The sequence below is a fragment of the Oncorhynchus mykiss genome, chromosome 13 (genome assembly GCF_013265735.2).
Source record: "Oncorhynchus mykiss isolate Arlee chromosome 13, USDA_OmykA_1.1, whole genome shotgun sequence".
Classification (NCBI taxonomy): domain Eukaryota; kingdom Metazoa; phylum Chordata; class Actinopteri; order Salmoniformes; family Salmonidae; genus Oncorhynchus; species Oncorhynchus mykiss.
This window is the reverse complement of record NC_048577.1, coordinates 42,809,844-43,093,449: the sequence shown is the minus strand read 5'-3', so window position 1 is coordinate 43,093,449 and position 283,606 is coordinate 42,809,844. Positions and strand designations below refer to the sequence as shown.

At 43.5% G+C, this 283,606-nt stretch overlaps 20 protein-coding genes, 2 long non-coding RNA genes and 1 other non-coding gene across 40 annotated transcripts in view; 9 read left to right on the top strand and 14 right to left on the bottom strand.

The window, feature by feature from the left end:
- Positions 1-13,659, bottom strand: part of LOC110485181 (glutamate receptor ionotropic, NMDA 2B) — a 139,610-nt gene extending 125,951 nt beyond the window's left edge. For 2 of the 3 annotated variants that reach the window (XM_036941137.1, XM_036941139.1), the window contains exon 1: positions 11,309-13,659. The gene's annotated coding sequence lies outside the window, so the exon portion shown is untranslated. The remainder of the gene's footprint in view (positions 1-11,308) is intronic. The other variant, XM_036941138.1, reaches the window with a different exon arrangement.
- Positions 13,660-13,861: 202 nt separating this feature from the next.
- On the bottom strand, positions 13,862-25,965 carry LOC110486456 (activating transcription factor 7-interacting protein 1). The gene is made up of 12 exons (XM_036941140.1): positions 25,732-25,965; positions 24,646-25,514; positions 24,243-24,439; positions 23,871-23,999; positions 23,682-23,756; positions 23,486-23,556; positions 23,057-23,202; positions 22,118-22,930; positions 21,880-21,996; positions 21,644-21,757; positions 21,493-21,560; positions 13,862-15,575 (listed from the first exon to the last, which is right to left on the bottom strand). Exons 2-12 carry the CDS (start codon positions 25,505-25,507, stop codon positions 15,090-15,092), a joined length of 3,078 nt encoding a protein of 1,025 aa, XP_036797035.1. The 5' UTR covers positions 25,508-25,514; positions 25,732-25,965; the 3' UTR covers positions 13,862-15,089.
- Positions 25,966-27,562: 1,597 nt separating this feature from the next.
- LOC118938293 lies at positions 27,563-39,781 on the top strand. Of its 3 annotated transcripts, none has more exons than XR_005035548.1 (3): positions 27,563-27,636; positions 34,878-34,958; positions 35,142-39,781. It is a non-coding gene; the product is annotated as an uncharacterized LOC118938293 (long non-coding RNA). The 3 variants fall into 3 exon arrangements; XR_005035549.1 differs by lacking the exon at positions 27,563-27,636 and adding an exon at positions 27,804-28,173; XR_005035547.1 differs by lacking the exon at positions 27,563-27,636 and adding an exon at positions 28,800-28,981.
- Positions 39,782-43,700: 3,919 nt separating this feature from the next.
- On the top strand, positions 43,701-53,956 carry fmc1 (formation of mitochondrial complex V assembly factor 1 homolog). The gene is made up of 2 exons (XM_021558074.2): positions 43,701-44,054; positions 52,746-53,956. Exons 1-2 carry the CDS (start codon positions 43,926-43,928, stop codon positions 52,947-52,949), a joined length of 333 nt encoding a protein of 110 aa, XP_021413749.1. The 5' UTR covers positions 43,701-43,925; the 3' UTR covers positions 52,950-53,956.
- Positions 53,957-54,240: 284 nt separating this feature from the next.
- On the top strand, positions 54,241-60,940 carry LOC110486454 (heme-binding protein 1). Its single transcript, XM_021558073.2, has 4 exons — positions 54,241-55,072; positions 58,371-58,509; positions 59,071-59,251; positions 59,395-60,940. Exons 1-4 carry the CDS (start codon positions 54,995-54,997, stop codon positions 59,570-59,572), a joined length of 576 nt encoding a protein of 191 aa, XP_021413748.1. The 5' UTR covers positions 54,241-54,994; the 3' UTR covers positions 59,573-60,940.
- On the bottom strand, positions 60,599-66,436 carry wbp2nl (WBP2 N-terminal like). The gene is made up of 8 exons (XM_021558072.2): positions 66,268-66,436; positions 65,405-65,513; positions 63,848-63,986; positions 63,361-63,453; positions 62,934-63,119; positions 62,582-62,665; positions 62,054-62,130; positions 60,599-61,941 (listed from the first exon to the last, which is right to left on the bottom strand). The coding sequence occupies exons 1-8, from the start codon at positions 66,324-66,326 to the stop codon at positions 61,867-61,869; spliced, it is 822 nt and encodes a 273-aa protein (XP_021413747.1). The 5' UTR covers positions 66,327-66,436; the 3' UTR covers positions 60,599-61,866.
- A 1,304-nt stretch (positions 66,437-67,740) lies between these two features.
- On the top strand, positions 67,741-72,503 carry LOC110486451 (zona pellucida sperm-binding protein 4). The gene is made up of 12 exons (XM_021558069.2): positions 67,741-68,166; positions 68,260-68,381; positions 68,481-68,601; positions 68,718-68,852; positions 69,016-69,188; positions 69,344-69,423; positions 69,556-69,683; positions 69,830-70,013; positions 70,129-70,273; positions 71,360-71,429; positions 71,525-71,643; positions 72,319-72,503. Exons 1-11 carry the CDS (start codon positions 67,983-67,985, stop codon positions 71,635-71,637), a joined length of 1,455 nt encoding a protein of 484 aa, XP_021413744.1. The 5' UTR covers positions 67,741-67,982; the 3' UTR covers positions 71,638-71,643; positions 72,319-72,503.
- Positions 72,504-72,824: 321 nt separating this feature from the next.
- rrp7a (ribosomal RNA processing 7 homolog A) lies at positions 72,825-74,924 on the bottom strand. The gene is made up of 7 exons (XM_021558070.2): positions 74,768-74,924; positions 74,209-74,351; positions 73,931-74,056; positions 73,697-73,820; positions 73,450-73,547; positions 73,168-73,375; positions 72,825-73,006 (listed from the first exon to the last, which is right to left on the bottom strand). The coding sequence occupies exons 1-7, from the start codon at positions 74,826-74,828 to the stop codon at positions 72,921-72,923; spliced, it is 846 nt and encodes a 281-aa protein (XP_021413745.1). The 5' UTR covers positions 74,829-74,924; the 3' UTR covers positions 72,825-72,920.
- A 736-nt stretch (positions 74,925-75,660) lies between these two features.
- LOC110486450 (polymerase delta-interacting protein 3) lies at positions 75,661-81,481 on the bottom strand. The gene is made up of 11 exons (XM_021558065.2): positions 81,463-81,481; positions 81,015-81,114; positions 80,122-80,228; positions 79,244-79,656; positions 78,849-78,911; positions 78,603-78,677; positions 78,192-78,419; positions 77,319-77,396; positions 77,042-77,171; positions 76,829-76,895; positions 75,661-76,656 (listed from the first exon to the last, which is right to left on the bottom strand). The coding sequence occupies exons 2-11, from the start codon at positions 81,080-81,082 to the stop codon at positions 76,449-76,451; spliced, it is 1,437 nt and encodes a 478-aa protein (XP_021413740.2). The 5' UTR covers positions 81,083-81,114; positions 81,463-81,481; the 3' UTR covers positions 75,661-76,448.
- Positions 81,482-81,795: 314 nt separating this feature from the next.
- On the top strand, positions 81,796-81,950 carry LOC118938563. Its single transcript, XR_005035772.1, has one exon. It is a non-coding gene; the product is annotated as a U12 minor spliceosomal RNA (small nuclear RNA).
- An 8,346-nt stretch (positions 81,951-90,296) lies between these two features.
- On the top strand, positions 90,297-99,808 carry fam234b (family with sequence similarity 234 member B). Of its 4 annotated transcripts, none has more exons than XM_021558058.2 (15): positions 90,297-90,624; positions 91,702-92,250; positions 92,648-92,770; positions 93,026-93,277; positions 93,434-93,549; positions 93,741-93,900; positions 94,001-94,139; positions 94,218-94,418; positions 94,794-94,875; positions 94,976-95,140; positions 96,319-96,439; positions 96,546-96,775; positions 96,890-98,680; positions 99,038-99,207; positions 99,330-99,808. In XM_021558058.2, the coding sequence occupies exons 1-12, from the start codon at positions 90,588-90,590 to the stop codon at positions 96,773-96,775; spliced, it is 2,175 nt and encodes a 724-aa protein (XP_021413733.2). In that variant the 5' UTR covers positions 90,297-90,587; the 3' UTR covers positions 96,890-98,680; positions 99,038-99,207; positions 99,330-99,808. The 4 variants fall into 4 exon arrangements, with proteins under 4 accessions (XP_021413733.2, XP_036798345.1, XP_021413732.2 ...); XM_036942450.1 differs by having other exon boundaries at positions 90,300-90,624; positions 96,546-96,794; positions 96,890-97,024; XM_021558057.2 differs by having other exon boundaries at positions 90,300-90,624; positions 96,546-96,794; positions 99,038-99,178.
- Positions 92,166-92,740, bottom strand: LOC118938458. Its single transcript, XR_005035739.1, has 2 exons — positions 92,614-92,740; positions 92,166-92,201 (listed from the first exon to the last, which is right to left on the bottom strand). It is a non-coding gene; the product is annotated as an uncharacterized LOC118938458 (long non-coding RNA).
- A 333-nt stretch (positions 99,809-100,141) lies between the features above and the next one.
- ndufa6 (NADH:ubiquinone oxidoreductase subunit A6) lies at positions 100,142-102,749 on the bottom strand. The gene is made up of 3 exons (XM_021558064.2): positions 102,535-102,749; positions 100,610-100,725; positions 100,142-100,359 (listed from the first exon to the last, which is right to left on the bottom strand). The coding sequence occupies exons 1-3, from the start codon at positions 102,671-102,673 to the stop codon at positions 100,228-100,230; spliced, it is 387 nt and encodes a 128-aa protein (XP_021413739.1). The 5' UTR covers positions 102,674-102,749; the 3' UTR covers positions 100,142-100,227.
- A 224-nt stretch (positions 102,750-102,973) lies between these two features.
- Positions 102,974-130,348, bottom strand: LOC110486447 (TRIO and F-actin-binding protein). Of its 5 annotated transcripts, none has more exons than XM_036942440.1 (15): positions 130,040-130,346; positions 129,749-129,884; positions 129,264-129,341; positions 125,805-125,861; positions 125,148-125,216; positions 124,938-125,027; positions 123,136-123,245; positions 121,182-121,614; positions 120,276-120,510; positions 120,005-120,116; positions 115,407-115,566; positions 115,142-115,255; positions 114,082-114,168; positions 105,535-105,730; positions 102,974-103,294 (listed from the first exon to the last, which is right to left on the bottom strand). In XM_036942440.1, the coding sequence occupies exons 1-14, from the start codon at positions 130,246-130,248 to the stop codon at positions 105,569-105,571; spliced, it is 2,052 nt and encodes a 683-aa protein (XP_036798335.1). In that variant the 5' UTR covers positions 130,249-130,346; the 3' UTR covers positions 102,974-103,294; positions 105,535-105,568. The 5 variants fall into 5 exon arrangements, with proteins under 5 accessions (XP_036798335.1, XP_036798334.1, XP_021413734.2 ...); XM_036942439.1 differs by having other exon boundaries at positions 102,976-105,415; positions 130,040-130,348; XM_021558059.2 differs by having other exon boundaries at positions 102,976-105,730; positions 121,185-121,614; positions 130,040-130,347.
- Positions 130,349-140,143: 9,795 nt separating this feature from the next.
- nol12 (nucleolar protein 12) lies at positions 140,144-142,371 on the bottom strand. The gene is made up of 6 exons (XM_021558055.2): positions 142,180-142,371; positions 141,736-141,841; positions 141,528-141,576; positions 141,210-141,367; positions 141,033-141,118; positions 140,144-140,723 (listed from the first exon to the last, which is right to left on the bottom strand). Exons 1-6 carry the CDS (start codon positions 142,278-142,280, stop codon positions 140,510-140,512), a joined length of 714 nt encoding a protein of 237 aa, XP_021413730.2. The 5' UTR covers positions 142,281-142,371; the 3' UTR covers positions 140,144-140,509.
- A 2,492-nt stretch (positions 142,372-144,863) lies between these two features.
- On the bottom strand, positions 144,864-160,506 carry srebf2 (sterol regulatory element binding transcription factor 2). Of its 3 annotated transcripts, none has more exons than XM_021558052.2 (19): positions 160,160-160,506; positions 153,436-154,035; positions 153,098-153,252; positions 152,772-152,921; positions 152,291-152,566; positions 151,901-152,012; positions 151,663-151,814; positions 151,328-151,532; positions 150,978-151,153; positions 150,541-150,790; positions 150,240-150,409; positions 149,940-150,111; positions 149,707-149,824; positions 149,500-149,603; positions 149,089-149,221; positions 148,350-148,524; positions 147,624-147,800; positions 147,415-147,529; positions 144,864-147,260 (listed from the first exon to the last, which is right to left on the bottom strand). In XM_021558052.2, exons 1-19 carry the CDS (start codon positions 160,257-160,259, stop codon positions 147,043-147,045), a joined length of 3,558 nt encoding a protein of 1,185 aa, XP_021413727.2. In that variant the 5' UTR covers positions 160,260-160,506; the 3' UTR covers positions 144,864-147,042. The 3 variants fall into 3 exon arrangements, with proteins under 3 accessions (XP_021413727.2, XP_021413726.2, XP_021413728.2); XM_021558051.2 differs by having other exon boundaries at positions 144,864-147,263; positions 160,160-160,505; XM_021558053.2 differs by having other exon boundaries at positions 144,864-147,263; positions 152,778-152,921; positions 160,160-160,505.
- A 964-nt stretch (positions 160,507-161,470) lies between these two features.
- LOC110486442 lies at positions 161,471-171,430 on the bottom strand. The gene is made up of 2 exons (XM_021558048.2): positions 171,286-171,430; positions 161,471-164,026 (listed from the first exon to the last, which is right to left on the bottom strand). The coding sequence occupies exons 1-2, from the start codon at positions 171,305-171,307 to the stop codon at positions 162,078-162,080; spliced, it is 1,971 nt and encodes a 656-aa protein (XP_021413723.2). The 5' UTR covers positions 171,308-171,430; the 3' UTR covers positions 161,471-162,077.
- Positions 171,431-171,570: 140 nt separating this feature from the next.
- On the bottom strand, positions 171,571-181,534 carry LOC110486443 (coiled-coil domain-containing protein 134). Of its 2 annotated transcripts, none has more exons than XM_021558049.2 (7): positions 181,229-181,534; positions 174,854-174,978; positions 174,601-174,722; positions 174,158-174,242; positions 173,718-173,899; positions 173,439-173,510; positions 171,571-173,168 (listed from the first exon to the last, which is right to left on the bottom strand). In XM_021558049.2, the coding sequence occupies exons 2-7, from the start codon at positions 174,948-174,950 to the stop codon at positions 173,043-173,045; spliced, it is 684 nt and encodes a 227-aa protein (XP_021413724.2). In that variant the 5' UTR covers positions 174,951-174,978; positions 181,229-181,534; the 3' UTR covers positions 171,571-173,042. The 2 variants fall into 2 exon arrangements, with proteins under 2 accessions (XP_021413724.2, XP_021413725.2); XM_021558050.2 differs by having other exon boundaries at positions 181,385-181,520.
- A 688-nt stretch (positions 181,535-182,222) lies between these two features.
- Positions 182,223-211,494, bottom strand: LOC110485180 (meiosis inhibitor protein 1). 2 transcript variants are annotated; one of them, XM_036942436.1, is made up of 32 exons: positions 211,234-211,494; positions 210,990-211,145; positions 210,669-210,792; positions 210,531-210,581; positions 210,207-210,280; positions 209,317-209,422; positions 205,541-205,744; positions 205,238-205,407; positions 204,984-205,098; positions 204,783-204,899; positions 204,589-204,688; positions 204,028-204,162; positions 203,819-203,927; positions 203,612-203,703; positions 203,363-203,510; positions 203,085-203,196; positions 202,922-202,982; positions 200,779-200,876; positions 200,376-200,553; positions 199,506-199,656; positions 196,601-196,888; positions 196,329-196,497; positions 193,627-193,731; positions 193,188-193,298; positions 192,759-192,913; positions 192,346-192,430; positions 191,571-191,752; positions 190,648-190,729; positions 186,351-186,457; positions 185,481-185,612; positions 182,863-182,984; positions 182,223-182,485 (listed from the first exon to the last, which is right to left on the bottom strand). In XM_036942436.1, the coding sequence occupies exons 2-32, from the start codon at positions 211,137-211,139 to the stop codon at positions 182,410-182,412; spliced, it is 3,909 nt and encodes a 1,302-aa protein (XP_036798331.1). In that variant the 5' UTR covers positions 211,140-211,145; positions 211,234-211,494; the 3' UTR covers positions 182,223-182,409. The 2 variants fall into 2 exon arrangements, with proteins under 2 accessions (XP_036798331.1, XP_036798330.1); XM_036942435.1 differs by having other exon boundaries at positions 182,231-182,485; positions 185,313-185,612.
- A 1,117-nt stretch (positions 211,495-212,611) lies between these two features.
- On the top strand, positions 212,612-222,548 carry LOC110486441 (ankyrin repeat and fibronectin type-III domain-containing protein 1-like). Of its 2 annotated transcripts, XM_021558047.2 has the most exons (18): positions 212,612-212,804; positions 214,719-215,092; positions 215,295-215,550; positions 215,858-216,058; positions 216,201-216,314; positions 216,427-216,524; positions 216,702-216,792; positions 217,007-217,114; positions 217,374-217,473; positions 217,723-217,852; positions 217,965-218,084; positions 218,285-218,506; positions 218,610-218,776; positions 219,022-219,187; positions 219,395-219,557; positions 220,579-220,745; positions 220,851-221,049; positions 221,252-222,548. In XM_021558047.2, exons 2-18 carry the CDS (start codon positions 214,931-214,933, stop codon positions 222,046-222,048), a joined length of 3,261 nt encoding a protein of 1,086 aa, XP_021413722.2. In that variant the 5' UTR covers positions 212,612-212,804; positions 214,719-214,930; the 3' UTR covers positions 222,049-222,548. The 2 variants fall into 2 exon arrangements, with proteins under 2 accessions (XP_021413722.2, XP_036798341.1); XM_036942446.1 differs by lacking the exon at positions 212,612-212,804 and having other exon boundaries at positions 212,828-215,092.
- A 1,826-nt stretch (positions 222,549-224,374) lies between these two features.
- Positions 224,375-226,603, top strand: LOC110486439 (GTPase IMAP family member 7). The gene is made up of 2 exons (XM_036942463.1): positions 224,375-224,669; positions 224,990-226,603. The coding sequence occupies exons 1-2, from the start codon at positions 224,609-224,611 to the stop codon at positions 226,027-226,029; spliced, it is 1,101 nt and encodes a 366-aa protein (XP_036798358.1). The 5' UTR covers positions 224,375-224,608; the 3' UTR covers positions 226,030-226,603.
- A 530-nt stretch (positions 226,604-227,133) lies between these two features.
- On the bottom strand, positions 227,134-231,340 carry LOC110486440 (ER lumen protein-retaining receptor 3). 2 transcript variants are annotated; one of them, XR_005035737.1, is made up of 5 exons: positions 230,931-231,340; positions 229,595-229,695; positions 229,313-229,508; positions 228,446-228,698; positions 227,134-228,347 (listed from the first exon to the last, which is right to left on the bottom strand). XR_005035737.1 is itself a non-coding variant. In XM_021558046.2 (5 exons), exons 1-5 carry the CDS (start codon positions 231,019-231,021, stop codon positions 228,304-228,306), a joined length of 648 nt encoding a protein of 215 aa, XP_021413721.1. In that variant the 5' UTR covers positions 231,022-231,340; the 3' UTR covers positions 227,134-228,303. The 2 variants fall into 2 exon arrangements, 1 of the variants encoding a protein (XP_021413721.1); XM_021558046.2 differs by having other exon boundaries at positions 229,350-229,508.
- A 6,901-nt stretch (positions 231,341-238,241) lies between these two features.
- Positions 238,242-259,896, top strand: LOC110486437 (inward rectifier potassium channel 4-like). Its single transcript, XM_021558041.2, has 2 exons — positions 238,242-238,546; positions 255,238-259,896. The coding sequence occupies exon 2, from the start codon at positions 255,383-255,385 to the stop codon at positions 256,811-256,813; it is 1,431 nt and encodes a 476-aa protein (XP_021413716.1). The 5' UTR covers positions 238,242-238,546; positions 255,238-255,382; the 3' UTR covers positions 256,814-259,896.
- Positions 259,897-283,606: the final 23,710 nt, after the last annotated feature.

Below are 283,606 nucleotides of genomic sequence, written 5' to 3'. Positions count from 1 at the left end.
ACACACATGGAAAAAGACAAGAAAGAGATGATTCACAATAGCCTAATCAAAAACTTCAAAACGGCTCTGTCATTGAACGATAACACAGGAACCTGTTACATCTACAAACCAAGTAGCATTGAAGTATGTATTACATTATGACAGTTCATTTACATTTTGATGGCTATGATGATACTGTGCATGCAGGCCTGAATATCCAAAGAGCGTGTGTAAATGGAAGGAAAAAGACTCAACACATCAATAAGGTATGAGACACATCAGATAATATGAGCCATATTTTTGGTCTTGGATTTTATTTCATACTACATTGATCTCTTGATAGAATTGTGTACATAGGCCTCTGAGATAGGCTAGCTCTTGAGAACCCAAGGATGGCCTAAGGGGGCTTATAGCTTCCCACTCTTGGGTTCTCAACTGAAGGTACAGACCACAGCAGGGTCCATGTTAATAACTACAATCCCGATGCTCTGTTTTAACGTTCGTAAACGTTAATAATCCTCACTTGCGATACATTTTTGGAAACATAAAGCCCTCTATTCTCAAATCAAAAATACCTTCACAAATGCAAAATGTACACTTACTGTACACTGTTTAAAGTGGTTTTAACACAGCTGCAGTCAACAGTCATTTTCAGTTACAACACTATTCTGACGCCCTTTTTCCGTTACACACAGGTGTTCGGAGACCCTTCGATAGCTAATTAAAACAGGTGGTCTGTCTAATTAAAACAGGTGGCCTCTGTCTTCCGTAAACAAGGGCTGTAACATGGAAATATGGCTGCTCTAACCCTATATATTTAAAAATTTTATTCATTTAGCAGACGCTCCTATATGCCGAGATTTGCAGAAGCCATCAAGGTTAAGTGCCTTGCTCAAAGGGCACATTGACAGATTTCTCACCTAGTGGGCTCAGGGATTTGAACCAGCAACCTTTGGGTTACTGGCCCAACGCTTTAAACCACAAGGCTATCTGCCGCCCCTGTAAAGGTGTGTAGTAACTATTTTTTTATGTATTATTATTCTTTCTCACGGATGTGAAAGTTAAGTTCTACATTTTTCCAAAACCGTATGGCAAGCGAGGCATAGTGACGTTCAGACAAAGCTTCAGAACAGTGTCGGAGCCTTTGTCTTGGACGGCAGACAGGTTTATGGACAGACGGTATACAGTGCCTTCAGAAAGTATTAACAACACCTGACTTTTTTCACATTTTATTGTGTTACAAAGTGGGATTAAAATGGATTTAATTGTAATTGTTTATCAATGATCTACACAAAATACTGTAGTTATAGTGGAGAAAAAGTTCCAACATTTATAAAAAAAAAACATGTATGAAACATAAAATATGTAATATATTTTGATTAGATAAGTATTCAATCCATGATAGAATCCCCTTTGTCAGCAATTATAGATGTGAGTCTGAGTAAATCTGCCTGTCCCTATTCGTTGTGCTTAGGGTCATTGTCCTTCGCCCCAGTCTGAGGTCCTGAGTGCTCTGGAGCAGGTTTTCATCAAGGACCTCTCTGTACTTTGCTCCGGTAATCTATCCCTTGATCCTGACTAGTGTCCCAGTCCCTGCCGCTGTAAAACATCCCCACAGCATGATGCTGCCACCATACTTCATCGCAGGGTTGGTGCCAGGTTTCCTCCAGACGTGACGCTAGGCATTCAGGCCAAAGAGTTCAATCTTGGTTTCATTAGACCAGAGAATCTCATTTCTCATGGTCTGAGATTCCTTTAAGTGCCTTTTGGCAAACACCAAGCGGGCTGCCATGTGCCTTTAACTGAGGAGTGGCTTCTGTCTGGCCACTCTACCATAAAGGCCTGATTGGTGGAGTGCTGCAGAGATGATTGTCATTTTCAATGGCTGTTAGAAGTTGCTGGATATTGGAGGGAATTGGAACATGCTGTCGTACACATTGATCCAGAGCATCCCACACATGCTCAATGGATGGCATGTCTGGTATGCAGGCCATTTTCAGCTTCCGGGAATTGTGTACAGATTCTTGCCACCCTGTTCACAACGCTGATATCAGCAAACCGCTCACCCACACAACGCCATTTGCCCGGTTCAGGTGAAACCGGGATTCAGCCATCCATCCAGTGTGCCAGTGACCATTGACGGAGAGCATTTGCCCCTGAACTCGGTTACGACCGCGAACTGCAGTCAGGTCAAGACCCTGGTGAGGATGACAAGCACGCAGATGAGCTTCCCTGAGATGGTTTCTGACAGTTTGTGCAGAAATTTTTCGGTTGTGCAAACCCACAGTTTCATCAGCTGTCTGGATGACTGGTCTCAGACAATCCCACAGGTGAAGAGGCCGGATGTGGAGGTCCTTGGCTGGTGTGGTTAAACGTGGTCTGCGAATGTGAGGCCGTTTGCACGTACTGCCAAATTCTCCAAAACGACGTTGGAGGCGGCTTTATGGTAGAGAAATTAACATTCAATTCCCTAGCAACAGCTCTGGTGGACATTTCTGAAGTCAGCATAGCAATTGCAAGCTCCCTCAAAACGTGAGACATCTTTGGCATTGTGTTGTGTGTCAAAACTGCACACTTTAATGTGGCCTTTAATTGTCCGCAGCACAAGGCACACACAGAATCTCTAGTGACACAGCTAGCACTGCGATGCAGTGCTTTAGACCACTGCGTCACTCGGGAGGCCCGACTGAGGGACCTTAGAGATAATTGTATGTGTAGGGTACAGAGATAAGATACTCATTCAAAAAGAATACTATTATTGAACGCAGAGTGAGTCCATGAAACCTATTATGTAACTTGTCAAGCACATTTTCACTCCTGAACTTATTTAGGCTTGCCATAACAAAAGGTACTTATTGACGCAAGACATGTCAGCTTTTCATTTGAAATTCATTTGTAAACAATACGAAAAACATAATTCCACTTTGACATTATGAGGTATTGTATGCAGGCCAGTGCCAAAATAATCTAAATTTAATCAATTTTAAATGCAGGCTGTAACACAACAAAATGTGTGAAAAGTCAAGGGGTGTGTACTTTCTGAAGGCACTGTACATTTAACATGACCGTTTATGAACGGGCTAGAGATAGGCCTACAGTATTTTTACCATTATGAAAAAGGAATCTATTAAATGGATGGGGTGGAGTCAATGGCTTACTAGGCTACTGCTACAAATGTTCATGTCATGTGTCAAAACAAGGTTATTTTAAGCATCTAGGCCTTAGTGGTAACATTACAAAATAATACTGAGTAGGCTACCCCCCCCCCCCCTCCCCAAACAATATATAAAATATTATACATAACAGCCTTATTCTAAAATCCATGAAATAAAAAAAAAATGTCCTCATCATTCTACACACAATACCCCATAATGACAAAGCGAAAACAGTTTTTTTTTTTTTTTTTCGATTTTTAAATTTTTTATAAATACCTTATTTGGTAAGTATTCAGAACCTTTGCTCAAATTGAGCTCAGGTGCATCCTGTTTCCATTGATCATCCTTGAGATGTTTCTACAACTTGATTGGTGTCACACCCTGACCTTAGTATTATTTTTTTCCTTGTTATTATGGTTAGGTCAGGGTGTGACATGGGTCATGTATGTGTTTTTTGTCTTGTCTATGGGGTTTTGTATGTTTATGGGGCTGTTTCCTTTCTAGGTAGATTGTATGTCTATGGTTGTCTAGATTGGTTCTCAATTAGAGGCGCTGTCTATTGTTGTCTCTGATTGGGAACCATATTTAGGCAGCCATATTATGTGGGTACTTTGTGGGTGATTGTCTATGTCTATGTTAGTTGCTTGTGTCAGCACAGTTCTTATTATAGCTTCACAGTCGTTATTCGTTATTTGTTTTGTATTCAGTGTTCAGTGCTTTCTTTTAATTAAACATCATAATGAACACATACCACGCTGCATTTTGGTCCGCTTCTTACGACGATCGTGACAGAATCACCCACCACAACAGGACCAAGCAGCGTGGTGACAGGCAGCGGCAGCAGGATCCGCGTAATCAGGACTTATGGACTTGGGAGCGAGATCTGGACGAGGTCACTACTTGGGAGGAGATAGACAGGTGGGCGGCCGACGCAGGGAGAGTGCCGGAGCCCGCCTTGGATTCTCTGGAGCAGTGTGAGGAGGGATACCGGCGAATGGAGCCAGCACAGCACAGCGGTAGGAAGCCCGAGAGGCAGCTCCAAAAATGTATTTGAGGGGGGCACACGGGGAGTGTGGCTAAGGCAGGTAGGAGTCCTGCGCCAGCTTCCCGTGCTTACCGGAATGAGAGAGGGCGTTGTACTGGTCAGGCACCGTGTTATGCGGTGGAGCGCACAGTGTCCCCAGTACGCATGCTTAGCCCGGTGCGGTACATTCCAGCTCCTCGTATCGGCCGGGCTAGGTTGAGCATCGAGCCAGGTGCCATGAAGCCGGCGCTACGCATCTGGTCTCCAGTGCGTCTCCTTGGGCCGGCATACATGGCACCAGCCTTACGCATGGTGTCCCCGGTTCGCCTGCACAGCCCAGTGCGTGCTATTCCACCTTGCCGCACTGGGCGGGCTACGGGGAGCATTCAACCAGGTAAGGTTGGGCAGGCTCGGTGCTCGAGACCTCCAGTACGCCTTCTCGGGCCGGTCTATCCGGTGCCATCTCCACGCACCAGCCCTCCGGTGGCAGCCCCTCGCACCAGGCTTCCTGTGCGCGTCCAGAGCCCAGTACTCCCTGTTCCTCCTCCTTGCACCAGTACTACCAGTGCCGGCACCACACACCAGGCCTACAGTGCGCCTCATCTGTTCAGCGCCGCCAGAGCCTTCCTCCTGTCCTGAGCCGCCAGAGTCTCCAATCTGTTCTGAGCCGCCAGAGCCGCCAGTCTGTTCTGAGCCGCCAAAGTCTCCCGTCTGTTCTGAGCCGCCAGAGCCGCCAGTCTGTTCTGAGCCGCCAGAGACGCCAGTCTGCAAGGAGCCGCCAGAGCCGGCAGTCTGCAAGGAGCCGCCAGTCTGCAAGGAGCCGGCAGAGCCGCCAGTCTGCCAGGATCCGCCAGAGCCTCCAGTCAGCCAGGATCCGCCAGAGCCGCCAGTCAGCCAGGATCCGCCAGAGCCGCCAGTCAGCCAGGATCCGCCAGAGCCACCAGTCAGCCAGGATCCGCCAGAGCCGCCAGTCAGCCAGGATCTGCCAGAGCCCCCAGTCAGCCAGGATCCGCCAGAGTCGTCAGCCAGTCCGGAGCTGCCCCTCAGTCCGGAGCTGCCCCTTAGTCCAGAGCTGCCCCTCAGTCCAGTGGGGCCCTTTAGTAGGGTTGCCAGTCCTAGGTTGGTGGCGAGGGTCGTCGTTCCCAGGAGGCCACAAAAGCGGATTAAGACTATGATGGAGTGGGGTCCACGTCCAGCGCCGCCACCATAGACAGACGCCCACCCAGACGCTCCCCTATAGGTTTAGGTGTGCGGCCGGGAGTCCGCACCTTTGAAGGTGGGTACTGTCACACCCTGACCTTAGTATTCTTTGTTTTCCTTGTTATTGTGGTTAGGTCAGGGTGTGACATGGGTGATGTATGTGTTTTTTGTCTTGTCTAGGGGTTTTGTATGTTTATGGGGATGTTTCCTTTCTAGGTAAATTGTATGTCTATGGTTGCCTAGATTGGTTCTCAATTAGAGGCAGCTGTCTATCGTTGTCTCTGGTTGGGAACCATATTTAGGCAGCCATATTCTGTGGGTACTTTGTGGGTGATTGTCTATGTCATTGTTAGTTGCTTGTGTCAGCACAGTTCTTATTATAGCTTCACGGTCGTTATTCGTTTATTGTTTTGTATTCAGTGTTCAGTGCTTTCTTTAATTAAAACATCATAATGAACACATACCATGGTGCATTTTGGTCCGCTTCTTACGACGATCATGACAATTGGAGACCACCTGTGGTAAATTAAATTGATTGGACATGATTTGGAAAGGCACACACCTCCCACTGTTGACAAAGCATGTCAGAGCAAAAACCAAGCCTTGAGGTCGAAGGAATTGTCTGTAGAGTTCTGAGACAGGATTGTGTTGAGGCACAGATCTGAGGAAGGGTACCAAAACATGTCTGCAGAATTGAAGGTACCCAAGAACACAGTGGCCTCCATCATTCTTAAATGGAAGACGTTTTGAACCACCAAGACTCTTCCAAAAACTGAGCCATCGGGGGAGAAGGGCCTTGGTCAAGGAGGTGACCAAGAACCTGATGGTCACTCTAACAGAGCTCTAGAGTTCCTCTGTGGAGATGGGAGAAACTTCCAGAAGGACAACCATCTTTTCAGACGGAAGCCGGAAGCCACTCCTCAGTAAAAGGCACATGGCAGCCCGCTTGGTGTTTGCCAAAAGGCACTTAAAGACTCTCAGACCATGAGAAACCAGATTCTCTGATCTGATGAAACCAAGATTGAACTATTTGGACTGAATGCCAAGCGTCACGTCTGGAGGAAACCTGGCACCATCCCTATGGTGAAGCATGGTGGTGGCAGCATCATACTGCGGGAATGTTTTTATGCGGCAGGGACTGGGAGACTAGTCAGGATCGAGGGAAAGATTAACGGAGCAAAGTACAGTGAGATCCTTGATGAAAACCTGCTCAAGAGCTCTGACAACCTCAGACTGGAGCAAAGGTTCACCTTCCAACAGGACAACGACCCTAAGCACACAGCCAAGACAACGCAGGAGTGTCTTCGGGACAAGTCTCTGAATGTTCTTGAGTGGCCCAGCCAGAGCCCAGACTTGAACCCGATCAATAATCTCTGTAGAGACCTAAAAATAGCTGTGCAGCGAGGATCTGCAGAGAAGAATGGGAGAAACTCCCCAAATACATGTGTGCCAAGCTTGTAGCGTCATACCCAAGAAGTCTTGAGGGTGTAATCACTGGTTTTTCAACAAAGTACTGAGTAAATACATTTTTGAATAAGGCTGTAACGTAACAAAATGTGGAAAAGGTCAAGGGGTCTGAATACTTTCCGAAGGCACAATATGTGGTATAAAATATTACAGAGTATTACCCTGGTTGCAATGGTTAGACAAGAACCTTTCCAAATGTACCATGCCCTTCTGAAGTTTTGAATGTACTGCTCTCCTGTTCTTTTTATGTGTAATTGGCTCGGATTTCAAGTTTAGTTTACCTCCCTCCTGTCCGGCCTACACTATAGCTTTTTCAGTGTTAAATTGAGAATATTAATCGACACATATTGGCCTCGACGCCTCATGAGATGGGGCGTTTATTAACGAATTTGGCAGGGCATGAATGGTGTGGAGAGATTCAAAATGAACCTTCCCTTGATTTATCTCCTCGCTAAATCCTAATCCTTTCTATCAGTTGATTGAGAATGTGGTTGGATTTTCGCGCCTCAAAACAGTTTCAGGGAAAACGGCACGAGCGCTAAATCCTCGTTGGGTCACAGTGTAAAGCGATGTTCAATGTAATTGCTCTCCAAAGCTCGACTTTTCTTTTTTGACCCCTTTTCTGCAATGCCGTATTTGTTGCTATAGAGTTTCCATCTGACTGCAGCGGATCTGTTATTGATGAACAAGGAATAGGGAGGATGGGATAGGTTAGGAACACATTGTAAATGGATGTGCAACCACACACATGGTGAATTTGGCAATAGACTTCAGAGGTCCTAAATGTGATTCATGGGAACTTCGAGATAGGCATGTGCTTTCTTGCTGGGTCAGACAGACAGTGAATGAGAGCTTCCATTAGAACACTAGGCTCTTTATACCTAGTGTAGGTCCAAAATCCAGCAAGCACTCTGATTGGTGCTTGCACACAACCACACCTGAAGCTTCTCTAAACTGACGAGGCCAACAAGTGATGCTGTTTCCCTTCAGTACAAGCAATTATGTATTTTACCCAAACATACTGTATGTACTAAATTGTCTCCCTTTCCCCTTAGTACAGTAGGAGTGTAATGAATAACTTCTATTAATCCTAATTATACCCATGCATATCTCAAAATACCCTACAAGCAATTTCTCAATGAATGAAAGTGGATTTGTCTGTTCAAGGGCATGTTGCATAGGCCATACTTTAGATAAATAAATGATTAATTAAATATGCTGATAAATAATGAACTATGTCTCTAGGGCAACAGATTGTAAGTTCTATATTTAATAAATTGATAGGCCTCACACCGACACATGCTGTACACCACATAATCACAGACATACACTTAACACATAAACCAAGAGGGTGACCCTAAATGGAAACGTCAGAGAAAAATAGAGAAAGCTACCATCTAGCCACTATTTCTACCCATTAATACACACAAAATGGCATAAATGCTGAACACATTTTCCTGTAGTTATATCCTCCCTTACGTCGTTGTGTCAATACGACTCTTCTTAATCAGCTATGATTAATTATTAAACATACTTTTTTATAGCAGATCATGACCCATATTCTCCAGTCTTGGAGTGAATAAACTACCAATAAATAGTCTCCTCGCCCCATATACTGTAGCTCCCTCCAATCACCAGGTGAGTAAGCCCAGTGTCTGATCCACAGATGCATTCAGTGGGTTGAATGAGAGGGAAACTGACAGATTACTCTAAATTTGAGATGGTTTCATAATCTTAGGGAAGAAGTAGGCCTAAAACATGGGTTAGGCCCTGTCTGTTAGACAGCATAGCGAGTGACAAAGATTAGGGGTGGTTGAATGGAGATTCTGAATGTTCACAGCCCCTGCTGTCTCCTGGTCTTGCTATTGAGTCAGCAATGGCTGCAGCACGCAAAGCATGAAACGTAGAAGATGCAGGACAACGTTGTATTTTTGATGGTGGAGATCATATGCAAACTTCTATGTTTTAGGATGAAACTCCAGCATATTTAAATGGTTACTTAGGTTAAACAATTTCAGAACGCATCCTGAATAATTCACGTCCAGTGGTCCTGCAGTGCCAAATGGCATTTTAGAATATGTCCATTTATGGAAATAATGATATGCCATTTAGTAGACACTTATCTAATGCGACTTGAAACATTTTACATACGAGTGGTCTCAGGGATCCTACTCACAGTCCTGGCGTTGCAAGCCCGATGCTCTACCAACTGAGCTACAGAGGACCTGAATAGATTCAGGATATGCACAGACCACAGAAAGTCAACGCATGATGTGAAACTGAAGCCCAAGAGGATCAGTCCAACCATTTAAGGTACAACCACAATCTAAGGGATGGGTGGGCCCATACAAACACATAAAACGTTAACATACAGTGGGGAGAACAAGTATTTGATACACTGCCGATTTTGCAGGTTTTCCTACTTACAAAGCATGTAGAGGTCGTAATTTTTATCATAGGTACACTTCAAAAATTCAGAAAATCACATTGTATGATTTTTAAGTAATTCATTTGCATTTTATTGCATGACATAAGTATTTGATACATCAGAAAAGCAGAACCTAATATTTGGTACAGAAACCTACAGAGATCATATGTTTCCTGTAGTTCTTGACCAGGTTTGCACACACTGCAGCAGGGATTTTGGCCCACTCCTCCATACAGACCTTCTCCAGATCCTTCAGGTTTCGGGGCTGTCACTGGGCAATACAGACTTTCAGCTCCCTCCAAAGATCTTCTATTGGGTTCAGGTCTGGAGACTGGCTAGGCCACTCCAGGACCTTGAGATGCTTCTTACGGAGGGCTTCTTAAAGAAAAACTAACAGGTCTGTGAGAGCCGGAATTCTTATTGGTTGGTAGGTGATCAAATACTTGTCATGCAATAAAATGCTAATTAATTACTTTAAAATCATACCAATGTGATTTTCTGGATTTTTGTTTTAGATTCCGTCTCTCACAGTTGAAGTGTACCTATGATAAAAATTACACACCTCTACATGCTTTGTAAGTAGGAAAACCTGCAAAATTGGCAGTGTAACAAAATATTTGTTCTCCCCACTGTATACTGTAACACTAGTAAAAACCATTGTATTAAATTCTCAGTTTAATGATAATTCAACTTTCTACCCATTGTTGTTGTTGTTTTTTCCTTTTAGGAGACCCACTCGAACCTTGTGGTTGAGCCCATAGTTACACATTGGCCAACCATCTAGCCTCATTGCAATGTTACTGACAGGTATGACAGACTACATGGGCTTAAGGGCCAATCTGCAGGTAGACTCTTAGTCACATGTAGGGTCAAAATAGAGCGCACCATGGATAATGACAAGCATTGCAAGACCAAGTCCCGGGTGGATTTGACGCGTATGGAGCTGTAACCTTGACCAATTCTCAGCACACAGTATAAATCCAAACCCTGTCAGCCAAATGATAGGAAAGTGAATTAGAGAAAAGGGGTCAAACACACAGGACATATGATGGATAGACAGGCGGGTGTGTTGCAGCAGACACACGGAGCTGAGGCTCTCAACTCAAAGCGGAAACAGACAACAAAGTGCATAATACTGTACGTTGCGACACGTTTTCCTTTGAAAAAATGATGTATTCACCAGATAAGCTGCAGGGAGAGGTAGGCGGAAAGGGCAATGGACTCACTCACTCTCCTTCTACTCTCTTACAGTGACACACACACACTGTACATTAACCGAACTGTCTAGAACTGCATTGGAGAGTGGGTGGAAAGGTTTAAAGAGTACAGATACAGGCAAAGCAATAGGAGCTTGTTTATGAGGTATGGAGATGGGTCATTACACCAATAAAGCGCCTTTTGGGTTCACGTAACAGGTTGACTTTAAAATTAGGGAAATTGGAAACATTAATCATGAGAAATAATCATCTTCAGAAATGACTGTCAAAGCAACAAATTAACTACGGTTTTACAATGACGGTGAAAAATGTGGGGGAAAGTATTGAATTGAACAGATATAGAATTGTCCATCTGGTCTATATTAAAGGGAACTTCATTTAATACAACAGGCTTTTAAAATGCAATATAGGTGCACAATTGAAGGTATCAAAGGGACTCAAAGGGCACTATTGGTGGAACGACCCAGAAACAGATTACGTAGCCTAAATGTATAGAAAGACTGTGATGAGATCAGAGTTTTTGATTTTATGGACAGACTAACATCTATAAGACCTCAAACAAGGTATTAAAGGCCCAAGGAAAACATCTATAGATATGGTAGAATTTAGGGGAAATGACTGATCTTCGATAATCCACCATTCAACTCGATCAATATCCACCTCTCTCTATCACACACACCGACACACTGTGGTGCAATGCTATGTATGAAAGACTAGGAATATGTATGTTAACAGCCACATTGAACGACAAAATGTGTGCACACATACCATTGAATCAATGACAAGAAAATGAAGAGCCATAGAGAGAGTTTGTGTGTAAGAGAGACACTGTACTCACCTAATTAACCCTTAATACGGAGTGATTCTAAATGTAATTGTGTTTGTAGATAGGAGAAATTGTAACAATCACAAATATATCACTAGAAGATAAAAGATGCTGAGTCCTTAATCCTTGATAGTAAAATCCCATTAAAATTCATGAGTAGAAAAAAAAGTATTAAAATCAGCTTAAGTCCATTTGGAAAAACCACCAAAAAGTCCTGAATTTCAATTAAGAGTTAATTAGAGGCTTTCATTTGGAGTCCAATCCGAGACAGAGTAATTCCTCAGGAAAACAGCTACATCCAGAATGCATTTATCATTGTGAAGAATATTTTAAACATTTCTCATTCCCCAATATCTTCATATAACGTAGAGGAGAATCATAACATTCTCCATCAAGAACAAAAGGAAATATAAAGAGGTGGAGAGAGAATGAATTGTGGTTTTCTCTACTTATCTATGTATATGTCTATTGCTGTGTTTATTACACTCTCTCTTTCCCTCTCTCACTCTCTTTCCCTCTCTCACTCCCTCTTTCCCGCTCGCATTCCCTCTCTCACACCAAAAAGTCAGATTTTTGTTAGGTCGCAATAAACCCAATTCCCTACAACCTTTTCACCACCCTGCCTTCAACAGTTTTCTCCTCCTATTGCTAAACATTGTTCCAAAAATAACTACACTAAATTACCTGCCCCTTAAAATATATCACAGTAGTCCCAGTAATAACTTACAAAAATGATTCCCCATTTAAGTAAACATAACTTTCAAATTATATCAGAAATACTAAATGACCCTCTGGGATGTGAATCATTTTCTGATGGCAAATGAAAAAGATGGAGCAACAAATAAAGAAATGACTGGATCATTAAGTGTGGGGGTGTAGGTGGAAAACAACGATGGGATAGAGATGAACGCCGCTTAAAATGAGAGCGACAGATGAGAAAAGCATGAAAAAAAAGATCCTCTGAAAGGTAAAGAATTGCAGCAAAGGTTTTAGTCCATTATCTTGGAGTGCTTGTGTGTCAGAGGGAGTGAGAGGCGAGGGGGTGGGGGGGTAGAGAGAGATGCATACACAGGTGACAGACCAGTAGAATGAGAAATGAGTGAGTATTAAGTGCCGAGCTACAGATTATGTTTGACAGTCATCAGACAGCAGTCTTATGGTTTCATAAGAGGTACAGGATGAGATGGGAAGAGTATAATATATTGGTTTATTCCTTTTTTTGCTAGATATGGAGTTCGCCTTGGGACCTTGCATTAGTCTCCTCTTGTGTGTGAGTAAAATGATTCAATATAAGGAAACGGAGGCAGTTACACATTTAATGGGAGAAGAGACTGTTGTGCAATACAGTGAGAGAAAATGTGCTCCTCTGAGAAGAGAGGAAGGCGTTGTAGGATGTATCACTGTGGTTTTGATGGGGGTCAAAAGCAAAAAGGTGATGATCGGGATGGAGAAAAAGAGCATAGGATGGCATGTCATGAAAACAAGTACCAGCTGAATGATTTGATGAAAGAACCATTCCTCTACCAAGCCATACTGTGGATTAACGTGCGTGTGTGTGTGTGTGTTATGTGGATGCGTAACACACACAAAAATGCACACACAAACAGATTGAGACGGACACTAAACACTAAGAGACCTACCTACCTATAAATATAAATAAGAATCCCCAAAATAGAGATGCAAAGGATTGTGGGAGAAGAAAATAGGTACAAAATAGGAAAGGTAAAAACATGAAAAAGGTAAAATAGTGTCATCAACCAGTCTTTTCTGGTGGAAAAATCTGGATAATTGAAACACTGATGGATTCAAAAACTAGTCAAAGTTATGGGGTGGACAGTGAGTGGAGAAATGGGGGGAGGAGGAGCGTGGGTAACGGGGGAAAGATTGGGAGTCATAGGAATGGTAAGGGAAGGGAGAATGAATAAGGAATTTAAAAAAGAAAAAATCTTTCCTTCCTTTTCTCGTTCATAAATAAAATAAATTGTAGACCAGGTAAATGGAGAAATAGATGAGGAGGCAGAGGACGGAGAGAGCAAGCAAATGAAAAGATAAAGCACCTCCAAGCAAGGCGATGAGGAAGAAGAAGAACAAAGAACGAAAGAAAAAAACAAATACTCCAGTAGCCTCCGTTTTTTCTTGTCTCTATGTGGAAGGGGGGAATGGCAGTTGCCAGTTATTCCCCCTCCCAGCTCATCTTCTTTCTTCTTTCAACAAAACAAGCCTCCCCATCCAGATGAAAACATGTTATTTTCCTCTAGCTCTGGTCTAGTACATACCACTCACACAGGTTAGACATGTTGCAGTGGCTCATCAATATTGCTTACTGAAAAAGACATGGGGCTATAAGACAAGCATTGCCTGCCTTACTGAACTGAAAATGCTCTGTCCCCTCCCGCCTATCCCTGAGAAATCTGGGAGGGGAGGTAGGAGGGTCCTCTCGCAGAATTAGTATGCATTGAGAGAGGAGGGGGTGCCTTTCCAATAAATGTCTAGGAACCAGTGTTAGTGTGAATAAAACTGATAAGGGACTAGCTCCCCCTAGAGTCAAGTATCAATATACCAGTATAGTTTCTAAACATTTTAATGAACAATTACAAGTCTGAATATTTCTTGGTACTTAACCTTTCGGTCAATCTGTTGTCAAGTCCAATGCATTTATTTACATGTTTGTAACCAGCCATTAAGGCGATCAGCAGACAGTGTGTGAATTACATTGGGTCCAGGGGGACCCCTGAATTGAGACAGGAGTCCCCCTAAATGCGGGGTCTCTAAATAATACTAATTGAACAATTATAATATTTCTTTAAAATGCTATTTGTAGTACGACAGAGGTAAATATTAAAATAAAACGAACACCCCCGCCGGTCATGGTTTAATATATATATATATATCCACGTGGTTGCACTTGTCATCCCGGGACAGTCCCATCTCTCAGCCCCTTTTCAGGCGTCCCAACTTTTCGTTCTACAAAACAGGTCCTTTTGTCAAAGACGCATCAATTAATTCAGGCTACAAGAGTGTAGACCTAATGAAAATCACAGAATGTCATTACAATTTTTGGTGTTTCGTAACGGATGTCTCTTCCCATTCATCTACTCATCAAATGTTAGGATGCTGGAATAATTTTGGACTAGACGAACACACGCAGGTAGCCTACTTTTTGAAGTTATTTGTTTGCAATATGAAAACATGACTAGTTCTGTTCAAGCCAAATTACAAAAAGGTTCAAAAAAACATTAAATTCCATCCATAGAAAAAAAATGGCACAGGATGTGCACACATACACAGGAGGCCCTAGATCATGTATCATTTAACTGTAGAACATGTCCCCCAGTGGCAGGAACTGAGCAGGAGGAAAAGAGAGGTCACATAGGCTTTGGCAGGTTCATGTCTCATTTCAGGTTTGATTTTCAAATCCTCTCGTCCTGTGTCAAAGACACCATTTTGGTACAATGCTGCACCCATGTGGTCAAACACACGGCAGGCAGACAGTGATCACATGGGGCCAACCCATTTCACCAGGATGGGCAACAACATTTTCCAGTAACATTCCAATGATAAGTCACTCTTGTAAACACCTGGGCTCAAATATGATTTGAGTGCAAAATTCTGATAAAAAAATACCAACACACATTCATTTGAAAATAGAGCAATTAGATTTGCCAGAAGCTTTACTGAACTTTTCACTTTGGCTACCTTGGTTACCAGAAGAAAAAAAGAAAAAATCTACAGAATCAATATTCCTCCTCGTTTTGACTTGACACAACAAATTAACTTAAATCTTAACATTTGGTTAAATTGGAGTTTTCGGGGACGTTAAGACGTCAGTGCACTGAGGCTCACAGAAAGGTCCAAAGCGGCCAAACACGTCCCTGGCACGGACTGCAAAGTAGTACTTGGAACCAGAGACAAACTGTGTGAGTGTACAGGCCATGGGCAAAGCCAAGGCCTTCACCTCCCCGATCTTCTTCCAGAGTAGGGGGTGTGTGCTGGGGCCAGAGTGGTCCTGGTGGTAGGCGTATAGGTGGTAGCTGTCCACGGCAGCACAGCTCCTGTCTACCTCAGTCACAGACCAGGAGAGCACGATGCCGTCATTCTGGCTCGGAACGCGGGTTATTTTGAGCAGAGGCTGCTGTGGAGGGCTGGTGCTGGCCGCTTCGAGGGGCAGGCTGATAGTTTGAGGTGGGACAGGCAAGGGGGGAAGGGGAGAGGGCTGGGGGCATGGTATGGAAGATGAAGAAGTGGTTGTTGCGGAGGCAACACTTTCAGATGGGGAGCCCTGAAAGATGAATTTGATCAACTTTCACATCCATATTCTATGTTGACTCTCTTTGGTTGATTATAGGCCAATATGTACATTTTCTTCCAATTGGAAAACATTCTGGAACATGCAGTATTCCATGGCTGCATTCCAAACACTTAAAAGACACACCCTCTCCCCTCAGCCCTCAAATTAAATGGACACTTCTGATGACATCTGACGAGTTGACACTTGCAGGGCAAGGGGCGACGGAAGAAGAAATGTATTTTAAATGGACCGCTCTTGCCCGGAAATGTGTCACTTGTTCATTTCATGGTTGTTTTCAGTCATCATGGAACCACTGATAGCTGTTGTGTGTGCCTTATATGCGCTACAGTCAATTATGATTGCATTTCATAATCTTGGCTAGAAGACAACATCCCCGCAGACATCGAATGTTAGCCATCCTACTATATCAGATACTAATACATTGTAATTTTCGATGTGTGATGTCAGGGAAAGTTGTGCGCAAACTATTGTTTCCAAAAGCTAACCAAACAAAAACATTATTACTTTTATGATAAGTGTTTGAGCCGTCATGTGCATTAGTAGCAACATTTCTAACTTATTTACATTCGTTGACTACTCCATATTAATGTAGTTTAAGGTTAGGCTGACTTTTCTTAGTGGATGTACAATCAACGTGAATTTAATTATGGGGCGTTTCAGGCCCCGGAGTGAACATAATTGTACGAGAGGTTGACCGACTATGATTTTTCAACGGCAATACCGATTATTGGAGGATAAAAAAAAAGAAGCAGATACCGATTTATACACTGCTTAAAAAAATAAAGGGAACACTAAAATAACACATCCTAGATCTGAATGAATGAAATATTCTTATTAAATACTTTTTCTTAACATAGTTGAATGTGCTGACAACAAAATCACACAAAAATGATCAATGGAAATCAAATGTATCAACCCATGGAGGTCTGGATTTGGAGTCACACTCAAAATTAAAGTGGAAAACCACACTACAGGCTGATCCAACTTTGATGTAATGTCCTTAAAACAAGTCAAAGTGAGGCTCAGTAGGGTGTGTGGCCTCCACGTGCCTGTATGACCTCCCTACAACGCCTGGGCATGCTCCTGATGAGGTGGCGGATGGTCTCCTGAGGGATCTCCTCCCAGACCTGGACTAAAGCATCCGCCAACTCCTGGACAGTCTGTGGTGCAACGTGGCGTTGGTGGATGGAGCAAGACATGATGTCCCAGATGTGCTCAATTGGATTCAGGTCTGGGGAACGGGCGGGACAGTCCATAGCATCAATGCCTTCTTCTTGCAGGAACTGCTGACACACTCCAGCCACATGAGGTCTAGCATTGTCTTGTATTAGGAGGAACCCAGGACCAACCGCACCAGCATATGGTCTCACAAGGGGTCTGAGGATCTCATCTCGGTACCTAATGGCAGTCAGGCTACCTCTGGCGAGCACATGGAGGGCTGTGCGGCCCCCCAAAGAAATTCCACCCCACACCATGACTGACCCACCGCCAAACCGGTCATGCTGGAGGATGTTGCAGGCAGCAGAACGTTCTCCACGGCGTCTCCAGACTGTCACGTCTGTCACATGTGCTCAGTGTGAACCTGCTTTCATCTGTGTAGAGCACAGGGCACCAGTGGCCAATTTGCCAATCTTGCTGTTCTCTGGCAAATGCCAAACGTCCTGCACGGTGTTGGGCTGTAAGCACAACCCCCACCTGTGGACGTCGGGCCCTCATACCACCCTCATGGAGTCTGTTTCTGACCGTTTGAGCAGACACATGCACATTTGTGGCCTGCTGGAGGTCATTTTGCAGGGCTCTGGCTGTGCTCCTCCTTGCACAAAGGCGGAGGTAGCGGTCCTGCTGCTGGGTTGTTGCCCTCCTACGGCCTCCTCCACGTCTCCTGATTTACTTTCCTGTCTCCTGGTAGCGCCTCCATGCTCTGGACACTACGCTGACAGACACAGCAAACCTTCTTGCCACAGCTCGCATTGATGTTCCATCCTGGATGAGCTGCACTACCTGAGCCACTTGTGTGGGTTGTAGACTCTGTCTTATGCTACCACTAGAGTGAAAGCACCGCCAGCATTCAAAAGTGACCAAAACATCAGCCAGGAAGCATAGGAACTGAGAAGTGGTCTGTGGTCCCCACCTGCAGAACCACTCCTTTATTGGGGGTGTCTTGCTAATTGCCTATAATTTCCACCTGTTGTATATTCCATTTGCACAACAGCATGTGAAATTTATTGTCAATCAGTGTTGCTTCCTAAGTGGACGGTTTGATTCCACATAAGTGTGATTGACTTGGAGTTACATTGTGTTGTTTAAGTGTTCCCTTTATTTTTTTGTGCAGTATATAAAAAAAAAATGTATGTGATGTGATATATATATATATATATATACACACACACACACACACACACAGTGGGGCAAAAAAGTATTTAGTCAGCCTCCAATTGTGCAAGTTCTCCCACTTAAAAAGATGAGAGGCCTGTAATTTTCATCATAGGTACACTTCAACTATGACAGACATGAGGGGGAAAAAAATCCAGAAAATCACATTGTAGGATTTTCTATTAATTTATTTGCAAATTATGGTGGAAAATAAGTATTTGGTCAATAACAAAAGTTTCTCAATACTTGTTATATACCCTTTGTTGGCAATGACAGATGTCAAATGTTTTCTGTAAGTCTTCACACACTGTTGCTGGTATTTTGGCCCATTCCTCAATGCAGATCTTCTCTAGAGCAGTGATGTTTTGGGGCTGTTGCTGGGCAACACGGACTTTCAATTCCCTCCAAAGATTTTCTATGGGGTTGAGATCTGGAGACTGGCTAGGCCACTCCAGGACCTTGAAATGCTTCTTACGAAGCCACCACTTCGTTGCCCGGGCAGTGTGTTTGGGATCATTTTCATGCTGAAAGACCCAGCCACGTTTCATCTTCAATGCCCTTGCTGATGGAAGGTTTTCCCTCAAAATCTCACGATACATGGCCCCATTCATTCTTTCCTTTACACGGATCAGTAGTCCTGGTCCCTTTGCAGAAAAACAGCCCCAAAGCATGATGTTTCCACCCCCATGCTTCACAGTAGGTATGGTGCTCTTTGGATGCAACTCAACGTTCTTTGTCCTCCAAACACGACGAGTTGAGTTTTTACCAAAAAGTTCTATTTTGGTTTCATCTGACCATATGACATCCTCCCAATCTTCTTCTGGATCATCCAAATGCTCTCTAGCAAACTTCAGACGGGCCTGGACATGTACTGGCTTAAGCAGGGGGACACGTCTGGCACTGCAGGATTTGAGTCCCTGGCGGCGTAGTGTGTTACTGATGGTAGGCTTTGTTACTTTGGTCCCAGCTCTCTGCAGGTCATTCACTAGGTCCCCCCCGTGTGGTTCTGGGATTTTTGCTCACCGTTCTTGTGATCATTTTGATCCCACGGGGTGAGATCTTGCGTGGAGCCCCAGATCGAGGGAGATTATCAGTGGTCTTGTATGTCTTCCATTTCCTAATAATTGCTCCCACAGTTGATTTCTTCAAACCAAGCTGCTTACCTATTGCAGATTCAGTCTTCCCAGCCTGGTGCAGGTCTACAATTTTGTTTTTTGTGTCCTTTGACAGCTCTTTGGTCTTGGCCATAGTGGAGTTTGGAGTGTGACTGTTTGAGGTTGTGAACAGGTGTCTTTTATACTGAACAAGTTCAAACAGGTGCCATTAATACAGGTAACAAGTGGAGGACAGAGGAGCCTCTTAAAGAAGAAGTTACAGGTCTGTGAGAGCCAGAAATCTTGCTTGTTTGTAGGTGACCAAATACTTATTTTCCACCATAATTTGCAAAAAAATCTTTCAAAATCTAACAATGTGATTTTCTGGATTTTTTTTTCTCATTTTGTCTGTCATAGTTGAAGTGTACCTATGATGAAAATTACCGGCCTCATCTTTTTAAGTAGGATAACTTGCACAATTGGTGGCTGACTAAATACTTTTTTGCCCCACACACATATATATATATACATATATATACATATATATATATATATATATATACATATATATACATATATATACATATATATACATATATATATACATACATACATACATACATACATACATACATACATACATACATACATACATACATACATACATACATACATACATACATACATACATACATACATACATACATACATACATACATACATACATACATACATACATACATACATACATACATACATACATACATACATACATACATATATATATATATATATATATATATATATATATATATATATATATATATATAATAAATGACAATTACAACAGTACTGAATGAACACTTATTTTAACTTAACACATCAATAAAATCAATTTAGTCTCAAATAAATAATGAAACATATTCAATTTGGTTTAAATAATGCAAAAACAAAGTGTTGGAGAAGAAAGTAAAAGTGCAATATGTGCCATGTAAAAAAGCTAACATTTAAGTTCCTTGCTCAGAACATGAGAACATATGAAAGCTGGTGGTTCCCTTTAACATGAGTCTTCAATATTCCTGGGTAAGAAGTTTTAGGCTGTAGTTATTATAGGACTATTTCTCTCTATACCGTTTGTATTTCATATACCTTTGACTATTGGATGTTCTAATAGGTACTTTAGTATTGCCAGCCTAATTTCGGGAGTTGATAGGCTTGAAGTCATACACAGCGTAATGCTTGAAGCACAGCGAAGAGCTGCTGGCAAATGCAGGAAAGTGCCGTTTGAATGAATGCTTACGAGCCTGCTGCTGCCTACCACCACTCAGTCAGACTGCTCTATCAAATCATAGACTTAATTATAATACACAGAAATACGAGCCTTAGGTCATTAATATGGTCAAATCCGGAAATTATCATTTCGAAAACAAAACGTTTATTATTTTAGATAAACACGGAACCGTTCCATATTTGATCTAACAGGTGGCATCCCTAAGTCCAAATATTTCTGTTACATTGCACAACCTTCAATGTTATGTCATAATTATGTACAATTCTGGCAAATGAATTACGGTCTTTGTTAGGAAGAAATGGTCTTCACACAGTTCGCAATGAGCCAGGCGGCCCAAACTGCTGCATATACCCGGACTCTGTTGCACAGAACGCAAGAGAAGTTACACAATTTCCCTAGATAAAAGAAATTCATGTTAGGAGGCAATATTAACTAAATATGCAGGTTTAAAGATATATACTTGTGTATTGATTTTAAGAAAGGTGTTGATGTTTATGGTTAGGTACACATTGGTGCAATGACAGTGCTTTTTTCACGAATGCGCTTGTTAAATCACCCGTTTGGCGAAGTAGGCTGTGATTCAATGATAAATTAACAGGCACCGCATCGATTATATGCAACGCAGGACAAGCTAGTTAACCTAATAATATCCTCAACCATGTGTAGTTAACTAGTGATTATGTTAAGATTGATTTTTATAAGAGAAGTTTAATGCTAGCTAGCACCTTACCTTGGCTCTTTGCTGCACTCGCATAACAGGTAGTCAGCCTGCCACGCAGTCTCCTCGTGGAGTGCAATGTTATCAGCCATAATTGGTCTAAAAATGCTGATTATCGATTGTTACGAAAACTTGAAATTGTCCCTAATTAAAATCAGCCATTCCAATTAATCGGTCGACCTCTTAAATTGTACACTTGCAAACGCGATCAAAAACGAGGGCTGAGGGGCTTCCGTTGCCAACTTCTCTTGCTTGGCTAATCATTTGGACCGACAACAAATATGGCCGCGGGGATTCCCCCAATTGCATAAAGCAAGGGTAAGTGGAGGAGGGTGTGTCTTTTCTAAGTTTAAAACGCAGCCCATGCATTGAAAGACGGTTGCTCGGCTTTCAAATATTTGGTAGTCTCACCTGCAGGGGGCGATGATAAACAGCATGCGGAGACCCAACACCTGACATCTGACCAAGAGATGACCTCACTGAAACAATAAATAAAGAGAAAAACAATCTGGGTATTCTGTCAACATAACCACAGACAGTGTTGGCATAAGACACCACCTACCGGCCTGTGTGCCGACTGAAGTGGAGGTTTGCTGTGTGGCTGTTGTTCGCTGACCCGCTGTTGAAGGCGAGGGTGAGGCCTTCAAAGCCATCGGAGCCTTCAGTACTCCAGTAACTGCACACAACACATGGGGACAACTTCAGGAGATGTACAACTCACTGCACTTCTGGCCTCTATAATATCATAAAATACTGCTCACCAAAAGGAAGAGGGAGGGAAAGGAATATCAATCTTACCTAGAACATCATCATCATCCTCCTCCTCCTCCTCCTCTGTCAGGTCTATGAATGTTTCTGATTTGGCAGGGTGAGATGCCTGTGTGGAGTCTGAAGGAGTATTTGTAGATTCACTACCTACATAGGAGAGTGTAGGAAAACACAGCTTCTCAGAATGACACTGAGAATCTGGGCAAAACAAACTATTTACATTTACTCTTCCAAGATAAGAAACCAAACTTCTGAGGTGTAAGCTAACCTGTTTTCGCAGGCACCTGTGGTACAGGGGCAGCTAGTTGTGCTGGGGCATCTGGATGCACAGAGGCAGCTGGTCGCACAGAGGGTTGAGTGCCTGTGGTGGCTGGCATTGAGAATCTTGGTAAGGATGAAGTGGAGTTCGCCACAGACACAAGCCGAATGGACTCACAGACGGAGACAGACACACTGGAGCTGGGCCTGCCGACTGTCCCAGTGGCTCCAGGGTGGGAGATATTGGGTGTGGCACAGAGTGTGGTTATGGTTGTGGCCCTGGGTGTGGTTATGGTTGTGGCCCTGGGTGTGGTTATGGTTGTGGCCCTGGGTGTGGTTATGGTTGTGGCCCTGGGTGTGGTTGCATGTGTGGCCATAGGTATGGCCCAGGGTGTTGTTGTGGTTATGGTTGTGGCCCTGGGCATGGTTATGGGTGTGGTTATGTGGGACGTTGTGGCAGCTGGTGAGTCAGTGGGTGTAGTCGTGGTTGTGGGTGTGGCAGCGAAATGAGATAAGAGGGCAGAAGCAGAGGGCGGCTTGGGAGCAGCAGGAGTGTAGGGAGTAGTCCTCTGTAGGAGGAAGGCAGTGGTCGGTGTCACGGTGGAACTCGTCATGGCGGGAAGTGCGCACACTGGGATTAGCTGAGAGTTGGTTGGGTTGGTAAGGATGGCTGTCCCTCCACCAGGCAGCTGTATGAGGAATGACTGGAGAGGGAAGGCGGACGGGCCGGGTGCTGGGGTAACACAGGTGCTCAGCATCAAGGTTTGGGATGTGGGTTGAGATCCGGCTGAGGCTGTGGAAGAGGGGGAAGGTAGCAAGGGGGCTTGTGGAGGAGAAAGAAATTGAGAAGAAAAAAAATGTTAAAGGAAGAGACTGTATACAATGATATTATTAGTTGGTTAAAGAAAACACACAGATTAAGATGAAGAGAAAACTCCCTCCTGCTCACCGGTGGGTACAGGACTAGGGGTTTGACAGCCCTGATCAGTACGTACAGGAGTAGGGGTTTGACAGCCCTGATCAGTACGTACAGGAGTAGGGGTTTGACTGCTCTGATCATTACGCTTTGGATCCGGTATGTTGTTCCCCATTGTTCTGTTTACAAGGAGGAGAGGAAATGAGTACAGGCAGAGGATTCAGGAAGCTGATCAAAAGGCTGCTCAGTGGAGAATGATGGTGAACACAAACATAAGTGGATGCTGAGAGATACAGTATGACGTCACTGTGCATCCAATCAATTGCTTTTATCCCAAATAACTCAATGACAAATTTAATCTTCGTTGTCAATGCACCTATTTCTTTGGGTTACCCTCTGGTGAAATGTTTTTTTCCTCTGATTAATTGGGACACGCTGCTACACTTCAAATCATTGACTTACCTCAGGCCGAGAATTCCTGATCCTGCTTGGGTGGTTGCTGTGGCAGAAGTAGAGGTAGGTGGCAATGGTACCTGATGAATATAGGGAAAAGCACTTTGTATATAGTTCCAATGGTACCATCAATCTTTCAAAAAAGCAAGTTTCCTCTGAAATCACAGTCATCGTTGAAAGATCAATTGCCTCCGTTTTCACTCACCTCTGGAGGTGTCTTGGCATTCTCCCTGGCTTGGATGGCAGTTCCAACTTTCTTAGAAAGTCGGCCAATCTTTGCCTGAAAGGACACACGTGGAACATGGATTTGCTTGTCTAATGGGCAATACATTCCAATGTCTTTATCCCTAGATTACCCTGTTTGTGTTTTATTTCTCATCTTCTGACAACTGACCTGCAGGCTCTTGAGTGCACTCGGGTGTTTTTCTATTTTGTCCAGTCTGTCTCTGAGCCCCTGAAGACTCTTGTCAAATAGTGTGAGCTGCAGAAAACACAACTGCTCCTCAACAAGCTGCTGCACCACCTACAGAGGACAGGGATTTTAATGGGCAAGTGAGGTAAAAAGATGGAAGGTTATTTTATTTGTTTAACCTTAAAACCAGTCCAACTGAGATTTTTTAAATAAATAACACGAGAAGGTAGCGCCAATCAAATAAAATAGTCATAAATATGCCATGCAACTCAGGATACATGACTACAACTTGGGAACTGAGACATGGTTTCTTTAAATAAAAAATTAAATAAAACATCTCAATTGAGGACCAACCTTCTTTAGCTTGTGTTGCCTTTCTGCGCTCCCACTGATCTTCAGCTCCACATGAGCCTCCAGCTCTTCACAGTCTACTCTGGGCCTCTTGTTATGCCTCTCCACCACTTCCAAGTCTCTTTCTCCCTGCTTTTGACCTCCATCCTCCGAGTCTCCAGACAAGGATCGTTTCTTCTGTAGAGCAGCACCCTCCTCTTCTTGTTTAGAGAGAACACAAAACTTTATTATATCAAAACACCGCTATTATCGAAACTAACATCTTGAAAAAAATTATCTCCGCTAGACAACAGGCCAGTTGAAGTCAGAAATATGACCAATTCCTGCAACCTAGCTAACATATGAACTAAACTTGACATAATCACTTTGGTGCTTCAGTTGGGATTGGAAAAGACTATAGAATTACCTTCATCAATCTGAAGGGGCGTTGGTGATGAAGGGGACGGACAGTCAACTGGAGCACCACTTTCAAATTGTTCTGGCTTCTCCAGGTTAACCTCAACTTTTTCTACCTTTCCTTCACTTTCCCTCTGTTCCTCCTCTTTCTCCTCTTCATCACTCTCATCCTGGACATCATCATCTTCACTAAGCACCAGGAACCCTGGCCTGACCTCCTGGTCTGACTCTGCCGTGTATGACGGGGAGAGCGAAGGGGAAGAGACAGACTCTACAGCCGTGTCGGAGGACAGGAGGAGGGAGGCGGCAGGGTTCAATATGGGCACTGTGTACGGAGTGGTACCTGGTACCAGGTCTACTTCCATACCATCAACCTCACGCTCTCTTACTGCTACTGCTTTCTCTGAACTCACAGGAGAGGAAACAATAACATCCTCCTTGGAATTTATATCCACATTTCCCAGTCCATTCATTTTGTCTTCTACCTCAAGGCTGGGAAATGTAGACTCCTTGTCCCCCTCTCCTTCTTCCTGAAATTTTTTTACATCAGAGTGTATGTTCTGTGACGAAGAAACCAGTAATTCAGAGGCTGTTGGTTCCTCAGAGGTCTCAGTGGTTAGGGATGTGGCCGTCAGGGAGGAAGGGGCATGAGTGGTGGTATGTGTAGTTCCATGTATTTCTTTATCTACTTCCATAGACACAGCTTCACAGTGCTTCCCATTTACCATTGATGGCTGAGGTGGGGATGGGAAAGAACATGGAGAGGAGAGAGTGGTGTGAAGGGATTCCAGTTGCTGTCGATCGCTGACTTTCATAGTCTTTTTTGCTCTGAAAATTTTCCTCGGGGGTTCCTCTGCGACAGCAACATCCATGCTTGACCTGAATGGTGGTGGAGAAGAAGGAGCAAAAGAATGTCAATCATGGACAATTCTGTTTTTGTTTTACTCTACTTATTTGCATTTGCCTTTGATTCATGCAAATTAAAAACAAACATTTTCAATAATCTCTTCATTAATGAAGTGTATTAAATTCAAATAGAAGCGGGAGCACTGACTTTCCCGTACACACTATTGTTGAAGTCCAAGATAGGACACACCCACAATCATGCAGCTGCTCCTCCTCCTCTTTACACCCTGTCAACTCTGATTGGTAGAGTGCAAAGCCTGCCAGGCAACTCAAGCAGGTGATTGATTCAGTGACGGGTTTCAGGGCCTGGTGGGAGGTGTTTGCACCGGGTGAAAAGCGATTGCATTTGTTTTGGAACGGGGCTGCCTCCTGGGCGTGAGCCAGGTGCCCTGCTCTGCCCAACGGTGGCTCAAAAAAATAATAATTGGGTTAAGCAAGTGAAGTAATGAGTAGGATTCTGTATTCACATGCATACATACATATATATATACATATATATAAACACTATCTGCCTTCCCAATGAAAGCTAGTTTGAAAATGATGACGTTTCATGCAAAATATGTTTCTGAACGATGCACCATGCTGCTATGTTGACAGCATGAGCATGCAGCCCAGACTACTGTTCCATTTGAGAAGGGTTCTCCTCCCACACCGCTTTTGACCTTTCATGTCAACTAGCAGCATTCAGCACGAGTGCTGTTGTCAGCATGAAGCCCAGATTACTGTTCTATTTGAGAAGGGTGCTCCTCCCTTGCCACTTTTGACCTTTCATGTCACCTTGCAGCATTCACAGAGGCTGCTAGTTTCTCCAAGCCTGCAGGCGAGAGGAGGAAGGATACAAGAACCCTACCCTTACAATAGCCAACAGCCTGGAAACCTGACGTTGAATTTCATTGAAGCACGCACACAAAATGAAAATACATGTATGCATGCATACTTGCCAGGCTCATGCTTCCATGGCTCTGTGCATGCTTCAGGTGACAAATCTGAACATTCTGCCAGCACTTTGAAAAGTAGATTAAACTATACTTTCCTGTAGATATTGTCTCTCATTCCTACCTGCAAACAGACCAACCACATGGACAACCAGTAAAGTTAAACTACAATTTTATTCAACATTCTGGCTTGTAGAGGTCGTGAGAGGAAACTTTCCTGATCCAAACACTAATTGATGCCCAACATAGATTTCCATTAAATAAAACATCAAGTTTCCAGGCTATAGTCAACTAAGTGGTAAGTTCTGCATTTACCACTGCCTCATCAAAATAGGAATGAAAATAGGAATGAAAACAAAATCAATCAAATAACCTTGCATAGTGCCATGCCATCTTAGCCATGTCATCTTGACAAATTTAGGACAGCTCTTAGAGCCAGTAAGATTGTTTTTTAAAGCAATAAAAGAAACCCCATTGAGTTGGAAGAACCTGTTAGTACACTTAGTACACTTTTTCAAAGATGATTTGAAAACGTAATGTTGCCCTCATGGAATGTCATTCCTTAAACTGCCCCATCATAAATCCAGTACTACCTGCAGCTGAAAATGTAATGCGATGCATTTGCTCCATGTAAAGAGTTTCTGTTTAGGAGGGTGGAGACTTTACTGTCTCTAATATTTTTTTCAGAAATTTCCCCCCCAGAACCTAACTGAGCATTTGACACAATTATTATTATGATTAGTTCTGGGATTCAGAGATTCGCTCCATGTGAACCCCCCTCTGAAAGTATGGGCAAACCCAAGGGTATGGGGTAATCCCCCTATGATCACATTCATGGAGGATTCCCTTTGCAGTTGGATGAAATTATATTTAGCCCAGTTAAATTACCTTGTGAAAGGAGGCAATTCAATACACCTGTGAAAGGAAGCAATTCAATGCACCTGTGAAAGGAAGCAATTCAATGCACCTGTGGACACTCAGACTAAGTATCAAGGGCTAGACTAAGTACGAGATTGAGACTATCAAACTGCACACCTGAATTTAATTTCATACTAATTGATTACTGTTGATTTGTCGCACCAGGTGTTGGCTAAGTGAAGGAAGGTGTGGCCAAACTAGTCTTACAGTGTTTGTCACAAAGCGGAATCAATATTAGCCAGGTAACTAACAAACTTTCAGATATAGTGGTTTGTTTTCTGGTTTATTAAAAAAGCTAAAGTAAATGATGGATTATTGAGAAGGTACCATTTACATTTCAAGTCAATCTTTCTCAGTTAGCTGGCTAAGTCATCCATCCTGACATTACTTAAGAGGGCCATGGAGTACACAGGCTTTTGTTCCAGCCCAGAAATCATGACACACTCCTGTGCCTCAAACAATTAAGTTGAATATTGTGATATTTCAATTATGAAGTGGTATATTTCACACAATTTGTTTTGCGCTGACAAAATATGATCTCTAATGGAACATGTATAAGAAGACTGGCCGTAGGAACATTGCCCTTGAAGTCAAGATGTGCAGGATCTGATGGCTTGGACACATTTTGACGGACAGTGGTAGCTGTGCTGGAGTAGATTGGTCTCATGGGACAGGGCACGGACTGTGGCAAGGCACTCAAGCAGTAGAAGGACTAAGTAAATTATGTCAATTTAATTCCGTCAAAATGCTGCGTTAACGGACCTACAATTGCTACATCAGTAAGTTATGTAGATGCCTTCAATGGCCTCGCCATTTACATAAAATGATTCAGTGAAGTTTGGACTAAGATTTAAAGTATATCTTAATGCAGTAACTTAATGTTAAACATGTGAGGTCACTCACCCTTTACATCCAGTTTCAAAACAGGATCCTGTAGTGACCAGAACTTGCTAAGTGCTAAATTGAATCAGCAAATGCTAACTTGACCTGTCTCCTTATCCTGTCTGTTGTCACTGATTGGGAGTGAATCACAACCACTCAAAACCAGCACATTCTTAGTATGTGCTAAACTTCCCTGCCCACATTCGTATGTTCTAAACTCCACAGCTAGCCTATTCAGTCCGTCAATTCGCTCCCTCTCAAACAAAGCAGGAAGTGTGATGGGGGAGGGAAATCCAGACAGATGAAGGCGGGGCTACCATTTTTGGGGAAACTGCAGAAATGGAAACAAAGGTGTTTCAAGGCACTTTCTATTGCACCATTCTTCATGAAAAGGAGTCGTCTACATTTTTTAGCAACTCTCATACTCTATGTGTAACGGATGTGAAACGCTAGCTTAGTTAGCGGTGGTGCGCGCTAAATAGTGTTTCAATCGGTGACGTCACTTGCTCTGAGACCTTGAAGTAGTGGTTCCCCTTGCTCTGCAAGGGCCGCGGCTTTTGGGTAACGATGCTTCGTGGGTGACTGTTGATGTGTGTGGTTCGTGCCCGGGTATGGGCGAGGGGACGGTCTAAAGTTATACTGTTACATTGATGCTGTTGACCCGAATCACTGGTTGCTGCGGAAAAGGAGAAGGTCAAAAGGGGGGTGAGTGTAACGGATGTGAAACGGCTAGCTTAGTTAGCTGTGGTGCGCTAAGTAGCGTTTCAATCAGTGACGTCACTTGCTCTGAGACCTTGAAGTAGTAGTTCCCCTTGCTCTGCAAGGGCTGTGGCTTTTGTGGAGCGATGCTTTGAGGGTGACTGTTGTTGATGTGCAGAGGGTTCCTGGTTCGCGCGAGGGGACGGTCTAAAGTTATACTGTTACATTGGTGCCGTGACCCGGATCACTGGTTGCTGCGGAAAAGGAGGAGGTCAAAAGGGGGGTGAATGTAACGGATGTGAAACGCTAGCTCAGTTAGCGGTGGTGTGCGCTAAATAGTGGTTCAATCGGTGACGTCACTTGCTCTGAGACCTTGAAGTAGTAGTTCCCCTTGCTCTGCAAGGGCCGTGGCTTTTGTGGAGTGATGGGTAACGATGCTTCGAGGGTGACTGTTGTTGATGTGTGCAGAGGGTCCCTGGTTCGCGCCCGGGTATGGGCGAGGGGACGGTCTAAAGTTATACTGTTACATATGCTCATGATACAAAACAGTCCCATCTCAATCCATCCCGCATTGTGCTTCAGGCAATATTATTATATTTTATTATTATCCTGAATATTTTCCCCACTCATTACTAACTTGTGATGAACTATACCCAGAGGGAGATGAACTATACCCAGAGGGAGATGAACTATACCCAGGGGGAAATGAACTAACATGATTCAAAACCATCTCATATTGCCTCTGCATGTTTACGACTACTTTTTCTTACTGTTTGATTAGTGCTAGAATATTTGTATGCATCCTATAATGTATACTTTTCAGTCGATAGTTTAACACAAATAAGCCTACAGTACATCATCAGCCTAGGTTCCGCAACCTCATTATGCATGTCAAGCTTTTCAGTCAGCCATTTTGGCAGCTGTCAGAAGTTTTAATTTATTAAATGAAATGTTCTAGCTAGGTATCATGTCATTATGAATGTACGAGTAATCAAGCTATGAATGAGGGATAGAGCAATTGAGATCCCAATAAAGTAGGCTATTGGCCAGACAGCTGGGTAGGGCCGGACGGACATGTTTTTAGAAATGTTTGCTCATTTTTTTAATAATAAAAAAGAAATGCCTTATGTAAATATGTTTTCAGACCTTTTGCTATGAGACTCAAAATTGAGCTCAGGTGCTTCCTGTTACAATTGATCATCCTTGAGATGTTTCTACAACTTGATTGGAGTCCACCTGTGGTAAATTCAATTGATTGGACATGATTTGAAAAGGCCCACACCAGTCTATATAAGGTTCCACAGTTGACAGTGCGTGTCAGAGCAAAAATCAAGACGAGGTCGAAGGAATTGTCCGTAGAGCTCTAAGACGGGATTGTGTCGAGGCACAGATCTGGGGAAGGGTACCAAAAAATGTCTTCAAAGAACACAGTGGCCTCCATCATTCTTAAATGGAAGAAATTTGGAACCACCAAGACTCTTCCTAGAGCTGGCTGCCTGGCCAAACTGAGCAATTGGGGGAGAAGGGCCTTGGTCAGGGAGGTGATCAAGAACCCGATGGTCACTCTGACAGAGCTCCAGAGTTCCTCTGTGGAGATGGTTGTCCTTCTGGAAGGTTCTCCCATCTCTGCAGCATTCCACCAATCAGGCCTTCATGGTGGAGTAGCCAGATGGAAGCCACTCTTTTAGCAAAAGGCCCATGACAGCCCGCTTGGAGTTTGCCAAAAAGGTGCCTAAAGGACTTTTAGACCATGAGAAAAGAGTCTCTGGTCTGATTGAACACTTGGCATTCAGGCCAAGTGTAAGGTTTGGAGGAAACCTGGCACCATCCCTACAGTGAAGCATTGTGGCGGCATCATGCTGTGGGTAGGTTTTTTAGCAGCAGGGCCTAGAAAACTAGTCCGGATTGAGGGGAAAGATTAACGGAGCAAAGTACAGAGAGAGCCTTGATGAAAACCTGCTCCAGAGCACTCAGGACCTCCGACTGGGGTGACGGTTCACCTTCCAACAGGACAACGACCCTAAGCACACAGCCAAGATGACACAGGAGTGGCTTCGGGACAAGTCTCTGAACATCTCTGGAGAGACCTGAAAATAGCTGTGCAGCGACGCTCCCCATCCAATCTGACAGACTTGGAGATGATCTGCAGAAAAGAATGGGAGAAATTCCCCAAATACAGGTGTGACAAGCTTGTAGCGTCATACCTAAGACTCAAGGCTGTAATCGCTGCCAAGTGCTTCAGCAAAGTACAGAGTAAAGGGTCTGAATACTTCTGTAAATGTGATATTTCAGTTTTTATTTGTCATTATGGGGTATTGTGTGTAGATTTGGGGGGTGTAAGCGATTTAATCCATTTAAGAGTAAGGAGAGAGAATACAGTAGACGGCACATGTCAACGTGTGATTTATGACCCTACATTATGGGTCAGGTTTGTATGCCCATATATGGGCATCCTGCAGGACATCCTGACAGGAAAGTCTTCACGGTAGGAGGAGGGTATTAATTGAACCAGATAGTGCATCTGTTCCTTTGAAGCTGTCGTGATTGATGTGTAAGGACCTCGTTGAACTGGGGGGATGTGTTTGACCATTTCAAAGAGGATGTTGTAGAGACCTTAGGGCTGTTGTCTATGAAACAGGAATGTCCGGGGTTATTGGGGGAAGCCGCATTATAAATAAGAGCTGAACACCACAAGCGACCTCGATAAACCACTAAAGAAATTAAAATAACCCCAGAACATTAAATAACAAATAAATATGTCTCCTAGGCCAATTATAGGTGTACTTTGTGCCTTGTGTCAAGAACACAATGACGAAAACATTGAGGACATTCTGTGTGATGCACCTGAATGTTTTAATGGAGTGCTGGATATGAGTGATGGACTTATGGGTTACATTTTCCAACAGGAGGATTCAACTGTGAAGTTTTCACAGATGGCGGCCACAGACCCCTTTATCAAACAAAACCCGGGAGTTTTTCTCCTGCGCTGCGTATGAGAGAATGGCTTAAGATACGGCTCAGGCTATGCCAGATCGAACACTCCCTGAGTGGGACAACGCTTCCCAGGTATGCGCTGGAAGAGGAAGTGTGCGTGCGAGATGATTTGAAAGCCATAAGAATCTCTTCAGTGGCGTATAGTCCAGACTTCAAAGTGACATTTTTAGCATGTGCCCAATTCAATAGTTCAAATGCTACAAAATTGGTTAGTTCGTATGTGTTTTCCAAAGCCTGCATGGATGTGAACAATTTTGTGCCCGTCTTTAGCTTTAAGTGGAGCGATTATCATATATTCCTGGCCATGATGAAACAGCTGGACAATCTTTTCCAACACCGTGAACAATTACGTCGCTGGACGCTTCTATCCTTAAGACAGACCCGGGCTCTAAATGCAAGAGTTTTGACATATCCTGGTAAAGAAAACTTACGGAACGTGGAGTGTGTGGGATATCTTGCGAGGAAGAGACCCTGTCTGGAAGATGGGGAATTAGAAACGGACAGGTGCCTGGGTTAACCATATAGCCGCCCCATTATCTGTAAGAAAGGAATAGTCAAATTGTTTAAATAATTATAGCATGTTCAAAAGGTCTGTACTAAATATTTGCAACTTTAAAACCCTTTATTTAGTTCTATCTCGTCTTTAACAAACGGAATATCAGTCTCTCGGAGAAAATGCTTTAGAAAAGACGTGTGTGCGTTTCAAAACAATGTGCTTGAGGTGGTGTCTCTGCAGTTGTTTTAAAACAATGTTTCTTATTTTTGTATGAATACAGTCTTTCCTATAACAGACAGTTAGAAATATAAGCATTTAAAGGGTATTAAAGTTTAGTACTGTGCTGTAATTATGTATATACACTGCTCAAAAAAATAAAGAGAACAATAAAATAACACATCCTAGATCTGAATGAATGAAATATTCTTAATAAATACTTTTTTCTTTACATAGTTGAATGTGCTGACAACAAAATCACACAAATTATCAATGGAAATCAAATTTAACAACCCATGGAGGTCTGGATTTGGAGTCACACTCAAAATTAAAGTGGAAAACCACACTACAGGCTGATCCAACTTTGATGTAATGTCCTTAAAACAAATCAAAATGAGGCTCAGTAGTGTGTGTGTGGCCTACATGTGCCTGTATGACCTCCCTACAACACCTGGGCATGCTCCTGATGAGGTAGCGGATGGTCTCCTGAGGGATCTCCTCCCAGACCTGGACTAAAGCATCCGCCAACTCCTGGACAGTCTGTGGTGCAACGTGGCGTTGGTGGATGGAGCAAGACATGATGTCCCAGATGTGCTCAATTGGATTCAGGTCTGGGGAACGGGCGGGCCAGTCCCATAGCATCAATGCCTTCCTCTTGCAGGAACTGCTGACACACTCCAGCCACATGAGGTCTAGCATTGTCTTGCATTAGGAGGAACCCAGGGCCAACCGCACCAGCATATGGTCTCACAAGGTGTCTGAGGATCTCATCTCAGTACCTAATGGCAGTAGGCTACCTCTGGCGAGCACATGGAGGGCTGTGCGGCCCCCCCAAAGAAATGCCACCCCACACCATGACTGACCCACCGCCAAACCGGTCATGCTGGAGGATGTTGCAGGCAGCAGAACGTTCTCCACGGCGTCTCCAGACTCTGTCACGTCTGTCACATGCTCTGTGTGAACCTGCTTTCATCTGTGAAGAGCACAGGGCGCCAGTGGCGAATTTGCCGATCTTGCTGTTCTCTGGCAAATGCCAAACGTCCTGCACGGTGTTGGGCTGTAAGCACAACTCCCACCTGTGGACGTCGGGACCTCATACCACCCTCATGGAGTCTGTTTCTGACCGTTTGAGGAGACACATGCAAATTTGTGGCCTGCTGGAGGTCATTTTGCAGTGCTCCTCCTGCTCCTCCTTGCACAAAGGCGGAGGTAGCGGTCCTGCTGCTGGGTTGTTGCCCTCCTACCGCCTCCTCCACGTCTCCTGATGTACTGGCCTGTCTCCTGGTAGCGCCTCCATGCTCTGGACACTACGCTGACAGACACAGCAAACCTTCTTGCCACAGCTCGCATTGATGTCCCATCCTATATATATATATATATATATATATATATATATATATATATATATATATATATATATTATTATTGTGTATAAAAACATTCTGGCATGGTTAAATATTGCGCTGTAAAATTGTTTTAACTAATTAGAACATGTTTTAAAGGTCTGTACTAAATATTTAGAATGAAATAAAGGGTTTTAAAAATGTATCTCACCTTTAATGAAGGAATCTGTCTTTTCTCTGTGTGTCTCTGAGAAAGGCTTTCATGAAAGACGGATGTGTGTTTCAAAACAAAGGGTTTTTTGGGGGGGTGGTGTCTGTGCATGTGTCTTGACAATTGTGCTTGAAACAATTCAAAATTAGGGGTCATTTGCACACAGGTTGTCTCCAAAAACAGCAGGTGTTATTTCCCGGGCTGTAGGGAGCAACAGTCAATCCCATCAACCAGCATAGAATATAGCTAGACACCCTCTGAGGTTTAAAAACAATGGGTTTTTTTCGAAACAATATCAACACTATAGGGTAATTTGCACACAGGTTGTCTCCACACACAAAAAATGTCAAACAACAAAACAATCCCCCAGGTCTGTAAATTCATTCCATACATTGTCTCCGTTAGGACACAGCTGCTCATCTGAAAAGTATTTTCCTGCCTTTCTGCAAGCCTATACACATGGAGGATTTGGAATTAATATATTAGATTTTTTGTGTGCGTTAGGTAGCTTGTGGGAAATGTATGATATTACTGTACTGTTTGGAACTCTCTCTAATATTAAACCGGTGTTGTGTTTTTATAGATCTTCTTAAAGGGGTGTACATGGAATTTTCAGGTATGTTTTTATGTCAAACCCTGCAGAATCTGCAAAGCCAGAGGAAAAAGGGTTAGGACCCGCGGTAACCAGGATTCCTCAGAACAGCACACGTCAACAAACCAGAGGTAATTTAACTAATATATATATATATATATATATATATATATATATATATATATATATATATATATATATATATATATATATATATATATATATATATATATATATATATATATTTTTTTTTTTTTTTTTATTATTATTATTTTTAATACCCTATTTTGTATATATTCTTTGACTCCTCCCAGGCGTATACCGACACAGAAGGCCCAATATGGCGAGAGGACGTGTTCGAGGAGGAATTTGGCGCCCAAGACATACCTAGTAAATAATTGAAACCAGATCATTTCAACGCCTTATATGACAATTCTACGGTAGACGATTTGTTGATGTATGAGGCGGCCAAACACCTTGATACAGCCAATTCTGAGGTAGAAACAACAGATCCTGAAATAGATCAGGATCGGTTTCTCTCGGCCTTTTACAGGGCTCTAAAATCCAGAAATGTTCAGCTACACAAAAGTATGGTTGCTTTACTAAAGCGTCAATACAGTCAACATTTATCCTTCTGGCATAGAACAATGCCCCGTTTGTTAAACAACAATCTGATTTTTTTTTTAAACGCAAAAACAAGCACTAAAACCTGTATGTAACATGGATCCGTCTAGAATACCAGAGGACCTCATATCCTTAATTAACCAAATGAATGAGAGCACAACATCTTCCACACCATCCCCCACACACCTCCTTTAACTCCCATGTCCGAGGAGCCTGAGCAACCACACAATGTTTTTGAGGAATTGGAAAATTGTGTAATAAATCAGTGGCGATGGTATTGATAGAAGTGTTCGTGTTGTGTACCGAAATAAATTCAGCAATACAGAGATTTGACAATTAAAAAAAAAAAAAATCACATGGATGAATCAACCTTGATTATGCAGTTTGTTTTATGTGATGATCTTTGATACGCTGAGCAAACTTTTAGAAAGGGCAACAGATTTTTCCAAACCTCGTGATGTCTTACAGCTTGAAATTTGTGGAGATAGTATGCAAAACACTATCTCTTGTTTTACCCAATGGCGAAGCAAATCTTGAACAATTTATAGCCCGGCTGGAAAGACTTGTTCAATCTATTTTATTCATCATAGCTGATCGGACACTAGAGCTCGTTGTACACATTGTACGTCAACCCCTAGGCGGAGGTGGTCAGATAAGGAAACTTGGTAGTCTCATGCAATCAGAAATCATAAACAATAAAAGGGCATATCTCAAACTTTCACAATCCTGGTAATCAGTTATGCTTTGCAATAGGCCTAGCACATTTACTCAGCCCTGGATGTACTGATCTAGAGGCTTTACAAAAGGCTAGGGAGCTCCAAAATGCCGTGGGTCTAGGTATACAGGATGCTGTGGCTTTCTCTGACATAGTCAAATTTGACATTTTTCTGAACATCAAGATTGTGGTTTTGTACCATATAAGCTCTAATTCAGCTCTCTTGAAATTCCAGAACAACCCACAACCTCATCCTCAGATTCTGTACTTTTTATATGCAAAACACGCATTATTATGCTATTACCAACATCACTGTTTTTAGGATGCCATATGTGTGCCCATGTCATACAGGCTACACCCGAAAGTGGGGGCACTTGTCGTTATAACTGTTCAGTATGTCTGTGCGGATTGTCAACGCACATGTCATTTGGCCTACTCCTACGAAAAACACAAAATTGAAACATGGCACCCCAAGGCATGTAAATCTGTAAGGAGCTGTGACATTAACAAGAAATGTCCAAAATGCCATTGCAATTACAACCTTAAAATAGACAGCCCTAAACCTCATGTGTGTGGAATCATACATTGCCCAATCTGTAAAGGGCCTTTGAAATGCAGAGGCGCTGAAGTGGTTCAAGAAGTGCCACACGAGTGTTATATTCAGCCTTCGGCTGAAGATGAACATTCAGAGAAATATGTGTTTTATGATAGAGACTAATCAGAAATCGGGTTCCTTTGCCTATTTTTGTATCTACCGTGACTTTCAAGGGTGAAAAGTGGTCGGCAGAGGGGCCCAATTGTGCACTACTCTTTCTAAAACACTTCAGAAAACCCTAGTACAGAAACTTCACATTTATAGCTTTCAATTCTAGAGCCTATCTTCTTTTGAACCCCCTGATACAACAAGGCGTTGCACCCAGTGTCAGAGCGCAAGGTAGTAAAATCCTGTGTTTTGTAGACCCCGCCTTCAACCAGAGATACATTGACAGTTTAAGTTTCTTACCCATGAGATTGGCTCAAATGCCAGAGGCCTTGGGTTTTGAAAACTCTGTGGAAGGTTGGTTTCCTCATTTCTTCACATCTGAGGAGAATCTACATTATATTGGATCTTATCCCAGCCCCGAAATGTACGGGTGTGATCAAATGTCTCCCAAAGAGCGAGAGAGATTCATGATAGTATGGTATGAGACAATATGTCATAACACATTTTGATTTCCATAAAGAGATTGAGTCATACTGTGACAATGTGGTTATACTTCGTGAAGGATGCCTCAAATTCAGAGAAGTGGTAATCAAAGATGCAGGCATTGACCCCTGGAGTTGTCCCACTATTTCATCGGCATGTATGAAAACCAATCGTATACACTTTTTACCTCCAGCATCTATAGCTATTCCATTGCCCGACAACTACTGACGCCAATTCAAGTCATACTCTAGCTGGTCCATTCAATAGTTGGAGTACTTGGCCCAGGATAAAAAAAAACATTTTTATTCAACATGCTTTGAATAGAGGGGAGAAGACTGTTGGGCCATATCACGTAGATGGATACACAGATTGACGGTGTTGAGACAGTGTTTGAGTACAACGGGTATTTCTTCCACGGTTGTAAATCTTGCTTTGTGCCCCAGGCCATGTGTTTCTTAACCCAAAATACTTTTGGGGATATGTACCAGGAGTTCCAAGACAAATTGGAATCTTTACAGGCTACTTATGGGTTGAAAGTGAATGTGATGTGGGAGCATGAGTGGACCGAACTCAAAAAGTCTAATCCTCATTTTCGAGCTTTCCTTTCCAGCTTTGACACGTCAGAACACTAGGAACCCCGACAGGCCTTGTATGGAAGTCGTACCAATGCTTTGACATTATGGTATGTAGCGCAACCCGACGAGACAATAGGACATGTAGATTTTACATCCCTTTATCCTCATGTGATGAGTTCCTCTTGCTATCCTATGGGTCATCCTGAAATGATTCACTGTGACTTTGACTTACCCCAAAACTATTTTGGTCTGATTAAAGCAACGGTTTACCCTCCCCAGGGTTTGTTTCTGCCAGTGTTGCCTTAAGGGACCTCAAGAAACACTTTTCTTTCCCCTTTGTCGCACCTACAGTAAAAACAACAACCAGGAAAAGTCTTGTGATCAAGAAAGAGCCCTGACGGGTGTCCGTTGAATTCTCTAAGGCTCTAGAGAAGGGGTATCGTGTGGCCAAAATCTTTGAAGTGTGGAACTTTTCCAGGAAATCAGACACTCACTTTTTTTTTTTTTTTTAAAGAGTACATCAAGACCTTCTTGAGATGCAGGATACCCTGATGCCATTTGCTTGCATCAGTCACAGATCACGAGCGCAAAGACAAATACATTCAGGACTATCACGACCGAGAAGGTATACCTGACAGAATAGAGGTCAACAAAACCAAAATAAATCTGTCAATTGTATTTAAACTCGCTTTGGGGCAAACTATCCCAGAGAAGCAATATGCTAACAATGTCGATCATTAAAGACCCCAAAGAATTTTTGGAATTTGTTTTTTTTTCGGACCAATACGAAATTTCACATTTTTCATTCTTGAGTCAAGACATTGCCCTGGTGCAATGGAGACAAGAAGTGGGTTCTACCCCCGGGTAATGTAAATGTGTTTCTTGCAGCATTTACCACGGCCTATGGTCGACATGAACTGTACACGCTCATGGAACAGTTGCAGAGGCGTGTTCTTTATCATGACTCAGGCTCTGTGGTCTATGTAAGCAAACCAGGTGATTGGAACCCCCCTCTTAGCAACTATCTGAGTGGTTTAACGAGTGAACTCGAAGATGGGGACCATATCACAGAGTGGTCCTCCTGTGGTCCCAAAATATATGCTTTTAGGACTAAAGACAATCATGTAGTGTTGAAAGCCGAAGGCTTTTAAAAAAAACTATGAAAATGCCCCGTGTGTAAACTTGGAGTAAATCACATGCATGGTCGAGGGGTTCATAAACGACCGGAATAGTGAATTGGAAATTTTGAACTCCTACAAAAAGATTGTTAGGGATAAAAAGGTTTTCCATCTAACAAAATTGGTGACTGGTTTAATGCTACATTTGGAAATGCGATGGGAAAAGTTATGTTGACTTTGTTTTTATTGTTTACTCCTATACTTGTAGGAGGTTTGGTAATTTTGGTTACTGTTTATATTTTTAAGAAAATGACTAACTGCTCTTGAACATGCTGGAATGATGATGTTGGTTGAAGCTGATACAAATTGTGCTGAAGATGATACTGGTGCATTTCTGGTTTCTCTTAATCCCATTTGTTTATTCAACTCGTGTGGTTCTTCCCAGGACTCATGAGGAATGGGAGTATAGACAGACTCACCCCACCAGCAATCCAGGAACCTCAGGAGTTGTTTCTCCCTTTAGCAGGCCATCCCTGGGATCAAATGGATCCAGGGGATTTGCCTAATCTATTTGAATTCAGAGGAGAATATTAGGATTGAAGCTGTGAGACTAATTTGTCTCAAAGGGGGAAATGTCAGGGGTTCACCTAGGGGTCATGATAGGGGCTGTTTGATGTATTATAATAAATGATTATGCTTACAGTGCCTTGCAAAAGTATTCGGCCCCCTTGAACTTTGCGACCTTTTGCCACATTTCAGGCTTCAAACATAAAGATATAAAACTGTATTTTTTGTGAAGAATCAACAACAAGTGGGACACAATCATGAAGTGGAACGACATTATTGGATATTTCAAACTTTTTTAACAAATCAAAAATAATTTTGCACGCCCAATTTTTCAGTTTTTGATTTGTTAAAAAAGTTTGAAATATCCAATAAATGTCGTTCCACTTCATGATTGTGTCCCACTTGTTGTTGATTCTTCACAAAAAAATACAGTTTTATATCTTTATGTTTGAAGCCTGAAATGTGGCAAAAGGTCGCAAAGTTCAAGGGGGCCGAATACTTTCGCAAGGCACTGTATTGAAGCAACATCTCAAGACATCTGTCAGGAAGTTAAAGCTTGGTCGCAAATGGGTCTTCCAAATGGAAAATGAACCCTAGCATGCTTCCAAAGTTGTGGCAAAATGGCTTAAGGACAACAAAGTCAAGGTATTGGAGTGGCCATCACAAAGCACTGACCTCAATCCAATATAACATTTGTGGGCAGAACTGAAAAAGCTTGCGATAGCAAGTTTCCTACAAACCTGACTCCATTACACCAGCTCTGTCAGGAGGAATGGGCCAAAATTCACCCAACTTATTGTGGGAAGCTTGTGGAAGGCTACCCGAAACATTTGACCCAAGTTAAACAATTTAAAGGCAATGCTACCAAATACTAATTGAGTGTATGTAAACCTCTGACCCACTGGGAATGTGATGAAAGAAATTAAAGCTGAAATAAATCATTCTCTCTACTATTATTCTGACATTTCACATTCTTAATATAAGGTGGTGATCCTAACTGACCTAAAACAGGGAATTTTTACTTGGATTAAATGTCAGGAATTGTCAACTGAGTTTATATGTATTTGGCTAAGGTGTATGTAAACTTCCGACTTCAACTGTATATACTTAGTAACTGTCTATTTACCATCACAAACCGATGCTGGCACTAAGAGCGCACTCAATGAGCTGTATAAGGCCATAAGCAAACAAGAAAATGCTCATCCAGAGGACTCCTAGTGGCTGGTGATTTAATGCAGGAAAACGGAAATCTGTTTCAATCCATTTTTACCAGCATGTGACGTGCATCTAGAGGAAAAAATAAACTCTAGATCACCTTTACTCTACAAAGCTCTCCCTCGCCCTCCATTTGGCAAATCTGACCATAACTCTGCTTACAAGCAAAAACTCAAAGTGATGCGCTCAAACCTGAAGTGGTCTGATGAAGCGGATGCTAAGCTACAGGACTGTTTCACTAGCACAGGCTGGAATATGTTCCAGAATTCATCCGATGGCATTGAGGAGTAAACCACATCGGTCACCGGCTTCATTAATAAGTGCATTGATATGGATTACAGTCAACATCTGCACAGAGCTAAAGGCTAGAGCTGCCGCTTTCAAGGAGCGGGACACTAATCTGGGCACTTATAAGAAATCCCCCTACACCCTCTGATGAACCATCAAACAGGCAAAGCTTCAGTACAGGACTAAGATCGAATCCTACTACACCGGCTCTGACGCTCATTGGATGTGGCAGGGCTTGCAAACTATCACAGATTACAAAGGGAAACCCAGCCGAGAGCTGCCCAGTGAAGTGAGCTAAATGCTTCTATGCTCGTTTTGATGAAAGCAACACTGAATCATCCATGACAGCACCAGCTGTTCTGGATGACTGTGTGATCACGCTCTCCATAGCCAATGTGAGTAAGACCTTTTAAAACAGGTTAACATTCACAAGGTCGGGCCTCCCGGGTGGCGCTGTGGTTAAGGGCGCTGTACTGCAGCGCCAGCTGTGCCATCAGAGTCCCTGGGTTCGTGCCCAGGCTCTGTCGTAACCGGCCGCGACCGGGAGGTCCGTGGGGCGACGCACAATTGGCCTAGCGTCGTCCGGGTTAGGGAGGGCTTGGTCGGTAGGGATGTCCTTGTCTCATCGCGCACCAGCGACTCCTGTGGCGGGCCGGGCGCAGTGCGCGCTAACCAAGGTTGCCAGGTGCACAGTATTTCCTCCGACACATTGGTGCGGCTGGCTTCCGGGTTGGATGCGCGCTGTGTTAAGAAGCAGTGCGGCTGGTTGGGTTGTGTATCGGAGGACGCATGACTTTCAACCTTCGTCTCTCCCGAGCCCGTACGGAAGTTGTAGCGATGAGACAAGATAGTAGCTACTACAACAATTGGATACCACGAAATTGGGGAGAAAAAGGGGTAAAAATTCCAAAAAATTAAAAAAAACATTCACAAGGTCACATGGCCAGATGGATTACCAGGACGTGTACTCAGAACATGCACTGACCAGCTGGCAAGTGTCTTCACTTGCATTTTCAACCTCTCCCTGACCCAGTCTGTCATACCTATATGTTTTAAGCAGACCACCCTGTGCCAAAGAAAGCCGAGGTAACCTGCCTAAGTGACTACCGCCCCGTGGCACTCACATCTGTAGCCATGAAATACTTTGAAAAGGTGGGCATGGCTCACATTAACACCATCATCCCAGAAACCCTAAACCCACTCCAATTCCTCATACAAGCCCAACAGATCCACAAATGACGCAATCTCTATTGCACTCCACACTGCCCTTTCTCACCTGGACAAAAGGAACACCTACGTGAGAATGCTGTTCAACACCATTGCCCTTAAAGCTCATCACTAAGCTAAGGACCCTGGGACTGAACACCTCCCTCTGCAACTGGATCCTGGACTTCCTGATGGGCCGACCCCAGGAGGTGAGGGTAGGCAACTACACATCCGCCATGCTTACCCTCAACACGGGGGCCCCTGTTTGCCCACGACTGCGTGGCCAGGCACAACTGTGGTAGGACTGATCACCAAAAATGATGAGACAGCTAATAGGAGGGGGTCAGAGACCTGGCAGTGTGGTGCCATAGACTACAGGAAAAGTTGGGCCGAGCATGCCCCCTTTCACATCGACGGGGCTGTAGTGGAGCGGGTCGAGACTTTCAAGTTCCTTGGTGTCCATATCACTAAGGACCTATCATGGTCCAAACACACCAAAACAGTTGTGAAGAGGGCACAACAATATGGCTGAAAAGATTTGGCATGGGGTCCTCAGATCCTCAAAAAGTTCTACAGCTGCTCCATCGAGAGCATCCTGACTGGTTGCATCACCACTTGATATGGCAACTGCTTCTATACTAGGCGGTGTCAGAGGAAGGCCCTAAAAACTGTCAAAGACTTCAGCCACCCAAGTCATAGACTGTTCTCTCTGCTAACACACTGCAAGTGGTACCAGAGCGCCAAGTCTGGGACCAAAAGGCTTCTTAACATCTTCTATCCCCAATCCATAAGACTGCAGAACAGTTAATCAAATGGCTACCTGGACTATTTGCAATGACCCCATTATTTTATTATTTATTCATATTTTTTTGCACTGACTCTCTTGCACAGGCTTGATGTACACTCACAGGACTCTAATCACACACTCACACATACTACACTGACAATCCAACACACACACAAACACACACACTCATGTATATTGACGCCACATGCACACACATTCACATTCCTTCACATACTGTACGCTGCTGCTACTCTCTGTCTATTATCTATGCATAGTAACTTTAACTCTACCTACATGTACATATGATCTAAAATACCTCGACTAACCCGTACGTACCCCTGCACATTGACTTGGTACCTCTCATATAAAGCATCGTTATTTTAATTTTATTCTGTTACTATTTTTCCTTTAGTTTATTTAACACATTTTCCTATTTACTTTTTTGAAACTCTGCATTGTTGGTAAAGGGCTTGCAAGTAAGCATTTCACGGTAAGGTCAACATCTGTTGTATTGGGCGCATTTGACAAATACATTGGATTTGACACCTTGAATCCATGCCCACAAAGAATTCCGGATGTTCTCAAGGCAAAGGAGGGTCCGACCCGGTACTAGATGAGTGTACCTAATAAACTGTCCACTGAGTGTAACATCTTTTGAATGAGTTATCGACATTGCAATGGTTTGAAACGTGGGCTTTTATTTTGAAGGTTTTAATTATTACTATACGAAAGTGATGTCATTATTTGTGCTCCTGGTAGTAGGTGAGCACGAATGATTTATGTATAATTGGTGCGCACCCAAACAAGCCAGTCCAACATGGCGTCGTTGTCTTCACCTCTACGCCTTTGCCGGGGGATCCTGAGGGAGATACGAGCGATTAAAGGACCGGAATACAAACAATCTTTGGCATACAATTATGTTTTAGACCAATTCCGTAAAAACCAGGTAAGTTATGTTGATGAGTAAATGAGGTTAGCTAGCTACAACTTTAATGAAACCACGACATCTATCCACCATGGTAACGTAAGCTAATGTAGCTAACTTAGCTAGATTTCCGTGGTTAAAAATGTGTTCGCGACCCCAACCACAATTTAGCCATCCTGGAACGGGTTATCTTCAAGAATAAGCTGCATTGGTGACTTTGTTATGGGACTAATTTGCTGAATTACAGCGATAAACTAACGTTATCCAATGGCAGCACCGGGTTAGTATCATTGGCCCTAACGTTACTAGTAACTTGGCTGGCTAACCAAGCCAAGGTGACCGTCACGAGCCTGTGTCTTAACGTTAACATTAGTGATACTTTTCCTCCTATGCACTATTATTAGGCCTAGATATTGCAGAACTACCGGCATGAAATTCATAAATAACCATTGTCAATGTTCAGTTGCTGCAGCAGTGCAGAAATGTACAGTGATTCTCAACAGCAGACGCTTTAGAGAGCTTTGGGGTACCTGAAAAGGCAGGATAACAACTAGGTAACAAATTGAAAATAACAGCAGGCCAAAATATTTCACATTTAATTTAGCGATGCACCGATATGAAATTTTTGGCCCATTATCCGATATTTTCCTTGCCAAAAGAAAACGATACAGAGAACTGATATTTAAAATGTTTGCGCCATTTTAAGCATTCCAGTACAGTTAAATAGTTAAAACACACACATGGACGCGGTGGTCTAAGGCACTGCATCTCAGTGCAAGAGGTGTCATTACAGTCCCTGGTTTGAATCCAGGCTGTATCACATCCGGACGTGATTGGGAGTCCCATAGGGCGGCACACAATTGGCCCAGCGTCGTCCAGGATAGGCCATCATTGTAAATAAGAATTTGTTCTTAACTGGCTTGCCTAATTAAATAAAGGTTACACACACACTGACCAAAAAGTTATTTTGTTGGCATTTACGTGTGTCCCCATTACCAGTCAAACATAATCAAAACCTATTTCTTTCACTTACTTGCTGTGCTGTTTCATGGTTCATTTGTTCAGTCGTTTCATTCTCAACCAGGATTTCTATGGAACGCGTGTCAAAAAATTATACACGTCAAATAGCACTATTTGACCAATCAGGACCTGAATTTGTCTGCACGTCACATAATAATTGAACATATTCATACATTTTTTAACGTAGTTATTACACGTTATTACACATTGATTACACTATCACTCGTATTTCATATGTCACAACGACTCATCGATGCTATGATGCTGGTAAAGTTGTCTCGCACACCTACAGTGCTGGTCATAAAAAAAAAAGCTAGCTAGCTCATGAATGCAAACAATGTTCTTCCCCAAAAACATAGCAAAACGAGATCTGTTTCATCATCTAAAATAACCATAATTTATAAGACAGTTCTTATTTGATTAATGGTGGTTGAACCCATCTATGTGAAGCTAGCCACGATAAGGATTGAGCCACAATAGTGGACTTTGCGGTTAGCCTTCAAAATAAAAGTATGTCATTGACAATGATGTAAATTAATACAAATAGTATAATTATGCCATACTTTAATTTTGAAGGCAAACCGCTAATTCCACTATTGTGCCTAATCCTTATTGTGGCTAGCTACACAACACATAACCCAGCAGTTGAGACTCACTAGCCAGATGAAGCTAGCTGGCTGCTTATAACGTTAGCCTTGGGCAACAGGGTTAACTTCTTGACGCTACCCATCCCTTAAGCGGGATAATTGTCATCAGCAACCGCTGAATAGCATAACGCCACAGTCAAATAATATTGCAAAAAAATATTCATATTCATGAAATCACAAGTGCAATATTGCAAAACACAGTTTAGCCTTTTGTTAATCCACCTGTCATCTCAGATTTTGAAATTATGCTTTCCAGCGAAAGCAATCCAAGCGTTTGTAAGTTTTATCAATCGCATGACAAAACATTAAGTACACTTAGCATCCGGTAACTTGGTCACAAATCAGAAAAGCAATCAAATTAATCGTTTACCTTTGATCTTCGGATGTTTTCACTCACGAGACTCCCAGTTACACAACAAATGTTCCTTTTGTTCCATAAAGATTATTTTTATATCCAAAATACCTCTGTTTGTTTGTCGCGTTATGTTCAGAAATCCACAGGAAAGAGCGGTCACGACAACGCAGACGAAAATTCCAAATAATATCCATAATGTCCACAAACATGGCAATACTAAAGTGCCTATAAGAACATCCAATAGTCAAAGGTTAATGAAATACAAATGGTATAGAGGGAAATAGTCCTATAATAACTACAACCTAAAACTTCTTACCTGGGAATATTGTTAAAAGGAACCACCAGCTTTCAAATGTTCTCATGTTCTATGCAAGGAACTGAAATGTTAGCTTTCTTACATAGCACATATTGCACTTTTACGTTCTTCTCCAACACTTTGTTTTTGCATTATTTAAACCAAATTTAACATGTTTCATTATCTACTTGAGGCTAAATTTATTTTATTGATGTATTATATTAAGTTAAAATAAGTGTTAATTCACTATTGTTGTAATTGTCATTATTACAAATACATTTTCACATTTTTTTTAAAATCGGTATCGGCATTGAAAAATCATAATCGGTCGACCTCTACTTCTTACGGCTGAAATCACGTTAAAACTTCTTGTGACTAGCAATCCCGGATCCGGGAGCGTAATCATAGCCTCAAACGAATTAGCATAACGCAGCAGACATAAATACCCCTAGAAAATTGTCCTATTCATGAAAATCACAAATTAAATATATTGAGACACAGCTTAGCCTTTTGTTAATCACACTGTCATTTCAGATTTTCAAAAGATGCGTTACAGCCAACGCTAGACAAGCATTTGTGTAAGTTTATCATGGCATAATGCTATGCTAGGCTCTGCTGGCAGCAGGCAACATTTTCACGAAAATAAGAAAAGCAATCAAATTAAATCATTTACCTTTGAAGAACTTCAGATGTTTTCACTCAGGAGACTCCCAGTTAGATAGCAAATGTTCCTTTTTTCAAAAAATATTATTTTTGTAGGCGAAATAGCTCCCGTTTGTTCATCATGCTTGGCTGAGAAATCGACCGGAAAATGCTATCACTACAACGCTGAACTTTTTTCCAAATTAGCTCCATAATATCGACAGAAACATGGCAAACGTTGTTTAGAATCAATCCTCAAGGTGTTTTTAACATATATATCCGTCGAGGCAATTGGTTTCTCATAAGCAGCGATTGGAAAAATGGCTACCTCAGTATTTTACGCAAGATTTTCTGCGGGAGACATCAGGTGACCACTTGCTAAATGTGGTCCCTTACGGCTATTCTTCAACAGAAATGCGTAAAAAGACGTCACAATGCTGTAGACACCTTGGGGAATACATAGAAAACGTAAGCTCATTCGTAGCTCATTCGCAGCCATATAAGGAGTCATTGGAATGAGGCGGTTTGAAAAAATGCGGCACTTCCTGTTTGGATTTTTATCTGGGTTTCGCCTGTAACATCAGTTCTGTTGCACTCACAGACAATATCTTTGCACTTTTGGAAACGTCAGTGTTTTCTATCCAAAGCTGTCAATTATATGCATAATCGAGCATCTTTTCGTGGCAAAATATCTTGTTTAAAACGGGAACGTTTTTCATCCAAAAATTAAAATATCACCCCCTAGTCGTAAAAGGTGCAGGGTGCCAAATTCAAACAACTGAAATCTCATAATTAAAATTCCTCAAACATACAAGTATTATACACAATTTTAAAGATAAACTTGTTGTTAATCCCACCACAGTCTCCGATTTCAAAAAGGCTTTACGACGAAAGCATACCATGCGATTATGTTAGGTCAGCGCCTAGTCACAAAAAACAGCCATTTTCCAGCCAAAGAAAGGAGTCACAAAAAGCAGAAATAGAGAGAGAATTAGTCACTAACCTTTGATGATCTTCATCAGATGGCACTCATAGGACTTCATGTTACACAATACATGTATGTTTTGATCGATAAAGTTTTTATATCCAAAAATCTCAGTTTACATTGGCGCGTAATGTTTTGCCTGCAAAACATCCTGTGATTTTGCAGAGAGCCACATCAATTTACAGGAATACTCATCATAAATGTTGATAAAAGATACAAGTGTTATGCATAGAATTAAAGATATATTTCTCCTTAATGCAACCGCTGTGTCAGATTTCAAAAAAGATTTACGGCAAAAGCACACCATGTGGTAAAGTCCATTTATGTCCAAATACCTCCTTTGTGTTTGCGATTTTTTTGCAACCGTGGGCCTGGGAAAAAATATTAGATTGGCTTGTTATATCAATCATAGCATTCCTTTCTTCTTGGCAACTGTGTTACCAACCATTCAAACTCATAAACTTAACAAATGTAGGCTTCATTCAAACAATGGCCAAGAATACTCAGCAAAGTGGTAAGGCCATAGCCCAACCATGAGATGGGACACGATCCTCTCTTCATGTAGTAGACTATATATTTACCCTGACCCCAACGACTACATCTTCTTTAGTTAGTAGATGTGATGTAGTATACAACGTAAAGTTAGCCATTTTTTCCCAATAAATGTAATTTCTCATGCTTTGTGAACAACAGGTCAGTTTCCAACAATGTAGAGAGAAAGATGATTTTTTTTTGAAAATGCAAATTACATTTTGACACGAGAAATAAATACACTGTGAATAAAAATAATAACATGGCTATATACAGGAAGTAGTACCAGCGAGTTGATGTGCAGGAGTAAGAGGTAATTGAGGTAGCTTGCATATAGGTAGGGGTAAAGTGACTAAGCAATACGATGGGTAATAGGCAGTAGCATCAGCTATGTGGAGAGTATGAAAGTCTGGTTCTAGTGTCAGTGTGTGTTGGGATGTAAGTGTGTGTGGGTAGAGTCCAGTGTGTGCATCGTCGGTGTAAGAGAGTTGGTGCAAAGGAGGGTCAATGCAGGTAATCCGGCTTGCCATTTGATTAGCTATTTAGCAGTGATAGGTTTGGATTTCTGAACTTTAAATGTTATTAATCATTAGTTGTAGTAAAGACCGGAGGGGTGCCATAGCAGAAGGGCTACACCAGATGTTAATGGTTATCTGTAGGAAGAAAGTATATAGTGGGTGCAATTAAGCTTGGAATGTACTGAGTGTAGGGAAAGCGATCACATGGTAGGCATTGATAAGGGGAGAGAGCCATGGATTAGTGATGAAGAGGGTCGGGGTCGAGGTCAGGTCACGTTACGGGAGAAAGAAAAGTTTCTGGCCCGTATCACTTAGTTTCCTGCCTAGCAATAAAGATGCAATGTTTGTTCAGATGTGTAGGAGGAGACTCAGCGTAAGAGGGCGTCAGGGTAGCGGTAGGGTAGTGGTTATAGCGTTGGACTAGTAACTGAAAATTTCGAATCCCCGAGCTGACGAGGTACAAATCTGTCGTTCTGCCCCTGAACAGGCAGTTAACCCACTGTTCCTAGGCCGTCATTGAAAATAAGAATTTGTTCTTAACTGACTTGCCTAGTTAAATAAAGGTAAAATAAAAAGAGGAAGGGTTAAATATCAGTGCTTGTGTATGCAATGCCTTTGTCTAATGCAGCTGTATTGATCCTCTGGGAAGAATAAACTTGGTTTGAGCTTTCATGGTGTCCGTTTACTCTGTGAATTAGAACCTAACAGCAATCTTATGGCTTGGCAGTAGAAGCTGTTCAGGATCCTGTTGATTCCAGACTCTGTTATCATATAGTTATCATATGTATATTTGAAGTACTCAAAAATATACAGTGTCCAACATCTGCTCCCCGGGCGCCGATGACATCGATTAAGGCAGCCTCCCGCACCTCTGATTCAGTGGTTGGGTTAAATGCGGGAGACGCACAAATGAACGCATTCAACTGAAATGTAACTGACTAGGTATCCCCTTCTTTAGAAAGTCTACACCTCCTTCAACTTTGTTCACATTTTACTGCTTAAAATTCATTCTAACAATGGATAAAATATTTTTTTTCTACAGATCTAACAACCTATTCCTCATTTTAAAATTGAAAGAATTAAAAAAAACAGGGGGTTGGACAAGTCTCCAACCTCCTGTGTTAATACTTGGTGGAATCACCTTGGGCAGCTGTGAATCATTTGGAATAAGATTCTACCGACTGTTTTCAACTCTTTGGGTTACATGCACTCAGTTGCTAGTTTTTTAGGTACACCACCCTGTTCAAGAAAATGGTTATCCCCCTAGAGACAGTGAGTCACGTGGCCATGGGTTGCTATATAAAGCAGGCAGACAGGCATCACAGCATTCATTTTAATGTTTGATTGAACGTTAGAATTGGCAAAACGAGTGACCTAAGCTACTTTGAGCATGCTATAATCGTCGGTGCCAAGCACACCTGTTCCAGTAATTCAGAAGCGACTGGCCTCCTGGGCTTTTCACGCATGACAGTGTCTAGGGTTTACAGAGAATGGAGCGACAAACATCCAGTCTGCGGCAGTCCTGTGGGCAAAAACAGCTTGATGATGAGAGGCTGAAGGAAAATGGCAAGAATCGTGCAAGCTAACATGTGGGCCACAAACGGGAAAATAACGGCACAGTACAACAGTGGTGTGCAGAACGGCATTTCGGAACTCGCAACAGATCTACACAACAGATCTACACAACATACTCCTCATTTTCACAGATGGGCTATTGCAGCAGACATCCACACCGGGTTCTACTCCTATCAGCTTAAAACAAGAAGAAGCGGCTCCAGTGGGCACGTGATCACCAACACTGGACAATTGAGGAGTGGTAAAACATTACCTGGTTCAACTAATCCCGGTTCCTGTTGCGTCACAAGTGTAACCATCTCTATTTTCAAGTATTGTGGTGGCAACATCATGTTATGGGTATGCTTGTCACCGGCAGGGACTGAGAAGTTTTAGGATCAAAAGACATATGAAAGGAGCACAGCCCAGGCAAAAAGCTACAGAAAAACCCACCTCAGTCTTCTGAAAACCTAACCCTGGAGTAGAGTTTTATTTTTCAGTGGGACAAATAAACATTTTAATGCAAAAGACACCAGAATGGCTTTCAAAAGTGGTTGATGTTCCTGAATGGTCCAGTCTCAGTCCTGACTTGTCTCTGATTTTAGATATTTTTTTTTTATTAAAAAAATAAGCATATTTAAGATTTTAAATATTGCTGTCCAGCAATGATTCACAACAAAATTTACTGAGCTTGATAAATGTTGTTTTAAAAACTATGGCTATGCAGTATTTTTACCTTAAGAGTTGTGCAAAGTTGGTAGAGTCTTAATGAAAGTTATTCACAGCTGTAATGGTTGCCAAAGATGCTTCCACCAATATTAAACCTCTTAGTGCGGAGATCCCGCTAGCGGGATCAAATTCGACAACATCCGGTGAAATCAGAGTGCGCCAAATACAAAATCGTAATATTAAACATTCATGAAAATACAAGTGTCATACATGATTCTTTAGCTTAGAATCTTGGTAATTGAACTGCGTTGTCAGATTTCAAAAAGGCTTTATGGCGAAAGTATTGCATTCGATTGTCTGAGAACCCCGCCTCACGTTAGCATATTTTCCAAACCAGCACAGGCATCACGAAATAGCAAATAGCGATAAAATAAATCACTTTTGAAGATCTTCCTCTGTTTGCAATCCCAAGGGTCCCAGCTACACAATGAATGGTCATTTTGTTCGATAAAGTTCTTCTTTATATCCCAAAAACGCAGTTTAGTTGGCGCCATTGAATTCAATAATCCAGTCCTTCAACATACATACAAAGGATTCCAAAACGTTACCAGCAAAGTTTGTCCAAATGATGTTTTTATTAATCCTCAGGTTGTCTAATATCTAAATAAACAATATTTCAGACGGAGATTGCCATGTTCAATGGCAAAGGAAAAGAACGAAGAGCACACCCGCGTTCATGGCACAAAAATACTACTTTTGCCCTGGCGCTCAACTTCGAAAGACTACAAATACTTCATTTTTCAAAAAAAAACAAGCCTAAAACCTTTTTATAAAGAATGTTGACATCTACTGGAAGCCATAGGAACTGCAATCTGGGAGGTGGAAATTAGATCTTTCAATAGCATTGCATTGGAAGTCATTCGGAGCTCCAAAAACACATTTTCCGGATTGATTTTCCCCGGGTTTTCGCCTGCTATATCAGTTCTGTTATACTCACAGACATTTAGTTTTCTATCCAATTCTACCAATTATTTGCATATCCTAGCTTCTGAGCCTGAGTAACATGCGGTTTACTTTGGGTAAGTCAGACAGGTGGAAATTCAGGAAACTAGCCTTACTCGCAGAGGTTAACTCTGGGGTGTGAAGACACACAATCAAAATATCTTGTATTTGTTTATTAATTTGGAAAGTGTCCTATACATTTCTTTCACTTTGAAATTGTACAGTATTGTAAAAGGGATTAAATAAATTTTTTTTTAAAAAACATCCCTTTTTAGATGTTATTTTAAGGCAGCAAAATGTGAAGACAAGGGGGGTGTTTACATTCACTCGGCACTTTATATTTCTTTAGTAAATGTATTTATTTGCAAGTGTAATTGCTGCATAAATTCACCTTCAAGATGGCGACGTTAGTCCTATGTTAGTGTCATTGTTATGCATGGTTTATACATGCTTTTTATCTTAATTCTGCCCATTTTTTTATTTTATTTTTTTAGATCACTGGGGAGAGATATTGTCGTGCTCAGGAGGAGGCCCTCCATGCTTCGCACAGCTACCTCTGTCTGCTCACCTCCACCCGGCAACACATTGCTCTCTACGACATGTACCATGGGAAAGGGCAGCGTGACACAGAGGAGATGGCAGGAATTGTGGGGCTCAGGCTGCCCACCCAGCCTGGAGGGAAGGGCTGGGAGAAGTGAGAGAAGGGATGGGAGAAGACTCTCGTACAACATCAGAGGGTTGTAAATCATCACGCTGGACCTAATGCTATTTTGATCTTTCACAAAACAGAGGAAGAGATGAAGGCTGCAACGAACAAGGACTGTGAATTGTGATTATACAAGGGAGGATCAAAGCTATTAGAAATATGTGATTCCCAGCTTTCCCCACCACTCCTCACTTTGTCTGTCTTGAGACGATGGCTGTAATTTAAAATCTTTGTAAATACAATGGGACAAATTCTGCCAATTAAAGTATTAATCACTTTTATCGGGTCACCATGACATCGCACTTTTCTTGCAATGTGTATGCTGCTAATTATCTGCTAATAAAACATAACCAATTAAATAATGATATCCCTTTTAACCTCAATTCAGTAAGGTTTACTTGGAGCAACGTATGATGTTCAGGTAAAGCACTAATACTCGGCAGATAAAACCGATGATAACGAACTCAGTCCTATGTATATTTTAAAGGACATCAGGCAATTTAAAATTCCTGGTTAATTAAAATATTAAGCATTACAAAGAGGGTATGATAAATCAGATGGATGGATCATTGCGTGGCCTTTGATATTTTACATGTTTTGTTCTTCACTACCCTTTGGCCAGTGGTTTAAACAGTGTGAAGACCAGCCAACAGTGAAATGAAGGAAAGGTCTTAGATAATGCTAGGGCATGCAACATAAGAGAAGTATAACAATATGCTTTATTTTGTCTCATGTGGGCGTTTTATAAGGGTATTACCAGCACAATGGAAAACAGCAGATAGGAGTTGTATTGCTTTGTACTGGCAGATTAATTTGTTTCATTGTGTCCATGGCAACTGGCATTTCTACCAACCACTACATTTTTCTCTGCAGTCTTTTGCCATTTTTTTTTATAGAGTAACATGTATTAGCTTCTGGGAACTGTTTTTTTCGTTCTTTGCCCTTTGCTATGTTTTCATCCTGGATTATTGTTAAAAAAAGAAAGCCTCGTCGTTAACTGTGCCCCTATTGGACTTCATTCTCTTCTATTCATCCCCTTTTCTTAGTTAAATCTATGTATCTGCGTAACTCTCCCCATTCCATTTGTTACACGGTGACTAAGATTGTCTTCTGTGTGGGTTGAAATAGATTGACCCTAGAGCTAAGCAGCACACTGTGACACATCGGGACAAGAAATATGCTTGCACATGCGCGGCAGCACCCACCGTCCACATGCATGCAGTGGGAATGTAATGCATAGTGGCACACCAACAGATAGCGTCAAATTATATTGTTATAAAGTCGCAAAATAACACGCGTCTCTACACCCCATTCCTGCATTCATACCAAGACATGGAATTACTTTGACACACAGCTGGCGAGAGAGAACATAATGTTGCACAAGCGTGTCACTGCTATGTGTATGTTTTGAGGTGGTATGTGAAAAGCGAATGACAGGTTCTCATTTCAATCACTATTCTGTATTACAAAATACAGTAGGCTACACCGCTGCATTAAGTATTCAGTGTATGAATGTTTAATGCGAGTATAATCTTACGCAGTGGAGATCTAAACACAAATTATATAAACTAGACACTAGACCATGTTACCGCCTGCAATAATGTGCATGGTAATCGGTGGGAATCATTAATGTTAAGTGAATGAAAAGTAGGCTAGATATTAAGTGGAAATGGTTAAGGAAAAAAAAGTGGAGGCGGGGTAGGGAGGGCGGAGACAGTTGTTTATATTCGTGTGTCTGTAACTCGTCAACTCTTCTAGTGAGCTAGAAGCAAGATTCACTATTTCAACCGAGTTGCACTACTAGGTAACAATATTATATAAATACGCGAATAGATATAGGTTCTGATTTGACTTATCCAATAAGGCCGAGGATCAAGGAAAGGAGTGTACAACATTTTAAGTGAATCTCCTTATGTGAATTTTAAAAGTTGGACAAAAATAAGAAGGTAGGCTGTTTCACATAGGAAACAGGCGGAAAGCATAACATAGTATAAAGGCACAACGCGCGCAGCAGAGTGGTGACCTGGCCAGAGCGCGATGTTTGGAATGATAAAGAATTCCATTTTCGGGAACACGGAAGAAACGGACTACAAATTGCTCAGCAGCGAGACCAAGGTAGGATACACCTTGACCTGTCCGTTTCAACTTTAGAGTGTGTGTGTCTGTCAGTCAAGCATTGCATGACTTGGTCGCGCGCGCCACTGTACACCTCCGTCTTGTTTGGTGCATAAAACAACTGGTCATTACAGACAGATCTCTTCAGTATCTCGCAATTAAAAAAAAATTCTAAGACAGTTTTAGTTTGTTACTCACTTTGGTTGCAGTGAAACTAGCCTATTGGCCCGAGCCTACCATGATCTCAAGAAAAATGTATTTTGATTATCAGTAGGCCTGTGTATTATGCATTTTATGAGTTATGTAATGCCAATACCTTTAAAGTGTTTGACCTTTTGAAACCAACCATTATTAATTACACCTTACCTCCTGACACCTGTGAGCTCACAGTAGAGGGTGGGGGCAGATCTCTGTGATCCCTATGACCTCAGTAGTGGCACCACTGTGTATACTGCTACACTGACCCTACAGCTGACAGACACATCTACAGACATTGGCCTGACAAAAAGATTGATCATGAATCTGGAACTACTTCAATCTATAACATGCAACCAGATGACCAAAAAGACTGTGAGGAATAGGAAAAATACACTATCAATAGGCACATGAGTGGCCATTAAATAGGCGATAGGCTATTAGCAGTTTTGAAGTCAGTCAGTGCTAAATCTGTTAACTTCACTCGAGACTAAATGATCACACTGAAATCTCACACAGACACACGATCAGAGGAAATCTGAGAGGAGTCTGACATCATACACTCGTAATTAAAACTGAATACAGATGAACTGTCTACACACACACACACACACACACACACACACACACAGAGCTTGGTGGGCCCTCATATTACAAATGGCTTAGAAATGGAAGGAGATGGCTTTAAAGCTAGAATCCTTAGTAGTTACATCCATTTTTTGGACTTATAAATGAATGATATCTACACATTGATTCTTGAAGAATATAAAATAAATGCCTCATGAGCTTGGTTCAACTCTCATACCCCATCACCCCAATGTTGGTAAACAACATAAATGTAAACAAACACTGTATAGCCTCAAAACATGGTTAAAACTATAATTTTGGTATCATGGATGGTCAGTCCTTGTGTCCTTTCTCTGTCTGTGCATTTAAGAGCGGTTACAAAACAAAGGCGGGTGCTATTCTTTTTATTTTCATGTTTTTTTCTTCTTCACAGTATTGATATTACGCAATGTTTTAATTCCTCTGAAATTATCTTACTTGGCACCATGAATTGTTTAGTAATGACAAGACATTTGATTAGATGGACAAGTTGACAGCACAATATGCTTATTATATAATGACAGCACATTGTCTATTTCTTGATACACAAGACAGGCTCATACTCCAAGACAACTGAATGGTTATAGAGGCCATAGTTGTCATGTAAGATTGAAATGTCAACTTCTCTGTGTGAGAGGTTCACAAACTTCCCATGAGATTGTGTGGTGACATTCAAACCAATTAAAACCTTTTGTTTAAAAGTTAGAAAAAGAAAGAGAGTGGGTTGAATATGAAATGAATTTCTAATATTAGCACATCCACAGTAATTATGGCCCATGTATACCCAGCTGAGAGACAGAGTAATTATTAAATACGAAGGTTGCAGGATTCCAGCTAAGCACACACACTAATTGCACCTTTAGACTGAACTCAGGAACAAAGTGTTCAATTATTGCTGTTGGAACATGTCACCTACATGTATTGTTAATGTTGGTCACAGTGACATATACCGTGGGCTCCAAAGTATTGGGACAGTGAATTTTGTTGTTGTTTTGGCTCTGTACTCCAGCACTTTTGGATAATTTTACTCTAAATAAGAATAGAATGTTTCCAAATACTTAACTTTGTAATACTTTAATACACATATAAGTGAATTTGTCCCAATTATTTTGGTCCCCCAAAAGAAGTGCTGTATCTAAATGGTTCACCCAACATGGATGAAAATACCCTCAAGAGGACTATCTGCACTTTAACCTCATAGTCAGTGTATCATTTCAAATCCAAAGTGCTGGAGTACAGAGCCAAAATAACAAAAATTGTGGAACAACACAATGGGAATGACTATGCAGTGGGCCAGTTGACACCAGTGACACATCATAGTAAGAAAACGTGTTAAAGATATGGCATTAACTGTCATCCCATCTTGACTGTAGTTATGTCTTATGAGCTTTACATTTACATTTATTCCACAGTCTCAAGGATGGGTTGCAGCCACAACGCCTTCATCAATATGAACACCAAACACTAGTCAAAGCACTATGAACGAGTTCTCGACATCCCAATTAGACCAGCTGTAGTTGCAAGGAAACAAAACACGAAGAAGATTTAACTTCTTTAGGAAAACAACCCTAATATTGGAAACAAACATTACTATGTTGTCATCCCGTCCTACTTTTAAATAGTGTTTTCAGTGCATAATGTAGTATTTACATTGCCTCATATGTCAAGTCATGTAGCAGGCATTCGCATTCAGCGTGAGTGATTTAAAACAAGGGATAACTTAGTGGAATGGATCTGAACAAAAAAAATTGGTGCTTTCAAAAATGCGGCCTTCGCAAAACTGATTTACTCAAGACTGGTTATGGAATGAGTGATTATTGTGAAACGTAACTTTCCTCTGTTATTTAATGGTTGATATTTCTCAGCATAAGCCTTCCTCTTAGGACAAGTACATCATAACATGTATAAGAACAGGCAGCAAGTCAGTGAGTGTGTGTACACATCGCATTAACCCCACTCTGCCGTGTGTGTGTGTGTGTGTGTGTGTGTGTGTGTGTGTGTGTGTGTGTGTGTGTGTGTGTGTGTGTGTGTGTGTGTGTGTGTGTGTGTGTGTGTGTGTGTGTGTGTGTGTGTGTGTGTGTGTGTGTGTGTGTGTGTGTGTGTGTGTGTGTGTGTGTGTGTGTGTGTGTGTGTGTACAGCGCCTATGGTTTGGTCTTACGTAAGAACAGGCATCTTTGTCCCATTATTCTCTTTAGGCTTCATTAAACACTGCGGGGCCCTGAGAGCAGAGCAGGACTGAACTGGAATCAAATCAGCGTAATATTTTTGATCTACATCCTTTTCTAGGGGCATTTGGCTGTCCTCTGTTAATTTCCACTCCAAGTGTTTCACCGGCATCAGTGAGCACAGATTCTGCCCATTGCATATCGCCAATCACTGCACCCCCAGCCCCACCCCCCTCTAACCCCCAAGTAGTGTGTGGCGTCCTTCCCTCTGAACAGTTTGTCAACGTGTGTCATTGGTGAATCACGTTTTGCCTCCTGCTCTCTTCCCCAGGACGGGGTCAGCTACGAGGTGCGGAGGTACGATGGTGCAAAGTATGCCTCAGTGAGCTCAGAGGGGCGGACCTTTGACCAGGTGATGGGGGAGCTAGTGAGGAAGCTTCTCGTGTACATTGGGGGAAGCAACGACCAAGGTGAGCCAATCAGAGAGCAGGGCCTGTCCTGTCAGTCAGTGGACTTCATATGTGGACACATCTTTAATGAGCCCTAAGCTCATAAAGATCTAGGGTCTCGACTCAATCCATATCGCTGATATATTCATCGCTATAGCGCAATTTAAATTTGAAGGACATTTCCTGATTGAGCCGACATATGCAGGGCTTACCATGAATGCGGAAACATTGCCTTTAAATTTCTAACTAACCTCTGTAGCGCAGGTCTTAAGCGCTACGGATTGAATTGAGCCACAGATGTAATGTGCATATCTGAAAGTATTGAATTGATGTAAGCAAGTAATATGAAAACTCTTCCTAGTTTACCAGAGGATTTGATAGTGTTATTACCATGTTACTGGCACCTATTCAGTACTTTCAGATCTTCAAGGATGACTGAAGAAGTGTCTACTCTGTTTGATGCTAGAGGTCAGTTTGAAACTGGGCCTAAGAGGATGCAATGAACTCAATGCACACATAACACTGTTGCAATAAGTTGTCTGCTATCCCCTCTATCTGTCCTCTGTATCTTTGTTTTCCAAGGGGAGGCAATGGGGACGACAGCACCGGTTATCATCACAGTATATCCCAGGGACGATGGTGTGATGTCACGCCGTCTGGTGGTTAGCCTCAGGATTCCCACCAACTACCAAGTCAGTCCCCCTGTACCCATCGACAGTGCCATCAGAATCGAGGATCGACCCGGCATGACTGTCTACTCACTGTGGGTGTCTCCATGCAGTCTTCACCTCACTTTGTTCTTTAATTCTTTACGATAATTGTTTTATTTAATATTCATATTCAATGATTTGATCACATATCCTCTTTATCTCTCCTTTCCTATCCACCTACCCTTGCTTTTCACAGGCAGTTTGGAGGCTTCGCAGGGGAGACTGAGTACCGAGCAGAGGCCTCTCGCCTAACCAAAACTCTTGGTGAGACTGCCCCATTTCAGCGGAAACAGTACTTCTGCTGCACCTACGATCCACCAATGAAACCCTACGGCCGACGCAACGAGGTGTGGTTCCTACAGGAGGAGCCATAAGGGAAGCATTAAGACCGACTCTTAATAATAACCTATAGTCACTTCCTCTCCTTCATCTTCACGGATCACTCCACATCTGGATCTTTATCCCCAAAAAATAGGATATGTGAACATAATATGGCAACAATTTGTTTTCAAATCAGTGCAAATGAAGGAGAGGTGATGCAAAGAAGTGTATTAGACTATTGAAAGGTCATAAAGGGGAGGGATGGGCAGCGGGCTACATAGTTACTGGTCCAAAGTAGTGCAATAGTACGATACCATTATCAGTAACTGGATATTAAGTGGCCTGGGGTAGGAGCCACTAACCACAATGTACCGCTGTGTTATAGGTGGTACATCATTAAGTTCTTAATTTTGTACACCCAGGGTTTGACACTCCCCTTAAAACATGCTTCATAGTACTGGGAAGAAAAGCACATTAAATCAGGCTGTACACATATCACAATTCAGCAGTCTAATTAAATGATGCCTCACTTCACACACCATAAAAACAAAATGACAGTTAAGTATTCAATATGTAAATTAAGTTTTAAAAAGCACAATTCCTTTTCCCAAGGGAGGGGATTGGAAATAAACTAGGAATTGAGCCATAGAGTAGTGATAGTCAAATGTTTTCCTGAGTATGAATTAGTTGGTGGGGAGGGTATGAAGGGGAAATGTGTTAGTCATTCCTTAAGTGTTATCATTTGAGATGTCTAATCCTTCTGTGATGATGACATGAAAACTTTAAGACAGCAGTTGTGTGTAATGAATGTTTTGGCGTGCTTGTATTTGGAGTCTTTGAATTGTAATGTTACTTATTATGATTCTTGAAACTGTATTTTGAAATACCTCTGTATAGTGTGTGATTTTCTGTGAAAATATGGAGTGACGATATCGTCAGGATTTGATAGCGTTTTATATCATAATATGTTATTCAAGATATTACTAATATGATTTTTTGTGCAATACTGACATTTCCTTTTTTTTTAGTTCTATACAAACAAAAGAATGCTTAAAATACTGGCACACCACTGTTTTGGATAAGTTTTACATAAACATTTATTTATTATTAGATTTTGAATCAATATGAAGAACTCAAAATAAGGAGTATGGTTTACAAACAAGATATTTCAGACATTTGATTAATTTAAGCAGATAATTAAAACCAACCAAACCTCTAACCTAAAACTAGTACAAAAATGTCCTCTCTATGCACTCTGAGAAAATAGCAATTATATGGTCTGTTAGTCACTACAACTCAGTTTAATCAGGAATAAATGAGTGGTTTTCACAGGTTAATTCGTCACAACTGCAAGAAAGCACTGTGTAGCGGGCTAGCGGCTAAATAAATACATGGCCTAGTAACCCCACACTTGTGTAATTGCACAGAGTAGGGTTTTGGTTTCAGCCGGGCTTTGCATTCATCAATACAATATACAGGGTTCGACTAGGACATGGGTTATTCATGTGACCAGTTATCATCTCTAGGCTCAACACAAGTTATGTGAAATCTAGGAACATTGCACATTACCAATAATCTCACATATGTAGCGGTACATGTCAGTGCTCCATCCAATTGCCATATTCAAACAACATGCACTTCCTTCCTTCCTTCAATAAAAAGCCAGAAATAATCTAGAAAAGATATGGTGTGCAATGAGAGCACTGGGAACTTCAGCTTTCATTCAAAGCTCTCTGGAACAAACTTAAACCACGCACCAACACAATGGAAACACTTACTGTGAACGTGAATGTAAAAATACTTTACAATACTAGTAGGAATAGAAATTGTCGTTTTGTTAATAAAGCATCATAATTTTAATCGAAAATTGTTATAAAATGTATTTTGGTAATAAACCTCTAGATTTAAAAAATGCTGTAAATATTTAATGCCTATACATTCCCCATACTGCCCCTCACATGTTCCTCAACAGGGCAGGTAGAAACCCTTTCCTAAGTACAGGACAGTTCCACATTTTAACAGACTGAAGGAGAGAGAGACGACCATGATAACTGAAAAGATTGAATACTTATCTGTTAAGTGAATAACCATTTACTTGGCAATTGACAAAATAAAATAAACTGAGTGGGAGGGGGTGAAATAAAGCTTTACTCATGATTAAAAGGAAACATTCATAATTTGAAAATGTCCCAACATTGTTGTGCCTCAAAATTATGTGTGAATTGCCAGAAAAATAATCTTGCCTTTTTGTCAATGTAGTACTTTATACTTTCCTTTCCAGTCTAATAATTATCATCCCCTTAATAATTTGCTGTTACATTTATTAGGGGATGATGGTTATTGAGCTTTAGTTGTTCTTCTTCTCTGGATAGCCTGGGTAAGGAGCAGGAGGAGCTGAAGGTGCATATGGAGGAGGCTGTTCCTATGTGGGAATAAACAGTGATAGAATATCTTCAAAACGCTGAACTAAAAACATCAACACAGCATAAAGTGCATGCACTGACTGGACATGGAGAGAATAACAGGTCCCTTACCATGGGCATGTAGACATTGTGGGGGTTGTTGGGGTTGAAATAGGCGCTGCCTGCTGCCTCTGCTGCCTTGGCATTACCTGAGGATCAGGGAGAGAAATGAGGGGAGAATAATGTACAGTAACTGATACAGAAGCACATGCTTCTGTAGAGTAACTGTAGAGTAGGAGAGACAATGGAGCACACTTAGCACAGTATATTGCAGCAGGATACTCGTGACAAGACATCTTCCGGACAGAATGATGCACACGTCCAACTCTATTTCAATTCTCCAAAACCCACAAATAGACACACAACTGACATGTAAATGAGGCGTACTGAGTTTAGAACAACTGGGTTGTTTCATGGGGTAAGGGAGACTAGAGGTGAGAGGTATTTTGTTTGTTTCTCCTTTTTAATATGATGTGTACCGTGTACGACATCAGCACTCCTTTCTTAGTGCCATACGTCATATGCTTCATATTGAGGCAGACTGATGGCATCAGACAGATGCAGCGATGCAGACATACAGAGAGAGACAGGGAGACAAACCTGCAGGGGGAGCAGCCCAGTTTTGGGGGGGGCCAGGATAGGGGGGAGGTGGGGCCATGTAGGCAGGGGCAGATGGGTACATTCCTGCAACACACGAGAGAATACCCAAAATACTCATAACAGCCTTGGGGACACATCTTTACTTGAATAGTTATAAATATTGACACCAATCAATAAAATTCATAACAATGGAGGCGTTATTGAAAATGTTTCCGTATTTAAGTGCTATGCAATCTCTAATGTAAACTTAAATCTCCTAGCATCACAGCATTTGATTCTCAATTATTATGACCCAAACCTGCATAACATACAAACAGTTTTATAGTGATGATAAAGTTCTTTAATAACAAACCTGCGGCTGCCATAGGGTAGGGATAGCCCATGTTGCCTGGGGGAGCCTGGTAGAAACCATTCTGCTGGGGTGGGGGTTCATACGGGTAGTTCTGAGGAACAGGTGGTGGGCCGTAGCCATTCATCACTCCAGGAGAGGGATAGCCAAAGGAGGCACCTCCATTTTGAGCAGGAGGGGCACGAGATGCTAAAACAAAGTTGAGGGTTAATCCTAAAATACAGACTGGACTAAAAGAGTAACATGTATAACAAATATGTAGCCTAACAAATATAACAAACTTTGACTGCATTACCAGGAAATGCTTTAGTGATGTACAATTAAAAAATTAATGAAACATGTACGATATAAACTGAGTACAGCAGATAGTGTATGTTAAATGACAAATAGGCTCTGTACTGACAAACATGGCAGTGATGAAATGACTTACCATTTGTTGCCAGTTTGAAGAGGTGCTGACCTAACTCAATGGCTCCCCCACTGGAAAAAGACATCTTGAAGCTAGCCTGGCCTTCCCAGCCTCCTGAAACCAAAGAAAGTAGAGTCAAAACATTGATGAGGACTGTGTCTTTGCATTAAATTACACGTCTGATATTGAATTATAATCAGTGCTTTGGAGGAGATGGCACACTTCAATTTCTATGACTGCAGCTAAACACGACTATTGCTGCTGGTAAAAACTTTGACACATAGACATTGTAAAGTAAAATGAGATTGTGGTTTACAGACTGATGTCAGCCTCGGAAAATATCTGGCCTTGGCAAATCACCCTTGCGTCATTGATTCACTTCTGCATGTATTCCTAGGACACATCAGGCCATACCTGGGACTGGAGGTCATAAACACTTTGCATGCTCTACAGTTATTTCCTCATGATGGTGTTGAATGCTACAGGAGGACAACAAACTGCTGCCTACCCCCAGCTTCAGCAGACACTGTGCCCCTGATGTAATTGGCGGCGAAGACTGGCTGCTCAATGCTGCAGCCCTTCATCAGGTAGTACGGGAACATCACAGACCCCAGGCTGTCCTTGGCATTACTTGACACAAACACCAACTGAAACGAGGACAAACAGAGAGAAAGAGGGCAATGAGATGGGACGCAGAGCAATGGTAGTCCTCCAGTTTGTGATACTCATCGTTTGATGTGACGCAGACAGGATGGCGTGAGTGGTGAAACAGAAGAGTTTTTATTTGTATTTCAAAAAAAAAACTTTTACCCCTTTTTCTCAATATCCAATTGGTGGTTAAAGTCTTGTAGCCACAACTAGTCTTGTAGCTGCAACTACCATACGGACTCAGGAAGGTCGAGAGCCATGCGTCCTCTGAAACACGACCCTGCCAAGCCACACTACTTCTTGACACACTGCTCACTTAACCCAGCCGAACCAATGTGTTTGAGGAAACACCATCCAGCAGGTGACCGGCCCGCCACAAGGAGTCACTGGAGCGCGATGGGACAAGGGCATTCCGGCAGGCCAAACCCTCCCTAACCCGGACGACGCTAGGCCAATTGAGCGCCGCCTCATGGGTCTCCGGGTTGCGGTCAGTTGCGTCACAGCCTGGGATTGAACCCGGGTCTGTAGAGACGCCTCTGGCACTGCGATGCAGTGCCTTAGACCGCCACGACACTTTTGAGTTTTGATGTTGAGCCTTTTCCCAACAAAATGATGTTAGGATATATAAGTTAGCCCATTAAAACTTTTGTGCTGAATACATTACGTTGTTACAGGTGTCAAGCTTATGGGCATGTGGCAGCAGTGTGTAGGAGGGAGGTTCCTAGATGTGAGAGGTGTGCAGAAGGGCATGAGACAAAGGAATGTGTAGCATTGGGGAAAGTAGTGGTATGTGTTAATTGTAGGGGGGCTGGAGATCAGAAATGTTCGGTGCGAGAGGCAGGTTGAGGTTTCCAGGGTTAGAGTAGTGCAGAAGTTGTTGTATGCTAAGGCACTGAAGAAAGTAGAGGAAGATGGGTCAAGGGGGAGGGATCCTGAGAGGAGTGGTGTGAGTAGTAGAACAGTACCAGTACAGAGGGATAGGCTAAAAAGTGATATGTTTCAGTAAGATTGGATTTTTAGCATTTATAGCAATGGTTATCAACTGTACTGCAGGTAAGTCGCAGAAAATTGAGGTTGTGGTGGCAGCTGCAGAGATGTATTTGGGTGTGTGAGACTTGACGTCAGAAGAGTTACAGGATGTGTTCAGTGGTGGTTTCCCATCTTTTCAGGCTGTTGAACTGAGGTAGGACTAAATAGATTTAAATAGTGGAGCAGGGTGGTGGGTTTTTAGTGAGTGCAGGGTTAGATGGTAGGGTATTTGTAGATTGTTTTGTATAGATTTCTTTAAGCAAAGAGTTATACTCCAGTCTAGTAGGTGACGGTAATGCAACATTTATTGGATGCCAACCGCTATTAAAGAAAAATGATTGTCTTCCAACAGGCACACAGGACCAGCATGGTCAGATAATAAACATACCCTGTATGGAGTGAGGTAAACAGTCCCTTTCTTGGTCCCCCTCAGCAGGTCTGTCTTGCTGGTGACATCACTGAAGGACAGCTCCACATTCTTGCATTCCCTCAACACACTAGTGGATGATACATGTTCAGTTTAGGCATGTGTAGTGAATTTACAGACAAATAGGTATAGTATGTATGATAGGTCAAATACTGTCGTAGAATCCTAGCAGAATCGAGCGTCAAGGAACAGTGGGATTCTGTATGGTCTACATAATTTCACATACTGGTTGGTTGGTTAAATCTAATACTTCCAGAATGTGCCAAATCTAACTATTATGAATAGTTCTTTATTCGTATATTTCCTAAGTTCCTGTTACTTGATCAACTTCCTAAAACTGTCACACCGTTTACTTTAGACTCAGGTGGTAGTAGAGGCGGGCGGGCTCAATCTCTTTGTTGACTTTGCTGTGTCTACCTCCCTGGATAACAAACTTATTTAGCTAGCTTACTCTTACACCTAGTTTTACTAAAGTACGAAAATATATCTAGCTAACGTTAGCTTTAATACGTTCCTAAGGCGTAATGATGACTGGCTGACTTGGTACTTAGGTAGCTTTTCCTGCCAGCAAGGCCAACGACAACGCTGACTGAGAGTTAGCTAACAGTTAGCTAGCTAAAAATAATTAAACCAGCTAGCTAACGACGTTAGGACTACAAAATAGCGCTTGCTGACTGAAAAAAAACAACCCAAGTAGCTAACTGACATTGGCTAGATTTAATTAACACTATGTACGGAAGCAATCTTGCTAGCTAATATTACCATAACAGCTAACTAAGCTACCTTTAGAAAGTGAGCTTCGTGGCGATTAATGATTCACTAACCTCTCGCCGTTGTTTATCAAAACTCCTCCGTTTTGAGAATGATTTCGATTTAAAGCCATGTTCAGATAGTTTAATGTACTGTCAGGTACAGCTACACACTGGAAATAAGAGGAATGCCCCAAAAACCTCAAAGTGTTACGTCACAGGATCAGCTGTTTCATGTGCTGCGACTGCAATGTTCTGTTTGCCAACATTGTTTCCCATATTGTCAACAAGCCTTTGAATTGAGATTGTCATATAAATCTAGTGTGTTGAGGTTAGGTGGGATATTTGAGATTGGTTTGGATGAAATAATACAGCATTGTGGTTGTGAAGAGAGCTGAGCAGGCCTAAGGAGTGTAAATGCTTTTCATATATGATTAATTATTGCTTAAATATCATCCATTATTTTATGTTTTTATGGAATGTGCTTCGAGTTTGCCTCTCAGTCATAGTCCAATACTGGAACATATAATGAGGTGGCTATATATTCCAAATTGGGTTATATAATTCTGCTTGTACATCCAACACATGTAATGGAAAAGCTAGTAGGCCAATTGTGTAATCAGTTTATGACTCATGAGTCATGACTTATGTATGGTCCAAAAAAAGGATGGAATACAGAAAAGAAAAATACATGTGAACATTTTCTCATCACTTAGTTTAACTATGTGTATATCATGTCCATTCCACTTTTAACTGACATGAGGCATGTCTTGTCTCAGTGGGACAACTTTTAATTTAGCTGCAATTATGTGGATCACATGAATTTACAAGTAATCTTGCTCTACGATCTTCCTCAAATTGCTACATGCAAAAAGTAGACTTCCAAGTGTTGTCCTATATAGCTATTTGCATCCTGTTCTGTGTCTGCATTACATGGGGGACAATGCCATGCATGGGCACAGTGACAGTAGGCCTACTGAACACAGTGTTTATAGTATGAAGATACAACATTCTATTTAATTTTGTGGCTTCCAATATGTAGCAAGAAGATGGGCCTGGCTATGTAATAAAATAAGATAGTTCTTTATTAATCCCCAAAAGGGCACATTTGATTGAACCAGCCAATACATAACACCACCAATAAATACACAAAGGACACACTGACATTAATAGCAGCACATCATCAATGAATATAAGTGCTCATGTTAAAATTCCTCATAGCATAGGGACTGAGAAATGAGCATGGCAACTGTGAGAGAAGAGAAGGGGATTGAGGTTGTTATGTAATAATTGCATTTACTGACCCTGAGGTGAACATTAATTGCCTAGTATTGTATGCAGAGTGCAAATGTGCCATACACTACCTTCACTTTACTTTGACCTTTTAATCAAGGGGGATTCAACATAGTATTATAATGAAAGTCCACAATATAGCAGAACTTTTCCCCACAGTTAAGAAAACAATGGGGTAAACGTTGGAAGGATCGCTTAATAATAAATCAAATGTATTCATAAAATGAAATGTTATCATTCTTTCAGTCACGGATGTATTACATACAGCAGGCCACCATACTGTCAGACTGTGATAATTGACTTAATCACCTGTAGGCTAACAAAGCCTGACGCATGTCCTGCCTTATCACTCCAATTACTGGTCTTGCACGACACGTTTCTTCACTACACAAAGAAACCACACAAATACCGCGCAAAATATTACTTTTGTCACAATTATATTGTTCAATTGTGAATCATTTAACTAATTCAAACATAGCATAACCTGTAGCTTAACAATGCTACTTGTGATTTGTGTAATTTTTGCATTCTTTGCGCCATATTACCGATGCCTTTCAACTCTCGTGCAGCAGAAACCCGCTCAAACTAGAGCACAAGATGCCCTGCCTCGAGTCACCTGCACCGCCCGACGAATACGCGCAGTTTTCGGTCAAGCGGTTCTTCATAACCTGCACGTAAAAGGTAAATAGCCATTAAATTTTAGCCCTCTATATCTGCAGATTTTGTTTGTTTAATTAGAATGTATGGTATGCTGGGTGATCTCATTTTCCCCAGACAGGTCTGGAGTCAGTGTGCCTGTGCCAAAAGCCAAAAAACATTGTGGAGTGAGAAGGGGAGAGAAGAATGGTACCCTTTCTTTCCAGAGTCGATATGACAGTTGCTACACACAGGTTGAGGTATGGTAATGTGTTTTTTGATGTTCATTGCATTGAGAGGTCTTGGTCTGTGTGTGAACCTACTGATTGCCATATCAAACCACTTTGGTTTATCTTTAGGGTGACACAGTGGTTGTGTCTTTGAGAGTCCAGCTGGACTCAGGGGATCAATGGTACAGGGTCAATATTAGCTGCCCCCTACTCAAGAAGATGGCCCAGAAACCCATCATCGGTCGTACCTGTGAGTTCATATAATGTCATAGGGAGTGAATTTAGATTATTTATCCCACATAGTAATTGCAGTGCCATTTAGTACCACCTCTGTAAAAGTCATTCTTCCAATTTACTTTCCTTCAGCACGATCAGGAAAATGCAGCATCCATAGAGCTTTGCGTGTGGACTGTGGGCCCCAGGATGACTCCAATGATGGCTGTCTTAAACTGGGATGCTGCTATGATGATCATGACTCAACTTGCTATTACAGAATGAACAGTAATGGAATTCGCTTTGTGTGTATTTTGTACAATTGAGAACATGCTTCTGAAAGAAAGTATCAGCAGAGGGATAGTAACTGTTGTGGTGAGATTGGCGCATAGTGATTTCAGAGATTAAATGTCAAGAATAACTCCTTGTTTCTGTCTCCTCTTGCTCTCAGCCTGTTCTCTGGATGGCCATTTTGTGTTCTCTGTGAAGGCAACAGACACTGACCCCCCAATCAACCCCAACAACCTTGCCGTCAAGGGTCAGCCACAGTGCTCTCCTGTAGCTACCTCTGCAGATACAGCTGTCTTTAAAATCGGAGTGAGGGAGTGTGGCACAAAGATGATGGTGAGTCAGTCGGCCTAGTTTACCTTCTGCCCTAATCTACAGTAGTATACTTCTGTCCAGAATGCCTCTGGTAGTAGTATAATGCTGCTTTGTCTTGCAGTGTTGAATACTCTTAGGTATGCTAAAATACCTCGTTCCCCCTCTTATATTTACAGGTGAATGGGGATGTTGTAAGCTATGAGGTAGAGGTTGAGGAACTGCATCCAAAGATTACAGGCAAACATTCTCCCTTCAGGTAGCTGCTTATTTCTCTTCCTGCCTGTGGACAGTGCACTACAATTTGGACTACTTTACCATATCGTGGCTTTAGCCAGAACCTAATTGCTTGAAACTGGAGTAAATGTTTTGAATGAGACTTGGTTTGTAGTCTGCAGGTCCAGTGTCAATACGAGGGGTCAGCTCTCCTCCACACTGATCTGTGGTCCTTAAACCCAACTAACCCTCCACCTGTGACTGCAATGGGGACTGTCCGATTGCAGATGAGAATAGCCACAGGTACTGTAGTAAAACAATATGGTTTCCACAGACCAAGCAAGGGATGCCAAATCCAATCACTGCAAGTATATGGCATCAAGAGTTGTCACTTCACACACTGTTACACTGGTAGACCTCCATCATCCTGGCCCTTTTCTTTTTTCCAGATGAGTCCTTTACCTCTTTCCTCCCTGAGGACCAGCTGCCCCTGACCCTCTATCTGCATAAGCCTGTGTATGTGGAGGTGTCAATCGCTCCACCCTCCCCTGACCCCAGTCTCTCCCTGCGTGTGCGTGACTGCTTTGCCTACCCTGCCTCCAGACACTCCGTATGGACACTACTCTATGATGGGTGAGAGGGAGGGAGACAAGATTTCCTATACTGACTCAAGATTAATCACTGTGAATGTGAAGACTGTCAATATACATTGGTTTAGTAGTCTCACTCCCATCCTTCTCCCTGACAGCTGTCCTAACCCTCTGGACAACATAAGGAGTTCTGTCCCAGTGGACAGTCAGGGGAAGACAACCTCTCACTCCCAGGTCAGGAGGTTTGATGTCAAGACCTTTTCCTTCGTGGACCCTGAGACGGGCAATCCCAGTGTGGAAGAGGTAAGGTCTATCCTATTTATCTGAAGAATCTGAACATTTTGCTAATATACTGAACAAAAATATAAACGCAACATGTAAAGTGTTGGTCCCATGTTTCATGAGCTGAAATAAAATATCCCAGAACTCTTCCATACACACACAAAGCATATTTCTCTCAAATGTTGTGCACAAATTTGTTTACATCCCCCGTTAGTGAGCATTTCTCATTTGCCAAGATAATCCATCCACCTGAAAGGTGTGGCATATCAAGAAACCGATTTAAACGGCATGATCATTACAGAGGTGCACCTTGTTCTGGGGATAAGAAAAGGCCACTCTAAAATGTGCAGTTTTGTCACACAACACAATGTCTCAGGTTTTGAGAGAGCGTGCAATTGACATTCTGACTGCAGGAAGATCCACCAGAGTTGTTGCCAGAGAATTTGTTTATTTCTCCACCATAAGCCGCCTCCGTCGTTTTAGAGAATTTGGCAGTATGTCCAACCAGTCACACAACCGCAGACCACGTGTAACCACACCAGCCCAGGACCTCCACATCCGGCTTCTTCACCTGCGGGATTGTCTGAGACCAGCCACCCGGACAGCTGATGAAATTGAGGAGTATTTCTGTCTGTAATAAAGATCTTTTGTGGGGAAAAACTAATTATGATTGGCTGGGCCTGGCTCCCAAGTGTTTGGGCCTATGTACTCCCAGGCCCACCCATGGCTGTGCCCCTGCCCAATCATATGAAATCCATAGATTAGGGCCTAATTTATTTATTTCAATTGACTGATTTCCTTATATAAACTGTAAAATTGTTGAATTTATTGCATGTTATGTTTATTTTTGTTTGGTGTATATTGTCAAAACAAAGATCTCTTGGTCCTCCATCTGCTACAGTGTTTCCCAACCCTGATCATCGATGACTCAACAGTACACATTTTCATTGTAGCCCTGACAAGCACACCTGATTCAACTAATCATCAAGCCCTCAATGAGTTGAATGAGATGTGTTTTGTCCAGGACTACAATGGAAATGTGTTATGTTGGGGTACTGGAGGACCAGGGTTGGGGAAAAACACTGATTACTGAATCTTGTCTCTCAGGTCTACTTTTACTGCTGGGTGGAAATCTGCACAGAGGAGGAAGAGTGTAAACAACATTGCTCCATCACCTGTGAGTGTTTCAGGTCTCTGTTCTACATTCACCCTGACACTGTGAATTGGGTTATTTCATCCAATAGTCATGCTGTCTCATCCTCTTCCATCCAGCACCTGATGGTGAGAGGGCGAGGAGGGAGTCTGGGTCAGATCGAGTTGCCCAGTTAGTCTCATTTGGTCCTGTTTTGTTGGGTCAGAACAGTAAGGGAATCATAGTGATCTGAATATAGGTAAGCACATTCCAAATAGGGGAGAGTGGGGTAAGTTGAGCCATTTTTTTTTTAGATTCAACATCACTCTGTCAAGGGAAATGTAGTATTCTTTCTAACAAAGATATCTACTTATTTCAGGATGTGTATCCCTGGAAATAATCAGAATTAATTTAAGCGTTAGTTTTGAAAACATAGCTTGACCCTGAGTAGTTGAGCCACCTACACATTTCTGTACTGAATTAAATATTACCGTCTTTTTAAAATCCTGTATATTTTTCACAAACACAATTCAACACAATCACAATTTTTCTTTTAGTCTTTTAATCAATTTAAGCATATTTCAACACAGGCCTAACACCTAACGTTGTACTTTTTTACACTTTTAACATATACCAGCAATAATTTCTTGCATTATGCCTGGGAAGAACTCTTATATTTTTACTATATTAACCCACACAACTACAACGATGCACTTTCATGCTAGGCTTAGGACCACATATTGAAGCTTATAGACTCCAACTGATGTATAGAACAACCTTTAATGATCTATTTTGTTTAGATCCAAGCATCATAACTTGGCTTAGCTTACCTCTTTTTCCATGTAATTACATCTTCATACCCAAAATGTCTCAATTTACCCCACAGCTGCTGTATGAGTGGAATAAAACTGACACTAACATTTTCTCTTGCTAGCGGCCCTCAGCATTTCAGGTGTCAATGTACTCTGTCACGGTCATCTGTACCTCCATCCTGTTCTTCCTCCTGTTCTCTTCATGGTCAATGAGTTTAAGTGGAAGAAAATGACGTGGAACTGGAAACCAGAAACAATGAGACTGGCCTACAGGTTGAACAAGCCCAATAAAGCACCTCTATGAAAACGTATTTACAATTGGTATTTTATTTCAACTACCATTAAATACCTTCACCTGCCATGCGCATTCCAAATGTACATCACATGTATTATGCAGCCAGTTTGCCTTTGACACTTTGGTAAAGGTCACGTAAACTGAGTACATAGCGCTACATCTGAAAGTAAATATCAGATATTAAAGCCTCCTATCCTACAGCCCCAGAAATAGCAGAATAAGGGTGTTGGAAAACCTGAAGTGATCCTAAGGTAATGATTCACAACTTTTGAATCAAATACCAATCAAACTTGAAGACTCCATACGTTACTGTATCAGTGACAAACAAGAAAACTAAACAAACAGAATAAATTGATATTTATTGACATCAATGATGTGGTTAGGTGGTTTAAAAAACAGGAAGGTGGAGAGAATCTCAAGAAACTTGATTCAGTAAGGTCGGAACTTCCTCTGTGCTCTTAGCAAAGCAATTCGCTGTTTGTCCTCTTCAAACTTTTTCCTCAGTTCAGCGATGTCTGAAAGAGAGAATAACCCTTTTCAAAATGCAGAGTGACTGAGTAATATGGACAGAGTTAGCAGTGAAGCCAGAATGACTGAACAAAAAAGTTAGTTTTGCACTAAATAATAAAAGGATTTCACCACACGTTGTGATCAAATGACTAGAACCATAACTTACGTTCTTTCTGTGTGTTTCTGTGCTGCCAGGTGTAGAAGTTCATGAGCTCCTTTCGCTTCCTCTTTCTGCTCTCCTTCTGCAGAGCTTTCTGATTGGATACCTCACTGTGGGGGCGGGTCTTGGTCCCGCTTTTACCCCTGGTAACTTTTACCCAGCCCTCCTCATCCTCCAGCTGCTCCTCAGCCTCCTCCTTTTGTCGCTCTGCCTCCTGGGTAAGAAAAAAAAAATGTTAACAGAAATACCAAAATGAGTTGAGATTGAGATACAGGGGGAGAATTTGACCTCTTCTTTTCTCTTATCATAATCCTGCATGAAGGTGTCAACTGCCTCCTGTAGTTTGTCTGGCTGAGCAAATGACTGCTTGTACTGATGAATCCATTCTAAAGACAAATAAATAAAAGCAAGACAGAAGTGAAAGGCATGTTAAATACTGTATTAAATCTGGGTGAAATGTATTTCCAATTTTATACATTCTGCCGATATTTAGAAAAGACCAAGCATCTAGAAGAGCACTTTAAAGCTCACTCACTCTGTAGACCTGTCCACACAGGTCGCTGCTCTGTGGAAACAACCAATGGGACATCATGGGGATGGGACTTCACTGCTGTAATACTGATGGCCTTCTGAAACACGATGTAACCCACTCTGAACCCCTGTAGGGAATGGAAACAGAAAAGGCTCAATACTGAAAAGGTGTCCATAGGCACTTCAATAATCAATCTGATCTAAACACTGAGCTTCGTTGTCCGGATTCAGGGCATACCTGTTTTTGTGCTGGTGTGAAATACTTGGCCAGCTTGGGTCCTGAGTGCTCAAAGGACCCTGGCTTCTCTCTCAGCTCCACAGACTGAACAGGACCAAACTGAGAGAAGAGCTCCTTTATCACACCCTGAAAGACAGCAGAAAGAGATTAGTACATTTATACCTTATTTAGCCACAGACAGCTGTAGCACAAACATTTCATTTTTCTGTAGACTTGCTATTAGTACAACAATCACATGCACACTGATTGGTAATTGACAGTCTTTACAACAAACGTACCTCAGAGCAATATGGGGGAATGTTAAGGACAAACAGTGTTCTGTCGAGGGGTCTTTGTGTGGTTTTCTCTGCTCGCACCCGGTGCTCTTTTACACATATTTTGTGCTGGGCAACACTGTCAGTACTGAACTGTAGAGAAAGCACTGAGAAGAGTGGTTCAGTCTGAATACAGTCAAAACAGAAACATCTGTCTAGGCAGGTCCTAATACATTGTCTACAACTCCAGGGAGACGCAGAAGTTACTAATGGCTTCAGCCTGAGAGTAAAACATAGTAGACAATATTTGCTTAAGCTACATGATGTAGTCCAAATACTATACAGACATCAAGTTGAGCGATTTTAATCGTTAAACACCAACAACCTCAAGACTCATGTGTTTACAAAGTTTGGTATTGAAGCAAGCTTAAATTGAGTGTTCGACATACGTTGTGGAGTTAGCTAGCTAGAAGCAAGCTAGTGTGGTTGAAACAGAATGAGATCATGATCTAACTAACAAACCCACAATTATATTTTTTAAATCCCATTCTCCGTTTACGTGTGTTATTTTAGAAATGGTTACCTGTAAAACCTCCTGGAATAACACAAGCCTGGTTGGCATGTTTCGTCTTGGACGGCGCCATCTTCTTTGCGACCTTTCACACAGGAAGTAGAAATGGATTGGTTGTAGTCTAAATGTGCTTAATACAAATCCCCCCACCAAAAATGTTAATCCTACTTTTTAGAGGCTCTAGCTGTGTATCACAGGGGCTCTCAAAATGGGGTCCAGGTGTACTGCAGGGTTCCGCGGCCAGATCTCAACATACATATTTAACATTAAATTTTTTACAATTAATATTACTAACAGATTATACGACTTTTGGGATCCGTGGAATAAATGTAAATTATGTAATAGAGCACTATGTAATAGTATTTATTTACAATTGATGTCCTTAGCCCTGGGCAACATGGGCCAAGGGAGGCTCAGGGATATTGGTATTCACAGTATGCCACCATTTATACATTTTTAAACTCAATACTATTCCCAAATTAAAGCTTTAAAACAGCAGCTTGCTCTCTGCCTCATGGCAGAACGTGTAGAATTACATAATAGCTTTAAAGCTGGAACAAAACATCTGCCCCATGACAAAATTAAAATGGCTACATTTTCTCTCAGATGCCAAGAGCAGGGCCTTTTAAATGCTCCTTCCCAGGGTCTGGGACTGTCTGCTGTGCTTTGCTGGGCAAACCATGTAAAACTCCCTGTAAGCCCTTTTTAAATTGCACTCCCGTTGTAATCTGTTTATGAGGGGGTCCCTGATGAATTTGCTATCACAAAAGGGATCTCCGGCCCCAAAAGGTTTTGTGGAGCCCGGTCTAGCAGACAAACAAAGACACTAATGCAAAATGATCCAAATTCTATTGAGAAATAAGGATATGAACCAATGATTTATATACACACACATCAATATGAACACATCTTTATAAAGCAACATATTTATTGGCAGTAATTAACTTGTACATAGATCTGACCTCACTACCATATCTTCATGACTGACAGAAAAGGCAGCTGTAAAAAGCAATTTACAGTTGAACATAAATTGAGCAAATTAGCATAACTTCTCTGAGCTGCGCAAAAAGCAATAGAGTAAAATAACAGTCACAAATAAGCATAGAACAACCTGAATGCCACAAAAAGGAGAATGGCAAACCAAATACCACAACGGAATACGAGCATGTGTACAAGTCATTTTGAAATCAAACTTTATATTATGTCCAGTACAAGAACCACTGTTGCCTGTAGTTCACAGTACAATTATCTTCATGGGTTTGTGCATCAGGTCATAGTGAGACCATCGGTTGGGGTGGGAGAGACTCCAACCAGCACAAAACATCTCATGATTCCAAGAGGGGTGTTCAATGTGAACTATTTGAACAGTTGTAAAAGTGAACCATGTGATATCCCCCCACCAAATTTGATTAAAACAATAAATGAACAAATCAGACTGCCTCACATTGGTCGGTTATGAGACATGCATCTATGTAGGTCGCCACGGCTACAAATGGTTTTCTTTCCTAAAAATCTGGACGACGGCACCAGTGTTAATTTGAGATGTTACAACCTGCCAATGATCGGTCACAATTTATACAAATACAGTATCATGCTATTTGATCATCTCAGTAGATGTCTCTGTCAAACAGGAGGGTGGATGTATTATGTGTTGTGTGACACGTGTGTGTGTGTGTGTGGATGTACTAAAAAGCTATATCTTAATGCGGAAGGCTGTGCACTGTGAACCGGGAGACTCTGTGGTAGAGGGGGTCTGGACAGTAGATTTGAACAGGGCCTTGAGGATGGTCTGGGGATCCACCTCAGGTGTGGGTTGAGAGGAGGCTGGCTGACCCCCGGGGCGAGACAAAGAGAGGGGCAGACCCTCTTTCCTTCCAGTGCCTGGAGTGTCACTGAGCCTCCTGTGAGAGAGAAATAGGGGATTTTATGTGATGCTGAAAGACAACGTGCATTGCAATTGGAAAGGAAGAAATCATGCACATTGTGGACTACAATTTAATACTTTGATTTGCATGCAACGCAACCAAGGGGGCAGTGAAAATATGAATATAAGAGAGAAAGAGAGAAACTTACAAAAGAATGGGCTGGTCTGAAGTGATGACATTCCCCTGTATGTGAAGATTGCACTTCATGGGCTGGCCTTGGGAAGAGAATGAATAAAGATTTAAGTAAAACCAACGCCTTCTCAGATAACTATTCATCATCACCTGCATCATTACCCGAGGCTGGTTCCCAAAAAACTCAATCAACCTTAAAATAAATGTTGCCCTTGCTGAAGGCCCTTACCATCCAGACAGCGGTTGTTGTATTTCCTGTAGGCGCTCACAGCATCCTCCTTCCTCACAAACACCACTTCAGCAATCCCCACCTTCACCAGCCTCGCTCGCTTCAAGGCACCGCACACACAGAACAGCTCCTGTGGACCGTCACAAGAACACAGGAAAAAGGTAAGTTGAATGTGCTAAATGAGTCATGGCTGCATCGTAAGCAGGTCTGCAATTTACACACACAGCTAGAGAGAGAATCTAAAACAGCAGAGAACTGAACATTGTGAGGCACTTACCACTATGTCCTCTTCAGTGACACGGGGGTGCAGATTATTCACTGTTATCTTAGTCCCCTCCAGAGGACTGAAGGTAGGCTGAAGGGGTGCACCAAAACACTTTACAATCAAATACAAGTCACACCAACACAATAAGCCAATGCTAGGCTTTATGTTAATCTATCATCAATGAGAGAGAAGTAGGTTGATTACTGACCCCAAGGCTTGCTATGCTGCCAACTAGTGATGTTAAAGGCCCAGTGCAGTCCAAAATGTGACTTTCCTGGTGGCAGTTATATGTTGAACACTTAATACTTAATTGTTTGAAACCTGGACGCTTTCCTTCATATGAAAAAATGTCAGTTCCTTTTACGCATGCAAAGCATTTTCTGTTGGTCACATAATTTTTCTGTTTAGAACTAATTTAACCGCTTGTTAACTGGTTAGAGCAGGGGTGGGCATTGGTGTCACACTTTTTCTCCATCCCTAGCAAACACAGCTGGTTAATCAAACTGCATTCTAAACTGAAGATCATGATTAGGTGATTATTGGAGTCAGGTGTGTTAGCTGGGGCTGGGGAAAAACTGTGACACCAATCAGGACACCGAGGATTGGAATTGCCCACCACTGAGTTACAGATATATACTTCGAGATTTTGACAAGGAGGCCATTTATCTACTTCCCCAGAGTCAGATAAACTTGTGGATACCATTTGTATGTCTCTGTCCAGTATTAAGTTAGAGGTAGTTTTGCGAGCCAATGATAACTAGCATTAGCACAATGACTGGAAGTCTATAGGTATCTGCTAGCATCCCTACCAACACATTCCTATAGAGATGACCTTATGTAATCCAGTGCTCCAGTAGCTGAGTGAAGGGACATGTGGAGACTGACCTGTGGGGGTGGAGGAGGCTGGGAGTTGGGCTCCGCTGTGGGCCCTGCCTGCCGGAGGGTCCTGGAGATGGGCTGTAAGGCGAGAGCAGAGGAGCGGGAGGCCCCTACACTAGGGTTGGGTCTTGTGGGTGCCACAGGCACTGGGGGACGAGGAGCGGTGTATGCATCGTTTTTGACTACTTTAGTGATGGGGGCTGACATAGTGAAAGGGCAGCCCAGGGTGCCAGGCTGTTGGAGAAAGAGGAAGCTTTTCAGTGAATGAAGGGAAAGTTGAGAGTGAGACACCAATGCAGCCAGTGTGGCAGTATTAAAGGGATATTTCAGTTATATTGAATAATAAAGAATGACAGATAATTTAGGAAAAAGCAACAGAAAGAGAGAAGTTAAGAAAACATAGCATAGTCTTCACACCCGTGACTGCAGCATATGGTTGCCAGTAGTGGTCTTCATCTGTTTGCTAGGGATGTCATCATCACCTGAGAAAGACTGAGTGAGAGATGGTAAGTTACTCACATATGCATTGCAGTGACGCATGACCAGCAGAAATCAACCAAATTCAGTTCATATACTCTAAAGAAAACTTTATTATCTAAGACCATTTTAATCAATTCTGCCATCTAACTTCTGATTCATATCTTTTCAAAAAATGTCCCTTACCTGGGAACCCCTGCTTGGCATTTTCATACGGATCCCACTTGACATCCCTACCGGCCTTTGCTGCTAAAAAAAAAAGAAGTTCAATAATATCATTATTCAGAAGAAGGTGAATTAATATACTTGACTAAAATCATGCTACAAATAACTAAATAGCAAATAAGCCTAGTTGAACTTTAAACTCATTTCCAATTAACTTCAGCTAGCAACTATGTTTGGAGTGAGGCTATGCTTTACCACTATAAACAATGCAATAATATGCATTCTCTCTTATCCGTGCACATCTTGAGCGACAAGTAGGTAAATTCTGTCTAGTAGCTAAGCATGGACATATTAGAGCAGATCCTGGACCTGTGGTTACTATCACTTTGGAGCCAACTGTCAGCCTGATCACTTACCTGGATGGTTTTGGTGATCTTCATGGGTGTCACCATTCCTTGGCTTGGTGGAGCTCCAATGGTCCTCTTGAGGCTCAGCCTATCACGAGCATCCATCATCCTCTTAGGTGCACCCCCCAGCTGTGGCGTAACCCCAGCTCTAATGTTCATTCCTTGTAGGTTGGGGGTAAACTGCCTGGCATTTGCACTGGCAATGTCGTTGGAAGTGTGTATCTGTATCTGCTGCACATGTGTCTGTAGCTGTGCTGCTGGTATCTGCTGTAAACTCTGTGGGGTAACATTAAATGTATTCGGACCTCCTTTCCGTGAGTTGATCATCTGTCGGGCATCCTGGACCCCACCTGCTCCTCCTCGGATTCGGAAGCGGGCATCTTTCTGGCCAAGTTTCTCTCTTGCATCCTTCACTTGAAAAGCTGGAGGAAGCGAAAGCAGGACAAGAGTGAGCAGAAGGCAAGAAACCATTCCAATGCCTGATCTGACTTGCAAGAATGCATAACAGAACGTAATGTAGTCCAACAGTAAAATGTGTAGTTTGAAACAAAATATTATTTTGTAAATGGGGCTACGGTAAGAGAGACATCCAGATCAGATCAGATCTCTTGAAGTCTCAATAAGCATTTTTCATGTCCACTTGACACAAAATCAATCCGTCAAATGGAATATATCCCTCTACTTCTCAATAGGCAGGTCCTCACACAAAATACCTGCTTCAACTCTGGCAAAGGCTGGGGCATGTATTATTTCACCCATTACCTTGAGCATTGCTCTAAAAGCTGTTCAGAGTTAAATAATTGTTTGAGTTCCAACAAAGTCATTCTGTTGAATATGTGATACTACTGAAAGGCTATTTGCCCTGCAGGCCAGGTCTTGTTGGTTACCAGTTCCTCCTCCTCCACCAAGTCTCTGTCTGACATCTGTCATCCCAATTTTCTGTCGGGCATCAAAGGTCCTCCCGACCCCTCCAGCACCCCTGCCGAACATAGGCCTGAAAGACAAGAGGAAGAGGTCGACATTGGTGTCAACTAGTGGTAGCCTAATCCTCCATGATCTAATATCTACATTTAGCAAAACACACATGGAGCTCGTTTAACACCAGCTATAGTATTTGATTGTGTCCTACATTCAGTATGGCTCTCTAGGTATACTCAAAGCGATATACAAAATCAAATAGTGTAACGTTAAATGTTCTGATATGCGCTCCTTGTGTTTTCCAAAATGTGAATATTAGATAATGGAGGACTAGGCTACAACTAGTTGACTACATATGGCTCTAGGTAGAGGATCTACAAGACTGCCTGGCGCTCTGTACCATATCTATAGGTATACTAACTAGTTACCCTAAACGTTTCTGCGTTTGTAAACATTGTTAGTTTATAGCTAACTACCGAACGTACATTCCAGCGAACTGTTTACCTTATTCGGTTATTTTTTTGGTCGATAGCTAACTTACCGTCATTAATTGCTGATAAAACATTTTTTTTTTACCTAGTTAGCTAACAGGTTAAACGGAGCACTGATAAATAGCTAGCTGCGCGTATTTTGCTCATTGATATCAGGGAAATCAGTATCTGCAGTGTAGCGATAGATAGTAACGTTAGCTACATGATTGTTGCTAATCCAACGGCGAGTACAGGCCTTGAAAAAGGACCGCTGAGGAACTGAAATAGCCGAGGCTTTCTGGAAAATTAATTTCTTCATTACGTTGAATGATACAACTCAAGGCATAACGTTCATAAATTGCATTCAAACTCATACATTGCTAAATTAATACCTTTTAATTGTTTCTTTGTTGTTGAAACCGCGTCGACGTATCACTTCGTCCAAAGAAATATCTTCCATCTTCTTTGACTCAAAGGCGTGAGTGATCGTAACTGGACAGAGAAAAACGAGAAGAGACTATGGAAGGCAAGTTGGATCAAAAATGGCGAACTCATAAAACAATAGCTCCTTGAAAAACTACATTGTTGACGCCATAATATAATTACGTATACAAATTAAATATATCTATGTTGTTTGAAATACCAATACAGATATATTTTACTCTTACATTTGTTTAGCAAGATCTAAAAACCAGAGTGTTATTTTAAGAGAAATTCATATTTTATACGGTTTTAAAGGCCTATTAGGTTATGTGAAGTGTCAAAGATCACATCAATGCCATTCATTGGTCATTATCAATTAACAAAACATGATAATTTTAACATAAACAAATAAAATAAATTTCACAGCCTTAGGGACCTCTGGTATCGATTGCTCTTCACGAAGTAAAAAAAAAAAATGCCGGGGGTAAAATAAACGTTTTAACTTTCCCATCAACCTTTGCGCTCCAAATCCCTTGAAACCAGTGTATATAAGTAAAATCCCGTAGAAAAGCTATATTTTACCTGATTAAATTGAGGAATGAAAATGTACAATTATGTATCACATAATGAGCTCAGAACATAAAATGCAACTGTAGGTTTATACTTTTTGAAGTGAACACCAATGTTAAACACCATGAGTGTAATAGTCTGCATACAGAGGTAAGTAATGCCCTCGACCATCGATTGGTTATGCCTTAAACTGATGAGTAAGGAAAATAACGACGCGGGGTGACGCCCGTGTCCTCGCCTAGATTTGCGAGATCAATTTTTGAACGGGTACAGGTCCGCCTGTTTAGGTGACTCACCTACTTTGTGAGATGCCTTGCGGGACATGGATCTGCCCCGACCTCTCATGTAAAATATAAACCTCTTTCGGGTTACTGACACAAGGTTACACCGAATCAGAATGAAATAATATTTCCCATGATTGTAACGTACTATTAAAATAGTACTTACTGCACCTCCCCCAAAACCTTTTTCAACATAAAAAACATCTCTGCCTTCTATTTCTCTAACCACGTTCCATCAGCAGTTTTTATGCGGGTAATGTCATACTGTATATTTAAAAAAAATGAAGACAGATTAGGCACATTACCTATTTAACAAACAGTTGTTGTGACAAAATTAGTTGTAGTTGAATATGCGATGAAAACACATTATACTTTGGATTTTTATTTGGTAGATCAAAATTTAATGTTGTGTGCACTACGTCATCACGCTCTGATTTTAATGTTCAACAAGTCAGTTTGGTGGAAACATACCCACTTATGTTGATTAGGGAATATACATCTGTTGCCAATTGGATTGAAACCTAGATAATAACTACGTTTCCATCCACAGTTTTTATGAGTAAAGTCATACCCTATGAAAAAAATCCGAAAGCTGTGATGGAAACAGGAAGTTTCGGTACAATTGTATAATTGCAGTCAGGTAATTTGTTCCTTTCTACATGGTATTATATTTTTTTATTGGTAAAATTAATTATGGGTAAAATGGCGGTGGAAACGCCTTTATGCGCAAATATTGATCTAATAACCATCATATCAAACTAAACTTGGGAGTCACACAAAGTCAACATGGTGGGTCCTCCTCCCACTACGACACGGGAAACCATGCCGTTTATTAGGCTACAGATTAAATCATTTATGATGAATTTCACAGGGTGGTGAAAGTGCACGGTGATGTTGATGCTTCTTTCCAATAAATATTCAAACACGTCATCACGCCCAGATTTTTATCCGCAACAAGTCCGTTTCTTGGAAACACCACTGGTGAGAAAATGCGCATATTTTCTTTTTACGGATTTTTAAATATTCACATGAAAATCTGTTGATGGAAACCTAGTTATTGACCATAAATTGTTTCCGGAATTTCCACCAAAACCCGAGTGCATTTAACTTTGTGCCACAAGGTGGCAGTATTGTATATATATTTACAAACATGATAGGCCAAATAAAAAGGTAGGAACACTGTGAAACCAGGTGGGCAAGTATTTATTTATTTCACCTTTATTTTACAATTGCGACCTGGCCAAGATAAAGCAAAGAAAATGTCACTATAAAGTTATAGAAGCATATAGAGCCGAATGAATCAGGTTTTGTGTGTGTGTGTGTGTGTGTGTGTGTGTCGGTGTTAAGGGCATGATATAGATGATTTTTAACTGATCATTATTTGACATGTAATTTCCTTCCTGACCATGTGTGAGCATGACTAAGTATGATGCCTTGTATTAGTGTCCCATATATGTCCCATATTCTCAATGCATGCCTCCCTCATCCATCCTACTGTCACTATCAGACCTACCACAGCCAAGTGGTAAAACACCTTCCCATGCAGAGCTGGACACAGGAAAAATCAGATGAATCAATGTGAAAGGTCTCTCATGTGGTGAAATATAATTTCAACCACAAAAAAATTGTATTTTGTAGCCTCCTTTCCAGTCCGTAATGAAACAAGGTTCCATTAATTCACCATAAAAGTCAGTAAAACTGTTAATTATGTTTCTCAGTCATTTCGTGGAGGGGTAATAACCAGAGGCGGTATAGATTCTAACCATCTCTGGTAGTAATAACCACTAAAGAGCAGTAGCGGTGCGTGGGTAAAATCATTGGGAAAGCCAAGCCAGAGAAAACGACAACATACACCAATGACAAAAAGTATGTGGCCCATGCTCGTCGAACATATCATTCCAAAATCATGGGCATTAATATGGAGTTTGTCCCCCCTTTGCTAATAGTGGCGCAGCGGTCTAAGGCACTGCATCTCAGTGCTTGAGGTGTCACTACAGACACCCTGGTTCGATTCCAGGCTGTATCATAAATAAGAATTAGTTCTTAACTGACTTGCCTAGTTAAATAAAGGTTAAATAAATAAATAACAGCCTCCACTGTTCAGAGAAGGCTTTCCACTCGATGTTAGAACATTGCTGCAGGGACTTGCTTCCATTCAGCCACCAGAGCATTAGGCCTGGCTCTTAGTCAATGTTCCAATTCATCCCAAAGGTATTCAGGTCAGGGCTCTGTGCAGGCCAGTCAAGTTCTTCACCGATCTCAACAAACCATCTGTATGGACCTCGCTTTGTGCACAGGGGCATGGTCATGCTGAAACAGGAAAGGACCATCACAGAACAGTTGCCACAAAGTTGGAAGCACAGAATCATCTAGAATGTCATTGTATGCTGTAGCGTTAAGATTTCCCTCCACTGGAACCAAGGGGCCTAGTCCAAACCATGAAAAACAGACCCAGACCATTATTCCTTCTCCTCCAAACTTTACAGTTGGCACTATGCATTGGGGCAGGTAGCGTTCTCCTGGCATCCGCCAAATCCAGATTTGTCCGTCAGACTGCCAGATGGTGAAGTGTGATTCATCCCTTCAGAGAATGCTTTTCCACTGCTCCAGTGTCCAACGGCGGCGAGCTTTACACCACTCCAGCCGACGCTTGTCCCTTAGGCTTGTGTGCGTTTGCTCAGCCATGGAAACCCATTTCATGAAACTCCCAGAGAACAGTTATTGTGCTGATATTGCTTCCAGAGCCAGTTTGGAACTTGGTAGAGTGTTGCAATCGAGGACAGCTGATTTTTACACGCAATGCGCTTCAGCACTCTGCGATCCCGTTCTGTGAGCTTGTGTGACCTACCACTTCGCAGCTGAAGTGAGCCGCTGTTGCTCCTAGACGTTTCCACTTCACAATAACAGCACTTACAGTTGACCGGGCAGCTCTGGCAGGGCAGAAATTTCACAAACTGACTTGTTGGAAAGGTGGCATCCCATGACGGTGTCAGTTTGAAAGTCACTGAGCTCTTCAGTAAGGCCACCACTGCCAATGTTTGTTTATGGAGATTGCATGTCAGTGTGCTCGATTTTATACACCTGTCAGCAACAGGTGTGGCTGAAATGGCCGAATCCACTCATTTTAAGTGGTGTCCACATACTTTTGTATATATAGTGTATGAGCTGTGATAATTGCGTTGTTAGTTCTATAACTTGTTAGTTCATATGCCTTGCGCCGGGATATATACCTAAGGCAGAGATAATAAGAAGACACAGTGGCAGAATAAATTCAACCACACCTTTGTTTCATCACAAAACCGGAGAGTAATCTCTGTCCGGTAAAGTCCACAAAGCATATTGCATGTAACTGTCACAAATCCTGCCGAAGATGGTGCCTCTTCCTGTTTGGGTGGCGCTCGGCGGTCATCGTCGCCGCTGCCACCGATCCCCTTTTCTGTTTCAGTTAGCTTTGTCTGATTAGTTTCACCTGTTTCCTGTTTGGGTTTTGTTGTGGGCTATTTAAACCTGGTAGGCCCGCCGGCTTTTGTGCGGGCTTGTTTTTCTGTTCATGGTGTGTGGATTATTGTGGATTCCGTTTTTCCGGACAGTTTCGTCCTGTTTGTTGGACTGTGTATTTCAGCGCCCTTATGTGTGACTTGACCGTTACTCTGTTCTTGGAATAAAGATCCACGTTTTGAACCACCCTGCTCTCTGCGCCTGACTCCTCCACCCACTACTCCTAGAAGCCTTTATAGAAACCCGCACCAAACCATGGAGTCAGCAGGAGCAGCGACCACCCCTCTTCCATCGATGGAGGAGCGCGTCCTCCATCACACAGCCATCGGATCGGTTCGGCGATGGACCAGATGATGGAGAGGATGGAGCGATGGGAGAGGAGTGGTCTCCCGACATCCACCCCAGCTCCCCCACAGATGACGCAACCCACTCCTCCTCCGGCGGCGTCCAGTCCCAGCGCGTTGCGTCTCGAGCCCCGAGGGAGTACGATGGAGCGGCGGCTGCATGCCAGGGATTTTTGCTCCAGCTTGAGCTCTACCTGGCTACCGTTCGTCCGACTCCCTCGGGTGAAGAGAGTGTGAGCGTCCTCGTCTCCTGCTTGACGGGTAGAGCCCTGGACTGGGCCAACGCTGTCTGGAACGGCCCAGACCCGGCTCGGGACCACTACCCGGAGTTACTGAGTGACTGTTTCACTTCAGACAGGAGACAAGGCCGCTGGTGCGCTGGTGCGGGGTGGAATGACAGGGCCCTGATGGACCACTACCGGTGCAGCCTCCGGGAGGACGTCCGCAGGGAACTAGCTTGTCGGGACACCACACTCTCCCTCGACGAGCTCATAGACTTGTCGATCTGGCTGGACAACCTGCTAGCTGCCCGCGGGCGTTCAGAAGGGGTCCTGTCAGTTCCACCTCCCAGCTCTCCTGCTCCAACTCCGATGGAGTTGGGAGGGGCTGCATCGAGGGGGACCGGAGGAAGAGGATCCTCCTGCACCTACTGCGGGCGGAGAGGACACACTTCAGACCGGTGCTGGAGGAGTCCGTCTGGGAGTCGAGATGGCCGGCGGAACACTTCTCGGCCACCACAGGTGAGTAAGCACCAAACTCACCCAGAGCTCCCTGTTGGTCACATGTTTTTATTTTTTCCCCCCTGCGTTTTTCCCCTCTCTCCAGCATACGGCGCTAGTCGATTCAGGCGCAGCTGGGAGTTTTGTGGATTGCGGATTCGCCCGTAGGTTGGGGATTCCGTTGGTGCCGATAGACCCACCCTTCCCCGTTAGGGTCAGGGCTGGTCAGGGAGGCCATGGTTCCACTGGACATGGTAACGCAGGGGGATCATAGGGAGCGGATCAGTTTCTTCCTTATCGATTCACCTGCATTTCCAGTGGTGCTGGGGGTTCCCTGGCTGGCTAGTCACAACCCCCTCATGTCCTGGAGACAGGGGGTTCTCCAGGGGTGGTCAGAGGAGTGTTCAGGTAGATGTATAGGAGTTTCCATCTGTGCCACGTTGGTGGAGAGTCCAGACCAGGTTACCACTGTGCGCATTCCCTCAGAATATGCCGATTTGGCTATCGCCTTTTGTAAAAAAAAGGCGACCAAATTACCACCCCATCGACGGGGGGATTGCGTGATAAACCTCCAGGAGAATGCTGCACTTCCCAGGAGTCACGTGTACCCATTGTCACAGGAGGAGACGTTGGCTATGGAGACATATGTCCTGGAATCTCTGAGGCAGGGGTACATTCGGCCCTCCATGTCACCCGTCTCCTCGAGTTTATTTTTTTGTGAAAAAAAAGGAGGGAGGTCTGCGTCCGTGCATTGATTATCGAGGTCTCAATTCCATCTCATCGCTACGGCTGTGGAATCATTCCACAGACTGCGTTTTTTCACGAAACTGGACCTGAGGAGCGTGTATAATCTGGTGCGTATTCGGGATGGAGACGCATTTAGTACCACATCGGGCCACTTTGAGTACCTCGTCATGCCGTATGGGTTAAAGAATGCTCCAGCCATCTTTCAATCCTTTGTAGATGAGATTCTCAGGGACCTGCACGGGCAGGGTGTGGTGGTGTACATTGATGACATCTTGATCTATTCCGCCTCACGCGCCGCACATGTCTCCCTGGTGCGCAAGGTACTTGGGCGACTGCTGGAGCATGACCTATACTCAAGGCTGAGAAATGTGTGTTCTCCAAACGAGTCGTTTCCTTCCTGGGTTATCGCATTTCCACCTCGGGGGGTGGTGATGGAGTGTGACTAGTCCAATGCTCTAACCACTAGGCTATCCTGCCGCCCCGTCTGTGATCAATTGATTCGGTGTGCGGGGTCTTAAGGGGAAATACTGGTGGCCCACCTTAGCCAAGGACGTGAGGCTCTATATCTCCCCCTGTTCAGTGTAAGGCTCTGGGCGCACCCTGCCTAGAGGGAAACTACAGCCCCTCCCGGTTCCACAACGGCCCTGGTCTCATCTGTCGGTGGACTTTCTTATTGATCTTCCCCCGTCTCAGGGGAACACTACCATTCTGGTCGTTGTGGATCGGTTCTCTAAGTCCTGCCGTCTCCTCCCATTGCCTGGTCTCCCTACGGCCCTACGGCCCTACAGACTGCGGAGGCTCTATTTACCCACGTCTTCCGGCACTACGGGGTGCCGGAGGACATCGTATCTGATCGAGGTCCCCAGTTTACGTCCCGAGTTTGGAGGGCATTTATGGAACGTCTGGGAGTCTCGGTCAGCCTGACCTCTGGTTATCACCTCGAGAGTAATGGGCAAGTGGAGAGAGCAAACCAGGAAGTGGGTAGGTTTCTGCGGTCATATTGCCAGGACCAGCCAGGAGAATGGGCGAGGTACGTCCCATGGGCGGAGTTGGCCCAGAACTCACTCCGTCACTCCTCCATGAACATGTCGCCATTCCAATGCGTGCTGGGCTACCAGCCGGTCCTGGCTCCGTGGCATCAGAGTCAGATCAAAGCTCCTGCAGTGGAGGAGTGGGTGCAGCGCTCTAGGGAGACCTGGAGGGCAGTCCAGGACGCTCTCAAGCAGGCCGGTGGACGGCAGAAGAAGAGCGCTGACCGCCACCGCAGTGAGGCCCCTGTGTTCGCACCAGGGGACAGGGTCTGGCTCTCAAACCGAAACCTGCCCCTCCGCCTGCCCTGCCGGAAGCTGGGGCCGCAGTGTGTGTGGGGCCATTTAAAGTCCTGAGGAGGATAAACGAGGTGTGTTATAGATTACAACTCCCCTCTTACTATCGCATTAACCCCTCGTTTCATGTGTCTCTCCTCAGGCCGGTGGTAACTGGTCCCCTACAAGAAGGTGAGGTGCCGGAGGTCCCTCCGCCCCCTCTGGACATCGAGGGGTCCCCGGCGTACACGGTACGAGCTATTTTGGACTCGCGACGCCGGGTGAGGGGCCTGCAGTACCTTGTGGACTGGGAGGGGTACGGTCAGGATGAGAGGTGCTGGGTACCAGTGGGGGATATTTTGGATCCATCGCTACTAAGGGAGTTCCATCACCTCCACCCGGATCGCCCTGCGCCTCGCCCTCCGGGTCACCCTCGAGGCCGGGGGCGGTGCGCTACAGGAGCCGCGCGTCGGGGGGGGGGGGTGGTACTGTCACGAATCCCGCCGAAGATGGTGCCTCTTCCTGTTTGGGTGGGGCTCGGCGGTCGTCTTCGCCGGCCTACTAGATGCCACCGATCCCCTTCTCTGTTTTAGTTAGTTTTGTCTGATTAGTTTCACCTGTTTCTTGTTTGGGGTTTTGTTTTGGGCTATTTAAACCTGGTAGGCCCGACGGATTTTGTGCGGGCTTGTTTTTCTGTTCATGGTGTGTGGATTATTGTGGATTCCGTTTTTTCCGGACAGTTTTGTCCTGTTTGTTGGACTGTGTATTTATGTGCCCTTGTGTGTGGCATGACCATTACTCTGTTCTTGGAATAAAGATCCACGTTTTGAACTACCCTGCTCTCTGCGCCTGACTCCTCCACCCACTACTCCTAGAAGCCTTTACAGTAACAAACCATTTCATGACCTACAGCATGGTGAAGAAAGTTGATGTTTCCGACATTTTCGGACTACTAAACAACTATTGATTTAGAAACATTGAGAGTTACTGCAAGCTGCAATGAAAACAGGAGCTGCTTCCACTATTTCAGCACCATTTCATCTTCAACATTTCAACACCATCAAATCTCCCATGCTTAGTCTAATACAGGGACAACTAAAATATACCAAAAACTATTTAGTCCAATCAATGTAAGATAAATAGGCTGTGGCTGTCAAGGGTTCTGATTTGTGTCTGTGTATGTGCGTTCATGCAAGTAGAAAAAACATGTTGAGGCACCCTACTTGCCCTAAGCTACCTGGCTAAAATGCTTGCTCGCTAGCCTAACTTCCTTTCATGGGCAATGTTAGCTAGTTAACATTAACCTTCTATATCTAGTTACAACCTACATATTAACCTTCCATCCTCTCAGTCCAGGGGCACAATGTATTTTATGATTGGATCAGAATCGCCGTCATTGGCGAGTACGGAGAATTAAGTAAAACCACAAGTCCAAATCCCTATCCCCATCCGTGAGTAATTTAGGAAAGGGACGATTTTAGCAAGCTAGACACCGGAGTACAACACAATGAGATGCAACAATTCAAGTTGCTTTGATCAATGACATATTTCTCTGTGACAGGGGTGAAACCAAATCCAAACTGGCTTCCCTTGACACTTTTTTGGAGTTTATCTCAGCGCTGATTGGCTATTTTATTTATCTTTTTTTTTTATGAAGGGGGACAATACTACGGGCGGCAGAAATGTCATACCCTTTATGAACAGACCGCATGAGATGGCCTACGCATACAGAGAAAGAGGGGCGCTGTTTTGCTCTCTTGGATACTTTATCTGGTGAGATACATTCAGCCTCTTGCGCATTGAAGGAAAATTATGAAAACGCAGAGACGAAAAATACATTTGTTATTGGTAAAATTTGGGGGGATTTTCTGTCTTCCCTTGGCATTCATGAATACACCCCACTGCTAAATAGCATCTGCTGACTTAGCCTCTTCCTCTCTGCGACTATGTTTGGTAAGAAAACACGTCTCCCAGAATGCACTCGCTACAGTCCCGAAACGTCCACACACACAACAGTTCTTCAGCGCCTCCGTCGGATGAGAGGATCAATTCTGCAGCACAGCGCCGTTACAATTTGCAATGGCTGCAGCTTTGTCCCGTGCTCTCAAATTGCCTGGTAAGAGACGCGTTGCAATTATTTGGGAAATAGATATAAGGGTTGATTGGGTGAAAATTATGTTGTGTAGTCTTTGTACCAGTCGTGTTTCAAATGTTGTTTTGGTGTCATTCTGTTAGCTCATGTGAGCTAGCTAGAACAGCCAGCCAGCTGTGGCTAACGTTACAGTAATGTTGATTGCAATAACACAAAATAATGTTTTTATTTGTTTAATGACAGTCCAGAATTGAGAGATGAAATACGATACTTATTTTCAATGTTTGATATTTCGTTTCTTTTCAAGCTTTCATAGAAAAACATTGCATCATTCACAATCCTATGTGGCGCACTAGCTAGCTACTGTACAGTACAGTAAGGTGCCTCATCGAAGTCGCTTGATTGCTCAGTGCTCACTGTCATAATGTTAAAACGGATTTAGCTACTTGCTTAAATCTCGTGTTCAACAAATAACTACAAATAAGGCCATGTAATGGGGGTCATTCATTTAACTTGGCAATCATTGTCATGCCAAACAATGAACAATAGAGTCGGCAAGAGTACACACAGATCTGGGACCAGGGTAGAACATAATTCATTTGGTGTTAAAATAAACAATATTTGAGTAACTTCCCTGTCCTTTTGGGATGCTTGACGTTCTATCAGGCACCACCATGCTCTATCAGATCATTCTAGTTTTCACCTGGGCCTTGTTTCCCGAACAGATCCGTAGACCTCTGTCCTGCAGTCAAATGACCAAATCGAGCGCTAGTGGCCTCAAGGGTGGAATGTTATAAATATTTTTCAGAATGTCATAATTAATCAACATTATCTGGTGTTTATATGTCATAAGTTTTTGTTATATTTCAGTCTTCTGTGATATATATTAAGTGTAATATGGGGATGCAAACTCAAAATATAATACATTTCAACTCTATATCTGACATTTATTTTAAGCCCATAACCATGTGTGTGAGGTGTATACTTTTGTTTCAACGTAGATTTGTTTAAGACTACCAAGAAACACTCTGTGTGACCCTGATTTAGCCCACTGCAGTAAAAGGTTAACTGTGTGTGTCTTTGTGTGTATGTTCCTCACAGGGAAGAAGGGCTCGGAGCTTGGAGAGTATGACCCCCTCACTCAGGCCGACAGTGAGGACGAGAGCGAGGAGGACGACCTGGTCCTCAACTATCCCCGCAATGGCCTGGGGAGGGGCAACTGCATGGGTACAGGTACCTCAGAGCTGAGAGGGAGCAGAACAGGGAGGCTCGTAGGGGATGAAGAGGAGGCAGAGGAGGAAGAGGAGGATGACGATGAGTGGAGAGAACGGCTCCCTGGAAAAAAGAGGCAGGAGAGAGAGGAGAAGGGCATGCAGTACTGGAGCCAGAGGGAGACAAACAGGGATGAGGGAGTAGAGGATGGAGGGGGGCTTGGGGCCTCTGGTGGCCCTGGATTGGGTGTCAGTGCCAGTGCTGACCCGGACGGGAAGAAGGCTAAGGTGAGGGGAGCCATCCGGGCAGCGTTTTTCCTGGTGCCTCTGGTCTGTGCCATGCTGGTGGTGCTGCTGTGTGCCTTTCTGGTGCCTTGTCAGCATGGGGAACTGGACAAACGGCCACAGTGGGAGAAAGAGCTGGGTGATCATGTGGGAGGTGAGTGAGGAGTCTAATGTATAAACAATACACATGAAACAGACTACAGTTTACCCGTATGTTGCTGGTTGCTGATACCAATACACCTCTCTCTCACAGCAGAGAAAGAGAAAACTACAGGTCATGTCCGACTGACTGAGTAGACTAGTGCTTTAGATTAAGATAAGCACAGTCAACATTACAATAAAGTCAACTGTATGAGAAAGCAGTTGAGAACACAAAACTCAGATTTATCTGACTGTCTTTGTCAGGAGGTGGATATTACACAGTTTGGATTACTATGATTACACATTACCGTGATTATTATAATAGCATGTTAGCAAAGCAACCGCAGGTCTAGTTTAGTAAATAGTAGTTACAAACCGTTCCTGTCTGTAACAGTGGTTTTCTTCTTCAGGTGTTACCCCACCTCCTCTTGCACTGTGGGATGTTGACAATGACTCAGTTGAGGATGTGCTAATAGGAGTCACTCAAAAGAGCAACAATAGCCATCTCTCCCGTTCTGTGGGGAACAACAAAGGTATCTATGGAAACAGCAAGGGACATTGTCGTAGTAACGAAGAGGATATTTTCAACCCTAATTTTTAGGCGTTATTCTCTCTCAAGCCCATCTCCTCACTGTACACCATAAAAATCTACCAGTGATTATGTAATATTAATCTCCATATCTAATCCTGCTAGCCCCAGTAAACTGCTGAGAACACACAATTTGCCACACGTAATAAACCCCACCCACCTTTACCCCCTTCTCTTTCTCCCTCTCGGTCTCTCCCAGAGTACAGTGTGGTGGCCCTATCTGCATTCAGTGGTGAGGTGCTTTGGAGGAGGGTCCTCAGGGATCCTGTGGAGTCCATCCAGTGTGGGCTGCAGTACGAAGCCCATCCATCACCACTGCCAGCAGGGGGCGCTGCCCTCAGAGCCCTCCCCAACAGCGCCATTCCCCTATCTGCCCAGAGAGACAGAGCTAGCGGCCCCGTGTGTCTGCTCATCGAGTCTGCACACCTCACTGCTGTCAACGGCACCACAGGTCAGACAACAACCACAGAAATGCATGGCTTTTAATGGTTCAGTTTCACAGCTACAAGCATGAACATTTTAGCAGTTGTGTAGATGTATTAATAATGTGTTGAAGTTAATAGTTTAATGTTCAGTAAGGAGTAACCTATCGTATTTTCCTCCTCAGGGAAGAAGCTGTGGTCGGTAGCACCAGGGGAGATCCAGTCCCAGGCAGTTTCCCTGCCAGATCTCCAAGGTGACTCTGTTCCTGACTTGCTGATTGCCACTTTACCTGCTGACCAGGTATAACAATCTCTGGCTTGGCACCTATACATATTTATTGCTGTAATAAGACAATTGTTACTATATAAATCATATTATTATTATTACAATATAGACCATACACCCAAATCTTCAGAGTCACTGTGTTAACAACACTCATTTTCCAATCAGTCTAGAATACTCCCACCAAACTGTCTCAAACTTATTTTCAGGTATCTGACCTCTCACTGCTCCTGCTGTCTGGGCTGACTGGAGCTCTGCTTGGACATCCCGTGACCTTCAACCTCACAACCTTTAATGTCTCTGGAAAGCTGATTGGTCCCCTGTTTCATGAGACACAGCTGGGGGCATATTACATTATATTTGGACTAGGTAAGGGATACACTTTATATCAAGCACAGTGACTTTGAACAATCTGTTTCTCATCTGAAATGACTGAATGTCTGATAATGTATCTGCTATACTAACTCAGGCACTGTAGAGGCTGTATCCCTGGGAGATATTTACACTCGGGCTACTGGAAAAACACCCATATCCCCTGGTCTGAGACTGAAGGACCCCGGCTGGGAGAAGCTTAGGAAAACCAACTCCTCCCTCATACACATCTCCAGGTAAGGCTAAAAAAGTGCTCAGTTACACAATTACAACAGAGTGCGTATTTGAACAACTGTTTGACTTTCTCTGTCCAGTGGAACTGAGCAAGTGGAGTTCTTGGTCCCCCTAGTGGCTGGCTTGTGTAACAACCACAACAGCCTGGACTCCATCTCCAACCTCAACTCTAGCCGCAGTGACTGGGTGCTGGTGTGTGGCAAGCTCTCCAGCAAGCTCTCTGTGCTGAGAGAGAAGGACGCACAGACAGAGTGGACTCTTACCTCTTCAGCCATACACAGGTAGGAAATATGGTCACCATGATATATGGAGAAGTTTATCATTAGGGTGTATATGACTAAGCATTAAAAGGGATAGCTTCAAGTTTTATTGTCATGTGCAGTGCCTTTCTTGCAACACTTTCCCCAAAAATACAGAAATCAATATATAAAACTATAAAGTAATACCCTATAACAGTGGTTTTCAAACCTGAACTAGCTCAACTACTTGACCTAATCAAGGGCTTGGTAATTAGCTGACAAGTTGAATGGGGTGTGGTAGCTCTAGATTAGTTCAAATATATGGAACGACTGGGGATCCCGAAGGAGAGGTTTGAAAACCCCTGGCCTATAAAGTTATAGAACTAAAATAACCTGAATCATTTATCATTGTCTCAGTCGTCCAGCACCAGGCCAATTCAACGATGATGGAATCCCAGATCTCCTCATACAGAAGTCTGGGGCCCCTAGAATGAGAAAAGTATAATCTCTTCTACAAACACTTACACCTATAGCTATTATACTTCTCAGACAGTTGTACATATTTACAAAGATGACCATCCATCTCTCTGTAATCTCAGGTTCAGGTGGTTGATGGAGCCAGTGGGCGTAGTCTGTGGGAGACAGAGTTTATTTGTCCACGCCTTGACCTGGAAGGTACCTCAATCATGACATCTGGTCAATCAGCTTTCCTTTTCTGGGCCGGTGACCCTGTCAGACCACCAAAGAACCTCACCAAGACAACTGTGAGTCCCTTGTTAAATCCTTATAAGGAGCAGGAATACATTTTCTATTGGAGAACGTGTTATGTTGGTTCATCCTTCATAGGTATAGGCACAAGGGCTGGGGTCAATTCCAATTTAATTTGAAATTCCAATTAAATATTTGAATTCACTCATGAAGTGAAGAATTTATGTTGAATTCAATTCAAATTTCAACAATCATCAAGTTATGGAATTGGACTTAGACTGTTTGAACTGTTTGAATTGGAATTAGACTTTGAACTGTTTGAATTGGAATTAGACTGTTTAAACTGTTTGAATTGGAATTAGACTGTTTGAACTGTTTGAATTGGAATTAGACTGTTTGAACTGTTTGAATTGGAATTAGACTGTTTAAACTGTTTGAATTGGAATTAGACTGTTTAAACGGTTTGACTTGGAATTAGACTGTTTGAACTGTTTGAATTGGAATTAGACTGTTTGAACTGTTTGAATTGGAATTAGACTGTTTAAACTGTTTGAATTGGAATTAGACTGTTTAAACTTTTTGAATTGGAATTAGACTGTTTGAACTGTTTGAATTGGAATTAGACTGTTTGAACTGTTTGAATTGGAATTGTAAAAATGTTTTGGAATTTAATATTTGTACATTTTCTAGTTAATGGAATTAATGCAGTTATTATTGCAAAATGTACTGCAGGATTTGTTTAAAATAATTTAAACTTGTATTTCTATATTTCCAGTATAACTAGGCTATGTGAACATAGATGTGATGAGCCTGAAAGCATGAGGGAATTTAATTTCTACATTTAATTTGTGGAATTGTTGGGGATAATATTCAATTGGGAATTCAATTCTTGGAATTTACCTAGCATTGGAATTGAGAGGAATTGAATTGTCTCTGAATTCAAAGACTGACCGTAGTCATTTAGCAGACGCTTTGGATAATTCACTAACATTTAATTTTTATTGAAATAAATAGAATTTACAGGAAGAGAGAATTTAATTAGAATTGAATTAGTGGAATTAACCAAAACCCTGCTGCCAGAATGTTAACAATAGCCAATGTTCAGGTTGGCAGTTGGAAGATAGAAAGTCCCTTTTGGTGTCTCTCCTGTAATTTGTGGAATTAACCCCAACCCGATAGGCACAAATATGTAATCCTTTACCTATCGTACTATGGAGTCTTGCTCTGTTAACAGGTGGCACCAGGGGCGGTTCAAGCCATGCCAGTCATCCGAAAGCTCTACATGTTACATCCTGCATATCCCACAATCCTCCTGGAGCTCGCCAGCACCACAGACACCATTCTTACTGCTGCAGGTGATATGTGCTGTGCTGTATTTATTATTTTATAATTGTGCATATGATTATGGCTGTTGTTAGTAGCACTGCTGATCAACTGTTTCTCCCCTTTTCTCTGTCTTAGTGAGTTACCAGGAGCCGCAGAAGGATGCCTCCTACATTACTGTGTCCTCCCGGCCTACCTCTGGTCTGGGGCCAGGGTCTCGGGTGGTGAAGAGCACGAGCCTCAGGGCAGCAATCACTGCTGGACAGATTGTGAGGCTGGGAGAGAGTAGCACTGCAGGGGTACCAGTCAGACCTGGAGTATTTGAGATAAACAAGTTCTTCAGGCGTCTCACCTTCAAAAACCATTAGGTAAAAAGTTGAGGGAACAGTAAGTATGTCCAGAATATGCTTTATATGACATGATGTTTGTGGTGTCTGTGTAGTTTCGGATGACGAAACACACCATTTTGTTTTCCTGTGTAGAGAGGAGTTATCATTTGCTGGTTCTACGTGATCCGAGGGAAACCACTGGCGGGACCAAACCTGTGGAAACCCCATGATACACACCAAGTGAAGGAGATTTATCTCAAGCTGTTTACATTTCCACTTTTGTCCAAAGTACGATTTTAATTTCTATTATTACTCATCTCACTTGCTGAAAAATATTTATTTTGCTGTATTTGTATTATATGTGTATATATTATGAGTTATTTATTTATGACCAGTCCTTTTAATTTAATATTGAATTTAATATATCATTGACTATTTACCTTGTTTGGGGTGAATGGAAATCAAAATATGTAAGTAAGTACATAGAATAAACTTCTGGAGATCAAGCACAATGATTTGAAAGGTAGGGGTGTAGGTGTAAGGTGTCCATTGGCACCTCACTCGTTTATTATATTTTTAATCTACAGAATGAGAGGCAATTACCCAGTTCATTCCTCCAAATACATTCATTCCCCTCTCATATGCACTTTTTTGAATTAGGTAATTGAGGTCTGTGTTCAAGCAGAATTACCCAGTTATGTAAAGGGGGTCTGTACATATTTTGCCTGTGGGGTATGTTGAGCCATTTTTTACATTCAGCATCACTACATCAAGAGAAATACTGTATTCGTTCCAACATTGATATCTACATATATTTCAGGATGTTGTGTATCCCTGAAAATAATCAGAATTCATGTAAACATTTCAGTTTTGAAAACAGCTCATAAAAAAAAAAAAAAAAGTGGCTTCTTGGCACAATTTACCCTGGGTATGCATAAGGACAGGGTAGATAGATTGAGCTGCCTTGGGGTAAGTGGGTGCTGGTAGGTCAACGTTTCATTCATGGAATGGGGGTGTGGTATTTTGTGTATCTGAAATGTATGTCTACAATCAGATATAGATCAGTCTATTCAATATCATTAACACTTCCATTTCATGACCAGTTGTCAGGGACAGGGATGTCGTTTCGATGTGCCAATTCATAGGCAAGTTCTCTGCATGAGGCTACATAGCCCATAAATGCAAAAAATATATAAATAATTGTGTACTAAGCCCATGAAACTGGTCTGCGAGATTCTTGATATGTTTTGCAAGCTCAGACTGACATCAGATAAGACCTTGTGTGCCTCTGCTACTTGGTCACATGATTAATGTTGTTGAATGGTTTCTTAGAAACAAGGGGTGGCTAATCTAACCTTATGGCTCAATTTACCCCACTCTCCCCTACAGTATTTATTGATAAGCTACTTACTGAAAGGTTTACATTTCTTTAATCAATAACTATTGTAGTGATGATACATTATTACCGAGTGCCATGTGTGGTAACTGTGCATCTTATTGCTATTGGTACTTGTAAATATTAATATTGCTGAAATACTAGAAAACATTTACAGATCACATGAATAAATAAATGTACTGCTGCAATTCTTGCTGCTACAAATGTAGTATTTTATAATACAACTGTACTACGGATTTAGCTCCGTTCGCAATAAATTATCATAAAAACACTGTTTGTTAATTAATCATGAGAAATATTCGAGTAAAAGGAGGACGCAGGCTCAGGGGCGGTGCTTGGGTGCATCCAAAATGATCTCCGCATTGCTACGAGCGTCAAAGGCTTGGAAGATGGCGTCGTTCTTGGTTCGTCAGGCCGGACTCTCGGTGTTGAAAAACAGTGTACCAACATTTTCTGGGTTTTATGCTAATGGCTTCAGAGAGGCACTATCTCAGTACCGAACAGTTGTGTACTCAGCATCAGGTGGTATTTTGCCAAAACCCAAGAAGGTGAGCGCTCTCTTGTGAAAATATGCGCAGGTCATTTATGAAATGAAAGGGGGGGATTTTGTGAAGGTGCCTGGAAGGTATTTGTGTATGAAAAAATGGCCAGGAAAGATTTGTAATTATATCTTATAACTTAATTTATATAGGAATGTTCAGTCTCAGGTACGATCTCTGTGAGCCTATACCTCTCCATTTCACTGGAAGTGTTATAAATACATGCATGTTTAAATGTGTAAAGCATGCATCATGTAAATTATTTATGGGCTATGACATTTTAGACTGGTTGTCATTGTGTATAAAATCACACAGAATTGCAGGCTAACATATGTTTTTGTGATGGAATTGTTGACAATTATCCAGACCTCATTTGGCCTTTTCCGGATTGCTGTGGTTGTGATCCCCTTCCTGTACGTGGGAACTCTGATCAGCAAGAACTTTGCTGCGCTGCTGGAAGAGCATGACATCTTCGTCCCTGAGGATGATGACGATGATGACTGAATGGTCTGTATTCTCCAATATATATGACCTGGGTATGTATGTAGAATGATCAATAAAATCAACTTTAGAAAATGTATCTCTTAATATATAAGCAATAAAGATTGCATTTGACCTCAGGGAAGGTGAGGCCTATTACTGTGTTCTCCCTCAACAGAGCGTAAATGTGTTGCCTCTCAGACAATGGGAAGACTTGTGACAGCTGAAAAGACTTGAGGATCTCAAACTCAACAAAGCCTTTCTGGTGCTTCTCTCACCATCCATTGTGATGTGTGCCTGCCTGGATACAGAGCTGTTTTAGAGAAGTGATAGGACTAATTGCTCCCTAGTAATAACGTTTACATGTACAGATAAGTCTTACTAAATAAAATAAATGGATGTGCAAGAGGCAACCCTTGGATCAGTTGAAGTTGATTTTGATTTAGCCAGTGATATCTACTACATTTCTGGAAATATTTGTTCTGTTTTCAATCATTCTGGGGATATTGATTTATTTGGGAAGGCCTTAAATCAGGTGACAGGCCTGCATGTGTCCCTATTTATTTGGTTATCTCGAACCTTTGGTGCTTTTTATTCCAACCAGTTACATTTGTTTTTGATGAACTGATCTAATAAAGTCGACCTTTTTGTAATGTCCGTCAGTGGCATGTCATTCACGACAATTCAAACTATTCAGAGGCGTATCAACTAATAACTGGCTTATTGCATTGGAGTGGGTACAGGGTAAACACAGGGTCCATGACAACCATACTGATATTCCTTGGTCTCAGCATCCATCTTCTGAACTTAGTGATCATAAGGGCTAGTTTGCACAAACACTTGTGTCATATTAAAGCATCTCTACTGTGGCAATGCAGAGGAATAGCTTTGCAGTGCACAAGGAGAGCCTTCCGACTTCAAGTGGGAAGTAACTGTCCCATGACTGTTTTCACAAAATCAAAACATTTATACAATGAGGACTTGACAAGATTGGGTATCATGTGTATATTTACAGTTCAATAAGGGGAAGCCTCTGTTACACTGGACAAAACAGGGTGGAAAGTACAGGGAGCAGTTCAATTGTCATGTCCAACATAAAATCTGGACAGAAAGTCTGCAGGGCGTGGTACCTCCGTCTCATGGAAATAGCGCATAATGTGGGTCTTCTGCTTCCAGACATTGATGGTCTCCTGCAGCTCCATCTTACCCTATTGTAACCAAAAGTATGCAAAGGAAACATCACTCACTACACTTGATACGTGACCATTGAGCTTTGTAAATATTCCCGTCAAAGTTGTTTTCTTTGAGCGATTTGGATGCGTCACATGTAAAATGATGTAGAGCATGACAGCCCAGTTATCTCGGTCTAGCAGTATAACACTAACCCACCGTGCCACTAACAAACTAGGCTAACTGCATGAGAGCAAATTGACTGATTGGGGAGCAGAGTAGACTAACCTTAATGACAAGCATGTCAATCACACGGGGGTCATTGACGTGCTTGTTCCTGTCAAACATCTCCCTCACTTTGTCTGTTCCCTGGCGAGCTGTGATGTCCAGCTGGAAGGTAGTCACTGTGGGACAAAACATAAGACAAGATGTCGTCCTATAAACGTCCCACAACAAGCTCAAAGAAATACACATATTAATACATTTACTTATCACACTCCCTACATATCAAATTGCTAATCATGTGGCCTATCTGCAAATGTAGGAAGTGTATTGTACTGTCCATTCATTTAAAAAAAAAAAAAGGTGGTTAATGACAATAAACTAGCTAGCTAGCTCATCAACTATCTATGTAGCTTTAGCTAGTACGCTGAACAAAAGTATAAACCGCAACATGCCAAAATGTTTAAAAAAATTCATAAAGGAAATCAGTCAATTGTTATAAATTAATTAGGATGTAATCTATGGATTTTACATGACAGGGAATACAGACATGCATCTGTTGGTCACAGACACCTTTAAAATAAAAAAAAGAAAGTTGGGACGTGGATCAGAAAACCAGTGAGTATCTGGAGTGACTACCATTTGCCCAATGCAGCATGCCATCTTCACAGAGTTGAGCAGGCTGTTGATTGTGGCTTTTGGAATGTTGTCCCACTCCTCTTCAATGGCTTTGCGAAGTTGCTGGATATTAGTGAGAACTGGAACACGCTGTCGTGCACCAGCGCATCCCAAACATGCTCAATGGGTGATATGTCTGGTGAGCATGTAGACCATGGAAGAAATGGGACATTTTCAGCGTCCAGGAATTTTGTACAGTTCCTTATCATGCGGAAACATGAGTTGATGGCAGTGGATGAATGGCACGACAGTGGGCCACAGGATCTCATCACGGTCCATTCAAATTGCCATTGATAAAATGCATTTGTGTTCAGTGTCCGAAGCTTATGCCTGTCCACACCAAGAGGCACTCTGTTCACATTGGTGACATCAGCAAACTGCTGTCCCACACAACACCATACACACACGCTGTCTGCCATCTGCCCGGTACAGTTGAAACTGGTATTAATCCGTGAAGAGCACACTTCTCCAGCGTGCCAGTGGCCATCAATGGTAAGCAGTTACCCACTGAAGTCAGTTACAACACCGAACTCAAGACCCTGGTGTGGACGACAAGCACACAGATGAGCTTCCCCGGGACGGTTTCTGGTAGAATTTCGGCACAAATTTTGGTTGTGCAAACCCAGTTTCCTCAGCTGTCCAGGTGGCTGGTCTCAGATCCTGCAGTTGAAGAAGCCGGATGTGGAGGTGCTGGGCTGGTGTGGTTACACGTGGACTGCATTTGTGCGGCCAGTTGAACGTCCAGCCAAATTCTCTAAAATAATATTGGAGGCGGCTTATGGTAGAGAAACAAACAAACTCTCTGACAACAGCTCTGTAGTTAGCATGCCAATTGTACACTCCCTCAAAATTTGAGACATCTGTGGCATTGTGTACCGTGACAAAACTGCGCATTTAGGAGTGGCCTTTTGCTGTCCCCAGCACAAGGTGAACCTGTGTAATGATCATGCTGTTTAATCACCTTCTTGACCTGTCAGGTGGATAGATTATCTTGGCAAATGAGAATGCTCACTAACAGGGATGTAAACAAATTTGTGGAACATTTCTGGGATCTTTTATTTCTGTTTATGAAACATGGAACCAACACTTTACACGTTACAATGTATATTTTTGTTCGGTGTGGTTGCATCGCGTTAGCTAAGTCTGGCCCTAGATTGAAAGTATGTTAGCTACAAGATATGTAGCCAATGAGCTAAGTAAATATGTAGTTAGAGTGCCTTACAGCTAGTTAACGTTAGCTAGCTGTATTTGCACGACCTTGACGCTGGGATCTAGCTCGTGTAGATCTAATACAAAGGGAGAGCTGGCTTTACCTGTGTTTGGAACCTCTCTGTACCAGGCACGATACAGTTCCCGAACTCGGCGCTTGGCTTCATCCAGATCCCTGCTGAAAATCGGTTTGACAACTTTAGCAGCACCAGCGGCTGTCCGGGTCGCTGCACTGGACGCCATGTTTGTTTCTTTTATCTTCTTCTCTGGTTAACATCGTTAATAATTCGGATTTGAAACGAATTCGTGCTGCCACCTAGCGTATAAGGGGACATTTATCTGCTTCATGTGGGCTCGCTCTCAACCCCATCGAACACCTTTGGGATGAATTGGAAAACCGACTGCGCGCCAGGACTAATAACCCAACATCAGTGCCCGACCTCACTCATGCCATTAGACTAGCCTATAAACCATTACGAGTTAGGCCTAGTACAGAGTTCTGAGACTAGTGTAAATCAGCTGAATATGGATGAATCACACGGGTGTATAAACATGCATTTTATTGCTTGTAAAACGAGGGTACTTTACAAAGATATCACATGCCCTACATTAAATATTAAAAACACTTGTCAAAAGACAGTTGTCTACTTTATCATCTCCTCACAAAATACATGATACAAAAAAAAAAAAAACAATGGCTCATTGACGCAACACTAGACATTTTGTGGCACAAACAATCATGCCTACACAATGTTCGGAGGTTGGGAAAGGATCGCAACATGCATCTTCTTAGCCTCATCAAAAATCCTTGCAAGACGACATTTCATCGAACTTCTACATGCAATTCTCCAGTCACAGAAGGCACTATATGAAACAGAAAGCACACATTCAAATGACTTGTATCTACACAGAGGAATGAGTGATTTCCAAGTTGGCTTCCCAGGAATTTACAGTACCAAACCACTTTCTCTGTATCAATCCCAATGGTAAATTGTTATAAAGTTTAACTTCACAATGGCGACCCACATTGTAAGATGATATATTACACTGAATAAAGATACAAATTGGTTTGCGAAGTAAAATGCGTACAATGACAATCACCGAGAAACCATTGTTGATATACAACATTAAGGTTGTTCCACCTCAAAAAGCACAAGAAAAAGGCTTGAAACACACCGTCTCAAACGGTCCTAAAATTGTTTATGTAGATATTTGTAAGAGATACGATTAGCATTCCTGAAACATTATTTTGTTAATATATAATTTGATCTCATAAATTAAGCTAATTGATTGTGCCCAAATTGGACTAAACTTCTTCCTACCAATGAGTAAGGCCCCAAAAAATGCCAATACCACTCCAACATCTAGTATAGTTTCAGTTATGTTCAACAAGTTCCTTGAATATTCCAATAAGTGGCAGCTTTCTGAGAGAGCTATCCCTATGGTGCAATTCTCATATGAATACTTCTTCTACAAGTCCAAAACTTTGGAGAAATGGGCTAGGGACTAAAATGTGACAACCCTAATAAAATACATTGCAGTCATGTTTTTCAATAAAATTATTAGGAAACAGCATTGTGATTAGTGAAATCTAGCATTAAATCCAATCCAATACCATTACAAAACACTATACACTGTATGTTTGAGACTTAAACCATTGAAGACCATAATATTGAAACCATTAGAACTGCTATAGCTTAAATGTTTTTCTTGTTCACCAGTTATGGTCTAACAGGAACTAATCCAGACCTTTTTTGAAGGGAATAAACCTCACAAGGGGGCAGTTTCCTGGACACATTAAGCATAAAATGACAAACTCAATTGCTTTCATAGAGGACTGGCTTGAAATCGAGGATGACCACATAATGTGTTTTCATAATGAGCCAAATCTATTGGTTGTGTTTACAAAGTTGCAAAGGAAATGTTGTGATCTATTCAATAAACACAAGAGACCAGAAAAATTGATGAGTGCGGCAGTATAGCAGGACCACGGCATCTAGTGGTCAAAACCTAGTACTTTCACACTACTTTATGGTAAATAATGCAAGTAACTTCAATTACTCATTTCTCTGAAGGGGATAAAAAAAAAAAAATCAGCACCAGATTCATAGGGAATACATTACATAGTATGGAGAAGCAGTACTCCAAGCAGCAACTTCATACTACTTGTTAAAACATAAAGAACTGATACTGTCTACTGGTTGTTGAGGTTGGATTGGCATGTGATGTGTTGTGTGGTGAGTCTGCGGGTGGCTTTTGACAATGTTATTAGATTCGTCATGTCTTACTCATTAGTAGGAAGAAGTTTGGTCCAAATTTGAATCCTATAAATAAATAAAAAATCCAATTTGGGTGCAATCACTTACCTTTCTCAGAGATCAAATTAAGTTTCAACAAAATAATGTTTCAGGAATGTCAATCTTTCCCGTTGCCAATTACAGAAACTATTTTGGAACAATCTTGAGATGGTGGGTGTCATGGCTTGCTGAAATGGCATGGAATGACTCAGTCTGTACAAATCCACGCTCAAATGAAAATAGTTTTGTTTTTGGCGAGAATTATATCCTGCTTCCTTATTCAGCTTTTGACAGTAGCCAACATGTAGACCAACTGTTTATATGTTGGCTACTGTCAACATGTAAATAGTAGGTCTACATGTAGGTAGGTATGCAGAGAAAGGTAATCCAGTGCTGTTTCAGGTCACAAATACATCACAGCAACAGTCTTTCCACAAATAATCCAGTTTCTCAGACCAATATTTTCATGCACTCACTCTCGCACATCAACAACAGAAAAAAGTTTAAAAAGTGCAGATAAAAATTTGTTCAACCCAGTGTAATATGACCGATCAGCTGATACTAGTCTATGCCGCTCATCGGCTGAATGATTGAAAGCTAAGGCACTATCGTGATCCCCCGAGCCGGCATCTTCTGGTGCGAAGACTTCTGCTCCTCTCCTATTTCAGTCACCATTGTGCCCACACAACTAGAAAACCCCCCAAAATTAGGCAATTACAGTTTCATCATAGAAGATCAATGTAATCAACTATTTCAAAGTTGTGTGAGCATGAGTATGTATCTCTTAATAATGAGCTACGGCTATACCTCTGTGTCTCTGAGCAGCCCTTGAGGCGGTGTCTCAGTGTTCCAGGCTGTTGCCTAGTTTCTGGCCCTCCTGCAGGGCAACCATGGCCAATCTCAGGTGCTCCCTAAGGCTCTGGATCTCCCGCTCGCTCCTGCGCTTCATACCACTCAGCTCCCCGTGCACCTCTTTATACCGCTCACAGGCCGACTGCTTCTCCTATAGGGGTAAGGGCACACAGACAGAGGTTTATCAGATGGACAGAGTATACCTCTTCCACTCTGGGCAGACATACAATGTTGGGATGGACAGAAGAGCCTGAGGACTTGTTTCTTTGCTCTTGTGATTAACTTGGAGCCAGCAACCACACAAGATAGCTTTGCTAACTTGTAGATTAACATTCCAGTTTGTGTGTAGAGTTAAAGTAGTCTCCAGCTACACATGGTTTAAAAACAAAACCGACACATGTGTAGCTATGGGGAAAAACAGAAGGGGTTGGCAACCCTGGTCCTGGAGTGCTGCAGGCACTTCATGTTTTTGATTGAACTGACTTGAAGACCAGGTGTGTTGAATTTAGGCAGTCACCGAGCTGATCAATTAGCTCAGTTGGTCATTGGAATTGGAACAAAATCCTGCAGTACATCAGGAACAGGGTTGCTTAGACTGTTGACAACCGATAAACTATTTTGTCACTCAAATGCATTGCTAGTTGTTGGCTAGCTAGCGAATTCTAGCCATATTAGCATAAACATGACATCAGTCAAAACAAAACATGGTATCAATAAGATATAATGAGCCACCTGTGATTCCCCATATGGCAGCTTGTTGTGGCTAATTACACAGTAACGGAATTTTTCCTTTTTTTTTTTCACTCTTTCAAAACTCTTAAATATCTTCCCCGAATTAAGATTCAAACATGTCTGCAGAAAGAATGCGGTGTCAGCTATGACATGGCACCTTGAGTTTATTTCGGTTATTGAAGTACAGTACGTGAAGTGGATTTACACCTGGTAACTGAATTACGATAACGAAATTACATCATGGTCCCTGGCCCAGCGTCATCCAGGTTTGGCCGGAGTAGGCCGTCATTGTAAATAAGAATTTGTTCTTAACTGACTTGCCTAGTTAAATAAAAAATGTAAATAAAAGTATTGTATTTGACTTCACGCTGTGTTCTACTCACTGTACTATCCAAACTTGTGAAATACGTCTATGATGAGCCGGACCAAATCTGAACCTATCTGCGGACATTAACATCAAGGCTAGGGTGGACTGACCAAATCTGAACCTATCTGCGGACGTTAACATCAAGGCTAGGGTAGACTGACCAAATTTCGACATCCCTTGTCGGTCGGTGCTCAGTGGGTGAGGATGCTAGTTACAGTTAATGGAAAGAGAGGGGGCTCATGGGTAGGTTTAAGTAAGAGCTGGGAGAGGTGACATTAACGAGAGAGGGCTTGTCCAGACAGACATTTTTAACACGCTTGGTTTGACCATCAGACAAAGTAAAACAGTTATGAGCTGAACATAACAGAATTCCAGTGTAAGGGAAAACAGTAGCAGGTGACCCAACGTGTTTGTGACTAGAGCTGTGGCGGTCATGACAGTTTGTCAGCAGGTTATTGTCACGCACGCTTAGTATCCCCAGGCCTCCAAGCTGCCTACACCTGATGCGCGCGCACCTTTGCAAAATCTAATAAATAAATTGATTATACACCATCACAATAAATCCATTATTTATTTTAGTCAGGTCAAAAGAAACATGATATGAAGAAAATGTATTTCAGAAGAACAGAATACGAGTTGACCTACTGCATGTTATCTGGCTATTACACTAGATTTAGAGTTATTTGGCAATGTTAGTTGTGAATGATACAAACCTTAGAATGTCTTAGAAACATATGGGCTGCATGATGTGACTATAGGCTATTGAGGATTTGAGAAAGTAGCAATAAAAGCTAGTGCTCTGTTCCTTGCCTCAGTCTGCACAGCTGTTCTCTCAAGTGATCATATTTTTACCCATCAGACTATTCTAAATTGAAGCTCGTCTTTACTAATATGTATAATTAGTTTAATTTAGAACGGCACATTATCAAATGGGAAGGAACAGGGGGAAAAGACAAGTCATCTGTATGCACTTGAATAGTGAATGGAGGCTGCGCGCTTTCCCACCAGTGATGACGGATAGGCCACTTCGGTTTCATAGCAGAGCATGTGCTTATTATGAGCAGCTGAGAAATAAATATCACAACACTTATTTCACTCCATGCTTCACACGGTTTGAGGGGCATGCTCTCGCTGAGCAACAGGTGATATTCTGCCCAAACTGTATGCCATGGGCTCCCCAACCCTGTTCCTGCAGCTACCCAGTACTCTGTATGCCATGGGCTCCCCAACCCTGTTCCTGCAGCTACCCAGTACTCTGTATGCCATGGGCTCCCCAACCCTGTTCCTGTAGCTACCCAGTACTCTGTATGTCATGGGCTCCCCAACCCTGTTCCTGCAGCTACCCAGTACTCTGTATGCCATGGGCTCCCCAACCCTGTTCCTGCAGCTACCCAGTACTCTGTATGCCATGGGCTCCCCAACCCTGTTCCTGCAGCTACTCAGTACTCTGTATGCCATGGGCTCCCCAACCCTGTTCCTGCAGCTACCCAGTACTCTGTATACCATGGGCTCCCCAACCCTGTTCCTGTAGCTACCCAGTACTCTGTATGCCATGGGCTCCCCAACCCTGTTCCTGTAGCTACCCAGTACTCTGTATGTCATGGGCTCCCCAACCCTGTTCCTGCAGCTACCCAGTACTCTGTATGCCATGGGCTCCCTAACCCTGTTCCTGCAGCTACCCAGTACTCTGTATGCCATGGGCTCCCCAACCCTGTTCCTGCAGCTACCCAGTACTCTGTATGCCATGGGCTCCCCAACCCTGTTCCTGTAGCTACCCAGTACTCTGTATGCCATGGGCTCCCCAACCCTGTTCCTGTAGCTACCCAGTACTCTGTATGCCATGGGCTCCCCAACCCTATTCCTGCAGCTACCCAGTACTCTGTATGCCATGGGCTCCCCAACCCTGTTCCTGCAGCTACCCAGTACTCTGTATGCCATGGGCTCCCCAACCCTGTTCCTGCAGCTACTCAGTACTCTGTATGCCATGGGCTCCCCAACCCTGTTCCTGTAGCTACCCAGTACTCTATATGCCATGGGCTCCCCAACCCTGTAGCTACCCAGTACTCTGTATGCCACGGGCTCCCCAACCCTGTTCCTGCAGCTACCCAGTACTCTGTATGACATGGGCTCCCCAACCCTGTTCCTGTAGCTACCCAGTACTCTGTATGCCATGGGCTCCCCAACCCTGTTCCTGTAGCTACCCAGTACTCTGTATGCCATGGGCTCCCTAACCCTGTTCCTGCAGCTACCCAGTACTCTGTATGCCATGGGCTCCCCAACCCTGTTCCTGCAGCTACCCAGTACTCTGTATGCCATGGGCTCCCCAACCCTGTTCCTGCAGCTACCCAGTGCTTACATTTGTGAAACCAAGTGAAATCTGTTCGGGAACATCGATAGTAACATGTTTTCGCAACAAAACATACTTGATGAAACTGTTGACAGTCCCTCTGCACGCTCGAAAAAATGAATAAAAAGAAGAGAGCGTAGGAGATGGAAATGCATGGGGGTGAGATTCTGTATAGCTAAAAAGGTTGTGTTTCACCCAATTAATTATGAAAATATATATAATTTTTAAATCCCCATTACTAGGCTATTCAAAATAGCCCTGCACAATCAATGAACCAACTGCAATGCTTAGGGCTAGTCATTCTCTCCCAGACTCATGGATAGAAATGTTGGAGAACAGCATAATGTAACCAGTATGTATAACAACAGTTCACACTCAAAGGTGATTACTCAAATGTGTTTAATTTTGGAGTATAGGCTAGAGCAATGTCTTTGGCACATCTGTTTGGTTTGATGTTTTTTTCTGCCATGCGTAATATGCGGTAGGCTATGTATTGTATAATGACACAATCATAATTCTAATAATTCAGCCTATGCGTAAGCATAAGCTCTAATATGCATATGGGTGTTTTGAATTTATCGTCACCTTAGAGCTGTCCATTTCATTGTTAAGCTTTGAAAAAACATCCACAATGACCATGTTTTACACAGTTTCAACCTGCAGTTGAACTTGATCATCACAGTGATGTGAGTTCTAAAAGTATAATAGGCCTACAGTTTTGATCATAAGTGTTTTATGTTACTTTTGACTGCATTTGCATTGATGTTCGTGGTTAGAGGGACAATAGAGCCCTGAGCACCAGGCCATTAGGACCTGATAGTTGTTAGCAAGTTGGGTACTACCAAAGCACGTGTAGATTGCATATCAGGAGATCGTGAATCAACAGTCACGTGGAATTTTACTGTGGTCATGACTGCAGGTGAGGCGGTAAAACGGTCACTGCAACAGTCCTATTTGTGACTTCCGATTGTCCATTATAGCAAATTCAGTTGCAGTAATTCCTTTAGATTTTTTTGTAATAACGAGATTTAACCACTTAATAATTCAAAAAATCACTATAACTAATTGACAGGTCGACCATTACTTGTTCCTTACAGTGCATTCAGAAAGTATTCAAATCCCTTGACTTCTCCGACATTGTTACATTACAACCTTATTTTAAAATGCATTTTCCTCAATCTACCCACAATACCCCATAATGACAAAGCAAAAACAGGTTTAGAATTTCTTTGTATAAAAAAGAAAAAAACTGAAATATCACATTTCCATAAGTATTCAGACCCTTTAGTCAGTACTTTGGTAAAGCACCTTTGGTAGTGATTACAGCCTCAAGTCTTCTTGGGTATGACGCTACAAGCTTGGCACACCTGTATTTGTATTTGGGGAGTTTCTCCCATTTCTTCTCTGCAGATCCTCTCAAGCTCAGTCAGGTTGGATGGGGAGCGTCGCTGTACAGCTATTTTCAGGTCTCTCCAGAGATGTTCGATCGGGTTCAAGTCTGGGCTCCTTGAGTGGCCCACCCAGACAGTCAGACTTCTCCCAAAGCCACTCCTGCGTTGTCTTGGCTGTGTGCTTAGGGTCATTGTCCTGTTGGAAGGTGAACCTTTGCACCAGTCTGGGGTCCTGAGTGCTCTGGAGCAGCTTTTCATCAAGAATCTCTCGGTACTTTGTGCCGTTCAACTTTCCCTCGATCCTGACTAGTCTCCCAGTCCCTGCTGCTGAAAAACAGCCCCACAGCATGATGCTGCCACCACCACTTCACCGTACGGATGGTGCCCAATTTCTTCCAGAATTGACACTTGGCGTTCAGCCAAAGAGTTCAAGTTTGGTTTCATCAGAGAATCTTGTTTCTCATGGTCAGAGTCATTAAGGTACCTTTTGGCAAACTCCAAGAGGGCTGTGATGTGCCTTTTACTGTATGCGGTATTGTGTGTATTGATGAGGATGTTTTTTATTTTTGAAATGTAACAAAATGTGGGAAAAGTCAAGGTCAAGGAATACTTTCCAAATGCACTATGTCGTGGCTGAATCAGAATTAGTTGGGTAACATAGATAAGATGTTTTATTTACATAATGCTTGTGTGAGATATTTGTCATTAGGATGTTTTCTTTTGGCAGTTGCATTTTCCTCTCTCTTCTCCAGGGCTTAGTCACTAGGGGCCCAGAGAGGGGAGAGGTCAGGCTTGCCTTCATATGTCAATGTATCTGTTAAACCATGTGATGCTATGAAGAATATCAGAAGGGGAGGAGGACAGAATGGAGGCTTGTCTTCTGATGGGAATGTGTCTGTAACTATTGTATGTCCCCTCTGAGGTTGCCCTGATCTTGATTTGGTATATGACCTAAGAGGCTCACTGTCTTACCTGATCTTGTCCAGGAGGGGGTGTATTTGAGATGGGAGTATCTAGAATTGACAATTGATATATGCCATTGGATGAGGTAATGGTTTGGTACTATGTTGTACCAAGAACGAGATAAGAACTTTGTTTAGGAGACCAAACTGAACGATAATTTATAGCTAATGCTGTCTGGCTATGGGATACACCTCTCTCAAGTAAAGTCTTCCTTTGTAATGTTCCTAAGATCTGTTATTCGTCATGTGAGTTGAGATGGGTGTGTCTTGGCTATAAATTATACTAAGATCTGTGTTTCGTCATGTGAGTTGAGATGGGTGTGTCTTGGCTATAAATGATACTAAGAACTGTTTTGTAAGCACTCTCAGAGAATTCATTTATAGACACTGAATTGATCTGAGAGTCAAACAGGGTTATGGTGAAGCTCATAATTAAAAGATGGACTTTATAATATAACTCTGACTTGTGTGTGGTTTGCTCTCTCAATGTTTAGTAATACAGGAAATTACCACAACAACTGTATGAACTTTCATTATCTTCCCTGCTCATGAGGGAGAGAAATTTGAAAATATCTTAGTTTTTGGTAATGAAACTACAAAGCAATATTTCTTAGATTTACAGAAGGTAAACAATTTCTCCAAAATGAAACAAAGTGCTGATATTAGTTGGCAGGGGTCTTTACTTCAACGTTCTGTGTTTTGATGCATTTCTAATACCTTTTAATACTTCTTCTGGTAGATGTTTTCTAAGACTCATTTTCCATCTGTTTATCCACAAATCAAGGCCTTCACTTATGCCACATTTTTAAATTGGAAAATGGTTGAAAATGTATCAATAGCTAGGTTTCCATCAAATTGGCGACAGATTGTCATGTGAATATTCAAAAATATGCATAAAAACAAGAGTATGCACATTTTCCCATCAGAGGTGTTTCCATCAAATTGACTTGTGGATAAAAGGCTGTGTGTGCGTGATGACGTAATGCACATGAACATATATTTTGTGGTACCGAATAAAAAATACAAGTTAAATGAGTTTCCATCACATTTTCAACTCTACTGATGGTTCTCACAAAGTTTTTGCGTTATATAGCGAGTGTACCCACTCTGGTATTGGCAAATGCACTCAAGCCAATAGCTCGCAGATGACCCTAAATGATGAGATTATTATGGATAAAAAAGTGAGAATTTCTATTTGTCAAACAGCCAAGCATTGATGATCATGTCACCAGAACAAGACCCTCAATATTGGAAACCAGCATAAAGCTCAACACCTTGAATTTTCACCACCCTTTGAAGTTCATCATTTATTTAATCTGTAATCTACTGAACAGCATGCTTTCCTACTAAACAGCATGCTTTCCTACTAAACAGCATGCTTTCCTAATAAACAGCATGCTTTCCTAATAAACAGCATGCTTTCCTACTAAACAGCATGCTTTCCTACTAAACAGCATGCTTTCCTACTAAACAGCATGCTTTCCTAATAAACAGCATGCTTTCCTAATAAACAGCATGCTTTCCTAATAAACGGCATGCTTTCCTAATAAACGGCATGCTTTCCTAATAAACGGCATGCTTTCCTAATAAACAGCATGCTTTCCTAATAAACAGCATGCTTTCCTAATAAACAGCATGCTTTCCTAATAAACGGCATGCTTTCCTAATAAACGGCATGCTTTCCTAATAAACAGCATGCTTTCCTAATAAACGGCATGCTTTCCTAATAAACAGCATGCTTTCCTAATAAACGGCATGCTTTCCTAATAAACGGCATGCTTTCCTAATAAACGGCATGCTTTCCTAATAAACGGCATGCTTTCCTAATAAACGGCATGCTTTCCTAATAAACGGCATGCTTTCCTAATAAACGGCATGCTTTCCTAATAAACGGCATGCTTTCCTAATAAACGGCATGCTTTCCTAATAAACGGCATGCTTTCCTAATAAACGGCATGCTTTCCTAATAAACGGCATGCTTTCCTAATAAACAGCATGCTTTCCTAATAAACGGCATGCTTTCCTAATAAACGGCATGCTTTCCTAATAAACAGCATGCTTTCCTAATAAACGGCATGCTTTCCTAATAAACAGCATGCTTTCCTAATAAACAGCATGCTTTCCTAATAAACGGCATGCTTTCCTAATAAACGGCATGCTTTCCTAATAAACGGCATGCTTTCCTAATAAACAGCATGCTTTCCTAATAAACAGCATGCTTTCCCGATGAGTCGTAGTAGGAAGACCACACAACGTCATCCCGACTCCAGGTTTACCTACATATCATAGCAATATTTGCGCATAAAAGCTTTTCCACTGACGTTTCTTGCGTCATTTTACCGACACAAAAAGATGCCACCTTGTCTAGTGTATTTTGTTGTGTCGATTTGGAAAGTTTACCAAAAAAATGTTGTTTTCCATCAGGCCTGTCGTGAATGTTTTTTAAATATTTTTTACTCACATTGGCTGGAAATCTGGTTTATGCATTAATTTCCCAAAAATATATTTTCTTATCTTTCATTTGGTGCTTATGGGTCCTTTTACATGGACATGCCCCGAGTCATCTGACCGGTCAGAATTATAATGCATGTCTTCCGACCACATCGATACACACGCATCATTTGTGACGTTGTCAGCCAACCCGTCTACAGATGAAAACATTAGACCTTTATGCCTGCAAACAAATACACAGTGAACCAGTACCGTGTTCAGGAACTGAAGTTCGTTCCTCAGACAGCTGATCTCCTTGTGCAAGTACTGCACCTCATTCTCCTTCACCCTGAGAAGAACCTGTGACAAAACAAAATATATTATTACAAGCTAACAAGAGTGATCAACCCAACATCTAAGACACTGAGCAAACAAATAGCAACTGTCCATAAAAACATTATTTAGAAGAAACATTTACTCTGTCAAAATTGACTACAAAGTGTAAATAGGATGATTTTGGTCATAAAGTCAGTCTCATCCAAAATAGAGTTTTGTGAGACTTGTCATCTTAACCGCAACTCAGCGTAAATTAAAGTTGGGTTTGTTTCAATCCTGCCCACATCCGGTAATCATCACTTCGGAGTACAGTAGCAAGCAACCCGATCGTAACGCCTGTGGCAACTTTGGGTTCACTAGTTAGGGACCATCGGTAAATTTCACAATGTACATGGTAAAATATGTTAAAAGTCCAATAGCTCCAAATTTCAGTGACTTAACCTCCAAATATAAAGTGTATTAATTCAACTAGCCCCGGAGGTAGGCTATCCAAAGTCAAACCAATTTTGCCACGGTCTCACAATAGCCAACTGAAGCTAAGTGGCAAAATAACTCACTCTTCCCACCTGCGAACACACACACACACACACACACACACAATCAAACCACAACCCAAAACAACTCTCGGTTGAATTTAGTCATGGCCACAAGCATTTCTTAAATGAACCAAATCTAAAAACTAGGCCAAATCAGGAAGTGCAGTCACCCTTTAACAAATTAACTTGTGTGTTACAAACACCTTTGGTGTCTCCATGGGGCACAGCATCCAACAGGGGGCAGTGTGTTTCAGTGTACAGTCAATGATGCATTTATGTAAAAATTCACACCACACAGATTCAAGGCATTGCCCTACATAGTAACCAACTGCACGCTGCCTTTCATAATCCCTTCCCTTTCTATTCAAACATGAGAAGTGCCCCCTATGTCACTGTTGTAGGTAGAGGCTTATGGTTGAGGGGCTCTCTACATCTTATCTCCTCCCCTCTTCCTGACCCACCTCCAGCTCACAGGACGGCCTGTCCTGGTTGTTATGGGAAACACCCTCCGACCCCTGGCCCGTGACAATGGAGCGCATGCGGCTGATCTCCTCTGTCAAACGGGCCTGTAGGTCCTGAAAGGTGAAAACATTGACAGTATTTGAGCATACTGACAAACCGCTGAATGTGTCATATGGATAGGCATTGCTTGTCTATAACAGAAAAGTGTTAGGGTAGACTAGGCTAAATGCACAGGACCAGCTGACCTCCAGACTCCTGGCTCACCTGGTTCTCTTTCCTCAGCTGCTCCAGCTCGCTCTCCTTGCAAGTAATGTCTTTCTCCCTCTCCCCGTTACTCTGCTCAGCCCTGTTCAGCTCCAGACACTTCTGGGAGTACCTCTCAGACAGGCCAGACAGCTCCCTCTGCAGGGCCTGGGTCTCTAACCTGAGGGGACGAGAGAGGATAAAAACATTTAATTTACATAAACTGTATATTACAGTAAATACTATATTATGCCAGAGATTAAAAGCAAAACTGGAGACAATACTGGTATTCTGTAGAAAACTTGACACACTGCACTGGCTGTGCACAGTCAAAACAGTAGTAGCCATGTTGTGTTTACATGGCAGACCATTACATGAATAACACAGTCTTTTGAAAAATCTAACCGTGAAAATGGTGGTGAGGGTGGGTGTGCTTTGTTCTGAGTAATTAGGTTTTAATTTTGGTGCAACAGTGGTTTGGTACAAACATTTTGGTACAACAGTGGTTTAGATGGAAACCTCTGCCCACACCTATTAACCACAAATACAAAAAGAAAATCATAATTGACACACACACACACACACACGTAATGTCATGTTCATTAACATTGTATGCGCAACAGATCCCTTGACTTTTTGCACATCGTTACAGCCGGAATTTGAAATAGATTAAATTGTGTCACTGGCTTACACACAATACCACAATGTCAAAGTAGAATTCTGTTTTTAGAATTTAACAAATTAATCAAAATATGAAAAGCTGAAATGTCTTAAGTCAGTAAGTATTCAACCCCTTTGTATTGGCATGCCTAAATACATTCAGGTGTAAAAATGGGCTCAACAAGTCACATAATAACTTGCATGGACTCAGTGTTTAATATGGTTTTTGAATGACTACCTCATCAAATACTATTATCTGTAAGGTCCCTCAGTCGAGCAGTGAATTTCAAACAGATTCAACAACAAAGACCAGGGATGTGTTCCAATGCCTTGTAAAGATCACCTATCGGTAGATGGGTAAAAAAAAAAAACATTGAATATCCCTTTGAGCATGGTGAAGTTATAAATTACAATTTGGATGGTGTATCAATACACCCAGTCACTACAAAAGATACAGGCATCCTTCCTAACTCAGTTGCCGGAGAGGAAGGACACCTCTCAGGGAATTCACCATGAGACCAATGGTGACTTTAAAACAGAGTTTAATGGCTGTGATGGGAGAAAACTGAGGATGAATCAACATTGTAGTTACTCCACAATACTAACCTAAATGACAGAATGAAAAGGAAGCCTGTACATCTCAAGGGTGATTAATGGAAACAGGATGCACCGGAGCTTAATTTCAAGTCTCATAGCAAAGGGTCTGAATATTTTTGTAAAAAAAATGCAAAAATGTCTAAAAACCTGTTTTCGCTTAGTCACTATGGGGTAGTTTGTGAAGAGTGCTGAGAAACATTTTTTTCCCCTTCCATTTTAGAAGGCTTTAAAACGTATGGCTTGAACCCTGCTAACGGGATCGATATGACAACAGCCAGTGAAAGTGCAGGGCGCCAAATTCAAAACGACAGAAATCTCATAATTAAAATTCCTCAAACATAGAAGTATTTTACACCATTTTAAAGATAAACTTGTTAATCCCACCACAGTGTCCGATTTCAAAAAGTATTTACGACGAAAGCACACCAAACGATTATGTTAGGTCTGCACCTAGTCACAGAAAAACACAGCCATTTTTCCAGCCATAGAGAAGTCATAAAAAGCAGAAATAGAGATAAAATGAATCACTAACCTTTGATGATCTTCATCAGATGACACTCATAGGACTTCATGTAAATATTGTTCGATAAAGTTCATATTTATATACAAAAATCTGAGTTTACATTGGCGCGTTGTGTTTAGTAGTTCCAAAACATCCGGTGATTTTGCAGAGAGCCACATCAATTTACAGAAATACTTATAATAAACATTGATAAAATATACAACTATTATGCATGAAATTATAGATACACTTCTCCTTAATGCAACCGCTGTGTCAGATTTCAAAAAAGCTTTACTGAAAAAGCACACCATGCAATAATCTGAGTACAGCGCTCAAACAAATCAAGCCATACAGATATCCGCCATGTTGTGGAGTCAACAGAAGTCAGAAATAACATAAATATTTGCTTACCTTTGATGATCTTCATCAGAATGCACTCCCAGGAATCCCAGTTCCACAATAAATGTTTGATTTGTTCGATAGTCCATTTATGTCCAAATACCTCCTTTTTGTTTGCGCGTTTAACCCAGTAATCCAAATTCATGACGCGCGAGCAGACGAAAAGTCAAAAGGTCCCGTTACAGTCCGTAGAAACATGTCAAACGAAGTATAGAATCAATCTTTATTGAAGATTTTATGATAAATATCCTAATGTTGCAACCGGACAATTCCTTTGTCTTCAGAAATGCAATGGAACTCAAGCTAACTCTCACATGAACCCGAGTGACCAGCTCATGCCACTCTGCCAGACCACTGACTCATTCAGCTCCCATTCCCCCCTCCTTCACAGTAGAAGCATCAAACAAGGTTCTAAAGACTGTTGACATCTAGTGGAAGCCTTAGGAAGTGCAATGACCCCATAGACGCTGTATATTCGATAGGCAAAGAGTTAAAATACAAACCTCAGATTTCCCACTTCCTGGTAGGATTTTTCTCAGGTTTCTGCCTGCCATATGAGTTATGTTATACTCACAGACATCATTCAAACAGTTTTAGAAACTTCAGTGTTTTCTATCCAATACTAATAATGATATGCATATATTAGCAACTGGGCCTGAGTAACAGGCAGTTTACTCTGGGAACCTTATTCATCCAAGCTACTCAATATTGCCCCCAGTCAACGTAACAAAATGTGGAAAAAGTAAATGGTTTGAATACTTTCCGAAGGCACTGTACATGTACAAATGACCTCGACTAACCTGTACCCCCGCACATTGACTAGGTACCGGTACCCCATGTATATAGCCTTGCTATAGTTATTTTATTATTTATTTTATTATAGTTATTTTATTGTGTTACCTTTTATTTTATTATTTACTATTTACTTATTTTCTGCATTGTTGGTTAAGGACTTGTAAGTAAGCATTTCACAGTAAGGTCTACACAGGTTGTATTCAGCGCAAGTGACAAAATGTTATTTGACTATAGCATGATCAGAGCATCTGCTAAATGAACTAAATAGAAATGTATATATAAATAAACAATTGCAAAGCATGCTGAGTATTATTCTATTGAGCTCCACCCCAAAACAAGGCCAATAATAATACCCAGTATGCTTTGAAGTTTATTTTGGTATGTTCATTTTCACTTATACATTTTGGTCATTTAGCAGACACTATTATCCAGAGTGACTTGCTCAACTAGCATATCAGTCATGGCAAGGGAAATGTTTTTGTAACCCTTACTGAGAACATTGTTGCAGTTCGGGGCGGCTAACTGCAAATACATTTTTGTATTTTAAAATACATCTATTTTAATGACATACATTTGAAAAAATAAAAAGGTATTTTGTAGTTTATTTTGATATGGACCTTTATGGCATTTTGTAATTTTGCCCATCCCGGACCATAGGCTTAGTGGTAAAATGCACAGGAGGGGATACTTCAGGCAGAGCTAAATTCAGTAACCTGTAAACTGTTTGTGTTCGTATTTCCAACAGTGCAGTAATATCTAACAATACACACAAATCTAAAAAGTAAGAAATATTAGGATGAGCGATGTTGAAGTCCGGAGTGTATACCGTGCATTCGGAAAGTATTCAGACGCCATTACTTTCATCACATTTTGTTACATTACCTTATTCTAAAATGGATTTCAAAAATTAAGAAATCCCTCAAACTACACACATTAATTAGCCCATAACGACAAAGCAAAAACAGGTTTTTAGATATTTTTGGGATGGTTCCAGGTTTCCTCCAGACGTGACGCTTGGCCTTCGGGGGAAAAAGTTGAATCTTGGTTTGATCAGACCAGAGAATCTTGTTTCTCATGGTCTGAGTCCTTAGGTGCCTTTTGTCAATGTTCTTGTCAATGGCAACCCGGAACATGTCCCAGATCGTGTGATCATAGTCTTTAAGCAAGGATTCCGATTGGTCAAATCAGCAGTGAATAGACCTTAGCACGGGTACTTCCTGTTTGAGCTTCTGCCTATAGGGAGTAGCAAAATGGAGTCGTGATCCAATTTACCTAAGGGAGGTCGGGGGAGGGCTTGTAGCCCTACCGAAAGGGAGAGTAACAACGGTCGAGTTTTTAAAGTGCGAGTACTGCAGGCGATGTGTTGATAGAACTTCGGTGGCATTTTCCTCAGATTTTCTTTATTAAAGTCCCAGCTATAATAAATGCGGACTTGGGATATGCGTTTTCCAGTTTGCGCAAGGTCCAGTGTAGTTCCTTGAGAGATCATGCAAATACATTTTTTGGGGGGGAAAGCAACATCGTCACCAACATTTTCTCTCATCCATCTGACCATGCAGACTGCAAAGTGAATGGAAAGAATGTGCTTGTCACTAAATGATGGTACAAAGAAAGGGTGTACTATGTATGTGAAGGTGCGTGTAAGGAATGTGTTTTGAGCACTCACTGCTGCTGTGTGCGTAGGGTCTGTGTGTTGGCACTCCCTCCACCAAGCCTCTTTGCCTTCTCCACCTCTCTCTCCAGCTCCTCCTTGTGGGCCTTCTTCAGTGTCTCCATAACTAAACCACAGAGAGAAAGGGGAGGATGTGATGAAATGCTGTGGTGTTGACTGTTTCATTCTGACGTCACACGCCTCAAACAAAAGTCCTTGAATTGGGGTGCTAATGACATCGATGTACAATTTTGACCCTTGACCCCATGATCCTGTGAGCCCTGACCTTTTGCTGTGTCCTGGGTCTCCTCCCTCAGTACCCGGTCCCGGTCCCTCTCCAGCTCTCGGGTCTCGCGGGCATGCTGCTTCTGCAGCTCCTCCAGGACCTGTTTGTGGGCCCGCTCCATGGCCTGAAGGCTGCGGCCGCACGTAGCCTCCCGACCACAGCTACCTCCCCCCACCCTCCCCCCACCACACCCTCCTCCCTGCAAACGCTCCAGCTGCTGCCTCAGAGACGCCACCTGAGTGTCACAAAGGTAGAGAGGCGGTAAAGCTCACTGAAAGAAAGAGGAGGCGGGGTATGTAATTACCGGGTTGAACCAAACTGACATGCGAGTAGTGAAGGGGGATTTGAATGCCATATTCCATGCAGTCATATCAATCCCAAACATCAGGTCATGTGTCTCAAAGGGAATGTTAGGGACTGTATGGATCATAGACAAAGGGACAGTGCAAGGAGTGAATTCATCTGGATCAGATTCCAGCAACCCCATGATATGATTGTATGGTCTGAACGAGTCCTAAAACTACCCCCGTGAAGACACAGTAGTCAACAGAACACTATACAATGTTATCACATGACACATCACTCAAAGATGGAATGAGACTTTCAGCAGTGTTTCCACTATCGACATCTGATAAACTCACAGTTCTAGAACCAGAGAAATGTCTTACTTTATTTTTCCGGGCAAACCGGTATTGCTAACTAAGCCCCTATTACACCCTCCTCCTTGGTATTTTGAAGGCTGACAGAGTCAGTATTACTGCAGAGGGCCTGATTACCATCCCGCATGCATAATAGAGCAAGCCTAGTGTTAAAGAGTTAAACTTCATCTGTAGGTGAATCATCTAGATGAAGAGTAAATTTGCATTTATTTATTGTGTTTGCAAATTGAAAAACATCTCCACGCACTACCTCCCTCTGCAGCGCCTCATTGGCTGGATGGCTGGACCGTGAGCCCATTGGCAGTAGTGACCTCATCTCCTTTAGTGGCAGCCGCTCAAACTCTGCCCACTTTTTCTCAATTTCCTCCTCTGCTCTTATCCTGGGGTCTGAGCCTACACCCGGCCCTTTCCTCGACAGCACCTGCTCCCATGTGCTACTGGTCACATCTCTGCTCCTCTCCTCCTGCCATTGGGCGTGCTCCCTGCCCTGCCCCTCCCCTGCCTCTCTCTGAGTGGCTGGCAGAGGGCTGGAGGGGATGGGCACTGGTGACAGTTCAACACAGTCAAATCGGCGTACAGAGGTGGTGATTTCTGATCCAGCATCACCGTGGCGAGAAGGTGGTCGATGAGTGGAGGCCAGGGAGCGAGAGTTCTCCTTGTCACTACTGCTGTCAGGCAGTCTGGAGGAGAGGAAGGACAGGGAGAGACAAAGTCAGACCGAGAGAGAGAGCGCAGATTGATAAAGTGACAGTATAATAGGGCTGTGGCCATCATTACATTTTGTCAGCCAGTTATTGTCATGCAAAAGACTGCCTGCCTCACGGTAATTGACAGTTAATTAACAAACACATTTAGCATCTCCAGGCCTCCACACATACAAGCCACTGATGCAGACCTTTGGAAAATCTAGATAAAAATAATGTAATAAATCAACATACACCATCACAATAATCCATTATTTATTTTAGTCAGGTCTAAAGAAACAAGATAACAACATGTATTTGAGGAGAACAGAATATCAGTTGGCCTACTGCATGTTATGCCTGGCTATGCTCCATGCCATAGACTTGTTCACTAGGCTGACAAGATAAGTCCGGTGCCATCATTTTATATTATATGATTTTATACTTAGAATAATATAATTTAACTTAGCTGAATAAAATAGAAAGTATATTTTTCCCCATTCGGAATGAGTGCGCATATGAGCTTAAAAGCTATCATTTGAAACAGGTCCTATACACTATATTTATAGTTATTTGGCAACTTTGTGAATGATACAAACCTTAGAAATCAAAACGTATATGGGCTGCATGATGTGACTACAGGCTATTGAGGATTTGAGAAAGTAGCAAAACAAAAGTTTGCAGTCTGCTCCTTGCCTCAGGCTGCACAACCGTTGTCTCATCAAGTGAGTATTCTATAGGCTAGACCAATTCGGTTAAAGACCAATTAAATCATTTTAAAAATGTTTTTCTGCCATGTGTAACATGCTTGTGTATTGTGTAACAGCTCAATCAATTTTAATTCAGGGTTTTTGTTCCGGCTTGGGCTCATATAGGCCTATGCATAAGCTCAAATATGAGTATGGGTGTTGTGAATGAATCTTAGAAAGCGCTGTCCATTTCCTTGTCTTAGGCTTTGAACCAACATCCACAATGACCATGTTTTACTCACAGTTTCAACCTGCTGTTGAACTTCTTTCTTCAAATTCATCATCACAGTAAGGTGAATTTTAAAAGCATGAGACTGTTTTGATGATTAGTGTTGGATGCGACTTTTGATTGCGTTTGAATTGCTGTCAGAGTGGTTAGAGGGACAATAGAGCCCTGAGTACCAGGTCATTAGGACCTGATGGTTGTTAGCAACTTGGGTACTACCAAAGCACGTCCCAAGTACATAAGAGGAGATTACCATGACTCAACTGTCACGTGTAATTTTACTGCGGTCATGACTAATGACTGCCGGTGTGGCGGTAATATGGTCACCGCAACAGCCCTATCACACAATATCACTACATAAAATAAATCCCTGGTGATTCACTATGTAAGCAACATAACATTACAAATGATTAATGAGACAAAGTAATCCACAACTGCCCAAGGACTTAGTAGCCCACCTGTACACCAGTATAAGAAAACAATAGGCCTCTTTATGTGACTTGTGTATTTGCCAGCTGGGACACAGAGGGAGGAGGAACTCACTGTGTAAGGTCTGGAGAGCTGCTGGGCCGAACACTCTTCCTCAGAACCTCAATCCAGTTCCTCCTGATCCCTGCAGTCATAGCTGACAGTGTGACAACTGCCTCCCTCGTCTGACCGACAGAGAGGAGAGAAGAGTAGAGTAAGAAATGGAAAGGATGTGGTGAGGGAAAGAGAAGGAGAAAGAGATCATTCAAATACCTGTCACTCATCCTCACATAACATAGAAAATACACTGCTCAAAAAAATAAAAGGAACACATAAACAACACAATGTAACTCCAAGTCAATCACACTTCTGTGAAATCAAACTGTCCACTTAGGGAGCAACACTGATTGACAATACATTTCACATGCTGTTGTGCAAATGGAATAGACAACAGGTGGAAATTATAGGCAATTAGCAAGACACCCCCAATAAAGGAGGGTTTCTGCAGGTGGTACCACAGACCACTTCTCAGTTCCTATGCTTCCTGGCTGATGTTTTGGTCACTTTTGAATGCTGGCGGTGCTTTCACTCTAGTGGTAGCATGAGACGGAGTCTACAACCCACACAAGTGGCTCAGGTAGTGCAGCTCATCCAGGATGGCACATCAATGCGAGCTGTGGCAAGAAGGTTTGCTGTGTCTGTCAGCGTAGTGTCCAGAGTATGGAGGTGCTACCAGGAGACAGGCCAGTACATCAGGAGACGTGGAGGAGACCGTAGGAGGGCAACAACCCAGCAGCAGGACCGCTACCTTCGCCTTTGTGCAAGGAAGAGCAGGAGGAGCACTGCCAGAGCCCTGCAAAATGACCTCCAGCAGGCCACAAATATGCATGTGTCTGCTCAAACGGTCATAAACAGACTCCATGAAGGTGTTATGAGGGCCCGACGTCCACAGGTGGGGGTTGTGCTTACAGCCCAACACCGTGCAGGACATTTGGCATTTGCCAGAGAACACAAAGATTGGCAAATTCGCCACTGGCACCCTGTGCTCTTCACAGATGAAAGCATGTTCACACTGAGCACATGTGACTGACATGACAGTCTGGAGACGCCGTGGAGAACGTTCTGCTGCCTGCAACATCCTCCAGTATGACCGGTTTGGCGGTGGGTCGTCATGGTGTGGGGTGGCATCCATGTGCTCGCCAGAGGTAGCCTGACTGCCATTAGGTACCGAGATGAGATCCTCAGACCCCTTGTGAGACCATATGCTGGTGCGGTTGGCCCTGGGTTCCTCCTAATGCAACACAATGCTAGACCTCATGTGGCTGGAGTGTGTCAGCAGTTCCTGAAAGAGGAAGGCATTGATGCTATGGACTGGCCCGCCCGTTCCCCAGACCTGAATCCAATTGAGCACATCTGGGACATCATGTCTCGCTCCATCCACCCACGCCACACCACAGACTGTCCAGGAGTTGGCGGATGCTTTAGTCCAGGTCTGGGAGGAGATCCCTCAGGAGACCATCCGCCACCTCATCAGGAGCATGCCCAGCCATTGTAGGGAGGTCATACAGGCACGTGGAGGCCACACACACTACTGAGCCTCATTTTGACTTGTTTTAAGGACATTACATCAAAGTTCAGCCTGTAGTGTGGTTTTCCACTTTGATTTTGAGTGTGACTCCAAATCCAGACCTTCATGGGTTGATACATTTGATTTCCATTGATCATTTTTGTGTGATTTTGTTGTCAGCACATTCAACTATGTGAAGAAAAAAGTATTTAATAAGAATATTTCATTCATTCAGATCTAGGATGTGTTATTTTAGTGTTCCCTTTATTTTTTTGAGCAGTGTAATTGGAACAGTGAAAAACACACTCACCTGTATTTGAAATCCATAGTTCTTCTCTACATCAAACTCAGACACTTTTACACAAGACTTCAGGTCAACCTCCCCGTCCAGATCATCCTTCTGTAAGACACAGTTAGGAACAAACAGGTAAGACTACAGACACATATCAATAACTCACAATGTATCCCTAAGACAATTATTGCAATAGTAAAAATAACTTTGAAGCCATTGAAAACGTACCTCCTCCGCCCCAGAGTCTCTGTAGTACCTCAGACCAGCATCGGTCAACACAAACCAGTGCTTCTTCCACTGCAGACAGACAAGCCACCAATTAAACAAGCACTATTCGACCAATCCGACACATTAATACACAAGCAGCTAAGTGACAGTTCACAGCAAGACATCATTCAAATCAAGTTAACATGGACCAATGAAACCTATGGAGTACACAGTGTTTAAGACATTAGGACAAGTATAATAAGAGTGCTTAAAGTGATCTATGGGTCATCTGAGTGTTTGTACTGTGAATTCAAAATGAGTTCAAACACATAACATACTAACCTAGCACACAGATGATACAATGAGCCACAAGCTCATATGAGGACGTTTCATACTCAGTCTTATCCTGCTAGAACATACCGGTTGTGCCTGCCTGGGCACACCAAGCTATTACTGGGATAACACATGGATAGTCTGCAGCTATCGCCTTACGCACAAGCTTTCTCATTAGGAGAGAGGGAAAGAAGGCGAGAGAAAGGAAGAGAGGAATCCAACAAGAAAGCAGAAGGGAAGAGTGCTAGAAAGAAAGAAGAAAACAGATAAACAAGTGACACATGACTTCTGACTAAATAAGACAAGAAAGAAAGTGATAAGAAATGAAGAAAAACTTGACTTCACCTCTCCATTCTCATCCAGTTTTGACATCCATCCCTTCTTGAAGTTAAGGAGGTCGGGCTACAAGGAAAGACAAAATGTCAGGTTAACGGAACCGTTTTGAAGAAGTGAGACGAACACAAAAGTAGAACAAAGGATGCCAGTGTAGGATGTTCACAATACAAAGACCAACAGGCGTTTCATGCAGTTAGTGCACCATGTTAAACGCCTACGTGTACATTCAAATGTGTGAGGACATGGAAGTTGAGGGTTTTTAGAAGTGTTAAAGGCAACAGCAACAACAAAAAAGCACGCCTTTGGGTGATGAGAGAAGATTGCTAAGGTAACAGTAATATAATCAACGTAGACATGGGGAACTAGAGCAGAACACCATGTAGAGATTTGCAAGGTCATTAAATCTACAGTCAGAATGAGACCAGAGGTTTCACCATCTACATCACTAATACTGTAACAGCTTCTAGGGTTCAAACATGGATTATAGATTTAAAAATCAGACTCATGTGTTACTGATATTTAACCACTGCAGCCTCAACTATTTCTAGGAATCCTTTCAGTTTGAGGGTGGTGGGAGCAGGGGAAAACCTGTGAGGTAGTTTACAGAGGTGATCCTGGATCAAGATTAGGAAACTTATTCCATCTACATTCCTCAGTGTGGGTCTTGATCTCCTTCAACCCTCCATCACTGCCTGTTCTCACTGTAACTCATAAGTTGTCACATTGTAACCACCACTGTGCTTTGTTCCAGCAAAACCATTACAAGGTCTGAGGAGCATTAACAGGCAGATGTATGGTTACAGCATGAGGTAGACTTAGAACGACCTTCCCATGAGTTGACTAATGGTAATAAAATGTGTCACCGTGGTAACTATGAGCATACTGGTGTGTGTATGTGTGTCTCAAAACATTTACCCTACAAATGCTTTAATATAGTTTTGAAATTAGATGCAATAAACTATTAGTTGGCAACAGGAAACATTGTTGACAAGCTGTTAACGTTATTTCAGCAAATAGACGTTTTTCGAAGTGCCAGGATGAGGATGACCCACCTGCACACAGAAGTATACCCTTAAAAACACTTGCTTATTAATTTGAAGGGATAAACTATATGTTGTTTGAATAATCGTGCATTTATAGATTCCTCAAAGGCCAATTACAAAGATTCTAAATTATAAGGGATCTAACAAAACAAACGATTGGGGTGAGGTGTTCGTTTGCACATGCAAACAGTCAACATATGGAGCTCAATGTTGCTCCAATTCAATTGACACTTAAGAACAGTAAACAATTGGATAACCCTAATGCGCTGACATAAATACAATACGCATACATTTTTGATTAGCCCTGGCAGCCCTTGGCAATGGCATAAATTACAGCCACAGGCACGCAAAAAAACAACGTGATGTATAGAAAACAAACTATAAAAAGAATTAAAGGCCACGAAACACAAGAATACAGACACACCCACTCCCCGAATTAAAATGTAACCATTTTAACCCCAATGTTCCATGTTGCCGCGAACAATTAAACATTCTTGCAACAATGTCTTGGAACACGGTTCAGTTATAGGCTCAAAAAAATGTGAAATGTAATTCAAGTCGTGGCATCAAGGCACAAGAGCAAACGTACCGTCATGTTCGTAGGACCCAGGAGGCAGTTGAGAGAAAAACAAGTAAACACTTAAATAAAAAATAGTTGCAATAGCCTACTCGTCCAACAACTTTACTTTGTACCAATGTGATCGGGGTTGAATAATTATTGCTTCAGTTTTCTACCTGCTGACCCGTTCGCTTAAAAACTTGTCTGCCTAGCAGGAAGGCTAAAAAATAAAACAAACCCCGCCATTTCTACCCATCTTGGTCGGTGAAACGTATCTTATCGATCATATGTATTTCCCATGGACTATTTCAACAGAAACTGAAGATCATAGACGTCGTTGACACATACAACTCTTGAAAGACACAATTTCACAACTTCCCTGCCGTTTGTTACGAGGTTTTTCGTTCTACACTCTCGCCCTGTTTACCACTTCCTGGGCAGATCTGTAAGAATCGTTTGAGCAAACAAGCTAACCAATCAAGTGATCAGTAGGCTTCTCAGAATACTTGAATATTGAAATATAGACTGTACACTGCCAAAAAAGCAACCAATGACACCTACTTCCAGACCACATAGCTTCTACTAAAATACACATCAAAGAATTTATGACATTCCTTAGTTGAGTAGCTAGATTCTTTATGCTGACTAGGTCAAATCTTGGGAGGCTTAGGAGGCTATTTTACGCCGATTCTCATGCAAAACGTTTATTAAACGGTAGCAAAAGGTATCACACGGGAGGGACTTACCTGCATTCGTCCAATAGAAACTATCGTTTAAGTTGCAACACGTTCCCAACGGTTTGGACTAACGATTACACCCCAGGCCAACAATTTGAAACACATGCCCCAGCAGCCACTGTAGACCAAGCTCATTCTATGAAATCCCAGTAGGGTTCAGGTGAAAGAAACAGACCTACAACCCACCAGCATACTTCAAAGTCTGAATTAAATTTAGGAATGTTAAAATAAAGCATTGAAGTCACACTGCATTTGAATTGATAAAGCAGGCATATACCAGTTTATCACAACTTCTTGAATTCATAACCTGAATAAATAGACCGATATGTGTTTGTAACATTGTAAACAAAATAGACTGCATGCAGGAGGAAAACATTGTAAAACGCATCATTCAGATTAGATATGCTGTACACTAATAAGCGTGTGAGTAAATAAATACTAAATGTTGACCATTATTCAAAGCAGCAACGGGGCAATAAATATTAAAGCCAAAAAGCCCTTCTATAATAGGATCGGAGAAGGAAGTTTGGATGTGGGCAGGTGAATGTGCACTCTGGCCTTTTCTAAATTGGATTTGCTCAACTTCTGCATCCTCTCTCCTCCATCCTCTCACCTCCTTTTGAAAAATGTAAAAGGTAATCGAGGAGAGGCAGTGTAGAGAGGGAACGTGTAGAATGTATAGATAAAACGATATGTAGTATATTGTTTTTAAACATGTGCATGCTTTTCTCCTCTGACAAAACGAAAGCTGGTTCAAAGAGGGTGTGGCAGATTTCTAATCATCTCTGCAAAAGACTCTGGTAGGATACACATGACTATCCTCGATGAAAGGTGGCTATCGAGAAGGACACTCTTCCGTTCGCCTACTAAGGAATTGACATCTCCTCAATCACAACGGTTTCCGGATCACGGAGGAGAGAGGATGGGAGGACAGACTTTTACCCAAATGAGAAAAGGCATATACATGCCATGCCCCTTAGTAGAGGAAGTTTAGTTTATGTAAACTGAAGGAAAATTAGTCTGATGACCTGTGTACATGGGACACCTTCTGCATTAAATTAGACAACCTCCATAAAACAATGTACAATTTGATATAGTCTACAGAAAGCACACACAAGTAGACCTGTACCTGCATTTGTTCCAAGGAAGAGCTATGTTGTGCCCTCCATGGACTGGCCTCCTCCTCTATAGTGGGGCTGTGGGGCCTCTGTGAAGGAGGAGATTGTAATTATTAGTGTAAAAGTTTCTGGTGTTTTGTGGTGTAAAACTGAGTGGGTTGAGCATAACACATCAACCCTGTTACCCATAGAGAGACAGGCTACACATTTTTAACATTTGTCATTTTTTGTGAAGTTTGCATTCAATTGTCACTCCGTGTTGCACACAACAAGCTTCCATTCCCCCTGTCACAAGGGGATTTATGGCTGATTTAAGATGAAATCGTTAACCCTGCTACTTTATTTGGCACTTACTATATATTTTTTATTAACTTCTTGAGATGGGAAAACTAGTTTTTCATGAAGTTGAACATGTGCTCTTTATGACAGAATGTTAAAATTAGGTTAAATAAAACGTACACTTCTCAAAAGGCACTGAATTGGCGGAACGACTCACCTGCATTTGCAAAGAGGTGGACGAGTGTGCTCGAGACAGTCTACCGCTGCTGCCATTATGCCATTCTATGTGGTTTCTCTCTAGGTCCCCTGAGTCATCTAGCCACTCTCTGGAGGGATGCTTGGAGAGGGAGTGGCTGAAACATCACACACGTGACTTTAGATACAACATATGAATACTTAAAAAACTGTCAGTGACACAATACTGATGTCACATCTGAAATACAGAGGGAGAAACCACTTAACTCCCTCTTACAGCATTACCTTGCGGTCAACAATGGAAAACCCTAACCTTGCTGGTTTGAAGAGCTCCTGTCTCCCTGAGGGTAGATTTGGAGTCTGTCCCACATGACGAAGCCGCTCCCTTTGGAGGACAGGCTTGACCTTTGGTAGATCGGCCATCATGGCGTACTCTTCCCTATTCCTCTCTGTTGACTCTCCTGACAACTGGCCAGACTCCGAAGACTCCATGGAACTCTGGGACGAGGTGTGCCTTTGCATCTGAGGGGAGGGACTTAGGTTGCGGTTGGTCAATCCTTTTGTGTTTGGGGAGGAGCTACGAGTCTCCAGACCCTGCTTACTACTGTTACTCCTAGTGGTTTCCCAGGTGACAGCAGAGGCCCTCTGAGAGGGGGCAGATGTTTTGTTCTCTCTGCCTTCTCTGGATGGGGAGGTGCTATGTAGGAAGTGGGTGGAGCCTCGCCAGGTGCCAGGGGAGGGGTTAGAGTCCGGCCGAGCATCACCGTAAGTGTTTTTTCTCTGGTAAGAGAGTCTGGAGTCACCACCACTGGTGGTTTTCCTGAGGAGTGACTGACCTGGTGGGTCATTGCCTCTTTTGGATGGAGTGGAGTTGCGACTGTCATGGCTCCGACCATTGAGGGCTCCACTCTTCTCAGATTTGTGCAGTAGTGATTGGCCGGGGGTGTCATGGCCCCTCCTTGAAGGGGAGGAGCTACGACTACCACAACTTTGACATCTGACAGAGCTGTTCGTCTCTGATTTACAAAGCAATGATTGGCCAGGGGCATCATAGTCCTTTCTCGAAGGGGAGGAGCTCCGAATGTCTCGACTTTGATTATTCAGGTAGTTTTTGGATTCACTTTTGCACAGTGATGACTGGCTCGGTGTATCATAGCCTCTCCTAGAGGGAGAGGAGGTAGGACGATCACGACTTTGACTTCTGACAGAGCTGTTCGTCTCAGATTTACGAAGCAGTGATTGGCCAGGGGGATCATATCCCTTTCTCGAAGGGGAGGAGCTTCGACTGTCTCGACTTTGACTATTCAGGTAGCTGTTGGATTCATTTTTGCGCAGAGGTGACTGGCTCGGGGCATCAAAGCCTTTCCTAGAGGGAGAGGAGCTTCCACTGTCACGACCTCGACCATTTCCATAGCCACTTGTCTCACTTTTGCATAGCAGGAATTGACAAGGAGTGTCAAAGCCATGTCTAGAAGGGGAAGAGCTACCACTTTCATAGGCATGAACATTTAAGTCATTCCTAGAAGCTGATTTCCGCAGAGATTGTCTTTCGGCATCATAACCCTCCCTAATGGGAGAGCCACACCGGCCGCCGTGTGGACTATGACCATTGAGAGAACTGTTTGTTTCAGATTTGCAAAGGAGGGACTGGCTGGTGGCATCGTAACTCCTCCTCGAAGGAGAAGAATTGCGACTTTCATGACCATGACCATTTATCAAGCTGTTCCCATCAGATTTGCGAAGCAAGGTTTGGCTGGAGGTGTCATTAGCCCTCCGCGAAGGAGATGAGCTTCTGCTGTCACGGCCATTTAAGGAGTTACTTGTTTCAGATTTGCGTACCCGAGATTGTCTGGGGCTTTCGTAACCCCTCCTTGAAGGGGCGGAGCTTTGAGTGTCACGTCCACGACTATTTAAGGAGCTGTCTGTCTCATTCTTGCGCAATGCACTTTTAAAATATGCAACAGAGTTGACCTGTGATATGGAACCAACTGAACTGGCCATCGATATTACGTTTTTATTCAAGCCTCTAATATCAACACCTCGTCCATAAGAGCTCTGGGGGGGACCTCTAGAAGTCTGGTCCCACCCCTGAGACCAGCCCTCAGAGTCTACGCCCCGCCTGTTGAGGGAGGTGGTACATTCACTTCGTTTGAATGGGGAGGTGTTTCGTAAGGGTGAAGAGGAGCGGGACAGAGAGGAGCTTTGTCTCGATGAATTGAACTTCCCAGACTCCTGATAGGAAGGGGAGTTTCTTCTACTGTATGAGCTGTTGAAACCCCTCCGGTTAGTGGAGGCCAGGGATTCTGCTATCTTAAAAGGGGTGGGGCTTGGGGAGCGAGGGCCCACCTGAGCCTCAACTTCGATGGTGAGATCAAATGCGTCAGGAGGTTCAGGGATTTCCAGGGGCAGGTCTGGATTTAGTATCTCTGGGTTTAACCTCTCCGAGGCCAGCCCCAGGTTAGGGTTCCTGAAGGGGATGGTAGCTTTGGGCTCAGGGCTTCGGTTGCTGTAAAGGGGATGTCCCCTCTCTGAATGGCGGTAAACGGGAGGGGGGCTCTTATCCCTGAGAGAACGGGCTCCTCCCGCCCTCCCCAGAGAGAAGTAGCCACTTTCACGATTAATTTCTTCTTTTAACCCTAAAAAAGAAAAACACTCCATCACATGGTATACTAAAAGCTGTAATTATTGTTACATTCCAAGGAGTTCTAAGGACGTCCACAACACAGTTCTACAAGATACTTCCACACTACTATCAATAAGTCCCACCTCAAACTGAACACAGGTACCTGACAACATCATCATGTAAATAACACCTATGGCTGTAATAGTATACATGTGGTTAAGTGCAGTCCTCACCTGAGTGTCTGCCAATCCTGCCCCTGCTGTTGTCCTCCTCCATCCATGCTTTGGGGTTGGTTCGGTGGGGTGGTGGGTCCAGGTGGGTCATGATGAGGTGGGTTGAGCGGTGCCAGAGAGGCAGGTAGTCGTCCTCTGCACTGATGGAGCCACTGAGATCAGCGTAGACACTCTGGTCCCGACAGCTGGAAGAGGAGATAGTGTGAAGAGGAGATGGTGAAATAATGGTGGAGAGAGGGAGAGAATGAGGGAGTGAGAAAGTATACAGTTGAAGTCGGAAGTTTACATGCACTTAGGTTGGAGTCATTAAAACTCATTTTTCAACCACTCCACAAATGTCTTGTTAACAAACTATAGTGTTGGCAAGTCGGTTAGGACATCTACTATGTGCATGACTGTCGCAACTTCCGCCGAAGTCGGTCCCTCTCCTTGTTCGGGCGGTGTTCAGTAGTCGACGTCACCGACCTTCTAGCCTTCACTGATAAAATGTTCCATTTTCCATTGGTTTTGTCTTGTCTTCCTTCACACCTGGTTCCAATCCCATCAATTACATGTTGTGTATTTAACCCTCTGTTTCCCCTTATGTCCTTGTCGGAGATTGTTTTGTTTGTATGTGATGTGCATTTTAGTGTTCGTGTGCGATGGGTTTTGTACCCACATTGTTATTTTGTACATTTTGGTTGTTTTGGAGTTTGGTCAGAATTTATTAAACAACTCCGTTAATACCAAGTTCGTTCTCTTGTGCCTGACTTCCCTGCCACCAACACGCACCCCTTACAGAATCTCCGACCACCTATGGAGTCAGCAGGAGAAGGTACCCCGGCCATGAAGGTGGAGGAGCACGTCCAGGAGCATGCGGTAATGCTTTACCATCTGGGCTCCGCCATGGATCGCGTTGTCCAGACAATGGACCGCTGGGAGAGACAGGGAGTTCTTCCAGTGCCTCCACCAGCACAACCAGCGCCCCTTTCCCGCATGAACCCAGTGGGATCCGTCTCTCCATGACACAGGAGTACGACGAGTGTGCTGCCTACTGCCAGGGTTTCCTCCTCCAACTAAACCTCTATCTGGCCACGGTCCACCCAGCACCCTCGGACCGTGAGAAGGTGTCCGCCCTCGTCTCATGCCTCACCGGGAAAGCCCTGGAGTGGGCCAACGCCATGTGGACAAGGGAGAGATGCGCCGTTGGACCATTTTGAGGAGTTGGCCGATCACCAGCCATTTCCAGGCAGTCTTCAACCACCCGCCCAAGGGGAGAGCGGCGGGTGAGCGCCTCTACCATCTGAGGCAGGAGACGAGGAGCGCCCAGGAGTTTGCCCTGGAGTTTAGGACCCTGGCTACTCGCAGACGTCCAGATCGGGGTATGGTGGTTCCATCCTCCCGCACCCCCTCTCCGATACCCATAGAGCTGGGAGGGGCGGTGCGCAGGGAGACCGGAGGGGGTTTCCGCTCGTGCACCATCTGTGGCCGCAGATGGTCGGTGCCGGGTTGGTTCCTCTGGGAATCGAGGCAGCAGGCAGGGTGCTCTGGCATCACCCCAGGTGAGCTGGCACCATTCTCACCCAGAGTCCTCTGTTGCACATATGTTTGTGTCTGTCTCTTTACCTGAGTTTTCCCCGCATTCACAGCATGAGGCGCTCATAGATTAAGGCGCGGCTGGGAATTTCATTGATAGAGCGTTAGCTCATAGTTTAGGGGTTCCCATTGTTCCCGTGGATGTGCCCTTCCCTGTTCACGCCTTAGATAGTCGACCATTATTGTCAGGGTTAACTAGGGAGGTCACCACTCCTTTGGGCATGGTTTAAATAAAGGAAAAATGTATGCTCACCACGCTGCGCTTTGGTCTACTTCCAACGATATCCGTGACAGAACCTCCCACCACCAAAGGACCAAGCAGCGTGGTGAAAGGGACTCCTGGACATGGGAGGAGATCCTGGACAGTAAGGGACCTCGGAGGCAGGCTGGGGAGTATCGCTGTCCAAGGGAGGAACTGGAGGCAGCTAAAGCAGAGCGGCGGTGATATGAGGAGGCAAGTCAGGGAAGCAGGCACGAGAGGCAGCCCCCCAAAATTTTTGGGGGGATGCACACGGGGAGATTGGCGGAGTCAGGTTATAGACCTGAGCCAACTCCCCATGCTTACCGTGGGGAGAGAGTGACTAGTCAGGCACCAGGTTACGCGGCTCTGCGCCGTGTGTCTCCAGTGCACTCTCATAGCCCGGTGCGCTCTCTGCAAGCTTCCCGCAGTTGCCGTGCTAGAGTTGGTATTCAGCCAGGAGGGATTGTGCAGGCACAGCGCTCCTGGTCTCCGCTGTGTCTCTTCGGTCAGGGTTAACCTGCGACAGCTCTGGAGGTGCCGGGCTAAAGTGGGCATTCAGCCTGGAGGAGTGGTGCCAAGGCAACGCACCAGATCTCCAGTGCTCCCCCACAGCCTGGTTCATCCTGTGCCTCCTCTAAAGACCAGGTCTCCTGTATGTCTCCCCAGCCTGGTGGGCCCTGTGGCAGCCCCACGCACCAGGCTGTCTATACGTCTCCTCCCATCAGTGAGGGTCCCCAGTCCGGAGTCTCTAGCGACGGTCTCCAGTCCGGAGCCTCCAGCGACGTTCTCCAGTCCGGAGCCTCCAGCGACGTTCTCCAGTTCGGAGCCTCCAGCGACAGTCCCCAGTCTGGGGCCCGCAACGAGGGTGCCCAGTCCGGGGCCCGCAACGAGGGTGCACAGTCTGGGGCCCGCAACGAGGGTGCCCGGTCCGGGGCCCACTACGAGGGTCCCCAGTCCGGGGTCGGCGACGGGGGTCCCCGCACCAGAGGCGCCACCAAAGTGGGGTGAGCCAGAGGTGGAGCGGGGTCTACGTCCCGCACCAGAGCCGCCACCGCGGATAGATGCCCACCCAGACCCTCCCCTATAGGTTCAGGTTTTGCGGCCAGAATCCGCACCTTGGGGGGGGGTTACTGTCACGCCCTGACCTTGAGAGCTTTTTATGTCTCTATTTTGGGTTTTGTCAGGGTGTGATTTGGGTGGGCATTCTGTGTTCTATTTTCTATGTTTTTGTATTTCTTTGTTTTGGCCGGGTATGGTTCTCAATCAGGGACAGCTGTCTATCGTTGTCTCTGATTGGAAACCATACTTAGGTAGCCCTTTTCCCTCCTTTCTGTGTGGGAAGTTGTCTTTGTTTGTGGCACTATAGCCCTTAAGCTTCACGGTTGTTTTGTATGGTTTATTGTTTTGTTGGCGTCATTTTAAATAAAGGAAAAATGTACACTCACCACGCTACGCTTTGGTCTACTACCAACGACATCCGTGACATGCGTTCTGTCTCCTAGAGATGAATGTACTTTGGTGCGAAAAGTGCAAATCAATCCCAGAACAACAGCAAAGGACCTTGTGAAGATGCTGGAGGAAATGGGTACAAAAGTATCTATATCCACTGTAAAACAAGTCCTATATCGACATAACCTGAAAGGCCACTCAGCAAGGAAGAAACCACTGCTTCAAAACCGCCATAAAAAAGCCAGACTACGGTTTGCAACTGCACATGGGGACAAAGATCGTACTTTTTGGAGAAATGTCCTCTGGTCTGATGAAACAAAAATAGAACTGTTTGGCCATAATGACCATCGTTATGTTTGGAGGAAAAAAGGGGAGGCTTGCAAGCCGAAGAACACCATCCCAACCATGAAGCACAGGGGTGGCAGCTTCATGTTATGGGAATGCTTTGCTACAGGAGGGACTGGTGCACTTCACAAAATAGATGGCATCATGAGGAAAGAAATATATGCGGATATATTGAAGCAACATCTCAAGACATCAGTCAGGAAGTTAAAGCTTGGTCGCAAATGGGCCTTCCAAATGAACAATGACCCCAAGCATACCTCCAAAGTTGTGGCAAAATGGCTTAAGGACAACAAAGTCAAGGTATTGGAGTGGCCAACACAAAGCCCTGACCTGAATCCTATAGATATTTCTGGGAAGAACTGAAAAAGCGTGTGCGAGCAAGGAGGCCAACAAACCTGAATCAGTTACACCAGCTCTGTCAGGAGGAATGGGCCAAAATTCACCCAACTTATTGTGTGAAGCTTGTGGAAGGCTACCCGAAACGTTTGACCCAAGTTAAACAATTTAAAGGCAATGCTATCAAATACTAATTGAGTGTATGTACACTTCTGACCCATTGGGAATGTGATGAAAGAAATTAAAAGTTTAAATAAATCATTCCCTCTACTATTATTCTGACATTCCAAATTTTTTAAATAAAGTGGTGATCCTAACTGACCTAAAACAAGGAAATCTTACTAGGATTAAATGTCAGGAATTGTGAAAAACTGAGTTTAAATGGATTTGGCTAAGGTGTATGTAAACTTCCGAATTCAACTGTATATATTGTCCCTCTAGAATCGCAATATGAGGCTCAATGACTACTTGGTTTACAAAGCATGCTCAATGAGTTTCTTGTTTGAAGTTCTTTGTACCTAGTTCGTAAATTACATTTCCCCCCTGCAAAATACCTAAATATAAAGCCCAATGAAATGCCAAGTCTCCAAAGATATCTCAACACAAGTGCATAGAGTAAACAAACATTATTTTGTACTAAACATTTCTCCTTAGTGGAGCTTCTATCTCAGACACACACTAGAGCCAATAGATTCTGAACAGAACCTGTCAGTGCTGTCGTCGTCGTCTCCGTCACAGATGTAGAGGTCACAGTCAGGGCTCAGGATGCACAAGGAGCTCTCCTCGTAACACAGCTGATCTCCGCTGACATCACAGAAGCTGCTCACCACTGACAGGCCATAAGAGTTCTCCTGATAGGTCATCAAGATCACACAGACCAATCACAATAACGACAAACAAAAAAAGAACATCAGCCAATGGGGCTACAGATGACTTAATGTATTGAAGTGTAATACCATGTTAACTAGCACTTTCTGCAATTGTCAATAATTCTGGTTAAACGAAATTCAATGTCCATTTTCACAAAAAACAAATAGCAGACACTGACAAATACTTTTTGTACTATGAGAGAAAAGCAAACACTGACAAGATAAGACAGTGAGCAGCCATAGAAACTAAACGTTTTGTTGGAACTAGCACAATTTATCTCACTTGGCCTACAAAGCCTCATTCATTTACAGATACATATTAACAATGAACACAGGTTTAACACAGTCATCGTTATCAAAAGCAACACCTCCAAGTCTCTCTTTATAGCTCCATGCCCAAATTGGGAAGTTCATGAATAGTGTCTCCCCTCTGTCTCACTCCTCTGTTCCTCAAGACGTTCCTCTCATACTCACACGTTCTGTCTGTCGCTCGATTAGAGTTACACCGTTGTAACTCTACCTAGATTGTAGTTCTCCTCATTATTATTTCATAGCAGTTTTTTTCTTGACATATACAACCCTCCTCTGGGTTGTCTTAAAATACATATTCTAATCTTCAGTTTGACTTGAATTAATGGCAATATAAACAACAACTTTATAATATCATAGTACTAGGTAGGTATACAAAAGGTATTGCAATGTAATAGAGAAATGAAAAACATTAAATTAAAATGTATATTTGCCTAATTTGTGGCAATCAAAGGCAAAACAAGGAGATTGCTATGCTACCAATAAACAGTTGTGTCCTCATAAATGAGTATGCCTTTGCAATGACATACTCTGTGTAGATGTGGGCCGACCGGTGCTTTCTGTAACCTGCCTTCATGTATAATGTTACCAGTGATTCCCAAATGGGCAGTAAATGATCTCCCATCATTAATTTGTAATGGGAGCATTCTCTTCACCGCCCTCCTCACATCTTTTCCTTCATACGTTCCTCCTTATTCACTACACACAACACAGGGTCATACCTCACCAACGTCTGTTACTGAGCACTTTGTAGTCCATCTTCAGCACGGAGTGTTACTGGTTAAACATAGTAGCTTCCCCTTCCGAAACGATAGTCTGCTAGCCAAAGTTTAAGTAGACTCAAAGTCAACATTACCACTCAGCCATCTCCCTTACTTCCTCTTGTGTATTGATCCGTGACTGTCTGACCTCAATGTCTATCTGACCATTTCCCTGACCCCATATCTTGCCTTCCACCTGTCTGTATAGGCCCAGATAATCCTATCACTCACCACTCTTCTAATCCCCTCTCCCTCTGTCTTGGCACTGGTATACGTCTCCACTGCCTGTGGTGCTGTTGGAGGTACAGTGGCTTGCCCTGGCTCCTTCTTCGCTTTGAGGCTCAGCTGTGGTGTTTCGCCTGTACCCGTGCCTGTACTCGTGCCCGAGTGCAAGTGTTTCTGGCGCAGGCAGTCGTGGCAGCGGGAGGAGTCGAAGATGTTGGGCTGGAACTTGGGACAGATAAGGTCATCGCCAGAGAGGGGCATGGCGAGTCCAGAGGTGGCAGGCGCTCACTCATCGCACACCTCGGAGAATACTGAGGAACAACACAGGCTGTAAAGGCAGATAAAACCAAACACAGTATTTAATGAGCCTAAAACACCACAAAGTAGAAAAAAGTGGTTGTGGTAAAACAGTAGTACCAGTAGTACTTCAGGGAAAATTGTGGATTTCAAAAAAATATACAGTAGTCCACAAGGAGAAAAAAACAGCTAAAATCCTTTCAACATTTATATGTACACAGTGTAAGATATTGATAGGATATTATTACAGCGTAGTTGTTATAGGACGATGTAGCAGAGCTGGAAGCAATGCTGTAGCATATTTAATCCACAAGGGTCATTATTTCATGGTTAGTGCGATAAAATGGAACAGTTAAGCTAAGTGAAAACTAATTACACACGAGGATATAGTGAAACACAATACAGAAAGGAAGATGATAGAACTCTTTCCAGCATATCATTAATATCATTACTAAACGTCACCGAGAGCACTTGGTAACATCCCAATTTAAAAACATTTCAGCAATGAAAATCGAAATTCAAGTCAAAGTATTGAAGAATTAATTGTTAGATTTCTTAATGTGTATTATTTTTCATTTAATTATTCTCTTTTAAATTTGAGAGGAAGAGGTTTTCAACGATACCTGACAGAAGAGTTCTCAGCCGTCAGTTAAACTGAGAATATGCCATTTAGAGAAAGGTAATATACTGTCCATCAGACCCCCGGCACAAGCCTCTTCCCCTGCTCACAATCCCCCTGAGGCTCTTACTCTTACATGGATCCGATTGGCTGTTCCAACAATGGATGAAACTGATGCACTTCTGACTGCCATGTTGGCTCTGCTTAACATTACAGAGAACCTATCAGTCTGCCAGACCTAGAACCAATATGGAGTCAATTGCATGACAGTTACTCTATTGAAGGTTGTATTAGATATCATGAGCTTTAGAAAGCAAAATGAACTGCTTGTGACAGATGGCACGCGTTAGCTCAGGTTAGTGTAAATAAATAAACACTGCTAAGGTATGAGATTAGCATACACTAAGATCCTTGACTATACCACATTTCTTGAAATCTAAACAAATGAGGGCATGGGGTACTATAATGTCTAGAAATACACACGTAAAGATCTCTTCTCTGATGCTCGGAAAAGGATGTTGACTGAGGAGTCAGGTTTCCAAGTGATTGGTATATATCCTTTTCTTTTAATCAAACTTTGAGCATATACACATTGGATGAATACAACATACCAAAGCAGTTAGCATATAAACAAACATGTAGAAAGGAGAGAGCCTAACACAGGAAACAGACAGGTCGTGTCCAATTGGTTAAACAAAGTGTTTGAAACGGCCACTCTGGATCGAGCAGACATTGGCTTTCAATGAGAATGAATATGTGCAGTTTGTGTATTTGTTTGCTCTGTAGACTTTCCCAACTGGTACCATAGAAACTCTAAATGTCCATCATGGCTGCTTAGGATCCTGATCAAACAAAGAGGCCAGACAGACCCTTACACTGCAAGTCTATTTTTTCATAACTCTCAGTCCTTGTGATGTACCCTCTTCCCAGTCAGTCTGCGTCTTTGCTTCTTGCTGGTCCTCCCAACTCTGTTCTTTTCAATTCTGCCCTTCTTGTCTGTGGCACATGGCTTCTTGTCTGTTGGCCGGCCTCGTCCTTTGCCTTCCTGTTTCCCCTTCCTGCTTCCCTTCCGCTGCGTCTGGTGAGCGTGGAGCGAGGCGTTCAGTGAGCAGATTCTGCAGAGAGGGAGGAGGGGGGATAATAACGTGTGAGAATAACTTGCCACCACACTGCTCATATATATAGGCATCATATTAGACTAAATTAGCTGTCAGAACTGAATACAGAATGACAATAGAACAGGAATTGGGGGCTCCTTACTATTCCTTAGAAGGGTGTATAACACAGTTGTTGAGGAATAATGAAATTTGCATAAATTATTACCCATTTTTTAAATCCTCCAGTGAATTTGACCATTATCAATAACACAAGGAATGATTACAAGTGATTTTCATTAAATGTGAGTGAGGATAAACACAACTTACTTTTTATTGAGGATCGGATTCCCAGATTTCTTTGGCATAGCACTCATTTTCTCCTGCTCCTCCACCTCCTTCTCCTCCTCAGTAACCTTCAAAAGAAAATGTACAGTTTGAATACCTTTCAGAAAAACAATTTCAAAACATAACATGGGATGTGGAAATCAGCAACAAATGCTTTACCTGATTGGTTTCTGGTGCAAAGAGGCTGGCCCCCGTGAGGTCAAGGTCACTGATGGTTGTTACGGTAACAGTATGGTTGGGGTGATCGTACTGTACAGACTCAGTTGTGCCCGTTATTACATCCTCCAATTCATCTTCTTCATCATCATCATCCTCATCTGTGGAGAGTTAACCATAACAATAAGAGTAAGTGAAATGGATTCACACTACATGTTCACTTCTGGGTAAACCTGAAAACACAGATAAGGGCAAGTGAAGGCAGCCAACAATATTCTGTCAAGCCTAGCGGACATATTTAATTATTTCGCTCAAACTCACCGAGAGCCTCGTTTCTTTCCTGCAGCAACTTCAAATACTCCTTGTGTCTCTGGAATTAAAGAGTAAATATGATTTGTGCACCCTTCTGACCACATTGTTAGTATTTCCTTCATCAAAAACTCCACTAAAGTGACAAGTTTTACACACCATGTCTATTTAATTAATACTTGGTTTTAATCTTGTGCTTTTTCTCTTAGCCGGTGTTTACCTCTTCTTTGACTCTCTTCTGCTCCTCCTTTATCTTGGTCTGGATTTCCACCACTGCTGCTTTCCTCCTCTCCACCTTTCTCTTGTGGAATCCTGTCAGATAATCCCTGCAGGAGATACGATAAGTCAAACGGATGAGTACATTCATGACAAGTCACTTGTGGTCAATTTATTGCATTCACCAATACTTAACTTCTGATAGGATTAATGAGAACTTGGCAAACCAATTAGAGGTGCACTAAACACATTTCTCAAACACAGAGAGGCAGGATGATGTGGCTTATGATTCTCTATCAACAATGATGGCATATCATACAAGCTGACCATGTAAATGAGACCTACCTAGCAATCTAGCTAGTTTAGCCAGAGATGCTCTATAGTTAGCTAACGTTAGCTTGCTATGCGTTGAGGGACTCCTGTGCTGTTTATAATGTGCCAAACTCACTGTCGCTCGTTATCGTTGAACATGACCACACATTTCTCTCTTTTCTTAAATTTCTCATGCTTCCCCTTTTCCTTTTTGTTCCAGTTCTTCATGTTTTTCATTTTGATAACACGTGAGCTTGTTTTTCAGCAGGCGATTTGCTTCAAAAGTCCCTGCCTTGTGTGCATCATACAATGTGGTCCGACTGGGACAACCTCCCAAGCACTTTGGTTCTTTGAAATTGTGGCCATTCTCTCCAATGTCCAGTTCTAGAAGAGTAATTTTAAAAAGTACATTGAAATTAAATGTTATTTAGAATTCTGATGCAAGTAAAATAACATTGCCATGCCTACATTAAACATTGATAAGTGTACGACTTTAATATTGCCAACATATTTATGAACAATTTGTTGAAAATGCACTAAGCAATTGGCCGTTATCAAAAATGTAGCACTGTTGAAACCAAAGCCTACGAGGATGGAATAATGTTTGGTGGACACTGCCTACCCCAGAGCAGTGTGACCAACCCAAATTTGCTGTGCGAGTTTCAAATAGAGACCACATTCCACTCTGAACATGACACCGGGTAGTCAAATACTGGGAGCCACAGTCTGCTAGGACATTCCTACGGATTAATAAAGAGAGCGAGTCTGGAGACACAATAGTTATTTCTACTGTGGGGAGTGGCTGTAAGACACCACTATTCAGCCCAAGTCAAAGAAAAGATTTCAGCAAAGGGAGATGGAGACAGAAAAGGAGGGACATACAGTGGGGCAAAAAAGTATTTAGTCAGCCACCAATTGTGCAAGTTCTCCCACTTAAAAATATGAGAGAGGCCTGTAATTTTCATCATAGGTACACTTCAATGACAGACAAAATGAGAGAAAAAAATCCAGAAAATCACATTGTAGGATTTTTAATGAATTTCTTATGGTGGAAAATAAGTATTTGGTCACCTACAAACAATTAAGATTTCTGGCTCTCACAGACCTGTAACTTCTTCTTTAAGAGGCTCCTCTGTCCTCCACTCGTTACCTGTATTAATGGCACCTGTTTGAACTTGTTATCAGTATAAAAGACACCTGTCCACAACCTCAAACAGTCACACTCCAAACTCCACTATGGCCAAGACCAAAGAGCTGTCAAAGTACACCAGTAACAAAATTGTAGACCTGCACCAGGCTGGGAAGACTGAATCTGCAATAGGTAAGCAGCTTGGTTTGAAGAAATCAACTGTGGGAGCAATTATTAGGAAATGGAAGACATACAAGACCACTGATAATCTCCCTCGATCTGGGGCTCCACGCAAGATCTCACCCCGTGGGTCAAAATGATCACAAGAACGGTGAGCAAAAATCCCAGAACCACACGGGGGGACCTAGTGAATGAGCTGCAGAGAGCTGGGACCAAAGTAACAAAGCCTACCATCAGTAACACACTGCGCCGCCAGGGACTCAAATCCTGCAGTGCCAGACGTGTCCCCCTGCTTAAGCCAGTACATGTTCAGGCCCATCTGAAATTTGCTAGAGAGCATTTGGATGATCCAGAAGAAGATTGGGAGAATGTCATATGGTCAGATGAAAGCAAATTATAACTTTTTGGTAAAAACTCAACTCGAGGACAAAGAATGCCGAGTTGCATCCAAAGAACACCATACCTACTGTGAAGCATGGGGGTGGAAACATCATGCTTTGGGGCTGTTTTTCTGCAAAGGGACCAGGACGACTGATCCGTGTAAAGGAAAGAATGAATTGGGCCATGTATCGTGAGATTTTGAGTGAAAACCTCCTTCCATCAGCAAGGGCATTGAATATGAAACGTGGCTGGGTCTTTCAGCATGAAAATTATCCCAAACACACCGCCCGGGCAACGAAAGAGTGGCTTCGTAAGAAGCATTTCAAGGTCCTGGAGTGGCCTAGCCAGTCTCCAGATCTCAACCCCATAGAAAATCTTTGGAGGGAGTTGAAAGTCTGTGTTGCCCAGCAACAGCCCCCAAACATCACTGCTCTAGAGGAGATCTGTATGGAGGAATGGGCCAAAATACCAGCAACAGTGTGTGAAAACCTTCTGAAGAATTACAGAAAACGTTTGACCTCTGTCATTGCCAACAAAGGGAATATAACAAAGTATTGAGATAAACTTTTGTTATTGACCAAATACTTATTTTCCACCATAATTTGCAAATAAATTCATAAAAAATCCTACAAATGTGATTTTCTGGATTTTTTCCCTCATTTTGTCTGTCATAGTTGAAGTGTACCTATGATGAAAATTACAGGCCTCATCTTTTTAAGTGGGAGAACTTGCACAATTGGTGGCTGACTAAATAGTTTTTTGCCCCAATGTACATCATGAGTTCAATAATAAGGCCAGGGACTGAGGAAGAGAGCCGAGGGGCAGAGAAAGAACCAGCAACTAGCCAAGAAAGCAGGAATAGAGACTAGTATAGTAAAGTGTGGGTGGTCTTCTTCCCCCGCCTTCAGGTGGATAAACAGTACCAGTGTAGTTTTATTGACGAGCCCAGTCGCTAGCTCCAGTGAAACACCTAATAAGGGTCAAGATGAGTGTGTGAGCATAATGCAGACCACTAACATTGCTTTAAGAGTGTTCTGTCTAAAAAAAATATTGTGGAAACATTTTTACTTTAGCATCCCTACTGCTTGGCATTTATAGCAACTTAAAAATAAGACACAAACAAACACACATGCTGTCCACATTCATCTTTTATTAAAACAAATCCAGAGAGGGGAAAACAGAGGAGATATTTTGTAACATTATAAATCGTAGTATGTCCATTCACTGCAGATGGTTGGTTGTGCAGCACTTACTAGACCACACTAACCAGTCTGATGAATTCAATGTGAAATAACGGTGCAGATACAAGGGACATGGTTGGGTAAATTGACACCATACAGCGGTGAATACAGCTGGGTTGAACTGGAAGACATACAGTCGGTCTTTCTCATATTAGGGTAAAGTGTATTAACACATTTCTGTGCATTGGAGTTCATGTCAAAACACTACAATGTGCCAAATAATGATGCCCTATAAAAACTGCCATACTAATGTCTTGATGGACAACAGTACTTCCTGCATAAAATATTAGGATAACTCCATTATCCTCATTTAAAAATAAAAAAAAAGTCACTCCTTCACACTCCAACAGTTTATATCCCTAGGTTGCCTTGACAATATAAAACAAGATTGCTCAAAAGAAAACTGAGCATGTATAATATTACAGCCATTAAATAAGAAAATCAGAACACAAAGATGAGAATGACAAAAGTGACAAAGTCTAGCCAACAGACAATAAAATTAAAAGCAATTGGACAGATTCCACGAGGATAGCTCTGACACTGAAAACATAAAATAATTGTTAACTACATCAAGGCCATTATGCTTGAGCGCTTCCCAATCAGATTGGTCAGAATCAACCTTAGTGACAGTGACCAAACTGTTTGGTCAATAACATAGTCAACTCACTTCGGCCCCTGGCTGGTGGCCAATACACAAACCATTTAACCTTCCTACAGAGTTGATGGTACCTTCTTTCTACACATTATTCTCCCCTCTCACATACATAAGAACATCCTGCTTCATTCTATTCAAGACTGCTGTCTCTACATGGCTACAGAATGTACAATCTATATACAATCATGACTGTGATACTGTGTATGCGACTGACTGAATGTATGTATATATAAAACTAGTATAAAGAATTGGGCTTTGATTTTCCATTTACGTTGACTCTCCAATCCATGAACCTGTTTTCTTATTGTAAAACGAATGGCACTTTTACAGTGCTGGCCCATTAATATTGCACTGCACTGCTGAGTCTAAATAAAGCTGCTCTGTGTACTGTACGACTACTGTCAACTGTCACCATGCCAACTGGTGTGGTACTACAGTATATTGCCCTTGAGTACACTGGCATTGTACAGTCAATGAGGTAGATATAAATAGATACTACTCTGCACTGTACTGTGAAAAGCAAGTTATTTTGCATTGTACAGTAGAGGCTAGAGGGTGACTATCAAAGCTAGAATGCACTGAAGCCACAGTCGGTCTCCTTGCGTTGAACTATTGTATTGGCCTGTCAAAAATACATACATTTTCAATGTATCATTGTGAAGCTTGAAGGTACATGACATTTTAGCATTTAGCATCTAGAACTTGGAATGCCAGTGCATGTGCAGCCCGTCATCTACCTGTGACATTACAGCTCTGTCATAAAGCTTCAGACACGACGAGCACAACCTCTTGTGGATGAAGGTCCATTCATCGCAGGGCACAACTCAAAATAACTGTTGGCTAATTAGCCAAGCAAAGAGAGAGACTGAATTGTATGTGGATGAGACCCAATGGCAGCCATTTTGACCCTTTTTCCCTTTGGGGCCTATAAGCAGATTCTCTCTACGCTAAGCAGTGTTAGCAACATTACAGTGTTAGCATTATACTAGTGAGCATGTGAGAAACCATGTCCAGTGTATGGACTGCATTATATACAAATCTCCTTCTGTGAGGATATGGGGGTGTGTTAGGCACTGCCAGAACGTTAACAGTAGTCAATGTTCAGGCTGGCAGTGTGAAGATTGAAGGTCCCTTTTGGTGTCTCTCCTGTACTGTGATATGTCCATGAGATACGACTGTTTGCGTAGTTGACAATTAGATGCTGTGTGGAAATGGCTGACTAGTAATTTATCAGTAATATGTCTATAGGGCTATGTGACTGTTCTGGGATCTGTATAAGTGGGCTAATTTCTAATATGTGGTGGAGAATAACTTATCACTGACCACTGATCAGTACTCTAAGTGAGTAGATCACAAGTCAGCATTAACGTGTGTGGGTCTAACTGATCTGAGATCTGTCTGAGGGGGGAAGCATCAGGAGGCCGCGATGGTGGTGCCCCCGCTGAGGCGGAGCAGGATCTGCTGGCAGTCCTGTAGGGAGCGGCGGTCGCCCACACGCTCAAGGGTGCGCTTGGCCTCGGCCAGCAGGCGGGCACGGTGCCCTGGTGGGGTCAGCAGGGGTAAGGGTAGGTGGCGGCACGCCAGCAGGATGGCATGAGCCCTTTCACGCTCACCCAGAACACAGTCACCCTCTGCTGCAGGGCGGAGGAGGAGAAGAGGGGAGGAGGAAAAAGTACATTTGTGAGGAAAGCACTACATTTGTGTTAATTTGAAATCAAAAACACATTTGATATCAACTTCAAATGGTATCATTCATGATAATAATTGAAGTGTGTGTGTCCTTACCCGTGGTGTATCCAGGGTTGTTGGTCCTGCGTCGGAGGCTGTGCTCCAGTAGCTGGTGTGTGCGGGTGGGACTGGCTCCAGCCATCAGCCTCACTGTGGTCTCATGCAGGAACACCTGGGGCAGGACAAGAGAGGGAACATACGTTATTACACCACAGATAGCCATGAATAATCCATGAACCAGCCAGCTGGTCTGAATCCCTAGTTACCTTGTGTTGTGCCTGTCTGTAGCATTGGCCCAGCCTTCGCAATGAACTCAGGTCCCGCTGGAATCCAGCCAATTGGGAGCCAGGGGCGGGGCCTGGCTCCCCATTGCTGCTGCTTCCTCTTTGCCATAGGCTGGTCCTGAGGGTCAGCAAGAGGTCACAGACCAGGAGCTCCACCCCCTTGGTATAGGAAAGACAACAGTAAGGCAGAGGAAGGGGGGGAAGAAGAAAAAAAAAAAAGTGTTGAACTACATAATAAATGACTACACAATGAGTTATGGAAACTAAGGGAGTCATATGGGACAGTACATGCACTGTAAGCATCGTCTCGACCTGGATATGGTGTGTTGCAGGTGCCTGCAGATTTGGGAGGCCCCTGTACTGCACTGCAGACACATTGCACTGGGCTGCAGGATCATGCAATGCAACTACAATGCACTACAGCCACCCCCTACCACACACACAAACTATACCTAGCTAGAGTCAGCTTGTACCTGTGCTTTTGTGAGTCAAACGAGCACCCATACAACGGTCACCGTGTGCAGTATATGTTTGTTCATGGTGTGTGTGTGTAATATGACCAATGAACACTGTGAATCAACCAAGCTCCATTACAACCTTTACTGCATGTATATACACAAAGGTTAGAGTTGGTTCAAATAGAAATCACAGAGAGTGTATATATATATATTCACTTGCATCCTAAACACCTGCATTTTGGGAGAGTACCTTGTTGAGCCCGTTTCCAGACTGGGCGGACAGGGGAACAGAGATGCTGGTGCGCAGGTAGCTGCTGGCCCTGTCGCAGTGAGACAGACAGGCCACCGCCCCCTCTCCCTTCAGAGGAGACAGGCTCATCTGCACCGCCTTACACAGCAGCAGCACAGCCTTGGGCAACGGATGACTGCAGGACGACAGGGAAAACATAGGATTATGGCAATGCTTCTAATGTCCTTTACATACACGTCACTGGGACCATGCTCCCACACTTCCAAGACATCTACTGAAAACGGTGCATGAAGAAGACCCGCAACACCATCAAGGACCCCACATACTCCAGCCACGAGCTGCTCACTACGTTACGGTCAGGCAGACGGTATCAGAGCATGAGGTCTGTTACCAACGGGCTCAGAGACCACCTGCTCTTATACTCCACACCTTAGCACAACTGATGTTACCAGACTCTTATTCAGATGACTAAATACTCCACAAATTAAACACTTGCCCCCCAATCCTCCCTTCCCCAAAACATGTATAAATATTGGACTAAATTGTACCTTCCTGTATTATACTAAAATGTTTATTCTATTCTACTGAGCCATTTACTTTATGTTCCTGTTATCTTTTCTTATTTGTTATTGTCCAGAAGGAACCTGCAGGTAACAATTTCTTTGGACTGTGTATACCAGGTATATCCTGTACATACGACTAATAAAAAACACACACAACATAAACGGAGTATACTGACTCGAGGGTATGGAGAGCTCTGGGCATGCGCTCTGCCTCTGCCAGCAGTGACCTCACAGCGACATCATCTCCTTGCAGCCAATGGGCAGCAGCCTTTAGGACCAATGCCCACCAGCGACTCACTGGGTCTGCCACTAAGCAGAGAAGAGATTACATGACAACATTAGACTTCAACTGTGGCATCAAGGGGTCTAGCAAAAATGGTTCACGTGTTATATTGAACAAGTCAATTATGTTAATCATAAAGAGTTTATCTTTAGTGTTCAAGATACATATGAGAAGAAGAAAAAAAATCTATACACATTCACAGCATCAGATCATCTCGTAGGAAACAAAGATGGGAGAAATCTGTAAAGAAATCTGTCCCACACAGAGCATGGTGTGGTTCACACTAACGTGTGCATTCCAGTACCTGGCATGGTGGTGTGATTAGGTGGGGCTGGGAAGGGAGGAGAAGAGGACTCCTCTGTGCAGCTGTTCAATAGGTGGAGAAACTCCAAGGCACTGGAGAACTCCCTGAGAGACAGAGAGTGAGAGTGAAGAAAAGTAAACAAAGTAAAGTAAACAATTTGCATAGGTAAACAGGAGAGTAACTGGGCACCGAGGACCCTGGCCTTACCCCGAGTCGTTCTTGGGCTTGCCTGCCTCCCTGTCAGTGTGGGGCTGGATGAGGGAGTGCACAGCTCTCTCCAGCAGCTTCTCACAGAAACAACGATGCAGCTGGGCGATGGGGTCAGCTAAAGGAAGAGAGAGAAAGAAGGAGGGAAAGAAAGATAATTAAAAGGCGTAATTGTTGCATGAGGGCATTTCTGTATACACTATTAGCTCTTCCATCGACTTTATTGTTCATACCTGGGTCTCTCTGGGAAGTGTACACGCCCTCTCTGCTCTCAGACTTCACAGACCAATCACAGCTGAGGAAGAACTGCCTGCCCAATGGAGTGAAGAGCCAGTGCAGACAGTCAGGGATGGGCTTGGAGTCTGATTGGCTGGCCACAGCCTCAGCACAGCTCAACAGGTAACCCTGGGACACAGACATGTGGGGAAAGATGACAGTGAGTGGATAGTATCAGAGATATCATTACCATAGCAGTAATGGAGGGATGTGGAGGGTTAGTAATGGAGGATGGATGGTTGCCCTGAGACACTCACAGGCAGGCAGGAGAGGTGGTGGCCCAGTACAGTGCGCAGAGCTATTGCCGCGGTGACATAGATCTGGGCCTGCTGGGCAGGGGCCATCTTGCTTTGGGCGCTCTCACTGAGGTTAACGGCACTCATAGACAGAGACAGAGCCCACAGGCCACTGCGCTGGGGAAGCTTCCCTACACACAGAGAGAGAGAGAGAGAGAAGTTCCAGACAGAGGATGGGGTACTACTGTGTTATGTTATCGTGTTTACAATGACTAATGATATGGACCTAGGCTCAACGTTCTAGACTATTCAGTGTAGTCACCTGTGAGCTGCAGCTGGCTCAGCCTATGGTAGACCAGAGCTGCGTCCCGGGAGCTGGTCTTGGACTCCTCCCCCTTGTGCTTCCCACCAACCTGGCGAACCAGCCAGCCCAGAGGGGTGGGGTGATGCAGACAGTAGCGAATCAAGTTCCAGGAGAGTGAGAAGAGGAGGTCCCAACTGGTGGTGGGCAGGGCTCTGGTCAAGACTGACAGGCAGGTTTTCAAACTGGCCATAGCTGCTGTATAGTCACCCTGTAGGAGTGGAGAGGTGGGAAAATCTATAAGAATACTTATGGAACTTGGCATTCATCTACCTATAGACACAAAGAGATGGTTTTACCCAATCAGGGCACCAGTTAAAGGAGATACTCAAACACAGGTACAGAGAAAAACAATAAGGTAGGGAAAATCCTTCAGACATAAAGGGATGTGAACTCACTCTGTTGAGATGTAGGTCTGCTTGTTTACGCTGCCTCCAGAAGGAGACGGATTTGGGCGAGTGGAGGGGGGTGACAGGCTCCCAGAGGTAGAGGACCCTAACACAGCCCCACACTGCCCCAACACCGCTCAACATCCACACCGTCAACCATGGCAACAGGCACCAAAGCCAAGTCGCTGTGGGAAAGAGAGGGAGGAGTCAGTATAAGATACATATAGTCCAATACATCCTCAAAACAACTCCCAACAGGGAACTCTTACTGTTAAGAATAATAATGACTGACTATAATAGCCTATCGTGAATGCAATAGGACTTGTATGGTCAGTATAAGGGTCAACTAAGGGGCTGACCAAAGTTGTGGGTCTGGCTGGGTAATGAGAACAGTGTCCTGGAGGGTCCGTGTGCAGAGGTCAAGCCAGAGCTGCCCTGGGCCTCAGATCCCAGGAGAGAGGGCAGGGGGTTGAGGGAGAGGCAGAAGAAGGTGAGGGCGCAGAGGAGGAGACGAGAGCGATCCATCACACCCACGGAAGAGGGTGAGCCAGGCTCACTCTTCACCTGAGAGGAGAGAGCGAGAGAGAATAGTTCAACTACTATGTAAGTGTTCAACCTTCGCAACATTCAATTCAAACAATTTCCACACAACAACAAAAACATCACAGTTCCTTGGCTATCATCATCACAGTACCTGCTCATGGTCCAGTAAGGGACTGCCAGGCTCTGAGTCGATGCAGTATGGAGAGAACTCACGAGGAGATCCTGAACCAGACTCTGATGCTGGAGGTGACATCATCAGCATCTCTGGTTTCATCTCCACATCGTCAGACAGCACCACTGACTCTGACAGAGAGGAAGTGGGAGAGAGCCCAATGTGTTACGTGAACTGAAGTTGTGATGGATTAACTAGTAATAAATGGGGGACTTACTGTTCTTGCTGTTCATCTTGAGGGCCAGGTTCTCCTGCCGTAGTTTGTGGTTGACCTGCTGCAGGTATTTGATGTAGTCGATGGCTTTCCTCAGCACTCCTGACTTGTGCATCTGCGTACAAACACATTAGCAATGTGTCAGTGTACATTTGGTGAGAGTGCCCTATACGTACAACTCCATTCCTCTGACTTCCCTGTACTCTAGGAAATACCAAGAATCTGTGGTTTTATAGCCTAATTAAGTTTGACACCTGTGAAACATTCAAATTATTCTAGCATGCTCCTCTAAGTTTCTATCGGACTTGGACCACAAAATAAAACTAAACCAAATGTTCCTGTAAGGTCAAAGATAGTCAATGTTGGATTATTGTATCACTTGGTTTTCCTGACCTTAGCGTCGCCACCCATGACCAGGTCCCTCAGCTCCAGGATCTTGTCATTGATGGAGGAGCGGTACCTCTTCTCGATGATGTTGTGGGTGGTTCTCCTCTCCCCCTCCTTCATCACCCCCCCTGGACCCATCACCATTCCCATCCCGTGGTCCATCACCTGCCTGTTCCCACCTACACAGTGGGAGGTGCCTGACGACAGCTGTTTGATGGGCAGCTTGTCTCCGCCTCCCATCATGACAGGCACAGTGGTCAGGATGTTACTGCCCATCAGAGTCTGAGGGAAGAGTTAAGGTAAAAGTCAGTGGTGACATATGACACAGATAAGCATATTCAATTGAATTCTCTGGTCATCTCTATTTAAAGTACTTTTCAGTACAAGTTCAGGATTAATCTGGGTCTATGTGACCGTCCCCATTAGACCCTGAACAGAGAGAAAAGAACGGGAGAGGGCAAAGCAGACAGATAGTATAGAGACCTACCGGTACCTGTAGAGTCTGTGTCTGGATAGGATGGGTCAAGGTGGTGATCCCGGGGTTCTGCATGGTGGACAGAACCTGTGTCCCATCAGGCTTCAGGGTGGTCAGAACCAGATTCTCTGTCTTCAGAATCTGAGGCTGGTGGACCAGAAGCTGAGAGAGACCAGGGACACTGGATCAGTTAAAACCAGTGATGCCATACACAACACAAGGTCTATGGTTACACCATGCTAGGATCTGCACGTATTTAGAGAGACTTTATAAAGATTGGACGCAGCTAGTTTTGATTAGGGACTCAAACATTGTAAAGTATGAAGCTTGATACTCACTGGTAGCTGTTGAACCTGCTGTTGCATGGTGTGGACTGTAGGTGCTGTAGAGAGAGTCTGGATGGTCTGGCCCGTCTGCAGTAGTCTCTGGTGCTGGATGGTCATGGGTTGAACCTGTGGTGATGTCATTATGCTCTGCATCTGCGGTTGGAGGACTGTGGGAAAAAAGAGAGGTATGTAGTATGGATACATTATCAAAGAGCACCATTCATATAGAAAAGCATGTAGGACTGAATAATTTCACATGATAACCATCTTTAAGTGCATTTCTAATGAATAACCACCGATTCCCAGTGAACAAATCTTTTCAGTGTTAAAAAAAAAAAAGTTGCTCCAACCTTGGAAGCTTGTAGTGGGACTCTGGTGGCAGATGACAGGGTTCTGGATGAAGCGGGACTGGCCACCGCTGGCTGTGATCATCACCGTCTGGGCCTGGGTCTGGATGGGCAGAGCCTGGTTGTGGGTCTGGACCAGGGTGTGCACAGGGAAGCTATGCGTCTGCATGGGGATGCTCTGGCTGTGGACCTGGATGGTGGGTTGCTGCTGGGGCTGGATGGCCTGCATCTGGGGCTGGATGGCCTGCATTTGGGGCTGGGGCTGGATGGCCTGCATCTGGGGCTGGGGCTGGATGGCCTGCATCTGGGGCCGAGGCTGGAGCAGGGGAGGGGCGCGGATCTGATGCTGCCCTGAAGAGAACGTCTGGACTGGGGTCTGTGGTGGGGTGAGGGGCAGGGACTGTTGGGCCAGTGTTTGGGTGGGGGTAAGGGTCACGTTGCTGTGCTGATAAACTGTGGTAGTGGTCTGGGGTGTCTGTGGGGCTTGAGGGGGTGGGCGTGGGGTGGCCCCAGCACCGTTCTGTAGGGATCCTGTAGAGGACATCTGGTCCTCAAAGAGGTCTGGGAAGTCCCCCACCTGGTTGCTGACGAACTGGAGCATCTCTGAGGAGAGATAATAATTCAAGGGGTTCATGAGTGTCCGGTTGTGGGTGAGCTAAAAATGCACTTTATTCTTAGCCATAAAATCATGTGCAATGGCAATTGATTGAATAGACTGATTGAAATTTGACTTTACATAGTTAGCATAAAATTAGCTTATTAGACACAATCCATTTGTTAATATGGCCCTCTAATGGAGGTAGGGCTTCATTGTTGCAGTCAAATCAAATATGATGTCACTTGTGCCGAATACAGCAGACCTTACCGTGAAATGCTTACTTACAAGCTCTTAACCAACACTGCAGTTCAAGAAATAGAGAGTTAATAAGATATTTACTAACTAAAGTAAAACAATCAAAAAGTAACAAGAAATGTACATAACAATAATGAAACTATATACAGGGGGTTCCGAGTCAATGTGCAGGGGGTACAGGTTAGTAGAGGTCATTTGTAAAGTGACTATGCATAGATAACAAACAGTGAGTAGCAACAGTGTAAATAGGGGGGAGGGGTCAATGTAAATAGCCCAGGTGGCCTTTTGATTAGTTGTTCAGCAGCCTTATGGCTTGGGGGTAGAAGCTGTTAAGAAGCCTTTTGGTCCTAGACTTGGCGCTCCGGTACCGCTTGCCGTGCGGTAGCAGAGAGGACAGTCTATGACTTGGGTGACTGGAGTCAGACCATTTTTTGGGCCTTCCTCTGACACTGCCTAGTATATTAGGTCCTGGATGTCAGGAAGCTAGGCCCCACTGATGTACTGGGCCGTACAACCTGTCACAAGGGCAGATCCACAACTCTGGACTTTTCTAACAGCTTCAAAGGCCTTAATGAATTGGACCTGGAGTTCCTACCACTGCCCAAAGTGATTTTTGTTAAATGTTGTATAAAGTTTTTAAAAATTGTAACAATCTTTATTAAGATTGCTCATTTCATTGTGAGGAACTGCAATTTAATCTGACATTTTTTTCAGTTTTGTCCTCTTATGTGAGTGATCCTTGTGTTTCAGGTTATTGTCCTGCTGAAAGGTGAATTTGTCTCCTAGTGTCTGTTGGAAAGCAGACTGAACCTGTTTTTCCCCTAGGATTTTGCCTGTGCTTAGCTCTAGTGTTTAGTGTTTGCCAATGACAAGCATACCCAGAACATGATGCAGCCACCACCATGCTTGAAAATATGAAGAGTGGTACTCCGTGATGTACAGACTTCCTACTTCTCACACTGTCATTTAGGTTGGTATTGTGAAGTAACTACTGTTGTTGATTCATGCTCAGTGTTCTATCAGACATTCAACTCTTTAACTGTTTTAAAGTCACCATTGGCCTCATGTAATTAAAGTGTAATTAGAATTTCACCATGCTCAAAGGGATATTCAATGTCTTTTTTTTTAAATGTATACCAATAGCTGTCCTTCGCAAGGCATTGGAAAACCTCCCTGGTCTTTGTGGTTGAATCAGTGTTTGAAATTCACTGCTCAACTGAGGGACCTTACAGAAAATTACGTGTGTGGTGTACAGAGATTAAGTAGTCATTCAAAAATCATGTTAAACACTATTATTGCACACAGTCCATTAAAAGTATGTGATTTGTTAAGCAATTTTTTTACTCCTGAACTTATTTAGGCTTACCATAACAAAGGGTTGAATACTTATTGACTTAAGACATTTCAGCTTAAAAAAACAACATAATTCCACTTTGACATTATGGAGTATTGTGTGTAGGCCAGTGACACAAGATCTAAATTGAATCCATTTTAAATTCAGGCTGTTATATAAAACAAACTGTGGAAAAAGTCAAGGGGTGTGAATACTTTCTGAAGGCACTGAAGATTATTAACCTGCATTAGAAATTGGCCTTGAGTGAAGAGATCACAGGAAAGAGGAGAATCCACAGTGACCTCTAGAAGAGACTTACAGTGACAATGCTGTTTACTGCCAGGGCAAGGTCACTGAAGGAATTAAGAGGTTTATGGAGTGGTGGCCTTGGTTTGATACACTGATACTGTTCTGGCACAGAGTCAAGGAAGAGAGCGCCAACCAGCTAGTGCTTATAGGAAAGACTTCCAACGACTAGCCCTGACAAATGACATGGTAATCTAGTACAGATGCCCTGAGAACGAGGTAAAAGAGCATCCTGGTAAGAACATTACTTCAGCTACTGGTGGAGTAGGTCTTGATAGTGGACGACGGTACTGATAAGAGCTGTGGAGTTACATATGCTAAAGAAAACTAGTAGTTTCAAACCGGTATTACAAGAAATGAGAGTAGCCTACATGTTGAAACGGTTTCTAAAGTCGTCTACTGCAGGGTGTGTTTAACTCTTGTCCATTTATCGTAAGACCACAACGTCACAACCATGCCGGCATGCCATCTCTCAAATCCAGAGGTAGGCTAAATGTTCTCATGTGGTTTACCATTGTCTGGGGTGCATAACAGGCCTGTAATCAATGGGAAGAGTTTCTCATTACTCAAATGACAGCTTTACATTTGCTAAAAATCATTTTATAACTGCTGCTGTTAGAAATACTACCAAAATCCCTTCTCTAATGGCAACGTCTAAGACATGTCATCGTATACAGAAAGCATGTCCAGAGTATGGGCTTCAAAGGACTTTGGAATGGTCTTATAGATTCCACGGTGACAGGAGGAAAAAGTGTCCTGTAGAGACCTATGTATAGATAACGATGCTAGAAGAATCGGGGTTAAAGAATATTCACACTTTTATCAATGAGGGGCTGCAACCTTGAACTCACACTTGCGATAAAGAAAGGCTAGACACCTAGGCCAATAAATGCATCGTCCTCCCATTTATGATTACGGGGACACCATTTATCAGAACGCAGCAGCCACAACTCTAAAACCCTTGGATGCAGTGTACCATAGCCTGCTTCGCTTTATCACAGGTGACAGGTTTAATATCACTGCATCCTTTATCAGAAGGTCAGCTGGACCTCAATTCCTGCAATTCACTTAATTTCTCCTTTTAGTTTACAAAACTATTCTGCACAACATCTCACTTCTGTTAAAGAGATACTTCAGGATTTTGGCAATGATGACCTTTACCTACTTCCCCAGAGTCAGGTGAACTCATGGATACCATGTGCCTGTCTTTGTGTCCAGTATGAAGGAAGTTAGATCATGCATTGTTATATTAAATTCAGTCACAGAGGAAACAGGTGAAGCAATATTGAGTTGGTCAAAGCATTTCAAATCAAATCACATTGTATTGGTCACATGGTTAACAGATGTTAATGCGAGTGTAGCGAAATGCTTGTGCTTCTAGGTCCGACAATGCAGTAGTAACCAACGAGTAATCGAACCTAACAATTCCACAACTGCTACCTTATACACACACACAAGTGTAAAGGGATAAAGAATATGTACATAATGATATATGAATGAGTGATGGTACAGAACGGCATAGGCAAGATGCAGTAGATGGTATCGAGTATCGAGTACAGTATATACATATGAGATGAGTAATGTAGGGTGTGTAAACATTATATTAAGTCGCATTGTTTAAAGTGGCTAGTGATACATTTTTTACATCAATTTCCATTATTAAAGTGGCTGGAGTTGAGTCAGTATGTTGGCAGCAGCCACTCAATGTTAGTGGTGGATGTTTAACAGTCTGATGGCCTTGAGATAGAAGCTGTTTTTCAGTCTCTCAGTCACTGCTTTGATGCACCTGTACTGACCTCGCCTTCTGGATGATAGCGGGGTGAACAGGCAGTGGCTCGGGTGGTTGTTGTCCTTGATGATCTTTATGGCCTTCCTGTGACATCGGGTGGTATAGGTGTCCTGGAGGGCAGGTAGTTTGCCCCCGGTGATGCGTTGTGCAGACCTCACTACCCTCTGGAGAGCCTTACGGTTGTGGGCGGAGCAGTTGCCGTACCAGGCGGTGATACAGCCCGACAGGATGCTCTCGACTGTGCATCTGTAACAGTTTGAGAGTGCTTTTGGTGACAAGCCAAATTTTTTCAGCCTCCTGAGGTTGAAGAGGCGCTGCTGCGCCTTCTTCACAACGCTGTCTGTGTGGGTGGACCAATTCAGTTTGTCCGTGATGTGTACGTCGAGGAACTTAAAATGTACTACCCTCCCCACTACTGTCCCGTCGATGTGGATAGGGGGGTGCTCCCTCTGCTGTTTCCTGAAGTCCACGATCAACTCCTTTGTTTTGTTGACGTTGAGTGTGAGGTTATTTTCCTGACACCACACTCCGAAGGCCCTCACCTCCTCCCTGTAGGCCGTCTTGTCATTGTTGGTAATCAAGCCTACCACTGTAGTGTCGTCCGCAAACTTGATGATTGAGTTGGAGGCGTGCATGGCCACGCAGTCGTGGGTGAACAGGGAGTACAGGAGAGGGCTCAGAATGCACCCTTGTGGAGCCCCAGTGTTGAAGATCAGCAGGGTGGAGATGTTGTTACCTACTCTCACCACCTGGGGACGGCCCGTCAGGAAGTCCAGTACCCAGTTGCACAGAGCTTGATGACGAGTTTGGAGGGTACTATGGTGTTAAATGCTGAGCTGTAGTCGATGAACAGCATTCTACGGGTGCAGAATGCCGTTTACGGGTGCATTCAAAACATTGGATACTGTACGACCAATCTGTTATTGAAAATGTATGATACTGTACAACCATTATACCAGTATTCGAAAGTAATATATCATACCAAACCGGTAAAGGCATACTGGTGCAATACTATACAATATGTACAATATTGTACAACAACTATTCCATTGGGATTCTAATGTAATATAACAAAATGTAGCATAACATCGTAAATAATCATACTATTTATTAGTGTGGAATAAAGATTAGACCTTAAAGTGAAATAGCCTATTTCTTCCTTATGGCATTATCCTATAATGCTAAATGGTTATCACTCGGATTTACATATAGAATAACATGAAATGCTCTGATACAAGGTTGCACCCAATTAGGTAGTAATGACTTGAAGTCTACGGGTATCTCCTAGCATTGAATTATCATGTGAGTAGTTTGTTTTCAGGGCACCATTGGGAATGAGACCCTGGTCTCAAATTGGGCAAAAAAAAAAAAAAAAAAAGTTTAATAAATAAATAAATAATACATTACTGTAGAGGCTATGGGTAGATTGATGAAAAAATGGCTTATAGGGTCCATCTCACATTCGAAAAGGCTCTGAAAAAATGAATAAGTGTCTCGTCTAATATTAATCATTCATTGGAATTGTCTGCTTCATCGGGCTCCACAGGGGGTTGGCTTTCAGAGGCACAAAACAAAACAGAGCCCCAAGCCCCTAGACAATTGTGACACAAAGGACTAAAACTGTCAAACGGGGACAGTTTCCTAGGTCTGCTCAGAGCAGAGAAAATAGGTTATGTAACCAGAGCAGCTATTGCATTGGGAATTGTGGGGAGAAAATTCTAGATAGTAGGGTCGGGACGATACCAGTAACACAAAGCTCCATCCTTTCACAGTGTGCCAAGGGTAAAACTGCTGTTTTGATAAGATGGGAACAGTGATGTTATCCCCATATTGAGTCAATGTGCTGAGCCTATGAATGAGCAGGGTGAAGCGGACATGTCTCCCCGTCATAAAAACAGAAGGGGTATTACTGATGGGCCAGTTATGAATAGACATTGTGAGTCACTTTTTTCTCCATTATTGATGAACAAACCCTCAATGGTATGACAGCCAGGAAAGAGGTAGACAAGCATGACAACAAAAAACATCTCAGAACAAGAACATAGATAAATAGGAAGCAAGTAAAACTAGGCTAATAAGCCATTGGGAAAGTATAAGTAACTTTTTGCCTACAGGTAATTGAATGACACAGCTCACAGTTGAGTCACACTCAGTTACATTTGAGGAGTTGTTAATTCACACGCACACACTAAACTGTTGCATGACCACTAGGCCAACCACCCCTTTAAATATGCCTTAATCTTCACAGATGTAAAATGCGATTGCAATACCTATATGTACAAGCGAGCCTGCTTGACACATGATACAAATCACCAGACTCCCGGCCTTACCGCGACGAGGACACGAAATACTGTCAGAAAGCGGAAATAGGACACAAACTTTCGTGGACAAACACGCACAAAAATTCCATATTCTCTTGTCAATTATGACATAAATAGTAACTCACCATCGATGTCTCCCAGCGTAAATTCGTCCCCTAGTTCTGACAAAGTCGGATCCATATTTTCCATGGTCGAGATATACTCCCCACTAACGTTACTGTCCATAATGAAATTCAGAACTTCGCCTCCCCAGCTTTAACCGGAGGTTGCTGAAGGAAAGAACCAGGATGTCCAGGGATCTTTGAAGCGTTAACAACGCATAAGGTGACGTTATCTTAGCTCTAAGTTTATTAAACTATCAGAGGACAGGTAACACCTCAACAATGCCCCAGAGAGGCCGATATCTACTTAGATAAACTCATTTACAATTTAGACGTCGCCATCTTGTTTTCCACTACTTACGTCATTTTACAAACAGCGTTTGTGAACCAGGTCGACTCGTGATTGGCTTAATCCTGGCTGTTGTTGTCGTGAGACCAGGCACCATTGTCCAATAGAAATGTCACCTTTACCGTGGCCTGATAGTACGTCAACGATCAGAAGCTTTCTTGAAATATGCATTGACTCCGCCCAATAATTTATTTAAAAAAAGAGCCTATCCAAAGAGATTCACCCTAACAAATATTTAATGATATTTGACTTTATATATGAGCCCGCCCCATCTGAACAACATTATTCATGTTCTGGCTATCCCCAGATGTTACGCCTACCACCAGGATATGAATTACACAATAATAATTTAAACATTCACTAATTACAAATGAATATTCTCATGTTAGTGTGAAAAAAATCCAGTTGTTAGTATGAAACTGACCTCAAGCATAATAAATACATTAGCTACATTTTGTAAACACAAGTAACATTTTATACAGATTTTTAGCAGTCAAGAAATACTGCTTTATTTCATTAAAAAAAGTTACTTGTTGCATGACTGTTGGTATGTAAGCGACTGGAGTGTGATATCAAGATAAATGAAATAGTAACCAGTGCCCACCGCACATTTACTCTGTACCGTTACCCTCTGTATATAGCCTCACTATTGTTATTTTACTGCTGCTCTTTAATTATTTGTTACTTTTATTTATTTTCTTTTTTAGCTATTTTTCTTATAACTGCTTTATTGGTTAAGGGCTTGCATTTCACTGTAAGGTCTACCTGTTGTATTTGGCACATGTGACAAATAACATTTGATTTGATTCAATATTGTTACTAAACAGTCACTTCTGTGTATGTGCCTAAAGTCTAATTCCCTGATTTGTCAACTGAGCTGAGGGTGACATACTATTTCTTAAAATCCACATCCTTGCATTAATTAACATTTATTCTGTGCACTCAATATGAATGTTGATCTGTATAAAAGAGAAAATGACAAGGACATTTATCAGATTTAATTTTATTATGCATTTCAATTCTTTCCCCTTCAAAAATCCACAACACTGCAACTGAACACAATGTGAAATGTGTGTTATACAGTACAGTACATCATTTCAGTTGTGAATAAGAGCTAAAAATAATGTTTTGTAATACTGGACCCGACTTTAGTCGTAGATTATATCTGTGGATTTCTGAAAATCTGCATGTCTTTCATTAAAACAGTAAACGACTAATTTGACTGAATACAGTAGAAAACCATATCCTATAATTAATTAAAAATAACTATGGGATCACAAGTAATCACACAAATGGTGTAAGTACATACCAAAAAGCTCAAATAACCACAGTAAGTGCTTGAACAAAGCTAAAACGATAGTTCAGTAATATTGTGGGAAGACACTTCACTGCAGAAGAGCTATAGTTTATTCACAGGGAATAGAGGAAATCACACCATCCACAGCCAGTAAAAAGAACAAAGACTTGCAACATGTGCTTTTATTGATAATTGTGATAAGTTGCTTAATGATTGAACCTGAATCCACATTTTGAAAGGTCCTGAGAGTGTCTTTTCCTTCTGTGGTCTGGTAGTGTTGCAGGCCTAACTGTCCTTTATTTGTTCCAGTAGATCTCGTAGGACTTCTTTTCTGTGTAGTTGGCGTCTGCTGAGCTGTTGCTGTTCCTGACCCTCTCCTTCACTACCTTCACCACCAGCCCTCCTGCCAGGGCAATTCCCGCTGCAGCCTTGCCTATCTCTGCCACCGCTGTCATAATGCACGCTGTCGCTCCCATGGAGCCCCAGGCACCAGAAACAACCTGCCCTGCAGATCTACACACCCCACCAGCCTGAACCATTGGCCCACTCACAGCCACCCCATCTGCCACAGCGGCGGCAGCACACTGAACTGCTCCAGCTGCAACACTGCCCCCAGTGGCCACTGCTTGCTGCCCAGCTGCTACTGTAGTAGCATTAGCCACACCTACTGCCCCTGCTGCGGTGCTCACCCCTGTCAGGGCAGTTGTGCTGACAGCTACACCTTCCAGAGCAGCCCCCAGGGCCGCTCCTGCCCCCATGGCACCTCCCACCCCTGCTGCAACTCCCACTGCTGCAGTCCCAATCAGGCTCACCTGCCCTAGAGCATCCAAGGCAGCTGCCCCAGGACTGGCAGCTTCTGCCCCAGCTAGGGCGCCCACAGATCCCCCCAGCACTCCTCCGGTCGCTGCCCCGAGAGCCATGGCTGTTTTCCCTGCGGCTGCTGCCACTATGGCGCCCACAGCTTTTCCCATCCCTGTGCCGCCTGCCACCGACATCCCAGCCAGCTGCCCAGCAGCAAAGCCCACAGTGTTCCCCATGGCTGCAGCTCCCGCCGCTGCAGCTAGAGGGGCAGCCGCCCCGAACACTGCCCCCACGACCATGCCAGTGGCTCCAGCAGCCACCAGGATCTTCACTCTCTCTAGGACCTTCTCAGAAAGGGCGGCCTCCCTCCTGAACTGCCCCAGGGCAGAGAGGAAAGACTGCCTCCTGCTCAAGGTCCTGTCGCTGCCCCGCCGCCTGGTCCTGAACAGCTGCCTCCACCTGTCCCCTCTGTCCCTCGGGAGGCTAACAGCACTTCCTTTCCTCTCTTCTGTCCACCTCTCCACCTTCCTTCCCTCCTCATTTACTCTCTCCAGGTCTCTCTTCCTTAATTCTGAAACTCCCACAGCTGCCCCCCTCCTCTCATCCCACCCACTCTCACTCTGTTCTAGATCACACTTCCGCCTTTTAGCTATCTTGTTCTCCCTGTCCGTCATATCACTGCCTTCTCCCTCCCCTCTCTCTCTCACCATCCTCTCCTGCTCCTCCCTGATGGCAGCCTCAGCCTCTCTGAACATGGTGTTGGTGTAGAAGCCTCCATTGTTCTCTTCCACAATCCTCTCCACCTTCTCCAGCAGCCCTACAACCTGGTGCAGGTCACTTGGGTCTCTGTTGTTGAGGACGTGGTACCTGCCCCCACACCTCTCTATCAAGGCCTTCAGCTCCACCGGGGCGCTGGCTCCGAGGTACCCCTCCATCCCCCTCCCTTCTAGATCATCACCACGAGTGAACAGGACTAGTGTGTGGTCATGGATCGCACCCTCCCCAAATATATGGACCATGTCCCTCACGGCTCGGTCCTCATCCTCAGTGTAGCGACCCAGTGGGATCACCAGGAGGAATGCATGGGGGCCTGGGGCAGACAGTGCCACACACTTGGCTATTTCAGAATGAGTCTGCTCAGCATCGAAGCGTGTGTCTCCAAAACCCGGCATGTCTACCACCACCACTTTCGTCCTCTTCCTCCTGACTCCTTGTCCTTCCTCCTCCTCAGTCAGGTCTGCGCTGCCTTGTTCACAGACTTGGGTGACTGAGCTGGCGCTGAGCTCTGACAGGAAGTGCCTGCGGCCCAGGATGGTGTTCCCAGAGGCACTCTTCCCTGATCCTGTCTTTCCGATCAGGACAAGACGGAGCTCTGTGGCTAAGGAGACATCCTCCTCGCTCTCTGAAAATTCATCTGGGTCTTTTCCCTCCCCTCTTCTCCTTCCTGGATGGACATGGAAATACAGTTTAATTTCTAATGATACTAAACAGCTATACAGTATTATTAGGTGCAGATTTAGCAAACAAATAGAAAATACATGTATCATATAAAAACAATATGTTGACATCAATGCCAATGCTACATACATATCCCTGGATTGCTAATGATATGCATTGGCCAATGAGAAGCTTTGAAGCCACCGGTCAGCCATATTGGCACTCCCCAGAAGAAGCAATCCTTCATAGGAATGAATGGACTTCTACAGTATTTCAATTAAATGTTTCTAGGACAAAATTACATGTATTTAAAAGTAAGATTAAAAATATATATATAAAGTAAACATTAAAGGCATGTAGCAGCTATTTCTCTAAGTTACTATTATATGTGTTTCTGTCATTGAGAAATAGTCTCAATAACTTAGAGGCCCCCAAGAAAACCTTGCCAAATTACAAACTCTTAGATCAATTTTTATAATACTGTAATATTGTTCTAAAAGTTGGGTTAAAGAGGTTCTCTCAAAATCAGCTCTAACTTCAGAAACAATCCCACAACTCCCTGCGGTCAGCGCCACAGTGAGGAAATCAAGATGCATGCTCAGCCTTCATATACTAAAAATGACTTGTGTGTTAGTGGTATGGAGCTAGCTAGCAATTGCATATTTTTTCATCAAGATGGCCAAGCTTTGTGTGGTAGCAGGGTGTAACACATACTATGCAACACTTACTATGCAAATGTGAGTATGCCTCTATTGCGACGCAAATTAAAACACTTTGTAAAAAGTGGGATACATTTGTGAGAATGAGAGGAGCAAATCTGACATCTACTCGTCAATCTGCGGGGCACATTCCATGGCTACCAACAATGAAAGGAGGGCTTCAGTCAAATGATTCATGCTAAAGTAACCAAATTAACATGTCTGCCAGCTGTTGGTAGCTGGTAACTGCTGTCATACTATAGATAGGCTTGTTCTATAGGAAAATATTTGTTTGTTTCTGTATAGAGCCCTGTGGCTGGGACCGAAACTGTCTGTGTGTGGATGGCGGGCTAAACTGAAAAAGGAGCCAGCATCTCTTTGGAGGGGTGTATTGTGAATTTTACTAATTGGAATAGTTTAGTTTTAGATCTTAGGATTTGGTATTTATTAGGATCCCCATTAGCCACTGCAAAAGCAGCAACTACTCTTCCTGGGGTCCAATGGAAACATGACATAATATAGAACATTATTAGTCAAAGACTGAACTACATTCATTTAAAACGTCACACATACCCGACATTCAGTGCATTCGGAAAGTATTCAGACCCCTTCACTTTTCCACATTTTATAACATTACATTATAGGCTTATTCTAAAATTGAGTGAAATAATTTAATCAATCTACACACAATACCCCATAATGACAAAGCGAAAACACATTTTTAGACACTCAGACCCTTTGCTAGGAGACTCGAAATTAAACTCATGTGCATCCTGTTTCCATTGATCCTTGATATGTTTCTACAACTTGATTGGAGTCCACCTGTGGTAAATTAAATGGATTGAACATGATTTGGAAAGGCACACACCTGTCTATATAAGGTCCTACAGTTGACAGTGCATGTCAAAGCAAAAATCAAGCCATGAGGTCGAAGGAATTGTCCGTAGAGCTGCAAGACAGGACTGTGTCGAGGTACAAATTTGGAAAAGGGTACCAAAAAATGTCTGCAGTATTGAAGGACCACAAGACCACAGTGGCCTCCATCATTTTTAAATGGAAGAAGTTTGGAACTACCAAGACTCTTCCTAGAGTTAGCCGGCCGGCCAAACTAAGCTATCGGGGGAGAACGGCCTTGGTCCCTGACCAGGTGACCATAGAACCCGAAGGTCACTCTGACAGAGCTCCAGAGTTCCTCTGTGGAGATGGGAGAAAGTTCCAGAAGGACAACCATCTCTGCAGCACTCCACCAATCAGGCCTTGATGGCAGAGTGGCCAAAATAAATCTCAGACCATGAGAAACAAGATTCTCTGGTCTTATGAAACCAAGATTTAACTATTTGGCCTGAATGCCAATGCCCCTGCATGCACACAGCCAAGACAATACAGGAGTGGCTTCTGGAAAAGTTTCAATGTCCTTGAGTGGCCCAGCCAGAGCCATGACTTGAACCCGATCAAACATCTCTGGAGAGACCTGAAAATAGCTATGAAGCAACGCTCCCCGGACAGAGCTTGAGAGTATCTGCAGAGAAGAAAATGGGAGAAACTCCCCAAATACAGGTGTGCCAAGCTAGTAGCGTCATACCCAAGAAGACTCGAGGCTGTAATCGCTGCTAAAGGTGCTACAACAAAGTACTGAGTAAAGGGTCTGAATACATAAATTTGATGTTTTTTTAAACATTTATTATAAATGAGCTTAAATGTTTAAAAACATTTTTTGCTTTGTCATTATGGGGTATTGTGTGTAGATTGTTTTTTCCCCTCATCAATTTAATATTTTTTGAAATAAGGCTGTAACGTAACAAAATGTGGAAAAGTCAAGGGGTCTGAATTACTTTCCAAAGGTACTGTTAATCAAATGACTGTCTCTTCACAGTCCCCTGTGTGCAGTAAGGTGTTATTTTATCTGGTTTTATTTCTAGCCATGTAGTCATGGCTCTATTGAATACTGTGTGTTTCCCAGCCTCTGTTCTGGACCTAGGGAATGTGAAGAGACTTCTGGTTGCATGTTTTGTGTGGTACCGATGAGTGTCTGAACTTTGTGCCAACTGCTTGAACAGACAGTTCGGTACCTTCAACACCTTGCACAAAGACCAATAGTGATGCAGTCAATCTCTCCTCAACTTTGAGCCAGTAGAGACTGACATGCATGTTACTGACACTTGCCCTCTGTGTACATCTAAGTGCTGCTTTGTTCTGGACCAACTACAATTTACCTATGTCCCTCTTTGCTGTACATGACCACACAGCTTGGCAGTTGTCCAGGTGCGACAAAACTAGGGCCTGTAGGATTTGTCTGGTGGACTGAAATGTCAAGAAGGCAGAGCAATGCCCTATCATGGACATACCTCTTCCCGTTTTAGCAACCATATCAGTGGAGGCTGCTGAGGGGAGGACCGCTCATAATAATGATTGGAACGGTGGCGAAAGGAATGGCATCAAATCATGTGTTTGATAACATTCCACTGATTCCGCTCCAGCCATTACCACGACCCCATCCTCCTCAATTAAGGTGCCCCCAACTTTCTGTGGTCTATATGTTTTGACCATGATATCTTTCTATCTAGGGTTACAACCAGCAGTTTAGTCTCCTGAACTTGCTCAATTGACACATTATTCAATAATATATCTAAATAGGTAAATAGGTTTAGTGTTGAGCGAGTGATTTGTCCCAAAAATGCTCTATTTATTTATTTTACTGTTACAGCCGAAGTGTATACTATGGAGTCATCAGCACACAGACACACATGCTTTGTTCAAGGTCAGTGGAAGGTCATTAGTAAAAACAGAAAACAATAATGGCCCTAACCTGCAGCCCTGCGGTATACCACACTTCAATGTTGTCACAGTTACTTATTGTTAAAGAGGCATCAGCTAACATTAACTTGCTATAGCTAGCTATCCTCCTCCATTCCTGAATTAATGTGTGTCTGTTTCTTTTTAGCTGGCAAAATAAGATTTTGTGTACTGCCATATGTCGATAAGATAGCCAAGTTTGTCACTGGTACGGGCTAATAAAATATTCTAAAGCTAGCCAGCTAGACAGTGATATCTGCAAGCTAAAACCAGGGAGAGAGGGAGGATAGAATTCACTTTCTGTTTAATCTGCTGCTGGCTTGATAATGTTCACTTTTCCACATGTAATTGCCAAAATTATTTTTTATTCAATAAAGATTATAATTAATGTCAATATGTTGTGAATATTGTAGAAAAATCCTCAACCGTTTTCCATGACTAAAACGTGAGGTACAACCTGGTGCGCACCAGCTTACCATGTACAGTAGGCTGCGAGGCAAAGTGGTGATAAGCCCAGTCATTCTGGACGGAGACTAACTACTGTTTAGTCTAAACTACACTCTACTGCCTCGAAATACAATGAAATTGCTAAAAGTTGTAAAATATTTAGTAGGAAACCATTTTGCCAGCATTATCATGTCGTCAAATTTACTTTAGACAGATGGTAATGTCATTAGGAAAGTTCGTCAAAAAAGCTAAAATCCAGTGCGTTCCCCCAATTTTAGCTAGCAAAAGTTATACTGCATCTGAAGTCCATCTGGTGACATCAAAATGACGAAAGGTTTTCCTACTAATTATTTGCCTCCTTTTGAAGGGCATTGTATTTCCAAGCCACTGTAATGTACTTTTGATGAAATCTTCATCAGCGCTCATTGACGATGCATTGAGTTGAATGCTCAGCCGGGCATCAGTCCAAAACAAACTAATGAATACCACAAACCCCCCCGAGGTGCCTTATTGCTATTATAAACTGGTTACCAACGTAATTAGAAGAGGAAAAATACATGTTTTGTCATACCGGTGATATACGGTCTGATATAACACAGCTTTTAGCCAATCAGCATTCAGGGCTCGAACCCCCCCAGGTTAAAATAGTCAGGGTCGTTTGAGCCCTGAATGTTGATTGGCTGAAAGCCGTGGTACAGTGCCTTGCGAAAGTATTCGGTCCCCTTGAACTTTGCGACCTTTTGCCACATTTCAGGCTTCAAACAAAGATATAAAACTGTATTTTTTTGTGAAGAATCAACAACAAGTGGGACACAATCATGAAATGGAACGACGTTTATTGGATATTTCAAACTTTTTTAACAAATCAAAAACTGAAAAATTGGGCGTGCAAAATTATTCAGCCCCTTTACTTTCAGTGCAGCAAACTCTCTCCAGAAGTTCAGTGAGGATCTCTGAATGATTCAATGTTGACCTAAATGACTAATGATGATAAATACAATCCAACTATGTGTAATCAAGTCTCCGTATAAATGCACCTGCACTGTGATAGTCTCAGAGGTCCATTAAAAGCGCAGAGAGCATCATGAAGAACAAGGAACACACCAGGCAGGTCCGAGATACTGTTGTGAAGAAGTTTAAAGCCGGATTTGGATACAAAAATATTTCCCAAGCTTTAAACATCCCAAGGAGCACTGTGCAAGCGATAATATTGAAATGGAAGGAGTATCAGACCACTGCAAATCTACCAAGACCTGGCCGTCCCTCTAAACTTTCAGCTCATACAAGGAGAAGACTGATCAGAGATGCAGCCATGATCACTCTGGATGAACTGCAGAGATCTACAGCTGAGGTGGGAGACTCTGTCCATAGGACAACAATCCGTCGTATATTGCACAAATCTGGCCTTTATGGAAGAGTGGCAAGAAGAAAGCCATTTCTTAAAGATATCCATAAAAAGTGTTGTTTAAAGTTTGCCACAAGCCACCTGGGAGACACACCAAACATGTGGAAGAAGGTGCTCTGGTCAGATGAAACCAAAATTGAACTTTTTGGCAACAATGCAAAACGTTATGTTTGGCGTAAAAGCAACACAGCTGAACACACCATCCCCACTGTCAAACATGGTGGTGGCAGCATCATGGTTTGGGCCTGCTTTTCTTCAGCAGGGACAGGGAAGATGGTTAAAATTGATGGGAAGATGGATGGAGCCAAATACAGGACCATTCTGGAAGAAAACCTGATGGAGTCTGCAAAAGACCTGAGACTGGGACGGAGATTTGTCTTCCAACAAGACAATGATCCAAAACATAAAGCAAAATCTACAATGGAATGGTTCAAAAATAAACATATCCAGGTGTTAGAATGGCCAAGTCAAAGTCCAGACCTGAATCCAATTGAGAATCTGTGGAAAGAACTGAAAACTGCTGTTCACAAATGCTCTCCATCCAACCTCACTGAGCTCAAGCTGTTTTGCAAGGAGGAATGGGAGAAAAAAATTCAGTCTCTCGATGTGCAAAACTGATAGAGACATACCCCAAGCGACTTACAGCTGTAATCGCAGCAAAAGGTGACGCTACAAAGTATTAACTTAAGGGGGCTAAATAATTTTGCACGTCCAATTTTTCAGTTTTTGATTTGTTAAAAAGTTTGAAATATCCAATAAATGTCGTTCCACTTCATGATTGTGTCCCACTTGTTGATGATTCTTCACAAAAAAAATACAGTTTTATATCTTTATGTTTGAAGCCTGAAATGTGGCAAAAGGTCGCAAAGTTCAAGGGGGCCGAATACTTTCGCAAGGCACTGTATATCAGACCTTACACCACGGTATGAAACAAAATTACTTGTTCACTGATCTAATTATGTTGTAACCAGTAAGGAACCTCTGGGATTTGTGGTACATGGCCAAAGGGCTGTATCCAGGCACTCCACGTTGCATGTCCTTAACAGCCCACAGCCGTGGTATTTTGGCCATACACCACATTTCCTCGGGCCTTATTGCTTAAATATACAGCACCAACTAAATAAATATATGACAGGGTCCATTCTCTGCTACCTGGACTTCAGGGAAAACGTTAATATATTTAATGATAATTTTTCATATTTAGCTTACATAATATAATTTCTAAGTATGCATTAATGTGTCTAATAGAATAAACGTGGAAAAAAACTAATGTAGACAATACACGCATTTCTGTAGCTGGTGAAGTGCCAAGATGGCTTCAAAACGGCGCTCTTCAGTAATCTATTGTATATATAAATAATTGGTTGACAGACAAGCAGCTGATTCTGACATTGCTTAGGCTAGGTTCATATGTGCAGTTTTCAGCTAAACAGTCTGCAAGCTACACTCGTAATGAGACTAAGCGGACTATTTATACAGTTAAGCAATTAGCCTAATCTATTATGATTCTATCCACTGTGCATTACATAATTTGGTGTAGGCCTGATCTCACACCATCTTTGACAGGCTGGTGAAGAACAGTCAGGAATGTTCAACTAATTTACGCCGCAGAGTGTTCAGCTTTGTTTTCCCTTGTGAAAAACAGCACTGTTTATTAACGTTGACTAGAGACAGCACAATCATTAACTAAACATTGCCAAAAGATCAATCTTTAAATAGCACGTTGGTTAACTATTTCCTATTCTTTGACTGAAGTATAAATAGACTATAGCTAGCTAACGACAGCTAGCTAGCTATCTCTGTTGTTGACAGTTTGCTGCTAGCTAATGTTAGCTAGCTAGATTTGCATGAGTTTTAACTTAGCTAAATGCTATGTTCCAAACTGTCAAATATGGGAAAAAAAGTTTAAAAACCTTGACCTACCCAATTCCACGAAATTAGACATGACCTCTGTCTGATTAAGCTTCAAGTCTCCATTCGGGCTTGTTGCGTTGGTGAAGTGTTTACGGCGGAGATGACTCTGTTCGGCAACAGTCCAATGAGTTTAACCAAAAACAGTGGGGGGGAAAATGACTTCATGACTGTCGATTGCACACCTTTGGCGCCATCTGGTGGCAGATGTTCCGCATTCTGATTTCATTACACTGACTTTTATTAAAATCTTCAGCGATTGATTTATTTGTAATTATTTCAAATGATCAAGTATGATTCATAGTAATTTATGTTTTATTAAACTTAACAAATGTATGATAAATCTACTCACGATAGTAAATTCTCAGTAATGAGACGCTTAATCTGAACCAGAGGAGGCTGGTGGGATGAGCTATAGGAGGACATACTCATTGTAATGGCTGGAATGGAATAAAACAAACCTGTGAACTCAGCTCCATAAACTCCATTCCATCCATTAAAATGAACCCATCCTCCTTTAGCTCCTCCCACCAGCCTGCACTGCTCTGAACATACATAAATAACAGTCCATTTACAAAACTCTAGCAAATCATAATCAATCAGTCATCACCTCTGTATATTGAATATAACTTACTTACATTAAAATGAGCCAATTTCCCTCAAAATGTCACGAGGCAACAAAACACTAGGGGAATATCTCAATTGCAAACTCCTCGCATCTGCTCTCCTCCTCAAAACCCATAGGAGGTAGTCAGAGAGGAGGGATTTCTGGTTGATTGGATTTTGAGGAGACAGGACAAATATGGAATTAAGATCTTCCCTAGATATGCCAAAATATAGATGTTTTTTAATGGCATTGTTCTAGGTGACTGCTGTTCTGACATTTCATTATGGCCATCAGATGGACAGAAACAAATATGACATGATATAGAAGTTTAAGCTGATGAGTGGTTGTCAAAAGACACAGCTAAGACATTATCCCTCCCTAATTGTAGACAAAATAATATGTCAAATAGTTTCATTTAAATCATAAAAGTGACCAAACCCCATTTAACACTCATGCGGACAGTCAAACACAGAGCTAAGAAAGCATTCGGCTCTAGGAAAGCAAGTGGCAGACATCATGAAAAATGGTTCTGCGCTCAAGATCAACACTTGTACCGCAAATTAAGAGGATACACCTACAGTAGGACCATTCAACAACAAACTCATAAAATCTCATTATATAAATCTGCTAACTCTAAAACTTAAACCCAAAACAGAATTCAACATATTCAAGCTTTATATTTTGAAGCTTGTTGAATGAGAATGTAAACTCAAACGTACAAATGCCATCATCAAAACAATTGTATGGTAGTAAATTGTATTCAATCTATTCACAAAAAAAGATAACATACTGGGTATTTGCTGTTTCTTCCAAAGTACAGTTATGTAATCTAGTTATGAAAATGAGCTTTCCTTATTAAATCTTCAACATAGTGCTAGCTGTATGTTCTTTGTTTCATAATAACTGCAGATTGGGCACAGTTCTGTATACAGTAAGTCGGATTCCACAGATAGAGCTCAACCTCCTTTCCTTCTCTCCAGTTTGTTCCTGTGCCACATAAACACTTCTAGTTCCCTCTCAAATTTTCTGTTGCCACTGTATCCCTTTGACAGAACTCACCGGTTCCAACACCCAACCTCTTCATCACTGAATCTAGGACTCAGGACATCCCCCTACATTTTCCTTCTCCTCATCATTTCTCTCCAAGAGTTGAGGTAAAGTACTATAGCTCAGTACGGGAGCGGGAGATGCGGGGCCCCTTCCTAATCTCTTTCCTCTTGTCCTCTTTCCTCCTCCTCTTCTCCTCCTCCCTCAGGATCTTCTGAAAAGCCTCTGCAGTGTGAAGCACCTGTGCCAGAGAAAAGCAGAGCGCGTGAACGTGTGTTTGAGAGGCATTTTTTAACAATAGGTGTATGGAGTGTGGAGAAGCAAACAGCAGAGGACGGGAAAGCAAAAAGGTGCAGTCAGTGTGAGTTTTGCTGATGTTACGCTCGTCTCAAACATAGTCAAACGTGTTTGTTAAACAAGCCTTAAAAAGAACACGCTTTTCAAGTCTGTCTGGTAGGCTTCACTGTGATACCATGTGGTTACAGAGACTGAGAGCCACTGTGTTACTCACGTCGTCTCTCTCAGTGCGGTATGGGTTGGTGAAGTCTGGGGATTTCTCTATTATTCCCAACTCCTGCGACATCTGAGAGAGAAGGAGTGAGAGTTATCCGCCATTGAATCCATAGGGGGAAAAAAAGGCACATATAAAATAGTTATTTAATGATATGCTTACAATATGCTTATAAAATGTAGTAATAAGGTTATAACACATAACACCTGTTTATGCTTTATTGAAAGCCAACATTTCCTCTATGTCCCAGAGTATACCCCAGTTCTATCCCCGTCTCACCAGTGAGAGAACATGCTGGTGTGCCCCCCCGGTGAACACCCCAGTGAGGTTGCAGAAGCGGAGGCCCCATCGCAGAAGGCCGCCCCAGTCTGGGTTACGGTCGTAGTAGTGGTGGACAATACGTGGGAAACGCAACGCCACGTCCCCAAAGAACGCCGTGTTCTCCACCACATGGGAGTAGGCTATGGAGCGAGATAGAGAAAGAGAGTAGTCTACATTTCATACTTAGGAAATAAACTTTAAAGTAAATCACTGCAGACTGACGTACTAAAAGAGCGTGAGAAAACGTAACAGGCGGAGAGAGGGAAAAGGGGAGGGAGAGAGGAGGCAGAAGAGAAAATAAGCAAGATGGTGGCAGACAAATCAGATTAGCATCGAGGGAGAAAGAGGGAGGAGAGAGAGCAAAGTGTAGTAACGGTATAAATGGTCCATGATCTGACCTTCTTTGATTTTGTCATCCATGGGGAAGGGATCATCAGCCTGCATGTTGGCTGCAGTAAGGACAGCCTTCGAGTCCTCCAACACCTTCACAGAACACACAATGTAGATTGCCCATTGTGAGTTCACTACCATAGTTGTCCTTGGGCAGAGAGCAGATACATCATAGCAGATATGTCCTCTGAGAATCAAACAGTATATACAGTGATGCCTCAAGCACAATAGGAAGACTTGGAAGCTAAATCCGGGTTACTCTAGTCTTATTAGTGACCGGCTACTTAGATACTACTTAGCAAGTGGCCTTATTTGCCTACTCATGAGATCATACTAATCTAAACATGCTAAGAAACTAACACCGCAATTACTTCCCGCTAAGGCCACAACATCCTGTTTCTAGCTAATAATCAGCATGAAGGGAAGTTAAACAGGAGTGGAGCCATTGTACCTTAAACAAGCCCTTCAGCATGATGTCTATGATCTTATACTGCTGGTTGATGTCATTGAGCTCCACCAGGTTCTTCAGAGCATTTAGCTGGTCTTTCCTCTTAGTCTCAAACAGACGCTTGTCTGAGAGGGGGGAGGGGGTGTTCAGGAAGAAATGCTGACAGACATTTCAAAACATAAACACTAATCAAGGGTCATCCAAGAGGACACCTCTTAATATTCTGAAGAAGGAAAACAGACACACAGTAGGATACAGATCTCCAGGTTGGAGTCATGTCTGTGTGTGTCGGAGTCTGCAGAGGAGAGGGCTGCAGCAGCAACCACCAGGACGACGGTACACACACTCAGCATGGTCAAGAGGTGGCGATGGTGAGGCACTCTAACACACAGAACAGAAGACAAGAGAAAATGCAGTTAAACTGTATTCTGAAATATTTATTACAATGTTTTTACTGAACTTGTAAAACCAACATTTACAGTAGGTCTGTCTGGTTGACATGAGAGCATATTCTTGTATTTTTGCTATGTGTTTTGAGGGTTATCTAAAATATATTTAAAAATTAAACAAAGTATATTTATGATCATATTTTTACTTTATAAATCCAGTTTGGTCCTGTACTATAAATTACACAGGTTCTAATGAGGTTATAACTTCTAAAAGCCACTTGACATGTCTGAGTTATTTTGGGGTTTAGATAAGTGACGTCTTGCCAGCCCCCATCTTGCATCCTCTTTCTTCCTCTCATACACTCTCCATCCTCTGAGCTGTGGGCTGTCTCAACATTCCCGCAGGTCCAGCCTCCTCTCCCTCGGAGCATGTTAATTCATTTGAACAGGATAAAAATGAGTCTTGGACTGATGCATATTTGATGCTTTTTAAAACATCAGCAGAAAACAAAAAAGTGTCGAGGGAGAAGACAGCGTCGATAGAACACCAAATGTATAATTCAGCAATGTCTCCATCGATAATATTATCAGAGAGCGCGAGAAGGGAAGTGGCGGGGGGGGGGGGGGGGGGGGGGGGGGGGGGGGGGATTGTGAGAGGCAGAGGAAAGATGAGGAAGGAGTACTATGGGATGAGAGAGACCCTGGGGAGCCAACTGCTTTTCTGCTGAATATTTCATTTATATTTTTCAAATTGCAACAAGGTTAGGCCTAAAGACAGGGATCTGATAGTGAGGGAAAGAGTCAGGGTTGTGAGTGAAAGAGAAATGAGGACTGACACCTGATACTACATTTTGAGAAACAGCTGAAAAGATGTTCTCTATTCTGAAAAAAGATGTTCTCTATTCTGAACTCTTCAGTTGCATTCCCCTACTCTGACACTTAACCTCCTATGGTTAGACTATTAAAATACTGCCTGAAGATTCAGAGATTGGGTTGTGCAAGCTGTGTGATTTGACATAGGCTATGACAGGGCATTTGCCTGAATCACCAACGACATACTCTGAGAAACTTTGCAACATCTACTCTGTCAGCAAAAATGGGTGCTGATGATACAGTTGGAGCAGCAGAACACAGACCGTGTTTGACTAGGAACAATTTGTGCATTCTGAAAACACCTTCGGGCTGCCTTCCAGATTTTTGTACTAAACATGCAAGTCAACAAGTCAAATATTTCTAAGACGGACAACCAGGGAAGAGGCTTAGTAGTAGGAAGCCCCATATCCATGTTTCATTACAAGCCAAGAAGGACAGAGATTTTTATTAGTGTCAACAACATGGACAAATGGGTATCCAGCATTGATGTTTCCATCGGAGTAGACAAAGTGCTGGGATATTAAGGTGGAGCAGAGGGGGCAAGCGACTAGGACAGATCAATCATATCCCACAGGCATCATGCAAAGCACAGAATTTGAGGAACTACACTCCAAAATGCACCAATTTACTGTAATCCCCCCATCAGCTGTGTCCAGAGGCCCATAGGGGGAGACAAGGGCACGTGCCCCCTCAGATTTGTCCTGTTTTAAACATTTTCAGATGTTAAATTAATGACTAAACTTCATTTTTAAGCCTACGTTTTATAATAATTTGTCAGTGGTACTTTACAGAGGGGGCACACTGACTGGACAAGGCAAAGAGTAACCCCCCTATTCTACCTAGTAAGTGGTTCCTTACAAGGTGCACCAAGGAGCAAAGATATCCTAGGCAGGACTTCAGATTTTTATTTTAAGTCAGTTAAGAACAAATTCTTATTTACAATGATGGCCTACCCCGGCCAAACCCTCCCCTAACCCGGACGACGCTGGGCCAATTGTGCGCTGCCCTTTGGGACTCCCGAACACGCCCGGTTGTGATTACAGCCCGGGATCGAACCCGGGTCTGTAGTGACGCCTCTAGCACTGCCTTAGACCGCTGCGCCACTCAGGATCCTTAGTGCATGCAGACAGTATCGTCAGTGCAGGAGAGAGAGACAGTGTTTGATTTGATTTTAGATGCCAGTGATGGGCAGGACTTGCAGGAGGTATGTTGGTAAATGCATTTGATGAAGCTTTAGCCTATTGACTCCTTCTTGATTAATAAATCAAACTAAAAATAGTTGTTTCTCTATAATAATAGCCATATAGCAATTTTATGTAGTTGGCTTTAGCTAGCCCAGATAGTTATGGAGTTGGACGACTGGAAAACTAGCTTCCAAGCCATTGCAGGCGATCAAGTAAGAGTAGCTTGTCTAACTATCTTATCAGACATGCCTGCTGGCAAGGTTTGTAGACTTTAGAAAAGCAAGCAATTACTAAATGAGACTCACGTTCCTTTAAATAGTTTAGCAACCGGCCGTATTATTCCTTTTACGTAGTTTGTGATCTGCATCCAACTGGGCTCTATGCAGATGGCTATAGACGGGTTAGCTGACGTCACGAAAACGATGTGCACGCTTCAACGGGGCAGAAGTCCGTGAGTTGTGATTCTGGATGGCCAGATATCTACAAACAATGACAAGAAACTCCCATGTGGGGAATGGTAAGTGACCCGTTTCAGCTAGATTCATGTTAATCTTGATATCATGTCTTGCTTTGAGGTGATTTTAAATGACTTCATGTCAAATGCTTAAATGGCTCAAATTCACTAGATAGCTAACCAACAACTATAAGAATGTATTTGAGAAACAACAAGCACTCATCGTGCAAATGTATTTACACTGGACAAAAATATAAAAGCAACATGTTAAGATTTGGTCCTGTTTCTCATGAGCTGAAATAAAAGATCCCGGAAATGTTCCATACACACAAGAAGGTTATTTTTCTCAAATGTTGTGCACAAATTTGTTTACATCCCTGTTAGTGAGCATTTCTCCTTTGCCAAGATAATACATTCACCTGACAGGTGTAGCATATCAAGAAGCTGATTAAGGGCCATTGCAGTGCTAGCTGTGCCACTAGAGATTCTGGGTTCGAGTCCAGGCTCTGTCGCAGCAGGCTGCGACCGGGAGACCCATGGGGCGGCGCACAATTGGCCCAGCGCTGTCCAGGTTAAGGGAGGGTTTGGCTGGCAGGGACGTCCTAGTCCCATCGCGCACTAGTGACTCCTGTGGTGGGCCGGGCACAGTGCACGCTGACACGGTTGCAAGGTGTTCGGTGTTTCCTCCGACACATTGGTAACGGCTGGCTTCCGGGTTAAGTGGATATTGTGTCAAGAAGCAGTGCGGCTTGGTTGGGTTGTGTTTCGGAGGACGCACGGCTCTCGACCTTCGCCTCTCCAGAGTCCGTACGGGAGTTGCATCGATGAGACAAGACTAACTACCAATTGGATACCACGAAATTGGGGAGGAAAAAGGGTTAAAAAATAAAATAAAAAAAGAAGCTGATTAAACAGCATGATCATTACACAGGTGCACTCTTACTAAGGCCACTAAAAAGTGTTGTTTTGTCACAATGCCACAGATGTCTCAAGTTGAGGGAGCATGAAATTTACATGCTGACTGCAGGAATGTCCACCAGAGCTGTTGCCAGAGAACTGAATGTTCATTTCTCTACCATATGCCACCTCCAACGTAATTTTAGAGAATTTGTCCAACCGGCCTCACAACCACACACCAAGTGTAATCATGCCAGCCCAAGACCTTCACATCCGGCTTCTTCACCAGCAGGATTGTCTGAGACAACTGATGAAACCATGGGCTTGCACAAACAAATATTTTCTACACAAACTGTCAGAAACAGTCTCAGGGAAGCTCATCTTCGTGCTCAGCGTCCTCACCAGTCTTGACCCGATTGCAGTTCGGTGTCGTAAACGATTTCAGTGTGCTTATGCTCACCTTTGACGGTCACTGGCACGGTGGGGAAGTGTGTTCTTCACAGATGAATCCTGGTTTCAACTCTACCAGGCAAATGGCATCATGTGGGCAAGTGGTTTGATGATGTCAACTTTGTGAACAGAGTGCAATAAGGTGGGGGTGGGGTTTTGGTATGGGCAGGCATAAGCTATGGCAAACGAAAACAAATGCAATTTATCAATGGCAATTTGAGAGCACAGAGATAACGTGATGAGATCCTGAGGCCCATTGTAATACCATTCATCCACTGCCATCACCTCATGTTTCAGCATGATAATGCAAGCCCCCCTGTTTCCCAAGGATCTGTACACAATTCCTGGAAGCTGAAAATGTCCCAGTTCTTCCATGGCCTGCAAACTCATAAGACATGTCACCCATTGAGCATATTTGCGACGCTCTAGATTGACGTGTACGATAGCGTGTTCCAGTTCCCAACAATATCCAGCAACTTCACACAGCCATTGAAGAGGAGTGGGACAACATTCCACAGGCCACAATCAACAGCCTGATCAACTCTATGTGAAGGAGAGGTGTTACGCTGCATGAGGCAAATGGTGGTCACACCAGATACTGAATGGTTTTCTGATCCACCCCCTACTTTTTCTTTTGTTGGTATCTGTGACCAACAGACATATATCTGTATTCCCAGTCATGTGAAATTCATAGATTAGGTCCCAATACATTATTACAATTGACTGATTTCTTTATACAAACTGTAACTCAGGAAAATATTTGAAATTGTTAGATGTTGCATTTATATATTTTTGTTCGGTGTATGTTTTCAATAAACACTTGGAGACAAAATGTAGCTAACCTGTTGTCAACCATCTAAGCCAACCCAGTCTGTTTTGCCCCATAACTGACACGTGCGCAACTTTGTTGCTAAACAACCAACCCCTCAATACACTCACACATAAATCATCCTCAATTCAGGCTGTAAGGGCTTCAATTTCCTCAACAAGTTAACTCAGAGCCTATGGGAAAAAATATGGGTACCGTCTTAATAAAATACAATTCTCCACCACGCTAGAGTCGCTAATGCTACCTCTGATGTTCAGCCAATCAGGTTGCAGGAGTCTGTTTACCCCTGGCTGAACGCCGTGTGCAACATCAGGAAGTAGCACTAGCTACTCAAGCATGGTGGTCGAAAATTGTGTTTTATTAAGACAGTGTGCATATTTTTAAAGCTAGTCAAGGAGGAAATTGGCACCCTCGCCCCTGAATGAAGGATATTTTATGTAGAGCCAGTCGCGGGGGCCATGAGTGTATAGCTGGCTGCATAGAGTCCAGTTGGATGCAGATGACAAAAGATGGAAAGCAATAGTAGTGCAATATGCAGCCAGTTGGGCTAGCAAAGATGCCGATAAGCATATTTAAGGTTATGATACTATATACCAGTGTGGCATTTTAATGAAAATGACAATTGAACAGAAAGAGGTATGCTTACATAACCTATGCAGAAAAATACATATATTTTACATGGAATTAGGTATAATCATATGGCTATAGATTGTAAGAAAAAGCCATTTCTGGTGTTGGACAATTTAGGATTTTTCAAACTGGAGGGGGCTCCAGACCATGCTAAAGAATCCATCCACACATAATTCGTGCCCCCATAAAATAATGGGTGCATGATGCCCCTGGTTGTCAATCATTACAGAATGGGCCATCAAACTCTGTTTGCAGAGTTGTAAGAGGCTGTTGTAAGATATTTTCTTAATACATGAAATGTAAGCTGGTACATACAGTATGTTGTACCATATAATCAGTCCGAGGTTTGAGGTTCAGGGTGAGATACATTACAATATCGGAGCTCTCTGCGTGAATCAGACAGCTGTTATTTGGTAACGTTATGCTTTCAGAGAGGCACTGGGTATTGAATAAATATTTTGTTGGCAATAATTAATATTTTGAGGAAAATGTCATACAAAATGTAAACTTGTTGAGATAAAACGTTGACATACTGCCAATCAAAATGAACCCTTTCTGACCCCGCTTGGAAACTGTTTTGCATACAGTGGATTGAAAAATCATTTAATTTCAAGTTTCCCCATCATCAGTATGTCAGACACCATTTTTAAGGAAGAGGCTCGAGCCACAATGATCTCTGTTGCATTCTTTTAGAAAACGTTAGAGAACTGCACACCACAAAAACGCGATCTTTGAAAACAATCGAGGCACATGAAATAGCAGCATTTCATTACCTGACGGGACTATTTGTGAATAAACCGGTCATCGAGAATTTGAATGGCAATGTAAACCCATCTGTATCCCAATGCATGCATTTTGCTCGCATTGGGCTGGTCAGCTGTGGACACTAGACTTCGACATCATCACTAACTCGCCGTTCACTCACCTCGTAGTAAGAAACAGCACGATATAAAACGATAGCGAAACCAACGATTCTTTCTCGCTAGCATCAGTTTCCTCGTAAAGATGGAGACATCAGTTTCGGAGTATTTGCTACAATACTCAGGTAACAATATCACGTTTGAAATGTTAATTTACATACAGAAGTCGCTTGCTCCACTCCGCCACTGCCACGATCGCACCGGCTGGCTCTACTTGGACGAATGACAGCCAGCGATTACATGGAAGGAGGTCGTTTCCAGACGGAAATTTTAGAGCGGCACACAGGCCGTTGTACGCGGTAAATCCCTCCCCCTCATCACGAAAGCAAGTAAACCCATAGACAGAGGACTCTAATGCCAAAAACCCGTTTCAGCATGGGCAGCACCATTGGGGACTTTCACCATTTGAAGTAGTCAACTGGGTGGGACTTCCTATGGGTTATGAAGGATCACATACAGTAAGTACCTCCATCCTGGTCACCAGGAGGGATCAGCCAATTAACTATACTCGTGAGCAAACGTTCCAAAACTGCAGTTGGCAGTAAATCGGCTAGAAGGGATACAGCAAGGGTAGGCAACCCTGGTCCTGTAGTGCCGCAGCCACTTCATATTTTTGCTTTAACCAGGAAGACCAGTTGTGTTGCATTTAGGAAATCACTTTACTGATCAATTCGCTCAGTTGGTGAGGTGTAGTGCCTAGTTGGGAACAAAATCCTGCAGTACTCAAGCAACAGGGTTGCATACAGCTTATGTCAGAATTGACCAGAATGTACTTTTAGAAGCAGGTCAGGAGAACTTAAGCAGCAGGTTAGGATAATTAATGTAATAAGTTAGGAGAATTAGGTTCATCTTAGGAAAAGTGTTATGGTTAGCTAAAATGCAAAAAAACAAAAACGTTTGACTTCAATTTGACATCTGTATCCCATCGAGCCATGAACATCCAAATCGGTGGCCTCTGATTGGCCTATATTTCTACTGAAATGACATATGACAACTGTTCTTTTCCAAACAATTCTTTATAATAAACTTATATTATTGAAAGACCTCAAACCTAAAGGCTAATTAATGGAATGCTCCCCCTAGTTATTTTATTGACACAGTAAATCAGTAATAATATGACAGGAGTCCTACCAGACACCTCTTCAGAATAAGGCTGTAAATAAATAGATCAATAAATCAAACAGGTCTATAACTGAGAGCCATTGTGTCCGTCTGTCTTCACAGTGAAGTCGGACAGGCAGAGATACATCTCTCCAACACGCCTGAGAAAGGGGGTTAAGGACAGATAGGAAGGAGAGAGAAAGAGAGCTCCTAGAAAGAGCACTGTAAATGGCATGTGTCTGTGTCTGATGACTAAAACAAGTTGGTCCACACCTCTGGCAGACAGGGATGTACTGAAACATGAGTGGAGACTCAGTATGTCGCAACAGCAGGGACAGCACAAGAGATTAAGTGAAATGCATCACGTATGACAGATTTAGTCAATGGCCTGTAAAAATCAATAAACACTGATAAGTACTGCTCTGTCGACTTTGTTTTTTAAACGAGGAGCATCTCTTGCACTAACTATCTTTTATGCTATAACTGTGTGTGTGTGTGTGGGGGGGGGGGGTCGCCGGGGTACATGAGTGTAGGATACAGAATGCTGGTGGGCAGGTCGTTGTTGGCTGTGGGAGGCAGGGAGTTCAGTGACTCCATCAGAGTATTGGCCCGCAGTCTGCTCTCCTCTGTAGGAGGGGGGTGGAATATACTGCACTGGAGCTGGGGAAGAGAGAGGGGGAGAGGTGAGAAAGAGTCAGTGGGTGAAGGAGAGACAGCAAGAGACTAGAGAGAGAGAGATGAGAGACAGCTGTTTCCACCAGACTCCTAATTCAGCACCGGCTTTTTTCCACCTGCCCTCTTTGCATGAATGATGTGGACTGCGGTGGGAGGGGTTGAGAGAGGTCCGTCTCGTAGGGGACTGTTTCCTGACTATTGCTGAGGTGTGCTGGTCTTTCTGGCACTTATGGCTGTTGAAGCATCACCCAGGTGTGTGCTGCACTTCAGTAGTGGACTATCCAGCCTACCTACAGAGGAGAAGACGACAAACGAGGTGCCTGATGAAGCGCTCCGGGCCTGTCTAAGTAACTGACTGATGCCGCTCCCTCTCAGTGCCATTGAAGGTCCATCCGCTTACGCGACTGCCCAGCTTTTCTTAACTGCCTGGCTGAACACACCGTATCATCTGAATCTGTGGAAGACCAGCACCAAGACCTGCCAGATCTCTACATTTGTTTTGTTTGTATTTACAGCATATTTGAGAATCTTTTTATAATGAAAAGCGCTATTTAAAATAAATCTATTAATATTGTAAGAGACACCGGATATCGTGACAGGCCAGTCTCTCATAAGACCCGCTCTGATCTGACAAGCTACTGAAGCGCACACTGCTGGAGTACATTCAGCTCTGTTAACCCCTGAATAAGAGTCACTGGGCCTCACACACAAACACACACACACCACACACTTGTCAAAGCTCTGTCACTAACTGGCCCCTCCTTGGACACTGTGTTAACTAACCTCCAGACGAGCTTCAATGCCATACAACTCTCCTACCGGTACCTCCAACTGCTCTTAAACGCAAGTAAAACTAAATGCATGCTTTTCAATCGATCGCTGCCCGCACCTGCTCGCCCGTCCAGCATCACTACTCTGGACGGCTCTGACTTAGAATACGTGGACAACTACAAATCTGGGTGTCTGGGTGTCTGGTTAGACTGTAAACTCTCCTTCCAGACTCACATTAAGCAGCTCCAATCCAAAATTAAATCTAGAATCGGCTTCCTATATCGCAACAAAGCATCCTTCACTCATGCTGCCAAACATACCCTCGTAAAACTGACCATCCTACCGATCCGCGACTTCGGTGATGTCATCTATAAAATAGCCTCCAACACTCTACTCAACAAACTGGATGCAGTCTATCACAGTGCCATCCGTTTTGTCACCAAAGCCCCATACACTACCCACCATTGCGACCTGTACGCTCTCATCGGTTGGCCCTCGCTTCATACTCGTCGCCAAACCCACTGGCTACAGGTTATCTACAAGTCTCTGCTAGGTAAAGCCCCGCCTTATCTCAGTTCACTGGTCACCATAGCAGCACCCACTCGTAGCACGCGCTCCAGCAGGTATATCTCACTGGTCATCCCCGAAGCCAATTCCTCCTTTGGTTGTCTTTCCTTCCAGTTCTCTGCTGCCAATGACTGGAACAAATTGCAAAAATCTCTGAAGCTGGAGACTCATATCTCCCTCACTAGCTTTAAGCACCAGCTGTCAGAGCAGTTTACAGATCACTGCACCTGTACTTAGCCTATCTGTAAACAGCCCATCTACCTACCTCATCCCCATACTAGTATTTATTTATTTATTTTGCTCCTTTGCACCCCAGTATCTCTACCTGCACATTAATCTTCTGCCGATCTACCATTCCAGTGTTTAATTGCTATATTGTAATTACTTCGCCACCATGGCCTATTTATTTCCTTAACTTACCTCATTTGCACTCACTGTAAATATACTTTTTGTTTTCTTTTGTGCTACTGTATTATTGACTGTATGTTTTGTTTATTCCATGTGTAACTCTGTGTTGTTGTATGTGTCGAATTGCTACGCTTTATCTTGGCCAGGTCACAGTTGCAAATGAGAACTTGTTCTCAACTAGCCTACCTGGTTAAATAAAGGTGAAATAAATGTTTTTTAAATAAACTAAGGGAGGCAGCAAGGTCAGCTGTATCACATGACAAATGGGGACAGTGATGACATTTCAGTGCAGTGACATTCCATTACTGAGCCAGATGAACCCTAATGAGGGCCTGTGTCCTGCCACGGCCATGTGTGACACAATGGCGTAGAGGTGGTGACAGGGGGCTGCTTGGACATGGGACAATTAAAAGAGTGTGTCTCAGTGACGTTCAACATAGTCTCATAGAGCTCTGCCTGTGTGCTCTCTGTTTGCATTTTACTCTGCTGCTGTATGTGTTCCAGTCAGTGTGTTGTGTACTGTACCTGTGTGAGCAGCTGTCTCAGGGCCTGTGTTGTGTATTGTACCTGTGTGAGCAGCTGTCTCAGGGCCTGTGTTGTGTACTGTACCTGTGTGAGCAGCTGTCTCAGGTCCTGTGTTGTGTACTGTACCTGTGTGAGCAGCTGTCTCAGGGCCTGTGTTGTGTACTGTACCTGTGTGAGCAGCTGTCTCAGGGCCTGTGTTGTGTACTGTACCTGTGTGAGCAGCTGTCTCAGGGCCTGTGTTGTGTTCTCTCCCAGCTCGTTCAGGCCTCTCTTCTCCACCGCCTCCAACACCTGACACAGGTCTGGCTCCCACACCACCACCCTACTGCCATACCGCAACAGCTGCATGGGAGGGACATGTGTTGGTATTCAAGTCTTCATCGGGGTGCTTACAAACAGAAGGCAAAGACACATTTGAATACACTTCAAAATGGCCCTGCACTGCTTCAAAGACTGTGTGTGTCCGGGTACAGTCTTGAAGCATCTGCATGCTTCCCATCCGAAACAGTTCGGAGTAGTTCATATATGTGCATTTATTATGATGCCATTTTGGGACGTTTTGGTCTTCGGCAAGTTTTTTTGGGGCTATTTGTCCACAAAATGTTTCTTGTGACAAGCCGAAATTTGGAATCCAAAGTCTACGCCCTTCTTCGGTGATTGGTCAACAGTAGAGATTCTTCAATTAAGTGTTTGTTGTCATTCAACGACAGACAATTCGTTTTCATGCAGATTTTTTCACTTGAGAAATACTGCACCAAACATCTTAGTTAGATGTAAAATTGTGTGACTAAGATCTCCTTGGCAAAAACGGTTCACCTAGCAGAGTTTGGCTGGGTGCAGTCTTACCAGTGTGAGTAGTGTGAGTGTGGCTGGGTGCAGTCTTTCCAGTGTGAGTAGTGTGAGTGTGGCTGGGTGCAGTCTTACCAGTGTGAGTAGTGTGAGTGTGGCTGGGTGCAGTCTTACCAGTGTGAGTAGTGTGAGTGTGGCTGGGTGCAGTCTTACCAGTGTGAGTAGTGCGAGTGTGGCTGGGTGCAGTCTTACCAGTGTGAGTAGTGCGAGTGTGGCTGGGTGCAGTCTTACCAGTGTGAGTAGTGTGAGTGTGGCTGGGTGCAGCAGGCAGCTCTCTCCAGAGTTGAGCAGAGAGTAGAGCAGGAAGCGACTCCAGGGCTGACACACCACATGCTGGGCTGGTGACAGAGGGGGAAAGGACAGGTCAGGATGATGGTGAGGCGTGAATACACTGTTTTGCTAGCACAGACTGGAATATGTTCCGGAATTCATCCAATGGCATTGAGGAGTATACTACCTCAGTCAACTTCATCAATAAGTGCATCGACGATGTCGTCCCCACAGTGACCGTACGTACATATCCCAACCAGAAGCCATGGATTACAGGCAACATCCGCATCAAGCTAAAGGCTAGAGCTTCCACTTTCAAGGAGCGGGATACTAATCCGGACACTTATAAGAAATCCCGCTATGCCCTCAGACGAACCATCAAACAAGCAAAGCGTCAATACAGGATTAAGATTGAATCCTACTACAACGGCTCTGACACTCATCGGATGTGGCAGGGCTTGAAAACTATTACGGACTACAAAGGGAAACCCAAACGCGAGCTGCCCAGTGACGCGAACATAGCAGAGGAGTAAATGCCTTTTATGCTCTCTTCGAGGCAAGCACCACTGAAGCATGCACAAGAGCAGCAGCTGTTCTGGACGACTGTGTGATAACGCTCTTGGTAGCCAATGTGAGCAAGACCTTTAAACAGGTCAACATTCACAAAGCCACGGAGCCAGACGGTTTACCAGGACGTGTACTCAAAGCATGCGCGAACCAACTGGTAAGTGTCTTCAATTACATTTTCAACCTCTCCCTGACAGAGTCTGTAATAGCTACATGTTTCAAGCAGACCACCATAGTCCCTGTGCCCAAGGAAGCGAAGGTAACCTGCCTTAAAGATTAACGCCCTGTAGCACTCACGTCAGTAGCCATGAAGTGCTTTGAAAGGCTGATCATGGCTCACATCAACAGTATCCTCCTGGATACCCTAGACCCACTCCAATTTGCATACTGCCCCAACAGATCCACAGATGACACAATCTCAATCGCACTCCACACTGCCCTTTCCCACCTTGACTAAAGGAACACCTACATGAGAATGCTGTTCATTGACTACAGCTCAGCGTTCAACACCATGGTGTCCAGGCCGCCCCCAGGTGGTAAGGGTAGGCAACAACACGTCTGCCACCCTGATCCTCAACACAGGCCCCTCAAGGGAGTGTACTTAGTACCCTCCTGTACTCCCTGTTCACCCACGACTGCGTGGCCAAACACAACTCCCAACACCATCATTAAATTTGCTGACGACACAACAGTGGTAGGCCTGATCACAGACAACGATGAGAAAACCTATAGGGAGGTGGTCAGATCTGTCCGTTTGGTGCCAGGACAACAACCTCTCCCTCAATGTGAGCAAGACAAAGGAGCTGATTGTGAACTACAGGAAAAGGCGGGCCGAACAGGTCCCCATTAACATCGACGGGGCTATAGTGGAGCAGGTCATGAGTTTTAAGTTCCTCGGTGTCCACATCACCAACTAGCGTTCATGGTCCAAACACACCAAGATAGTCGTGAATAGGGCACGACAAAACTTTTCCCCCCTCAGGAGACTGAAAAGATTTGGCATGGGTCCCCAGATCCTCAAAAAGTTCTACAGCTGCACCATCAAGAGCATGACCGGTTGCATCACCGCCTGGTATGGCAACTGCTCGGCATCTGACCGTAAGGCGCTACAGAGGGTAGTACGTACAGCCCTGTACATCACTGGGGCCATGCTTCCTGCCATCCAGGACCTATATAATAGGCGGTGTCAGAGGAAAGCCCATAAAATTGTCAGACTCCAGTCATGCAATCATAGACTTTCTCTGCTACCGCATAGCAGGCGGTACTGGAGCGCCTAGTCTAGGACCAAAAGGCTCCTTAATAGCTTCTACCCCCAAGCCATAAGACTGCTGAACAATTAATCAAATGGCCAACGGACAATTTACATTGACACCCCCCCATTTGTTTTGTACACTGCTGCTACTCGCTGTTTATTATCTATGCATAGTCACTTCACCCAGACAAAATCACCAGCACACACTGTGGCAATATTCTAGATCACCTTTACTCCATACACCTTCCTCGCACTCCATTGGCAAATCAGACCATAACTCTATCCTCCTACAAGCAAAAACTCAAACAGGAAGTACCAGTGACGGACTCAATACGGAAGTGATCCGATGATGCGTATGCTAAGCTACAGGACTGTTGCACTAGCACAGACTGGAATAGGTCCCGGGATTCATCCGATAACATTCAGGAGTTTACCACTTCAGTCACTGGCTTCATTAATAAGTGCATCGACGACGTTGTCCCAACAGTGACCATACATACGTACATAACCCAACCAGAAGCCATGAATTACAGGCAACACCCACACTGTGCTAAAGGCAAGAGCTGCTGCTTTTCAAGGAGCGGGTCACTAATCTGGACACTTATAAGAAATCACGTTACAACCGCCAACAAGCCATCAAACCATCAAACAGGCAAAGCATCAATAAAGGACTAAGATTGAATCCTACGCCGTCTCTGATGCTCATCGGATGTGGCAGGGCATGCAAACTTTCATGGATTACAAAGGGAAACCAAGCCGCGAGGTGCCACAACACGAGCCTACCAGACAACCTAAATGCCTTCTATGCTCGCTTCGAGGCAAGCATCACTGAACCATGCATGACAGCACCAGCTGTTCCGGATGTTCTCCGTAGCCGATGTAAGGCCTTTAAACAGGTTATTCGGTATGTAATACCAACTTGTTTGAAGCAGACCACCATAGTTCTGGTCCCCAAGAACGCCAAGGTAACCTGCCTAAATAACTAAGATATATAGCCATGAAATATATCACATCAACGCCATCATCCCAGACACTCTGAACCCACAGATGATGCAATCTCTATTGCACTCTACACTGCCCTCACCCACCAGGACTAAATTAATACCTATATAAGAATAATGTTCAATGACTACAGCTCAGCAATCAACACCATCGTCCAAATAAACAGATAATCACCAAGCTCAGGACCCTGGGACTGAACACCTCCCTCTGCAACTGGATCCCGGACTTGCCACCCCGCCCACGCTGATAGGACTGATCACCGACAACTATGAGAAAGCCTATAGGGAGGAGGTCAGAGACCTGGCTGTGTGGTGCCAGGGCAACAACCTTTCACTCAAAGTCAGCGACACAAAGAAGCTGATCGTGGACTACAGGAAATGGAGGGGCGAGCACGCCCCCATCCACATCAATGGGGCTGTAGTGTAGCTGGTTGAGAGCTTCAAGTTCCTCAGTGTCCACATCACTAAGGAATTAACATGGTAAACACACACCCACACAGTTGTGAAGAGGGCACAACATCGCTTCTTCCCCTCAGGAGGCTGAAAAGATTTGGCATGGGCCCTGAAATCCTCAAAAAAGTTCAACAGCTGCACCTTTGAAAGCATCTTGACTGGCTGCATCACCGCTTGGTACGGCAACTGCAAGGCACCCAACCGCAAGGCGCTACAGAGGGTGGTGAGTACGGCCCAGTACATCCCTGGGTCCAAGCTCCCTGCCATCTAGGACCTCTATACTAGGCGGAGTCAGAGGAAGACTCCAGCAACCCAAGCCATAGACTGTTCTATCTGCTACCGCTTGGCAAGTGGTATCAGTTCATATCCTTTAACCCCAAGCCACAAGGCTGCTAAACAAGGCTGCTAAACAAGGCTGATAAATAGCTAATCAAATGGATACCTGGGTATAACTACATTAACCTTTTAAAAAAAAAAACTAAATCTCACACACACTTACAACCCAACACACACACACTACATATGCTCACACACACATAACGTGCGCATACAGGCATTCTGACGCCCCACACATACACACCACATACGCTGCTGCTACTGTCTATTATCTATCCTGTTGCCTCGTCCATTTAACAGTTACCTATATGTACATAGCTACCTCAATTACCTCGTAGCCCTGCACATCGACTCTGTACTGGTACTCCCTGTATATATATATATATATATACCAAACGGTGATGCATATATATAACTGTAAGATGTAAATATTGTGTTTTTTGTTGTTCCTGAAGGCTGTTGCTATAGTGATAACCAAAAGATACCCATGTTGTTATTTTTACTCGTTATTCATTATTCATTATGTATTTATTCCGTGTGTCACTATTTCTATTGTTATCTTTAACTCTGCATTGTTGGAAAAGGACCTGTAAGGAAACATTTCACTGTTAGTGTACACCTGTTGATTTGATTGGTCTGAGTCTGGTACCTGTAGATGGACTTCTCCTTTGCAGAAACCGCAGCAGAGACCCCAGGCAGTTCACTGACACACTTAGCAACAGCTCCTGCTTCTGGAAGAGGCGGAGGACAGAAAGATATTTAGCCAGCTGGAGGGATGAATAGAAGAGGGGGAGAGAAGATATTAAGCCAAACAGGGATGGAGAAAAGAGAGAACCAGATAGAAAGAGAGAGTGAGGGATTATTTAATAATGCATTACCCCTCCCACTCCACAGCCGCCCCTACTGAGGCAGTGACTAGTGATTAGTGGGACAAAACAGTGACGAAGGGCAGATGGCTATAGAGGAGGAGGTCCACAGAGAGTTCCAGTCTAATCCTGGAAACCAGTGCAGACTCACATCATCGGCTTAGCGCACCACAGCACAGTGGACCGAGGAGGAGCTACGCTCTACAGAGCAGCCACTGATATGGAACTACTGCCCTGACTGATACAGGGTGGTATTATTCAACACCAAATTGGTTATATAGGAAGAGGGACACATTAAGTGCATTCTTCACTATACATACACAGCAAGGACTAAACTATGCTATAGAGACAACGGGAAAGAGAGGAGGAGTTGAAGATGCTTTGTGTAGAGTTACTGAGAGCTCTGACCCAGTCATTAAGTGATGACAGTAATGATACGCAGTATTTATGAAGTGCGTTTATCCCCATAACCCTGCCATTAACACCAGTGTACTATACAGACTAGAAAAGGCTGCACTGTAGAGAAAGAGAAACAGAGGGTAGAAAGGAAGGACACATTTGAGTGCTTTACCACATCAGCCTTGTCGAACAACAATGAAAACAATGAATCAATTGAAAATGTAGGAAGAAAAACAGTATGGGGAAGAACTCTGGGGTGTTAACAGCTCTGTAGTGTGAGTGTGTGTGTGTGTATGGTGTGTCTGACCTGCAGCAGGAGGCCGTAGAGTGCGGTGATGAGGCAGTGGGCCCCGTAGGATCCCAACGGGTGCAGAGAGCTGTCTGTGTCCCCCAGGGGCCTCTGTCCTGCCCTGGGGCCAACACTCACACACAGCACTGGAGACTCCAGGTCAACGTCTAGAACAGCCTGCAGCAGCCTCAGGGAACTAGCTGTGGGGTGGAAGGCGAGGGAGGAGAGGCAGAATGAGGGAAGACAGAGGAACGAGAGGATGTGGAGGGAGAAGGTGTGGGATCCGTGGTGAGGAGAGGGAGAACGTGGGCAGAGAGGGGAGAGGTTGAAAGAGGATTGTCAGGAGACGGGGAGGAAGGAGAAGATGAGCAGAGAGAAAGAGTGTGGGTGGTAAGAGAGAGGAAGGGAGAGACAGGGTTACAGGTCAGTGGGAGATCTGATTAAACACACTGAAACACAGGCCAGGAGCTGGTGGCCATTTGCAGAACCCTTTTGTCAAACACTCATGTACACTGAGATATTAGACCCCTCTAAGGGAGAGAAGAGAAAATTAGAGATAGCAGAAAGAGCGTGGGAGAGCGAGAGAGAAAACAGAGAGAGGGAGGAGGCGGAAGCGGAGGAGAGAGACCGTAGATCACCCTAACAGCCCACTCATACAACAGGGAGACAGAGATACACAACCAGCGGGACATTTCTATCCCAACTCCTCTGTTGGAGGAAGGAAAACATAACAGAATTAAAGCCTGTGTAACAATGCTGCTTTGCTCTGCTTAGTGTGGTGGAGCGTTGTTACCCAGTAAGAGGCTGCCTGTCTTCCTCTTCCCAAAGACCAGGGCCTGCACCGTGCTGCCCAGGTTCAACCTGATGCTTCTATGGACCTTGGGATTCAGAAAGGGAAGAAAATGACAAGATGATAAGGCAACAACCATAGAACTAGGAATGTAATTTAACAGGATCTCTATGTCAATGACGCTCTCTATTCAACAACACACCGTCATACAGTACAAGACAAAATGTATCGTCTAACATCAAGGTCTCTGATACATTCTGCTTTGAGTGCTGTATTCAATGTGTGTTCCACTGTCAGCTGTAGAGGACAGTGTCTCCCCCTGGTAAGTCCCCTGCTCCTGTCCTCACTCCAGTGTGTTTTGTACTACATTGTAGCCTGTGTAAAGGTCTTCATAAGGGTTAGCGTGACAGAACAACCTGAGCTGAATGAGTGTGCTGCAGGGTGACGAGAGAGGACAGGAGCAGACGAGAGCAGCACAGCAGGGCAGACGGAGGAGAGAGGGAAGAGGAGAGGTCCAGCGTAGCCTGCAGTTGGTCCATCAGCCCGGCGTTACACAGCAGCATGGACACAGCTGGGGAGGGAAAAAACCAAAAGATCACACTCAAGACATTATCCAATATATAAAACATACTACCAATTTAATGTGTGAGTGTGTTGTGTGCCCTTGTGAATGGCTGGTTCTGTACAAGTATGTGCCTCTCTTACAGGCCAGACGGCACAACGCAATCTGTGTCTCTGGGGGACTGTGTGTGTGAGAGAGAGAGAGGCAGGTGGCAGCGTGTATGAAGGCTGCTCGCTGTGCTGCACTTAATGAGAAGGACAGGGTGGCAGACTGAGTTTGTCACCTCTGTCAGTGCAGTGAGGGGGTGACAGACGCAGACAACAGTACAGGTAGCTGAAGGCTGGCAGCAGACACTCCATGTTGGAGGCTTGCAGCTTCCCTGCCAGGTTACTCACTGGAACGCGCCCATAGTAAGACAGGAGACAAAATAAGACATCAGACAGAATACAAGATCAGAACATCTATAGTCAGAAGAAAGCCGACATGCTATTGATACTTAAATACTACTTTAATCTACAAATTCAGCTTATGCTTATGTCATATGCTTTGTTGATGCAAGCAAAAACCCTAAGGCATTTGAATATCGATTGAACTGATATTGAATGTAGAGTGAGTACAGCGTGAGTACAGCAAGAAATAGTGGACAAGTTATGACGTCAGACCAAAGCTATAGATCTGAGTGAATTATGCATGGCTGACTCCTTTTGACGCTGTGACCTCACCGTGGTAGAGCAGTTTGAAGTGGATGCCGTCCATCTCATTCTCAGTGGAGCCACTGGTCTGCATCAGGCACAGCAACCTCAGGACCAGAGGGAGAGAGGCCACGGCTAAAGAGATTGGGAAAGGATAAGGGGAGAAATAATTAACGAGAGAAAGAGATGAAAGAGCAAGAAAGAGGCCAAAACACTAATTTCCATACTCCCTTGGCTGCATTTGATTTACATTAGATAGTCAGTAAAGATGCCCAGGGTCCCTGCTCATCTGCTCATCCGTGAACACGCCTTAGGCATGCTGCAAGGAGGCATGAGGACTGCAGATGTGGCCAGGGCAATAAATTGCAATGTCTGTACTGTGAGGAGCCTATGACAGCGCTACAGGGAGACAGGACAGACAGACAGCTGATAGTCCTCGTAGTGGCAGACCACGTGTAACAACACCTGCACAGGATCGGTACATCACACCTGGGGACAGGTACAGGATGGCAACAACAACTGCCCGAGTTACACCATGAACGCACAATCCCTCCATCAGTGCTCAGACTGTCCGCAATTGGCTGAGAGCTTGTAGACCTGTTGTAAGGCAGGTCCTCACCAGACATCACCGGCAACAACGTCGCTTATAGACACAAACCCACCGTTGCTGGACCAGACAGGTCTGGCAAAAAGTGCTCTTCACCCTAAGAATCGCGGTTTTGTCTCACCAGGGGTGATGGTCAGATTCTCATGTATAGTCGAAGGAATGAGCTTTACACTGAGGCCTGTACTCTGGAGCGGGATTGATTTGGAGGTGGAGGGTCCGTCATGGTCTGGGGCGGTGTGTCACAGCATCATCGGACTGAGCTTGTCGTCATTGCAGGCAATCTCAACGCTGTGCGTTACAGGGAAGACATCCTCCTCCCTCATGTGGTAACCTTCCTGCAGGCTCATCCTGACATGACCCTCCAGCATGACAATCAATGCCACCAGCCATACTGCTCGTTCTGTGAGTGATTTCCTGCAAGACAGGAATGCCAGTGTTCTGCCATGGCCAGGGAAGAGCTCGGATCTCAATCCCATTGAGCACATCTGGGACCTGTTGGATCTGAGGGTGAGGTCTAGAGCCATTCCCCCTAGAAATGTCCTGGAACTTGCAGGTGTCTTGGTGGGAGAGTGGGGTAACATCTCACAGCAAGAACTGGCTAATCTGGTGCAGTTCATGAGGAGGAGATACACTGCAGTACTTAATGCAGGAGGTGGCCACACCAGATACTGACTGTTACTTTTGATTTTAACCCCCCCCCCCCCTTTGTTCAGGGACACATTATTCCATTTCTGTTAGTCACATGTCTGTGGAACTTGTTCAGTTTATGTCTCAGTTGTTGAATCTTGTTATGTTCATACAAATATTTACACATGTTAGTTAAGTTTGCTGAAAATAACCGCAGTTGAGAGAGAGGACGTTTCTTTTTTTGCTGAGTTTATTAGTGAAAATGATATTGTGCAGCGTATTCTAGTGGGAGAGCTGATGGTAACGAGTTGATGGTAACTAGTTAGTTCAACACCCCCAGAGCGGACATATAGTTGTGGTGCGCCTTTGCGCTACAGCAATTAACCTACACACCCTCTATGGGTATCCATCGGCCGGAATGGTTGGCAGGAGAGTGTATGTATGCAGTGTAACCCAGCCTTGATAAAAGCTGTCTGGGATGCTGAGACACTGATGTGACGTGGTCTTGCGGTTTGTGAAGCTGCTCTAGTTAGTCTCTCAATTACTGCCTGCTCCTATAGGAGAGGAATGTCAAAGCACATTTTCTTCTGTTGCACTTGATATCACGCCACAGAGTGAAGCCGCTTTGTTCTCCCTGCAACTACACTGAACAAAAATACCAACTGCAACATGTAAAGTGAAAATAGATTAAATCCCAGAAATGGTCCATACACAGAAAAAGCTTATTTTTCTGAAATGTGTTTACATCTGTGTTAGTAAGCATTTTCCAAAATAATCCATCCACCTGAGAGTTGTGGCATATCAAGAAGCTGATTTAACAGCATGATTATTACACAGGTGCACCTTGTGCTGTGTACAGTAAAGGTAACTTTTAAATGTGTTGTTTGTCACACAACACAATGCTACAGATGTCTCAAGTTCTGAGGGAGCGTGAAATTGGCATGCTGACTGCAGGAATATCCACCCGAGCTGTTGCCAGACAATTGAATGTTCCCTTCTCTACATCGTTTTAAAGAATTTGGCAGTACGTCCATCTGGCTTCACAACCGCAGACCACATGTAACGACGCCAGCCCAGGACCTCCACACCCGGCTTCTCCACTTGCGGGATCGTCTGGGACCAGCCACACGGACAGCTGATGAAACTGAGGAGTATTTCTGTCTGTAATAAAGTATTTTTGTGGAGACAGTCTGATTGGCTGGTTCTGGCTCCCTAGTGGGTGGGCCTATGCCCTCCCAGGCCCACCCATGGCTGCACCCCTGCCCAGTCATGTGAAATACATAGATTAGGGCCTAATGAATTTATTTAAAATTGACTGATTTCTATATATGAATTGTAACTCAGTAAAATCGTAAAAAATGGTTGCATGTTGCATTTATATTTTTGTTCAGTATACAGTTATCTTTCCCAACTGTATTTGTAACATGAGGATATATGGCTAATTATATAGATAGACTATATATATAAATAATGGTATATTCAAATTTTTTCTCCTCACCTCCTGTCCCCTGGCTGCTCTCCAGGCCCAGTCTCTGGAGCACCTGTAGCAGAGTGGGTCTGAGTAGGGTACACATGCCGGCCTTACAGCTCCGCCGGCCCTGCAGGAAACTGCCCAGCACCTCTACAGCACGTTCTGCCAGGGGAGCTTCGCTGGTACACACCATGCCCTACAGACACAGAGAAGCAGGGGTTCATGCAGAGAGCTGGGGTTGGCAAAGAAACAGGATTGTGCCCAGTCTCTGGACAGTACATGGGGTCTCCCTCCCTCACCAGCAAGTTCAGTATGACAGTGGGGCTCTTCTCCAGCAGAGTCAGCAGGGCTGTGTTGTCTGGATCCTGGTTCTGCTCTGACAGGCCCTCTGTCTTCTTACTGTTTGTGTCTGACTGCGGTGTGGCCTGAGCACGGTGGGACAACCACAGCTCCAGGACCCGGGGCCCAAAGTGCTCGGCCAGCTCTGGGTAGCGGAAGAGGAAGTGTAGGAGTGGAGGGTGGTGGGTGTAGAGGGAGGCGAAATTGGGGCTGGAGGACAGGGCCTTGCTGATGCAGTTTAGAGGAGCCTGGACAAGAGATGGGGGGGTGGGGGGGCAGAGGACTAAAGAATGAGAAGGAAGTCTTACAGGTGCACAACTCTGATGCTTAAGGTCATTTGTTGTGACTTGACTAACAAGAAACAGAGGAGCTATGGCTTTGTACATTCATCAACCACTTAATTTACCAATAAGGTGTTGAGGAATAATGGAGACATGCAGACCCATGTCCTTAATTCCCTGTGAGTTCCAAATGTCTCTAACAGTCGCCCCTGCCTGAGTTTTTTCATGCGCGTGATGTCAGAATGCTTGCACTGCTCCATGTGATTGTTACGCAACAGGACAGTTACCCGCGCTGCCCTCAAAACAAGGCACGCTGCCTGCTAATTATATATAGGCTATGTTTCAACTAGTCAATTTCAAATTATTTTCTAACAAGTTTTATTTTCTAACAGTTTGAATTGAGGTGTGTTCCACCTCCTTGTTAATTTGCACAATAACTAGCCCATTTCACGGCTGAGGACAATTTACGTTTGAGGCTTTACTGAGCGGACAAACTTCTCTCTTCAACGAGAGCCCAAGCACTTCCCCAGTGTTTCCCCAGATCAAGTATGAAGACATTGCGCATCTCTACTCAGAACAGGCCTTGCTTGCACAAACGTTTCCCTCCAGCACATTTTCTGGCTGGCGCCCGCATTGCCTTCATGGTTGCTTTCCTTACAAATTGGACTTTGGACATGTGTGCGTTCCTATCAAAGTAAGTGGCTTATTTTCTGCATATCTTGTTGTTGTTTCTGCTGTAGCACACCATATGTATGTATGGATCATAATGTAGTTACTGTTTTATTCACATTTTCAAGTACTGGTGACAAATCATGCTTTCTGATTTTTGCCAGGCTCCCACGCCTCGGCCGGGCTCGCCAGGCTCCCACGCCTCGGCCGGGCTCGCCAGGCTCCCACGCCTCGGCCGGGCTCGCCAGGCTCCCACGCCTCGGCCGGGCTCGCCAGGCTCCCACGCCTCGGCCGGGCTCGCCAGGCTCCCACGCCTCGGCCGGGCTCGCCAGGCTCCCACGCCTCGGCCGGGCTCGCCACCTCTACCGGTTCGTCAAGGTTTTTACACCCAGCCGGCTTGTACAGCGCCCGTGCCTCGGCCGGCCCATGAGGCTCACCCAGGTGGGACGCCGGGTACTGTCACGCTTGCTCCCGCTCTTCCCCCCTGGTGCTCGAGGGCGCTGGGCTTCCCAGCATTACACACTCCTGCCACCATCATTACGGCCACCTAATTCCCACGTCACGCGCATCAGCGATCATTTGGACTCAATCACCTGTTATTTCCTTCCCTATATCTGTCTGTCCCCCAGCTCTGTTCCTCGCTTCCACATTAACGTTCCTATGTTGTTTTGTTACTCGTGAGCTGAAGCTGTTTCTGTCTTGTCTGTTACTCATTAAATGTTTGACTCCCTGTACCTGCTTCTCAACTCCAGCGTCGGTTCTTACACATAGTAATATTTCCTGCATCATATCCCCCCACAATACTATCCCCCCATTTCTACTCCCATGGACTTGAAAACACCCCATAAATGAAATTAACCCCCCCCACAAACTGCCCTAAAATGGTTTCATCCCTATTTAGCTTTCGCTCTACAGTTAGGCTAGGCAGTAGGCTTGTATTTGGTGTGATGATCTGTGAGGTGAAAACATTTTATTTACTTTGTGATTTGTCAAAAACAGTAAACGGCTTGTCAAGTCATGTGCTCCGGTTCTTGTATATACTGTAACAAGTACCTTTACGATTTGTAATATGCTGAAAAGTGGCTAAACTAAGTTCATATTTTTTAGGCAATGAGCGCAGCCATCTTTGACTTTGTGTCTTATAGTGAATGGCATTCTGGGATTAGGGAGTTTTTGCCAAGTCAAACATAAAAAACATGGCTGCCATCATAAAGAATTTAGCTGCTGTCAGCTTAGTTGACACGCATTTATTTTCTAAACAACATTACATTAGTCTCTTGTGCTCACCAGAGATGTGGTACATCAGCACAACCTGTCATTTAGACTGGCTTATGGAATGAGTTTGGCTGTGGATGTGTTCCGTGTGATGATTGGATGATGAAGTTCGCATTCATCTTTTACAATAAAATGGTCAAATTGAGGAATAAAGTTTAAGACGTTTATTTTCCATCAGTACCATAAAATATTTAGATGCTGTTCAGAGGACAATGCCGTTAAGATGCGTTTGTTGCGTCATACGTTCTGTTGCTACTGTTCCAATCACATATTTGAGATCGTACGCTGCAGGGAGCACTCATCAACGATCACAAATACGTGATCGTACGCATCAAAGGGTTGAGGACTAGAGTTGTGTTAGCACTGTTGTGGACATAAAAGGGAAAACTCTCTCTCTTTCGGTATCATTAATAACCAGCTTTCAAAAAGAAAGGCATATATAGTTGATGTAACTCCATAACCGAGTTCCAAGAATGAAGAGTGTTAGTTGGAGCCTTTTGCACCGAAGTGGGATTCTATTTCATAGACTACAACTTCAGTTAAATACTCCAAGGAATGAACAACCCTTCTGCAATGTATTACATGTTGTTAGAGCGCCAGCAGCCCACTATTATCATCCTATTGAAATGAGTTGACTTACCCAGTCCAGGTCGGGGCTCTTGTCCTGTGTGACAGACAGCAGGTAGAGGGCAGACCTGAGCACACAGGGAGGCAGGGCCGAGTCTCCCTGCTCCTGCACCGAGCAGAGCAGAGTCACCACACAGGAGAACACCTTGGAGTCAGGGAGCAGCCTGGTACACACACACACACACAAAGTGTTATGGTGCACGAGCACACACACAGCGATTGGTGGTACGGTGATAGGTACAGGAAGTAAATTGTATTGTACAAAACATTATGAACACCATCCTAATATTGGGTTGCACCCTTTTTTCAGAACAGCCTCAATTCATCGGGGCATGGACTCTACAAGGGGTTGAAAGCGTTCTACAGGGATGCTGGCCCATGTTGACTCCAATGCTTCCCACAGTTGTGTCAAATTGGCTGGATGTCCTTTTGGTAGTGGACCATCCTTGACAAACACGGGAAACTGTTGACTCTTGACACATTCAAACCAGGGCACCTGGCACCTACTACCATACCCATTCAAAGGCACTTAAATCCTTTGTCTCGCCCTTTGAACCTCTGAATGGCTCACATACACAATCCATATGTCAAGGCTTACAAATCCTTCTGTAACCTGTCTCCTCCCCTTCATCTACACTAATAGAAGTGGATTTAACAAGTGACATCAATAAGGGATGATAGACTGACCAGGTGTATCCAGGTGAAGCTATGTCATGGAACGAGCAGGTGTTCCTAATGTTTTGTACACTCAGTGTATAGACACACATACATAACCCTCCCATGCTATGTAAATCACTGGCCGCAGTAAACAGACATCTTTCAAAGCAATGCCGTGTCGTTAATAACCATACAACTGAGCCAGTGTCTACATGTCCCCAAGTACCTGTCTCCATGCTGCAGGGCCAGGTGCAGCAATGTGAGCAGACAGTACTGAGTGGCCCTGGGGCCGGCAGGGTCACATTGGGGCACTGGGGACTCACACAACAGAGAGGGCCACTCACACACACGACAACACAGAGAGGGCAGGCTGGACCTCAACACAGCCTCTATCTCCTCACAGTCTGGGGAACACACACACACAGAGAGAGAGAGAACACTGACACCAGCTCTCAGTAGACCTGTTCATTATTGAATTGCATCACAGTCACAAACAGAACCCCACGTTACCCGGCATAATAAAGTCCAAAGGCCTTCTCCACAGACTTTAAGTGCTACCAAAGAGCTTTACTGTGACGTGAAACCTTAATGCTACTGTGTTTTTCGTGGCTAATGTGTTGTGTCAGTACCTTGTGGGAGGATGCTGGCTGCAGGGTCTGGTTGGGACAGAAGAGACACACTGAGCCTCTGCAGAAAACCACAGCAGGCTGCATTCAGAGCTGGGTTTCTACCGTGAGATGAAAAAGAGTGAGTGAGTGTGAAAAAAAGAGAGGGAGGGACAACTAAGAAAGATAGATGTTGTCTTTTATACACTATACAGTGGGGAGAAAGTATTTGATACACTGCCGATTTGGGAGGTTTTCCTACTTACAAAGCATGTAGAGGTACGTCATTTTTATCATAGGTACACTTCAACTGTGAGAGAGAATCTAAACCAAAAAAATCCAGAAAATCACATTGTATGATTTTTAAGTAATTAATTAGCATTTTATTGCATGACATAAGTATTTGATACATCAGAAAAGCAGAACTTAATATTTGGTACAGAAACCTTTGTTTGCAATTACAGAGATCATACGTTTCCTGTAGTTCTTGAACAGGTTTGCACACACTGCAGCAGGGATTTTGGCCCACTCCTCCATACAGACCAACTCCAGATCCTTCAGGTTTCGGGGCTGTCGTTGGGCAATACGGACTTTCAGCTCCCTCCAAAGATTTTCTATTGGGTTCAGGTCTGGAGACTGGCTAGGCCACTCCAGGACCTTGAGATGCTTCTTACGGAGCCACTCCTTAGTTGCCCTGGCTGTGTGTTTCGGGTGGTTGTTATGCTGGAAGAACCAGCCACGACCCATCTTCAATGCTCTTACTGAGGGAAGGAGGTTGTTGGCCAAGATCTCGCGATATATGGCCCCATCCATCCTCTCAATACGGTGCAGTCGACCTGTCCCCTTTGCAGAAAATCATCCCCAAAGAATGATGCTTTTCCATGCTTCACAGTTGGTATGGTGTTCTTGGGGTTGTACTCATCCTTCTTCTTCCTCCAAACACGGCGAGTGGAGTTTAGACCAAAAGGCTCTATTTTTGTCTCATCAGACCACATGACCTTCTCCCATTCCTCCTCTGGATCATCCAGATGGTCATTGGCAAACTTCAGACGGGCCTGGACATGCGCTGGCTTGAGCAGGGGGACCTTGCGTGCGCTGCAGGATTTTAATCCATGACGGCGTAGTGTGTTACTAATGGTTTTCTTTGAGACTGTGGTCCCAGCTCTCTTCAGGTCATTGACCAGGTCCTGCCGTGTAGTTCTGGGCTGATCCCTCACCTTCCTCATGATCATTTATGCCCCACGAGGTGAGAACTTGCATGGAGCCCCGGACCGAGGGTGATTGACCGTCATCTTGAACTTCTTCCATTTTCTAATAATTGCACCAACAGTTGTTGCCTTCTCACCAAGCTGCTTGCCTATTGTCCTGTAGCCCATCCCAGCCTTGTGCAGGTCTACAATTTTATCCCTGATGTCCTTACACAGCCTTCTGGTATTGGCCTTTGTGGAGAGGTTGGAGTCTGTTTGATTGAGTGTGTGGACAGGTGTCTTTTATACAGGTAACGAGTTCAAACAGGTGCAGTTAATACAGGTAATGAGTGGAGAACAGGAGGGATTCTTAAAGAAAAACTAACAGGTCTGTGAGAGCTGGAATTCTTACTGGTTGGTAGGTGATCAAATACTTATGTCATGCAATAAAATTCAAAATATTTGCTTAAAAATCATACAATGTGATTTTCTGGATTTTTGTTTTAGATTCCGTCTCTCACAGTTGAAGTGTACCTATGATAAAAATGACAGACCTCTACATGCTTTGTAAGTAGGAAAACCTGCAAAATCGGCAGTGTATCAAATACTTGTTCTCCCCACTGTATATAATAATGGTATCAAACCTACTCCTGTGTGCAGTAAATGTTCTGACTTAGCATTTCAATTGAGTTAAAAAAAAATATCCAAATGCACTTTGGACTCAGTTTCATTACAGCTCATAGCACAACCACATAGCCAGCAGACAAGACTGATCCACCGATGAGAGAAGAGCTTTCATGGCCAGACTGAAACCAAGTGACGTGAAAGAAGCTTCTGTGTGTCACCTCTCACTTTCCTGGGCACTTTTACTGGGTTCACTCAATAACAAGTCCACACTATAACAGAGCCATTAGCAATTGTCTGTCTGGGGGGGGTGATAGTGGTCTGTGTGTGTGTGTGTTCTCAGGTTCTCCTGTTACCGGTTTCCTGCACAGAGGACAGCTTTGTGCTCCAGAGCCAGCCTGAAGAAACCAGAGGATGCTGGAAAGAAGAGAGGAAGAAGAATGGAGGAGGAGACATGGGTCATTTTACCTGGGGGTGAGGAAAACAATGATCCCCCTACCCCCGGACAACATGCCTCACCTAGTTTGGCAGCGAAGAGGGGCATGAGGGAGGGTAGAAGGGAGAACTGGTACGACAGGATGGAGAAGAAGTGCTGGAGCATCTGGGCGCTGGGGGCGAGCTCACAATGCCTCTACACACACACACACACACACACACACACACACACACACACACACACACACACACACACACACACACACACACACACACACACACACACACACACACACACACACAGTGTGTGAATGTGTACACACATGGTGCATGAACGTGTGTGTGCTGGGGGCGGGGCTCACTGTGACGGTGGGGATGCAAACAGTGTCACAGCAGTGTAGCAGACACAGACACAGGGACTCCAGCGGGTCCTGACCCTGAACCTGCTTGGATGGAGCTGTGAACACATTCTCCTTCAGGCCAGGCTCAGAGGAACACTGCTTCACTAGCCTGGAACACACAGACACACATTAAACACACTGGAAATAGGGGGGTGGGGCGGGGGGTAAATGTTATCGGTGACTGCAACAATTGCATTCTGCCTCACTGACGTGCAGGCGGCATGGAAACAGACCAGGGCCTGGAGTAGAAACCCTCCCGCTCTCGAGGCCTGGCTGCTGGGCTCATCTCCTCTGAGGCTCACCTGGAAGAGAGAGTAACAGGGACACAGTCAAGAAACCTTTCCAATGGTGTTTCCTGAAGTGAAGTGGAGTTCCCCCCCCTTGCTGACACTCAAAGGTGAACAGAGACTGACTCACTCGGCACCGTGAGGAGGCAGGTAAGGGCAGCTCAGTGCACCGAGCAATAATGTGTTCCACCAGCTTCTCCAGCTGTTTGTACTGTACTGGGCTGGACTGGTGGTTCACCCTACAGAGACACACAGTACAGAGAGAAAACAACATTTAGCTCATGTTTGTGGTGCTCACAGCCAGCACGCGTCCGTCCGTCCATCCGTCTGTCTGTGTACCTGAGGAGGGCGGTGGCAGCGTGGGCTGCCTGTGTTGCCACCTGCAGACTGGGGGAGCAGACTCCAGAGAGCACTGACTCTGCCACGGCCACAAACCCTGGAGCGCTGGGGAACAGACGCACCCCCGCAGGCTGCCTGGAGAGAGACACACCGATAATAAACAGCTGTGACCTCTCTGTCACAGCGCTCCACAGTGATGTTCTGATGTCAGCCACACGGCACCATTAGAGATGTGGTCAGGCAGGCTGTTGCCACAACAACGCTGGACAGCCCAGAGGAACCTGGAAAATCCTCAGAACAACCCACGGCTGTAGGCCGTCATTGTAAATAACAATTTGTTTTTAACTGACTTGCCTAGTTAAATAAAAATACATTTTAAAATACGAGATACTGTGAATGAGGTCAAATTACCCCTCTCTCTCACACCTTTCTCTAGTGCTTGTTCAGCACTGAGACCAGTCTTGTCACTTTCACTGAACGTAAAGGACAAATTGCGATACATTCACAAAATGTCAAATAGACCAGCTGTTATGCATGAGGTAGACAGACCTGATGCCTCACCTCTCCAGTATCTCTGTGAGCAGCAGCAGGCCCTGTCTCTGCACCTCCACGTTAGTCAGCCTCAGGGCCTCCTTCAGACTGCGTACCAGAGACTCAATACCTGACACACACACACACACTGTGACTTTTACGTCTTGCTCAGTAATTCTATGATGCCATACTGTGAGTGTGTGTGTATGTCCTCTTTCTCTCACCGTAGACAGAGTGACACTGAGAGAAGAAGAGCGGGTCCTCAGTGAGCAGCAGCAGACAGCTGTAGACGGACCACAGCAGCACCTCACTGCCACTGTTCAGACGCTCAAACAGAAACTCTGGGAGAGAGAGAATGATGAGACACAGGAGAGAAAGATACGCTCACAGAGTGGCGTCTCAGACATTCAAACAAGTTCTCTCACCGGGTACGTCTGCCTGGATGAAGGAAGCACAGTACTGGCTGGGGGAGTGGACCAGGATAGCAGCCATACACTGAGCACTGGCCACCTGCAATGTCTCATCCCCACACAGCAACAGCTACAACACACACACATTAGTCGTCATGACAATGTCTTCAAACACTGCCGTTTTTTAGACACTCAATGTAATCAGTCAAAGACATCTTCTACTGCTGCTATCACATTTTAACAAAAGATGGTGGTAGATTGGTGAAAACCTTTTTGAGTATGAGTGGCAGTGAGCAGCGCTCCAGGGAGAGGTGGGTGCTGGACTGGGCCTCTTGGTCCTGGTCCAGGCTCTGATCCAGATCAGACCGGATCTGCTCACAGGGGCTGTTCATCAGCACAGACACCACCTCACCCAGCTTCAGCAGCTGCTTCAGGAAGCCTGACGCACAAACAGAAAACACACTTCCATATTCACTGATTCATGCTAAATGTTAGGTTACATGCACATATATGATACTACCGCTTATTATATGGTAATAAGCACCTCCCCCTTACAATATGATGGTTCTCACCCAGGCAGTTGATGGTGAGCTGAGAGGAGCAGGCGTGGGACAGGGTCTGCATCAGCAGCACACACACCCTGTCTCTGAGGGGGGAGGGCAGGGACTGGGCCGCTCCCCCCGCCCCCCACACCCTCTGCCACACGTAGAAGACTGAGGCCTTCAGACTCTCGTCTGGGTAGAGCAGCGTGGAGCACAACCGCTCCAACAGGGGCACTGGGGCGAGAGAGAGAGAGAGTGAGAGAGAGAGAGAGGGAGCGAGAGAGAGAGAGGGAGCGAGAGAGAGAGAGGGAGCGAGGAGGGGAGAGAGAGAGCGAGGAGGGGAGAGAGGGAGCGAGGAGAGGAGAGAGAGAGCGAGGAGGGGAGAGAGAGAGCGAGGAGGGGAGAGAGGGAGCGAGGAGGGGAGAGAGGGAGCGAGGAGGGGAGAGAGGGAGAGGGAGCGAGGAGGGGAGAGAGGGAGGGGGAGCAAGGAGGGGAGAGAGGGAGGGGGAGCAAGGAGGGGAGAGAGGGAGGGGGAGCGAGGAGGGGAGAGAGGGAGAGAATGAAAAAAGGGAGGTGGGGGGAGAGGAAATGAGAGACACATACACACAATAAGGCAGAGACAGACAGAACATAAGGGCGATGACCGATGGGTGAGAAAACAAACAGTGAACAAAGCAGGAACTAAACCCCAGCTACACTCTTGGCTGAGAGTAGCGGTGAACAGACCGTTGTGTGTATAAAGCATGGCATGCTGATACTACACACCAGACTCAGTCAGACACCCTGTTGAATTGAGTTTGTTTAACTTTGACGCAGCCAGCTTGAGCTGCTCATACAAGCCAGCCAGCCTGAGAGTTAGAGGCCCGTCAGACTCCAGAGGCAGCCAGCCAGGAAAGACTCCCGGCTCCAACCAGGTCTGGCTACATCACAATACAAACGGGAGGAGAGAAAGGAGGGAGAAAACACGTCTGCCTGTGCATTTCAACACTATGCAAAGTAATGTAAAGGAAAATAATGACATCAATTCGACAGATGATTAAAAACAAGCTGTGGCTACTATTTGTGAGTTGAGTTCTCTGTGCTGAATAGTTTCTCCCCCTCTACTGTACTCTCTCTCTCCCTCTCTATTCAGGGCCTCAGTGCCTGTGTATCAGCTGGGAGGCGTGAACTCGCTGACAGGCAGGCAGGCACCGTCAATAGTGGCAATCCACATGGACTCATGACACCGCGCTGCTTAGACAAAATAGTAAAACACTGAATGTCCACACACACAAAACTATTACGAAGAGGCTGCGGTTCCGGATTTTCTGGCAAAGTTTTGTGGCAAAACATAAAGAGATTTCTGTCGGAAGTTTACATACACCTTAGCCAAATACATTTAACTCAGTTTTTCCACAATTCTTGACATTTAATCCTAGTAAAAATTCCATGTCTTAGGTCAGTTAGGATCACCACTTCATTTTAAGAATGTGAAATGTCAGAATAATAGTAGAGAATGGTTTTTCTGCTTTTATTTCTTTCATCACATTCCCAATGGGTCAGAAGTTTACATACACTCAATTAGTATTTGGTAGCATTGCCTTTAAATTGTTTAACTTGGGTCAAATGTTTCGGGTAGCCTTCCACAAGCTTCCCACAATAAGTTGGGTGAATTTTGGCCCATTCCTCCAGACAGAGCTGGTGTAACTGAGTCAGGTTTGTAGGCCTCCTTGCTCGCACACACCTTTTCAGTTCTGCCCACAAATGTTCTATAGGATTGAGGTCAGGGCTTTGTGATGGCCACTCCAATACCTTGACTGTGATGTCCTTAAGCCATTTTGCCACAACATTGAAAGTATGCTTGGGGTCATTGTCCATTTGGAAGACCCATTTGCGACCAAGCTTTCACTTCCTCACTGATGTCTTGAGATTTTGCTTCAATATATCCACATAATTTTCTTTCCTCATGATTCCATCTATTTTGTGAAGTGCACCAGTCCCTCCTGTAGCGGTTTTGGAGCAGTGGCTTCTTCCTTGCTGAGCGGCCTTTCAGGTTATGTCGATATAGGACTTGTTTTACTGTGGATATAGATACCTTTGTACCGGTTTCCTCCAGCATCATCACAAGGTCCTTTGCTGTTATTCTGGGATTGATTTGCACATTTCGCACCAAGGTACATTCATCTCTAGGAGACAGAATGCATCTCCTTCCTGAGCGGTATGATGGCTGCATAGTCCCATGGTGTTTATACTTGCATACTATTGTTGTACAGATGAACGTGGTACCTTCAGGCATTTGGAAATTGCTCCCAAGGATGAACCAGACTTGTGGAGGTCTACCATTTTTTTTCTTTTCTTTTCTGAGGTCTTGGCTGATTTCTTTTGATTTTCCCATGATGTCAAGCAAAGAGGCACTGAGTTTGAACGTAGGCCTTGAAATACATCCACAGGTACACCTCCAACTGACTCAAATGATGTCAATTGGCCTATCAGAAGCTTCTAGAGCAATGACATTTTCTGGAATGTAAAAGATGTTTAAAGGCACCGTCAACTTAGAGTATGTAAACTTCTGACCCACTGGAATTGTGATACAGTGAATTATAAGTGAAATAATCTGTATGTAAACAATTGTTGGAAAAATGACTTGTGTCATGCACAAAGTAGATGTCCTAACCGACTTGCTAAATCTATAGTTTGTTAACAAGAAATTTGTGGAGTGGTAACAAGTTAATGACTCCAACCTAAGTGTATGTAAACTTCTGACTTCAACTGTTTGTAGCTGCTGCCCACTCTGCTACCTACGTAGCTGTTGCTCAGTGCTCCGCTCACTGCCGCTCCCCCCTCCTTGATTGGCTGCTGCTCAGTGCTCTGCTGCTGCTTCCCCCGCCCCCTTGATCTCCAATGAACGTTGTACACAGAAGACATGGTCGACATGTTACAACTATTGCATTCCATACCCCAGCAGGTTATTAAGCATAAGCACAATTTCATTTACTTTTTTCAGGGTGGGAATTAGGCTACATACAGCTATTTACATGTTGCACAAAAAATACATGTTCAACATGTTTGTACAAACTTGAGGTCTGTTGTCACAGTATTGCAAACATAAGCATCCGGGGCACTGGGTGATGAAAATGAACTCGCCCATTTTCAGACTCTGGTTACCGGTCGGGATTCGAGCTCGGCTGCCTAGATCGTTCGGGTGCCCAGACGTGGAACAGCTGTAGGTAGCTTACTCATGCCGTAGGCAACTAACATTATCACAGAGAGACTAAATAGCAGTTAGAGGGCCTTGTATGTGGTTAAAATGCAGATTGTTTTTTTGCCCCAATGCAAAACTCAAGTGGGGAGTTATACATGCAGCTATATAGGCAGCATATCAAATACGAGCAAGGCACAGACACGCAGTCCAATTAATGTTCCCTTTTCATCATTATTGCAAACATTGGCTATAGCAGGAGGCAGACAGCAGGAGGCAGACAGCAGGAGGCAGGCAGACAGGCAGTCAAAGTAGTAGTGCTGTTTTTCAGCAACTCTGGCTGGTGGCCAAACTATAAAACCAAATTCACAATAACACACACAGCTCACCACCACACAGGCTAAAACCTCTCAATAATATGCCAGCCCCACTTGACCTAAGTTAAGATACAAATGACTAATGGACCAAGTACCTGGTCATTACACAGGTAATGGTGCTAAAAGAAATATGGCAGAGTACGCATTGAGGGTGATCGAAGGTAAACACTCAATAGGTAGCACAAAGGAGATGAAGAGCATTTTAATGTGAGCTTGGTGAGAGATGGTGGAGGTGTGGAACACAGTCTCACCATGGCTGGAGGCCAGGCTCTGTGGCAGGGAAGGAACAGCATCTACCAGCTTCCCCAAGAAGGTGAAGGTGGGCAGGAAACCCCTCACACTGGACTGGTCACACAGCTGGACATGGGACAGAGGAAGTTCTACAATCATTTTCACACACTTTTGTGTCTAAATTCATACCAACCAATTCAATCCATTCCTAGAATACAGTATGACTTCCTTCCTGTCCGTCTGTCAATGACAGCTAGTCCACAACCCTTCCATTCCCTCCAGTAACAAAGGTGCACCAACTTCTTTATTCCATCGTTTGAATCTAATCAAGTTTCTTCCTAGTAGTGTGAGAGGACTTGTCCACACCTCAGCCCGCTGTTATCATCCCCAGTCAACCCTACAGTCAGCCCTACCACCTGCTGCTTACTCTAGAGTTTCTACTGTTTCCCAAGGTGACACAACAACACAGACTACAGAGCCAACATTTCAACTGTTTACCAAACAAGCTGGCTTTACCCAACTGATGTGTGTGTGTGTGTGTGTGTGTGTGTGTGTCTCTCTGGTACTAGACCCAGTCATCTGCTGGTGTAAAGATCAAATCCAAATCAAATCAAATGTATTTATATAGCCCTTCTTACATCAGCTGATATCTCAAAGTGCTGTACAGAAACCCAGCCTAAAATCCCAAACAGCAAGCAATGCAGGTGTAGAAGCACGGAGTGTTGGACTGAGAGAAACATGTTAATATTAACAGACAAAGCCAATAAAGTGATGACCAAAACAGTGGAAAATCCAAGTCTATCGACAGGCTTAGTGTACAAACGATGGGTAGGCATGAGATTCTATCTGGCATTTATTCCTGTCTCTTTGTTTCTGAGTGAATTTGGAACAGAGAGACAGTGATACTCACTTGTGTGTCTATCTCATCCAGGATGTAGCACACATACTGTTCACTCTGTAACTCCAAGAGCAGCTGAACCAGCACTGAACCAAGACACAGAGAGAGAGAGAGAGGGGGGGGGGGGGGGTTCCATAACCAACAACACTCTAATTAACAATTCTGCTGAGGCACTCAACAACCTATATCTCTCTTTAACCCAGACTAGGAGAGCCAATGAACCTGGTCATGTTATAGACCAGAAAATAGTACAAAGATATTATGATTTAGTCAGTAAAGAGTGAGCATTCTCAAGCGGCCGTGTGTATAATCAGGCCATTTAAGCTTTCCTCTTACCCTGTATGGCCTGCTCCAGAGTGGCTGGGTCCTCTACTGTGTGAAGCATCCCTGTACCGAAAACAGAGTCAAATAATGGTAGCGATAAAGCAAGGCTTTGTTTGATTGTGTGTGTGTGCGTGTGTGTATCTTTCTTACCCAGTAAAGATGCTGTGAAATGCAGACAGACCCTGTGGTCCTGCAGTAGCAGCTCCTTCAGAGCCCCAGGACAGCTCTTCAGGATCCCACTGATCCCTGACAGCGCCACAGACTTTCTCACAGACTATTGAAGGGCAAGAGATGTCATTATAATGATAATACATTTTATTTGCGCCTTTCAAGATACCCTGGACACTCAAATGATGGAACCACAGGTGTAGCCAAGTGCATAATAAGGGTTGATGGCAGCTCATGTTAGCTGTTGTAGCAGAAATAACAATATGTGGTTAATAAAACATGTTGAATATTTAGATATCATACCGCAACGTTGTTGCTTTCCATCATCTCAATGACACAAGCGACGCAGATCATCAAGCCGCCCTGGTCCGGGTGACCCATGCGAACACGAACAGACCATTTCGGATCGTGCCTGAAGTGAATATTTTCATAAATCACGTCCACGCTCGTCATTTCACCCTGAAAATCAATGCAGACCATAATGGTTTGTTTTATTGTGTAACTGGTCATATTTCAATGTATCTAAAGTAAATGTATTGTAACCTACCTTCTTGCCTTTCCTACCGCGGATGCTCGCTAACTTTAGCTAACTTTAGCTTAGCTAGCCGACTGTCACCGGAGATAATTTACTCGTTTTATTTAAACTGCCAGATAATGGGTCAAAATGAATAGGTTAACGTTGTCTTAAATAACTAACTGCCGCTAAATAATGTTATTACAAACAAAGCGATCAAGTCTAGCCAAGTAGCTAGAGAAGTCAGAGATTTAACCTTCTCTAAAGAAAGTCATGTAGTTAACTAGCTACTGATGTTCGCGGCAAAACTGTCAATAGTGAATCATGTGACAGCAAGGCTCATTTCTGGCTCAACCAATTTTTATTTTTTATTATTATTTTTTTTTACCTTTATTTAACCAGGCAAGTCAGTTAAGAACAAATTCTTATTTTCAATGACGGCCTAGGAACAGTGGGTTAACAGGCAGAACGACAGATTTGTACCTTGTCAGCTCGGGGGTTTGAACTTGCAACCTTCCGGTTACTAGTCCAACGCTCTAAACACTAGGCTACCCTGATATTTGGACTGCTACAGAAATATGTATCTTTATTTCAAGCCGAATTTGAACCTGCGACCAAAAACAAGTGCACTGCCTGTGGCAGTATTGAAGCCAGGAATAAAATACGTTTTTGTCCAACCCAAGCCCACTGCACTGCTGGTGGCCTGTCATAATGGCAGGCTCGGCCGCACGTAACTCCCTGGACCAGAGCGAGTTAGTGATCTGACTCCTGTTAAGTTGATGGAAGAGGGGGTTTGGACCTACAACAAAATCACAATCTCTCATTTGCTTTGATCTGAGGGCTCTGATCTGCACAGGCCAAGGTCTTTGAAGCTGGGGTCTGCATTTCTTCAGATGTTCATATCACCATTCATCTTCATACATAGGGCCCATGGGCTGTTGCTCTGAATCATGTCACAGTGTGTGTCTCAGTCTGTGTGATGCTCAGCTTCCTGTCGAAGTGACAGACAAGACTGACGTTGCTTAGAGACACCATAGGTCTGTGACCACCAGCCAAAAAAGACTGAGTGACTAATGTGGAGGCAAAAATAAGAGCCTTCAGAATGTAATACATGGATGGTTCTGTAGAACGGGTTCACAATAACATTTTATCATTGTATTAGCTACTTATTTCACATTTAGTAATAGACTTACATTTGCCAATTAGGTTATTGATGCAAAGTAACTGACGAATCTATTAACATTAGCCTTTTGATATGGAGCCACTACTTTATCTACCTTTATCTATCTAGCTGTATAATAATGTTCATTCTGAATTGGTCCATGAATGTAAGCCTCAGCATATGTGAAGGAGAGAGAGAAAGAGAGGGAGAGATGGGAGGGGCGTGAGGTACTAAATTGTATGTTGAGCGTCCCAGCAGCAGGTTCGCTTGACCGTGAGAAGTGAAAATTCATAAAAGGGGATTAACCACACTGAGAGGGATGAGTGAATTCCGATTGCTATCGTAACTTTAGGACTAATTTATTGACTTTTAATTGACGCTTTCGTGGTGTTTGTGGTGTAATATGTGACAAGGGGGAAGCAGGAGCTTACATCTACGGAAGGTATTGTCTTGTATACATTTAATCTAACATATTTACCTGCCTAATAATTAATAATACAACACACAACCAGGTTGTTACAGAAGCCATAGGATTCGAGTGGATTATTGCAATAGGGTATATATAAAATTACAAAAATGATTTTTAAACTCATTTGTAATTTTCCACTGTTTTTAAATTCGTTTGTATGCGATGTGCATGCTGAATATGATGTTGTGCATTCTATTCTAATTGGGTCATTTTCTAAACTTTTCATTAACTTAAACAACTGTGTATTTATTACATAGGCATAACTGTTGCATTTGCGCTTTGGCTGCTGTCAGATGCTTGTGTAATGTTTCAGGGATGTTTTATTCATTATCTGTATGTATACAAAATCTTCCAACGTTTCCTTATTTGGTTCACGCAATTATTTCGTTTCTTTCGAGTAACAGCATCACTTCCTGGTGCCAGGAATGAGTCAAATAATATTTATGTATAGACTTACTGTGAAACATTGCTTTGTCTGTTATCAAGCAAATGCTTAGGCCTATAAAAAAGTCACAACAGAATGGAATACATTTATAATAATGACACTCTGCATAGCATTATGTCAATGCTACTTCATAGAAGCTTCAATATCAACTCTAATTACTGAATGTCATTTGTTGTTTACATTAAGTCTTTTTGTCCAGTGATTGGTATCTGTTGGCACCTCCATGTAGCATAAACACTAATCCCTTCACTGAACCAGTTTCACAGATACAGATCAGCACTTTCCATAAGAGATGAAATGCACAATGAACAAACAATAGAACTGAATCTACCAATAACAGTGAGGAGGTCTCACCCTTATCTTTTCCCTATGCATGAGAAGGCAATGCAGGTGGTAAGAGGAGTGAGGGATTGTTATGTCACATGTGGGCATATAAAAGGTACAGAATGCCAGCTGGGGACACCAGGTGCCTTCGTGGCCACAGCAAAGTGCCACAGTACCAATACAAGATCAGGGAGAATTCACTTTCTCTAGGAGACACAACCTAGTTAGTCAGAACATGACCAGTCAGACATGAAGATTGAATGTGGCTTTCATTTCCATTAGAATGAGGGAGGAGGGGAAATGGGTGAGGGAAAAGAAGCTTTGACAGAAAGATGGAGTAGGGGCATCTCTTGCCAGGGATGCATTTTGTGTCTGAATAACACTATGATGTAGATGGAAGTAAGTGGAAAGCTGAGGAGTTGAAAAGGGCAGAAGAGAGAGGGAGAGGATGGAAGAGAGTGTAGTGACTGAGGAGAGAAAATAAAAGTGAAAGAGAACATTTTGGTCAAAGCAACAAAAAAGTGTCAGGGGGCTTTTGGAAGGCAAGTGTGCAGCTGGATTATGAAGACTGAACGGTGCAGGATACAATGCTGCTGGTTTTTCCTGTCTGAAAAGAGGTGAAGAAGAATAGACAATTATCCATCACTAATGTAAGACACGATAAAGGCAAATGTGAGGGCAGATAAATGGTTCCGTATGTATGACATGTTTGATCTCAGGAGCACTCAGTGTAATAGCGTTTACCGTGCACTCTGTAGACTTCCTTTCCTCAGTTCATTAGATTGATGGTGGGATTGCTTTGTGCAGAGACTCCATTGAGTAGGAAGAAAAGCCATAAGGCATTAGACTAGAGAGTAGGAACAAAGGGGAGAAGAGTGAGATATTCTAACTTCCGTGAGACATTTTCCATCTGCTCTGCTCAGGCATTGTAACTTTGATCCACTTATCCACCAACACGCAGTGCTGCTCAACTCAACCCAGGTTCCCCTAAGTAGTGATACATTTCTGCAACCGTTTTAACGGCTGGTAAGATGACAGTAAGACTGACTTTGTTCTGTTTTTTGTTTTTCTATCTATTTTTCCCTCCATCTTATTCCTACTGTATCACTCCATTCTAGTCCTCTAAAGACCTCTTCCTGTTTCAAACCCCCTTCATCCTCCCTTCTTCCCCCTCTCCCTCCCCCGTGTACCGTTCCTCTCTTCACGCTGTCTCTCTGTGACCTTTCCATCATCCATCCACCTTCTTCTCTTTTGTTCCAACCTCGTCCCCTGTAACTCCCGTATCCTGCTGTGCACACTCTCTACCAATTGTGTGTGTGCCATCTATTGTATGTCTGTGTCGGTGAGAAACCCGCCACCGCGGCGGCGCTCTCTGGGTCCCGTTTCGCCTAAACGCATCTACAGAAACCTGTCGGTCAGGCTGAGGGGCGGAGAGTCCTCTTTTTCCGGAGAGACAGACATGCCGAAACATCCATGCAAGGCCCCTCACACAGTAAGACATCCTGAGAGAAAGTGAATTATGGAATCACTTTGGGTGTTTTATCTTTGAGAATTGTCTAATATTGTTGTTCCATACTATCATCTAAAGTAACATTTTCTTCCTGCATTTTTCTGCCATGCCCTCTTACCCTGTATCCCTCCATGTGCCTGTTTCTAATTTCTCACTCAATCCCCCTCTACTTCCCCTGTATTAGTATAAGAACCTGTGGGAGGCCGTGGAGAATGAGGACACCCTGGCGGTGCAGAGCCTGCTATTCAGGGACAGAGTGTGTGGCGGAGGAGGAGGACGGGATAAAGAGAAGAAAGAGAAGGACTGGGAAAGAGAGAGGGAGAAAGGTGTAAACAGAGTGAGTGAGCAGGGCCTGGTACCTCTGGACGTGGCTGCTCTAACCCAGAACTCCCCTCTGCTGCACGTGTTGACCAAGGCAGGAGCCAGACACAACCCCGTCTGTGAGTCTTACACAGTGACGTAGATTGAATCAGTGCAATCAAGAGATGGTCAAGTAACAGTTGTACACATTTCACACAAACAATGGTTCATCCAGTACATTAAGACATTATTATTTTGGGGTAATGACTACTAGTGAGTGATATTTAAATGTAATGTTTACAGATATAATTCCTGTCACCCTTTCCCTCTATCTTGTTCCCACACTGTGTAAACAATGCAAAACATTTTTATTATCTCTCTCTCCCACTCTCTATCCTCTCTCTCTCTCTCTCTCTCTCTCTCCCTACCTCCCTCCCTTTCTCTCAGTGTGTCTTCCAGCGGAGTGGTTGTGCAAGCTGGATGCCCTGGTGATGTTGGCTGACAGGCAGGTGGAGGACAGAAGGGAGGAGCTACTGGGTGGAGCAGGGGCGGGGCCACATGTGCAGGCCGACATACAGAGGCAGCTCCACCTCTGGACTCTGCGGCAGCAGCTGTACTGCAGGATGAGGGAGAGCTTCCACCACACAGGTCAGAGGCTAGGGGTCAGGGGTGATGAAGGACAAGTATGATGCACGCAAGCCAGTCTCATTGATTCGTTTATGTTATGTACTTTTGGTTCCAAGTCTGTGTTTACTGTCTGTGTGTCTCTCCATCTCTCTGTGTCCTCTAGACCTCCCTGGCCCACCCAGTAGCGTGTCACTGTTTGTGACCAGTGCCTCTTCCCTGTTTGTGTCCATTCGAGAGCCAACCGGTATCACCACTGGATTGATCACCTGCTACAGAGGTGGGGTTCTCCTACTCTAACTCTAACATTGGCTCTAATCACTATTACAATCACCACTCAGTCCTCAATATCATAGATACATCCGTGTCTCTCTTCCTGTCACCTCCTACAGTGGAATGGAGCACCTCTGCCAACTTCAAGAGTATACTTGGCTCAGCCCAAGTGATCGACACTAAGACCCCCGTCCACAGCATCACAGGACTCAAGACAGTAAGAGACACGCGAACCCGGTCACATCTCCTGAACCAGGACACCCTGAGGCTAGGAGGCACTTAACCTCAACTCTCTCAGTTACCTGCATAAATTAACAACTACAATGTAAAGTTATTTGCCCTGGTCTGCCTGTTCGTAAGGTTAAGTCATGATGATAATGTATTGGTCTCTTAGGGAATGCACTACTTTGTGAGAGTGACCGCCTACAATGTGAAGGGATGGGGCCCGGCTCAGAGCTCCAGCCCAGTCAGTGCTGCCCCCTCCAGTGAGTAAATGGAACTGCAGACAGCCAGACAAAAGAGCTTTCCGATATTCTATATTGTCATCAATGCTCTGCGTAGAAGTTGACCCTAATCACAGATCAAGAATCAGCTCCCCAAATACCAATCTCAGCCATTTGAAGAAAACAGCTGACCTTGGATCATATGACTCCACAATGAGTATCAGTGAACGCTGGTGGGCTGTGTCTCCCTCTGCAGGCTGGAGGGAGTGTATGGGAGTGAAAACTCCAAGCAGGAACAAGGAGGCTCTAGCCAGGAGACTGTTGGAGCAGACCAGAGAGCCACACTACAAGGGATACTGTATAGGTAGTGTACTTCTTGAACCATAACATAGATACCGCATCTCAGTTCTGCCTCTCATACAAGGGGAATTAATATACTATTCAAATGATTTGTGTAAAATTAACATCCTTGTACATTAATTTTTTGTATATATATTTTTTTTATATACACCTGTATAATACACGAGAAAGTAAACAGTATCAGTCACTCAAAATAATACTCTGGCTCTTTCACATGGTCCTCCATGTCTGAATGTCTCATTCCTTTGTCCTGTGGCCCATAGAGAGCTGCAAGCCCCAGAGCCCCAGTAAGCGCCTGTCTATGTCTCGCAGCCTGAAGCTGCTCTTCCAGTCTGCCACCAAGTTTGTCCGTCTCCTACAGAGGTGAGATAGCAGTGCTCCTCACCCAACAACTATGTATCTCTGCCACTAACCTCTCCCATGGTTACATTTAGAGAAAGATCCCACTCTGTCTTTGTTCCCTCAGTACATCCCCTACTCTTCAAACAAGTGTCCCTTTCTGCCCTCTCTTTATTGCACCTACCTCTCTATTCAGTTTTCTTCTGTCTTCCCTCGTTAGGATGAAACTAATCTTATTCTCTCCTCTGTTCTTCCTCTTTGTCTCATTGTTAGGGGTGTATACCTGGCAACTGTGTTCTACAGAAAGGAAAACATCCTGGTCACAGCAGATGACCAGCTCCCATTGGTGGAGATCCAGTGCTGCTCCACCTCCATCTCTCAGGACTTCCTTTGGTTTGCCAAGGTTAGCTGTCAATCTAATTAAATACTTTGGTAGGTATACCGGTATGAAATATATGTTCCAAAGTTACATTGTCTATTTTCTATCTTTCTATCCCTCTCTCTCTTTCTTACAGTTGTCCTGTGCGTGGCAACAGGTGCCCTGGCTCCAGCAGGCCCTCTCCTCCGCTCTCTCCTCCTCTTCATCACTACTTCAGAACAGGCACAATATCTTGCAGGCTGTAGCACAACTACAGGTGAAAAAAAGGATAATGTATACTGATAGGTCACTGTACATGGCCTTCTCATCAATCAAGCACCTAGCAAAGATGAAGAGACAACATTTTCTGTGAGCTTTCTCTTTCACTGCCTGTTTCTCGTTTGCTTTCCTTTTCACTATTTCTATTAAAACATTTCATACTTTTCTCCCTCTCTCCTTCCCTGCCTCTCTCTGCAGTCCTCTCTGGGGACAGTAGACTTGGGGCAGGTGTACTATGAGCCTCTGAAGGACAGGCAGGGTAATGTCCTGCTGGTGACAGTTAAGGATTGTGCGGCCCACACAAAACCCCCAGACCTCCCTCTCCACTGGGTCCCCCTGGCCTGGTTGGAGAAGATCCGGAGCAGGACCCCTCTACTCCCAGAGCCTACTGCCATGGACACCCTCACAGAGCAGCTCAAGGTGACCCTTCCTGGCTGGAACACTGTGTGCTCGTGTTTATACACAGTAGTAAGGCTTCTTATTGTGCTAATACAACAATGCCTTTCTCTGTGTCCCTTACCAGGAGAAAGTGTCCTTCCACAGACGCAGTGTCCAGTGGGCCCAGCCTGGCCTGTACGTGGGCATCTTGAAGCTGTGCAGCTCAGTGGAGCAGATCAGGGTTCTAGTGCCCCAGAGGCTGCCCAACCTGCTATGCCACGCCAGAATGCGCCACAATCCCCATGTGTCCCGGTAACACAGCTAACATACTACAACTGAGCTTACCACTGAGTTCAGTATGCACTACCACATACAGACTGACTTTTAAACTGTTCTGACCTGGTATAGCTGATGATGAATGGAATACGGTATAATACTTAGAATGAAGTGTGTCCTCAATGTTTTTCTAGTGTTTTTAAGGATTACTGACTGGTCAAATGAGATCATTGCTAATGATAGTTCCTTGTGATGTGTCTTGGGCTGCATTTTTCTTTTAGCGATGAATGGGCGTGGTTACAAAGCCACAACATGTTAACAGCCAATGAGGACACAGAGGGTGAGGATGAGACCTCGATGGACATCTCTGGGCTGGGGGAGTTTGTGAGGTCACTCAGGGCCGCTGTCACTCTCCTGTTGACAAAGCTCAACATCCCCCTCTACAGGGTAACCATGGTTTCACTTACTCTCCAACTCACATGCTTTTAGATCTCATTTGAATGTTATACTGTATCTTGTGATACACCTCTCTTACCTCCTCTTGTCTTCTCTCTCTATTATTTTATTTTTTATTTTTCTCTCTCTCGATGTTCTTCACCTCTTCTCCTCATCCTCTGATCATCACTTCTTTCTCCCTGCTCTCCTCTCCTACAGGCGTATCAGTATGGTGTGTACACTCGGGAGCTGCTGCAGTTTGGGGATAAGATGTCCATGCTGCTCCTACTGCCCCCTAGTGAAGACTTCAGTTCTAGCTACTGGCCCCTAGTGGGCACCAAGGAACCAGGCCTCACAATGCCACTGCAGATCTTTGAGCTGGGTATGTATTGGTGCCAGGGTTTAAGTTTCGAGTATTTAGTGTCACACGCACAAGTACAGTAAAATGTCTTTCTTGTTTGCTCTTTCCCAACAATGCAGTAATCAATATCAGTATTAGTATAAAAAAAAGTAATAAAAAGTAAAGTAGAACAAAAACACAGAAATAGAAATAAGAAGAATATGAGAAAGTAAGTAAGCTATATACAGGATCAGTTCTAGGATCAGTGCCAATACCACATTTACAATGTGCAGGGATACCTGAGTGGGAGGGTTAGATATGTATAGGGGTAAGGTGACTAGGCATCGGGATATATGATAAACAGAGTAGCAGCAGTGTATTTGATGATTGTATGTGAGTGTGTGCGCGTGTGTAGAGTTAGTATGAATGTATGTGCATGTTATGTGTGTGTGTGAGCAAATGAAGTGTGTGCATGTGTGCTTGCCGTGCGGAAGTAGAGAGAACAGTCTATGGGGTGGCTGGAGTCTTTAACATTTTTCTGGGCCTTCCTTTCACACCACCTGATTTAGAGGTCCTGGGTGGCAGGGAGCTCAACCCCAGTGATGTTCTGGACTGTCCACACCACCCTTTGTAGTGCCATGTGGTCGACGTCGGTGCAGTTGCCATACCAAGCAGTGATGCAGCCAGTTAAGATGCTCTCAATAGTACAGTTGTAGAACGTTTTGAGGATTTCAACCTCCTGGGGGGCAAGAGGCTCTGTCGTGCCTTCTTCACGACTGTTTGTGTGTGTGTGGACCATTTGAAGTCCTTAGTGATTTGGACACCGAGGAACTTAAAGATCTCGACCTGCTACACTGCAGCCCTGTCTCGGGGCGTGCTCGCCCCCCATTTCCTGTAGTCCACGATTAGCTCCTTGGTCTTATTGACGTTGAGGGAAAGGTTCATGGACAACATAGAGAATATAAGATGTCATGCCATTTATGTTTTGGCTCAGAGTAAACGGTCAGTGGTGGTGAGCTTAAATTTTTCTCTTTATTTTCTGTCTAATCCTCCCGTCTCACAGTGCACTTCTGGACGTACGAGCAAGACTTCCTGTCTCAGTACTGTCAGGTCTGGGTTCGGTTGGAGCTGGACGCCCATCTGTCCCAGCAGGCTTTGCGAGAAGCTCTGGACACGAAGGAGGTGCAGGAGGCCAGAGACCGCCTTGGTCACATCACTCAGCTCTCACAGGTAGACTACCCATAGAGAGTAATGAAATAGATATCAAAGGAGGACAGTATGTGTGTATGAGAGGGAATGAGCCCCCTTGCCTCTCTGTCCCTTTGCCCTGTTTAGAGTCTTGAGGTGGTGTGGCGTGAGGCCCGGTGGATCATGGATGTCCTGCAGTGTGTCCGCTCTAAACAGTGGGTGGGGGCGGTGCCTCTGGGCCTGGTCATGGGAGGAGACCCACCTGCCTGCCCAGACGATGAGGAGGATGACAGGCCTACCACCAGAGTCTGGCCCCAGCGCATACTCTCTCAAAATAAAATATCAGGTGACTTGTTAATGTAGTAGATGTAGTTAATTCATTATGCACTGTCTTTGGTTGGAGCATTAGAGAGCAGGCAGGGGTGAGAAGAAATTTGTTTTATATTGTGATGCACTTAATTCCTTAGTTTGATATTCAGTCACTTCCTTTGTCTGTTTGATGTAACTAACTCTCCTTTCTGTTGGCCCTCTCCTCTCACTGCCTCTAGAGAGCATTACCTGTACTGTTACAGACGTTGGTGTCAGCAGTGGGATCTCTGAGCCAATATGTATCCCGGGGGTCCATGAAAAGGCTGTGGGTTTAATTGAGGGGGCTAGCAAAGGGGGGTACCCCGTGGACCTCAGTGCCCAACAGCCTGTTGTGGCGTTCAACAGCCTGGACCAGTCAGGAGTTGGGTTCGACAGTGTGGCCCAATCAGAAGTGTTATATCATAACATTATGGCCCAATCAGAAGTGGTATATCATAACATTATGGCCCAATCAGAAGTGGCAGATCATGACATTGTGAACCTGCCAGCTGCCTACAGTGGAGAACTGGAGTATCCTCACAGTTTTGTCAGTGATGTGATCCCGCCTCTACCAGAGCTGGACATCATCTTCCCCACACTGAGTCTGATAGATGAAGAGAGGGAGGAGGACCCTGTACCTGGGAGGATGGATATGTTTGACAGTTTAAGTCTTGGAGTCGGTGAAAGCGAGGCTTTCTTTGGACTAAACTCTGACTTGAAGAGTGGACCTAAGGGTTGCTCCCTCTCTGATGTGCATCATGATACGAACTCACTGACAGCAGGCCTTAGTTTAGGAGACAGAACCTGTGCAGATACACTGTTCTCAGGTCATTTAGACAGGCTGGCCACATCTGCCCCTCTTCCCATTGTAAGGACCACACCTGCCCAGAGCTGGGATTTACCTACAGAGGACACTATGGTACATGCTGGCAACAGGGGGGGCAGCATGCCAGCCAGGAGCCAGGTTAAGTGGGTGAACTCTAACCAGGCATCCTGATGTATCCAGATATTATTAGAACTGAACGTTACACCGAAATACATTGTACTTACTCATCGTGCCTCTCTAAGAATTTGACAACCAATTCTCAACAAATTCTTAATATGCTTTTAGTGCCTTTAACTAACAAACGGTGGGATATTGTGTGGCAAACGGTGGGATATTCATTTGTTGTTTTCTCATCACATTATCTGACTCTCTGTAGTTGTTCCTGTGGTGATATAAAGGGCCTGTCTCCAAGAGGCCCGGTAGACATGTTCTGTGCTTCTGTACGCGAGAAGTCTCCCTGTTGCAACTTGTATTAAACTGAATTGATGTATGATTGTCTATATCCACAACTGCTATTCTCTTTTGTTCAATGTAAAATACTCTTCACCGTATTGCACTCTATTAACCTGTTGCACTTGTGTCCTTTGAACACACAACTAGCTAGTCTACAGTAAAATCAGTTGAATGGTTTATCTTTATGAAATGACAAAATAAAAATATTTTCAGCTGTATTTGTGTTGTTCCACATTTTATTTCTAAGAAAAAAGTTTGTTGTATTTTTTTTTTTACATGATCCTTTTCAGAAACGGGTGTGTATTTGAGAAGGTTACACAGGCCAACTGGGTATTAAGATGAGGATATGTGTGAGGATATCAATTCAAAATGCCAATATTACAGGTCCAATGCAGTTGTTTTTATCTCAATATCAAATCATTTCTGGGTAACAATTAAGTACCTTACTTAGATTTTTTTCTAATTAAAATACTCAAAAAATTATCCCCAACCGCAGGACTATACACTGAGTGCACAAAACATTAAGAACACCTGCTCTTTCCATGACATGCTGACCAGCTGAATCCAGGTGAAGCTATGATCCATTATTGAGGTCATTTGTTAAATCCACTTCAATCAGTGTAGATGAAGGGGAGGAGACAGGTTACAAAATGATTTTTAAGTCTTGAGACAATTGAGACATGAATTGTGTATTTGTGCCATTCAGAGGGGAATGGGAAATTCAAAAAATGTAAGGGCCTTTGAACTGGGTAGGGTAATAGGTGCCAGGCCACCAGTTTGTGTCAAGAACTGCAACCCTGCTGGTTTTTGACGCTCAGCAGTTTCCCTTGTGTATCAAGAATGGTCCATCACCCAAAGGACATCCAGCCAACTGAAACACAACTGTGGGAAGCATCGGAGACAACATGGGCCAGCATCCTGGGAGAACGCTTTCAACCCCTTGTAGAGTCCATGCCCCGATGAATTGAGGCTGTTCTGGGGTAGGCCAACAGTTCCCTTGAAGTGCCATAGGCCTATTTGAAGTCCCCATCTTGTGACTGTCGAATTTGTATAGCGCCTCACAATCATCACACATAACAAAGCCGGCACTGCTATCATCCTCTTTTACCACTTCACCAAATCTTTACAAACGGTTACTTTTCTGGCCCTCCCTTCTCTTTATTTTATTTCATTTCACAGATTTTCTTTTATTGAATTAAACTCTGACATTGTCCCTTTTGCCTCCATGGATCGACTTTAAAATGTGCTGCCTGTTCCCAAAAGCATTTGGCGATTGGCGTGTAGGATATTGGGCGCGTGTACTGTTAGGCCCTAAAAATTCAATGTAGCCTATAGATATAAATAGCAATATAATTATACATTTATGGATTTTTTAATGTACTGTTTTCTCTTTATTCAAATCGACTAAATCTGCCCGCCCTACATATATAACCTCGGGGACCGCGGGTTATGAGTCAACCACAGGAGGGTGGTGGAACCTTAATCGAGGAGGGCGGGCTCTGGGTAATGGCTGGAGAGGAATAGTTGAAAGGGTATCAAACACATGGTTTATATGTATTTGATGCGATTCCATTTGTTCCGTTATTATGAGCCATCCTCCCATCAGCAGCCCCCACTGGAGTCAACCCGCGAAGTACTAGTATGCTTATTTTCAGTTTGGCAGAGTGCAGTTATTTATGACATGTTTATAACCTTAACATCAACACAAAAACAGTTATGTCACTGATCTTACCTTGTGCTTTGAGGTGGGTGAGCTTCCTGTTTAAAGCTTGCTCTGCACCCCACTATGATCTCACATAAATTAAGCGATGTGGTTTTGGTTTGTCTGCAAGTGTCTAGTAATAATAGTTTTGTCAGACCAAGAAATAAACAGTTTATATGACGTCCCACACTTTCCGAATTCACCCTATATGCGAATATCAAAATGTAAGCATAAATGGCAAATTGACAGTGTAGGACAGTGTAGGATCAAAGAACTGACCACAGGTAGGTTTACAGTGCCAGTTAGTCAGCGCAGACTGTCTGGTCGCGTGTGCGCATTATCACAATGACATCATGGTCTGACTCTGCAGCATTGCATCGTAGATAGGGCATGTAAACGGGGGAAAAGAAAAAGGACATGGATACAAATATATTTAATTTCTCAATAAAAAAGACTATCATAAGAATAAGGAAGCGCTGGTAATATACGCAAGTAACGCAACCGAAGACAGGACCCTCTTATTCCAGTGCATATTCAGGTATTCCACGGATAATCCATAGTTCCGCCGTGTTCGCCATGGCTAACTCATGTGGGACAGTGGAGATGGCGTCATTGGAATGTGCTGCCTCGAATCTGGGTGAGAGACTATTGAAACAATAATAGCCTACTGTTGTTGTTGCTAGCAGGTAGATTTTCAATTGCGCATCAAAAAAGATGGCATTTGTATAGCTTTTTTTTTTTTTTACAGCTTCCACCGAAAATGAACAGCATCACTCAGAAATCAGTAATGTAGGCTAACTACATTTCTCAGCCCCCAACCATTCTAAATATAATCGACCTGCATATTATATAGGTGATCATATGAAAACAGAAGGCCTATGTCAGATAGTAATTTCAAGGTAGGTTACACTTTTAGATTGGTTAGGTCAGTATAAATGACTGTAATTTGTGTCACAGCATGTGAAGCATCACCGGAGCCTGACAGTGGGGCGCTGAGGATGGTACTGGTGGGGAAGACAGGCGCAGGGAGAAGCTCTTCTGGTAACACCATCCTAGGGAGGCAGGCATTCCGGGTGGACATCTCTTCATGTTCTGTAACTGGTCAGTGTGACAGACAGAGTGGAACTGTGGCTGGGAGGAACCTCACTGTGGTCGACACCCCAGGGTTCTTCGACACGCGCCTCTCCCCTCAGGAGGTGACGGCTGAGGCAGGACGCTGTGTGGTGCTGTCCGCCCCTGGCCCCCACTCCTTCCTGGTGACCCTTCAGCCTGGCAGGTTCACTCAGGAGGAGCGGGATGCCCTGGAGTGGGTCAAGGCCACTTTTGGACCAGGAGCCCTCAGATACACAGTAGTACTGTTCACCTGGGGTGACCAGCTTCAGGGAAAAAGCATGGAAGACTTCCTGAAGGAGAGCCAGGAGCTCCAGGAGTTTGTGAGTAAATGTCAGGGGGGCTACCATGTCTTCAACAACAGCAACAAGATAACAGACTGCACTCAGGTCACAGAGCTCCTGGAGAAGATAGACAAGATGGTGGCGCAGAACGGAGGTGGCTGTTACACCAACCTGATGTACCATGAGGCAGAGAGAGCCATCAGAGAAGTGCAGGAAGGAATTCTGGGAGAGAGAAGGATGACTCCATTGAAGCAGGAGGAGGATGGGGTGAAGACAGGGCCAGAGCCTCAGGGACCGGAGGCAGAGAGAATGAGAAGGAGGGAAGAGGAGGAGAGGAGAAGAGAAGAAGAGGCAGCCAGAAAGAAGGCAGAGAAGTTGTTCTGGTGTGAGCTGGTGTCTGCCCTGGGGAAGGGGGCGGCAGAGGGAGCTGGAGTAACAAGCAAAGGGAAAGGGAAAGCAGTGAAAAAGGTTAAGGCGATAGAGAGGGCAGCAGCTTTGGCTACCACACCGCTGTCAATCACATCAGCTGCCAAAGTGGTGGGAGGAGCTGTGAGAGAGGGAAGTAAAGTGCTTTACAAACACCGCAAAACTCTCCTACACTGACGGGGACTTTTAATATCCACTATTATTCACTGTATGGTGCTGGGTTATCAGGTAGAAGATGAGGGTCTTAAATAACCCGTATATTTTGTTCTGTCTCTGAAGTGCAAATTAGTTTCACACACTTATTTATCACTCAACTGTGTTCCCTGAAAAATCATCACAATGACTTCATAAGGCAGGCTTGCTAAAGAGCGCCGATGCACTTTCTTCCATTGACAGTCATAGTTGATGAAGCTATTAATGCACTAACTCACGGAGGTAAATGATCAGAAAGTCAATAAGATGTTGATAGAAGACAAAATGCAGTGTAATACCACTGTAATGGAACTGCCACCATCATCCTTAGTAGAAGCCCAGCCCTGACAGTTGAGGAAGTCATTCTATTTGACCAGGTTGTCATAGTGCCACAGGAGTAAACAGGCATTCATTATTGAATACTCAATAGAAAAGTAAGTGTGCTGTGAATTTTTGAATGGTGTGAATCAATTGTGTGTGTGGTTTTGAGTGGTGTGAATCACTTGTGTGTGTGTGGTTTTGAGTGGTGTGAATCACTTGTGTGTGTGTGGTTTTGAGTGGTGTGAATCACTTGTGTGTGTGTGGTTTTGAGTGGTGTGAATCACTTGTGTGTGTGTGGTTTTGAGTGGTGTGAATCACTTGTGTGTGTGTGGTCTTGAGTGGTGTGAATCACTTGTGTGTGTGTGGTCTTGAGTGGTGTGAATCACTTGTGTGTGTGTGGTTTTGAGTGGTGTGAATCATTTGTGTGCGTGTGGTTTTGAGTGGTGTGAATCACTTGTGTGTGTGTGGTCTTGAGTGGTGTGAATCACTTGTGTGTGTGTGGTTTTGAGTGGTGTGAATCATTTGTGTGTGTGTGATTTTGAGTGGTGTGAATCACTTGTGTGTGTGTGTGGTCTTGAGTGGTGTGAATCACTTGTGTGTGTGTGGTCTTGAGTGGTGTGAATCACTTGTGTGTGTGTGGTTTTGAGTGGTGTGAATCACTTGTGTGTGTGTGGTTTTGAGTGGTGTGGATCGCTAGTGTGAGTATGCAGGAGTAAACATCCTGGTGTGATGAAACAATTGAAAGTAATCAACACGAAGAACCTGATGAACCAGTAAAGATACATTTTACTGACCTAATTTACAAATGATGAAGGTTCTTTGTATTAAAATGTTGATCATTACAACATGGGCACCACAGTTGTAAAAGTTTGGCACACATATACAAATTTAGTAGTACCAAGATACTTAGTGTAAGTAACTTTCCATTTTGTTGAAGCATTAATCTGCCTTCGCCATTGTAATCCTGGTCTGAAAATGTTGTCAATAAATGTTGAGATATGAATGAACTCTAGTTAGTGAGAAATAACTCATCAAATAGAAAATAGATTTAGATTGAACTGTGACATCACACAAATGTGTATTTGTTCTGCTTAATGAAATGCATTAATATTAAAGGAATGGAAATGACTGGTAAAAATCAAAGTACAGAATACAACGTATTTAAGAAGAACCTTGGTTCAGTCAAGAAGTGAACGGATATAAGAGTTACATACATGACAGTGCGTTCTGTATGGCATCTCCATGGACTTATTATCATAAAGGGAAGAACATAGCACAACTCTTGACAAGGATGGCAAATATCACCCATAGCAGCCTAAATACAAGACTCCCAATGAACTCTGCTTGACAAGGATGGCAAATATCGCCCATAGCAGCCTAAATACAAGACTCCCAATGAACTCTGCTTGGTGAAACAATGTAAGCATTGAAGGTTGGTCACTGTTATATGTAGAAATAGTGAAAAGACAGGAAAGCAGAACAAATGTCTCACATATATACAATGTTTACACCATTCTGATGTAATACGACATTCAAATATGCCATTTACTAGAAAAGGAAAAATAAGGCACAAACTCCATTGGACTAATTCAAGCGGGACAATATCTGCCTCCATGAAAAAAAAGTATAATAAAAATAAAAAATCCCACAGTATTCAATTTACTCAATTCCCATTAACATTCAGTTCCACACACTCATGCACAAAAACATAGGACAATCGTTCTTTGGTCATTTTAGTCTAGGGAAAAGCACACTAACAAACACACCAGGTACCAACAACACGACGGTTGCCCTCTGGGTACAGTATATACCCCCCAGGGTATACAGGGGGTACTGTGACACTGCAGACTGTAGTCCATTACTAAGTATGATTTGTGGGCAGAGGTGCTTTCAGTTACTGAACTGCTCAACTGTCGCTTAAAACAGCACTGACTCTCTTTAGATGGGCATGGGCAGGGACATCTTTCCACTTCCTCTGAGCACTGGAGAGGGACAAAGGCAAAGAGGGAAAGGTACTCGGGATGAAATATGTACTAGAAATACAATACAAAGTCAACATCCCTCCCTGGCTCATACTCACCCCTGGTAACGTAAAGGTAGAAGAAGTCACAGTAGAAAATTGTCTGCACCACACCGGACACCACAGCAATCTGGTCAAAGAAGCCCTCGGTGTGGTAGCGCCACACCCAGTTGGCCAGGTACAGGGCTCGGTAGAGACCCAGGAAGAACAGGTAGTGGGTGGTGATGGACTCTGCCTCGCCGGTCTTGGTGATCATGAAGAGCTGGGGCAAGATGGCCACTGACTCCAGGTAGATGGAGAAGGTCCACAGGATCTGTGCACCAAAGATATGCATTCAATCAAGTATGAGGTCTGACATGCTCATGTACAAACACATCAAGTATGATGTCTGACATGCTCATGTACCAACACATCAAGTATGATGTCTGACATGCTCATGTACAAACACATCAAGTATGAGGTCTGACATGCTCATGTACCAACACATCAAGTATGAGGTCTGACATGCTCACGTACAAACACATCAAGTATGATGTGCTATTAAACCATCTCCTCATGCTTAGGGTCATGTATAAAAATGCCCAGTTGGCCATTATTTTGGCAATCATGCCTAGCTCTCAATGATTTGAGTAGAGGCTTCCCAAAGGGGGGATTAAAGGGTGTGTGTGTGTGTCTCAGTCACCAGATCTCAACACAATTGAACACTTATGAGAGATTCTGAAGCGGCGCCTGAGAAACATTTTCCACCACCATCGACAAAACACCAAATGGAAGAAATTCTTGTGGAAGAATGGCGTCGCTCCAATAGAGTTCCAGACACTTGTAGAATCTATGCCAAGGCGCATTTAAGCAATTCTGGCAGCTCGTGGTGGCCCAACGCCCTGTTAAGACACTTTATGTTGGGGTTTCCTTTATTTTGGCAGTTACCTGTATGTTCAGTATGTATTGAACCTGACACATTTACCTCCAAGGGGGCAAATGCATAGTTTTCCAGGAAGGAAAGCCCAGCCACAGGCACAAGCAGGAACTCAACACGGAATGAGTCACTCTCTGAGTCGAAGGTGCTCCTGAAGCGCATGTAGATCAGGTACACAGTAGCATATGCCAAAGCCAGAAACACCACCTGAGCACACAAGACAGCAGGAAGGAGTTTAGAACACAAATCATTGATTGGTTGGCTTCTTTGTAGGATACTATTGTCTACCTCACCTTCATAACTGTGTTGTAGATGGAGATTACGCTCGTGAACAGGTCCAAGTATCTTGTAGTGAAGACTAATGCAAAAAGCACCTGAGACTTCCCAGAAATACCTACAGAAACAAAACAACAGTCATTTATCTCACGTATGGGGCAGCAGGTAGCCAGTGGTTAGAGCGTTGAGCAAGTAACTGAAAGGCTGCTAGATGGCAAGGTAATAAAATCTGTTGTTCTGCCCCTGAACAAGGCAGTTAACCCACTGTTCCTAGGCTGTCAATGTAAATAAGAATTTGTTCTTAATTGACTTGCCTAGTTAATTAAAATGTAATAAAAAAAATATGCAACAATTTCATTTCATGGCCTGGGAATGGCAAAACATCATCAATGCGGATATCTGAGGTAGAAAGCTGTGACGACCCCACTCTGTCTGCCGTATTCTCGCTTTGTTCTTGTTTCCTTATTAGGATGCCGGTGGGCGGAGTTGGGAGGGTCGTCATCTACATGGGAAACACCTGGGCCCGGTGTGTCCCAGGATAAATACACCACTTCCCCATTCATGGAGGAGACTCTCTCCATGCAGACAACTGTATAGATTTTTGTTGTGTATCTTGGTGGCTTTTGGTTGTTTACTTTGGCACCTTTCAACACCCTGCATTATCACATTCATGCATGCAAAACACTCACTTACACTACTGATTACTGATTACACACATCATTGTATATTGTACTTAGTTTACTTTATTTAATAAATATATGTTTTGTTACTCTTTATCTCCACGTTGTCTCCCTTTTGTTACGGGCTTTGAGCCGGTTCGCGACAAAAGCAGACCAGGGTGCGACCACCAAAGCAAATATGGTTAGACTGAACTCTTTGCCACGTAACATTCTTGTGCGTCGAAGTGGACTAGTCAAATTGATTTACTCTCTAACCACAACATATTGCAATGTAATGTAACCAATTATAACCGAGGAGCGTTGTTACATTGTTGCAACAAAGTAACAGATGAACTGTTGAGTGCTCCACGAGTGCTACATGATGTGAGCGTTGCAGACCAGTACTAGGAGTGTGAGGTCAACTTCCCAATTGAGATGGACATATGGATTCCTTTTCACTGTGTCAGCTTGCCTGGCTACAACGGATGTTAGTTTCTTCTGAGAAATGAAGTATGCCTATTTAGCGAACAAGAACAAGGAGCCGCGGGAGAATTCAGTTTGAGTCGTCAGGCAATGTGTCCCCAAGTTTGTTAAACAGATTTTAGGCCAATGAATGAGCAAGTCAATAAATCATTAACAGCTAGAGACTTCCCTGTAAACAACTGCATATCAAATGATCCCACTGTCAACATACCGGCACAGGATTTGGACCTCCGTATCTTCATAAATAGAATGATGATAGCAACGAGATGTGACACGTCACCGGCTAGACGGAAGATATTCATAGTGCTGTTTTGGTATTCCAAAAAGAAAGAGTCGAAATATTGGTACAAATCTGTAAGAATGAGGCCTCCAAGTAGTCTTCAGGCGAAGTCAAAACAATAACGTATGTAAAATGAGACTCTCCAAAAACAAATAACTCCAATGTTCCCAAATGTTATGTCCTCTTGTTCTTTGGAAATCACTATAAATGCTCATAAACGTTCATTATATATATTCTGCATAGGGATTCCTCTGCAGCACTTTCCGCAAAGGGCTGGGAAAGTTGGCCAGACCTGTAGCGGTGACGTGGCTGCCAGTTTCTGCAAAATCCGTATTGCCTCTGGCGCTCAAATTACAGCCAGACGGGGGCGTGAAAGCCTGAGCATGTCACTGAAGTGGGCTGTCATTAAGACATAGTGCGTATATGACCTTCTTCAACAGCAGATGGAGACAAATAGCAGTAAGTAAACACTTCATTTTACAGGACTATCTCTCGATATAAAACGACATTATTATGTAGTATTGGTTGTGGCCAATAACCCCATCATTATCCATACCCATAGACTCATGATTGTAGGCCTAAATGCTTGGGAAATTCATGTTTACATCAGGTACTCCGTCTGCTTCAATGGAAGTAGTTCATTCAATGAAAGTAGTTCATACTTTAAAGTATTGGCTGCGGTTACCATTATGTTTTTGGCTTAATAGTCTTGTTCACCAGTTAAGAAGAAGCCTGGCATATAGTTTAGCCTACTGTGTCCTAACTAGGGTTGCAAAGGGTCGGAAACCAGGTACATTTCAGGATTTTTTCCCAAAATCTTCCATGGGAAGTTACACCTGGGAATTTTGCTTAAATTCATCAAAAAAGTTAGCTTATAACAGTGAACCTTTTTTTTGTGGGATATACAAAAGGCAATTCTAGGTCTTGTGACATATTTTGGTTAAACTATCCCCAATTCAATGGAATTGCAACCCTCTCTGCATGCACAGTGCATTATTCCATCATGTGCAGTGTATTCTTCCATCACATGTACAGCTGATTCTCAAGATCTTGCACACTAATGAGATGCTATTGAGCCCACACAACTACACTGTCTGAGCCAAGGACTACATCATTACAATAATGGGTGGGGTGAATATATTTTATGACATACATGATTTTTTGTTAACTAGTAAGTAGTAGCCTACAGCAACGTGTGTTTAAATCATGTTTAACTTGTTAACAATTTTTGCTAGTTATTTTTTTCTTCCATGTGGGTTTTAGCTTGCTAACTGAGGAGTGTTATTTCACCTGTTTCCATACATGTTTCATTTTAAAACATTTATCTTAAAAAGGAGTTGTTTAATCTAACTGATTTTCTAATCTTTACAGGAAAATGCCACGGGCACTATCTGATGTGTGGAGACATTTCACTGCAGCTAATGTAGAAGGGAAAGTTGTGTATATTTGCAAATACTGTGCCAAATCATATGTGAAGAATGCAACAAATATGCAGAATCATCTGGCCAAGTGCATAAAGTTCCCTCAGTGCTCACAACAAGCAACCTCTGACAAAAGTCCCTCTACTTCTATTCGAGGTGAAAATTGTGAATCAGACACCTTATCGATAGCAACAGCTCATGGTCCTCCTGGAATCCAAAGTTTTTTTGACTCAATGGAGGAACGTGTCAGAGAACTGCTGATGAATGTCTTGTTCGAGCTGTGCACACAACTGGTTCACCTCTGATGCTCACAGGCAATGTGTGTTGGAAGAGATTTCTGAATGTTCTTCGCCCAGCATACACCCCTCCAACCAGACATGCTTTATCTACTCATTTACAGGATGCAGAGTTCAACAGAGTTCAAGTGAAGGTCAAGCAAATCAAAGATAAAGCAGACTGTATTGCAATCATCTCTGATGGGTGGTTGAATGTTCTTGGGCAAGGAATAATTAACTACATAATCTCCACCCCTCAACCAGTATTCTACAAGAGCACAGGGACAAGGGACAAGAGACACACCGGTTTCTACATTGCAGATGAGCTGAAGGCAGTCACCAATGACCTTAGACAACAGAAGGTATTTGCACTGGTGACAAACAATGCTGCGAACATGAAGGCTGCTTGGTCTAAAGTGGAGGAGTCCTACCCTCACATCACACCCATTGCCCGTGCTGCTCATGCATTGAATCTGTTCCTCAAGGACATCATGGCACTGAAAACAATGATACACTCTACAAGAGAGCCAAGGAAATGGTTAGGTATGTGAAGAGTCATCAAGTTATAGCAGCAATCTACCTCACCAAGCGAAGTGAGAAAAATAAGAGCACCACATTGAAGCTGCCGAGCAACACCCGTTGGGGTGGTGTTGTCATCATGTTTGATAGTCTCCTGGAGGGGAAGGAGTCTCCAAGAAATGGCCATATCACAGTCTGCCGATACGGACAGCCCCATCAAGAGGATCCTCCAGGATTATGTATTTTGGGAGAGAGTGTGGTAAGCAGTCTGAAACTCCTGAAACCTATAGCATTAGCCATTGCACGGATTGAGGGAGACATTGCCATCCTGTCTGATGTTCAGACTCTGCTTGCAGATGTATGAGAAGAAATCCGTATTGCCCTGCCCACTTCACTGTTTCTCCAAGCAGAGGAAACTGCAGTTCTGAAATACATCAAAAAGTGTGAAGACTTCTGCCTGAAGCCCATACACGCCGCAGCGTACATGTTGGACCCCAAGTATGCTGGCAAGAGCATCCTGTCTGGTGCAGAGATCAACAAGGCCTATGGTGTCATCACTACCGTGTCTCGCCACCTTGGCCTGATGAGGGCAAGGTTCTTGGCAGTCTGGTGAAGTACACTTCCAAGCAAGGGCTTTGGGATGGAGATGCAATATGGCAGTCGTGCCAACATATCTCATCAGCCACCAGGTGGAAGGTACTTTGTGGACCTGAGGCGCTTTCCCCTGTTGCCTCTACCATCCTCCAAATCCTATCAATATCAGCTGCCTCAGAGCGCAACTGGTCCTTGTTTGGGAACACACACACCAAAGCACACAACAGGCTGATCAATACAAGGGTTGAAAAATTGATGGCCATCTGGGCAAATTTGAGGCTTTTTGAGCCTGACAATGAGCCATCCTCAACAAGGTTGGAAAGTAACAGTGAAGATGAGGCCTCAGAGTCTGATGTTCAAGAGGTGGACATTGAGGATGTTCAGGGAGAAGACATGGAAGCCTGAGAGGAAGACAACCAAAGCTTTAGTTTCTAGACTATCAATGTTGAAAACGTTTTTGGGAGATGCGATGGATCATTGGGGATCCTTCAATATTCCCTTTCTTTTGTTGTTCAGTGAAATCATCCCATGTGCAGTGTCAATTAATTTAATTAAAGTTCAATTCGTAACAATTTTTTTTCTTCTATTGGAAGGATTTAATCATTAGCAATTATGTCTACTTATGATAAGGTAAAAGGCTTTTGTTTCTGTCTCCATATGATATGGTAAATATATCCAATGCAAAAAACATCTACATTTAAATGGTATCAATATTAATTAGCATATATTTCCATTAATTTCCCTACATTCCTGTTGATTCCCGTTAATTCCCACGGAAGTTTCCACCTCTGAATATTTCCCAAAATGTGCAACCCTAGTCCTAACCCATGCCACATACACCAAAAGTATGTGGACACCTCTTCAAATAAGTGGATTCAGCTATTTCAGCAACAAATCAAATCACATTTTTGGATTCGGCTATTTCAGCTACACCCGTTGCTGACAGGTGTATAAAGTCAAGCACACAACCATGCAAAGTCCATTGACAGATATTGGCAGTAGAATGGCCTTACTGAATAGCTCAGTGACTTTCAACGTGACACCATCATAGAAAGCCACCATTCCAACAAGTCAGTTTGTTACATTTCTGCCCTGCTAGAGCTGCCCCGGTCAACTGTAAGTGCTGTTATTGTGAAGTGGAAACTTCTAGGAGCAGAACGGGACCGCCAAGTGCTGAATCACGTAGTATGTAAAAACTGTCCGTCCTCGCTTGCAACACTCACTACCGAGTTCCAAACTAGGAGCTCAATGAAATGGGTTTCCATGGTCGAACAGCCGCACACAAGCCTAATATTATCACAGCAATGCAGAGCGTCGGCTGGAGTGGTGTAAAGCTCAGCGCCATTGGACTCTGGAGCAATGGATGGAGCATGGAGTGATGAATCACACTTCACTATCTGGCAGTCCGACGGACAAATCTGGGTTTGGCGGATGCCAGGAGAATGCTACCTGCCTCAATGCATAGTGACAACTGTAACGTTTGGTGGAGGAGGAATAATGGTCTGGGGCTGTTCTTCATGGTTCGGGCTAGTCCTCTAAGTTCCAGTGAAGGGAAATATTAACGCTACAGCATACAGTGACATTCTAGATGTTTCTGTGCTTCAAACTTTGTGGCAACAACCTTTCCTGTTTCTGCACGACTAAGCCCCCCATGCATAAAGTGAGGTCCATACAGAAATGGTTTGTCATGAACGGTGTGGACGAACTTGACTGGCCTGCACAGAGCCCTGATCTCAACCCCATGGGGATGAATTGGAACGCCGACTGCGAGCCAGGCCTAATCATCCAACATCAGTGCCCGACCTCACCAATGCTCTTGTGGCTGAATGAAAGCAAGTCCAATGTTCCAACATCTAGTGGAATTATTTCCCAGAAGAGTGGAAGCTGTTATAGCAGCAAAGCGGGGAACAACTCCATATTAATGCCCATGATTTTGCAATGAGATGTTCGACGAGCAGGTGTCCACATACTTTTGGCCATGTAGTGTACTTTGTCTTGCATTTTTAAAACTTTTTTTTGTTATATTTCTATACAAAACACACGGTTTGCAGAGTCCTGACAATGTTTCACCTTTTCTTTTGAGCTTCCAACTGTTTATGACACATAATGACAAGTGAGAGCTCATCATTTTGTTTCCATGTTTTGTGTAGTGCTTTGAACTACTCACTATCTCCACCTCCCTGGTTCAACTCTTCATCCCTCTATATTTATCTCCTCCACCTCCCTGCCTACCCTACAATCCTCTTAAATATCTGAATCATCGTCAAAACTAATCACCACCCTCTTCTTGCTTGGCACCCCTCACCCTCCCTTCCTGGTCCCCTGCGCCTAAATTATTGTTCCTGTGTCCAGCAGTGTGATCATAATCCACTCCCTCTGTCTCTCCGTCTGTCGCAAGTCATTGCCCTCCATCGTTCCCCTGTACCGAGTGGAAAAACTTCTCCTGAGGATCTCAGTGCTAAGTCCTGAAGTAATAGCAGAGCAAAAACATGTCTGTCCATTTCAAAGGGACAATTGTGAGTGTATAGTTAGTTGTGTGTTCTAGGGTCTATATCGTCATATAGGCAGTATTCTTCAATGACATTACTTATTTGCCAAGTATGTTGCTCTGGTATTACTGAGTTATTACCTCATTATGTTTGTTGTAAAGATAGACATTGAGCATACAGTATATGACCTGTTCATAAACAACGGTCCTATTACAAGTATGAAGGGATCAACATTAGAGATAATATAAAGGTATATGAAGGGATCAACATTAGAGATAATATGAAGGGATAAACATTAGAGATAATATGAAGAGATCAACATTAGAGATAATATAAAAGTATATGAAAAGATTAACATCAGAGATAATATAAAGGTATATCAAGGGATCAACATTAGAGATAATATAAAGGTATATGAAGGGATCAACATTAGAGATAATATGAAGGGATCAACATTAGAGATAATATGAAGGGATCAAAATTAGAGATAATATAAAAGTATATGAAAAGATTAACATCAGAGATAATATAAAGGTATATCTAATGCTAATCTAAAAAAAAAAAGGAAAACCAAACTTTTTTCAACATTATACACCTGTCATGGTCTCTGGCTGCCAGGAGGACAGTATAAAGGGTCAGACAGACAGGCTACAGTAGAATCTGAGTAGAAGATGACCACAAGATGACTCCTCTGTGTGTGTATTATTAGCCAGTAATCAGCCCTGGGTGTCAGATTAGTCCCCATAACCTTTTGATAGCCACACCTTCCTTCATTACAGTGTCCAGGTCAGCTGAGTCAGTGGCCAGCTACATGTCATGAGGAATATTTTGTATCTGGATTTCATTAACACACCTCAAATGCTCATACTATAGTACCTTTTCTCCAAGCTCCTTTCGCCCCGCAACATCCATTCTCCATCTCCCCTCAGCCACTCGTCAGTCTCTTCTTGGTACCTATCTCAGTCCACCCCCTCACTACTCTTCTATGAGCCTGTCATATGGACAGATATACTCCCACCTTCCTATTGAGGAGGAAAGCGCATTGAAAAGAAGCCCCCTCTGCTCTGTAATTTAGGAGCAGAGAAAAGGGAGAGCGAAGATTGTAAAAGGAAATGGTTTCCATAGAAACAATTGTGCTCCATCCATACCCAAGATCAGGAATACTGCACTGGCATACGTTTCTGGGTTGTTTCCATTTAGGTTAATTATCTGCAACTTATTTTCAATATAACAGCAAAAACATGTCAAGTTATGATGAGAGTTCAGTGCAACTTCAGATTTCACACGGACCATTAGGTCATATCTATGGATGAAGGTCAGACAAATCCCATATACACTGTTCTCATAAATATCTGTTCTCATAAATAAGGTGCAAAATCAAGAGAAAAAGAGAACAACTTTACAATCCTACACTTTATAAAGTGTCCTATTATGTAAAGGACTGAAGATTACCACACCAAGTGCACTGGGTCCGGCAGAGTGCCTTGGGGGAGTGTATGACTGTGGTTGGAGACTAACGTGCATTGACAGTGAGACTGACTGCACTGGCAGAGATAGTGGGCTGGAAACCAGCCTGAGAGCCACTGTGTGTGGGTAAAGATTTCAAGGAACGGAAATGATGGTTTATTCTATACAGAGTTCATTACGCAAAATTCAGTCCAAGTGACTTGGTAGTGTATTAACAAGGTTATAACAACTTTGATACCCATTCTTACAACTACTTCATGTTCATCTCACCACAATTATTCCAATGAGACATAGATTTGAGATGCAGTCAACCAGTAAAATGAGAAGGGGGCGCATCATTTAACGCCTACACATATACATAGACGTGAGGGAGACATAATCAAACTGACAAGCACCCCCTCGAACCCACACACTTTGCACAGAGTAAATTGGCACAGCATTTGGAGACCAGTGCACGAGTCTGTGGAGGAGAGCGAGCACTGACCGGATTACAGGAGACGGTTAGAAGGCAGCAGAGGACAACAAAGGATTCAAAAACAAAAGGGGAAAAAAACTATAAAGATATGCAAAAATGTGTGATTAATGTTAAAGGAATAAGAGAGTGGAAACAGAACAGGATAGGACTATTGCCGAAAGGCAAGGCGTACAACAGAGACTCCTGGGGTTACACATCCTTCCTTCCAAAGAGTGCGTGGACTATTCAGAATTGAGGTTACAATTGGATCAGAAGTGGATCTAAACAACAAGCAAGCTGCACAACAGAATAACTTGTTGTCTTTAAGGTGAGTAAGCCTGGCCTAATTGATCAATTATCCTAAATCATAACCTAAAATGCGTAAAGGTCCCCAGTGTCCAATACACATTAGAATGTCAAGACGTTTGTGGTGGGAAACAGGACTCACAGACTTCAGCAAGTGAAAATGCATTACCATTCATTTTCACAGTCTTTAAAAATGTATTTTCAAAAAGACGATCCACAAATAAGGAAGGCTTGTTCTGAAACCAGTGAGAATCAAATGCCTCTTCTATTTCATGGTTCCTGGAACAGCTGTCCGGTCTCACCTGGGTATGCTACCATTGGTAAGATGCGTAACCTTGGTTTAACTGAGATTTTTTTTTAAACGGGTTAATAATGACCAAGGATACATTTAAACTGGTCAGAGCAACACTTGAATTTATAATAGTGAACTTGGTTATTTGGATATCTCCTACTAAGTATTTGACAATAATATCTGCTCAAGACATTTGCACGAGACACTTATACACTACCATTCCCCGTTAAAGTTTGTCCTTCCATCAATCTAGAGCTCAATGAGGCACTGCGTCACCCAGTCCATGATCATACACTGCAAGGAAACTGCTGTGTAGGGATATAGAGCAAACAGCTACTTTATTACACAGTTCAATCTTATTTCATCTCTAGGGCATCCAGGAATCAGTCATAGTCACCTGCTGTTATGACAGTAAGACCTGCTCCTCTCTAGGCTCATTTAGTCTGTGTTCGAGGTAATCGCAATGTTTTGTTCACAAACTGAGAGCGAATTAGCCCAGGGTTTACAGACCCATTCACAATAATGGATGACATCCCAAATGTCGAAGCTACAGTAAATGTGTACAGAGGAAAATGTCGATAAAGGATGGATCTGTCGAGTAGCCTACAGCACACCAGAGCAATAAACAGGAGACGGAGACAGGGAGGGATATATAAATAAACAGGAGACGGGGACAGAGAGGGATATATAAATAAACAGGAGACGGGGACAGGGACAGGGATATATAAATAAACAGGAGACGGGGACAGAGAGGGATATATAAATAAACAGGAGACGGGGACAGAGAGGGATATATAAATAAACAGGAGACGGGGACAGAGAGGGATATATAAATAAACAGGAGACGGGGACAGGGACAGGGATATATAAATAAACAGGAGACGGGGACAGGGACAGGGATATATAAATAAACAGGAGACGGGGACAGAGAGGGATATATAAATAAACAGGAGACGGGGACAGAGAGGGATATATAAATAAACAGGAGACGGAGACAGAGAGGGATATATAAATAAACAGGAGACGGGGACAGGGACAGGGATATATAAATAAACAGGAGACGGGGACAGGGACAGGGATATATAAATAAACAGGAGACGGGGACAGAGAGGGATATATAAATAAACAGGAGACGGGGACAGAGAGGGATATATAAATAAACAGGAGACGGGGACAGAGAGGGATATATAAATAAACAGGAGACGGGGACAGAGAGGGATATATAAATAAACAGGAGACGGGGACAGGGACAGGGATATATAAATAAACAGGAGACGGGGACAGAGAGGGATATATAAATAAACAGGAGACGGGGACAGAGAGGGATATATAAATAAACAGGAGACGGGGACAGGGACAGGGATATATAAATAAACAGGAGACGGGGACAGAGAGGGATATATAAATAAACAGGAGACGGGGACAGAGAGGGATATATAAATAAACAGGAGACGGGGACAGAGAGGGATATATAAATAAACAGGAGACGGGGACAGGGACAGGGATATATAAATAAACAGGAGACGGGGACAGGGACAGGGATATATAAATAAACAGGAGACGGGGACAGGGACAGGGATATATAAATAAACAGGAGACGGGGACAGAGAGGGATATATAAATAAACAGGAGACGGGGACAGAGAGGGATATATAAATAAACAGGAGACAGGGACAGGGATATATAAATAAACAGGAGACGGGGACAGAGAGGGATATATAAATAAACAGGAGACGGGGACAGAGAGGGATATATAAATAAACAGGAGAAGGGGACAGAGAGGGATATATAAATAAACAGGAGACGGGGACAGAGAGGGATATATAAATAAACAGGAGACGGGGACAGGGACATATAAATAAACAGGAGACGGGGACAGAGAGGGATATATAAATAAACAGGAGACGGGGACAGAGAGGGATATATAAATAAACAGGAGACGGGGACAGAGAGGGATATATAAATAAACAGGAGACGGGGACAGAGAGGGATATATAAATAAACAGGAGACGGGGACAGAGAGGGATATATAAATAAACAGGAGACGGGGACAGGGACATATAAATAAACAGGAGACGGGGACAGGGAGGGATATATAAATAAACAGGAGACGGGGACAGAGAGGGATATATAAATAAACAGGAGACGGGGACAGGGACATATAAATAAACAGGAGACGGGGACAGAGAGGGATATATAAATAAACAGGAGACGGGGACAGAGAGGGATATATAAATAAACAGGAGACGGGGACAGAGAGGGATATATATATAAACAGGAGACGGGGACAGGGACAGGGATATATAAATAAACAGGAGACGGGGACAGGGACAGGGATATATAAATAAACAGGAGACGGGGACAGAGAGGGATATATAAATAAACAGGAGACGGGGACAGAGAGGGATATATAAATAAACAGGAGACGGGGACAGAGAGGGATATATAAATAAACAGGAGACGGGGACAGAGAGGGATATATAAATAAACAGGAGACGGGGACAGAGAGGGATATATAAATAAACAGGAGACGGGGACAGGGACAGAGATATATAAATAAACAGGAGAAAGGGACAGAGAGGGATATATAAATAAACAGGAGACGGGGACAGAGAGGGATATATAAATAAACAGGAGACGGGGACAGAGAGGGATATATAAATAAACAGGAGACGGGGACAGAGAGGGATATATAAATAAACAGGAGACGGGGACAGAGAGGGATATATAAATAAACAGGAGACGGGGACAGAGAGGGATATATAAATAAACAGGAGACGGGGACAGAGAGGGATATATAAATAAACAGGAGACGGGGACAGAGAGGGATATATAAATAAACAGGAGACGGGGACAGAGAGGGATATATAAATAAACAGGAGACGGGGACAGAGAGGGATATATAAATAAACAGGAGACGGGGACAGAGAGGGATATATAAATAAACAGGAGACGGGGACAGAGAGGGATATATAAATAAACAGGAGACGGGGACAGAGAGGGATATATAAATAAACAGGAGACGGGGACAGGGACAGGGATATATAAATAAACAGGAGAAAGGGACAGAGAGGGATATATAAATAAACAGGAGACGGGGACAGAGAGGGATATATAAATAAACAGGAGACGGGGACAGAGAGGGATATATAAATAAACAGGAGACGGGGACAGAGAGGGATATATAAATAAACAGGAGACGGGGACAGAGAGGGATATATAAATAAACAGGAGACGGGGACAGAGAGGGATATATAAATAAACAGGAGACGGGGACAGAGAGGGATATATAAATAAACAGGAGACGGGGACAGAGAGGGATATATAAATAAACAGGAGACGGGGACAGAGAGGGATATATAAATAAACAGGAGACGGGGACAGAGAGGGATATATAAATAAACAGGAGACGGGGACAGGGATATATAAATAAACAGGAGACGGGGACAGAGAGGGATATATAAATAAACAGGAGACGGGGACAGAGAGGGATATATAAATAAACAGGAGACAGGGACAGAGAGGGATATATAAAAAAACAGGAGACGGGGACAGAGAGGGAAATATAAATAAACAGGAGACGGGGACAGAGAGGGATATATAAATAAACAGGAGACGGGGACAGAGAGGGATATATAAATAAACAGGAGACGGGGACAGAGAGGGATATATAAATAAACAGGAGACGGGGACAGGGACAGGGATATATAAATAAACAGGAGACGGGGACAGAGAGGGATATATAAATAAACAGGAGACGGGGACAGAGAGGGATATATAAATAAACAGGAGACGGGGACAGGGACAGGGATATATAAATAAACAGGAGACGGGGACAGGGACAGGGATATATAAATAAACAGGAGACGGGGACAGAGAGGGATATATAAATAAACAGGAGACGGGGACAGAGAGGGATATATAAATAAACAGGAGACGGGGACAGGGACAGGGATATATAAATAAACAGGAGACGGGGACAGGGACAGGGATATATAAATAAACAGGAGACGGGGACAGAGAGGGATATATAAATAAACAGGAGACGGAGACAGAGAGGGATATATAAATAAACAGGAGACGGGGACAGGGACAGGGATATATAAATAAACAGGAGACGGGGACAGGGACAGGGATATATAAATAAACAGGAGACGGGGACAGAGAGGGATATATAAATAAACAGGAGACGGGGACAGAGAGGGATATATAAATAAACAGGAGACGGGGACAGAGAGGGATATATAAATAAACAGGAGACTGGGACAGAGAGGGATATATAAATAAACAGGAGACGGGGACAGGGACAGGGATATATAAATAAACAGGAGACGGGGACAGAGAGGGATATATGAATAAACAGGAGACGGGGACAGAGAGGGATATATAAATAAACAGGAGACGGGGACAGGGACAGGGATATATAAATAAACAGGAGACGGGGACAGAGAGGGATATATAAATAAACAGGAGACGGGGACAGAGAGGGATATATAAATAAACAGGAGACAGGGACAGAGAGGGATATATAAAAAAACAGGAGACGGGGACAGAGAGGGATATATAAATAAACAGGAGACAGGGACAGAGAGGGATATATAAAAAAACAGGAGACGGGGACAGAGAGGGATATATAAATAAACAGGAGACGGGGACAGAGAGGGATATATAAATAAACAGGAGACGGGGACAGAGAGGGATATATAAATAAACAGGAGACGGGGACAGAGAGGGATATATAAATAAACAGGAGACGGGGACAGAGAGGGATATATAAATAAACAGGACACGGGGACAGAGAGGGATATATAAATAAACAGGAGACGGGGACAGAGAGGGATATATAAATAAACAGGAGACGGGGACAGGGACAGGGATATATAAATAAACAGGAGACGGGGACAGAGAGGGATATATGAATAAACAGGAGACGGGGACAGAGAGGGATATATAAATAAACAGGAGACGGGGACAGGGACAGGGATATATAAATAAACAGGAGACGGGGACAGGGACAGGGATATATAAATAAACAGGAGACGGGGACAGAGAGGGATATATAAATAAACAGGAGACGGGGACAGAGAGGGATATATAAATAAACAGGAGACGGGGACAGGGACAGGGATATATAAATAAACAGGAGACGGGGACAGGGACAGGGATATATAAATAAACAGGAGACGGGGACAGAGAGGGATATATAAATAAACAGGAGACAGGGACAGAGAGGGATATATAAATAAACAGGAGACGGAGACAGGGAGGGATATATAAATAAACAGGAGACGGGGACAGAGAGGGATATATAAATAAACAGGAGACGGGGACAGAGAGGGATATATAAATAAACAGGAGACGGGGACAGGGACAGGGATATATAAATAAACAGGAGACGGGGACAGAGAGGGATATATAAATAAACAGGAGACAGGGACAGAGAGGGATATATAAATAAACAGGAGACGGAGACAGGGAGGGATATATAAATAAACAGGAGACGGGGACAGAGAGGGATATATAAATAAACAGGAGACGGGGACAGAGAGGGATATATAAATAAACAGGAGACGGGGACAGGGACAGGGATATATAAATAAACAGGAGACGGGGACAGGGACAGGGATATATAAATAAACAGGAGAAAGGGACAGAGAGGGATATATAAATAAACAGGAGACGGGGACAGAGAGGGATATATAAATAAACAGGAGACGGGGACAGAGAGGGATATATAAATAAACAGGAGACGGAGACAGGGAGGGATATATAAATAAACAGGAGACGGGGACAGAGAGGGATATATAAATAAACAGGAGACGGGGACAGAGAGGGATATATAAATAAACAGGAGACGGGGACAGAGAGGGATATATAAATAAACAGGAGACGGGGACAGAGAGGGATATATAAATAAACAGGAGACGGGAACAGAGAGGGATATATAAATAAACAGGAGACGGAGACAGAGAGGGATATATAAATAAACAGGAGACAGGGACAGAGAGGGATATATAAATAAACAGGAGACGGGGACAGAGAGGGATATATAAATAAACAGGAGACGGAGACAGGGAGGGATATATAAATAAACAGGAGACGGGGACAGAGAGGGATATATAAATAAACAGGAGACGGGGACAGAGAGGGATATATAAATAAACAGGAGACGGGGACAGAGAGGGATATATAAATAAACAGGAGACGGGGACAGAGAGGGATATATAAATAAACAGGAGACGGGGACAGGGACAGGGCTATATAAATAAACAGGAGACGGGGACAGAGAGGGATATATAAATAAACAGGAGACGGGGACAGAGAGGGATATATAAATAAACACAGGGAGCAGAAGTTCAGGAAAGTTAGAGGAAAGTTGATGTTGTAATGAAACGGATAATCCTACAGTTAACTTTGTGTGGCCAGGCGATCCTTACTGGTAAAACCCGCTTGTGATTCTGCATCTGTGTTCTAAAAACTGGGATTTAGCAAACGATGAAACAAGTTATTATCTTTTTCCAAAACAACGTTTCTAAAACAACATTTATACAGGTTAAAATAATAGTACAATAGAAGTAGTAATAAAATGAACCAAGCAGAGAATTCATCCCATTTAGCTGCAAAAAGAATGACTTTGATCTACTTTGCCCTTCATTATGTAACACTTTCCTTGTTTAAACACACAGCCCTCATTTGAAGCCATGCATGCAATGGTTGAGCTGACTGGGGTTAATCAATCACTACTTAGTAGGGGGCTGTTGCTGACTGACCCTAATTAGGGTACTCTACCCTAGCTGTAAACAGACAGAGAAGGTTCCAGATCGTTCAACATGATTGACACGCAGGGAGACAGGAATTGATCTGTTACAAATGAAGGGTGATGGGAATTCCTAGGCTGTCAGATGTCATTTGGTCATGTTTCTTTGACACAGTGGCTCATGGAAGAAAAAAAATGTTTTCATTTGTTCCACTTGTTGAGCTGTTAAAATGATATCAGTAAACCTTCTTAGTGAAATCTCTGAGCCCAGAGTGGATTGATCAACTGAATTTCTGGCTTGTTCGTGGAACTGACAAGATTAAAATAGTTTGTTATGATCTTAATCTAATTTGACCAGACAAAGTTTTGCATCTGAATGGATTCAGGAAATGTACCAAAGCCAGAGAAAATAAAGGTCAACATAAACAAACTCATTCCCTCTGTACCTGCCAACATTAAGTACTGCTGTAACAGACTTTTATTAGCCACTTCATGTTTTATAATTCAGTTATACATCCCAAACCCTGCGTCTGGTATTAGAATAGCATGTTTTATAATTCAGTTATACATCCCAAACCCTGTGTCTGGTATTAGAATAGCATGTTTTATAATTCAGTTATACATCCCAAACCCTGCGTCTGGTATTAGAATAGCATGTTTTATAATTCAGTTATACATCCCAAACTCTGGTATTAGAATAGCATGTTTTATTTTCACTTAGGATGGGGTATGGGCTTTAACTGTAGCGTTTGAGAAAACAAGGAACTTGTGGTTGGGTCCACCTTTATTCTTCTCTTGTTTTAGTAGTTTCCTTGTAGGCCTACATCCCATTGGTTTCTCATCAACAAATACAACAACAAAAAATCATAATGACAACAAGAAACACATCGCAACCGAACCCTACCCATTTTGAACAGCCATCGATAGGCTCATACGCATACTGTTCCCTTTTATACATCTCAGAGAGGACTGCTTGGGCCCAGCTTGTGTCTTCCTATGTGTTTGAGATATGTCTTGATGTGCAGTAAGGATCCATATGCCAAATGGTATGTAATCCTGCTCCAGTGATTAACCTGGGACAAGTATGACGTGGTTTAGGAGATGTCCTGTTGGCGTCGTCATCCTTCCACAACACTGTCCGCCACCAGCACCGTCTCCCTCCTTTTCTTCTCTCTCTGTAAGGGATTAGTGGGAAATCTGAACCAGGTCACTCTACTTAGATCTGCCTTTCATATCACTTCTTTGAGACTAGAGATTAGGAGACTATTCATCTGCAATTTAAGAGATTATGGGTTAAGAATGGCCTTGCCAGACAAGTACACATAAAGATACAGCGAGGGAAGCATCCCCTCCCCAGCCAACACACACACACACACACACACACACACACACACACACACACACACACACACACCTCCTGCTCAAGTGGGATTAAGTATCTGTCAGTGTTGTGTAGCAAAGATTCTTATTCAGGCGTTCTCTTCCCACAGTTCAGTCTTTCTATGCACTCATCATCTCCCTACACTGTGATGATGAGTGACTGTTAGATGTAATTCTGTTAAACCTCTGTGAATCAGTTTAAGATGTGTTCTGTTTACTCTTGAGTCTTCCCCTCTCCGTGACTCATCCTGAAGAGCTCTTACTAGCCCCCTCCACCATGTCTCTAGTGGTTTTACCGATACGCTCCATCCCCCTCGCTTCACCACACAGTCACCCTCCAACCAAAAAGTGATCAGCGTCATGATTACTCCGGCATTGACATATTTGATCTTCAGTGTAATCATGTCCTCAGTTGATGTTGTCCTCCTGAACCAGAAGTACCAGTGGGAGAAGTGTGAAAAACATTGATAACGATCCTAACGATGTCACCGTATTGTAAATTCCATCAAAGAGAGAGAAAAAAATATACAGTGGGGCAAAAAAGTATTCAGTCAGCCACCAATTGTGCAAGTTCTCCCACTTAAAAAGATGAGAGAGGCCTGTAATTTTCATCATAGGTACACTTCAACTATGACAGACAAAATGAGGAAAGAAAATCCAGAAAAGCACATTGTAGGATTTTTTATGAATTTATTTGCAAATTATGGTGGAAAATAAGTATTTGGTCAATAACAAAAGTTTATCTCAATACTTTGTTATATACCCTTTGTTGGCAATGACAGAGGTCAAACGTTTTCTGTAAGTCTTCACAAGGTTTTCACACACTGTTGCTGGTATTTTGGCCCATTCCTCCATGCAGATCATCTCTAGAGCTGTGATGTTTGGGGCTGTTGCTGGGCAACACGGACTTTTAACTCCCTCCAAAGATTTTCTATGGGGTTGAGATCTGAAGACTGGCTAGGCCACTCCAGGACCTTGAAATGCTTCTTACGAAGCCACTCCTTCGTTGCCCGGGCGGTGTGTTTGGGATCATTGTCATGCTGAAAGACCCAGCCACGTTTCATCTTCAATGCCCTTGCTGATGGAAGGAGGTTTCACTCAAAATCTCACGATACATGGCCCCATTCATTCTTTCCTTTACACGGATCAGTCGTCCTGGTCCCTTTGCAGAAAAACAGCCCCAAATGATGTTTCCACCCCCATGCTTCACAGTAGGTATGGTGTTCTTTGGATGCAACTCAGCATTCTTTGTCCTCCAAACACAATGAGTTGAGTTTTTACCAAAAAGTTATATTTTGGTTTCATCTGATCATATGTGTCACGTTCTGACCTTTATTTCCTTTGTTTTGTCGTTATTTAGTATGGTCAGGGCGTGAGTTGGGGTGGGCAGTCTATGTTTGTTTTTCTATGATTTTGGGATTTCTATGTTTCGGCCTAGTATGGTTCTCAATCAGAGGCAGGTGTCATTAGTTGTCTCTGATTGAGAATCATACTTAGGTAGCCTGGGTTTCACTGTTTGTTTGTGGTTGGGTGTCTATGTTAGTTGCTTGTGTCAGCACAGTTCTCATTATAGCTTCACGGTCGTTATTCGTTTATTGATTTGTATAGTTTGTATTCAGTGTTTTCTTTAATTAAAAAATCATCATGAACACATACCACGCTGCATTTTGGTCCGCTCCTTACGACAATCGTGACCATACGACATTCTCCCAATCTTCTTCTGGATCATCCAAATGCTCTCTAGCAAACTTCAGACGGGCCTGGACATGTACTGGCTTAAGCAGGGGGACACGTCTGGCACTGCAGGATTTGAGTCCCTGGCGCCGTAGTGTGTTACTGATGGTAGGCTTTGTTACTTTGGTCCCAGCTCTCTGCAGGTCATTCACTAGGTCCCCCCGTGTGGTTCTGAGATCTTGCGTGGAGCCCCAGATCGAGGGAGATTATCATTGGTCTTGTATGTCTTCCATTTCCTAATAATTGCTCCCACAGTTGATTTCTTCAAACCAAGCTGCTTACCTATTGCAGGTTCAGTCTTCCCAGCCTAGTGCAGGTCTACAATTTTGTTTCTGGTGTCCTTTGACAGCTCTTTGGTCTTGGCCATAGTGGAGTTTGGAGTGTGACTGTTTGAGGTTGTGGACAGGTGTCTTTTATACTGATAACAAGTTCAAACAGGTGCCATTAATACAGGTAACGAGTGGAGGACAGAGGAGCCTCTTAAAGAATAAGTTACAGGTCTGAGAGCCAGAAATCTTGCTTGTTTTGTAGGTGACCAAATACTTATTTTCCACCATAATTTGAAAATAAATTCATAAAAAATCCTACAATGTGATTTTCAGGATTTTTTTTCTCATTTTGTCTGTCATAGTTTAAGTGTACCTATGATGAAAATTACAGGCCTCTCATGTTAAGTGGGAGAACTTGCACAATTGGTGGCTGACTAAACACTTATTTTGCCCCACTGTATATGTATGTCAATGTTCTTGCAGACAATTAATTCCATTGGCAACCATGTTTGGCTTTGTGGACTCTCACACCTGCGGTTGATCTGTCAGGAAAACTGGCCCTGTCGTGTAACGGTCCCAAATGATGAAGCTTCACAATGACACAACCTTTGTATGTTTTCACAAAATGAAGCTACAACTACTACCTCGATCTTGGATTTCTAAGTGTTTTGTATCGTAGGTAAAATCATGCAAGGATTATGAGAGGGATTTATTTTACATAGATACAGTGCCTTGCGAAAGTATTCGGCCCCCTTGAACTTTGCGACCTTTTGCCACATTTCAGGCTTCAAACATAAAGATATAAAACTGTATTTTTTTGTGAAGAATCAACAACAAGTGGGACACAATCATGAAGTGGAATGACATTTATTGGATATTTCAAACTTTTTTAACAAATCAAAAACTGAAAAATTGGGCGTGCAAAATTATTCAGCCCCTTTACTTTCAGTGCAGCAAACTCTCTCCAGAAGTTCAGTGAGGATCTCTGAATGATCCAATGTCGACCTAAATGACTAATGATGATAAATACAATCCACCTGTGTGTAATCAAGTCTCCGTATAAATGCACCTGCACTGTGATAGTCTCAGAGGTCCATTAAAAGCGCAGAGAGCATCATGAAGAACAAGGAACACACCAGGCAGGTCCGAGATACTGTTGTGAAGAAGTTTAAAGCCGGATTTGGATACAAAAATATTTCCCAAGCTTTAAACATCCCAAGGAGCACTGTGCAAGCGATAATATTGAAATGGAAGGAGTTTCAGACCACTGCAAATCTACCAAGACCTGGCCGTCCCTCTAAACTTTCAGCTCATACAAGGAGAAGACTGATCAGAGATGCAGCCAAGAGGCCCATGATCACTCTGGATGAACTGCAGAGATCTACAGCTGAGGTGGGAGACTCTGTCCATAGGACAACAATCAGTCGTATATTGCACAAATCTGGCCTTTATGGAAGAGTGGCAAGAAGAAAGCCATTTCTTAAAGATATCCATAAAAAGTGTCGGTTAAAGTTTGCCACAAGCCACCTGGGAGACACACCAAACATGTGGAAGAAGGTGCTCTGGTCAGATGAAACCAAAATTGAACTTTTTGGCAACAATGCAAAACGTTATGTTTGGCGTAAAAGCAACACAGCTGAACACACCATCCCCACTGTCAAACATGGTGGTGGCAGCATCATGGTTTGGGCCTGCTTTTCTTCAGCAGGGACAGGGAAGATGGTTAAAATTGATGGGAAGATGGATGGAGCCAAATACAGGACCATTCTGGAAGAAAACCTGATGGAGTCTGCAAAAGACCTGAGACTGGGACGGAGATTTGTCTTCCAACAAGACAATGATCCAAAACATAAAGCAAAATCTACAATGGAATGGTTCAAAAATAAACATATCCAGGTGTTAGAATGGCCAAGTCAAAGTCCAGACCTGAATCCAATCGAGAATCTGTGGAAAGAACTGAAAACTGCTGTTCACAAATGCTCTCCATCCAACCTCACTGAGCTCGAGTTGTTTTGCAAGGAGGAATGGGAAAAAATGTCAGTCTCTCGATGTGCAAAACTGATAGAGACATACCTCAAGCGACTTACAGCTGTAATCGCAGCAAAAGGTGGCACCACAAAGTATTAACTTAAGGGGGCTGAATAATTTTGCACGCCCAATTTTTCTGTTTTTGATTTGTTAAAAAAGTTTGAAATATCCAATAAATGTCATTCCACTTCATGATTGTGTCCCACTTGTTGATTCTTCACAAAAAAATACAGTTTTATATCTTCATGTTTGAAGCCTGAAATGTGGCAAAAGGTCGCAAAGTTCAAGGGGGCCGAATACTTTCGCAAGGCACTGTATGTAATGACAGAAACAACCCTGAGTGGTTTTCTAATATTACGTGACGTTAGGAAATTTGGAGATCATTGTGGAACCACGTTGTTTCGTTGAAGTCTTTATTTAGCGCCAAAATGAAGTAATGGCAGGTGTATTTTCAGTTGTGACATTGGCCTCTATAAAGAGACAAATTACACAATCAACCACAGCGGTGTTTTACCTCAGGACTGAACTCTTACTTGAAGATATACAGTACCAGTCAAAGGTTTGGACACACCTATTCATTCAAGGGTTTTTCTTCATTTGTACAATTTTCTACATTGTAGAATAATAGTGAAGACATCAAACTATGAAATAACACATATGGAATCATATAGTAAGCAAAAAAGTGTTAAACAAATCAAAATATATTTTATATTTGAGATTCTTCAAAGTAGCCACGCTTTGCCTTGGTGTCCCGATTGTTCTAAGGAGTGGACCAAGATGCAGTGTGGTATGTTTCCATCCTTTTATTTGGAAGAGAAACTTAAAGAGCAAAAACAATAAAGCGAACAAACGAAACATGAAGCTCAAAATAGTGCTCGCAGGCAACTATACCTAGACAAGATCCCACAAAACACAATGGGGAAATGGCTGCCTAAATATGTTGTGTTGTGACAAGGTAGGTACACAGAAGATAGCCCTATTTGGTAAAAGACCAAGTTCATATTATGGCAAGAACAGCTCAAATAACCAAAGAGAAAGTACAGTCAATCATTACTTTAAGACATGAAGGTCAGCCAATGCAGAATATTTCAAGAACTTTGGAAGTTTCTTTAAGTGCAGTCACAAAAACCATCAGGCATTATGATGAAACTGGCTCTCATGAGGACTGCTAAAACAGGAAAGGAAGACCCATAGTTACCTTTGCTGCAGAGGATATGTTCATTAGAGTTACCAACCTCAGAAATTGCAACCCGAATATATGCTTCACAGAGTTCAAGTAACAGTGTCACGCCCTGACCGTAGAGATATTCTTATTCTCTATGTTTGGTTGGTCAGGGAGAACTCTATGTTCTTTGTTTCTATGTTTTGGCCGGGTATGGTTCTCAATCAGGGACAGCTGTCTATCGTTGTCTCTGATGGGGAATCATACTTAGGCAGCCTTTTTCCTTTTGTATTTGTGGGTAGTTGTCTTTGTTAGTGCCATTATAGCCTAAGTAAGCTTTGTGTTCTTTGTTTTGTTGGCGACATTTATCAATAAAAGAAATGTATGCTCACCATGCTGCACCTTGGTCCGGTCATTTCCACGACGACAGCGATCGTGACAAACAGACACATCTCAACATCAACTGTTCAGAGGAGACTGTGTGAATCAGGCCTTCATGGTTGAATTGCTGCAAAGAAACCACTACTAAAGGACACCAATAATAATAAAATACTTGCTTGGGCCAAGAAACACGAGTAATGGACATTAGACAGGTGAAAATCTGTTCTTTGGTCTGATTTGTCCAAATTTGAGATGATTGGTTCTAACCGCTGTGTCTTTGTGAGACGCAGAGTAGGTGAACGGATTATCTCTGCATGTATGGTTCCCAACGTGAAGCATGGAGGAGGAGGTGTGGTGGTGCTTTGCTGGTGACACTGTCAGTGATTTATTTAGAATTCAAGGCACACTTAACCAGCATGGCTACCACAGCATTCTGCAGCGATATGCCATCCCATCTGGTTTGCGCTTAGTGGGACTATCATTTGTTTTTCAACAGGACATTGACCCAAAACACCTCCAGGCTGTGTAAGGGCTATTTGACCAAGAAGGAGAGTGATGGAGTGCTGCATCAGACCTGGCCTCCATAATCACTCGACCTCAACCCAATTGAGATGGTTTGGGATGAGTTGGAACGCAGACTGAAGGAAATGGTGGCTACTTTGAAGAATCTAAAATCTAAAATATATTTTGGGTCAACACTTTTTTGGTTGGTTCCTACATGATTCCATATGTGTTATTTCATAGTTTCGATGTCTTCTCTATTATTCTACAAAATAGTAAAAATAACGAAAACCCCTTGAATGAGTAGGTGTGTCCAAACTTTTGACTGGTACTGTATGTTTGTAACCCAAAAACCAGGTCACATCAAATCATTGTTCTCTCAATAAAATATGCTCACACTAAATCAGTTATGAATGTTGAGGGATAGTTATCCAAATCTGTGCAAAATGATATGGTGATGCACAGGTACAGATGTAGGATCTTAATTTTATCATTATTGTTTTGGCTGAGAATTTTCCTGAGAAGCAGGAAATGTAGATGAGCTTTGTGATTTCATACATTCACTGAAAACCTGCAGTTATATTAACAGTACTACACTTTGCATGTAGTTTCATTTTAATAGCCTAACCACCAATCAAGTAACATTATGGACTAAATGTTTGAATCATTTTGCTGTGACTATATAGGTCAAATTAAGATCCTACACCTGTACTGTGTAGGAATCTTGGCAAAATGTAAAATCTTTCTCCCTGTAGTGGTCTTCACCGGTGGACGCCGTCCATGCACACATTGACAGTTGCCATGCCAATACCAAATCTTTCGCAGTAGACTACTTGCCAGGGCGGAGTCCAGCCTCCCACCTCACTTATAGACCTACTGACCACCTGATGATCACTGGTGCCAATGGGAACAGCACGGGCCAACAGGTGAGGACACCATGAATGGAAGCTGTCATACCCAGCGGTGTAAAGTACTTAAGTAAAAATTAAAGTACTACTTAAGTAATTTTTGGGATATTACTATTTATATTTTTACTTATATTTTTACTTTTACTTCACTATATCCCTAATGAAAATAATGTACATTTTCGATGACACGCAAAAGTACTTGTAACATTTTGAATACTTAGCAGGACAGGAATTCAGACACTTTTCAAGAGAACATCCTACTGCCTCTGATCTGGCGGACTCACTAAACACACATGCTTGGTTTGTAAATGATGTCTAAGTGTTGGAGTGTGCCCCTGGCTGGCCGTAAATAAATAAAAACAAGAAAATGGTGCCGCCTGGTTTGCTTAATATAAGGAATTTGAAATGATTTATACTTTTAATTTTGATACTTAAGTATATTTTAGCAACTACATTTACTTTTGATACTTAAATATATTTCTGGGGGACTTTCACTTTTACTTGAGTCATTTTCTATTAAGGTATCTTGACTTTTACTCAAGTATGACAATTGGGTACTTTTTTCATCACTGGTCATACCTTATGTCTCCAAAGCCGACAATGCTTCTCCTTATTTGTGTTATCACAGGGAAATGGACAACCTTAGCTCGCCAATGTACATTCAAATGAATGGAACCAAAATAGTGGAGCCATTAAAAATTCAATAAGTATATGGTTGAATATAGTTTCCTGATCAATGGAGCACTATAAATTGGTCAATATAATGTCTGTATGTCCCAGTCAACATAGGCTGTCAAGAGACTTGGCTCATGTATAATCCCTAAACCCGTGATGACCGCAATCCCTCTCACATAGCTAAACACAACTCACCTTCCCAGGTTATCCTCTCCAAAGGAGAGAGACAGGTCGGTCTGATCAATATGAGGAGGTGACCGGAGGTGGGTCAAATGGTCTTGAGGAAAGTGAGAAAGCATCATTTCATGCTACCTTTGCATTCAAGAAGGATACCCTTATATATACATTTCTCATTCACAGCATATCCTTCCTAAGCGCGGTCTTTAATGCATGAGAGAATGTGAGTCATACATTATGTCTCTGTGCAGAGTTGGCAAGCTATGCATAGTCACTGTGTCTTGTAGGCCACACTGGTAAGAATAGATGGCCCAATGAGATTACGGACATGTATTATAACCTCAACTCTTCCTGTTCTACACCCTCTCTCAAACCACTCTCACATCTCTTGCATCACTCTGGTCAATTTCCTTATTTATCCATACTTTCCCCTTTTGTTAACCCTACAGGTACAGCTTCGCAGCAACAGATGAGGAGGGCCTGAAAATCTCCACACTTGGGCTCCACAACGGCCACAGCTCGCCAAATAGCCGGTTCCACTCCCCTAGTGGCACATCCGGAGGAGATAGGATATCAGGAGCCACAGGTCGTAGGATGAACAATTACAACGGAAAGATCTCTACTACAGGATCGAGCCAACTAAGAAGTCGCTTCGTCAAGAAAAATGGGCATTGCAACGTGGTGTTCTCTAACATGGAGGAGAAATCACAACGTTACCTGGCCGACATCTTTACCACCTGCGTGGACATCCGCTGGAGATACTTACTACTCCTCTTCTGCTCAACCTTCCTGTCCTCCTGGATGTTTTTTGGAATAATCTTCTATTCAGTTTCCAGAGCCCATGGGGATTTTGATGAGCACCCTGGAATGAGTTCCTCTTCGGGGTTGGAAGGGAATGGGCTTGGGGTTGGTGAAGTTGAAGGGGTGCAGAAAAAGTGGCAGCCATGCCTCCTTCATGTGGAGGGCTTCGTCGGAGCCTTCCTATTCTCCGTTGAGACTCAGACCACCATTGGTTATGGGTGGCGCTGTGTCACTGAGGAGTGCCCTGTGGCAGTGATCACAGTGGTGGTCCAGTCCATAGTGGGATGCATCATTGACTCCTTCATGCTTGGCACAATCATGGTCAAAATGGCACGCCCTAAGAAGAGGAACCAGACCCTGCTGTTCTCAAAAACCGCTGTGATTTCCCTGCGCGATGGCAAGCTGTGCCTCATGTGGCGGGTGGGTAACCTGCGCAGGAGCCACATCGTGGAGGCCCATGTGCGGGCACAGCTCATTCGACCCTACGTCACGGCAGAGGGAGAGTTTATCCCTCTAGAGCAGAGGGATCTCAACGTAGGCTACGACGAAGGCATTGACCGTCTCTTCCTGGTTTCTCCTCTGGTTATCGTCCATGAGATCGACGAGGACAGCCCCCTGTACACTGTGAGCCGGGCTGATCTGGAGTCTGATGACTTTGAGATCGTAGTGATCTTGGAGGGCATGGTGGAGGCCACCGCCATGACCACCCAGGCCCGCAGCTCCTATCTGGCCAAGGAGATCCTATGGGGGCATAGGTTTGAGCCTGTGATCTTTGAGGACCGAACCAAGTATCAGGTGGACTATGCTCGCTTCCACAAGACCTACGAGGTGCCCTCCACACCCCACTGCAGCGCCAAGGAGCTCAGTGAGACGGCCAGCCGGCCTGCCTCATCCGCCTCCTCCCACTCACTATTCCCAACCAGCCCCAGAATCACCCAGCACCTCGTAACCCCCCACTCCCCCAGCGCCTTCTGCTATGAGAATGAGGTAGCACTGAGCTGTGGAGAGGACGAGGATGAACTGGATAGGCAAAAGGGAAAAGACAGGGAGGAGGAAAGGAGGAATTCAGTTTCTGTAGACTTTCATAATTTGTTTCAGGACACAGCCACAATGACATCCGGCAGCAGCATGCTGTGTGTTTTGGACAATCAGATGGATTTTGACATCCTACAGACGACCATTACTCGTGATCCACTGACATATAAAAGTGAGTCAGGAATCTGAGGCAAAGGGATGGCACCCTCAGACCCTTCCCAAAACCCTCCATTCACATATACCGATCTGTAGGTCTTGAAGAGAGGTCTTCCTTTTTGTATTTTGCACGTTTTGCTCTGGATTTAGTACTAGATCTACACCCCTTTCGCCTTGCCAGCATTATTTTGTACTTTAACCTGAGCCCATGTTTTTGTTTGTGGAGAGAACCAAATGGGAGGCTGAGGTAGTGGTTCTACTCTGCACACCTCACCCATACTTGTACCTCAGTTGGGCTGTGGGACAGTCACCTAGAGAGATAATTACACATGAGATTGTATGAACGTGTGACTTTTTTAACGAGGTAATAGGAAAGGAACACCAAGAGATGGACAGTTCCAGCAGAGAGCTGAGGATGAGACAAATAACGACTTGTTGAGACGTGTGCAATGAAGGATAAACAGACATTTGACCAAAGGAGCACTTCTGCTACAGAAACTGTCTCAGGAGGAAATGTGCAGGGAAGATACACAGAATATTTGAGTAACATTCAAGTAGGTAGGTATGATGTTTATCTACACAGTCTTATTGTGTAGTTTGTTTCATTTGGACATGATACGTGATATTTTGATGCGTAATCAACCTCCAGTGTTCTGTAAAGATAAAATGACTGGTGATATGACATGTGATATGAATCATACTTGGGTTCTAATACTATATCAACAGGATAGTTTGCTGCTTTCTACTACTTGCACTATTGTTCTTCAGTCAAGTTTTCCTCTGAGCCTCTTTTCTCCCTAATTTACTCATTTACACACGTTGTTTTCATAGTGTCTTTAGCATAGATCAATGAATCATTTATCGGTTGTTACTGTGCGTAATAACAACAACACAATGACCAACGCAGTCATTAAATAATCATAGCTAAGGGTCTTAATGTCTAAAATCCAGTTCTTCATTTGCTGGAGAAAAGAACTAGGTGTCTTCATTCTCCAGAATCAGGTCGTTTTTTCTCACATTTTTTTATTAAAGGCCTGTTTTGGTGTTGCAAAAGGAGCAGGAATGTGACATAATGGAAAGTCCCTCTCTTCAGTGTATATCAGTAGAGAACTTATCATGAGTTACTTATCTGATCTCTCATGTCACCTTAAAGACTTTTCCCGATAGACACCTTTAGGGGAATCATCTGAAAGCTGTCGTCTTTAGAACGTGAGATCTCATAAAGGTTGATTCTAGAGAGACTGAATAGAGAGAAACATCTTTGTGTATTCCAAAGTGTCTATATTTAATCTCTTTCCCACTCAGTCAAATATAAACAACACTGTCTTGTTTGTTGGCATATGGTTTGTGTATGAAATGACTCAAATACTTTTTCTGACCCTTCTCATGCACCGTAGCTCCTATTGTGTGTAGTTGTCTGAATGATGCACATGTCCCTTGTCTGTCTCCTGCACTACACTGCACCTGTTTTTCTCTTATCTTTTTCCAACAACATCTGGTTCTTGAGTAACTTTTGCCATTTTTACATCTGCAAAATTGTTTCTGAAGATTATATAAACTTGAATGTGTGTGTGTGTGTGCCTGTGCGTGCGTGTGTGTGTGAGAGAGAGAGAGAGAGAGAGAGAGAGAGAGAGAGAGAGAGAGAGCACTGGGCATTCAGTATGGCAGTAGGCTTTTCAAGTCAAAACTTGCACTTTTTCAAATAACCAGACCTTTGTGGCAGTTGAGCCACACGGGAAACGTTGTCACCACAATGCAACTGCTACTTTATATTTTTTACAATGAACGTACTGTGTTTGAGGGGTTGTGTGCACATGTCGACATGCTAGCAGCAGCATGGAGTAAATGCTGAGCGATGACAGTGAGGAATCTTTATTATGCTACTATATCTGGTTTACAACGTGTGTTTGTAAAACAACTGTGTCATATTATTTCCTGAAATAATTGTGTTGATTTATCTCTGCCGCTCAATCTCCCGGCTTGCACGTCTCTATTAACATGCCGTGCGTGGCGAAACAGAACAGACAAATTCCCTGACCAACACAAGCTTGAACAGCGAGTAAATCATAGAATGCACTTTACTCCTTGTGTGTACCTTCTGATGTTGAAAATAAATATGTATAATGTATGTTCTTTGACTGTCTCTGTACATGTAGAATATGAACAATATTTGTGCACTGACTAACAAACAGTTGAAGTGAGGAGAGAATCAAGGGATGGAAGGATGGAGTTGTTGGTCCCATGCTGCGCCACTAGGTGACTCTGAACACGATTCCATCAGCGAGGTCTCCAGCAGGGAATACTGAGGCAAGCGTTCCCTCTAGTGGTGGATTTGTTCCAGTGTGTTCACCCCCCAGCTTCCTGGGTCAACTATCAGACTGAGGCAGTTATGTCTGATCACTAAGCGACTAACGGGACTCTTCAAAACAAGAACATCCAAACGAAAATGGAAAAGCATCAAATCGTAAAATACAGAGTGTATCAAGGGGATCTGAGGCCATTACTGATTACAAGGATTCTCTGGAGCAGGAAATCAAGGAGAGGACAGAGTCGTCTCTGGTAGTCATGGCCTGATGGTACGGTGGGAAATGAAGTCCAGAAACAGTTGCAGCCTCAACACAAGACAGAAGAAAAACTGACTCAATCGTCCAAAAGAAAAATGTGGTTTCTGCACCAGAGTCTGGCAATAAGGTCACAGAGAGCTGATACGGAACCTTCAGATATACACTCAGGTAGGACCCACCTGGTCTTGGTAGAACAGAGATAGAATCTGAATAGGGGACACAGAGAGCTGATACGGAACCTTCAGAGATACACTCAGGTAGGACCCACCTGGTCTTGGGAGAACAGAGATAGAATCTGAATAGGGCTCACAGAGAGCTGATACGGAACCTTCAGATATACACTCAGGTAGGACCCACCTGGTCTTGGGAGAACAGAGATAGAATCTGAATAGGGGACACAGAGAGCTGTTACGGAACCTTCAGAGATACGCTCAGGTAGGACCCACCTGGTCTTGGGAGAACAGAGATAGAATCTGAATAGGGGACACATAGAGCTGATACGGAACCTTCAGATATACGCTCAGGTAGGACCCACCTGGTCTTGGGAGAACAGAGATAGAATCTGAATAGGGGACACAGAGAGCTGTTACGGAACCTTCAGAGATACGCTCAGGTAGGACCCATCTGGTCTTGGGAGAACAGAGATAGAATCTGAATAGGGGACACAGAGAGCTGATACGGAACCTTCAGATACACTCAGGTACTACCCATCTGGTCTTGGGAGAACAGAGATAGAATCTGAATAGGGGACACATAGAGCTGTTACGGAAACTTCAGAGATACGCTCAGGTACTACCCACCTGGTCTTGGGAGAACAGAGATAGAATCTGAATAGGGGACACATAGAGCTGATACGGAACCTTCAGATATACACTCAGGTAGGACCCACCTGGTCTTGGGAGAACAGAGATAGAATCTGAATAGGGGACACATAGAGCTGATACGGAACCTTCAGATATACACTCAGGTACTACCCATCTGGTCTTGGGAGAACAGAGATAGAATCTGAATAGGGGACACATAGAGCTGTTACGGAACTTTCAGAGATACGCTCAGGTAGGACCCACCTGGTCTTGGGAGAACAGAGATAGAATCTGAATAGGGGACACAGAGAGCTGTTACGGAACCTTCAGAGTTACGCTCAGGTAGGACCCACCTGGTCTTGGGAGAACAGAGATAGAATCTGAATAGGGGACACATAGAGCTGATACAGAACCTTCAGAGATACTCTCAGGTAGGACCCACCTGGTCTTGGGAGAACAGAGAGGGAATCTGAATAGGGGTCACAGAGGCCAAATAGTGGTGCAGACAAACCCAGGCACATTGCCAGGTTATTTGAACCCTGAGTCACTGAACACACAGCATGTCTGTTATGACCTCCAAGTTATACATGTCTTAGCCAGAGCAGGTGTGCAGAGGTACTTAATATAATTATAATAATACATGACATTTAGCTTTTAGACACTTTTATTTAGACACTTTTATCCTAAGTGACTTAAAATCATGTGTGCATACATTTTCTGTGTGTACAACTACATTTTACTTCCATTGTCCAAAGTCCCTGTCCCTGTCGTTGTATCAGCATACATCTTTGAGTGTTACTCTGTCTTAATGAGATCATTCCTCTCTCCTGATTTTAATTAAGTTAAAATGACCCTCCTCTTCAGGCTAATGAGGCACTTCCCCTTTCAGCGTTTCCTTCATTAGTCCCCCCATCCCCTGCTCTATCTCTTCTCTATCTTCTCTATCCTCTTCTCTATCTCTTCTCTATCCCCTGCTCTATCTCTTCTCTATCTCTTCTCTATCCCCTGCTCTATCTCTTCTCTATCCCTTGCTCTATCTCTTCTATATCCCCTGCTCTATCCTCTTCTCTATCCCCTGCTCTATCCTCTTCTCTATCTTCTCTATCCTCTTCTCTATCTTATCTATCTTCTCTATCCCCTGCTCTATCCTCTTCTCTATCCCCTGCTCTATCTTCTTCTCTATGGTCTCTATCTTCTCTATCCCCTGCTCTATCCTCTTCTCTATCCTCTTCTCTATCCTCTTCTCTATCCTCTTCTCTATACCCTGCGCTATCCTCTTCTCTATACTCTTCTCTATACCCTGCTCTATCCTCTTCTATTTCCCCTGCTCTATATTCTTCTCTATCCCCTGCTCTATCCTCTTCTCTATCCTCTTCTCTATACCCTGCTCTATCCTCTTCTCTGTCCTCTTCTCTATCCCCTGCTCTATCTTCTTCTCTATCTTCTCTATCTTCTCTATCCCCTGCTCTTCCTCTTCTCTATTCTCTTCTCTATCCTCTTCTCTATCCTCTTCTCTATCTTCTCTATCCCCTGCTCTATCCTCTTCTCTATCCTCTTCTCTATCCTCTTCTCTATACTCTTCTCTATACCCTGCTCTATCCTCTTCTCTATCCCCTGCTCTATATTCTTCTCTATTCTCTTCTCTATCCTCTTCTCTATCCCCTGCTCTATCCTCTTCTATTTCCCCTGCTCTATATTCTTCTCTATCCCCTGCTCTATCCTCTTCTCTATCCTCTTCTCTATACCCTGCTCTATCCTCTTCTCTATCCTCTTCTCTATCCCCTGCTCTATCCTCTTCTCTATCTTCTCTATCCCCTGCTCTTCCTCTTCTCTATTCTCTTCTCTATCCTCTTCTCTATCCCCTGCTCTATCCTCTTCTCTATCTTCTCTATCCTCTTCTCTATCTTCTTCTCTATCTTCTCTATCCCCTGCTCTATCCTCTTCTCTATCCTCTTCTCTATCCTCTTCTCTATCCTCTTCTCTATACCCTGCTCTATCCTCTTCTCTATCCTCTTCTCTATACCCTGCACTATCCTCTTCTCTATCCTCTTCTCTATCCCCTGCTCTATCCTCTTCTATTTCCCCTGCTCTATCATCTTCTCTATCCCCTGCTCTATCATCTTCTCTATCCCCTGCTCTATCCTCTTCTATTTCCCCTGCTCTATCCCCTGCTCTATCATCTTCTCTATCCCCTGCTCTATCCTCTTCTATTTCCCCTGCTCTATCCTCGTCTCTATCCCCTGCTCTATATTCTTCTCTATTCTCTTCTCTATCCTCTTCTCTATCCCCTGCTCTATCCTCTTCTATTTCCCCTGCTCTATATTCTTCTCCATCCCCTGCTCTATCCTCTTCCCTATCCCCTGCTCTATATTCTCTATTCTCTTCTCTATCCTCTTCTATTTCCCCTGCTCTATCCTCTTCTCTATCCCCTGCTCTATCCTCTTCTATTTCCCCTGCTCTATCATCTTTTCTATCCCCTGCTCTATCATCTTCTCTATCCCCTGCTCTATCCTCTTCTATTTCCCCTACTCTATCATCTTCTCTATCCCCTGCTCTATCATCTTCTCTATCCCCTGCTCTATCCTCTTCTATTTCCCCTGCTCTATCATCTTCTCTATCCCCTGCGCTATCCTCTTCTCTATCCCCTGCTCTATCCTCTTCTCTATCCCCTGCTCAATTCTCTTCTATTTCCCCTGCTCTATCCCCTGCTCTATCATCTTCTCTATCCCCTGCTCTATCCTCTTCTATTTCCCCTGCTCTATCATCTTCTCTATCCCCTGCTCTATCCTCTTCTCTATCCTCTTCTCTATCCCCTGCTCTATCCTCTTCTCTATCCTCTTCTCTATCCCCTACTCTATCCTCTTTTATTTCCCCTGCTCTATCATCTTCTCTATCCTCTTCTCTATCTCCTGCTCTATCCTCTTCTATTTCCCCTGCTCTATCATCTTCTCTATCCCCTGCTCTATCATCTTCTCTATCCCCTGCTCTATCCTCTTCTATTTCCCCTACTCTATCATCTTCTATTTCCCCTGCTCTATCATCTTCTCTATCCCCTGCGCTATCCTCTTCTCTATCCCCTGCTCTATCCTCTTCTCTATAATTCTCTTCTATTTCCCCTGCTCTATCCCCTGCTCTATCATCTTCTCTATCCCCTGCTCTATCCTCTTCTATTTCCCCTGCTCTATCATCTTCTCTATCCCCTGCTCTATCCTCTTCTCTATCCTCTTCTCTATCCCCTGCTCTATCCTCTTCTCTATCCTCTTCTCTATCCCCTACTCTATCCTCTTCTATTTCCCCTGCTCTATCATCTTCTCTATCCTCTTCTCTATCTCCTGCTCTATCCTCTTCTATTTCCCCTGCTCTATCATCTTCTCTATACCCTGCTCTATCCTCTTCTCTATCCCCTGCTCTATCCTCTTCTATTTCCCCTGCTCTATCCTATTCTCTATCCCCTGCTCTATACTCTTCTCTATCCCTGCTCTATCCTCTTCTCTATCTTCTTCTCTATCCTCTTCTCTCTATCCCCTGCTCTATCCTCTTCTATTTCCCCTGCTCTATCCTCTTCTCTATCCCCTGCTCTATCCTCTTCTCTATCCCCTGCTCTATCCTCTTCTATTTCCCCTGCTCTATCATCTTCTCTATCCCCTGCTCTATCCTCTTCTCTATCCCCTGCTCTATCCTCTTCTCTATCCCCTGCTCTATCATCTTCTCTATCCCCTGCTCTATCTTCTTCTATTTCCCCTGCTCTATCCTCTTCTCTATCCCCTGCTCTATCCACTTCTCTATCCCCTGCTCTATCCTCTTCTATTTCCCCTGCTCTATCCTCTTCTCTATCCCCTGCTCTATCCTCTTCTCTATCCCCTGCTCTATCCTCTTCTATATCCCCTGCTCTATCCTCTTCTCTATCCTCTTCTTTGTCCTCTTCTCTATCCTCTTCTCTATCCTCTTCTCTATCCCCTTCTCTAGCCTCTTCTCTATCCTCTTCTCTATCCTCTTCTCTCTATCCCCTGCTCTATCTTCTTCTCTATCCCCTGCTCTATCATATTCTCTATCCCCTGCTCTATCCTCTTCTCTATCCCCTACTCTATCATCTTCTATTTCCCCTGCTCTATCCTCTTCTCTACCCCTGCTCTATCCTCTTCTCTGTCCCCTGCTCTATCCTTTTCTCTACCCCAGCTCTATCATCTTCTCTATCCTCTTCTCTATGCCCTGCTCTATCCTCTTCTCTATACTCTTCTCTCTATCCTCTTCTCTATTCTATTCTCTATCCCCTGCTCTATCCTCTTCTCTATCCCCTGCTCTATCCTCTTCTCTATCCCCTGCTCTATCCTCTTCTATTTCCCCTGCTCTATCCTCTTCTCTATCCCCTTCTCTATCCCCTGCTCTATCCTCTTCTATTTCCCCTGCTCTATCCTCTTCTCTATCCCCTGCTCTATCCCCTTCTCTATCCCCTGCTCTATCCTCTTCTCTATCCCCTGCTCTATCCTCTTCTATTTCCCCTGCTCTATCCTCTTCTCTATCCCCTGCTCTATCCTCTTCTCTATCCCCTGCTCTATCCTCTTCTATTTCCCCTGCTCTATCCTCTTCTCTATACCCTGCTCTATCATCTTCTATATCCCCTGCTCTATCCTCTTCTCTATCCTCTTCTTTGTCCTCTTCTCTATCCTCTTCTCTATCCTCTTCTCTATCCTCTTCTCTATCCACTTCTCTATCCTCTTCTCTATCCTCTTCTCTATCCTCTTCTCTCTATCCCCTGCTCTATCTTCTTCTCTATCCCCTGCTCTATCATATTCTCTATCCCCTGCTCTATCCTCTACTCTATCATCTTCTATTTCCCCTGCTCCATCCTCTTCTCTACCCCTGCTCTATCCTTTTCTCTACCCCAGCTCTATCATCTTCTCTATCCTCTTCTCTATGCCCTGCTCTATCCTCTTCTCTATACTCTTCTCTCTATCCTCTTCTCTATTCTATTCTCTATCCCCTGCTCTATCCTCTTCTCTATCCCCTGCTCTATCCCCTTCTCTATCCCCTGCTCTATCCTCTTCTATTTCCCCTGCTCTATCCTCTTCTCTATCCCCTGCTCTATCCCCTGCTCTATCCTCTTCTCTATCCCCTGCTCTATCCTCTTCTCTATCTTCTCTATCCCTTGCTCTATCCTCTGCTCTATCCCCTACTCTATCCTCTTCTCTATCCCCTGCTATATTCTCTTCTCTATCCCCTGCTCTGTCCTCTTCTCTATCCCCTGCTCTATTCTCTTCTCTATCCTCTTCTCTGTCCTTTTCTCTATCCCCTGCTCTATCCTCTTCTCCATCATCTTCTCTCTATCCTCTTCTCTATCTTCTTCTCTATCTTCTATTCTCTTCTCTATCCTCTTCTCTATCCTCTTCTCACTATTTTCTATTCTCTTCTCTATCCTTTTCTCTATCCCCTGCTCTATCCTCTTCTCCATCATCTTCTCTCTATCCTCTTCTCTATCTTCTTCTCTATCTTCTATTCTCTTCTCTATCCTCTTCTCTATCCTCTTCTCACTATTTTCTATTCTCTTCTCTATCCTCTTCTCTATCCCCTGCTCTATCCTTTCTCTATCTTCTCTATCATCTTCTCTATCCTCTGCTCTTCTCAGAATACACAGTCTATTTACAGTATCTATACAAATATGCACAATTTGGACCTCTTAACCGTTAGAGAAGTGGCCAGGCATTTTGCTCAGCAGATGAAAATGTTCAGAGTGGGGAGGACTGGTTTGTAGCTTCAAGCCCTGAGGCAATACCACTTTATTAGTTAGAGAGTGTGTTCTCTGGGGTGGTAAAAGAGAGAGGGTGGGCTACATGCTGGCTATTAGAGTGGTTTGGGGCTCATACCAACTCTATTGTGCATTGTCTCCAAATAGAAAAACTTGGACTCAACAGTGACCCATTGTGTGGCCTTAACTCTCCATTACTATGCTAATTATGGGATGTGTCTGCCTTCATCATCCCCTTCCCCTCCTTTCTCTTTCTCCAGCTCTCCTTCCTGACCGTCCTCATCTCTCCTTCCTGACCTCTTCTTCCTCTAACCTCCTTCATCCCTCACCCATCACCATGTGCTGTATTTTCATGACCCTATTCAAGGGCTTCCTGTTGTTCCTCTCTGTCTGCACTTCGTTCCGGTCGTTCTGTCTTCTCTCCTGTCTCTGTAAGACTATTTTTGCCTCTCTTCAGTCAGTATTTACATTGTATTTTCAAACACATTAGACTTTTAATCCGTCCGTTTATTTCACTCTTGCATCATTCACATTCATTCTCCCTCCTCCCCTCTCCCATACGTTGTCTTAAAATGTTAAACTTAATAAAAATGTATGTCCAGGCCTTTCACTAACAACTATTTCGGCACATTTCCCATCTGTCTCAATCTTGCTATCCTCTTTCACTTGCCTCGTCCTTTCAGCTGAGGTGTTCGGTTAGAGGTGTAAGGTTACAGATTCCCCAAAGAATTCCTCCCCGGGGGGAACTAGCTTCTTCCCCGATGAAAAACGACAACTCTAAAGCTTCTCTTTTTCTTATTACTGAGTCACTAATACACTGCTACTGAAGCTGCTGTTACAAAACCTATTTCAAATAAAAAGCATGAGCTGGCGCGCACCCAGAGAAAATTATTTAGTGTAGAGGTGCTGACTAACGGAGAATAAACTGGAAGCTACAAAAACAGAGAGAGTCGCACATTCCATATATATAACCTCCCAGTCATTTATTAGGTAAAAATCACTGAAAGCAAAACGTTGGCAGTTTCTTACCCAACGAATTACTGGGAGGTACATAAGATATTTCCACCTACTCTAACACAATGTCACAGCCAGCTGGCAACCAATACATCCCTCATCTGTTTTCTCCATGACTCAACCAGCGCGTCCAGACGATCCAAGAGATGGAGCAGAATAACAACCCCTCTCTGGTACATAATGACCAGGATGCACTGCATTAAATGGGCTTCGTACAAACTGGGCTTTCATTACAATGGGATTTCAATGTCATAACACATTTGTTTGGCGTTACATAGAGGCGTTACATGTTTCTGTCCCCAGTCTGCATGCAGAACGACGTCACATGTGAAGACAGCCTGAGGGGTAGACGTTACTTCCCCAACGGAATCCATCTAATACTGATTGATGATGAACACATACAACCTGCTGAGGCAGCACATTTCTCCCTTTCCCTTCATTCTGGTGTCCAGCATGCGTTCATCAAAGTGGATTCACACTGATGTTAATTTGACTCCGGCTCCTGTCTGTTTACATGTAATGGGATTACATCCAGTGTGTCAGTCACGGCAGTTAAACTGACGAGACCTCAATCACACAGGACTTCATCAATTAACACAACTAACCACCTGGGAAATGGAGTGCTGCTGTAGCAGTAGATCATCTGAATCTAGGTTACATCTTATGGACACACGGTTTGGAGGGAGTCTAAGACTATGTCTGTCTGTGTCTGTGAGTATGTAGCTCTGCTGTGTGTGTGTGGTTGGGTGTGTGTGTGTGTGTGGGGGTTTTGTGTTTGAACCCTAGCTCACATGGGCAGAGTGAGGGAGGGCCGCAGGGTGAGGAGGCGATGGGAGAGGAGGCTGCTCCCCATCTCCCTCTCCTCTTTCATCTCTTTCTCCCGGCCTCCAACAACGAAGTCTTTCATTCGGGCATCTCTATAGCCGCCCTCAGACCCCCCCGAGGCCCCCACCCTTTCACGCTGCTTAATTCAATGTTCCGAGAAAAACACATGATTGGAAAGTGACTCTCTTTTTTCTGTATCCACCCCACCACCCTCATCTCCCTGCTCTTCTACTTTCTGTGTTTTCCCCATCAAAACAACATCTGCCCTGATGCACAGGAAGGAATGGGACACATCATCACCGGTGGCAACAGTATTGTGATATGGTCAGAGTGTGTGAGAGCATGGAGTCAATGACACAAGGGTTAAGAATAGGCAGCCAAAACACAGGTCAGATATGTGTCTGGGGAGGGGGAGAGGGCAGAAAGGGAGGGAGAGAGGGCAGAAGTGGAGGGGGGAGAGGGCAGAAAGGGAGGGAGAGAGGGCAGAAGTGGAGGGGGGAGAGGGCAGAAGTGGAGGGGGGAGAGGGCAGAAAGGGAGGGAGAGAGGACGGAAGTGGAGGGGGGAGAGGACAGAAGGGGAGGGGGAGAGGGCAGAAGGGGAAAGTGAGGGAGAGGGAGAGAGGGTAGAAGAGGAGGGTGAGGGAGAGAGGGCAAAAGGAGAGGGTGAGGGGGTAGGTAGAGTGACATGCAGGGTGATTGATTAAAGGGATGGATAAAGATGACTCAAAACGAAAGATGAAAAGGGAAGACCCGAGGGAGGAAGGGGAGGGTGAGGGAGAGAATGGCATCTTCACTACCTGAGAGTCTTCCAACAAATCACGCAGTAGACCCAAGACCATTGCTGCTGGCACCACAGGCGATGCATGATCACATGAGCAAACTTTCCTCGTCCACCTCATGCACTATGCTCTGGGTTTCTTTCAGCGATGAAGCCCAAGTAGATTTCTAACTCCACATGTAGAGAAAACTGACCAAGCCAATCGCTCCGGCTGACCAAGATGAACCTGCAGTCACGGTGCCTGGGTGAAAACACTGGGGAAGGACTAAGCTAAATATCATGTGGCTGTCCATGGTACTGATTTCTGTGTGTGCGCGTAAGGACAAAAAAGACATGTTGACTCACCCTACTTGTTGAGAAACGCCAATGCCATCCTCCTCTCTTTCACGTTGCCAAAACAATCAATGACTCTGTCATACAGTACACGCTTTAATTTTTTGTTGTCCTAGACTACCTGGCTAAAATGCTTGCTCGCTAGCCCAACCTCTTTTCGTTAGCTAGTTAACATTAGCCTACAACATTTAGCTACATATTGAACTTCCAGGCACAATGTATACATCTATGGTTGGATCAGAATCTCCATTATAATCCTTAGCCAATAAGGGGAATGAAGTAAAACCACAAGTCTAAATCACTATCGTTGTCAAAGGCTAATTTAGGAAAGGGCCAATTTTAGTTAGCGAGGTAGCCACCGCTGGACAACAACACAAGGAGATGCAACAATAAAAAGTGTTTTCTGTCAATGACATTTGACTTGATGTGATGTGACAGGAGTGAAGCCAAATCCAAACTGGCTTCCCTTGACACTTTTTTTTTGGTGCGTCAGGACCATTCACAGTTCACAGCTCACTCAGTTTCCCTCAACGCTGATTGGCTATTATTGTATATTTTTTTAATTCATGGGAGATCAAATGCTCGCTGGCTTCTCTTGCATTCAATGCAGCGGGGTTGCAACAATGTCATACCCTTTTTGACCAGATAGCATCAGATAGATGGGCTACACATACAAAGTATGTTTTGTTCGCTCGGATGCCTTCTCTCCGGTGAGATACATTCAGCCTCTTGCGAATTAAAGGAAAATTATGAAACACAGAGAGATGAAAGATAAATAATGTTCTTTTTTTTCAGTACATTTTTTTATGAAGCCTGGCTTCCCTTGGCAGCCATGAATACACATCACTATGAACATGAGTACATCTTAGGCCATAAAAGATGTTGCTTTTCTCCTGCCATGATTGATCGACTATTAACTACACGAACTTCAACGAATTGGGAATAAACGACTGCTTGAATGTCCTATTGCCAGAGCCTTCATCTTAATTATCGTGTTAGAGGCTTCCTTGAAAGAGGTGGTTTCATCCCCACAATGTCAGAACAGTAGTCGTTCAGGGCAGAGACAGATGCAACCCCTGCTACTTGGGCATGGGCCACGGCAATCAAAGTTTCATTCCCTGCTCGAGGCGTGTTAATTACGCGAGGTCGCGAGGATCACAGCGGGCGGGTAATTACCCAAATGGATGTGAAGCTTGTAGTCTAGGCAGAGGATGAGTCAAACACAGACTCCTTCTCACACAGTTTACACTGTTATTAAGCGGCCCCTCCAGACCCTATCTGTTCACCTCTGTCTCTCGCCCCTCTTTGTCTCACAGGAGTCACAGTCACTTCAAAGCTGTCGTCGTGCTTGATGACTTTTGATTGACTTTTGACTTTGACTTTTGAGAATGGGGGAATCATGGAGCTGAGCAGCCTTACTAACCGCTGCCTCACAGCATGAGAAAATGATCAGAGTTGTTTTGTCATTAGTTTAACATTAGCCTTAAAATCAAGTGTCAACTTCCTCCATCCAGGACATACAGCAAATCAAACACACCTTTAAAAGCACAATCCAGGACATACAGCAAATCAAACACACCTTTAAAAGCACAATCCAGGACATACAGCAAATCAAACACACCTTTAAAAGCACAATTCAGGACATACAGCAAATCAAACACACCTTTAAAAGCACAATCCACAAATCCACCATCTGCTATTGATTAAATAAAGGCCTCAATACCACCAAAGGTAATTGCTCATTAACAGCAATAACTTCTGTAACAATATGACAGCTCATAGATGAGCAATTGCAGATTGATAATCACTTGTCTGTCCACCAGCTTGTGAAACACATAGCAGGCTTTTACACGTGTAAGTAAATATGTTGTGTATGGTTTGTGATTTGCAGGCACACGCAACAATTCAGCAAAACTACAAACATTTCCCCTGATAACTCTCCTAGTTGGCTGGAAGACATGTGGTAGGTGTTATGGTGAGTGAATGAGGACCCAAAAGCGAACTAACTTAAACAGAGCTTCTTTAATAACCAAACATAGGTAGGCTCAGATAGACCGGCAGATTCCGACAGGACAGGACAAGGTTACAGCAAACATGACGATAGTCTGGCTCAGGCATGAAACACAACAAACAAGAATCCGACAAGGACAGGAACAGAAACAGAGAGAGATATAGGGACCTAATCAGAGGGAAAAAGGGAACAGGTGGGAAACGGGGTGAATGGGTAGTCAGAGGAGACAAGGAACAGCTGGGGGAAAGCGGGGGAGAAAAGGTAACCTAACAACGACCAGCAGAGGGAGACAGGGTGAAGGGAAAGGACAGAGACAAGACACAACATGACAGTACATGACAGTACCCCCCCACTCACCGAGCGCCTCCTGGCGCACTCGAGGAGGAAACCTGGCGGCAACGGAGGAAATCCTCGATCAGCGCACGGTCCAGCACGTCCCGAGAGGGAACCCAACTCCTCTCCTCAGGACCGTACCCCTCCCAATCTACGAGGTACTGGTGACCACGGCCCCGAGGACGCATGTCCAAAATTCTACGGACCCTGTAGATGGGTGCGCCCTCGACAAGGATGGGGGGGGGGGGGGGAAGACGAGCGGGGGCGCGAAGGACGGGCTTGATGCAGGAGACATGGAAGACCGGGTGGACGCGACGAAGGTATCGCGGAAGAGGAGTCGAACTGCGACAGTATTAATGACCCGAGAAATACGGAACGGACCAATGAACCGCGGGGTCAACTTGCGAGAAGCCGTCTTAAGGGGAAGGTTCTGAGTGGAGAGCCAAACTCTCTGACCGCGACAATATCTAGGACTCTTAGTTCTACGCTTATTAGCAGCCCTCACAGTCTGCGTCCTATAACGGCAAAGTGCAGACCTGACCCTCTTCCAGGTGCGCTCGCAACATTGGACAAAAGCCTGAGCGGAGGGGACGCTGGACTCGGCGAACTGAGATGAGAACAGCGGAGGCTGGTACCCGAGGCTACTCTGAAAAGGAGATAGCCCGGTCGCAGACGAAGGAAGCGAGTTGTGGGCGTATTCTGCCCAGGGGAGCTGTTCTGACCAAGACGCAGGGTTACGAAAAGAAAGACTGCGTAAGATGCGACCAATAGTCTGATTGGCCCGTTCTGCTTGACCGTTAGACTGGGGGTGAAAGCCGGAAGAGAGACTGACGGAAGCCCCAATCAAACGGCAAAACTCCCTCCAAAATTGAGACGTGAATTGCGGACCTCTGTCCGAAACGACGTCTGACGGAAGGCCATGAATTCTGAAAACATTCTCGATGATGATTTGTGCCGTCTCTTTAGCAGAAGGAAGCTTAGCAAGGGGAATGAAATGAGCCGCCTTAGAGAACCTATCGACAACCGTAAGAATAACAGTCTTCCCCGCTGACGAAGGCAGTCCGGTGACAAAATCTAAGGCGATGTGAGACCACGGTCGAGAGGGAATAGGAAGCGGCCTGAGACGGCCGGCAGGAGGAGAGTTACCGGACTTAGTCTGCGCGCAGACCGAACAAGCAGCCACGAAACGACGCGTGTCATGCTCCCGGGTGGGCCACCAAAAACGCTGGCGAATGGAAGCAAGCGTACCCCGAACGCCAGGGTGGCCGGCTAACTTGGCAGAGTGAGCCCACTGAAGAACGGCCAGACGAGTAGGAACGGGAACGAAAAGAAGGTTCCTAGGACAAGCGCGCGGCGACGGAGTGTGAGTGAGCGCTTGTTTTACCTGCCTCTCAATTCCCCAGACAGTCAACCCGACAACACGCCCCTCAGGGAGAATCCCCTCGGGGTCAGTGGAGGCTACTGAAGAACTGAAGAGACGAGACAAAGCATCAGGCTTGGTGTTCTTAGAGCCCGGACGATAAGAAATCACGAACTCGAAACGAGCGAAAAACAGCGCCCAACGCGCCTGACGCGCATTAAGTCGTTTGGCAGAACGGATGTACTCAAGGTTCCTATGGTCAGTCCAAACGACAAAAGGAACGGTCGCCCCCTCCAACCACTGTCGCCATTCGCCTAGGGCTAACCGGATGGCGAGCAGTTCGCGGTTACCCACATCATAGTTACGTTCCGACGGCGACAGGCGATGAGAAAAATACGCGCATGGGTGGACCTTGTCGTCAGAGAGGGAGCGCTGAGAAAGGATGGCTCCCACGCCCACCTCTGACGCGTCAACCTCGACAACGAACTGTCTAGAGACGTCAGGTGTAACAAGGATAGGAGCGGATGTAAAACAATTCTTGAGGAGATCAAAAGCTCCCTGGGCGGAAACGGACCACTTAAAGCACGTCTTGACAGAAGTAAGGGCTGTGAGAGGAGCTGCCACCTGACCGAAATTACGGATGAAACGACGATAGAAGTTCGCGAAGCCGAGAAAGCGCTGCAGCTCGACGCGTGACTTAGGGACGGGCCAATCAATGACAGCTTGGACCTTAGCGGGATCCATCTTAATGCCTTCAGCGGAAATAACAGAACCGAGAAATGTGACGGAGGAGGCATGAAAAGTGCACTTCTCAGCCTTCACAAAAAGACAATTCTCTAAAAGGCGCTGGAGGACACGTCGAACGTGCTGAACATGAATCTGGAGTGACGGTGAAAAAATCAGGATATCGTCAAGGTAAACGAAAACAAAGATGTTCAGCATGTCTCTCAGGACATCATTGACTAATGCCTGAAAGACAGCTGGAGCGTTAGCGAGGCCGAAAGGAAGAACCCGGTATTCAAAGTGCCCTAACGGAGTGTTAAACGCCGTCTTCCACTCGTCCCCCTCCCTGATGCGCACGAGATGGTAAGCGTTACGAAGGTCCAACTTAGTGAAAAACCTGGCTCCCTGCAGGATCTCGAAGGCTGAAGACATAAGAGGAAGCGGATAACGATTCTTCACTGTTATGTCATTCAGCCCTCGATAATCTATGCAGGGGCGCAGAGACCCGTCCTTCTTCTTGACAAAAAAAAACCCCGCTCCGGCGGGAGAGGAGGAGGGGACTATGGTACCGGCGTCAAGAGCTACAGACAAATAATCTTCGAGAGCCTTACGTTCGGGAGCCGACAGAGAGTATAGTCTACCCCGGGGGGGGGGGTGGTTCCCGGAAGGAGATCAATACTACAATCATACGACCGGTGTGGAGGAAGAGAGGTGGCCCTGGACCGACTGAACACCGTGCGCAGATCGTGATATTCCTCCGGCACCCCTGTCAAATCACCAGGCTCCTCCTGTGAAGAAGAGACAGAGGAAACAGGAGGGATAGCAGACATTAAACATTTCACATGACAAGAGACGTTCCAGGAGAGGATAGAATTACTAGACCAATTAATGGAAGGATTATGACAAACTAGCCAGGGATGGCCCAAAACAACAGGTGTAAAAGGTGAACGAAAAATTAAAAAAGAAATGGTTTCACTATGATTACCAGAAACAGTGAGGGTTAAAGGTAGCGTCTCACGCTGAATCCTGGGGAGAGGACTACCATCCAGGGCGAACAAGGCCGTGGGCTCCTTTAACTGTCTGAGAGGAATGTCATGTTCCCGAGCCCAGGTCTCGTCCATAAAACAGCCCTCCGCCCCAGAGTCTATTAAGGCACTGCAGGAAGCTGACGAACCGGTCCAGCGTAGATGGACCGACAAGGTAGTGCAGGATCTTGAAGGAGAGACAGGAGTAGTAGCGCTCACCAGTAGCCCTCCGCTTACTGACGAGCTCTGGCCTTTTACTGGACATGAAGTGACAAAATGACCAGCGGAACCGCAATAGAGACAGAGGCGGTTGGTGATTCTCCGTTCCCTCTCCTTAGTCGAGATGCGGATACCTCCCAGCTGCATGGGCTCAGCACCCGAGCCGGCAGAGGAAGATGGTAGTGATGCGGAGAGGGAGGCGACGGAGAGCGCGAGCTCCTTTCCACGAGCTCGGTGACGAAGATCAACCCGTCGCTCAATGCGAATAGCGAGTTCAATCAAGGAATCCACGCTGGAAGGAACCTCCCGGGAGAGAATCTCATCCTTTACCTCTGCGCGGAAACCCTCCAGAAGACGAGCGAGCAAGGCCGGCTCGTTCCAGCCACTGGAGACAGCAAGAGTGCGAAACTCAATAGAGTAGTCTGTTATGGATCGATTGCCTTGACATAGGGAAGACAGGGCCCTGGAAGCCTCCTCCCCAAAAACAGATCGATCAAAAACCCGTATCATCTCCTCCTTAAAGTCCTGATACTGGTTAGTACACTCAGCCCTTGCCTCCCAGATTGCCGTGCCCCACTCACGAGCCCGTCCAATAAGGAGAGATATGACGTAGGCGACACGAGCAGTGCTCCTGGAGTAAGTGTTGGGCTGGAGAGAAAACACAATATCACACTGGGTGAGGAACGAGCGGCATTCAGTGGGCTCCCCAGAGTAACACGGCGGGTTATTGATTCTGGGCTCCGGAGATTCGAAAGCCCTGGAAGTGGCCGGTGGATCGAGGCGGAGATGGTGAACCTGTTCTGTGAGGTTGGAGACTTGGGTGGCCAGGGTCTCAACGGCATGTCGAGCAGCAGACACTTCCTGCTCGTGTCTGCCTAGCATCGCTCCCTGGATCCCGACGGCTGAGTGGAGAGGATCCGAAGTCGCTGGGTCCATTCTTGGTCGGATTCTTCTGTTATGGTGAGTGAATGAGGACCCAAAAGCGAACTAACTTAAACAGAGCTTCTTTAATAACCAAACATAGGTAGGCTCAGATAGACCGGCAGATTCCGACAGGACAGGACAAGGTTACAGCAAACATGACGATAGTCTGGCTCAGGCATGAAACACAACAAACAAGAATCCGACAAGGACAGGAACAGAAACAGAGAGAGATATAGGGACCTAATCAGAGGGAAAAAGGGAACAGGTGGGAAACGGGGTGAATGGGTAGTCAGAGGAGACAAGGAACAGCTGGGGGAAAGCGGGGGAGAAAAGGTAACCTAACAACGACCAGCAGAGGGAGACAGGGTGAAGGGAAAGGACAGAGACAAGACACAACATGACAGTACATGACAGTAGGAATATTGATCTTGTATAGGGACCAAATGGCCACGCCTGAGAGGGAAGCCAGGACCATACACAACTGAATATTTTCAGTGATGCAAATGACTCTGACCACGTTCCAGCCAGCACCCAGACAGCAACATGGCGACAAAGGACACTTCTGTTCTCTTCCAAATTCTTGTGCATCATTTTCTGCAAATGCCTGAATCTCCTCGTCCCTCGCCTCTCATTCCACTCAATTAGCATGTTTGTGTCTTACGCCCCTCACTCAGGGATGGATAAAACTTTCCAAACGTTATCACATAATACACACACACTATGTTATGTGGCACTGAGAAGGTGACGCAGAGAGATGGAGATAGTGGTGACAGGAGGTAAAGAATAGGTGATTGGTTTTGCTCCAGGACCACAGGGGGAATGGTTGGGAGGGACACAAGGCTCCATTGAATGTTTTCTCACTTACTCCTCATGCGTCTCCCCCAGTTCTCTTCCATCTCCTCCTTTCTCCCACAGCTGCAGCAGTGCTCATGCTTTTGTATTAGAGGAGGGGGGGGGCATACTGACAGAGAGGCGGAGTGAGGCTGAAAAGAAAGAGCGAGGGAGAGATGTGGAACGGGACAGCGGCCGTGGAGTGAACTGAAATTCAAGGAATAAAGAAAGTAACAGTTAGCCTCAAGTCTGTTGTTTGTAAAGATGTGTATAAAGATGGCAGAATTGAGATACGATGTCATGTTTTAGCACTACCCACTGAGTTTGGAAACTACGACGCGCGACATGGTTCAATGTGCCAATAAATCAGCACAATCAACCTTTTTGGTTTTTCAAATTGCCGGCGTCTTGAAGCTAAAATTGGGATTATGTACACGGTGGTAATTACCAAAAATTGTAGTGGAGCGCAATGAACAATACGTTGTATTGTACGGCGGACATAGCAAAACAAGGAATTTGTGGTGAGTGCATGGGGGCCACCATCTTTATGCAGCTGTTGTTCAATCTTTGCCCAATTACACCTGTTTCATGGTAAATACTGGGACTTTTAAAGGGTGCCTGATTTTTGGAGGAGGTCAGTGTGGTGGAAAACAATGGCTCCATTCATACTGATATATGTAAAGTCTTTATTGATAACAAATCATCTCAGCATGATTGTACTTAGCTCAATCTGAATCCATTGTCACTTCATGGTCATTATTGCCTACAATTGACCCTTGGTCTGGCAAGACCAACTTTACATCCATATATAGATAATTGAAGACTGACTTTACATCAATATTTAGATAATAAAAGACTGACTTTACATCCATATATAGATAATAAAAGACTGACTTTACATCCATATATAGATAATAAAAGACTGACTTTACATCCAAATATAGATAATAAAAGAATGTCTTTACATCAATATATAGATAATAAAAGACTGACTCTACATCCATATATAGATAATAAAATACTGACTTTACATCAATATATAGATAATAAAAGACTGACTTTACATCCAAATATAGATAATAAAAGACTGACTTTACATCCACATATAGATAATAAAAGACTGACTTTACATCCATATATAGATTATTAAAGACTGACTTTACATCCATATATAGATAATAAAAGACTGACTTTACATCCATATATAGATAATAAAAGACTGACTTTACATCCATATATAGATAATAAAAGACTTACTTTACATCTGTATATAGATAATAAAAGACTGACTTTACATCCATATATATATATTAAAAGACTGACTTTACATCCGTATATAGATAATAAAAGACTGATTTTACATCCGTATATAGATAATAAAAGACTGACTTTACATCCATATATAGATAATAAAAGACTGACTTTACATCCGTATATAGATAATAAAAGACTGACTTTACATCCGTATATAGATAATAAAAGACCGACTTTACATCCGAATATTGATAATAAAAGCACACCTGTGCATTACTGTTTAGTTAGTTGCCTGGAAATCTTAGCCACAGGAAAAACAAGGATAGCAAAACATAGATGCATGCACATTATCATCAAAACTTTACAAGCAATCTACAAAATATTATAATAATGTATTTGTTTATGGTTGAAATGGTATTGATAACGGCAGGATTCTCAAAATGGCATGCAATGGCAAATGAAAGGTTATAAAATGCCACCGAAGATCAGGCAGGTAACTAAACTCTCTCTATTTTTACCTCAGACTCTAACTCCACAATCCCTTATCAATTTCCTCTAGATGTCCCCTCACACAATTGAAGTAACTAGATTCTTCCCTTTGGCTAGCTAGTGTAGATATGAACCAGGAAATACAAAGGGCCATTCATGGTGCTTGCAATACATTGACCCACATCCCTTCCCAGCACCACCACACCCCATCCCCTCTTTCCTCCTCGCCCCATCTCTCTCTAGTATTTTCTCCTGCTAACCCGCCACCCCGCCCCACCCCACCCCACCCAACCCCGCCCCACCCCACCCCACCCCGCTCCCCAGCTGCATTGAAAGCCAGTCCAAATTCTATCCCCCCTCCACTATTACCACCCAACCAACCTACTCCTCCCCCCATCACCACCAGCAACATCGGAAAAAAAGAACACAAAAGAATAGGAAATTCAGTGGTAGGAACACAAAGACAGGATTCATGGCAAGCCACAGACACTCAAGAGGGGGACCTATTTAAGCGCTGCGCAGCTGCATCGATTTATTAAAAAGATGGTTGAAAAGAAAGGTCAGAAGGTCTCATGGAATGCTGAATTATTTTTTATTAACCTTTGAAGATTGCCTGACATTTTAATGGGCTTTAATCATTATTTATCACAATCAGTGAGGCATTTCTGTGAAGGATTCCATTCAGTCATTGTGATAGGGTAAATGTAAGGAATCTTAAAGAGTTCAACTCTAGGAGTGCTGAGTGTCTGTGAACTTTGGTTCTAAGTGTTAATGTGAAGTAGTGGACAACAGATACACTGGGAGTCTACGTTCGAAGGGAAGAGGGACTGTGTGATATCCTTGTGCTCACCTGTCAATGACTACATACAAGAATGGCGGCTCCATTTGTAATCAAAATGGACTTGGGGAGCATCTCCAGCTCTTCAAATGATCACAGCCCACAGGATGATTGCAGCAGGTTGATTGACCTGCTGCAATGGGAAATATGTGTGCACCTGTTTGATTTTGTACAGGTGCAAAATCTGTTACCGCCTAACAGCTTAGAGCAGATCCCATATTTGAAAGTAGGTCATCTGAATGTCTGGTCTGTGGGCTGTATCAGAAATGAAAAGCAAACCCCAAGAAGAGTATGGTAAAGTTTGCAGTCTGTAACTTTTCAAGTGGATTCCAAAATATCCATAACAAAGCCAGACACCAAACAACGTAGCTACATTTAAATTAAAGTAAATTACTTAATGTCCTGTAATGGACCTCTGCGTTGTTTTGCCTAGTCCATCTTGTCCACTGCAATCCATCTCAGCTGCCATTGCTCAGTGCCAAAATTAGGATTATGAGGAGGAAGGGTTTGGGTGTTTACTTGGCACCTAATTCAAGTGATGGATGGCAGCAGAATTCTCCACGTCCCACCAGAGAATATGAGATCATTACACTAAGTCCAGTCATTTGTTTTTTACCACTGACCTCTCTCTCCCTCTCCAGCGCTTTCTCTCCACCCTATCAGATTCTCTCCTTTTGTGAGAATGCAGGAATTCCCCCAGAAATTTTCTATGCCAGCACACAGACAAAAGGTCAACCCTTCCATCACAGACACAAAATTATAAATACATTTGCTCTAGAAAGTTCTGGTCTTTCTCTCTTCTTCTTGTTGTTCTTCTTCTATCCTTTAAGTGTTCTTGAAATAAATGTGATCCAGCCTAGTGTGCCACAGGATGTTGTTGATATCTGTCCCTGTTGTGACCAGGTTAATGGAAGAGCCACCCTCAGGTAGTGTCACAGTCATAGAACCATGAGGCCCACATTAGCAGTCTGCTTTGAGGGTGACCCCCTTACTCCCCTGGTCACAGACCTGAGTTCCAACTGTTTACCGTCACAACTGTCTACGGCTGCACAACAAACGGTATCATCAGTGTCACATGTCAGGTCCCTGGCACCACAGAGGATTTATGGGAGACAGTTTCAACATGAACCACATTTCTACGTTGAAGGAAACATTTAGCAACATAAGTCACAGTAAAAAGCACTAAATTCAATGTTTGTAGTGTCCATTTTTTTTCTACTTTCAGATAGTGATTTAAAATGATATGATGAAGGTTTGTGAGTAGAAAATGTCCCAATACTGCGACATATTCCATTCTAAATGAACAAAGCTAAACAAATAGCAAATAAATCCTCATTATGAATCAACATATAATAAATGAATATTAAATAAGTAAGAGAAGTCTCATTCTGACAAGTGTTCTTATTCCCTTGTCTCTTAATATTTATTTCAATCAATACCATCATGTTAATGATTTGTTCTATTGATAATTATATCATTTGACCCTATTTTTTTACTTCTCTACATCTGTAAACATCAAGACCTTACATACAGTTTAGCACAATATTCAAATATTGGTTCTAAAGACACTAAAACAAAACAGAGCAAATATATTCACCATTTTACATTTTTAAAAGGTTTACCACAAAGTTGGACGCTGTTTTATCATATAGAATATATTTATTAATTAACAAGCGAAGTCAGAGGGGGAAGGAGTTAGGCTTCTGTTATAAAATATATATTTAAAAAACGTGTCTGACATTAAGTTTTGTTATTCTGACAAAACAATATCCAGAATATTTTGTTTAATAATGATCTGATACCAATTTGGGCTTTCGACATAAATGACATGTTAGTCGTTGTATGCAACCAAAATTGAAAAGACAAATTTGCACGACTTTATATATATTTTCGTTACATCAATGCTTCCTCTAATATTCTGATAAATTAGACCTAATGTAAAATTGAGGAAAATGTATTTCTCGTCTTATTCTGTCACGTTTGCTGCCGTTAACTGTAGGCTACAATTAGAAAGTATAAAATACCATATCGCTGAACAAATTTAAAGCTAGAATCCTTAGTTGATACATACATTTGTGGATGTAAATGCATGATATATACCCATTGATTCTTGAAGCATATAACTTATAATATATAAGCTTGTTTTACTCCAATGTTTGTAATAATAATTGATTGGATTCATATAGTGCTTTTCTACCAACTGAAGTACTCAACGTGCTTTACGTAGTAAAGGGGAAACTCACCTCATCCACCACCAATGTGCGGCACCAACCTGGGTGATGCACCGCGACCATTTTTGTTCCAAAACGCTCACCACACATCAGCGTTCAGGTGGAGAGGTTAGGAGTGATGAAATGCCAATTAGGAGGTTGATGATTAGGTGGCCATGATGGAATGGGGCCAGGTTGGTAGATGGATTAGACGCGGAGTTTTCATAAGAGTTTCTCTAATGGTGAAATTACTTATTGTTAGGCCTAAAAGCAAACCACCTAAAAAATAAATTGCATTGATAATAGTTAACCTGATGTTATAAGCGAATCGATTATAACGATATAAATGTTGAGTTATTCTGAACTACACCAATCGCCTAGGCTACTAAATGTTTACACAATTGAGAAACCAGCTAAATTAAACTTTAACATTAGGCTAATCAACCAAATTGCATGGAAGCATATTCTTTATTAAATACCTAATTGAATAAATTTTTCCTTTCGATAAAATATTATAATTTGCCTAGAGAAGAACATAAAATGTAATGTCATGACGGTGCAGTTAAAAATAAATATTTAAACAACAACGATTCGACACATGCGACCACAGATATGTTCATCTGGCTTTTCGCTGCCTCTTAATTCACTTCAATAAATCACAACACAATCACACACAAATACTGGGTCCTTACGGGATATTGATTTCGATAAAGAAACACTAACCACGTACATGAAGTGTATCTTTCTGAACTTTTTTCATTACAATATCCTTAGCTTATAACAAAAAACGTATAATACATAATAGACAACACTGAGGCTCAGAAATTATACGAATCATACTTATTTCTCAAATATTCGCGCCTTACAAAATGTAGGCTAAATATTGACATGAAAAGAGCAGTAATAGGCATGTCTTTCCCCCCCAAACACCATTAATTCTTGATGTTCTCCCAACCTTTTTTACTGCACACTCACAAAAACTCACTTCAATGTTGCGGCCAGGCCACAAATCCTGAAGGACCAGCCAGTCCACCGGAGTTGCATTTTAAGTTTCCCCCTCTCAAGAGCCGGACAGTACGACAGAGATCCATAAGCAAAGTAGAGGTCTTGGAGCATTTTCCCCTATATGTGAGCGTTTGCTGAGACCCAGACAAAGAGACGAACTAAACGGAGACATGACTTTTTCTCTTTTTCTTTTTTTATATACAAGGAACTGTTTTTTGTTCCTCATTTTTTCATTTAAGGGGATAATGGAAGGGGGTGTTCGTTTGATCACATGATTACAATTCACCTGAGATAAAAACAAAGGGCGCAAAGAGAAGAGGAGAGAGGGAATGAAAGGGCGAGAGAGGGAGAGAGAACCAGACAGAGAGATTCACTCATGGCTAGGATTCCCTTATCACAGTCAACATTCATGGATAATGAACAAATAAGTGATTTTTTGGGATGAGGGGGTAGTGTCGGGAGAAGGAAATACAAGGGGTCATTGTTGAAAAGAACAGCGCATGTATTTGTGTGCGTTCGACCCATGATGTTCCCCCCATCGCTACTTTCTATATTTTCTCCAAATGCTGTTTGGTTTTAAATGTGTGCTCTGTGTATCTAAGTGACTGCGTACTGATGCAATTATAAAACTCACACATAGGATGAAGTAGCGCAGTGTTCGCCTTGGAATTATATTTAATTCCGACAGTCAGTGGCCTGTCTACTGTAGGCCAACGTTGATGCTCTAGCCAACCCACCAGTGTCAGTATAATTTAAATGAATCTACTACAAAATATCGAGAGATTAATGCCTATAGGCCAACTGTTCACTTAGTCTAGTTTGTGTGTGTAAAACGTGCGTAAAATCTTTATCTAAAATGGGATTCATATATATATATATATATAGAACAAATGTAATAAATTTTGGCTGTATTGAAATAGACAAGAACGACGTCTGGTAGTTGCTCATAGCAGGTGCAGCAATATACCCAAGAATATAGGGGATATTTAAGAATGTGGAGTGCCCCCCCCCCCCCCCCCCCCCCCCCCCAGTCACTTCAAACAGGATAAAAAGTGACACATCAAAGTCAGTTGTTGACGCGTTTATCCCAGTGATGTGAGTGACAGGGTGCAAATACAAATTCACACCACCAACAGGAAACAAATGCAGAAACAGGCAAATAAATTCTATTTGATAACATCAGAGAATAGGCCTACGCTTCTTCTATTTAATTTTAGAAAAATATATGGCTTATAATAATAATAACAATAAGACGAAAACATTTCTCCAGAGGAACGCGTTCAAGGATATTGTGGAGTATAGGTAAATATCAATGTTGTGATTGCGTTCACATTACCCAATGTTTACCTCATGCGTAAAAGCACATAAGGCTAGCCGGTAGACTTATTTATGATACAGGCCTTATGAATTATTCAGAAACATAAATATTTTTTTTTCATTTGAAATTGAGGGATGGCTTATGTTTTTACGGTCTCTTTTTGGGGTGGCCCTATAAGCTTTTGCAAATGAAAATCTCTCAGTAAAGGATTGCGCATGCCGCTAAT

Bases quoted from the DNA above. Each gene is read 5' to 3' on its own strand.
- LOC110486450 (XM_021558065.2), bottom strand. From the start codon at position 81,082: ATGGAAGATATTTCTTTGGACGAAGTGATACGTCGACGCGGTTTCAAC. The intron at 77,397-78,191 runs GTCAGTCTCCAC...GCACCCCTTCAG, and splicing joins AGCCTCCTCCACCCCCACAG to CCTACCTTCAGTCCTCTGGA. The intron at 77,172-77,318 runs GTAAGTGCCTCA...GACGGTCCACAG, and splicing joins TCACTGAAGAGGACATAGTG to GAGCTGTTCTGTGTGTGCGG.
- fmc1 (XM_021558074.2), top strand. From the start codon at position 43,926: ATGGCGTCGTTGTCTTCACCTCTACGCCTTTGCCGGGGGATCCTGAGG. The intron at 44,055-52,745 runs GTAAGTTATGTT...TTATTTTTTTAG, and splicing joins ACCAATTCCGTAAAAACCAG to ATCACTGGGGAGAGATATTG.
- LOC110485180 (XM_036942435.1), bottom strand. From the start codon at position 211,139: ATGACGAGCGTGGACGTGATTTATGAAAATATTCACTTCAGGCACGAT. The intron at 200,554-200,778 runs GTACTGACACAA...TGTGTTCCCCAG, and splicing joins AGCCAGCATCCTCCCACAAG to ACTGTGAGGAGATAGAGGCT. The intron at 193,299-193,626 runs GTGAGGTCACAG...GGCGCGTTCCAG, and splicing joins CTTCAAACTGCTCTACCACG to TGAGTAACCTGGCAGGGAAG.
- ndufa6 (XM_021558064.2), bottom strand. From the start codon at position 102,673: ATGGCGTCCAGTGCAGCGACCCGGACAGCCGCTGGTGCTGCTAAAGTT. The intron at 100,726-102,534 runs GTAAAGCCAGCT...TTTGTCCCACAG, and splicing joins CAGAGAGGTTCCAAACACAG to TGACTACCTTCCAGCTGGAC. The intron at 100,360-100,609 runs GTTAGTCTACTC...TGGTTACAATAG, and splicing joins TTGACATGCTTGTCATTAAG to GGTAAGATGGAGCTGCAGGA.
- nol12 (XM_021558055.2), bottom strand. From the start codon at position 142,280: ATGAAAAACATGAAGAACTGGAACAAAAAGGAAAAGGGGAAGCATGAG. The intron at 141,577-141,735 runs GTAAACACCGGC...CTTTAATTCCAG, and splicing joins AGAAGAGAGTCAAAGAAGAG to AGACACAAGGAGTATTTGAA. The intron at 141,119-141,209 runs GTAAAGCATTTG...TTTCTTTTGAAG, and splicing joins TTGCACCAGAAACCAATCAG to GTTACTGAGGAGGAGAAGGA.
- LOC110486441 (XM_021558047.2), top strand. From the start codon at position 214,931: ATGTCTGTGTCGGTGAGAAACCCGCCACCGCGGCGGCGCTCTCTGGGT. The intron at 218,777-219,021 runs GTAACACAGCTA...TTTTTCTTTTAG, and splicing joins CACAATCCCCATGTGTCCCG to CGATGAATGGGCGTGGTTAC. The intron at 220,746-220,850 runs GTAGACTACCCA...TGCCCTGTTTAG, and splicing joins ACATCACTCAGCTCTCACAG to AGTCTTGAGGTGGTGTGGCG.
- LOC110486454 (XM_021558073.2), top strand. From the start codon at position 54,995: ATGTTTGGAATGATAAAGAATTCCATTTTCGGGAACACGGAAGAAACG. The intron at 55,073-58,370 runs GTAGGATACACC...TCTCTTCCCCAG, and splicing joins TGCTCAGCAGCGAGACCAAG to GACGGGGTCAGCTACGAGGT. The intron at 58,510-59,070 runs GTGAGCCAATCA...TTGTTTTCCAAG, and splicing joins TGGGGGAAGCAACGACCAAG to GGGAGGCAATGGGGACGACA.
- LOC110486447 (XM_036942439.1), bottom strand. From the start codon at position 130,248: ATGCAAAGGCACACCTCGTCCCAGAGTTCCATGGAGTCTTCGGAGTCT. The intron at 125,862-129,263 runs GTACAGGTCTAC...CTTTCCTTGTAG, and splicing joins CTTCCTTGGAACAAATGCAG to CCCGACCTCCTTAACTTCAA. The intron at 115,256-115,406 runs GTGAGCCAGGAG...TTCACCTTTCAG, and splicing joins AGCTGAGGAAAGAGAACCAG to GACCTACAGGCCCGTTTGAC.
- LOC110486456 (XM_036941140.1), bottom strand. From the start codon at position 25,507: ATGGATGTTGCTGTCGCAGAGGAACCCCCGAGGAAAATTTTCAGAGCA. The intron at 24,440-24,645 runs GTAATTCTATAG...TCTCTAAACAAG, and splicing joins GCCCCTTCAGATTGATGAAG to AAGAGGAGGGTGCTGCTCTA. The intron at 23,757-23,870 runs GTCAGTTGTCAG...GTGTCCTTTCAG, and splicing joins GTGCACTCAAGAGCCTGCAG to GCAAAGATTGGCCGACTTTC.
- LOC110486451 (XM_021558069.2), top strand. From the start codon at position 67,983: ATGCTACTTGTGATTTGTGTAATTTTTGCATTCTTTGCGCCATATTAC. The intron at 68,167-68,259 runs GTAAATAGCCAT...CATTTTCCCCAG, and splicing joins TCATAACCTGCACGTAAAAG to ACAGGTCTGGAGTCAGTGTG. The intron at 70,014-70,128 runs GTGAGAGGGAGG...TCTCCCTGACAG, and splicing joins TGGACACTACTCTATGATGG to CTGTCCTAACCCTCTGGACA.
- rrp7a (XM_021558070.2), bottom strand. From the start codon at position 74,828: ATGGCGCCGTCCAAGACGAAACATGCCAACCAGGCTTGTGTTATTCCA. The intron at 74,352-74,767 runs GTAACCATTTCT...CACTCTTCTCAG, and splicing joins TATTCCAGGAGGTTTTACAG to TGCTTTCTCTACAGTTCAGT. The intron at 73,007-73,167 runs GTAAGTTATGGT...TCTCTCTTTCAG, and splicing joins CAGAAACACACAGAAAGAAC to ACATCGCTGAACTGAGGAAA.
- LOC110486443 (XM_021558049.2), bottom strand. From the start codon at position 174,950: ATGCTGAGTGTGTGTACCGTCGTCCTGGTGGTTGCTGCTGCAGCCCTC. The intron at 173,900-174,157 runs GTCAGATCATGG...CTCGCTCCATAG, and splicing joins GGATGACAAAATCAAAGAAG to CCTACTCCCATGTGGTGGAG. The intron at 173,169-173,438 runs GTGAGTAACACA...TCTCTGGCACAG, and splicing joins ACCGCACTGAGAGAGACGAC to GTGCTTCACACTGCAGAGGC.
- LOC110486440 (XM_021558046.2), bottom strand. From the start codon at position 231,021: ATGAATATCTTCCGTCTAGCCGGTGACGTGTCACATCTCGTTGCTATC. The intron at 229,696-230,930 runs GTATGTTGACAG...TTGTTTCTGTAG, and splicing joins GAGGTCCAAATCCTGTGCCG to GTATTTCTGGGAAGTCTCAG. The intron at 229,509-229,594 runs GTGAGGTAGACA...TTGTGTGCTCAG, and splicing joins TCTACAACACAGTTATGAAG to GTGGTGTTTCTGGCTTTGGC.
- srebf2 (XM_021558051.2), bottom strand. From the start codon at position 160,259: ATGGACAGTAACGTTAGTGGGGAGTATATCTCGACCATGGAAAATATG. The intron at 151,533-151,662 runs GTACTGTGATGA...CTCTCCTCTCAG, and splicing joins CCTTACTGGACCATGAGCAG to GTGAAGAGTGAGCCTGGCTC. The intron at 150,112-150,239 runs GTGAGTGTCTCA...TCTGTGTCCCAG, and splicing joins ACCACCTCTCCTGCCTGCCT to GGTTACCTGTTGAGCTGTGC.
- LOC110486437 (XM_021558041.2), top strand. From the start codon at position 255,383: ATGAACAATTACAACGGAAAGATCTCTACTACAGGATCGAGCCAACTA.
- wbp2nl (XM_021558072.2), bottom strand. From the start codon at position 66,326: ATGGCTTTAAATCGAAATCATTCTCAAAACGGAGGAGTTTTGATAAAC. The intron at 63,454-63,847 runs GTAGGCAGCAGT...CTTTGGTTTCAG, and splicing joins AGTGTCTGCTGAAGCTGGGG to GAGGCTGGGAAGGCCAGGCT. The intron at 62,131-62,581 runs GTTTGTCTCCCT...CCTGATCCTCAG, and splicing joins CTGGGCTGCTCCCCCTGCAG to GTAATGCCAAGGCAGCAGAG.
- fam234b (XM_021558058.2), top strand. From the start codon at position 90,588: ATGGCTGCAGCTTTGTCCCGTGCTCTCAAATTGCCTG. The intron at 92,771-93,025 runs GTATCTATGGAA...GGTCTCTCCCAG, and splicing joins TTCTGTGGGGAACAACAAAG to AGTACAGTGTGGTGGCCCTA. The intron at 94,876-94,975 runs GTATAATCTCTT...CTGTAATCTCAG, and splicing joins GGGCCCCTAGAATGAGAAAA to GTTCAGGTGGTTGATGGAGC.
- LOC110486439 (XM_036942463.1), top strand. From the start codon at position 224,609: ATGGCTAACTCATGTGGGACAGTGGAGATGGCGTCATTGGAATGTGCT. The intron at 224,670-224,989 runs GTGAGAGACTAT...TTTGTGTCACAG, and splicing joins ATGTGCTGCCTCGAATCTGG to CATGTGAAGCATCACCGGAG.
- LOC110486442 (XM_021558048.2), bottom strand. From the start codon at position 171,307: ATGTCTAATTTCGTGGAATTGG. The intron at 164,027-171,285 runs GTAGGTCAAGGT...ATGTCCATCCAG, and splicing joins GTCTAATTTCGTGGAATTGG to GAAGGAGAAGAGGGGAGGGA.